General features: G+C 40.7%; 1 protein-coding gene across 11 annotated transcripts; it reads right to left on the reverse strand.

The window, feature by feature from the left end:
* Nucleotides 1-2,296: 2,296 nt before the first annotated feature.
* On the reverse strand, nucleotides 2,297-214,050 carry magi2a (membrane associated guanylate kinase, WW and PDZ domain containing 2a). Of its 11 annotated transcripts, none has more exons than XM_079653970.1 (24): nucleotides 213,564-214,050; nucleotides 148,594-148,710; nucleotides 72,224-72,343; nucleotides 67,280-67,495; nucleotides 64,494-64,704; nucleotides 61,446-61,525; nucleotides 44,113-44,170; nucleotides 42,664-42,785; nucleotides 41,181-41,483; nucleotides 40,149-40,331; nucleotides 34,987-35,661; nucleotides 26,406-26,437; nucleotides 23,036-23,237; nucleotides 19,726-19,767; nucleotides 19,518-19,633; nucleotides 19,058-19,250; nucleotides 16,443-16,682; nucleotides 15,810-15,995; nucleotides 14,612-14,828; nucleotides 13,680-13,905; nucleotides 12,673-12,825; nucleotides 9,306-9,444; nucleotides 8,913-9,001; nucleotides 5,673-5,878 (listed from the first exon to the last, which is right to left on the reverse strand). In XM_079653970.1, the coding sequence occupies exons 1-24, from the start codon at nucleotides 213,862-213,864 to the stop codon at nucleotides 5,822-5,824; spliced, it is 4,278 nt and encodes a 1,425-aa protein (XP_079510096.1). In that variant the 5' UTR covers nucleotides 213,865-214,050; the 3' UTR covers nucleotides 5,673-5,821. The 11 variants fall into 11 exon arrangements, 10 of the variants coding, with proteins under 10 accessions (XP_079510091.1, XP_079510088.1, XP_079510090.1 ...); XM_079653971.1 differs by having other exon boundaries at nucleotides 5,740-5,878; nucleotides 8,913-9,023; XR_013803216.1 differs by having other exon boundaries at nucleotides 5,840-5,878; nucleotides 8,913-9,050.
* Nucleotides 214,051-264,681: the final 50,631 nt, after the last annotated feature.

Here is a 264,681-nt window from a genome sequence, read left to right on the forward strand (position 1 = left end):
GTCTGTGCTGCGCCCAAATGAGTTGATTCTTTTTCCTGCTCTCAGAAAATCTGGTTAAATAACAGCATGGGAAAATACTTCTCCTGTTTTGTCAACATAGCCTCAGGTGAAGCAGTGCAAATGAGGTGAATGTGGAATCTACTTTTCTTTGCAGGCAAACAATGACTGTCTCACTTAAGAGGAAAGCATAAGGTTGCTGCCAGCTGAAAGTTAGGCAATGCGAGACCTATACTGAAGCCCCTGATCACAAGGGGTGCGGTTAACTTTTTCTTTTTAGTGCCAAACAGAGAAGTCTTCTTGAAGGATGAATCCATTGTCTCTGCAGTTATTCTACCGGCAATATGTTCTGTGTTGATGAAAAGCAATTCAGTGAAGGGGCACTAGATGTCGGATGAAGAGGTGAAGCAATCCATCAAATGCTGACAAGCAACTAATGTGATCCATGTCCGCTGTTAATAACATTAGTGTTTGATTATGTGTTCTGGAGACACATATAGGGCAGTGTGTGTGCTATAATGGACTGAGAGCCAGGCCATTGAACCATACGGGTTAACATTTGTGCATGTTAGATTAACATTTCAACTCTTAAAGGTGCTGTAACACCACGCTCATCATTTGATTACCTGAAAGTCAGGGAGGATGCTGTCATTGTATATGCCATTAAACGTATACTTTACTTGATTTGAACAATGAGTAAACAAGTAGAAGAAGGTTGTGTGCAGCTCCAGTGTCCTCAGTGTCTCTTCAGGAGGAGCACAACAGTGTTCAGGCTGTTCTGAGTTGTCTCTCTCAGATGCTGACATGACTTCAGTTCTGATTGATTCCCCCCACGGAGAACGCCAGAGGCTTCCAGCAGGCACCAGGCAGCCCTCCCCCCCCGGGCGGACCCCTGCAGGAGAGCTGCTTCTTCTGCTCATCCCGTGGTCCTCTCACCCTGTGCTTCTTTAGTCTGTTTGCTTTGATAAAGGAAAAGCAGTTTGATATAGTGTTCACAATAAGATATAAGGCAAAGCAGAAGCAGAGCCATACTTAGAATACTTCAAATCAAGTCTACGGTTTGCCTAAATGCAGAATCCTATTCATCATGACAGAAAATGCAATCTGAATTTCACGTTTTCAAATGTATTGCAACAGGATGTAGGCCTACGTGTGAAACCCTCAATATCAAATGCAGGAAGTGTCTTTCAATTTCCAGAAGCTGCAAAAGAGATTCAAGATCATATAAATGTCTTTCCGGTTTTTAAACTCACAACATCGCATTATAAAATACCTTCAACCCTAATAACAACTTTATGTAAGTTCAAGAATTATGAAACCAAACACCATGAAAACAAAAGACTGGTCTATACTGACCTCGAGTGGAGATACGGAGAATTGACCCAGAAAGCATGAAGCATTGGATTTTCTATTCAACCTGTATATGTTTGATAGTAATGCATCAGCAATAAAAATATTTTTACATATAAAACTTTTTTTTTCATTGAGCAAATCAAGTTATTAGGGCCAATTCCTAATAAAAGTATTATTCTCTGTTCTTCACTACTTGGCATATGATATGTCCCCATGTGGCCAAACAGTGGCACTACAATAAAAATACAAAACAACTAAGATTTTAAAAAGGACACTTCCGTATGTCAAATTTCTAAGAAGTAAATATAAATTTGATAAATGTTTTTAACAGATTATAATGAAGTTGTGAACTCATACAAGAAGCATCATAGTTTAATCAGAATACTGTAGTCTAATATTAAAATGGTAAAACATGTAGTCAGGAGAAATGCTTGTTCGCTTTGCTCTAAAGTCTTGAAATCGTTTACTATATTTAGTCTTTGGGCACATGGGAACATTAGTTCTATCTGTGCCCAAAGTTAACAAATATAGTATGATAAAAAAATGCACTCTTCATCCTTCTTGGTCGACCAGTTTTGGAAATGTCTTCAAATGTGTGCTCAGTTAAGGGCTTGCCTATGAGAACATTTCAAAATAAAATAAATATTTCATCAGAAATTGATTAATAAAGTTTTTGACAACAGGGCAAACTATATGCACTGAAAAAAGGCATGAGATATATTAAACCTTAAAGGGGCACTCCATCTATTTTAAACATGAGGCTCCTTAGTACGTCTCAGCCTGAGGAAACAACTCGTTCACAACTCCATTATAGTGTGGTGTATACTGGTTATAAGTATTAAACAGGGCAGGTGAAGAATATCAATGTTATCTTTAAGTGTACGCTTTAATAAAAAAACACCCATAATTAATCACACAGCAGCTCGTCCCAAATAACTCTTTCATGTTGTGTCAAGATTTTCCTTTATTTTGACAGCTTTTCAGAGTATCATACAGGTAAACAAGATTTTTGCAAAAGTTAATATATCCATAGTGTTGCATTTCATAAAAATAGTTGCTCCACTTACAGTCTTTGTGACCATCAATAGTACACGGAGTCATATTTATAGAGATATTTGTTCAGGGTCTATACACTGCTATAACACTACACAGTGATACCGAGCCGCGGAGTGTGGTGTGTTGTTTCCACACACACACACACACACACACTTTCACACTTCTGGATGTTTTTTTTGTTTGCTTTTGCTTTCCATAGCAAACTACTTACAATTTGGCTCAATGGAGACAGCTCAGATGTTCAAAGCAGTGAGTTGTGCAAAGGTTGAGCAAAAATATGCATTCTTTTTACATTTCAACTGAAAATAAAGAAGAAGTCTAGTCAAATGGTGCATAATGATTCAGTGTGGAGGCATATTTTAAATGTTAAAGTTAGTTTATGGCCTTTTTTTGTGTGATTTCGTCCTCTGCACAGCCTCTACATGTGACTGCAGGTCTGGGTCTGGCTGCTGATTTTCTCCTTATCTTTCTCCAAGCCTCTGTGAGAGATTGTGCTTTAAAGTCACTCGGCTTATTCTTTATGTAATTACGGATCACAATGGCAAACATAATGACTTGTCTCCGTTTGTTCTTTTATTCTTTAAACACTGTTTGCACTTCCTCCAGCACAGGGAGGAGAGCTCTGCTCTGGTATTATGACTGTGAGTGTTGGATAATTCACAGGAAATGCTTCCCTCGCTGTGGCTGATTTGTTGATCTCAAAATTGACAATTTGTGTAAAACCCCCTTCCCCTGAGCATAAAGTGTTCAATCACAGCTTAGCATCAAGCTTTGGATTTCTACAAAATGTGAAGCAATGAGCATGAGGCTGTAGTCTGAGCAATACTCAGCATTTCAAGAGTTATACATGTTTTTATTCTATTATTCTTTACCAACGTTAGCAGCTGTCCTGTCTTTCATTGGATTTGAGTATGTGATCACATATAGATCTTTTTATATCTTAAATACTAGCACTAATAGGCTCTACTCGGCAATAACTGACACAAATTATCCACAAATGATGTTCCCCTTGTGACATGAAGCATTATCCACTATTAGCTCAAGTATGAAGCTTTGAAGTCACGTTTAAGACCCCTTTTTGCAAGATTCTTGTTTTAAAATAAGTCAGCAGCAAGAGCCAGAGACAGTTTCCCACCAACTCATAGAGCCTCATATTAGCTTCAGAAGCTAGCTGCAGCTGATAATACAGGCAAGTAACAGTGTGTTGCGAGAAATGAGAAGTGGCTTTTCTTTACTTCGGTGCAAAATCATAGACCAAGTTTATTAAAACTGGGTAGAAAAACGTTGGTAATCGGCTACTGTTATTAAATATGTCGTGCCGGAATGGAACACTTGACAGGCATAGCAACAGGGGGACAGGGCTTAGCAAATTGTCAATTTTTAGGTAGTATAAAAATGTAAACATGGAAATAAGACCTTCAAATAAGTCCAGTTCTGGAGCAGGTGTGTGAGCTGAACATGTTTCTGATCTACAGGGAGCTTTGGCATGTAGATGTTCATTTGACACAGTGTAGAAAGAATCACCAAAAACTAATCTTAGTCATTCACTGAAAGTCGCTGCGACAGGTGCATCCTCTCATCCTTCGATCAGGAAACGATAGAAAGGCTTCATATTCAGAATGGAGCGCTCTCATTCACTCACAGATTGTTAGGTGAGCGAGCTTCAGACCACGTCAGATCTTAGTACTTTAGTTTGGTTTGGGTGCAAAGCCCTGCTCTGTACTGACGTTTGAACACACCGTCCAAAAAAAAATCAGTAATGAAAACTGTCCTGACGCAAAATGAAGTCAACAGTTCTGATTATGGACTTTGTTTTCATACATAAGCTTGTGAAATAAGTGATATATTTCACTATCACACTGGTATCTGAAAAAATACAGTTTATTATTCATATCTGTAGAGTTGGTGTTGTATAGCAGCCTGTTTTGAACCCTCTTAACTGGTTTGGAGTTTGACCTTTGACCTAAAAGCCACTCTGTCTCAGTCTAAGGCACTCTGCCCCTCGGTCGCTGTCCTGCGAGCTCCTTCCTCTCAGCGTCCGGCTGGACACCGCCGTCACGGATTGCTTTTTTCGTTTCGCACAGAAATGAGAAAAATGGATTGAGAAGACATCCCCACTGAACTCGGGATGATTCAAGCGCAAAGAAAACGGAGAACTGCAGCCGAGAGCCCGACCTGCATCACATCCGTCCATGTAGCGCCGTTTAGCTCGTGGTTTAGCGCGGGCTAGAATCCACTTCCATCCAGCTCAAATCACTTAAAGATGATCTTATTTACAAAATGATCCCACATATTCATTATAATATATCTTTGTCTATAATCTTGTGATAGATCCAGGCCCACACAGTCTCTCCTTTAAGGCAAAGTTCTGTCGATGAGTAGATCTCATCTCCGCTGTCACTCTTTGTTCCATTCGCTCTCGTCAAAAACAGGCAAACCTTCTCTGTAACATTCCATAAAACAGAATCCGTTTTGAAGATATATATATATATTTATAAAAAAATCCCATCACAGCCGACAGTTTCCTCCTGCCAGTTGTTTTTATTTGCATGTTCTTCTCAGGGAGATCTTTAAAGTTTGTGATTCTTCCCACATTCTACTTGCTCTTCCATATTATTATTTTTTATATAAAGTGGATGGTTTTCCAGTTCTTAAGGTGGTTGGTGTAAAATATTTCTCAAAATAATTTAGAGTACAATATCATAAATAAAACTCTAAAAACACGTGGTCCAGATCACCCTGCACCCCCCCGTGGTTTTGTCTCTGGAGATTGGGATGGAGTGGAGGGGGGCTGACGGGGGGCAGGAAGTGAGGAGGGGTCAGGTGGGTGTGTCCTGCGGGGGGCCGGGGGGTTACCTGCTCAGGGTGGAGGTGCCTGTGCGCAGCGTGCTGGGCAGCTTGTCTGAGCCAGGGATCTTCCAGGGCCCGGGGGAGACCGTGGCCTTCCTCCCCGCCGCGCTGCTGCTCTTTTGGGGCAGACTGGGCCGGCTCTCTCCCAGGCTCCTCTCAGACTCCCCCTGCTGCACCCCCCCGTAACGCTCCACATCCCCCCTGCTGGTCCCGTTAGTGTGTGGGAGCTGTGGAGACTCGGTGGACTCTCTCTGGAGGTTTCTCTCCTTGGATCTCCCTCTGGTGCTCCTGGAGGGTTTGGGCTCCCCGCTCCCCTCCCCCTCAGTAGTCTGCGGGACCCTGGGCCCCTTTTGGGTGGACCTGCCACCCTCCTTCTTGGCTCTGCTGCTCCCTCTCCTCCCCTGGCTGGTCAGATCCTGGTTTGGCAGCTCGGCCTTCTGGGGGCTCTTCGGTCGCTCCGTCTTGCCGACCGGGTCTCGCGGGACGTCCAGAGGCGACAGGTGAGCGGGGTCGGGGGCCAGATGAGATGAAGGCGATGGCATGGAGAGGCTGTCGATGGGAGGGGCTACTTCCGACAGGCTTGGGGAGGCTGAAGGGCGAGCATCCCATGGGGCGGCATTATCTGCGGGCAATAATGTGAAAATCACACACACACACTTCTGCTTTGAAGCTTGCATGCATGCCACTGCACAACCAAACAATACATCAAGAACAATCAGCACAGCAATCGCTTCTATTCTACAAGCTGGGAGTAAATATCAGAGCGGCACTACAACAGACTCCTGGACGTGTCACGGGGTCAGCACTACTTTTATCAATCTGCCTCCGCAGCTCTCTTTAGAGCCCAGGTCAATCTGAAACCTAGGCGGAAAATCGAAAACAGGTTTAATGAAATGGATGATGTGCCAAACAGGGTGGTGCTTTAGCGAGAATGGAACCCTCGGGGCCGAGTGTCTCTCTCTCTCTCTCTTAAGCCTGGAAAAGTGTGTATCCACAGCTGCAGTGAATCTGCAGATCACTCCTCCGCTACTCTCCACTCTCACGGACTGTTAGCTTCTGTTTCTGCTCCGATGGCTCTCGCTCCCTCGGCCATCAGTCACTTTCTGCGGGCCGGGCAGGGGGCAGAGCTCGCCTAGCTACAGCGACGCCACGAGACCCAATTATAAGCCCACTACCACGCAGCGTTGGAGCACATTACATCCAGGGGTGAGAGGGGGAGAGAGGGCCTGGGTATCCTTTATGTGTGTAGTTCCTGGTTCTTAGTTCATTTGCATTCTATTTGGCCATAACATTTGTTCGGTTTTCATTTAAAAGCCCTTTGTAACTGTTTGAGGTACTAAATATATACGTTGCTTAGTATTATTATTGAGGGCTGGTTCTAATTCTTATACCTATAGTTTGCTGCTGTTTCAAGGACGTTGATAAAGGACCCTGTGTATGTGTATGTGTGTGTGTGTGTGTGTTTTTGTGATGGATTCAGGCAGCTGTGATTATCACCTACTGTGTTAATGCTGGTGTTGAGCTCAGTATAAGCTGCAATACTGCTTCTGCTGAGTCACCGTAACAGAAAACAATATTTACAATTGTTTTGTATGGAAGGAGCATTAAAATGGTTCGGCCTGTTCTTATCAGAGATTTGACTTCCTAATAATGCAATAAGATATCATTTGGTTGCAGAGGAAAGAAGCTATTAAACTCAACGCATACATATCTTTATGAGTTAACTCTAAAGTTAAAAAGTTGTGATCATTTCACATCCAGCTGACCCAGAGCAGCATTAGCATTCATTTGCAGTCGCGCTTGTGTCCACCTGATGAATGTGAATCCAATATTTAGTGACTCCTGAGGGTATATCTGAAAGGTTGTTCTTTAGTTTGTTGTAGTGTCACTTTGATATAAATAGCACAAAGTACTAAGTGTTTTTTTTCAGAGCATTCTTAATTTTTCGACATTTGATGAATATGTGTCCCTGAGCTGCAGATCTAATGCTAGATAGAGGCACCACAACACACACAGACAGGCACACACTAAGTATCATGCACATGCACAAACCATATGTTTTTATGCCATCATCACACTTCTATTTTTGCAATCAGCTGTTCCTGAAAAAGAATCTGAAAATAACTTGCTCCCTTGAACATCGGTATGCTAATGTTTTAAATTGTCGGATTAATCAGCATAGACGATTTGCATAACCTTCCTGTGTGCAAATAAGGTGCCTGTAACCTACAAGTGATGAACATGGTGAATCAAGCCCACGCAGAACATGGTTAGAAATCTGCTTCTGCTCTAAGACAGCAGGGGAACAAACGATGTGCAATGATGGAGGACGGTGTCTGCTGGCTGACCACAGTTAGACTCCCTGTGTGCAGATCTCAGAGCAGTACAAGCACCTGAAGGCAAGTATTACAAAAGCTCTCCATACAGAGAGATGAAGTCCCTTGCTGGCAGAAAAAGGCCAACTCGGGGAAACACCATCACCCTCTGTTTCCTGTGTTTAAGGGCTGGGGGGTGACGACAAGGCCAAACGCTGATGAATGTGTCTCGCTGGGGGCTTAAGTGCCGCGGTGCTTCCTCTGAAACCTCTTTCTCTCTAGTGGGATTCTGCGTGAAAGTGAGTTTCGTCCACAGACGTGAGGGAAGCATTAGAGTTTTATTACCCGCAGTGTCACAAAAATAAATGTCCCCTCCCAGGCTGAGTTGCGCCGGAGTTCACTCGGTAAATAATCGGACAGTTTATGTGTATCTCCTTTCTGGCTGACTCAGGGCTTGTACTGCTATATTTTTGTGCCTTTATGTAGCTGATGATTTATCTTTCGGTCAGGAGGAGGGTTATGATCGAAAAATATTACAACCTCCTGCTGAGTGAAGCTTTTTGGGCAATTCTTCCTTAAAAAGGTACAGTTTAACCTAGAATCGGAAATCCATATTTTCACCCCTGAATCTCCCTACAGGGTCAATAAAGGTTTATCTTATCTTTCATTGACATTACCTTATCTTATGTTACCCTGTCTTACCTTATCTTGTCTTACCTTAACTTATCTTACCTTACCTTATCTTACCCTGTCTTGCCTTACCTTAACTGACCTAATCTTACATTACCTTACCTCATCTTAACTTACCTCATCTTAACTTATCTCTTCTTAACTTACCTCATCTTACCTTATCTTGTCTTACCTTAACTTATCTTACCTTATCTTGTCTTACCCTGCCTTACCTCATCTTAACTTATCTTGTCTTACCTTATCTTATATTTCCTTGTCTTACCATACCATATCTAATCTTAACTTAACTCATCTTAACTTACCTTGTCTTAACTTACCTTGTCTTACCTTAGCTTGTCTTACCTTAGCTTGTCTTGTCTTACCTTAGCTTGTCTTACTTTACCTCATCTCATCTTACCTATAGTGCTAATTATCAGTCTTTCTTAAGGTTAGTTGCCAAGTTTTTGTTAAATCAGCCTCAGTCTTTTTTAGCAGGAACTACTTTTTTTCCTGCCAACATACTGCTGTGCAAGTGAGCTTTTGAAATGGCACAATTATTATGAAAGTGCAGCGTGCATCTTCAACAGGTGGTTACAACAACACAACACACAAAAACCACAGCACAGAAAGCCAGGGTTACGTGAAGAGAAAAACATTCGTATGATCACAAACCGTGTCTTTAGAGTGGCCCATTAGGAAGAAATAGGGGGAGCCATGCGTGTCACTTTTCATGCACATGGAGAGACTGGAAGATACCATTCCTATAGAAGGGGAAGTAACAACCTAGACCAATCAATTAGTGATAGGTCACTGAAATGGACAGAAGATAAACTAGTGTTAGTCCAGATAGAAAAGACAGTTATTTGTTTACAGCATAGTGAACTGCAGACAGTACAGAGTCAATAAAGACAGAAGATTTCACATGATATTCAGTAGATGCATGCTGGAACAGTGTTATTCAGAGTTAAAGTGATATTAAGACAGTAATGAAAGTACAATCTATGAGTTAAAAGATAGGAAATAATGATCCTGCAGATAAAGAAAGGTTAAGGTGTAGATACTTACCATACTCTGGGACCTGCCCCGTGCCCCTCTTCAGGAGGAGGCGGACGCGCCGGCCCCCGGACTTGATCAGCTCGATGGCCCGGGCGTGGCTCATGTCCCGCGTGGTCTCTCCGTTGATCTCAATGATTTGGTCCCCAACCTGGATGGAGTATGAGACAGAGAGTCAAATAAGTTAATGTTAGACAGAAATGCAAGCTGACATGTTCGAAATACACATTTTCCTCGTCCAATGTTAAAATAAAAAACACTCCATATGGAAATATATGGTTTAGACGTTTTGTGCTGATACAAATAATCAAGAATTTATAGATCTCACCTTGCTTTACACAAAAACATATTCAGAGGATAAGCTCCATATTGCTTGAGAATATACTGTATGGAGGCGTTTTATTAGTAATTATTTAACAAATGGAACGACGTTCTGTTGCAGAGCTTGTAGAACTTTTCTCCCCAAATATTTGGTTTACTTCGCATCCAATGCAATTAATTGAATTCATTTTGGATTTGATTTCCTTTGATTAACACAGGAGGATATTTTGTATCGTGGTAATGGAGCGGTTTTATAGAATATCAATGGGAAAGTTGTTCTTGAAGGAGGAAAGTAGTCTTTAAGCAGCCAAAACGTTAGGAAACTTTGATTAGTCATTGATAAACACTGACTTCAGAGCAGTCGAGTACAGCGAGCGGTGGATCAGAGCTGAAGCTGCATCGTTAAAGCTCTGGGAGCACTCACTGTTAAGCATGGGGATAAACCAAATTGAAAGGGCGCTGCACCATTTCACATCGGGAACATAGTAAAGAGGAACATCAAAAAAAATCTTTGCAATTTTAAATCTGAATAAAGATATAGATATGAATCAAATGAACAGCATTTAAGAATCCTTACGAAATATACAATGTGGAAATAATTAAAAGAAAAACTAGTGGGACCAATCTCGTTAAATAAAGGTTTGAAATGAAATGAAGTTCCATAAACCAAGCAGATGAATAAGTGTATTTACATACGTGTCAACTGTGATGATCACACTGCATATTAAATCAAAGCTTATTTAATATTGAAGGATTGAAGGATCACTAAGGATCTATAATTCATTATTAGTTATTTAGCATTACCAGCCATGAACTGGTGTCAGTTATAAATAATTTTTAATGTGGAAATTGGATGGCATAATAGCTCTTTGAAACTTTTCGGGACACAGCGATGTATACCAATAACCTGCCCATTTACCGGAACAATTCTCTGTTTTTTGACCGAGTTGCGGGTCAAACATCACTTCCCCCCCCCCTCCTGCTTCACCACTCAGCCCTTCAACAGGCTCCGAGGTTTTGCTAATGGGGAGGCTTCAGGGGGAACAGGACAAAACACGGCGGCCAATTACGCTAACAAATGGAGAAGTCCTCCGGTAATGGCAGGGGTAATGAAAGTCAGGAGCGGACTGCAGTCGGGAAAGGGGGAGTCATTAGGTGTCATTACAGCGGCCTGAAGAGAGGGGGTAGGCAAGACACTTCCATCATTACTCCTCACCTCCTAACAGCGGCAGAGAGCGATCTCCATTTTCATCTTTAATAAAGAGGGAAGCTGAATGGACGCCACGTGAATGCTGATCACGGAGGAGGAAAATTAAGGAAGTGTTGAATCTACTTCGGCCCACGCACGATTTTCTTTCATTGAAGGTTTTAAGATTAGGGAGGTAATTAAATGTGCTGAATGATGTTTCATAATAACCAATCACTTCATACAATTCTCTTCAAAGCCTCTGCACTGCCACTTGAATTTGGAATGAACTAGTCAGAATTAGTCTCTGCTCCTTCCTGACTATCGTGGGTCAAAATGTGTTTTTTTCTCTTCTTAAAGTTGTGACAAAGTGCCTGTTGAGGAGGAATGGACTTGGATTAAAATCAAAATGTCAGAGACTGAAGAGTCACCATGCGAGTGAGCTTTCTGCACCTTCAAATGTGTCAAAGCACCTCTCAGGTCCGAAGGGACAGGCGTGTCAAATGCCCATCAACCATTTTCTCACATTCAAATGCAGATTGATTCCTCTCTGCATCCGGCGGTGTGGATCAAAGTTTCCTCTGCACCTTGTTCTCACACAGTGACGAGGTGATTTAGCATTACTCTCCTCTTTAAAAAGGAAAACTGTCCAGGCCTAAAAAGGTAAAAACTATAATAACAGATTAGAGTAAACACACATTTGTGCAGAAAGACTGTTTTTCTTCTTTCCAACTTACTTTATTTCCCACAGCAGTTTTGTGACCCAACCCCTACTATTTCAACTACGACCAGGTACAACAGTAAAATACTAATCGAATATAAATGCATCAGTATTACAAATCTAATACTAAAATATAACATGGATCCCAGTAACAGACCATTTTCTGTATTATAATACTTGAATTGGGGGGGGGGGGGGGGGAAGTGTGTGGGAGAGAAACTGTGGGATTTTAGCCTTTGCCGAACATGCACAAAGACCTATATAAAGACAATGCTGGGCCTCTTAAAGTCATGTAAATGGACAAACACTTCTTCCACCACTGATCAGACTTTCTAGCAGCTTGTATTCTGATTGTAGCTTAAGAGAGATTCCCTCCTCCACCTGCTTCTACTCCTTATGGACTTCATCGACTACACCACTGAGGAGTAGGGAAAGTAATATCTCCCCCGGGGCACTTTGCGCACATTATCCTTGGCAGGTTCATTATATATCAAGAATGTAAAGCAGACCAATGCTATCAGCAGCAGCCATAAAGATCAGAGGACATCCAACCGAGAGATAAAAAAGAGAAAGAACAAGATCAAGAAAGACGTGCGGGATGCAGGATTCATTCTGTATTTAAAAAAAGAAGAAAGCTAGGTAAGTTGCAATTTATGTTACTGGCAGCAGAGAACGTAGAGCAAGTAAGGTGGAGTTACACAGCAGTTTCAAGGGCTTTGTTTCAATTTACAAGTCTTTTTAAAATTGAAAATAAGTGTCTGCTCTCTCTGACTAAATAATAGAGAAGCAACAACTGTATAGCTCGAGGGAGAATTGTGATGCTATGCAAACAGCCAAGTCAGTTAGCCCAGTTAAATGCTTTATCTAACTTAATCTTTCAGAAAAGTATCTGATACTAAAAGCAAAGCAGATATGTGTTTTAGGCATTGGGAGGAGACCAACTTCTAAAAATAACTCATCAAAAAGGACGAACCATCTCAGAGTTATTTTGACAGATTCTTTCCTAATCGGCTCTGAAAAAGTTTCTGTTGCAGCTTTGATAACATCGGACAATTACAGTGAGCTTCCGCCGTGTAATCTGGGAAGATAGAAAAAGCAGCGTAACCTTTTAACAGTGGCTTTCTTAGAGGAAATGACATCATCAGACGTACCCTCATCCTCCCGTTCCGGATAGCCGGCCCGTCCTCTGCCAGCCGCAGGACGAACAGGTCCATCTTGTACTCCCGGCCTCCGCGGATGCTGAAACCGAAGCCTTTCACGCTTTTATCCAGCTCCACTGTGAAGAAGTCGAAGTCCTGCGCCAGCTGAGAGCAGCACAGATCAGATATGATTACAGTCCATGTTATCGCAGGAGAAAACGGGCCATTACAGCAGAAAAAGACTCACGACTCAGCAAAAACACTAAGTGAGTAGGAATGTAGCAAATGCAAGGTAAACAAAACAGAAACGTAGAATTGTTTCATACATACACACCTACCTTATTATATTTGGTATAAAAAGGTAAACAAGGGAGCTGCTAACATTTAAAACTGTTTATTGAAAGTACCCAGAAGTATGTCAGTACTTTGTTTACTCAGTTTCAGATACACAAACAACACCAAAGGGAAAATAAACACTAATGCTGCTGTGGCATTTGACATGCATATAGTTATGTAATCAAAGTTTTTATCCCTTATTTCCTGCTGCCTGGAAGAATTTGTCTTTTTTATGAACTACATTGAGGCGGACAGTTGTAGCTTTAAGTATAAATACATGAATACAATGTGTACAAAAACAGTGTTAAGCTATAAAGAGGTAACCAGAATTGGAGAAGTCTAAGGTAAATAAATAAGTAACAAGAGATAAAATGCAGAAATATAACAAATATGTTTGTGGTCATTTTAAACATTGTCATCACAGTTGTTCTAGCAGAGAGCAATTACATTTTCGTAAACTCTACAATACAACCAAAACAATGAGCTAAAAGACGCTGAAGCGCTCTGCACACATGAAGGGAATTGTAGAGCTGGGTGATCATTCTGTGGGTTTTCTACTAAAAGCAGCAAGCAGTTATTACATCCATTATGAATGTACACATATTCATGTATGCCCTCAAATAACTACTGTCTAATGTTTATAAGAGCCAGTATCAGTCTTCTGTGTTGGGAAACATCCTTACCTGAACTGGAGGCATCCGGTAGTCTGGCATGGCGAACGTCCGTGTGTCAGTAGCTAGTTGTCTGTAATCGAGCAGTGGAGGGTGTCTGTACTCCAGCGTGGGGGGCTGCCTGTAGTCTGCCACAGGGGGGTGCCGGTAATCCACCGGAGGTTGTCGGTAATCCGTGAACGGCGGCTGTCTGATGTCCGGTTTAACATCTTGCCTCGCCTTCACTTCGGACCTGTAACTAGCGAACCAATCAGAATGAAGGAAGAATCTCCAGCAGGATTCTTTATATTCATTTATATTCTGACTAACTAACTGGGTCACCATGTGCTGATAGAGATGGCTTGTTTTGGTTTGCACTGACAACCATCAAACAAGACTGGGACTTTTCTCATCACATCAAATTATAATAAAAAAACAAGTTCTCTCAGAGGCTGGTGAGTTCAAACATATTTAGGCACCGTGTAAAGAAGAGAGGAAATGCAATGACATTGTAGATTTTGAACCCCTTTAGCGCTTGGTAAAATATTCAACAGATTTCTATAAAGATGCTATTTAAGTAAATAATTTAGCGCTGCATAAGAGTTAAGTGATGTTATACAACAAAGTGAGGAGAAAGAGAGAGTGATGAAAAAAGAGAGGAGACGACGGAGTGAGTTAGGAAAAGTAGGAGAAACTATAACAACAAAAAAATGTTAAGAATGAAAGGTAGAGAGAATGAGGACATGTGATTCTCTCCTACCTGTATCCTCAGAGGAACAGTGTTTGCCCCAGAGACAGATACAGGGCTTGTCTACAAAAATGCTTCACTGCCTCAGAAAATTTAGACAGCTGTGAATTTGACACAGTAACACGGCGTGAGGATGAAACAGCTGTCATTAGAACTGTTTGCCGCCACCTAGAGAAGGACCTGTCTAGCTCTGTAATCCTCATCAACGCTGTCTAACCTGCTCTCGTGGGTGTAGGTCGGAGGTGGGGGGGCGGGCAGCTGGGTGACGGGGCTCTGGTGGGTCGCGGGGTTGGGCTGGCTGACAGGAGGGTTGGGGTCCGGGGCCGCGGCGTTGGGCTGCGAGGCGGCGGGGGCCGGCGGGGTCTTTGGGCTGTGCTGCACCGCCATGGGGCTCTGCTTCTCTGAGCTGGGGGCTGAAGGGGGGTTGCTGATCTCTGGGATTCAGAAAGAAGGAAGCATGGGAGACATGGGATGACACTTTGTAGGCTTTAAGATTGACATTCAATTTTATTTAGCTGACCATTTATACAAACTCAAAAAAGCAAGAATCCTGAAAGTACATTAGCTTAAAATTAGAAAACAATTGTGCTACTGTACTGGCAGGGGCTGCAGTCTGTATGAACCCCCAGCTGCTAAACCATTGGCAGCCCCTTTGCTCTGACAACTCTCCATTAAGGCATGTGTATCGGTCCTGAGTGTACTTTTGTGTATTTTCATGTGTGTGATGTAATGTAAATAACAAAAGAGTGAAAATTGAATTGCCCTTCAGGGAGTTTTACCTTTTCTAAGTGCTCCCTATTGAGTTTTAGAAACCTTATTATTAGATAAAATGTGGGTTTTCATTCTGCGACCGAAGAGGTGTGGACATTCAGCATATCAGGAGCTTGTTTTAGCATTTAGAAACCAGGATAGCAAACAGGCTTGTTTTTGTTGAGGAGAACATGTGTCCCACTTGCAGTGAGCAAGCATTTTGGGCAATACAGTTCTAGATAACGTCTTTGTTACACTTACACCCATGTATTAAGGACCGATCAACCATAATTATCAACAAATATATACAAATGTGTCCGTCTTTCAATGTATTCTGAAAAAGTAATTCATCCGTCTTAGTAAAAGTCACTATCGCTCTCTTTTGTGATTTTGCAGTAGCTATCTGTTGCACGGATATGAAAAGAACCTGAAATGGCGCACATTTAGTAAGAGACGGTAGGTCTGTTCAAGCCTTTGCATGCTCACATGTCGATTCAGTGAAGAGAACACCCTTCATGAAAGTGAAATTTAATGTTAAAAAAACCCCCCTCATATTACAGCTTTGATTTAAAGGAGCAAAAATCAATCCCTGTCATGAGTCATTGTCTAGCCAAAGCATTGCAGTTTTCAAAGTCCTCATCTATCACGTCCACGTGTCCTCTCACCTTCCTGCGGGATGATCCTCAGGCTGACGCTGAGGCCCGCGTCCTTGATCAGCTTAACGATGTCAGCGTGCGGCATGTTGACGATGGACTGGCTGTTCACCGCCAGGATCCTGTCTCCCACCTTCAGCTTCCCGCAGCGGTCGGCAGGGCTGCCCTCGATGATGCGGCCAATTTTATGAGGCACAGCTGTCGGAGGATTCAAACACAAACACGCTGCAGGTGAAGACGTGCTTGGCGGAAGATTGCAGGATTACGCCTGTCTGTGCTCACTCTCTGACTGACTGAATATGTTTCTGTCTCTATCATTTTGCTATTCACCCCAGGCTTACGTAAGGCATCCAGCTCTTTTTTTCTTTCCTTCATGTGTGTGGGCGATGCACTGATTCTCACAGCAGAGATGTGTGTGAGTGACGTACCGTGGGAAGGCATGTATAATTGAAGAGACAGAAAGAGAGGTGCTTCACTTTCAAACGAGTCATGACCTCTACACTATACTTGACTCATATTTCATATCCACCACATTCAGTTGACATGAAACGCGTCTGAGAACTTTGACACCAGGTTTAGCACGTAGGAGAGGATGAGCATCTACTTGACTCCAAGAAACACTCGTAGAACAATCAGGGGACTCACGGTTGGTGCTGGACACCTCGGGCCTGTTTAGCGAGCTGATGATGACGAAGCCGAAGCCTTCGCTCTCCTTTCGGTTGATAATGACGTCACTGGGTTGCGTGTTGGGGGTCGACGTCCTGTCTGAGGTGGCGTTGGGGGTCTGGTTGATGCTGTTGGCGTAGGTGAAGTCAGTGCTGCGTGGGGAGCTGTGCTGCGTGGAGACGGAGCCCGGGCTGCGGCCATTTTCTGGACAAGACTCACCTGCAGGGGGAGGGAGAGCGCTGAGTGGGTATAAACCTACACATAGAGTAGTGTTTATTGTCATAGGCCTTATCCAGGGGTCCCTGTGTTAGTGTTGTACTATATCTTGTTGAATGGAACATTTTGATTATTTATCTTTTAAATATCCAAATTCTACGGAAGCCCTGAGAGGCAAGTGAGAAGAAATAATATTGTGCTCTTTATTGTTTTCAGTGTGAACAGGATATCATTCTCTAAATGTTTTGTCATCTGTGAAACCAATTACAAGAAAGGTTAAACAACAACCAAATATATAGTTACAGGTTAATGTTAGACATCAAAATCCTACCCTAGTAAAAGTAAAGTAGCCTTATTAACAAAAGCTATTTAAAGTATAAAAAGTAAAAGTACTAGCTGGTACTAACAACTTTATATACAGTTAAATAGTTTGTCATACATAGGGGGCTTCTTCAAAGGGGACATATAATACATCAGAGAGACATTTAATGGAAAGGTCAGAAGAGAAATTATTATTATTATCATTCATTTTTGATAACTTCTCCTCTTGGGTCTTGAATAGTTGATTAAATGACACATCTGGTGTAATCTTTAACAATGTCATTTTATAAGATTGTCATTAGCAATTATGTTTTTCATTTCAAATCTTAAAATACAAAGTAAGTTGTCACTATAGCAGCATTTTAAAAGGATCAAATGCAGCCTGTCAATCACTAAACCTATAATTTAAGACCATTTTGGTTTCCTAACACTGTGCTGTGAAATTACCCCTGCAATAGAGAATGGCTTGGGTAAATATAAGGAGAATTCTGTATCTCTAAAAACATTTTTTCCCTCCTCCTCTTGTAAAATTAGACAAGCTGTTTCTCATCCTTGTGAAGAATCAAGAAGCAAAAACAAGACAGAAATACAAAACAGAAGAGCATAAAGCAACTGTCACAATGTGGTAAAACACATCATTAAAATGCAGCGGCGTGTCAATCCAGCCGCAGCGTCTCGCACCTGCAGCTTTTTTGTGTGTTTGCATCCTGACATACTGAGCGATCAAACCTGTTTTGGTGTTGTTCCGAAGAATCACAGAGGAGCAGTGCTGCGGCTTTCTGTAGCTACACCGTTAGGAATTCAGATTGTAACTTATGAAGTGAGAATTGTCCCTTTATAAAAAAAGGTATATACCCACATGTAGCACCTTCTTACACCAACACATTGTTACTTTTTAAGTGGAAAAATTGAAAAAGAGAATGAACTGTGGTAAAGTGGGGCACTACCCTTTGAGTCTGACACCTTGCAAATCGCTAGTGGGAGTCAGACAATTAGGATGAGAGTCAGGCTGTGAAAGAGGCCAGGACACCAAAAAGAAATTGACAGAAAGGGTGTAAAAAGAGTATGAAGAAGTAGATTGGTGAGAAGAGTGTGTGCGTGTGTGTGTGTGTGTGTGTGTGTGTGTGTGTGTGTGTGTGTGTGTGTGTGTGTGTGTGTGTGTGTGTGTGTGTGTGTGTGTGTGTGTGTGTGTGGGAAGGCAGTAATAATGAGAGCAGGGAGGCCGGAGTTCACAGGAGGAAGTGCCACCGCTCTCCAGGCTGAAATGCAAAGAGGCTTGAAGGAGGACCACTGAGCACAGGTGTGTAAGAGCAAGAGAGTGCTAATGTGTTTCTTGGAAAGGCTGCAGGGTAATTACTCAGAAAGATTAGTGCTTCACTTTTCTGACAGATTAAAGGCTGTTTCCTGAACTATGATAGGACAAGAATGGTGGCGGCGAGGAGAGCGAAGAGACACACAAAGCAATTCAAGGAAATGGAATAACTGACTTTGGTTGACAATAAGGAAAGTATTGAACACCACACATCTTATCCTTTAGGGGCATTAGCTCAGTATTTAAATATTTCAAAACTACTTTATGGTGTTTTATCAGTTGTAAGCTATAAATCACTTTTGGGTGTAACCTGAAAAATAAAAAAAATGGACAAAAGCAGCACACCTTCACATTTTAGAAGCTTGACCCAGTGAAGGCTTTTCACATTAAAATGTATGGGTACTGATGGTTTTGTATGTTTATATTCTACATTTCGTATTTCTTTTAAACTTTTTTAAATAAACATTTTCTCATTTATTTTATACCTGTCTTTTTGCTGTTAATGTTCTTTGTTAAGCACTCGGATTAGCCAAGGTTTCTACCACACTCACCTGTGAATTATATTGAATGTCTGTGTGTGGAAACAATGAAAACCAAACAATGTCTGGAGTTCAGCTTGAGAAGTTACCGACAGTCATCTATCACAATCATTGTTCAATATTTCTTAAATAAAATACAATGTCTAATTTGAAAGGAGAAACGGTTGCAATTTGATGAGTGAAAAGCAGCATTCCTGAGTGCTCACCTGCTGCCTGGCCCCTCCTCCTGATCACCAGATTCACCTGGCCGTTCCTCGCCGCCCCGTGCATCAAGTCAATGACGTATCTGTGCGGCTTCCCCACCACCGGGATCCCGTCCACAAACAGCAGCTCGTCTCCGGGCCGCAGGCGTCCATCTAAATCTGCTGGACTCTTCTCGATGATCGCCCCTATCAAGATCTGTTATTACATGTAGAGTGTTACAAACAGGAAGTGGACCACAAAAGAAAAGTCTGTGAATATCACATGCAGTGGGAGTTAAAGTGTGTTGTTATATTGATTTGTAAATTACATGATTTAAATGTGGTTTTGGTTACTTTAACAGACAGAAAAAGACACCAAGCACAGCCAGCACTCTCTCAGGGGTCAAAGGTCAGGGGTTAGGTGTGTGTGTGGTGGGTTAGAAAGGAGAAAATGACAGGGTTCCACGCCCATCGCCATACGAGCCTTCTCACACGCCTCCGGACTCACAGGCTGCCCCGCCTCGTCCCCTCCCAGGACCCTGAAACCAAAACCGGACTTCTGTCTGCGCAGGTGCACCTCCATGTCCTGGAACTCCACTCCTGAAGCATCACAGAGAATAAAGTCATGTTCATTAAAATAGTTTTCAGTGTATTGTTTTATAACAGTGTCCCTGCAGGGAGGAGGTTTTTACCTGAGGAGTCCACAGGGAAAATGGTCCTTGGTTGCCCAGGTTCTAGAAAAAAAAAGACGTGGGAAGAAAGCATAAACAAATGCACATTTAATGGACATACACTCACACCCACATTCACACGCATACAGCACACACACAGCACACACACAGCACACACACAGCACACACACAGCACACACACAATCCCCCATAATGGCGAGAATGAGGCAGAAACGCACTGCCTCAGCATTACTGTCACCACAGAATTTCAGCATCATCCATTAAAGTCAGGAAGTGCTTACAGCGTGTAATATACCCGTCCCTTATTTACAGTGCGAGGTGAGGTGCAAGCACTGATCTGCAATCATTGGCTTCACACAACACGATGATCTGCAAAGTAGCAAATTGAAACCCAACCGCAGACAAGTGGCGCTGAATGAAAAATTGATTCCAATTGTTACTGTTTTAATCACACTGAGCGCTCTGCTGGGACTCAGCGGGAGGAAAAAAAGATCATGAGAAGAGAAAGGAGGAATGACACAGCTGTTTCCACAGAAACCACATACTGTGCTTTTTAGAGAGATGGTGAAACAGGAGAACAATGAATATTTTAAACCATGCTTTTACTGTCAGAAATCCTGTCAACGGGATTTTCAGATTTCATTCACATCTCAAGATCCACTTCATGGCAGTTTTTAGCTTCCCATCATATCAAAAAAAATATATCAGCAGATAAGGTTTGCCTAATTGTTAAGAATTTGAATATTTTCTCTCCCTTTGTTTCTTTAGTCATTATTTTAGTTGCTGTTCTTTAATTTTGGCTTATACTTTTTCTTGTTCACTTACAATGTCATATGATGGAGGTCCAGAATAACTATATAAATACAAATAAATCCACCTTTCTGAATAACATCCAAGCCTAAATATATGGAAACATATGTTTTTAGAAAACCGCTCCATTTACCAGGTTTAATACCTTATATCGGCCTGTCTTGAAATCATGAGGGAACATTAAAAAGGCTGGTTTATCCTAACAGAAAACATGTCTAACCATGCAGATAGTTTGGCTCTGTCTCTAAAAAATATCACCCACAATATCCACATCCCTTCCAAAATCATTGACTCTGGATAATCAGATAACACTGGGAACAGTTATAGGGACTAAAGTAGTTCCTCTGAATAAATACCCCCAAAATATCAGCTCAACCACTGCAGGCAGGCAGAAATGAGTTTTTTTAGCTAAATGCTGACATTAATGAAAAGGAAATGAACCAACATGTGCTGTGAAGTTTGATCCCCTGTGGCTGTGAAGCTGCCAAAAAGGTCACACTCTGCTTCACCCTCACCAACATGAGGGGATACGGAGCATTCCTCAAACCGGTCTTTTACTATTCCCTGCTGAGCCTCATTAGAATCAACCCCTGACCTTTATTGAAAGGAAGACAAGAGTTACACTGAATCCAGGGCAGCAGAGGAGGGAGAGACGATGAGAGGTACAGAAAGACAGAGGTTTGATAAGGAGACTTTCTGACAGCCACGTCCTCTTGAATTAAACACCAGTCAGCTCTGTAGAAACTTTTACTATTCCATGTGAGCAATGGCCACCTCAGAAGAAAGACCTCCACGAAAGCTCCACTCACTTTTTCTGTGTAAATTAAACGTTATTCAAATTGAGAATTTCTACTATTACGTATGGTGAGTATTTAAAGGGGCCATATTATGCTCACTTTCAGGTTCATATTTGTGTTCTGTGCCTGTACTGTGACATGTCTCCATGCTTTAATGTTCAAAAAGCTCTTTATTTTTCTCATACACCTCATTTCGCCCTCTGTCTGAAACCAGAGCCTAGTCTGCTCTGATTGGTTAGCTGGCCAGCTCTGTTGTGATTGGTCAACCACCTAGAAGTGTCCCACCCCTTAGCCAATCACTTATAATGTGTTCGGAGTGCTAGCCAATAGGAGCGCTACTGTTACATAGTGATGTCACTATGTTCAGGAAGTAATAACAGGGTCCAATAGAGCGATTCCTCTGGAGGGAACTTTTGGATTTTAGCCTTAGCAAACCATTTACCATTATCCATTTATCCACTAAAACCTATATAACACACGGCAGGAAAGGAAACCCTCCCCCAAAAAGCACATTAGGGCCCCTTTAATAAGTATTTCCAGTATTTTTGACTACCTGAAGGCAGTGCAGTAACTACTAATTCAATAGTTTTTGGGCAACTTGTTTGGAGTTAATAAAATAAATTAAAACCTACCCTTTTGGCATTATCGTGAAAACACAAGTGTACTCATTTTATTTCAGCTTGACTACTTTTATGCAAAATAAATAAAATATGCGCCATGCAGGGAATATGGATGGCTGTATAGTCTCTAATGTTGGGAAATATAATCAAGATATTTATACAAACTAAATGAACTTGGACTCATGACCTCAACATCCTCACTACAGCCCTGCATAACAACATCAAAAAGGCACATTTAGTAGTTTTCCACTGCCAAAAGGTCCAACAGGGCATCAGAGTTTTTATGATGCAACCCGATGATCATAAAAAGAAGACATCACTTTTTCCACATTTGACAAGTCAGAGGATGGTAATACTGCTGGCCCCAAAGGATTTAGTCTTTAAAAGAAATCAGCTTCTGCACAGAGTGTTTGTTCATGAACACATCTTGTTTATCTTTGTTTACGCTGTAAACTGGCAGGGTTTCAATATCAGGATGTAAAGATCCTTCCAGTCGGTAAAAAGGCTGAGCTGATGGCAGCTTGTGTTGTGTACGCATTTTAACGGGACGAGATAAAAAGAGATAATAGGAATTAATAGCTGCAAAAGGCAATAGAGAAATACATCTTCAAAATGCTTGTAAAACTGAGGAATAAAATGAGCAACATATCTCTTAGTTTGATTAAAATACTTTATATACTTATTATAGTTTATTACAATCTGTTTATTTTTTATGCACGTATTTTCCTATTCCAGCAATGTTTTATCTAATGCACTATTTTATGTCTTTTCTTGTTTAGCATATCTTATGTTGCATGGTGAGTCAAAACTAAGCTGTAGTTATTGTGCATATGATATTTTATAATCCCTTTTTTGATGTGTAGCTTCCAAAGTGAACAACAAAAAGGAATCTGTAACTCAATGTGTGTGTGTGTGTGTGTGTGTGTGTGTGTGTGTGTGTGTGTGTGTGTGTGTGTGTGTGTGTGTGTGTGTGTGTGTGTGTTAGAGAAAATAGTGATGAATCGCCACTACTCCACCTTCCAATGAGTGCACCGTCAGTGTTTGTCACAATGCTACCCCGGCAGTATGGTCTCTGGTACTTACGCCTACTCTCATAGATTGCCCTGGACTTCTCATAAAGGTCAAAGGGGTCGGGTTTAGCCAGGGCCTCGGAGGCTGAGTCTGGTACCGAGGCCCTGTGAAGATGGTGTGTTGGGAAGGGGGCGTTGTGGGGGATAACTGGGGCTGACAGGCTGGTCTGAGCGGGGCTGCCCTGGCCCTGTATGGACTCCCACTGCTCCAGCACCTGCAAAGCACAGCGGCATGATGGGTAAATGTTTCACTACCAACTTCCCCCTTTGTAACACAAGGTTTTAGCTCGGTGACCTTGATTACAACACTAAAAACTTAGTTAGATTTATGACTTCATGAACGTTTGCTAATCCCTACTCTTAGCTACCATTGCTCCTCCTGTCAAACCTTCTCTTCTCACAAAGCCCACGAGCAGTTTAAGATGGTCGCCGATCTACTCAGAATTTGCGTTGTATTTCGATTTTTCGTATACAGAAGCAGGATCCTCACTTAAAGCTGTATGCCAACGCTAAATATAGCAAGATTGTTGAAAAATCAATTATCTAGTTTTCAGCAGATTTGTTTAAAAATGAATAGCCTTTGAAAAGGACTTTTAATATTCACCAGGCTTCATACAGTACATCATGGAATGCTAAATAATTGAGGCTAAATCTTGCAGGGGAAATATCACCATCCTCACCAGCGACACAGACGCAGCATTGCTCTTGTATACATCTAGTTAGCTCTAGTGTATATTGTTATTTATTTAAAATCTCATTTGAACATAATTATGGATTATTTGGATGCTCATTATAGAATATCATATTTGACATGCAACACAGTGCATTATAATAGATGTAGCACATTTCTTTCTGAGTGGAAAAGGGGATTTGTAAATGAGTAAATGGACGGCATTTACAGGGAGCACTGAGAGTTCGTAAGCTAATTACATGTCCTTCGCCTGTTGAAATGAATAACACCAAGTTAGCTAATCAAGTTAGCCAGGCATGCTAATGTTTATTTAACCTTTAAGCCAATAAACACATTGTTCAATTCAATTATTAGCTTTGTTTGTGCCTGGTTTTCAAACTGGTTTAAAAGAAAAAGGCAAACAACTTATTGTCCCATTATTGTTTTGGAAATGAAGAGAAAGCTTGACAGGCTGCATAGTTATGAACGCTAAGCTATGATTGGACGAACTAGACATTGGGGGGTGGGGTTTAGCAAACAGTCAATTCATGTTCAACAGGTGGTAAGTCAGAAAGTTAGTTAGGTTAGTTCTTGAAACAAGCAGCCTTTAAATCCCAGGGTATATGGAGGATGTGTGTATGGAGAGGAAAACATATATAATAAGGTGGAAAACAGATAAATATGACCTTCATTTGGTTGGGAATTAGAGGATGGCAGCATGATGTTCATATGATCCTACTGACCAGTTAATTGGCCTTTCTGTTTTATAAGGTGATAATAATTGTATTTTATATCCAATCGAAATTTGTTTAATCCAGAAACACATTGGTTAATATGCTGCCGAGTGTTTGAGGTGACACTGGCAGTTTTGACAACACCAGTCACTCAGTGTCAGTCTCGATGTGTCAGATAAGTCAGGCCGCTCGAGTCACAGCCTGACACAAAGCAGATATAGCCAAGATGTCAGAAAGTGTGAGAGACGGATCCGGAGGGAGCCACGGCCTTTTTGAAAGTGAGACGGCGAGACTGGCTGCATATTGCTCGCTTTGATATTGAGAATTATAGGGCTTCTGGTTCAAGATGTACCGAGAATAAATAGACGCTTCATAAAAGCTCCAGGATGGATTCAAAAGTGTTTCCTCTCTTTGTGGTTTCTTTGGAGTCTGCTATTAATGTGAAGCACGTCTGCACAGAGCAGGCTGCTGAGACGGGGGACCTTGTTAAGGCTGAGATTAGACTCCTGCATCTCTCTTTCTCCTTCTATACATGTCTTTTTGTTTGATTAAGACTGTTGAGGCAGGAACACTTTAGCTGTAATCTAGCTGGTCAGATCAATGGAGGACACTGCAGGCAGGTCTCCTTTATAACACAACATTATAGGATAGAGACACCTGCTCATGCTCCGACGCTAAGTGACTAGATTTGACTGACAAACTTGATAAGCTCATTTGCAAATAAAAACTCTGGGGAGCGGCAGGCGAAACTCAACTGTAGGTCGATATGACAATTAGGCGATTCCCTGTCTTCCCTTATTAGTCAAATTATTCCATATTTCATTCTCAGTGCTGCAGAAGTGTTCTTGTAACAAATGATACCCAATTAAACTGAGAGTGAACTCTGGTGTGCGTGGGGTAGAGCAGCGGGGGGAGAGGGGCCGGGCGGGGTGAGGCGGGGCAGCTAACAAATGAACACTGGGGGGGTGAAGAGAGACAGAGAGAGAGAGATGTGAACAGACAAGACGGAGAGAGAGGCTCTGCATGCCGTCTGCAACTTTGTGACTTTCAAAGCTTTTCCCCTCAGTGCCCAGAATTACAATTATTCTGAGGGAGACACAAAAATGATCAGGGAGCAGGAAGGGTGAGGAGAATGTTAGGTGCGTTGAAATGTACAGGATGAATGTTTAAGGTGTTGTAAGTTAAATGTGGAGTGGGGACAACATGAGCGCCGGGAGGACGTCCACACATGAAACGGATTACACACACAGCCGCACAGAGAGAAACAAAGAGAGATGGGTGCGTGTGCAGGCATTTGAGTGTGACAAACACACAGAGACAAAGGGAATCTGATCTAAGAGGATGTCAGTGGATAGAGTTTGTAGCGTGGCCACAGGGACAGCAGATGATACTCAAGTCGAGTATTTATGGTGGCAGCAGAAGAGGGCGGATGCAAGTTCGCAGAAAGGCAACATGAGGGTTTTTAGCTTGATATGACAAGAGGAAAACAATGGCAAGGTGATTGATAAACAGCCTTGGGGGGGGGGGGGGGGGGGAGTGTGGGCTACTATGAAAGTGCAAAAAGCTTTTGAAAAATGGTTATAAAAAGAGGATAAAAGAGGGATGAATGTATATGGGTCATGCCAAAGCAGTTAGAACAGAGGCTTAGCAGCACTTTAGCTGTAGCATTATTCAATTGCCCTCAGAGCTGGTGACCCTGATGGCACTGACTCGGGTTATAAATTAGCCTAAGACTCCCGGGATCAGGACATGTGATGTTATGAGGCGGACACTTGACCTTTTTTTTAATCCTGTGACGATAAAGAGGAATATTAAGGGCTAGCTATTGTAAGAGGCATGGACACATAGTGGATCATCAGTGGAGTTAGTACAGTCTTATTAGGGCATATGTTATGCATACTGCAGCCATTTGAAGTTAGAATTGTTTATTAATGATTAAGAAGCAGAGAGTCCGAGTTTTGGGGGCTGGTGGATGTTACCTGCTTGGGGGTCTTCCAGGGTGAATAGTGACCTGCAATGTTGAGAGAACAAAAAGGTGCTTTAGACTGAAAAAGATGGATGAATAGATCATGAGAAGCGTGGTTTGATTTGAGCAGCAAAAGCCGATTTCAGTTGGTTTATGGGGATTACAAGATGAATAAAAAAAACGTTATCAACATAATTACAGATAAACCAAAAGAAAATAAGAGTAGGATGAGGAAATGACTAAGAAAAGCACAATGGATTTAAACGGCGTAGAAGGATGAAGCAGAAGATAGCAAGTAGATATCTTTAAACTACCAACAGATTACGAAGTTAGAAAAATAACAATGTAGAAAAGACACGGTATGATCGTTTGAGATGTCATGTCATTGTTAAGATGATCGTGAATAACATGACAAACAGTGATCGACAGGTGGCATTGATGATATGAAGGAAAGACTTTAAAAGCAGCGATGATGTCATCTTTTCCGACAGGGGTAAGGATTATTTGGAATGAGTTATTTTGGGATTTATATTAAAGAGATGTTTTCTATTGGTAAAGAAGAAAATCACCATAGTGAATATCATGATATTAAAAGCGCATTAACAAATGTGTTGGCAACTAGGGGGAAGCAGCTCACAGTATTGATCCTTTAAGTCCACCCATTGCACTCCATATTGATGACGATGGACGGTTTACTAAATGTACAATTTGGCCCAAATGTTTGCTATGTCAGATTTTTTGTGTGTTATGCTAGTAACTTTGAATGTTTTCTTTTGACCCCAAAAAGGGCTGAATAATGAAGACAATTCAACCTGACCGTGAAATAACAACTTCCGGGTTCATCACGTTTTGCAATTGAGCGCAAACATACTTTTTCCTGATGATATTCAAAAAGAGAAATCTGTAAATCCCTTGAAACAAACTGACTCGCGTAACATCACTTGAGGAAGTAGTACCAAGAAAAACCTGTGAACAGACTTCGATTAAACAGGTTCATTTGAGCGTTTTCACTAAGTTTACTAATGAGAGCAGTAGGAAAACAAGGGGGAAAGGGTGTCATGTGATCCATTTGTTTTTGAAAATATCAGCATTTGTGGGTATACTTTATTGTCACTGCTTAAAAAGTGGGTTTTGAAAATGGAACCACTTTCACTTAAGAAGTTTCAGGTTGAATGTACCTCACAATAAAGTGGTTTCCGTTTGTCATAGAGTGCAGCAAGGTAAAGGCCACATACTCTCATTTTCCCATTCATCTCGCTTTGACCTTTAAAAACACATTTGTTGTTTACAACATTGTTCAAGCACAACACCCAGAAATCTAACTCGGTTGATGAAAGAAAACAATCAGTAGAAACAACAACAGCAGCAGCAGCTGACATTAGTACATGCACGCACAAACACAGATTAATGAAACGTATGCTGCAGCTGTTTTTATAGTCAAAGTCACAGGAGCATGTAAAACACGAGGCACACACTCCGTCTCCCTGAATCAATTTCACTTCTTCCTGTCTTTCAAGTGCTGCCACACTCTGGGAAGCGTACGCAAACAAACGGATCAAATTATGGGGTGAATGCTCCAAATATGCGTTCATGGTGTTGCTGTGGCGAGACTCCAATCACACAGTCAAAACATTTGTCTCACTGAGCCGCCGGGAGAATAGCAACAACATTAACAATAGCAACACAAAGACATTCAGCAATGTTTTTCAGCTTCTCAGTCAACAAAAAAGCCAAATAAGATTTCAATTCAAGAGGATTTTTGATTCAATGAAAGCCCTCCCAAGCAGGAAAAGAAGCAACAACAGAGCAGAGTGTGTGACAGCACCTAAGCCATGTGCACAGCCACATACAGAGAGGAGGAGCTCTACAGGCATCACTGAACGAGGTGATCCTCAGGGCAGAGCTGCTGTTGACTCAGGCGTGTCAGGCATTTACTTGGAAGAGGGTGGCAGAATGCCCTATGGGTAAAAGTTAGAAGTGTAAAGAGATTGAAGGAGAGACTAACTGTCGAATAGGCCTTTTTTTTGCTTCGGAAGATTCCCGAATGTAGTGAAATGACTTGGAAGTATTTAAGTTGCAGCCAGGATAAGAGCTGTTTGGATTCTCTAGGTGATAGGGAAGGAGCTTCAATGTTAAGAAAATACTGTCCCACAATTCCACGGGCCCAAACATTCAAAGTGATGCACCATTAGGCCATTCATAGAAAATACAGATCGAGACCAACAATGCTAATCATGAACGTTTCTGGTGCTTATTGAGAATGTTTCCTCTTATGCAGTAGGCTGTCTTACCAAAGTGCTTATACGTTTTGAACTTTTAAACAAGATGTTAAACCAAAATACGAACTTCGGACGTAACTGTTGAAAAGAGGATCAAATAAAGTCATCAAGTTTGACAGATTTGTGTGTTGTTATCTTGAGACAACCTATCAAGTAATGCATCGAGTGGACCTGATTTGTTGTGGCTATTCGACCACAGCCCGAGAGAAAGAGCGAGAGAGTGAAAGGAGCTGTCCGTGGTGCTGAAACTCTTCTATGAGTGTTATCCTTTTGTAAGACCAGGAGCGGTGAGTGTCTCGCTTATTCAAGCCCCCTAATAAGAAGAGACACGTCTCTAAGTTCATAAAGAATGTTTGTGTACGGTATCTTTGTTTCACCCCCCCCCACCTCAGCCCTTAGCAGGTTATAATGGCTGGGATTGGTTAAGGGCGTTCCCTGCTTTCAATTTCTACCCCTAACTCCAATTAAAGAGGTTTTTACTGGGCAATCTTTCCAGATAGCTTTTGTGCTCCGGTTGTGCCAAAGAATAAAACAGAATTGCATACACTCACAACCATTTGACACACATAAAGCTTAATTTGTTCACTGATTGAAAATCACAATCTCCTTCATTTCAATGGGAGGATAATACTAGCCCTTCAATTATTCAAATGAGCCAATGATAACACTAGAATCGATGGGACTGCGCATGAATCTTTTATCTCTATTTTATGAGGGAGGCTGGCAGCGTCAAATAACATCCATAGCAGAAAACCGATTCTATCCACTTTGATTCAAATGCCCGTTCCATGTTAGCCCAATGTGATCAGAAAACACATTGTCATTGTAGCTGTGTGCAAACCAAATGATTTAGCAAAGCACACGATTGAACACGCATGATAAAGCTCAAAATAGCACAATGGATTAGACCACGCTCAGGCAATCACCGGGTAGTCACTCTATGTCATTAAAACTCAAATAAGAGCGCTTGATTGGCTACTGCTCCCACACGCAGGGAGGAGACGCAGAAGTTGCTGCTTTGATTTTATTTTAATGGCAGCGAGGACAAACACAATTAGCTTTGTTTAACCCTTTCTGCTCTGATCTAATCTCCGCATGTCATCCATCATGCTCCAGGCTCCTTGGCTGTTTCCCTGGAGGCGACCGGACGGGTATCGATCCCTGACTGGCAGCTCCTCAGGTTTGCCGGGGGAAAGAGCTGTAAGTGTGAACATGGCCGACAGTCTGTGGTGCACTGGCAGGGAGCCAAAGTCATCACTCTCCTGCTATCTCCTCCCTTTCCATTCCTCTCTTCTTTGTTTCCAACTATTCTATCTTGCACGAACACTTCCGATGAATCACTGTCTCGTTACACAGCCATTCCCTGGGAGGCTGGAGGAGGCTCACTGAATCAAACCCTCCTTCTTCTTTTCTTCCTCTACAAAGCAGACCTTCACCTCAGGCCTGCACGCTCCGCAGAGCGACCTCTAGTCCTACACACGACCAATCTGAGGTGAAACCAGGCCGCTGATACATAAGGTGCATTCTACTCACCATGCTACTAGAAAGGGGAGTCTATGAAAGTGTGCAAAATGCAGCCTTGGGATGTATGTGATAAAGAGGTGTTCCTGGCTGGTGTGTAGGTGTGTGAATCAAACCATGTGGCTCTTGTGAGTGTGTAGGCAGGCGGCAGTGAGGGAGGATGTTGGCGCCAAGCTAAATGAACGAGTGAACAAGCACAAAGTCTCGGCTCAGCTAATTACAGCCCTGTGCCTCCGCTGGTGTGGCACAGCCCGTTAATGGTCTAGATAGCCACTAATGAGCCACTCAAATGTAAGGCATGGCTAAATATCATAACTATATTACAAATGTGGGGCTTTCAAGCTGGTGTGGTGAAATGACAGGATGGTTTGATCGTCAATGGCTCATTGTTTGGACGGTGCACTGGCCTTCAGCTTGACAGTCATGCCTCTCCTTGCATGGCGAGTTCTTTGCGATTCATGACACATGCCGGGGGGAAGACAGTTAAAAACGAAAAAAATTGTCCAGCGAAAAATATCCACATCTTTAGGATACCACAGCATAAAGGTCAGCGATATATTTTGTGGAATACACTTATTTGCCTTCTTCTCGAGGGTCTCGATTTGAGACAATCAATAGCATTCTTAGCTTAAGGGTGGAGGAGGGGGAAACAGTTAGCCAGGCTCTTCACAAAATAACTTCAAAAAACCAGGTTATTTCTTTCTGTCTTCTCTGGAAATATTATTGAGAAACTTTTAAGTGTTGTTTCTTCCCCAAAATCTTTTAAGCGAGAGAGCAGATCTCATGGTAGGATGGTGACAAAGACTTTAAAAGAAAGAGCAGCAAGCATACCACTTTTCTTCATGATTGTGATGATGATTATAACTGTCGCAGAGTGCTGCTGGTAATGATTTATTGATGCCTAAAAGCAACATGTAGTCTGCATTACTACAAAAACCTGCTGCAGCACTCTTCGGCTCTCTACTGTGTCCATGACAACATCAAAGTAAGCAAGCCAGCTCTCTCCGTTTTTAATTCACAATCTTTTTTTTCTTTCGTTTAAACATCACTTCTGAATCCATTTCCAAATGTCTCCCGTCCTTTTGTTGAGACCTGTAATTATGATGAAGCTCAATCTGAGAACCTTTTTCGCCTCCAACCCTTTGTGATCCCTGATGCTGGACATTTGGAGTGTATCGTCATAGCAACAGCTTCCAAAAAATAGCCATAACAGTATTGTTGGGTAGTGGGAGTAATGGCAGCGCTATTGCTGTCAAAACCTCCTTCACTCCTTGAGACCAGATGCAAACCGCCATTCAAAACAAAAACTCTGTCATGCAGCAATACGCACATTGGCACACTTTTAAACGTAGTCAGCGTTCAGCGCTCCTTCAATCCTACGCTTCAGATTGCGTTTTCAGTCAAAGTGATGAGAAATGCTCGCTCCCTGAACTCACAAGTCGGAGGAGACAGTGCCAAAGAAATGAGCGTAACAGTTGTTTGGATTTAAGTGGGTCGCCTCTTTCTGTGCTACACTGACCAATGAGCACAAGCACTTCAAAGCCAGCTCAATTAGCCTGTGTGGCCAGAATCCAGTGGTCTAAAGGAGCGGGCCAAATGGGGGTCTGTTAAGAGCGGCAACATCATTCCAGCAGCATGGTGAAGGTTTTATTACAATGGGTAATAGCTCGGCTAAACGCTCCAAGCTGCCCCTTTCTGAGGAAGTTGGGTGTGTAAAGAGAATGGGCTGCAACTCAAACCTCACAGTGGAGGCAGTGTGCACTCTAATGAGCTGTATTATGGGGCTGAAAAGGGTTGTTTATGTGGGCATAATGACCGCATGACAACTTCTCTGACCGTAGTGAAGGAAACAACTGCACCAAAATCCAAATCTCTACTGGAATAACTAGCAGTTATTCTAAACAATTATTCATTAGATTGTCTTGCAGATTAGGGGACTGTTGAGACTTTTCGGGTTTGAAAGTACACAATAATGACCAATGTGGCTGGACATTTATAGGGGAGTTATAGGGAGGGAATACTCAATTATAAGATTTGTTGTAAATGAATATCCTGTTAGTTGACAGTTATAACAATGAATGGTTTAACAACACTAAGACACAAGTAGGGGGTTGAAGTAACTACCTATTGTGGTACCATTATCTTCATGGGTCTGCAGCCTTTTTGCTTGTTGCTCCCTAAACCAAACATCTCTATAATAATCCAGTGAGGTTCAAGTGTAAATTGATTTTCCCTCCTCGATTAAACAACCCCCCAAAATATGTAGAAATCACACAACATCAACATTTCTCTGTTGAGGACCGGACTCAAGTTGGGAACCACTGCTCAAATCAAAACATACTGCATTAACATTTGACAGTGTGTGGGAAGGAGGGACAACTAAAGCGGTGAAAGTCTACAAAGTAACACCACAAGACCTTAACAGACAAAACAGCTCATTAGCTTGGTCACATCAAAACATATAGACACGTCTTTCTCCTCAGTCCCACTGTCCTTGTTATCTCCATCATGAAGGAAACAGTTAGCAGAGAGAAATGACAAAGCCTGTATAGCGACTGTTTTCCACCCAGGAGGAGCTGAAGTCTCTGATCTTAATGAGCTGAAAGTCTCACAGTGTTCATCTGGTTAAATACCCAAATACACCCACCCAGATGGCACGTTGTCTTAGATAGGATTAATCTTTTACACATGCTAGTCTCACAGTCATAGTCAGCCAGGGTGACACGGACGTTTTTTCCACCCCGAGCACCCACAGCTTGTCGAGTCACAGAAAATCAACAGAAACAGATGTGACACAGCACCGTGGCGTATTGCTACACATTGAAGCAAAGCTATACCCAGTTTTGGAAGAATGAGACGGAAAATAGCACGTAAATAGAGCTGCCACTTTCTCCTCGGGCCAACAGGTTGCTTTTTAGATGGGAGCGCTTGTTTCAACCTTCTAAAGCTTTCCAAAGCCCGGACAGATGGTGGGAGCGCTTCATCGCAGATGGGAGATGTAAGAGTGTGTTTGTGGGGAGTGTGTTGACAGATTGGGGATATTTAAGGTGGTGGCGCAAGACCTTTGACCCCTCCCATGTGTGTGCACTTTTATTTTTGCTGCTGCTTTTGATTAAATCACATAAATATGAATATCTTAAACTGCACTGTCACTTTTATGTTTCTATTTTATACCTGTTTTATATTCTAGCTTTTCCCTTGGCCATGTATTTAAATGTAATAAAATAATTGGATTGTTTTGGCATTATATTTTTCTGCATTTTAATGTTTTTTGGAAATCCCTTTGAATTTCCTTGTTGTTGAAATAGGCAATATAAATAAACTTGACTCGACTATATTTGGTTGACAACATTTTAGAGGCTTAAATATTTGTATTCATCTCCTTTTATTTTGGTAATGCAATGCTCTGATCAAGGAAAACGAATATTTCCTTGGTCAGTATCTCCTCCTCCTCGTATCTGTTGGCTCCTGGCTCACTGACAGAGACTTGAGCAGCCTAATAAAGAAAGAAATGGCAATACATCTATTCAGAGGCTGACCTTTGCGGGTGAGTCTCAGTGGTGTCTGTGGCACCAGGCAGTTGGCATTATGATTTCTGTGTGACATTAAAATACAGCAACCATGTCACAGAGACAGGTCCTATGTGCTTGGCAGATGAACTCCCCATTTAAAAAAAGAAGACAAGCTACGTTTCTAGACAGATGACACAACTTGTGTTCTGTTATTTGAGGCATGCAGAGGTTTAGCGTAGACAGGACAGTGAATTTTTCCTCTTTCCCTTTCAATGTCAAAGGCCCTGCCGTTAGAAGTAAACTGTCTGAAGAGTTTCAGCCTTTTCTGAGGAACACAGCCATCTCTACCCACTCGACACACACTTACAGAGCAGAACACAGTCTGCTACCTGTTGATTCTGCAAATCACCAGCCTGTGTGTGACTCAAAACGAAGAGCAGTGCATAATTATGATTGTCAGAAGGTAAGCCATTGTGAGAAATACAAGGTAGGAAGCACTTTAGAGCCATTTGCAGTCTACCAGCATATTGGTGAAACTGTCCTATTTCTGACAGGCTTTAATTCTGGGACCTTTATTTGTGGTTTACGAGAAAAAGGTATAATTGCCCATACATATGAAACTGGCGTGACAAATACATCCTCAAACTGTATGTGCAAAAAGCATGCAACGTCTATTTGTTTAGCACTCTGAGCTAGGGTTCATTGAGCAGAGTACAAAGTGAAGCGGAGGTCAACTGTTTTTCTCTGAGGGTAAAGAAAAGAAGAATAGAGAGGGCATTTGAGAGCAGCTGCACACCAGTCAGACGCTGTTGAGCACTGCAGGAATGCACAGTGTGTTTCTGCAGCCTTTGGTCGGGACCACACATACAGACGCTACAACAGTCAAAGATGACTTATGAGACAGGCAGACAGATAGGCAGCTAGAAAAGGCAACTATGGAGGAGATGCAGAGAGATTCAATGTACCTCATTCACCAATATCTTCCTAAATCTGGTTTTGAGAAAGGTCCCAAGAAAGGTGTATTTAAAAAGCAGAATGTTTCATACATGTTTTTCTCATAATGATGAATCCTTTGATCTGCAATAACACTTGATGTAAATATAAAACGTTGTGCAATATACTGTACTCTCATGCAATTCATGCTTAATTTTTTTCTTTAAATGTATTAACAATCTACAAACAGTAACAGCTACTACCTCTTAAAAAGTTATATATGTATAATTTGAGTTGGTGAATGAGGCCCAATCTTCCCAGCATCCCTTCCAGCAGCCATGGATCTTACCTGTTCCCCCTCTCTGAATCACCAGGATGGTCTCAGCTCCCACGGCACACTCCTTCAGCAGCTCCACCACCTGTGTGTGAACCAATCCCTGCACGTGTTGCTTGTTAATCTCCACAATCAGATCCCCCTCGCAGAGGCCCGGGCAGCCCTGAGGCTCCAGCACCTGTTTGACCCTCTGGCCCGTAGCGCTGTCCGCTATAGTGAAGCCAAAACCTTCCCCGCCCTTCACCATGGTCAGGGTCAGTAGTTCCCCCTGGGTCGCTCCTGACGACGCCATGGAGACGCTGTCGGGAGGTGTGGTCCCGGTGGTGGGAGGCAGCGAGCCGTCTAGGTGAGTGTCCCCCGGGTGAGGGGTGAGCAGCTGGGCGTTGACCTGGTCCTGGCCGGGGTCCGTGACAAAGCGGGCCGTACGGGACAGATAGTCCAGGTAGTTGTCGTAGCCCGTCCTGCCGTTCACCATGAGGGGCCGCTGCTCCATGATGCCCAGCGGGGAGATGATGGTGGTGGTGGTGTTGTTGGTGTTGCCGGCCTCCTCTGGGTCGTAGGGCAGAGGGTAGCCGCGACAGAGGACCAGTGTGACGCTTTGGCCAATCGGAACCGACTGGAAGAGTTTGACCACGTCGGCGTGGGTGGTGCCCAGGACGCACACATCATTGATGTAGACAATGACATCACCTGCAGATAAAAGGAATGACAGATAGGAACACAATGGTTAGGTGTATTGGCTGGAATTTGAATCACATATTTAAAAGAAGTAACATCACATCATCGGTTGGTGGAGTACCATTTCAAAGCGGTGAGTTTGGCATTTCGACCTTTAAATTCTTGTTTTTTCGGAGAAAGTAGTGCTATTTGTGGACAAGAGGGCGGAGCTGTTGTTTGGTGATCAGGCACGGGACACAACATTTTCTTGTGATAACTGAAACATGTTGATGAAATTGACATCAAATCAAATGCATATCACAGTTTGGAAGATGACATTTGAAAGTGAACTCAAATGCCAAATGAAGGAGACTGACAGTGAATGCAGAGATAAAAGTTAAAACTGTTGAGTTGAAGGATATTATAGAAAAGGGAGATATGATGATGTATAATATGCCTTATTCAAGAGCTATAGCTGTATGAATGAGAACAAATCCATGGCTGTTTCAAACGTTTTCAATTTGAATAGCAACTTAATCTGTAACAATGAATATGTATATGTTATGTATTTACATAGTCAACCAAAATAATTGTAACAAAATAGACCAAAAGGTGAAGTCAGGACCAAGCCAGCTGTACAGCACATCAGCACCATCTCTCTGATGTCCCTTACAGCTAAAAACAATTCTACAGAAAAACATAACCATAGATGTTTTGTTTCTTATCTGCCTCAAACAATAGTGCTGATGACAAGTGACTCAAATATTTGCCTTTTAAGGGGCCAAGTGCTTTTATTTGCTCGCTGCAATATACTGCATTGTAGATAAAACCAAGCTGACAATTAAACGCTCCCACACAAAAGCGCTCCACATCCAGGCTTATCTTTGTCTTAACCAGATTACTCAATATTTGGTTAAGTGCTCCGCTTTTTAAAACACTGGGCACGGCAAGGCACCATCCACTTTAAAGTTGGACAAACAGCATTACCAAAGTTGATTATGAAAACAATTATTTTATAATTGCAGATATAATTGTCATGCTCTTTAGAAAGAGGGCAGTGTGGATGTGTGAGTGTGTTGCAGGGAGAGAAAGAGGAAACACAAAGATGTGTTGTGATTACCAAGCTAAGCTTTAGTGATTGACCCTCACCTTGTTAACCTCACTCTCCATGCTGTCCAATTCTCTGAACGTGAGCAGGAGAATATAACAGCACTGACGGCTGAGTCAATGACACTATTTCTAAAACAACATGGCAATGCCTGTCCTGGATTGACTGCTGAAATGGAGCTGACCCCTCTGAGTGACAACAGGAAGTTGAGATATCTCTGAAATGTTCTCTCATTGTAAACAGACAAACGCTCACTGAGTTTGAACGCTGCGCCGGTATTGACGGAGCCGGCTCACACCTCGAAGCAACGTGACGTGAGGGACTTTTTAATTAATCTGGGTAAACACGGACGACATTTGCCTTGGGCACCAGTGTCACAATCAATAGTTGAGCACACTGGCAGAGAACAAATGATGCTGCTGTGACCTTAAAGCACCCTCTCTCTGCCCATAGATCTCATTATTTACGACCGGGGAGGAATACAGAGAGATATAAGGTGGTTGACATATCTTGTCAAAAACCACGCATGTGCAGACAATACTACAACAAAACATATTTTTCTAACCCTAGAAATACCTTGCCATGAATAGTTGTTTTACGTCATACATACATTACATCATAGTCATGGCATTGTGATCCCAGTGCTTTTTTATAGTAGCAAAAGCACTATGAGAACTACAAACCAGTTTTCTTTGTGGGCCCCTTTAAGATGGCCGACCGTGAGATAAAATAGAAGGGACTTCTCTCACACTCTATACACTTGTTGTCTCTTTGTTTTTGGAAAGTCCAAATAGACTTCTCCCTCCAAACTATGCCACAAATCCTTTTTGTTTCATCACCATGCATGTTGCTTCGGCATGTCAAATAAATCGAAAGCTTGACAGACATGCACTGTGGACTAAGTGTCACGCTATTTAGTGAGAAGCACTACACAGCCTTTTAGAAATGCCTGCACCCTGCTGAGACTCTGAACGTCTCGGTTAGCGCGGCCTCACCTCGGATAGACCTCTCGTTACGCCGACAGTCACTTGAACACACCATTAGCCGGAGATGAATCTGTCATAAGGAATATGCAAGGATGGGACAATGGGAGATGAATTATCAGCGTGGGCCTTGTTCCCAGAGAGTGGGGCATGTACGGTTAAGGACAGTGTGATTTAGAGTAGATGAGGAGGGTTTATAAATGATAGAGGGGCCTGTTTGGTGGCCATGAGTGTGTTTTAGTCTCAGGTTCGTATTTTGACATTTCTGTGCACTTATGAGAGGCTGTAATTGTGACTATATGTAATATTTAAGCTGAAGCTGAGGTAGGCTTTTTTTTTGCACCATTGTGCAAAAATGATATAGCTACCTTTCAGAATAATTGTAGTTGAAGTAGTCCGTGTGATAACTAAGCTTATGCACCTCCTCTGGGCTCTGGTCTTTCAGAAAGAGTGTCTTCCTATTGGCTGATAGCTTAGACACCAAACTGTGTTATATTAGAACAAAAAACAGTCTGATTTTAAGTTTTTTTATAATAGTCGACCTGGTAAAAATAAAGAATTTAGACCAACATGCCTCTCTCATTGTCGCATCTCACAGCTATCATCCTCCTTACGCGATACATAGTATGGATTTATAAAAGATGACAGCGATCAGTAAAAATGCCTCAGCGTGATATCTTTTGTAAATAGAACACTCACTGTATTTGCTTTATGCTCAGCGAAACTGCACTGCTGAATAAGTTATACAGCAGTTATACTCTCCAGTTTGAGACATACTTTACCAACAAACCCTCTCCGTTTTGTGTTTGCCTCTGGCCTCCAAACTAAGCCTCTCCACTTTAAGCTAACATAGATCCGTATTCCACAAAAACACTTCCATTGTGGACAAAAGATACGTTCTACAAAACCACAGAATATGTTGCCTGGACAAAACTGCACTGCATGTGGTCTAGCAGTCATACATCTGATATTATGAAACTTTTGCAATAAATAACTTGAACATGTTTCCCCTGCTTGTGTGGACACGTCGTGGAGACAGCCAGGAGGGGTCATGAGGAGAAAGCGGCACAATTACCCATCTGGAATTGAGACTTTCACACCTCCGCAGGCCTGGCTTTACGTCCGTGCGAGTTACTGTGATGGAGCTAGCTCTGTTACTGCAGAAGTAGGACACAAAATATGGGAAGGCAAAGAGTGGGGGGGGGGGAGTGGGGTGGGTGGTGGAGGCTGGAGGGTTAGATAGAGATGGAGAGGAGCTGAAGGGAGAATGGGAGAGGAACAGGGGGAATGGGTTGTGGAGGTTGTGAGAGGGATTTGATAGTTATTTCTGGGGAAAGAAAATGTAAAAAAAGAAAGGTGGTATTCGAAATGAAAGAGAGGAGGGGCTGCTAAATGAAGTTAGCATTGTCAGGACAAGCTTTATTAATCATCAGGGGAGCTACTTTTGGCTTTTGCTGCATCACTTTAATAAAAGAACGTTAACGAACCTGAAAGAAGTCACGATAACAATTTAGAATAAGTATTCCAAAGTGCTTTGGAGAAGATGACTTTCAGAGCCGGCTGTACAGAGCACACTCTCTGAGCAGCTTACTTTACATGTGACAAATGACCACTATGATCTCTGTATGTGTTGCAGTGTATATACATAGCGACATCACTGCATGCTGAGCGCTGACACTGCATTCCTATGACCTTTAGTACAGCGGGTCCATCCCAGAGTGTGTGTGTGTGCATGTACACTGCAGTTCCACCCCCATGTGGCCACAGCCAGAGACACGGTGCTCATAAAGTCCCTCTTATGATTAATGGAGGAACAAAACCCCACACACACACACACACACACACACACACACACACACACACACACACACACACACACACACACACACACACACACACACACACACACACACACACACACACACACACACACACACACACACACACACACACACACACACACACACACACACACACACACACACACACACACACACACACACACACACACACACACACACACACACACACACACACACACACACAGAAATGTCTTTGCACTTGTCGCCTTTTGAAGTTGAAGTGGAAGCGACATACATCCTCGTGTAAGCTGCATACTGTGTTCATATTAGGGCGAGTTTAATTTAAATGGACTATATAGGCTGAAGTACATAAAAAAAGGGAACGTGGGATTGTGTAGGGCGTAGAAATCTTAAAAATGTATGCAATTGTTTTGATTTATGCTGATAAATGCACCAAAAGCTTCTAAAAAAAGGGTCATATAAGTATTTTTCTGATATTTGAAGGGAATACATAAATTATTTTCTGGCCATTGACTGTGTGCTCTCATGTGTTTAGTGTTTTACGCTTTCAGGTATTTCAATAGAGTGGTTAGATAAAGGTAGTTGATAAAAACGCCCAAAGCTTACCTGTGACCATCTTCCCGTCAGCTGCGGCAGGGCCATCGGGGATCACGCTCTTCACCTGGAGGAATTCATCAGGCTCATCACCCCCGATGATAGTGAAGCCGAAGCCCATGTTGCTCTTTTGGAGTGCCGTGGACAAGAAACTGCCTTTCAGCTGAGTGGGGTCCCGCGTGAACAGCGGCTTCTCTATAAAGGACACATAAACAAACACATTAACAGTGTGACACTGTGAAGCCTTCACAGCAAAGGTTAAAGGGAACTTAAAGCTGGTGCAGGGCAGTGCTCACAGGGTGGGGGCATGGGTGAAGCTTATCCAGAAAGATATGGGTGTAGCCACAGGAAAACTGGCAGGGGATGATCCTAAATGCGAAACAGCGAACTTGGACAGAGGAGGGTCTTTGGAGCGGAAAGATGCGGGCTACAGTGCAAGGTTCAAACGCAGCATCCCTCCCAGGGCACCCACTAAACTTGTATCTGTTCCTCTCCTTCCATGCTGGGTTATGGTGGGCACAAAGGGGGGCAGAGAGCTTCAGTGATGCAGGTCTTCAGTCACATCCCAAAGAATACCAAGGGAATGGCAAAATTCGGCAAGTGACATGCTGTCAATCAGGGATTAGCTCCGAGAAAAGATGGCTGACAGGGTTAGGGAAGAACTGGGAGATTGGCGAGCAAGGGGAGAGCTGGGGGATTTCTGGAGGAGGGGGGCATCTTGTGTAGAAATGAGAGGATCTCAGCCAAAAAGCTTAGTCACACTTAACCAAGTCTCCCATTGTTGCACCTCAGAGGGAGACGTGGCTACTGTGCTAGTTTACTTCCCTTGTTTGCCGTCACTGGTGCAGACGCAGACTGAGTGATTACACTCTCTGCCTGCTTACGCCAGGCGATAAGACACGTCGTGGTTTACATTACTCATACAAATCCTTCAACTGCCTCAAGCGGGGAAAAAAGCTTGCTTGGGAGCTAGCATGCTTACAGTAACTAGCGCAAGCAGCCATGACAACGACAGTCAGTCTCCTTCTCTCTTGGCCTACTTACTGACAAATTGCCACAGGGAGTAGGGGCTACAGACAGGCTGCTCTAGCACAGTGCAGGCGGAGGCGTGAAGTGGCTGCCGCTGCGTCTGCTGGTTCTGGTGGTGGGGGCACGTATTCATCCGCCGAGTCAGGAAGCGGCGGAGCGGGGAGACGTCGGTGGAGGAGGACGTAGCATAAGCGGCGGCCCTGCGACCCAGCGTCGGCGAGTGCGAGAGGTCGCTGAGGCTGTGGCAGCGCTCGGGCAGCGGGCCCGCCTGAACTCGGGGGGGTCTAGGGAGGGTTGCACAGGGGCTGGCATCCTCCTCTGGCATCGATATTTAAAGGAAAAGGAGGAGGATGGAGGGGTTGGGAAAAGGAGGAGAGAGAGCCTCACTGAAAATGTACACAAAGTGTAACCACGGAGACAGGCTCTCTGAGTACTACGTTACTATGGAAACAAACCTCCACTTCACCAGTCCAGACAGTTTTTGTCTAGCAGTTCGTCGTACTACTGTCGGTGGAGTGAGCGCTGGAATCAGGTGGCAACAATTAAACAAAACGATGAATCACATTCCAACCCACACGTTCACTATTTATAAGACCCACAAGTATTATTAGCAGTTCCTCCAGAACACAGGGGACCTGTTTGACTGACGCTGAAGAGTGATCTGCTGTCAAACAACATAGAAGTATACCCGATTAACGAGCAACATGCAGGTGGGGGCTATATGATGAAATACAGTATATACTGTAGGCAACAAGTGTGCATCTATTTTCTTCCTGGACGAAGGCTATTCGGTAAACAAGGAAATTGTGTCCCATTTGTTTTCATATTGTGCATAATGATACTGAATAATATACAGTGCATGTTTTGTCTGAGATTTATGAATTATGTTTTAGATAGGAAGATCTTTATTTCCTTATTTGCATTATATGATTCTGTGGTGTATTGAAGGCAAATATTCACATGCATGACACAGTAACAAAAATGTCTTATAGAATTCACTGATACAAGTACAATTATTTGAGTGTTATTTTTAACACTGCTCTTGTGATATTAAAGACTTCCTATAAAACCGATGAATTAAAGAAGTTAGTGACATTGTTTGACTCAAATAAAAAATGAATTTAGTTTTCATTCTTTATTGGCCCATAGTCACTATAAGTTATACAAAAAACCTCACAGATTCAACCGATGAGTTGTACATTTATTTACAAATAAAAGGTTTATAAAACTGTAAAAATCACTATTTGTAACTTGATTCTTTGGAGGAGAACCTCTGAATATCTTCACTTACAGTATTATAACTGTTTTTTCAGTTTTAAATAAACCTGGTTATAATACAAGCTAATAATAGGATGTATTGGCCTGGACTACGACACTCTCCCTGTCAAAGATAACTGACTAAGCTAGAGCGCTTAGCTTTGTTGACATAGATCGATACTCTACAAACATACAGACAGATAATAAATATGAATATTGCCTTATAATGTGGTGGTCTTACCTCTGTAGATGGTGGGGAGGGGCAGTGAGGACAGACCCTGGCTTTGCATCTGCTGCTGCTGCTGAACTCTCCTTTTAGCCTCCAGGACGGGATTCTCAAACTGGGTCCTTCTATTTATATGGCTACGATGATAAAAAGAAAGAGGAGGAGATTTTAGATTTCACACTATCCTGCTGCACCCAAATAAGCCCCCCTATCTGCGAAGATCAAAACTAAAAATCCTGGCACAGCAGCAACTGTGATGATTAATTAAACGGCCGGTCCCCAGGTTATGTAACTGAGCCGCAGAGTGGCTTTGCTCAGTGAAATAAGAACAAACGATTGATCCTGGGCTTTCCTGCCCAAAGAATCAGCCAGAAGTATATGAAACAGTGACTGGTGAAAAGCTACACATGAAACAGTGATTTTCCTTTAACATCCCACATTGTTCTTAATTTAGTTTGTAAGGGGGACGATAGTCAACGGTGGCAAATACTGTCATTTTCCAGTGCAAAAATAATTAGTCATCATTGGATACTTCCCGTACTCCTTGAGGCTGCATTGACACACACACACACACACACACACACACACACACACACACACACACACACACACACACACACACACACACACACACACACACACACACACACACACACACACACACACACACACACACACACACACACACACACACACACACACACACACACACACACACACACACACACACACACACACACACACACACACACACACACACACACACACACACACACACACCTTATCTTTTAATGAACACCCCAGAATCACTGTGCTAATTACAAAAACAGCTTGACTATATTTGAACATACTTACATAATTTCAAGGTCTGGCAACTTCTTTCATGATATTTACATGAAGCCAAAGTGAGACAATGAGAAGTTTTCCAGGGGGAGAGTGCAGTATATGAGGCAGTGAGTAGACAAGGGTCTTTCCGGAGGTTTTTCTTAAGCAAAGTCGAGCCAAATGACTCCCCCTGACTGTCTAAAAATAGATCCCGGTCCCTACTCCGCCCGGGAGTAGAGAGCACCCAGCCAAAGAAATGACACCTCAGCACAGGGAGGGGACATGCATTTCAATAGAGAGGACTGCAGCAGTGAACACACACACAAGAATATGGATGAGCATACATACAGGATGTTTAAATAGAGACATTAATGGCTGCTCTTGAGCTAATCTACAGATATAGATGCAGTGCGTGTCTCAGACAGAAAGATAACACAGAATTATGGATAAGCACACGCGGACAGACAAACTTCGTCCTGCAAACAAACTGTGATCCGTCAGGAGGTAGACAGAGAGGGAGCGGCTGCTTCCTGGCTGCAGAGCCTGTCTGCTCCTAATAAATAGGATTAATACAGCACCACCGGGCAGCATTGAAAATCAAAAGCAAGCCATTACATATTAAAGATGTACACGACTTACTCCACATAGTAGCTGCCGTAAATGGGGTCATCGATTTTCTCCCAGCCGTACGGAAGCTCTGTAAAAAAAGAAAACGACAACATTAATGAAGGGCTTGTTTATGCAATGAACTTGCAACAGAATATTGATCTTGCATGAAAAACATCTTTGTGGCAGAATAAGTCTACAGCGTCAGTTTAATTACCAATAATTTGAAGGTGTGATAACATGCTAACTGGAGGGATTGCCTTTCTGTCAGAGCGGGCCGTATGATCAGGCTTGTGAGTATTCTGAAATCTTATCTTGTATAAAAATTGCATGGCGACAAGACAAGATATAAAAAAGTGTTTTCTCAGCATATTGATAGATCTTGTGGCTGAATTTACATCAGTAAAATATTTATGGTCTGCATCTCTACCATGCTGTAAATATTGTGTTTTGATGTGAGAAAGTTGCATAGATTAAGATCTTAAACTAGAGCAAGCACAAACACTAAGGGTACCAGATAGCAACTGGTACTCTTTTTTTATCAGTGTTTCACGGTTTGACACTGAATACTACAAGACCGTCCATTACTGACCAATGACAAACAGCACAAATGGCGTGGGAAACATTCGAAAAAGAACATGCACATTTTTTGCAACTACTATTTACCAAACAATAGCTAGCATGCTCATATTTGAGAATTGGCACTTAGCACAACGTTTAATTGAGGCTGTGGGGAATGGCATTCGTTTGAAGTATTTGGTCTTTATCCAGCACATTGAGCGACCTAAAATCTTGACCTCAAGGTGACACTAAATGAAAAGTCAAATGATCCCCAAAGTTTTTAAAATCTATCCTCAAGGGAGCTTGAACATCTGTTGTGAATATCACGGCAATCCATGCAATAGCTGTCGAGACATTTTACTCGCAAATGTCAACCTGTTGGTGGGACCAGAAGAAAAATCAGAGGATCACCAAATCCATTAAGATTCATGCTCTGGGAACCAAGAATGTCTGTAGGAAATATCATGGCAATCTGTTCAATGGTTGTGATATTTCAGTCTGGACCAATGGACCATTGTTTTCATCAATAGACTCAATCCACAAGCATGGGTAGAAAGTGCTAAGATGTAGCTTGAAGTTTGCCAAAAGTAACTTTACAAAAGCCCTGTATGACTGCAAAGGGGTAGATATACAGTGTGGCAAAAAAGTATTTAGTCAGCCACCAATTGTGCAAGTTCTCCCACTTAAAAAGATGAGAGAGATCTGTAATTTTCATCCTAGGTATACCTCAATTGTGAGAGACAAAATGAGAAAAAACAAATCCAGAAAATCACATTGTCTGATTTTTAAAGACTTTATTTGCAAATCATGGTGGAAAATAAGTATTTGGTCAATAATAAAAGTTCATCTCAATACTTTGTTATATACCCTTTGTTGGCAATGACAGAGGTCAAAGGTTTTCAGTAAGTCTTCACAAGGTTTTCACACACTGTTGCTGGTATTTTGGCCCATTCCTACATGCAGATCTCCTCTAGAGCAGTGATGTTTTGGGGCTGTCGCTGGGCAACACGGACTTTCAACTCCCTCCAAAGATTTTCTATGGGGTTGAGATCAGACTGGCTAGGCCACTCCAGGACCTTGAAATGCTTCTTACGAAGCCACTCCTTCGTTGCCCGGGTGGTGTGTTTGGGATCATTGTCATGCTGAAAGACCCAGCCACGTTTCATCTTCAATGCCCTTGCTGATGGAAGGAGGTTGTCACTCAAAATCTCACGATACATGGCCCCATTCATTCTTTCCTTTACACGGATCAGTCGTCCTGGTCCCTTTGCAGAAAAACAGCCCCAAAGCATGATGTTTCCACCCCCATGTTTCACAGTAGGTATGGTGTTCTTTGGATGCAACTCAGCATTCTTTCTCCTCCAAACACGTCTAGTTGAGTTTTTACCAAAAAAGTTCTATTTTGGTTTCATCTGACCATATGACATTCTCCCAATCCTCTTCTGGATCATCTAAATGCTCTCTAGCAAACTTCAGACGGGCCTGGACATGTACTGGCTTAAGCAGGGGGACACGTCTGGCACTGCAGGATTTGAGTCCCTGGCGGCGTAGTGTGTTACTGATGGTAGCCTTTGTTACTTCGGTCCCAGCTCTCTGCAGGTCATTGACTAGGTCCCCCCGTGTGGTTCTGGGATTTTTGCTCACCGTTCTTGTGATCATTTTGACCCCACGGGGTGAGATCTTGCGTGGAGCCCCAGATTGAGGGAGATTATCAGTGGTCTTGTATGTCTTCCATTTTCTAATAATTGCTCCCACAGTTGATTTCTTCAAGCACCAAGCTGCTTACCTATTGCAGATTCAGTCTTCCCAGCCTGGTGCAGGTCTACAATTTTGTTTCTGGTGTCCTTTGACAGCTCTTTGGTCTTGACCATAGTGGAGTTTGGAGTGTGACTGTTTGAGGTTGTGGACAGGTGTCTTTTATACTGATAACGAGTTCAAACAGGTGCCATTTATACAGTTAACAAGTGGAGGACAGAGGAGGCTCTTGAAGAAGAAGTTACAGGTCCGTGAGAGCCAGAAATCTTGTTTGTTTGTAGGTGACCAAATACTTATTTTACCGAGGAATTTACCAATTAATTCATTTAAAATCCTACAATGTGGTTTCCTGGATTCTTTCCCCCCATTCTGTCATTCTGTCTCTCATAGTTGAAGTGTACCAAGGATGAAAATGACAGGCCTCTCATCTTTTTAAGTGGGAGAACTTGCACAATTGGTGGCTGACTAAATACTTTTTTGCCCCACTGTATCTGCCCTCTCAGCCTCTTTTTATTTGTGGGCTGTACTGCAAGAACATGCTGCCTTTGTTTTCAATGATCAAAGCTCTTCCTCACACCTCCGACAGCTATCAGTCACACTGGACATGATTTGTAAAGTTTCTCTCTCCTCTATCCTTTGCCCATATATCACTGACAAATTGCAGCTCTTCACAACATGTCTGATAAGGAGTCTCCCTGTTTGCTTCCCAGGCTAAGAGCAATTAGCATTTAAAGCATATTCCCAAATGCACAAAGTGTTTTAGCATAATAGAATGATCATTCAAAACTAAGTTGGTTACATAGTGTGAGAAACCAAAGTAGTATCCAAGCTGAGTCTGGCACTGGAGCTTGGGGACACAGTGTGTTCCATTGCAGCTCGGCTTTAAAGTCATACCAACTTTGATTAGTGACAAAGTGAAGTTAATCAGGATGAGAACGAAGATAGGAGCCGGGAAAATGTGTCCAAATCAGAAAGGGAAGCAACCAGAGAGCGCTAAAGCTCCTTGAGGCTGGAGAAACACACACAGACAGGCATAAAAACATACAAAATAGTGTATGGTCATCGCAAACATCGATTACTACTGCTGGGCCTGGTTAACATACTCAAGGGATCGCTGTGCATCCATCACATGAAAAGCGGAAATATCAAAACAATGCTCGTGCACGTGCCATATGCTCTTCTGAACCCCTGCCCCTCAAAACAAATGATTAAACTTTCAGTAGGAATGGCTATTTTCTGCCAGCACACTCACGAAAATACATAACACACACATGGTTGAGAGTGATATAACAGAGTGGTGCTGCGAGCAGGTTGACAGCCCCTGGGAATACCTCCTGTGAACACTGCAACGTTCCTTAGCCCCATCTCCTCTCATTAAATATGAAAGAGAGTGTTTCATGTTCTCACCTTTACTGGGCAACACACACAAATGCACACACACGTTACTCACTCTCTATCCTTTTTGCATATGCACACACACACAGACACACACAAGTGCAGGAGATCAAAGGGCTGTCTGATTTTAGGAGTCTTCCTACGAAAAGCTTTTCCATTAAAATGTCCACATGTGGAGCTGCAGGAAGACAGAAGTGGCTCTACAGACCAAGCAGCACACAGACCTTTTCAGACATGAAACAAAAAAAATTAGAACACCAAAATGTCAATTATAAATGTTTAATGTATAATTGCATTGTTGCTTCCACCATCTTTAGTGATGTCACTGTGGTCCAGAATCTCAGCAATTAAAGGAAAGGTTCAACATTTGGGCAAATGGGGCATGAGAAGATTGGTACCCCAATGTCTGTTTGTTTTAGTATGGATTTGAACCCAGGAGGTGATTAGCTTAGCTTCGCTTAGTTTATCTTAGCGATGAGATTAGCCACTAAAACAGCTAGCCTGGCTCTCTTTTGAGTTACCGGTAGTTAGAATACATATAATATTCTTAAATATGGTGTTCATTTGTCAGGATAAGGGGTTATTTTATATCTATGGGAGAGCCCAGAAAGCAGGTTTATTTTGCTTCTTGTCTTTCTGTTAAGCTAAGCTAATCACACCATGCCTCAAGCTAAATACTTCTAATAAGAATATCTAACTTTTTATGTTAACGTGGCCACGGTAATTGTTTAAATTGACTATTAGGGGGTCATATTCATTTCTAAAACATAAAGTAACCCAATAAGAGTTCTTAAGGACTGAAGCAGTTAATTACAAACTATTATCTTGCTAGTTTTAGCATTAGCATTATTAGCAACATTGCTCACCTTGGATACTCAAGAGAAAGTAGCAGTAAAACCAATGAGTGTATTTACCTAAAAAAATAGGTGCATTTTGGTAGTTATGAATTCAACTTTTTATCCATGAGAGAATGAAAGTGCTACATGTTATTTCCAAAGCCAATAGCGCTTGCTTCAACAGATGTGTTATAAGCCTGCTCATGGACGCCTTGACTCTTTTCTACTGACACTGTTTTTCGATGTTTTACAATTTAAACAAATACAACATCCTGTAATTTCAACCTGCGGCTACTGTGGCCGATTTCCAGAAAAACACACACACACACACACACACACACACACACACACACACACACACACACACACACACACACACACACACACACACACACACACACACACACACACACACACACACACACACACACACACACACACACACACACACACACACACACACACACACACACACACACACACACACACACACACACACACACACACACACACACACACACACACACACACACACACACACACACACACACACACACACACACACACACACACACAGAGAGAGCAGTGTGCTAATAAATGCTGAACCTAGGTTGATCGTCTCTTTGCTTACTGTCTTTTCCTTTGGAGTGTGGCTCAATAACTCTCTGTCTGCAGCCTTCAATAGAAAGCTAACTTGGGACAAGGAGAGAGTCAGAGTGTGTGCCATATAAAGTCTGCACCGCTTATCACTGCTTCGAGCCCCGAAGCGAGTGGAAACATGTTTGCAATCTCTAGTCAAGCCACAACCTCCATCCTGCACTCACAGGTGGAGGGCCACTTACTGCCAGCAGGAGGCATCCTGGCATCTTCCCCACATTCACTCTCCCTCAGTGCCACTCGACAATAATACCTCCGTTTCAACTCATTCCCCCTATTTCTTCTCTGTTTCCATCTTATTCCTTCATCTCATCTCACATAACAAGCCTGTTTGAAGTTTCATGCTCAAAAGCGGGTGCATTTCTTATTCTGCTTTTTCTAATGTGGTCTGGGGAGCAGGTTGGATATCCACACAGCCCACAGACACTCAGGGATTTACATATGTCGGTTTCCTTTTTTCATTCGTTCTTTTCATCCATCTTTTGACTGAACTGAATGATTTTCAATGCTTCAAGCATTTTACCGGTGTAAAAAAAGGAAAGTCCTTTCTTGGTGAACACTGCATTGTGCTTGGCTTCATTCCTCATGTCACCTTTGCATGCAGCACACATTGCAACAGTGAGTTTACTCAGAAAACCTCCAGCCTGATGAATGGAAGTTTCTACTGGTCAACACGGGCACAAAATCCATGGGTGATGTTTAGGAACACTGATTTAAGAACAAACAATAGACAGCACACTGCATGGAAATAGTAGTATAGTATTAGACTTCTGAACACATAAATGGAGGTAGTATGCTGTTATAGTGAGCAGTGGTTTAGTCCCAATTAATCCTCAATTATACAAACCTCAAACTAATGTCTCTTAAAAGCAGCCACAGACAAAGAGCCGGACCAGCCGTAACAATTTTGACCTGACCACCAGAAATTAAACTCATTTAGAATTGTTTGCACCTCATTTCATGGTAATCCACCCAATAGAGAGATATTTAGTCTGGATCAAAGTGGTGGCAGACTGATATCATGCCCAAAAATATCTCAATGATTCTGATCAAGGTTCATATGCTGTACGGCTTATTCTCTTTCTCAAGGACAGCAAGACAAGGCCTGCATGTAACTTAATAATGCCATTTCATCTTCATTATTATCGTCACATTTGATCTTGTTAGTTTGGAGCTGTTATAGATAAAGTTAAGTAAGATAAAGCCAGCAGACCTAATAGGTGTACAGTAATAGGGTATTACATTTTGTGTTTCTGTAGCAGGGACACAACCTGCTGCCCGCCTGAACATTAATACTCTCAGACCACCTGTGAATTCAATTGCCACCATGTTCATAGTGATATATTGGGGTGTTTGGAGAAAAAATGAAGCCATTTATTTTTAGGATTATCCAGGGTTGCAGGTCCACCGTGAAAATTTGCACACAATGTACCAATGGAAACCCCAACTAGCCTTCTTATGGCTTTAACACCCTTACTGTATTTAGAGTACACACAACAAAGTGCTTGATGATCCTTATCAATATTACTTTGCTTTTAGGAAACATATACAGGGCTAAAAGGACAGTGTGTCTCAGACATATTATTTTCAGAGGATCTAGGTGCTGGTGAACATAACTGAATATTTCCTCGATCAATACAGGAACTTTTCTCCTGTTGGTTAGCCGTTATCTCCGTCGACTGTGTCACAATCAAAAGCACAATCAACAAAGTCGCTATGTGCTTTGTGGGAGGCTAACCGGTCCTGTCAGACGTAATATCTTCTGATCCTGGCTGAGCTTGTTGATTGGTAAACATGACTTGACCTGCAGCACGGGCGAAATCGCTTCTTTTGTTTTACTGGAGGGGGTCGGGTGAAGAATAAAAGGTATTTTAAAGGGACAGAGGCTAGACCAGGAGGGTACGATAACCCTGCATGAACACGAGCATGGTGAGGCGATACACATTCCTGCAGATTCACACTGTTGTACTGATCCACAGGTGGCGAAGATGTGCTAACAAACGCAGCAATAGACTTTAAGAATCAGTTGATTGACCTGATAGTCAATCAACCTGACTGATAAGTGATATTTAAAAGGAATTGCTCCTGTACAAGAGGCAGGTACTATAATGCATTATAGACTGTGCTACTAAAATATGTAATGGTTTTATGAGGAAGCAAATGCATTCAACATATCAAACCTCAACAATACATACGTTGAAACAAATTGGTTAAACTGAATGTAAACAGAAAGTTAATTTGTTTTCAAGGAAACTCTGAAACCACTTTTTAATCTCTCATATAAACAAATATATATCTGTTAAGTCAATATTTATCACCTAATATGATGACATGGCCAAATGATAAATGCCCATTTTCTCTATACAAGCGGCATCAATGTGTGGATCACAGGCGACCCCGAGTGAAACGTATTTTGGAGATTATAACTTTAAGGTCCATTTACACTACCATAGTGATCTTGCGGTTATTTGTGCCACTTAGATCTTGGTCATGATCTGCATTTAACTGTAGGATATTTTTTTGATTGATATCACACTATGAATGTATTCGGAGTTGTATCATCACAATGTTTTTAATACAAACTCAAAACAAAAAAATGATACCATGGAAGTACATCGACGGTAAATAAATACATGGTATTATTTTAGCTATTTGTATTTGTGCTGCGTCAGACAGTTTTATTACATGATGCTTGATGTAGTAGATGTGGGTTAAGCAGCAGTCACATTGCTGCTAAATTTCTCAGATTTTTCGATCTCCAAGCTTTAAATTATCGATAGATGTGTCTAGGATCTTAGATTGATGACCAAAGATTTCCTCACAATTAACCACTGTCAACTTTCACCTGAGATGGGACTGCTATTAATCTCACAGAGGCCATTACTTAAGAGTCAACAATCTACTCTACGACACAGACAGGGGCAGGCATACATTTTGGTTTGCCTTCACTAACTGTATGGAGGCTCAGTCACTGGTACATTTTTATATACAAAGCCATGTTAGGGAAACTTCCATCCTACATCTGCTCCCTGATCTCACGGCGAATTGTAAGTGGCTACTGCCTGAGATCGCATGCTGTGGTTTTATTGAATGAGCCAACTGCTACTGTCTTAGGGAAGATAGCATTTAAATGCGCAACTCCTCTGTCTTGGAACAGTCTGCAAAATAAATGGAAACTGAGCAATCTGGTGCCACTAAATGTTTTTAAAGCTTGGTTGGATGCTACACATTTGGATGCTGTTGGCACCTGTTCATGTGGTTAGTTATTGTAAATTGTAATCCCTGTAATGATGCTGTATGATGTCCTTTTTGTTGTTCTGTTGTTTTATGTTTCATGTGGAACTTACTTGAGCAGGTCTCCCTTGAAAAAGAGATCAATGATCTCAAGGGATTCACCTGGATAAATAAAGGTTTGAAATGAGTATATGCCAAACCTCACATATTTATCTATACGGCCTGTGCAATGAAGCTACTGCATATGCTCACTCATGCTCAGTATGTGGACATGTTTTTGGAATGACATAATCAACATGCTCAGGATATTGAGATATTCACATAGCTGAATATTTGTGAGGCTGGAGGAGGGGACAGATTTACACACTGACATATAAATATTCTCATAAGTGCATTTTGTTTTCCACTGGCAAAAAGGCTCTCAGTTTGTTGTTTAGAAAATGATTAAAAAAGCCAATAGATCTCCACTGTGACAAACAAAGTCAACAAATCAGTTATTTTTGTTACTTCCTGTTTTCCTATTGTGTTCTCTGCTGCATTTCAATAGCTACAGTTTTTCTTCTAACAGTTGTTTTCTTGCTAAAATGCACCTGCTCTCTGGAGAAATGCATGTCCTTACTTTAACTCCGCTGCACAGTCCCACTGGTCTCAGAGAGCAGACAATAGTTAAGCTGTAGAATAAAGACTGAATTCACAGGCTTGTAGCTTATCAGGACATTGCAGGGACAGAAGGGGACGTTCTGAACTGTGACCTGGCACTTATTCTCTGCTCCTCCTCTTCTTCTTTTTCCAAAGTTCTGCTTCTATTTGGCGAGCTCTATGTGACAAAAAAATTAAACGTACAGCTGCACACATACTTTCTCCTGTTCCACTTTCCATCTGAAATATTGCTCTACTAAACCCTGTCCCCGTCCCTGTGGGGCCACAAGTGGAGCACAGCGCATTTGGTGAGGTGTTAGAAATTAAGTAAAGTGGATTGTTTTTATAAAAGCTTCCTTCTGTTGGTTTTTAATAAAAAGTATTATTAAGATTGATTTTATTCAACTCATGTCTAACTCAATTAGCCTAAAAGGAATATAAATATGTGAAAATGATATACGAGTAAAATGTCCGACCAGTGGCGTAAAAAGCAATTACAAAATTCTGTTAGCTTTGAATTGCTTGATTTCAATTTGTCTTAAATACTGATGTGAATGCTAATTTGAGCATAATTAGGTTTTCAAAATGTTAAATTGCTTCAGATTAGGCAGATGGGGATGGAACAGAAGTAGGAAATGATGGATGAAATCTATTATCATACAGTTTATGCTACTTACGTAATTGTATCACAGTTTTAATGAATATTTATTAGTTCGTTAACAGAAAACTCCTTTTTGTAGTAATTTAGTTTGAACAACAATTAAATGTTTTTAGCAATGTTCAACTTTAGTATTTTCATTTACATTTCGAGTGTTCACAGTGTTGATTGGACACGTTTGAACACCTCCATGTGCTCTGGGAGTTTTCAATTACCTGCTTTTGATAAGAATTGGGAAACGTTTTCTGGAAATGTAAATTAGAAATGAAACAGCAGTTAGCACTGTGTGGTAATGAAACACTCCAGGATTGTAGTATTTGAAAGATGCTTAGATCATTATATAACTATATGATGTACAGTAGGGGCCACTTGGGATGCTTTAAGACACATTTTTCAAAATCATATGTAAATTAAACAACAAGGCTCAACAATTTCCCAAAACTGTTAATATCGCATTGGTCTGGGACTATTTACAGCTGCGGATTAATACATATTAGGTGCTCTAGTGCAGTGATTCCTAACCTGGGGGGCGCGCCCCCCTTGGGGGGGCCAAAGATTGCAGGGGGGGCCCAGGCCTCAGATGATTTGAGGCCAAATATCATTTAGACTTTTTTTTTTCTTTTTTACATATAATTGTAAGGCATAAAAACACAGAAATGTATAATTCTTTCTTTAATAGAAATGTTTCTTCTGCCCGTAAAGTGTCCAAACCGGGCTTTTCTGGATAAGCGTATTTTTTAAAACATAGTCATTGTCCATGCCGGTTTCAGTTGGATTATTTGTCACAGTTGCTCCGATCAGATCGGTCTCCTCCATTTTGTAGATTATTTACGACTTTTGAATCCACATAAACACATCGGCAAAATCCGGCTTACTTTGAGCATGTGTTTTAAACAGTTTAATCCCTTTGTGAATTGTTTCCACTTGCGCCGTCCTTTAATTTCTTCATACAGCGGGAATCCAAATGAATTAATCCTGAGTCCAATAACCATCAAAGTCACTCCAATAGTGCTCCTTAATTAGGCTTTCATCCTCCTTTAACAAAACACTTCACATTCATCCAGTTTGTGACAGTAGTTGTAGCATTTTTGAGACTTTTAAACTTTAATTACCGCTGTTGTGCCCCCCCCCCCACATACTAAAATGTCACCCGGTTCATTGGGGTAGTGTTTCAAACTTTTGCAGAACAATGGTTGTTGTTGGACAGACTAATAAGCTACAGGATTTTGGCTGTAAGTGAGACAAGGGTCTTGAGTTATTCTAAGCTATCTTTAGGGCTTGAAGGGAACTTCAGGGCGTTTTTAGGGGTTTAATCAATGCCAGGAGAGGGACTCTACAAAATACATTGCAGCAGATATACACATCGCACACTGACATGGAATTCAGCATTCACACGTCACACACACCTGTCACACACTCATTTGAATCCTCCTTCCAATCTTCTCCAAGCCTCAGGCATGCTCTGCTGGGGATGTTCTCAAAATATACCCATCAATCATGTTACAGACAGCTCCGCCCCCCCCCCCCCCCCCCCCCCCCCTGCAGGAGTCTCAAGGTGAAGGAGGGCGCTGCGTCTCCCCTCTGTAATCACTCACCTGTAGGACTGCACACACCGTGAAAAGTGTGGACTCACTATCAGTGTCCCCTGAAAAAGCGTCCTGCATCCCATAAAAATCACAACATCTATCTCCCACTGATCCGGCTGAAAGGACAAGTGAGTGAACAGAAGAGATGACGTTTCTCAGGATAGAGGAACTACTGCAACGTAGCTTCGACATGAACTCAAGGGATGGGATATCGGAGAGAACAAAAACACACACTATTGGAGCCATTAACAGCCATTTGATTTATGACTGAAATGTCTGACAGATATATTTGAGTTATAGCGTTGTTTATGAAATATTATTTTACAAACTGTTAAGATACTTATGTGATCTAGTATACTTGTGTTTTGATACATACACTATTTGTAAAATGAACAAAGACACTTGTGATTTTTTGAGTTGGATGTCGAAAGGCCTACAGTTTTACGACCACATTATTGGACACATAATTCCATAGTAAATCATGTCATGTGGCAAGTAATTAGCGCATTATTTTTGTCACCTTAATTTTGACGATTGCCTGATCACATTAGCAATATTTGGATTTTGGATATTTTAGTTTATTCTGGAAAGTCAACTCGAGTTTATTGTTAAATAAATCATAATTTCCAAGCTTAATTAAACAGTATTTCTGTGTGTGCTTTTTGATAATGTGTGGGACACCATCACCATGTGGCTTCAGAAGGTTTCAAACCCAGGATTAGCCACTTCACACACATACAGGACAGCTTCTTTAAACACAGACGTAAGAAAGAAAAATGAGTAAGACACAAGCCCCACCATATTCCCCCTGGAGAGAGCATGATGGTGTAATGTTAGTCGGTGAGAGACGAGAATAACCTTTTTCCCTGTGAAGCTCCTCACATAATCAAAATGTAATTACATGTCTGGTTTAGTGCTCTCTATTTTCACAGGAGCAGAGTCTGCTGGGAAACGGAAGAAAGAGAATGAATTGTAAAACAATTAAAATCCTTCAGCTTCATCAAAGTCACTATGTGTCTACGTTCATTCATATACTGTATACGGTGCTTTCTGGGAAGCACGCGCTGATGGAACATACTGAAATAGTGATGAAAAACACGGATATGGTTTTGTCAGTTTTATCAGGGGGATTCTCACTACCTGATATATGATATATACCTGAGGTGGAAACAGGCTGAAAAAGTAAAGACTACAGAGAGGAAACACTGGGCATGCTTGGTTTACTTTTTTTTTTTTATACCAGCCAACAAATATTTGGCAGGACAGAAAAAAAAAAATACTTGGGATATAAAAGCAAACAGTGAGGTTCTACAAAGAGCCTGATCTATTTTTATTCGTCTATTAGAACAAAAGGAGGAAGAGACAGGAGGAAAGGAGTGAGGGGGGGAGGAACATGGATACGGAAGAAAAGCGTGGAGGTGGGAGAGACGAAGGCAGAAATAGAGAGAGGAATATGGAGGTTATGTAACTACACGACGTCTGTGTCAAACCATCGCTCCTTTGAAGACGCAGGAATGAGCGTGCTGAGCCCAACTCGCATTTCTCTGCATATTTTGACACAATCTGGTTGTATGTGTTGCAACCCGCTTTCAACATGAGAGGGAACACGTTGTCTTTACCAGCAGCGAACACATTTAGTGAAGACCTGCATTTAAGGATAAGCTTTGAGGTTCATAACATGCTACCTTAAATCCACTGTATGTCATTATCAAGACATTCAAATATTGTTCCTTTCACTACAGTTATCAAGTGTTTAGCAGGTGAAGAAATAGTATGTGTCTTATATAAGATGCACAGGTATATATCAACATATAAGGTATTTGAATTGAACTCTATATCGACTAACACCGAGTTTTCACGAGAAAAATACTAAACTTATTACTCCTAATTTTCAGTGTTTTAATTACATTTTGTAAAAACAAATCAACAATAATTTTGACAATGAAGTACATTTGAAAGTCATTTGTTAGGAGAATTTGCCCCAACATTCAAGGTTTTTAGCCTTGTTCACCTAGAATGTTTGAAGCTTTCCTTTATTATGAGGGCTGTTGATTGGTACATGTCTGCCCTGGGGGATCAACATGAGCAGCTTTTCTATACATTTTTGGGAAAATCGAAAAAACTTTTGGTTGACCTCTAAACAAAAGTAGTTTAGAGAGAATGAAAAAGTACATGACCTGAATACTTCTTCCACATCTGGTCTTTACTGTGCACCTGTGTGCGTTCACCTCCATAATCAAAGTCCCATTTAATACTCTTGCTCTCCTCCTCTTCCTCCTCTGAGCCTGTTGTCCCGTCACAGCTCACAGATTCCACCCTGCAATCCTGTTAGCGCTTATCAGAGCATGGCGTGGGTCCAAGCAAGGACTCGCACGTCTACCTTTTCCACCAATCAATACCACATTTACAGAGGCAGCTTTTCTCGCACTAACTGAGCTCAGCACTCAGGGGTAGCTGCTGTACTGTGGAAGTTTGGAGGGAACAACACACCTCTCACATGGCTGCGCACACAACAACCTTTAAACTGGAAATACAATTTCAGTGCCGACAGTCAAGAAGGAGCTTAACACTGAGTTAATACAGAGAACAACACACTACAAGATAGGTATACTATACTCAGTCATCACTTCAAACCTCCAGAATGTATGGGAAAAGAAGACATCTTTCAAAACATAGTTAAAGGGTAACCAACCGAACCATTGTAAGAGTCATAATCATAGCAATGCTAAATATTTTTGTTTATTAAAAAAGGCATAACCAAAACAGAACAAATTGTTATTATTATCCTTCAACACCGCTCAATGATTTTATATTTAGACATCTACCCCATCTGACATAGATTGTGAAGAAAATGATCTAAATTATAAGCATCGATTGTCCCAGTGGCTTTGGTTTCCCAAAGTAACAAGCAATAGCAACTATTACATCTGATGACATAAAGGGAATATGTGTCCATTCACTGAAAGACCTGAAGACACAAAGCTCTACATTATTTTCAGCTGGGACTAAACGGATCAGTCGCCCAACCACATCAATAGCAGTCCTCACAAATACCAGCACGTCTCCTTTTGTGGAGTGTCTTTGGTGAATAAACAGGATTGGATGGGCTCGAGATAAAAGCAAAATGAAATTTCTAATAATTCCTCAAAGGAGTTTCTGTCTTTGTTTGTGTCATTTCAGCTTCGAGGTCTCTCCTTTTATGTCCAAAGATTGAGAGTAAACAGAGAGATTCAGCGAGTACACAGGAGGTACTTTAAATGAAATGCGAGATTGGGAAGGTAATTTGTTTGGAGGGATAAAACGGGCAATGTGTCAACAGGAAGCAGTTCTTGTGTTTAATGCCACCAAACGCAGTGCAAATGTTTCCAGAGCAGGCAGGTCCTATGTCTCCTTCACTCAGTTCCATCTCACTGCAGTCAAATAGTTTCTGAAAACACCTCCTAACATTTGAAGTATCCTCAATTCTGCTCCAGGTAGGAAACGTGTACAGGAATTCAAATTGGGATTCAGGTATTATCCACGCTGAGAGAGTAGATGGGCACAGCGGTGATTTGAGCTAAATACTAATGGCATAGTGCTAACAGGCTCACAATGCTAATGTGCTAAAGTTAGGAAGCTAGAGGACCATCATCACTATCTTAATTGGGCCAGTTAGCATGCCAACATTAGCTATTTAGCTCCAAAAACAAACTACAGCTTAGACTGACAGAAAAATCTTGGGAATTGGACAAATTCAAATGTGCAATAAATGTTGCAAAACAGATGCAAAGGTTTCAACAAGGTTATTACATTTATCTTGTTAAGAAAATGAATGTGTGTTCTGAACTACTCGGCAATTCATCCAAAAGCTAGCAAAACATTTGAGTCAAAAGCACACATGTCAAAATGGTGGCACTAACACAAAAATCATAGGATAACCAAAGTATTAATGCCTGCAAGAAATAAGGGAAAACCATCCAATAGTTGTTCATTTAACACAAACAACTATGTTCTGTTGTTGCACTAGCATTGGTAGAGGCATAATATTAATAATAGCTAACTTTGACACATCTTAAACACTGGCTAGCTTAAGAGCTTTGCTGATATTGCAGTCGGCAAGAAACTCAAATCACAGTTTGTCATCTCTAAAGTATGTAAATAAATGTCACACTGACTGGAGCATTACTCCTTCCTCTGTAACCAAAGGTAACTTTAGCTTTCTATTCTGAGGTGCCTTCAGTCTTAGATTTTCCACCAGCTAACATTGTGATGTAATCATGAAGTCAGCACCTAAAGGGTCTATTTTTAGATCCAAATCCGAATGTTGTTGTATTTTAATCAACAGAATGTGTATTTTTGCTTTAAAAGACATTATAGCAAAATATAGAAGCCATAATTCCACCATGTTTCTGTGTTTTATTGATGCTTCCAAGGCATTTGATAGACTGAATCATTTCAAATTATTTGACAAAATGTGCCAGAGAGGGATACCCAAGTACATAATAAGGATCTTAGCCTTTTGGTATGCACATCAGACTATGCAGGTGAAGTGGGGCAATACTATGTCTGAACATTTGTATGTTGGTAATGGGGTCAAGCAAGGTGGGATCTTATCTCATTTGTTGTTTAATCTGTACATTGATGATCTGTCTAGGAAACTGAACTTGTGTAAAACTGGCTGTGTCATCGGTGCTACTGTTGTCAACCACCTTATGTACACAGATGATTTAATCATCTTCTCCCCATGCAGTGCTGGCTTACAACAGCTTCTGAGGACTTGTTCCCAGTATGGCATTGATTTTAATATTAAGTATAACGCCAAGAAGAGTAGCATCATGATTGTGCGAAGTAAAGAGGATAAAAAGGCTGTATTTCCTCATTTTATTCTCAGTAGCAACATTGTCCTTGTGTGCAGTGAGATGAAGTACCTTGGTCATTATATTTCTGATGATCTCACAGATGACAAAGACATCCATAGACAACACTGCAAGCTGTATGCCCAGGCAAACATATGAATGCGGAAAGTGCTCTGTAGATGTCAAGGTATCACTTTTTAAAGCTTTCTGTACACGGCTCACCTGTGGAGTAACTACAAGGCTAGAAGCATCCAAAAACTAAAAGTTGCATACAATGATGCTTTACGTTTTAAGACAAACTTTGGGTATAGGAACTAAATCCAAATAAAAGGATTAATGATAATAAAAACAATGATTAGTTGCAGCCCTACTCACCAAACGGTCCTAACACAGCGGGCAGGTTAAAGCCAATCTGAAGAGTCATTGGAAAACACTCAGGAGTGCGGGAGTGTTCGTCTGTCCCTCTGTCTGGGTGCTAAATGTATTTTTAGAGAAACCCTATCCTTGTGGTTAAGCGTTTACCAGGAATATGCACACAAATACCCCCACCCTCCCGTAGAGAACATACACTGAAACACTCCCACGGACACACATTCATTTCTCATGTGTTATCGTTTCAAAATCAAGTCCTTCTACTCAGCTCCACTACCTCCCTGTCAATAACTCAGGCGATGAATCTCCTTTGGTCCACGTATAAATAAAAGACGAATGGGGAAGTGGGAAATGAGGGTGAGCGAGATAGATCACACACTCGTATATGCACTCTCGTTTATAAACCCGCTGCATTGACATTCATCCTTCTCCTTTTCTTTTTGGTGTGTGTCTCTCGTGTATGTGGGTGGGGAAAAGGACACTCCACATCATTCTCAGTGGAGAATAAAGAAGTCTTTGTAACTCCAGTCTCTCTGGACTTGGGCTTTAAACACATAAATCACGGGGCTTCCTTTCCCCGTCGACTGAAGTTCACACACATACACCAACACTGTCACCGTGTAGCTTTAAAAATAAAAATCCTGCGCCAGCAAATGCTCCTTCAATGAACTCTCTTGCATGGAATGATCTCACTAGGCATCTTGTCAAATCAACAGGCGAGGATTAAGTATTTAAAAATAAATGCTGTGAGGAAGTTGTGTAATTAAAATGTATGAACACGAGGAGCAAAGGAAATCACAAAGATGGGAAAAATGGAAGATAAAGACGCAGTACTCACCATCTTCTTTGCATTCCTCGGGCGGCTTTGCCTTCTTGGCTAGCCTCGGGTCCAGCCACGATGTTGTCTTGGTGTTGTGGCTGTGAAGAGACGAGAGAGAGAGAGAGAGAGAGAGTGAGAGGGAGTGTGATAGATGGCGAGAGAGAGGAGACTTGGCAGAAAAAGAGAAGGAGGTTGGTGGATTCTTAATTCGGCTGGAGAATCATTTCAGAGAGGAAAGATGAAACTGCCTTGTTCGCCTGCCTTTAAAGAAAAAGGTGACGGGAAGGACGAAAAAAGAGCTTTAGGTTAACAAAATGGCAATCGATACTTTTAATTTGCTTACTGTCTCTCATTAGCAGACACAGGGGGAAGGGAGGAGAAGAGACAGGAACAGATAGAGGTGTGACTGAGGGAGTAATGGAGGGGAACAGCTGTGGGCTTGGCAGATTCATCCAGAGCCCTGGGCAGAAAAGCTGGATCTAGATCAGATATGATGTGCCAGGGAAACTCTGCTCATCTCCAAAGGCCGTCTGAAGCTCTGGAGCCACAATGACCTCCATTCTTCATGACAGTAATGCAGGGGAGGTGTACACAAAATGCCTAGAGTAAAGGACTGAGGTGAGAAGATAAAAGGAAGGCATGGGGTAAAAAGGCCTCCTTGTTCTTTTCAAGACATTTCATTTGAACTTGTTACCCAAAGGAAATTGTGTTTGCAGTTCAAAAACACAGATCATGGGAGCCAAGACAGGAATAACTAGAGGCTATTTAGCGATAAGGATCACATTAGCCTTGTTGCCAAATTGGGCAAAGGGCGTAAAGTGTCTTCTTCCCCACTTCCTGGCGCAATTGCTCAGGCTTCCTCTTTTTTTAACCAATTATTTTTCTTTTGACCTCATCTACACAGCTGTTAAGCTTCCTAACTGTATCTTCATGGTTGATAATCAAAATTGCGAGGATAAAATTAAATGACTGCATAACTTATGTTTTTGGGCTGAATCAGGGGGACAAGCTGCTCTCACATATTATCACTTTATAAAGCTGTGAGGGTGTTTGCAAACCATTTTTAATATTCAGTAGATGAGCAACATTAGCATGTATTTAGAATCACGTTTCTATCCACCTGACACATTCTATTCAATATCTTAGCTCTGATTGGCTTTCCACCAACTCCTTAGGACATGTTTGGCTTCATACCGCTTACAATATATGTTCACATTTCTTTCTTTACCTCTTTCTGTCTGCTGTAGCTGGAACTGAGTTGAATTCTGAGGCCATAAATCCAAAACAATTGTGTGAAAAAGAGTGACAAGCTCCATAGAGCTGTAGGGTTGTTTGGTAAAGACACCTTTCAAATCACACATCTTCATGATTTATTGTGAGTTTATTTATGAGTATAAAGTAATAACAGAAAGATAAACAGCACTAAAATAATAAGCCACCAGCTGACAGACGGTCATTTTCATTTCTAAACATAGATAAAGTGGGACATTAAGGCCGACGCCAAAAACAAAGCCAGATAAAGTGAAGTTTAATGTTTGATAAAGTCTGTTTTGCCTTCTTTTGAATTAATTTCATTATTTTCCTTGCTTTTCATTCCTTTCTATTAGTATTTACGGTATAAATATCTAGTCCTTCTCTTTTTGAGTCCTTCCTATGACCTTCTTATTTTTATCTTAACTATTTTTAATCACTTTTTATTCCTTCCACCATCATATCCCTCTCTCTATTCCTCTCCTCAAGGGCTGCAGGTATAAACAAAGTGGTCTCATATTGAGGCCAACCAAAGGCAAGCATCCTCTTGGCAGCCGCTATCACTTTGGCACGCCATTACATACGCACAGACAAAAAAAACTTGAAGCTACAAAATTGGGTGGGCTAACTGCATTAGTTGTGTAATGTGCTTGATGTGTGTGGGAGCGTGAGGTTTGACTGTTTAGGGGAGGAGACAGATGGTGAGTTGTCTGCAATGCAGGGAATTAAAAGTCTGCCTCTGTAGCATGAAGACACGAAGAGGCAACATGTGCCTGGCGGGGAGAAAATCACGCCGTCTCATTTCTCAGTCTGGTGTTCCTGTGCGGCTTAGAGCAGTTTGCGATGCGTTCAAGTGTGCTGGGATTCAATCAATGCTACAGAGACATTAAGCCTGGAATGACCTATTGATGCATTAAAACATTTCCATAGCAGGTTCATTTCCTGTTATGGCTTCATTGGCTGATGCTTCACAAGAATCCACATCCATGAACACGCAATTCCTTCACAACTGCAAAAACACAACGCCATTATTGTTATGTAAGAAAGTGTCACCTCTACGGTCTAACTGCAGCTGCAAACAGTTAAGATAAAAAGATTCAGTTAAAGTGAATGCAACTTAAGAGCTTGTATATCTGTGTGGCAAGGTATTTTAAGGACATCTAAATCTCAGTAAACCCACCAGCATCAACTATCACCCCTGTGTGTTTTTGTACACAATGGAATATACAAAAGTACATTTTAATGTTATATAGCCCCAATATCTGGCCCATTTTTATTTTGTTCAGAAAACACAACCAAACCTTGTGATCTTAAAAAGGCTTGAACTTGACTCGTCGAGTTGTTTAAAAATGATAACATGGCTGTCTTGAATTACAAATGTTGTGTACAGCTCAAAATCTGCACAAATATTTGAGCCATTGTTGAGATATATATATATATCTATCAACAATGGCTCAAATGATAAGGGCCAATCAAACATAACTTATATAACCCTTAGTGTCATTGGATATAAAGTACAGTGCGAGAAGTAGAGTATATATTGGGTTAGATTAACCAGGCACTGCAAACGAATGCTAATGGGGCTGTTTGCAGGATGTAACAGGTACCCTTTGCTAACTAATCGCCATCTACCAAGATGATAATATGTGATTGTTGTGCTGCCTTTAGGTGGCTATAAAATCGATGAATATTGCTTTTAAAGTCGGGAAAGGTCAATCAAATCTCACTCTTCTTCAGTTGGTGTAAGACTAAAATATGTGCAGGTTTCCTCAGCGGACACTTAGTAGTCCTAGATCATGTCAGTGTGAAACTTACTCGATAAAGTAGACTTCTCCTTTCTCGGTGTATGCCATCTCCCAGTTGTCCGGCAGCAGCCCTAGCTCGTCGTTCTCCTCTGGTTTGAGGAGGGTTATTTTCGGGGACTGACCGTCGTCTTTGGGCTCCTCTGCTGGAGCCTCTGCTGGGACACTCTGTGGGGCGATGTCCCCCGAGGCTTCTGTACTCTTGTCCTCATGTTCACTCGACTCTGAGGTGACAAGAAAGCACGATGAGTCATGCAAGACATTATCGCTTGGGGAGGAGAGAAGGGGGGGGGGGAAGAGGAGATTGAAAGACAAGGGAGGTGAAGTGAAGACAAAAAGACGTAGGAGGGAAAAGATTGAGTCGGGTTGAGGGTGGAAAGAGGAAAAAAGGGAAACAATGATTAAAATAAGGTGAGGAGAAACTGTGACTCGGGGGAGTGAGGTGAAGGCTGGAGGGGGAATGATTGAGGTTAACAAGACAGAAAGTGGAATGAAGCAGAGGAGACAATAAAGATGGCTGCCAAAGTTTGGGTTGTGGCACAATGTGTTAGAGAGAGAGATATAGTGTTGATGAAAGAAAGAGAAATGAGTGTGGGCTTCCCAAAGGAGAGTGGAGAGGGGACGAGTGAGAGCAGGAGATTGAGAGATAATCTATGGGAGGGAAGGAGCGAGGGGGCTATCTGCTCAGATCACGGAGCCTGCTGGGCCCTATTGATTCAGCTCTCCTGGTCAGCATACACTCTGTCCATCTGCAGACAGAACTCCTTCTGAGCCCAGCACAGCGGCACACTTTCACACCCAGCATGGCTCGCTGCACAACCCAGAGCCCCGAGTCATCTGGCACATCAGCACTGTCGATAGCCATCAGCTAAACATGTTTCCTGCACTCTCTCTGAGCTGGAGAACGCTCAGAGGCCCTGGACACTGGGATTTCTCTAAAACATATTAATTGAGAGCGCTAAATGAGATCCTAAATTGAAGAATATGTAGTCCTAAATTAAGTTTAAACGTGAGCGCCAGGGCTTTGGACTTCCTGCCTGAAGAGGGCAAACACATCGTTTTCTTTGATATCCAGGCTTAATACTTTTCTGTTTGCTGCTGCCTTTTATAACAATTAAAATAATAATTCATCTTACACTGCAACTTGTTTCTTGTATTAAGCTTGTTTTAATAGTATTCTCTTGGCTTTTTAATAACTGTTGTCAAAATGTAAAATGTCTCTTATTGCTTTTATTGTTTTTTGAAAAGCACTTTCAATTGCTTGTCTTGTAATGGGCTATATAAATATACTTGCTTTGCTTTTGATCAAGTTTATCTTGTATTAAATAACCTATGGAAATGTGATTATTTGAATAGGCTTCATGTCATTTTTTAGGTTATAGTTTTCAATGAAAAAGTCATCTTAGACGTTTGCTTTTTTACCTCTTTGTTCATTGATATTGTAATTTTTCATTTGGAGTAAATCATGTTTTTAATGCATATTTCTTCTCTTATTTGATCATATAAAGCACTCCATAAACATCTGGATACTGTCTATAAAGTTGTTGTTCTTGTTCTTTAATATCAATCCAACCCTAGATTTTATGTGTTACATTTACTTTAACAGTATTTTCTAATATTTTGTTAGTTGTAAAATATATCTTTGTACTTCTTATTCTGTAAAACAATAACTAAAAATTGCTATTTTGATGCTCTGTTTTTAAGGTTAGCACTTTCTGAACATTTGGAAAAGTTGGGATATTTAATGATAAAGTTTCCTAAGTGGAATGATTGTATTGTAAAGGCTACAATAGGAAAGTCTACAGTAATATAAATGTCTGCATGCATGTTTATCTCTCACAAAAGAAGATTCCTACCTTGTTTGAGCTCCCTGCGATATGAAAACCAAAATCTCTTCCTCTAATAAACCTCCTTGTGATGGCAGCACGAACACTGTGCCGCCGCGCCGTGCTCTAAGGGACTCGCTGTCCTGAGGCTCAAACAGTCACAGGACCTAAGCATGCTTTTAGATTTGAAATCACGAAAATCTAACGCATAAAGCCTCTTTTATCACGGTCTATTCATGTGATCATAAGATGCATTCACATAGTTAGTGTGTGTAAGCGTTTTTCACCAGTGTGCATAAAAGGATGTTTATACAAACACTACAAAAGATAGATTAGGATGTTTTAGGGAGTCAGTGCATAATTTACCACGTTTTTTTTTATATTTGAACCAACATTTCTTATTTTTCCATTATTTATCCTCTTTTGTGTGCTATGTAAAATGTCACATTAACAGACATGATAACAATGGTTGGTGACAGCTGATTAACAAGCCAGAGAAAACACTTAATATTGAAGCTTAAAACAAGTCCTTGTTGATTTTGAAAGAGCCCGCAGGCTCCTGTTGAATAGGACAGCGATGTGTTTGAATGCCCTCTGGCTATCTGGACTGGATAATGATACGTAATGAATGATATCAAATGCTGCAAAGAGTCGGCACTAACGCTTTAATCAAGAGCTGAGCGGTCTGCAGAGGTAATCATAATCCACAGTTTACATACCACGCAGTTCAATTGCACATAAAGATATTTTTGTAGCCAATTAAAAGTGATAATCTGCCATGAAATCATTTTCTAGGAAAACTATGTAAAAAAGCAATCTGTTACTCTATCTGTTGCTAGGCGACCACTCTTGAGGCTCAGTTTGAAACAGGACGATGAGCTGCTGCAGATCGGGCTGATCTGGAGCGCGACCTTTAACCCTGGCTGTCAATGTGAGGCTGCTGGCGCCTGAGGAGGTCGTGTTCGGGGCTGACCTGGGGTGACAGCTACACCGTTGCCGTTGACGACGGGTCTCTCTTCCTCCTCTTCCTCGGGGGGCTCGATGCTGGCTTTCTCCATGTTGCTCACCGACTTGTTACGCTTCCTCTTGCCCTCGGAGGTGGGTCTGGCGCCCGGCAGCAGCTGGTCCGTTACATTTAGCAGCAGAGCGCTGGGCTCGGCCGGAGGCTTCGGGGTCCCGTAAAAGTTATCTGGAGCAGAGAGGGGGAGAGATGTGAGACTTTTAGCTTCATAAGATTAATGCTTATATCTTTTATTCAATTAACCATGAGAAACTAGCCAAACAGGGCCTTTGCCGTCATGGAAGGGCCTGCCTGAGGAGATCAGAGCTGCTCTTTAAAATCACTTTTTAAAACCCACTGTTTAGACTCGCTATAATGTGTTTTTATTTATATAAATAAAGTCACATAAAACTACCTTCTGTTTGTTTTAGTTGCTGGTGTTTAGTTCATTGCATTGTGTGTGGATTAAATATGTTCTGTTCCTATGTAAAAACACTTTGTTAAAAAAAGAAGAAGTTTGTTTTTATTATAATAATTATTATAATCTATTTATTGAATTGTATTATATTATTTTTATTAAGATTTTGATAGCTGCATGAGAAATGTCTGTCTGTTGGTGGGTTGGTTCATCACTTTAATACCAAAAATATAAAATGTTTCAACAACTATTTGATCGATTGCTGTGAAATTTGGTACATATATAAAAAATATAAATACATATAAAACTTACAAAAACTCACCTCTTCAATCTGGCTTTTAATGTGTGATTGTTTTTGTATTGCTTGATTTTAATTTGACTTTAACTATGTATATTTATTTGTTATTCTTTTCTTTTCACTATATCTTTAAAGCGTCTTTGAGCACCTGTAAAAGTGCAAACAAAATAAATCTATTATTATTATATATCTACAATATGTTATCTTAATTACTTGATCTGCTGATTTTTCCCGAGCACTACAATGTGGAGAGTTTTTGCTTTCAGTTCTTTCAGTATTCAATCTTTAACTATTACATCGAGTGCCAACAATTTGTGAAAGATACCAGGAAAACAATTAATGGTATACAACTTTGAATTAGTCCTAATGAGCAATGTTTGCATGCTTAAAGGTAAAACCTAATTGGTAAACCTGGTAAATATGACCTGCTAATGAAGAGCATGTTAGCATTGGCATTGTGGGCATGTTAGCACGCTAGCATTTCATTTTGAAATGTTTAGCTTTGAACCCATATGGATTGATTTGGCACCAATTTATAAGAGATGTTATCTCATAAACAACAGGTATAAACCCAACCCTATAAATGACCAAACCTTTCCCATACTGCAGCAGTATGACAGCAACAATGAAAACTTGAACAGGGACAAACTGTAAACAATCTTAGTATGGCCTCATAAAGCTGCTAGCATGACTGCAGACTCTTATCGTCTTGTTCCTTTCCTCTGGAGTGTTACAAGACAATATTTCAGGACAATACTAAAAGGGGAATGAGTACATACAAGGACATGGCATTAAAGATACATTGAAAGCACATAATGTAAATGCAAAGAGACCGAGAGGGAGTGAAGAGGGAGAGCGAAAGCACAGCGAAGAGGCTCGTAGATTTAATAACCTCAGGATGAGAGATGTGGGAACAGTACGTCAGAGAAGCTTTATGACACCAGCTACAGGGAGGATGACTGTCCTCTGTCCTTGATGTGAACACACAAGATGGGACTCAAGATCACATCATGTCTTACAATTTATAACTGGAATAAAACCAGCACAAAACAATGTGTGGTTTCGAACAAAGACTTCCTCGCCATGAACTGGTTCCACCCGTTTTCTTGGGGGGAATCCAAAAGCTGTTGCCAAGTTCTTCTCCTCTGCATATCAATCTCTTACCAGAACATGCATGGATTTCCCTGACGTCTGACTGAATAATCGCTTTGTTTCTGAGTTCCAGTCTCTGGTCAGAGCCAGCTAACCACCTCTGGGAAGTGTAGTTCTTCACTTGGCTCTGACTCAACAGCCCTATCCAATCGGCTATGTTTATTTCACATTTGACTATTTCTTTGCTTTGTCCCTCCAACAGCCTCCATCACTCCCTGTTTTAAACAACATCACTTTACTTCAATTGTCATTGTATAGATGGAAAATGCTGTCAGGTTACATGTTGATAATAGAGTAAGAGTAACTGTGAGCTTTTTATTTGGAAAGACATTCAAATGTTTAGCTTTTTAGATTTCTTTTTTTTTTGCTTTCAATGAGAACAAAAACAACTCTTTTCACATATTGTGTTGCGGTGGCGTGGACAATTCAGCAGCGGATGTTCCAAAACCGAAGCAAATTAAACAGATTGTATCTGGATGCGTGTAAAAAGGCACAATTTAGTTTTTTATTTAAGTAAGCACTTAAACAAACATATTCTAACTTATTAGCCATGTTTTTTTTCCCATTTTCCTTTCAGCTTAATCTACATAGTTTATAAATACAAAGAAAATATGAAAGAAGATTAGGAAAAAAAAGAAAAACGATAACAAATGACTACATTGATAAAGAGGGGGTTGGGAGAAAATGGTGTGTTCATTTGTGGTGATAAGGTACATATATCAGTCTCAGATAATTTATTATTTGTTCCATCCGATAGATTTCCTTTTTAAATTGGTCTATAGAAATTAAGAAAAAAAGTTGATATTTGCTCCTGTAACTTTAAGAATGCGTGCCAACATTTACCAAACACAGTGACATAAAGGCAAATGCTGTTGCCGCCAGGCCAGAATTTCTTTCTCTTTTTACATTCAGACAATTTGACATTTTGGAGGTTTTCACACAACAATACCAAGGTTCCTCGTGCTTAAGTGAGATGTCAAAGCCTAAGTTATCCCTTATTAGGTCTGCAGCATTTGCTATTAGATTAAAGTAGCCTCTCTTAAGATCTACTAAAATGTCCCTGGAAGAAATATAAGACATGAGAAGACAATGTGTGTACAAATTCCTGAAGATTATTCCAATGCACTCGGCTCAAGAATTAGAGACACATTCAATGTATTCAGACTGTTTGGGGGACAGGAGGAATAGGCAATGAGATTTAAAAAACACAAGCAGGTCTGTTTCTGTTTTTGATTTGCATCTGAGAATAAAAAAGAAGGACAAGTGGTCTATGTGTGAACTCAAATAACCTGCAGCATCCCAGAAACCTGGACTTTGAAGTTTCAGCATGTCTCATCTGACAGCCTCCCTGATTTCAGTCTAGACAGACATAGTCTCTATCTCAATTAACAAATCCCCAAAATGATTCTTGGAAAAGACATCAAAGAAATGCCTGATAACTATTCAAATCACAACTTCCAAAGAGCCAAGATCTTTTTTTATTTTTTATCGTTTTATTTTAGATCGTTTTTATATTTTTCAATAGAGAACGAAAATGGAAAGTGTTATCTTGAGCGTCTAGTGTTACAGAAAAGAAAATTAGTTCTATTATCTAGCATAAGGTCCATTGTTAGCGTATATAAATCACTTCCTTTAATAGCAAGGAGTTGAAATATTTGTGTCGGACAAACACCTGGAACAACGGCCCTTTAGACGAACCTGAAGCACCAACAAATTCAACTGAGGTGTACAATTTATAATTGATGTCAGTTTTCTATTTGAATATGACTGCATTTCTTTCCACTGAGTAACAGTGAGAAGTCAGGAGTGAAAAGTCTTTCTCAGGAAGTGAACCTGAGAGCTTCCTGTTCTTTGTAGCTTGTTATTCTCATCCCTTCTGAACTCCCTTCCAAAGCTAATTGACCTTTACATTATTAACAAAAATGTAAAGGCTCAATGATGGCCGAGTGACCTCAGAATAAACTCTCTGGAAGGCACCTACCATCGGGTAAAGGATCTAACAATGCGTCCGGCGGCCGACCGTTAAATTGGCCGTTACATTTTTTTAGACTGGAGGTGAGAGAGACGAAATGTAGCTGCTATGTGTTAATGGTGGTGGTCTCCTGAGAGTTGGAAGCAGCCAGGCAGACCAGGGGCTGCATAATTATTTTCTAGTTTAATTCCAAGCCTCGGGCCCGTTTGACCACAGGAGAGGGGAAAGATAGGGTCTGTTTGTTAGATTAGGCGACTGAAGAGCCACTGCAGCTCAGCCTCAAGGACTGAGTCAAGGGAGAGCCAATGAGAAGGTGCTGCGTGTGTGTGCGTGTGTGTGCGTGTGTGTGTGCGTGTGCGTGTGTGTGTGTGTGTGCGTGTGTGCACTGAAAAAACGGAAATGTTGACTTCTATTAAATGTATTATATCAACATATTTAAGTAGGTAAGTTGAAAGCAATAATATTACGATTCAACTTAATATTATTAGGTATGTGAAAATGTTGACATATTCCAAGTCAACTTTATTGTCAATCTGTCAGTTTGTGTGTACAGACAGAGAGATCAAAATACCGTTTCCCACCATCCCGAATACAATAACAAAGATATATAAAAACATGTATTCAAATATGTATACACAATCAACCGACACATTTATACATATGCACACATTAAGACATAAATAAAAGCAAAACAAACAATATATACAAAATAACAGTGACTTCAACAAATTATAATAATCAATTTAATTAAAGTCAACGTTTCAGTGTGTGATGGGAGTGTGTGCCGGCTTTTTTAAATTCAGAATTTAGAGAAGATTCCTGTCAGTTTCCAACATGAGTGATGACACTTCACAGAGCCACAAGATGGATAGATGGATGGAAGCACAATTGAGAGTGAGTGTTCAGTGTGTGGATGTGAAGTGATGAGCCCGCCTCAGCATTCATTCAAACAGCTGTCACTCAAAGTGAAAAAATATGCCCTGGGTGCCATACTGCTGAATACATTCCACCACAAAATGGGGAATAACTCAAAGAGCAATGGCCACAATCACAAGCGTGACTTGACTAAATCCTTACCTTCATATGTTCCGCTCTCTAGCAGGGCTCCGCTTTTCTCCAATTCCACAAACCGGTCAACAGTCACGAAATTATAATCCACCCCCGGGACCTCTCCTTCCTTGGGCTGCCTGGTTGTGCCTGCAGGAGATAAGGGAGAAGAGTTAGAGCCGCTGGAGCTTCGAAAGCCTCATCACTGCTGGAAGAGAGGAGACTTAAAGTAGTCATTGTCAAGTGTTTTAGAGAAGATCGGAACGTACCAGAGCTGAAACACGCTGACCCTGCCCCAGCATTATTCATTAAGTGCCCTCTCTATTCCTTTATTTCCATTTCTAGCACAGAGTGTGGGGGGTGGGGGGGGGCGGGGGGGAGGCAAGGTACCATCACAGGAGCTAAGTGATGCAATTTGGACACCAAGAGGAGAAATCAAGTCAATTTGCATGGCAGCAAGACAGGGAATCCCTGACAGGAGCGGCTGTTCTGCCAGCCACACAGGACTGAAGGAAATACTTTACCCTGTAAAAGCAGCATTTGAAATAACTCACTATCATCTCTCCTTCAGTCACTAAAACAATGCGTGTCAGAGTATTTATGAGGTGAAACTGAGGTACAAACGACTTCCTAAATACTTCCTCATCACCGTGTGCTAATTAGACTTGTTAAAAGTGATCCCGGCTGTGATAACAGGCAGGCACTCTACCCCCGAGGTGTGGAATGGGTTTTTCACATCTGAGCGAGGGTTGTTCACACTAAAAGAGGAGCCCGTAAAACGCACTTGTTAGACGCTCACTGCAGCATATAAAGTATCCATCTGTGTGTTTTAAAGTTAGCAGGGGAGCCACTGCGCCGCTGATCACCCCTGGTTGGTGGTGTGTAGTGATTTGACTTTAAATGGCTAAGTGAAAAGGCTCCTGCATCACTACATAAGGCTGGAACAAAGCCCGGACAGTGCAGTCATTGGGACAGGAAGAACAAGGAGTTACTTCCAAATGTTACGTACTAAATTAACTATCAAACTACCTTAAAGTACACAAAGAAAAGTCATCATAAAGTAGCTGTTCCTGAAACTAACCTTTGGTGCAAACAGGGTTTTATTAAAAGGTCAGGTATGCGGGAAAGTAACTAGCTTGTAAGACTTGTAGGAAGTGTTAGAAATGGTTTCAAATTGACACATTGTGGAGTGGAAAGGCAATTTCAGGTTGTTTGTTTCGTAAAGTTACAAAAGATTGTCAGAAAATAGCTACTGTCATTTTGAAGTATCTCGATAGTGGTTCTGAATCTGTACCACTTTTGACAAGTGCTCCTGAAGAGTTGTGCGTGACAATGTTAAGAGTGCACTGTGGTATTTTTTCAATGAACTACTTTAGACGGCAAAAATGTTCATGCACAACCTTCATAAAGAAGGATTTAGGAATCATTGTTCACTAGCTTTTGGTCACTGCTGTGCAAATCTTTGAACAATGCTGTCACAGCCACAACAATCCCAGCATCAACCAGCAGAAGAGGTTTGCCGTATTATACATTAAGGTGGAGTGATGTCTAGATAAAAACAATTGTCACTTCTGAGCTGAAGCAGCCTTTAAAAAGAAGAGGTCTCAATTTAAGAAATTGGGATGAATCCAAACAAGGTCATTAAGCTGCTTGCCAAGTCGTTCCAAAGTTGTCTTGGTAATATGCTGATAAATTGGTCGTTAAATCCAGAGAATAGAACAAAAAAATGCTTTTTAATTGGCTCATCAGTTATTAAATGCCACAGTTGAAGGATGGTTTATCTTTTCCATTTGTCTGAAAGTAGACTTTCTTTATCAAGCAATCAAGTTGTCCAACATGCCTTTCATTTGGAATCAAGCAGCACCCTGTATGCACTTATTTAAACCTCCAGGCCCAAAGTAACAGTTGACAACCTTCAGAGCTAAAACATCAAACTGGAACCTGCTGGCTGCGTAATTTGTAAGAGATTATAAAAGCACATGAGCAGCAGGGTGAAATGTGTAAAGTGTGTGTGTGTGTGTGTGTGTGTGTGTGTGTGTGTGTGTGTGTGGCACCTCCAGCGGAGAGTTTCTTGATTGTGTTTGTCTGCATGAGGGCATGTGTACCCGTCAGATTAGCCTCCCTCCCAGGCAGAGCTACACACACACACACACACACATTTCAAAGAGGACCTTTGATGTTGCAGAACTATATTTAGCAGCATCTTCTGCCGGGGACTTCTCTCGGGTGACAATTTCTAAAAGGAGGAAACCGCAATACCTCTCAATTTTTGGTCCTTTGTATATAGGTCATGATCCTGTAGTGCAATTCTGCGATTCTCAACCTCAGTAAAGTGCAGCAGTAATCATCTTGGATACTTTTAGGAAGGTGTATCATTATTTACAATGCCTTGATTACAGCAAATTGAGAATCTCATTAAGGATAAATACTGCATCCATCTTTTTGACAGCCTAAAGGAGTTAGCATTCTCCTCAGGTGTGCTTCTGGATTTGAGCCATTTCAGAGTGTGGGAAGCACTAAGCATAATAAGTTTTATAGCACAAGCACCTTCCCATCTTTCATTTCATTTCATCGTTCATTTGAAAAGGGGCAATGCACATTGATGAACACACAAACAAATAATGCTTCAAGTGTAAATATGCCGGATTTGAGCTTTGAGCTCATTTCTATCCGTAGTCCCTCACATACAACATTTAAGGACATGACATTTATATACATAGCAAAAGTAAAGTCCATGTAAACATTTATAAATAAAACATACTTTTAAAAGACTTAAAATGGTAAAAACTCAAGAAATTGTGTTTTTCCAGGATGGTACAGTGGTGGTATGAATATGGCTTTCTGTCAAACACCTTGATAGCTCTCTTTAGCTGTTCTATGGGTTTCAGGTTTGTGGCACAAGCAAACGACCAGTTTGTAAAACAGTATTCAATGTGGGATAGAATCATACAGTGGAGGTATGACTTTGCAGCATTGACAGTTAAGAAGGGTCTGATTTGTTTAATATTTTGCAAGTTGAATTTAATAGTATTGGATACTGTCTTAATATGTTTCTTAAAAGTCAAGTTCGATTCCAGTATGACTCCAAGATACTTGAACTGGGAGACTAGTTCTATTTCTGCTCCGTTTAAAAACACATTGGATCCTTCGATTTTGACTGGTCGTTTACTGAATCTGTCAGCTTCATGTTAGTTTGGAGACAGAGTGAGACAGAGAACTAAAGAAAAGAGAGAAAGATCAAAAGATCAAATAGATTTTATGTTTATGTTTATTAAGGATCCCCATTAGCTTTCGCTCTCGACAAAAGCTACTCTTCCTGGGGTCCTTAAAACAATACAACAATAATACAACAATAATACAGCAACATTTAGGACATAAGTCCTGACATCATTAACATCATTAAAAACATCATCAACAACATGCGATCAAATTCAATTAGGGTTCACAGCTCACAAAGGTACATGGTCATAAGTAGATGGCCCTTCAATCTCTTCTTGAAAGAGGCTCTGGACTCTATTTCCGCAATGAGTTCCATTCCTTTATATTTCTATAAGACACAGAAGACTTCAGGAGATTTGTCCTGGGTTTAGGTGCCAGTAGATGGCCTGATGCAGCTTGTCTGGTCTTATAGTCATGCTCGTCTCTTTTGTAAACTATTTGATCATAAAAATACAGTGGTTTTTTGCTAAATTGGACATTTAAAAAAAAAGTGATAACACGAGATTGCAGACGTTTCTTAACTGGAAGCCATGATAGGTTTCTATGCATAACTCCAATATGAGTGTGCTTCGAACAGTGGAGAGCTAGTCTGGCAGCCTTGTTTTGAGCTATTTGTAATTTCTGTAAATGTGTTTTTGCTGCTGATGACCATATGACCGGACAGTACTCAAGATGTGACAAAACCAGAGACTGAATGACTTGTTTTCAAGATTGAATCAGTATCAAGCTAGATTTACAATTTTGCGTGAGAAATATATGGTATGGCAATGAAGCCTATTCACGCTGGAAAAGTAACTACATTCAAGCTATGGTTGGTTCACAGTTGCAAGCTTGTTGTTTATCTTTTTCAGGGGGTAGTAAAGATGTCAGAAGATGATGGATAAATTAATACATTCTAGATGTGTCAAGACCATAGACTGGTCGAGACCCTAAATGATTTTTTCTCAACCCATTTCTGAAAACGATGCTCTTAATGTCATGAAAACATTCAGTTCCTTAGTGTAGTCCAGCTGTTACTGATGTCATTACAATAGTTTGTTTTTTAGTGAGCAAACCTTTCCATTGTCACTCTATATTATGTAGAACATAAAAGAATGCAAGACAGTACCTCTGGGGTGCACTGCAATACAAATTGTGACACAAATTGCTATCAACAGATGAAATCCGACGCTACAAATCAATTCCTACGCTAGAGGCATCTTCTGCCGTACACCATTAAACAGAAGTATAAATCTCCCTTTAAACCACAGACAACAAACAGATCACAACAATGAATAGTGAAGGAGTGGAAAACAGGTGATTTTTCCTTTGTTGCAACTCCGCAGGAAATATTCATGGTAACTATTTCTTGTTCTAGCCAAGACAGAAAAAGGCCAAGACAGAAAAAGGCCATGAAAAGACAGAAAGAGAGCAATTCAGCCATTCAGGTTGAGATAGTAAGAGTAAGAGGCAGAAACAGGGATGCATGAAGGGCGGCAGCACGTGTAATGGGTGAGAGAGCAGCTTAAGTTGTAGCGTGGGCTGACTCTCTCGTATCCTTTAGCCACCCTGTTGTTCTCCAGTACGTCCTCGAAGCCCGATTCAACTCCACAACCACAGGCTTAAGGTCCCACTCTCTTGTACGGCTGAGTACCATTACCCGGCCCCAAGGTCACAGCTAACACCTGTAGTGGTTTCATACCGGGAGTAGTGCTTCTACAGAATACATTAAAATTGCTCTAAGTTATCACTATGTTACTAAAACACACTGTACTTAATGCATGAACTCTATGCTCGGCTCCACATTTGCACATCAGGGTAAAAACCCAATAACCTGAACACAGTGTGAACCTGAGATAACTGTAGGCAATATGAAACAGGCTCAACAGGGACCCAGACAATCAGTGGACAGCAGAAACATTGGCCTCTATCTGAAACAAAGGATTGTATATCCAGAGAATATCCCGAGGCATCACAGTGAGAGATATGTATTCATGGCCAGTCAAAGGGTGTGTGGAAACCCTGAGGAAACGGTTATACCATGAGCATTTAAACTAATCATTGTTATACAGTTAGCAGCGTGTAAAGCAATCGAAACAAAAGAGAAAGTATATCAGAAGTGACACAAACCTTTGTCTCGAATGTATTGGTTGTACTGAATGGGAGCATATGTAGTGCAATGCCCTTTCACTAAATATAGATGGAGATAAAGAACCTAATCCATGACAAATAACCAGAGATATGATGGAGTCGCACTTTCGCAAGGATGAAAGGTAAGATAATTAGGAGAAAGACAGAATGTCAGGTCGTCCTGACTGAGGTTTGCTTACATGATATCTTATTTCAAAGCATGGAGCAGCTGAATGGGACCGAAATGGCCTGATTTGAAAACATCAATGCTACAAGAGACTATCTGGATTTCCTAGAAATGTTGATGGTAGTCTCGCTCTAGGAAGGGCATTGTCACTTCACAACTTTGGTTTAAAATGACTCAAAAGAGTCCTTGAACGCACCGCGGCCCCTCTTGCGGGGCTGTGAGCCTTCGCATTAACGCTGTGTTTCACATTAACAGTGAAATGCATTACTCTGAGCTACACCAGGTGTGTTTTCTGAAAACAACACGCCGGCTTATAGCGTCTCTGAACCAGCACAGTGCTTTGACAGCACTTTCTGCGGTTTATTCCACTCACGCACACGACCACCTGCTGCTTCCTTTACTGGAGTCACAGCGGGGCGGCGAGTGTGGGACAGTGTTCTCTCCTCTGAGGATGAGCAAGAAGCAGCATAGGCCAAGCTGCGACTTCTCCTCATCCACGTGACCGAGGAAATAGATCCAAAGAGCCCTCCCGTAGACACGGGGGCTCCCAGGAGATCATCAGGGTCTTTGTTTTGGAAAGTGCCATGCGGCGTGATCCCACTATGGCCAGGGACATCACACAGCCACACCGTGGACCAGGATACCAATTTGGCAGATGCTGCAGCCAAATAATCGCTCTGATTCGGTGAGGTGGGGGCATCTTGCGGAAGAGCAATCAGCGAGACGCCCAACACACCCGTGTTTATTTGCAGCCGCCCTGTCACGCGGCAGCGGTTCTCTGCCCAGCCTGCTGTCTGTGGGAGCAGATGGGCTGCCACGCCATGGTCACCACCAGGGGAAAGTCCAGGCGGACAGACCTGGACTTCCATGGACGTCGGACCGGAAGTACCGACAACGAGAAGTCCTTGTCATCCTCCTCCCTGGCAAACGGAGCCATTCGCCCCGCTGGAATGGCGAACGTGAATGGCACCGCCTCTGCCATATCCTGGTCCCCCAAACACTCGAAGCAGAGGTGGTGGGGATCGGCGCCCGCTATTAAGCCAGGGCACGAAGGACAGGCCCGGGTCTCTAGAAGTGGAGACTCCATGAAGGTATGATAACTTATTTCTTCTTCTTTCAAACGTTTTACGGTCCTCTGTCAGGTGTGGATGACAGTCAGGAGGCGTGGCCGCCTTATGTGCTGTGTGCCTGCCCGCGCATTCAGCTCGCCCTGATTGTCCGGCTATGTTTATACAAACTCAGTAGCCTCATCCCAATACCCCTCCTCGACTCCTCCTTTCCCTAAATCGCGTCCCTTCCTTGCATCTTAGCTCCGCCTCCGTAAGATGCGAGCGAGAGACACGAGGAGGTGACGCGAGGACAGAGGAGTCCTCAGGTATTAATTGGGATGTCCTCGTTCACTCAAACGTTACTCTTAAACGACGTCTGTTAATGATGACAGCTGTATCCCCTCTCATCGGGCTTAACTGAATAACCCTTTAGAATCGGCCCATTTGTTGTTAAATATTTATTTAAATGAATGAATCTTTCTCTTGTTAGTCAAGGAATTCAATGTATGATGGTTGGTCCTGCTTTTGTGTTCCGTTTTGGTGTAAAATGTAGCCTACGTTTAAATAAAAATATAATTATAGTAATGTGGAAGCCTTTTAGAAATGAATTGCACATAATAATTCCCACCGAGCCGTGAGCACTTTATGTGACGCTTTTCCACTCATCTTCCAGTTGTGGGTTTTCCTCTGTTGAAATTGACCAGCTGTGAAGGTGGGGGCGGGGCTTTTATACGCGAGTAGTGAAAACACTTTTGCGTAGTCTGCTCGCGTGTATCCTCCCTTTCGTCTCCTCCCGAACCCCTCCTCGACTCCTCCGTGTGCATTTCAGCTATTGGGACGTCCTTCAAAATGGCGTGTCTTGATCGATCTCCGGGTCAAGTCCCGGAGGAGGGGAAGAGAGGAGTCGAGGAGGGGTATTGGGATGAGGCTAGTGTGTAAACGCTCGCATATCATTGATGAGAGTAGTACCCATAGAGTTCAGTAGAGGGCGGAGCCTGTGTGAGATATAACAACCAGAGCATCAATATATTTTTAGTGTCATCGCTGTAGCTCTGGGTAGACATTAACGTCAAGCAGCTTGTTGGCATTGTTAAGTTAATGCCTTGCCTCTGGATAATAAAAATACACAGCAATTACAGGCCTTGTTAGCCCTTCAGTGCTTGTCTTTAAATCGGTTTATATATATATATATATATATATATATATATATATATATATATTATATATATATATATATATTATATATGTTGTACACGGCCTCATCTTCCACTTATAGTAAATTGGATAAAAGTGTCATCTAAATGAAATGAAATGTAAACTTCCAATGTTAATGTTTTCAAACTAAGAGGTGTTTGAGAATAGTTTTTGTGTCAGAACATAAATATGCCATAACAAAACAACAAAAAGGTACATTACCCAATAGTAGGCCATTTCATTATTGTCACATCCGTACCGACAGCGTTTAGAAATGAGAGGGTATTGAGTCTATTAGAGTTGGCGATGACAAATTACTTCAGAGACTGACTTATTGGTTTTTATAATTTGATGCTTTGGTGTATCGAGGTCTTAATGAGAAAATACATTTCAGACTATTTTGAAAACAGGCTTACTCTATTGTTATGATTAGAATAATTAATTTGACTATCACACAATTATTGTATAATATGCCTCCTAGCCACTAATTTTCTTTATAAGGGATAATGGCATTCCACTCAGGTTGCCTCCTCTTTCCAGCCAAGACCGGAGGAAGATCTATAGTCAGCTCCTTATGTCGATTTTTACTTTGATATGATCTAAATTAATGGACATTTTACTAAATCCTATGCTTGGTGCAAGTGTGCCTTAAGCAAGTCAAGAAGCTTGCCTTTCTCTATATCCGTTGTCTCTACATTCTACTCTGCAATTATGTCATCCAGCGATTCAGTTGCAGTCCTTTCCACACAATCTCAGTTGTGTCAAAGTAATGGTTCTCTAGCTTATCTGGTTGGATTTATGTTTGACTTTTAAGTACAAAAAACATAAATAGCCCCTAAAGCTTTTAACATCCTGTTGCCAAAAAACAATTCTTTGCTACTGACAAAGTGAAAATACTATAAAGTTCAGGTGCATTAGTCCTTTTTGTGGTTTGTGTGTAAAATGTCTTTAAAAGCATATATATTGCAACAAACGGCTTTTGGCAGTGTTCACCACCCCTTTTAATACTGTTATAAGAGCCCAGTGTTCTGGACAATTGCCAGCGGACGGATGTAAAAGGAAGGTCCTGCTCTTTTTATGTCCTAAACCCTCTGTTATGACGGGCCATGACTGTGTCAGCACAGCCCATTGTAACCACACTAATCTAGCCATTAGCCAATTAGGAAGTGACGGGCAGCTGTAATGCCATTGCATTAGAAGGATGGATTAGTTTCGGCCATTCAGCGCCTGCCTGCCGCCTGTGTGCAAAAGGACTGGTGGAGGACAGCGAACCACCACACCATCTAAAGCCGCTTTCACTGCACTTTGCCCAAAGACAGCAAGTGTGACCATGCAGTTATTCACAGTTTTCACCAATGAGTCTTAATCAACTGTGATCAGGCACGTGCAGGGGATTTTAGAGGAGCAGGGGCTCAAATTAATAAAAGAGCAAGCTGGCGATTTTTGTTACTTTTAAATACATATATGTCTGGGAAAGCTACTTTTGTGACAGCTTTAAGGGATATTAAAATGTATGTATTGTAAACAATCCCATGGGGTTGCTTCAAACACTGCTACAACATGACAGTTAATTAATGATACATGAAAACTCAATTCTTCTCACATGTTAACTAGCCGAATCCTTCACAAGACCTCTGACTGACACAAGATCAGTGATCTGACCAAGATGTACTTCCTCTCTTGCCTCCATATTTCTCTTACCGCATTAAGAAGATGCTTATATTGTACGACTAAGATACTTTGTGCCCAATAATTAGTTTAATATAATTCACACAAGGCACACAATTATAAAAAAAAACACATAAGCTTTGGAAAGGGTGTCATTGCAAAGGCTAATATTTTTGTTTTGTTTTATGTAAGATCATGTTATTGATTTGTTAAAAAAGAAAACTGAGAAAGGTAACTTCTCTAATAGGAGGGCAACAGGGCAGGTGCTCGAGCCCCTTTCGAGGTCCATCTGTGAATGTGCCTGACTGTAATTATATATCCTTATATAAAGTCTATTGAGCAGGGAGTGTAGAAGAGGGCTGCTGTTTTTACTGAGCTATAAGTGAAAGTTCATATCTATGTAGTTGTGTTTTTGTTTTGCTTCTTTGGGAAGGCTCAAAACCTCAATTTGAGTTCTTGACCAGAGATCAGTCAGTTTCTCGCTCCCACCCCACTAAATGAGTTTTCAGGTTCATTCAAGTTCAGAGAGAATGACTCTGTGCTGCTCCCCTGGTTATTGACATCCTGTAATGCGGGATAGATTGGTGAAACCCTGCCAGTGGACCACGCTCGCCCTGCATGTCCGCCAGCCGCCGCCGCCGCCCACCCCCTGAATTCCATGAATAGCTCTGCCCTCCAGGAGGTATGGGTGCACCGTCTGCAACACAGCCAGAGGTATTGATTACTCCATCCTCTCCCCAGGGACAGAACAGAGGTAGAGCTGAGTGGAGAGGGCTGACCGAGAGATAGTGAAGTAGTAAAAGTTGGAATAAATAGCTAGAACTTTTATAGAGGCCAGTATTTTTTATTCTTCTTAAAAAGTTAAAAGGTATTAATGTTCTGGCCAAAGGGATAAGAACACATTTTGCATACTACATATACATCAAGCATTGTAACGCAATCACTCCGGAAGCAGATATATCACCACGACATTCACAAAGTGCCCACTAAATAATGTATTTAAATGGTCATTAAAGAGACAAACTAGCCTAGACGTAAAGTGGAGAAACTGTAATATATCTTACATCTTTTCTAAGACTCAACAAATCAGTTTTATTTCCGTTTCCTCTGAGCAAATGATCCCTAGGGTTTTATGCACTGCAAAACATTGTGCATGATATTCCCTCTGCAACCGTTTCAGGTTGCTTTTTATCTCACAGTTTCCAAAGTTCACTGCCTGGCAAATTCTGCAATAATGCTTTTGTTCAAACAATATCTCCCGTTGAGCATTTTCCAATTAATAGTGCTCCATATCGGAAACAGCAATTCATCCTCTAATCCTCCTGTAAGCAAGGCACTCTTATATATAAATAATATATTACACAGTTGCATAGATCATCATAGTTGTTGAATTACAGGGACACTGTTACTGCTCATGTAAGAAGATCAAGAAGGGCGGCTTGAAATCTAATTTATTCAAACACATAAGCCAGAGCGTAAGCCTCAAATCCTACCAAACTACATCAAGTGAGGGAAGGAAGCATCTGATAATATAAAATACCCTGTCGAAATGTGATAAGACTTCCCTGTAAATTGGAAGTTAAATTATGTAAACACTTACAGATAATATGTTCAGCAGGTCTGACATTTCAACTCGGAGTTTAATAACTTATGAATAAGTAAAAGCAATTATTTCAGTCACTTTATAAGATAGAAATGATCATTTGTAGTCATGCAAGTTAACTTGATATAAAAAAGTATCTGATTACCTTCCACATAAATCACATGCAAATCCTATCATTTGCATCCACGTTAACTGGCATGCAGTCTCCTTTAATGTCTTTGTTAGCGGGTGGCTACATTTCTTAGCACATTAGCACCCCTGGCTGTTAATCAGTGGAGTGGCGAGAGAGCAGAAATGTGTCTCAAGGTGCTGCATGATTGTGCGGAATAGAAAATAAATGACGACACGCAAAAAAAACCTTCTAATTATTAAGCTTCAGTCATTTTCGCGGATAAATGTATGTAAAAAGCGACAAAAAACGAAAAGTCTTCGCTAGAAAAGCATGGTTTTAATCATTTATTCTCAATTAAGTTAGGGGGAGCAGAGAGAAACAAAAAAGGATGCAGATTGGAACTTTCTGGAGCCAAAACTATTAGTCAACTGACAGAAAAATTAATCAACATAAATAGATACATCATTGAATGTTGGTTGGCTTTTTGAAAATGGGCGTTTCTTACGTTTTTGAACAAAATAAACTGGTAATTGATTCATCTTAAAAATAAAGGCACATTGCATCAAAACCAAATATCTAGTTACGGTTGCGGGTATACTCCGGATACCAAAATATGCAGGCACAAAGGCAGAAGAATTTAAGATATCTTCCATATGCTCTCGTTAATGGCCATGAGATGACACTTTAATCTGAAACTGTTGATGCTGAGGGAATACTAAGTGCCAAGCTCAGTGCAAATGTTACTCTGAAGCAAGTCAAACACTTAAGAGAGTGATAAAGAATACCGAGTCCCTGATAGCGCCAGATTAGCACTATTGATTAAGTGCTGAATCAAACATATTTTGGGCAAAATGTTGCAGTGAATCCTAAAGTTGGCTATACTCAGTAAGCCTGACAGGCGTGAATGAATATACAGATGATGTAGTATGCAGCCAAGATATATTGACACAGAGTAAAAACAACCTACCCCTACACAGGGATGTCATCATGATATCTGTTATCATTGAGAAGTGAACCAGAGCTTCTCTATCCTCGCTTCTGTCTCTTTCTCTCTCGTGGGAAGATGTGAATGGCTCCTTTCATCGCATCTCAAGCTCTCTGTGTGTCTTTTTGCTCCTCCAGCATGACACTAAAAAAGATCGCCTTTGGTCCTGCTCCGCATCCCAACGTCCATGGGAATCAAAGTCCTCATATTTGCAAAGCAGGGAAAAGAATGTTGAAATAAAGAAAATTCAGAGCCGTGAAGGATGATCTTGACAGGCAGGCAGCAGCTGAATCGAGAGTTAACGCTGAACAACTTTAATCTATAGAGATCCCCTCGAAAATATAAGAGAAATCACAAGCAGAGTGTTTCATTTTCTCATAAGATACTCCAATTTCTCTCTGAATCCCAGGAGGATTGCAGCACGCACACACGAGCAGGTACAAAGACAGGAGGAGAAGAAGAGGGATGAGAAAGAGGAGGCAGAGATATAGAGAGATGAAGGGAAAGCTGATGTCATCTGTCTGGATATGTGGCCCTGAGGGTGTGTGTGCAGTGATCAGGGATGTGAACGTGTTGCTTTGTCAGCCTAATCCCCCCCCCCCCCCCCCCCAGCCAGGGCCACGCCGGTCACATTACCACCCAATGACACAATCTGTTTTTTGAGGATGGCTTTCATTCATTTGTAACGCCACATCACGCAGCCCCAGGCCTCAGAACAACAACTTAACGTGTGTCCCATCAACCTCCAATTGAACTCTGCTCTCCATCCAACACCACCCACCCTCGCAGTCCTCCATGTGCAACGTCCGGAGAGCCAATTTATGTGTTTCCAGGAACCTCTCTGGATCAAGCGAGGGATTTTGAACCCACATCCCGACGGGTCGGAGAGGCTGGAATAATCATCACATTCGGGCGGTGGTAATCACCTCATACTGAGACCTCTGGCTCTTTAATACCAGGAGCTAAGCTATCTCATACTGCCATCACCTCTGCCCCCGTCTGCTATTGGACCACAGCGGCTCTGAGTGTGTGTGTGTGTGTGTGTGTGTGTGTGTGTGTGTGTGTGTGTGTGTGTGTGTGTGTGTGTGTGTGTGTGTTAAATGTCTTTAAAAGCTCTTTGAAAGGCCTATCTCTACTTTTAGAGTGACAGAAGATCACTATTACAGGAATATGCCACCAATCACGCATTGTTAAATGTGTGTCAATTTCATCCGTTTGTGTGGCCATTTTTCATTGATGTAGCTAGCTTTATAGAAATATGATGTCATCTTTTTATTTCCTGCCTACTAATCTCTTAGAATTACATTTAGATCTATTCCAATCTCATTGCGGATGTGCACTGTGATTGATGCGATGTCCTGTAACATCTTTATGAATAGAAAAAACTATTTGAAATGTTTAGTCTATATGTATAAAGATTGTCCCAATGCAAATAGCAAATACAGGAACATGTTAGCATTCCAGAAAAATGTGTGCCTTTTAATTATACAAACAAATCAATAGATTTGCAAGAAAAAACAACAGAAAGACATTTGTGTTACCCTCATCGTTTGTCATATATCCATTTGTGATCAAAATCATGTACATTTGTAGTATCAGAACTTCCGCACCATTTAAATTATATAAGTATAAACCGTAAATGTGTTGTCTCAAGTTTGGGTCATAATGCTATATATACTGTACATAGTGTGTTTGAGCAAATCTGCAACAAGAAAAGTATGACCTAGCCAATTTACATTGCAACCATAACAAACATACAAGGAATAAATAAAATGCCCATATTTGACAATTATTTGGGCACATAAATCAAAGTAGGAGCAGTGAGAAGAGATAAAAAGCCTGTATTTGTTCGCCCTTGCGTGTTGCACCAAGCGTCCCCTGCATTGCAATTAAAGTCACAGTGAGGAGAACGACCTCAGCCGGTGACCTTCTTTCTAACCAGAGTGCTGTTTGTGTATATTGTGTTGATGCACTGTGACTTAAAAAACTCTAATGATTGCACTTGTGTTAAACTAATTATAAAACTCAAGTGGCTCTACGGTGAACAACGTTGACACCTGAGAGAACCAGCATTGATTTTGTTGTCAGCGCTGCACTCATGGTATCAGCGTTTTTTCATCTAAAATTCATTCCGAACTTGTCAGAAGTAATTTTTTTCGAAGTATCCAAGCTCAACCATGAATAATGAATTTTAGTTCTTTTTTATTTTTTTTTATAAATGGCTGCCTATTATTCATGAATTCTATTCCCGTTACTTGCTCAAGGCGATTGGAAAAAAAAGTTCCTGGAAGCTTGCACAGTAACGTGCTGCACTCGGAGTAAACAATTGTTTGTGGAAAATGCCTCCATAAATAATAATGAAGGTGGTGTTTGGATAGCCTCTGAATGTGGACTGAAGGTTGGAGAGGAGTGAGGTGGTACGTCAGGAGAGGAAAGAACTTCACTGTGTTTCCACAAGAATAACAATGTTTTCTTTGAATTAAATAAGTCAATCAGTTACGGAGTGGAGTCATTTCTCTTCAAACAAACACAGCTATTAATTTACCCAGCATGAAGAGCAGAGGGGGAAACATACATTTGATATAACTGACTGCAGTGCCACATCAAATGATAGAAAAGTAATTATCAGTGATGGATTTTAAATGACTCATACAAATCATTTACATTGGCGCCAAGGCCAAACAATTATCTATCTTGATATATCTGTCATTTCCTGTCGCTAATGTTTTAAACTCAACTGGTTTTTGCTCTCTCACACTATTGAAAGGGAAGGTTGGTTTTGTATTGGTCTTTTTGTGTAGTACATTTTTATTCTGTTGCAGCTTAAAGCAACAGTCCAATCTTTTGGGAATATATATTTTATATTTTGGGTCCAAAGTTAGATGATAAATGATAAAACTCAGTTAGCTAGCTCATTAATGAAGCTAGCTCTAAAGTGCATTAATCAACAAGCTATATTTCATCTTTTAAATCTGTACACATTCCTTTGGAAACATGCCACTGGCCGGATAATAAGTGGCACTTGAAAGCCAGTTAAACCACAAATCATCCTTTGTACACTTATTATGAGGATTAAACAAACACCATATGAGAAGTTAATAAGTTAGCTTTAGTGTTGACAATACTGTAAGTTCAAGCCATGCTAGCTGTTTTCCTCTGCTTTTAATCTTTATGCCAACAGGTGATAGGGATGGGAGAAATGTCCATATTGACACCTTGTCAGTATTCGCTCAAATAATGCTGCTCTTGGACAATGTAGCACTATATCAATAAAGATGAATTCAATTACCTTAAAGGACCAATACAGTTATATTGGAGCTTTCAATATAACTACGCTGTGAAATGAAAAGGTTATAAAAGCTAAATAAATGTAAGATAGTTTATATGAGATGAACATTAAATAACTATAATTTACGTATCTGTCTCTGTTGCCCATGCCTTACTTCTGTGATCGTAATATTATAATCATTTATGTAAATTATGGAGTATATAGACCAGGGGTGGGCAAACTTTTTGGCTCGGGGGCCACTGTGAGTTTTACATTTGACAGACAGTCCGGGCCAGTAGCAGATCGGTAAAAAAATATTTAGCTGTCCACTCCTCATTATACACTCGGCACTCAATGTTGACTTTTCTTTTCTTTGGTCGACTCATTGTTACAGATGAAGGTTCAAAGGTGAATTATTGCGTCATTGCGTCATCGTTTGCGTCATGACGTAACCGTTTACTTTTCTTATGACCCACACAGCGTTTTACGTCGCTGATTTTCTCCGCAACACTGCTCACAACAACATCAATAGAGGGCTGCGGCGGGTAGTTTTTAATTATACGAAGCCAGATTAAATTAAATAACTACTTCTGCAAACTTGTACCTTTCTCCAGAGTGCCGTGGTGCATTGTCTATTAATGTGGTTCAGCTGCATTACCGTACGCTGCAGTGCTGCTCGTCTACCGGAGTTTATTCTCCCGTTAACTCGCGGAAGCGGCCGCTGTAAAGTTGTCATTGTCTGACTGTCACAAGCAGCTGATAAATATCCCCCATCCCCATAAGTGAATGTGTTTTAGTCTGAAAGCTGTTTGGCATCACAGCGCTGTTATAAAAGTTTCTCTGACATTCTACAGGTGATGTTAGCATAGCAACCGAAGCTAATCAGACTATCTTGACTACTTGTTGCTATCATATTGTGGCATAAGCCGTTTTCTACACGCATATTTTACCGGCGTAGTTTTCGTTATGATTTTACTTGTGATGGCCACATGTAGCCCATGTATTGATTCCATCCGATAGTTGCAATAATACAAAACAACAGGAAAACGTCTGCCTCTTCACAATGGCCAATAACAGTGAACGGATGGTTATTAAAGTAAGGTAAAATAAACAATAAACTAATAAACTAGGCCTGGTTAGTGTTGCCTGACTTTATAGTGTTTTTATAAGTGTTTGGTCGCATTCTAGTCACTTTGCTCAGCGCTACTGATTGTTACAACTTGTATTCGCCGATCTTGCCAGGTTGCCGAGTGGGACCAGCTGAGAGACCAGACGCCAGCAAAGGTAAATGGTGTCTAGAGTGCGCCATCTAGTGGGATCAACTGAAATGCCGGGTATTGCAGGAAAAAGGCAAAATGAATGCGGTCTTTACTATAATTTGGACAATTTTGCCGTATATGGCCCGCGGGCCTTAGTTTGCCCATGCCTGATATAGACCCACATTGCACTACAACACATTGGTGTATAACTCTCTTTCCTAAAGTGTTTGTATATACATGTTAGTTATTGTTTGATGGCCAGAATCACAATTTTTTCTTTTTCAAACATGATTTTGATTGTTAACCAAATTTGGTACCATCCTTTCCCACCCTCTCTCTCTCTCACCCTCTTACTTTCCCTCTTTGATACAAGGATCCATTAATTCAGGATCCAATTACTTGGATCGCTCCGAGGCCCCTCCCCTATCCATCCGTCTCCGCTCTCCCGGCCAATGGACGCCTCTCTCGATGCCACAGATCAAATTCCGCCTCCACAAATAATCCCTCAACAGAATGCTGCTGCCAGCGCCGCACAAACTTTAATTGGATCCTTTTAATAGTGCTCACTATGGCCACTTTCAGCCATGTAATTAGGTTTCTCTTCCTATAGAGTTTAATGGTTGAAGGGTGGCTGAGTCGGGCAAGGGAGAGAGCGAGTGAGACACAGAGAAGAAGAGAGAGAGAGTGAGCGGGTAGAAAGGACCAGACTTTCAGTTTTACACCAGGCTTAATCCAATTTCACCCGCAGAGAAATCATCTCATGCCATATATATTTCTTCAATGGGGTTTTTATGAGCCGTCATAAAAACCATACACTAGTGTTGAATATACAGCCTCATTGATTGTTTGGCTGTGAGCGAAATGGCCCTTTTCTAGATTCCATTTTTGGCTTACACCTGTTTCAACTGGCTTCACTGCCTAATGCAAAGCTCCACATGGGGGGAAGAAACTCTGATTCCCACAGCGGAAACTCCCCGAACAGAGTGCAAATGGTGGGATTTCTGGAATGATTAATTTCCGCCACTTGTGAGGCGATTAGGGGGGAGTCAATCAAATGAATAATATATGTATAAAAACTATATCACAGTTCCAGGGATGAATGGATGAGGAGAGAACAGCAAGCAGCTTAATGACAATACATTTGAAGCGACACACCCCCGAGGGATGAAGAGAGGCTTGACAGAGAAGGGAGAAGGAGAAATTGTGAAATGGCCCTAAAGACGTACAGTTCATGGATGGGTCACTCACATTTCAAAGTGATAAAAAGCCCATCCTGTTATTCTAGGTGACAGTTCATACATCAGCAGCAAAAAAGTGAGTTTGTTTACACCAAAAAGTCGATACCAAATTGTGATCATCATGAAGACTGATCATCTTGCCCTTAAAAATGCCTGGTACTAAAACAACACACGGACAAATGCAATATAATTCATACAAGTTTCTGAATTGTATATGTTTAACAGCAAGATAAAACTACTGGCCTGAGTTAATGAAGCTTGGTGGCATTGTCCAAGGAAGAACCCATTATATTTTAGAGGACAGATACTATTGTATTCCAGGGTTCATACACTTTTTCACCAATGATTTTCAATGACTTTTCCATGACCTTTACCTAATTTTCCATGACCAAAAAAATTACTCTTTCTCAGCGGTACCACTGAAAATTGTTTATTTGAACATGGAACAGGAAAATAAGGTCTGCATATGAAACATGTTGTGCCTATCTAAAACAAATCAAATAGGCTTACTAGCTTCTACACGCTAAAGCAACTAAAATCTCTCACCAGCAAAATACCTCGACAGTTAAATGCCATTTTACGTTTCATTACGATACAGTATTTATTATCATTATTACTATGTTGGCGATTAGATCAAATATAAATTATATTTGATGCAACTTTAGTTACATTTCCATGACTTTTCCAAAACTTTGGGAAAAATATTGTTTTCCATAACTTTTCCAGGGCATGGAATTAGCATTTTGAATTTCCATCACTTTTCCAGGTTTTTAATGACCGTAAGAACCCTGGTATTCACATTATTAACATTGCGAGATAGGGTATGGTCCAGTGCCTTTTGAGTTTAGTATCTAAAAAAACTGGAAAATTATCTGAAGGCATCTTACCTAAATAATACGGAAATGTGCTGAAATGAAATGTCAGCCAAGTCATTTTTTAAGGTGAATGAGCACTTATGTGTTTGATAAAGTGCTATATTAAACAGGCAACATATTGTTAGCCCTCACACGACTAATTTTGCATTCAGACAACTGAATTTGACAGATCACGCAATCGGTAACGAGTCTCAACCATTGCAATGCTCTCCTCGTAAATGTGCATTCAGAATCAGAATCATTTGAGGTGAGAAATGAGCACTCACCAGATGGAGCGATCAGCACCGATTTTCAGAGTCATTTTGTCATTAGCAAAAAACATGCCAAATACCTCTAATTCCAGCTTCTCAGGTATGAATACGTACTGACAGATAATGAAATGATTTATTTAGAGGAAATCAAGTGAAAACAGCTGGCAGTGTGTAGCTCCTAACACAACATATCAGAAACCCTTCAAAAGCAGCAGTTGGCGAGTTTAACTGAAGGTAAGGCAGTCAGTGGGGTGACTCAAGCACATCATACGTGTCTCTCTGGGAGTTACACTGGAGAATCAATCACCTGTGTATTTCTGCTACATCAGGAAAGTCAAGTGGCATCTGTAAAAGAGAGGAAGCATGAAATGAGGAAGAACAGGTAAAAAGAAGAAAGGCAGCAAAGAAAAGGCTTTTTACACACTTTACGAAAAGCTTTAGAAGGTTACAATGAATGCTATAAAACATACGGCGGCATAAAATCAGAGGCACGACCATCTGGCTGCGGCTTAATTAAATACACTTAATCGCATTGGAGCATATGCAACACATTCGTATGCAGTGCAGCGGGGACGAAAAATAAAAAAATCTATTTTGATTAAGATAAAAGGACCATTTCTGAGTGGCGCAAAACATCATTACAGCCACATTGGTGGAGAGGTACGAAACAATGGCGCTCAAAGTGATTCATTCATCTCTCGTGTTATGTTAACCTTTCTCCGTCTCCCACCTGCTGGAAGCCTCACGCATTAATCTGCCTGCTTGTGTTAGCGCTAATGACGGCTGAATGAGAGCATGGGCTGCACACATGTTGACACCGTGAATCACACACTCCTCTGAATGGCAGATGAGTGGAATTAATAGACGTGCAGTTCACAAAGGTCCTGCTTATGATTGTGTGTGTGTGTGTGTGTGTGTGTGTGTGTGTGTGTGTGTGTGTGTGTGTGTGTGATAACAAGCGTAAAATGTGCTTCTATTAGTATTGCTGTCGGTGTATGTAGCAACGTATATGAGAAGGTTCTGAGTTGTACTAGAATATGATACAGTTTGTAATACTTTTTTGTAGTTTTGAGACATTTTAACACGTTTTTAAAGTGTCCCAGATTCACCTTTGGAGTGCGACTACAGACAAGCGTGGGAGAAGTACTCAATTGTTTTTATCCGAGCTAATATTCAATTGTTAAATACTCTGTTCGAAATGCTACTTAAAATTACATAGGTATTGGCATATGCACTTGGTTTCATTATACCACTGCTACAGGCACACACACACACCATTGATAACAGCAAGACTTTGGAGGAAAAATAATTCATTTTAATCCGGAATAGAGGTTTCTCAATACTCTAATTTCCCCTCCTCGACTCCTCGGTCCTCCGGTAGTGACCCGGAAATGGATTTCAGCGCGCCGTGTTGAAGGACATCTAATTTCTCTAAATGCACTTCGAGCATCGAGCATCGAGCATCGAGGAGGCTCTCTGGAGGAGCTCTAACCGAGGAGACACTGATGGGTCCTCCACGGCTCCTCCGCGGATGCATTTCCGGGAACGGTGGAGTCGTGACGCACGGCCGGACTTATCTCAGCCAATGACAGCTCTGCATGCATCCCCTGGATATTATTTTAGTAACTGCTTTCATTGCGACGCGATGTTTACAGTGACAACAGCTGTGAGGTCTGTGCAGAAAGCAGAGCAGTGTGTAAAATATATATCACTCAGTATAAGAGGTCTACATTACTCTCTGTATTTGTATGCTTTAGTTTAGTAGATATCTACAAACAAAGAGTCGATATTTTTCTAAGAGCATTTAGTGCTTCACATAATAAAATACACAACGGCTGTAGCCTGATTATGCTTTAGGAGCTTTAGGTGTGTGTGGTACAGTGTGTGTGTGTGGTACAGTGTGTATGTGTGTGTGTGGTACAGTGTGTAGGTGTGTGTGGTACAGTGTGTAGGTGTGTGTGGTACAGTGTGTATGTGGTACAGTGTGTAGGTGTGTGTGTTTTACAGTGCGTAGATGCGGCGGACAGACAGGTCTCAGTTGGTTTGGTGTCCTATGCTTACTTTTAATACTTGACTTGTAAATAAAGCTTTTGGCACGTAATTTCAATTCCCCATTTCAGTGACCAGAGGGGGGGGGGGGGGATATATCCAGTCTCTGATTGTGTTACGTTATTATGAGAGTGCTCTCATACTTCTTTGATTCTGAAATTGTTTATATTTATATAAATATATGTGCGCATCTGTAGCCTGTTATTGTCTCATTATACCGCACTGTGAATGAATTAAAAGTAAATATATAAGTCGTCATGAACACATCTGTCCATCAGGCTGTGCCTCCTGTCATCATTAATGGACGTCTCTTTAAAAATGACTGCTCAGATGAGAGGAGTTCTCATTTCTCTAACCGCCTGATGCTTCCCCTCCTCAGTCCTCGGCTCACATCTCCTGTTGGCGGCACTAAGTCTCGAGGATAGGAGTCGAGGATAGGAGTCGAGGAGGGGAAATTAGAGTATTGAGAAACCTCTAATGTATCTGCATGGAGCAACATTGACTGGCTACTAACCAGATTAACCTTGGAAGAACATTCAGGATAGCTAATGCTAACAATGGCATTTCTAATAAAGTGTTTAGGTATCAGAAAGTATTTCAGGTTTTGAATTATTTCAGGTTTGTCTTGATCGTAGTGCCTGCCTTTCTTAGTGTAGGCGGTGCGTTCCCATTATTCAGCAAATCAGCAATTAACAAATGATCCCAAATGATCATTTAATTACAGTGGAATTAGCCTTATCCGCAGCGTGTATGAAATGTATTAATGGTCCTAAATTACAGACTCTTGATCATCTTGAAGGGGAGGTTTGCTGGTGGATGAGCCAAATGGCTTCAGTGTGTGTGCTGCAATAAACAAAATATCTTATTGTCTCTTCTAAAGTTTTGTTACACTAATAATCTTTATTTAAAAGAAAAATCACGTGCGTTGAGCACTTCCTGTATTCATTACATTGATTCTCTGTGGGCAAATATGCGTGTATGAATAGTGCCTGTGTATAAATACTAGCACTGAGTGTGTGTGTGTGTGTGCCGACTGATAACCATGAAGCGTGCAGCTTACTGTCAACCCATCTGGTCTGCCCCTGCGTGGCGCTGATGGAAGCCCCTTATCACGGACCCTCAGAGCCCTACACCCCTCGTCTCAAACCGCCGGAAGAAAAGTGAGACCAAAATAAATAAAATATGCTGGAAAGGAATGAGAATACCCTACAAGAAACTGATATTTATTTCTCTGGAGATGTGGCATCCATTCTTGTTTGTTTATGAGTGCCTAGACCATAATGTCCTGGATGGGTGAAACTGAAAGGCTGTTACTCTTAAAAGAGGATGAAGGCAGGGTGGAGGGGCACAATAATCACTCTTGGTTTTTGATACAGAATGAAGTTATTACCAGCTGGTGATGGATGATTCTTGGAAGCCGAGGTCTATTAGGAAGTTGAAAAGGCAGAGAATAACAAGAAAGTTCTAATGAAAGTAGAGGAAATGGCTGAAGAACAACAGAAGAAGAAAAACAGTGATAAATGCCTGTTTTCTGAGTTGAGCACCATGGGAAATGTGCTTCTTGAGTCTCAAGAGACTAGACGACTCTTTTCAAAATCAAGATTTGATTTGAAGAATAAAGAGAAATTCAAAAATAAATATATAAATAACAACACAGATACATTTAAAGACCAAGATTACGAAGGAGAAAGATGCTTTTGGAAAATAGCCCTAAGTGCAGAGTCTAACAAAATAAAAAGAAGATCCAATACATGACAAAATGAGAAGATCAAAACCTTATACCACTCTTATGACTTTAGGCGTCACTTGAAGCTGCAGAAAGAAGGTAGTTAGCTGAGCTGAGTTTAGCAAACACTGGAAGCAGAGGGAAACACATAGCTTGACTTTATTGTCTGGAATACACAAAAAAGGTTATACTGTGTTTGCCGATAATTGCTTGCTATACTGTATTCTCTCCGTTTCAAGTCTTTATGGTTATTTTCAGCAAGAAAGAGGAAATTATTGGAAATGATCAGAGTATTATCATCAGCTAAGATACCAAATATCAATTGGTTCTAGCCTCTCAAGAGCAAATCAGTTTTGAGAGAATATGGTTGGGATTTGGATTGTTTGCTGACAATACAAGCTATTTCAAGACAATTCAATGGGAATTAGTTTGACATATTTTAGACTGTAAAAATGTATATAAAAAATAACACTTCTACCATATTTGATGAATGGAACTGTAGAGGAAATATAAACCAGGTGGACGGAACCTGACAGCACTTCATGATGGGTGGCTTTCTGTGTGAGTGACGAATGGGAATGGCCCTGAAAATGGATAGGTGGGAAAAGCTGAGCAGAGTTCCCTGGAGACCACGCAGACTGACAGGCTCATAGAAACTAGTTAAACTGAGAGGTTGGAGGTGAAGGTAGACAATAAGCCACAGTTGGATATAAGCCAAACCAATGCACACGTTAACTGTGAGATAATGCTGCTGAAGGCCGCTACGCGTTAGGAATATTGGCCACTGACTTGACAGGTATAGCTTCTTTAAAGACTTGAAGTGTTAGACCTGTTGGCTTTAAATGGGTGTTTGTAAGTATTAATCCTAATGTATTTAACCTTTTTTAATTGTCTTACTCTAAAGTCTAAACTGTGCTTCTTTGTCCTCCATTGTTTTACCTGTTTATTAAATATACACTACAGGACTGTCTCAGAAAATTAGAATATTGTGATAAAGTTCTTTATTTTCTGTAATGCAATTAAAAAAACAAAAATGTCATACATTCTGGATTCATTACAAATCAACTGAAATATTGCAAGCCTTTTATTATTTTAATATTGCTGATTATGGCATACAGCTTAAGAAAACTCAAATATCCTATCTCTAAATATTAGAATATCATGAAAAAGTATACTAGTAGGGTGTTCAACGAATCACTTGAATCGTCTAATTAACTCGAAACACCTGCAAGGGTTTCCTGAGCCTTGAAAAACACTCAGCTTGGTTCAGTAAACTAAATCACAAGTATGGGGAAGACTGCTGATCTGACTGCTGTCCAGAGGACCGTCATTGACACCCTCCATCAGGAGGGTAAGACACAAAAAGAAATTTCTCAAAGAGCAAGCTGTTCACAGAGTGCAGTTTCAAAGCACATCCACAAAAAGTCTGTTGGAAGGGGGAAATGTGGCAGGAAACGCTGCACAACCAAGAGAGATGACCGCAGCCTTAACAGCATTGTGAAGAAGAGTCGCTTCCAGAATTTGGGGGAGCTTCAAAGACAGTGGACTGAAGCTGGAGTCCAGGTATCAAAAGTCACTGTTCACAGACGTGTCCGGGAAATGGGCTACAATAGCCGTATTCCCATGGTCAAGCCACTTCTGAACTCAAGACAACGGAAGAGGCGTCTGACTTGGGCTAAGGAAAAGAAGCACTGGACAGTTGCACAGTGGTCCAAAGTCCTCTTTTCAGACGAAAGCAAGTTTTGTATTTCATTTGGAAGTCAAGGCGCCAGAGTCTGGAGAAAGGCTGGAGAGGAGCAAAATCCAAGTTGCTTGAAATCCAGTGTGAAGTTCCCACAGTCAGCGATGGTTTGGGGAGCCATGTCAGCTGCTGGTGTTGGTCCACTGTGTTTCATCAAGCCCAGAGTAAATGCAGCTGTGTACCAAGAGATTTTAGAGCACTACATGCTTCCGTCTGCTGAAAAGCTCTATGGAGATGAGGAATTCATTTTCCAGCATGATCTGGCACCTGCCCACAGTGCCAAAACCACCAGTAACTGGTGTACTGACCATGGCATTACTGTCCTCGATTGGCCTGCAAATTCCCCTGACCTGAACCCCATAGAGAATATGTGGGGTATTGTGAAGAAGAAGCTGAAAGACACCAGACCCAACAATGCTAATGAGCTAAAGGCCGCTATTGAAGCATCCTGGGCATCCATAACACCTCAGCAATGCCACAGGCTGATTGCCTCCATGCCACGCCGCATTGATGCAGTAATCCGTGCAAAAGGATTCCCAACCAAGTACTGAGTGCATTAATGGACATTTTCAAATGTTTGATTGTGTTTTGCTGTTATAAATCTTTTTTTTTACTTGGTCTGAGGAACTATTCTAATTTTTTGAGATAGGATTTTTGAGTTTTCTTAAGCTGTATGCCATAATCAGCAATATTAAAAGGCTTGCAATATTTCAGTTGATTTGTAATGAATCCAGAATGTATGACATTTTTGTTTTTTTAATTGCATTACAGAAAATAAAGAACTTTATCACAATATTCTAATTTTCTGAGACAGTCCTGTATATATCATATCCGAAATATATGATAGAACTTTCTTAGCCAACTCCATTCTAACTCATTATCACAAGTTTTGCTTTTCTTTTTGGAATGTACGGTCAATAGTGATCATTTACACAACATTTAATCTGATATTTGAGTCAAAAAAGGATGGATTATCCCAGAGTTAAATCAGGATGAAGCTTTGGAAACATTTCTACTTTGTTTTTATGGCACACAATAACAAAGGATGCTATACATGTGAATAAAACATCCATTATTAAATGAAAGTAGTGATCATTATGTGTTCTTGCCAAGGACATAGTATGGGACCATCCATGTGATTTCTGTGACAATTAGATGAATTATCCACTCTAACATAATTATTTTAGAAACTTGTCAAAGTTCCCCTGAGGATAACACCAGCTTAAAAAATGGCTTGAATCCCAAATGGTGTTGTATTCTATGAAAATTAATATAACTGACAGTTTTCTATTACTGAATACGTGTGATTTACACTGTAAAAAATGATACTATATCCAACAAAATATTGCACGCCTAATAAAAGGATTTGACGTAATAAAGCATGAATAGTCTGTGAACTCGAATATGCTTTAAAAACAAATGTTTAGCATGTTTTAAAGCGAGTACATGTTTGTTTTTTTCAAAATGGATGAACAAAATGCAAAACCAAAGAAAACGATGGGCTAAATAAACCAGAAGTAGGCAATAATATGAAGTCAAATGAATTAAAACATGTTAATGTGCTCAGGCTGAAAGAATCTTGTGCCCTTGATGTTCCTTAAATCTTGGCCTTGATGTTCTTTGCGTTTTTCCTCCCTGTGGCGTCTCCTAGTCTCTGCGCTGCACTGATCTCTCAGTCCAACAAAAGGCCAGATAACAGTGGAGACTAATTAGGGACACATTGTGGGATATACATGCAGATGAAAGAGAGGGGGGAAACAACTAAGAGCTGCAGAGAGGCTGGAGTGGGCATTTTATTTGATCCAATTTGAATACATTGTCCCAGTACCTGCCACAAGTGTACAGGGAATCTGGAACAGCTGCAAAATGTGCATTAGCAGAGCCAAGAGATATTAGGCACATTTAAGTGCAGCAGAGTCACACTCTTTCAGTAATGAGTCGTATGGATTACAAGGCAAAAGCTTAACTGCCAGTACTTAAACTTGATTCCTCATTTTACACTTCCACATGTCACACAGTACAGGGCTGCAGCCAGAGATTATTTCAGCCATTTAGTCTATGAAATGTCAGGAATCACAAGCATCATAACTCTCCAGACCCCAAGGTGACATCCGCTAATAGCTATTTTTGTCACACCTCTTAAATCTAACAGAAGTCTTGTCAACCCGCATTCCAAACAGTGTGTTCAGGGAGAATGAAATGAACTTGATCAAACACATCTCACTGGAGGAAAATAGGACAATTTTAAAGCAGGTAAATATGTAGATTAGGGCAGGCATGAAACGTCTAACAACATCAGAAGAACTAAATTAAGAGTATTCAATTGGCTTGTTTTTTGGGCGTCATAATATCTGATTTTCCACACAAAACATCAGTGCCAAAGTCATTCTGGAAAAACAATATGATGGTGATTACTACAGAACATTTGAAAAATAAATAAATGAAAAAGATAAGTCAAATTAATATAGGTTGAATTTGTTGGAAAAATGATAAAAATGCATTAATATCGTATTTGTATAATTAACACAGTAGCAATTTATGTTTTTTAAAAGTCATTTGTCAGAAGCAGTATATTCTGACACACTTTCGTCAGAGTAATCAATTGAATATGAAATAAAGCTAAACCATTTGTAATCTTATGAAATCCGATAATAACTAATCGCTATCACTTCTGGACAATTTAAAATATGTCAAATTAATCTTAATTGAGGTTTATTGGTGCCGAATAAATTGCACTCGGAAGACAAGTTGAGAATGGAAAGAAATGGGAATTATTTAAGAGCTGCCGGATCATTTACACTATATCATAATATGTTTATTATTAACACTATCAGTATTTTTGTCAATACCAGCAACAGCCTTATTAAGAGCCATCCATTTCTACTGATATTAAACTGCAAAGATATGTAAATCCTTTCATCTGAGAAGCTGAAACCAGACAATGATTGACACTTTATTTGATTATCGACATTGTTGTCGATTACTCTGAACAAATGGATTAATCAAGGTCTTTCCACAGCACTGGTATTGAGAGTGCATGTCATTACTGCAAGGTGAATTGCATTATGCTTATCCCAACAGGAACGCAATGCATATTTATGTCCCCCTCTCTCATTATTTGTCATTAATCTACATCAGGCTAAAGGCTTTGTAATAGACATTCTGTGTCAGGGGAGAGTGTTCTCACAAACACTGCCGAGGAGAGATAGAAGAACAACCTTGGAGAGAAAGAGGGGGGGAGGAGACATGGGGGGGAGGAAAACTGGTTTTTCATCATTTCCCCTACTTTGATCTCTTATTGAGCAGAAGATGTGTGTGAAAAAAGGAGGTAGGGGGCAAGTAAACAAAGCGTATAAAGAGAGTGAGACATATCTGTTCCAAACCCACTGCACGTCAATTTCATTAAAGTCTAATCCCTCCTGCAGCCGCTGTAAAGACCTCTTTCTCCGCCAGCATCCTCCACATGACAGGCCTGTTGGTGCTGCTGCACTACGCTGGTCTTTATTTGCACCGTACCGTACCGTGTGCTCCTGGGAGAGCACCCGTCACCACTTTTTTAACATGCTGTGTCAGTGTGCGCCTGCTCCTGCCATGATCATTTAGCGAGTGTTTGTGTGTGCATGTGTGAAAGCGTATGTGCGGAGCGAGTGTGTTCCTGTTTAAGCACGATACGAGTATTGCTTCTGACATGCCGCATGGCTTTATGAGCAAAGTTAAACAAGTCTTCATATCCATCTGCTGCTGCTGCTGCTGCTATCCAGCGTACCAGCAATTCTGTACAGAGGCTCCGGCAGAATATCTTGAAATGTGTATGTCTCTGTGTGTGTGCGTGTGCGTGTGCGTGTGCGTGTGCGTGTGCGTGTGCGTGTGTGTGTTAAAAAGCTTGTGAGGAAGAAACAACAGAATGCAGAGTATGCAATTGGGAACGTCTTGGCAGCTGTGAACAACAGTTGATACTTCAAAATGAAATTCTTCACATTTGGCAGCGCTGAGGAAGACAAACACAGTTCATCCTGCGCTGATGTGTGTGAGGAAACGACAGCAAACTATTTTGCAAGACCAACTCGAGCCCTGGGAAATTGTTGAGTATTTTTCAGCATTTTCTGAGATTGTACGGACTCAATAATGAATCATCCTATTTCATAGCAAAACTGAGACCACGGTCATGCGTTCATGCTACCATGCTGATGTTTTGCAGTTGGAATCTGAACCATGTTCTAGGTTTAATTAAGCACGTTAGCATGCTAACATTAGCCAAGTAACTAAGGCTGGCTATACGTTTGTTAGATTTGCAAGAACTTAGCCATAAATAAAAGTATTTGGTTTTTAATTCATTTGTGGAATATAATAACTATAAATGTCTCTTCAGGATGTTAAAACCACAGAAGTCCCAAAAATACCAAAAACGAAACCTCAGCATCCTGCCAACATATTGACACACAAGAAGGAACACATACATCTTTTACAGGATGTGTGGAGTAAAGAAGAAGAAGATGGAAAACGTTGTTCTTTCCTACAGCACCACCCCCCGTTGTGCTGCGTTGAATAAGAAATACAAAATGAAAGAGAAGGGTGAGCCTTCTGATTCACAAGGCCATTGTTCATTATCTGCTTCTCTTTGATCATTATCTGCTTTCAAAGAATACTAGGGAGATGAGAATCAAATGGCAAATTATGCAAAAAGGAGCCAAGACAGGAAGCAGAGAGCTTCACCTCCGAGAACACAGGGGGGGTCGAAATGGAGTGGACTGCAGCACCTTGGGGCAAATGACTGAGGTAGCTTTACCCGTTACTAAGGCGAGATACAAACAGGAGAGATACAAACAGGAGAGGTGCTTTGGTTATTTGTGATCTGTTACACTTTAAAAGTCTTATTGGGCCATCTTTGATGCGCCGGTGAGTAGGGCTGCTCAAGTAATCATATTTTAATGGCGATTACGATTATGGCTTACAACGATTACGAAAACAATGTAATCGAAATAAAACTATAATTTTTTAATTATTATTATTACTTTCTTTTTCTTTCTTTTTTTAATAAATACTTTTTTTTGTTTGGTTTTTCAGTTGAATTATACTTAAAGTTCAGGGTAATCAACTGTTAAAAAAATGTTTCTCCAATAAATTGATGTTTTCAAAGTCAATGAATAATCACATCTAATAATCGCAATTACAATTATTGACCCAGATAATTGAGATTATGATTTTTGCCATAATCGAGCAGCCCTACCGGCGAGTATAGCAATTATGGAGCACCAGACCCATTCAGCCAACATGGGTCAAACTATTAGGTAAAGGGGGGTGTTAAAAGAGAGAAATGAGCCCTGGAGGTAAATAGAGCCATATTAACCAATTAGCTTCTGTCGCTGGACTACAGGGAACAGTGACATGTGGGGCTATTATCTGTCTCTCAGTGGGGGAGTTTGACAGATGGATCACCATTATCTGTTATTTGGCTTCATTGGTCAGAGAGGGGTAATTTCACACTGTGACATAAACCCAACCAGACACAGGTGTAAATAAATAGATGTTATACCAACGGGGACACGCACTTAAACAGACACAGCAAAATATCTGTCATTATGTAGTACTTCCACACCAGTGACCTCAATGGTTCTGTTTTACTTCAGATCACTCACTGTCACAGTTGGGTTTGCTGTGGTTTTGTGCTAAGGCTGGGAAATATAAATCTATGTCTTAAAACGATTATTTGAGGCATTGCAAATGTCTACGAAATGAAAACTTTTGGTAATGTAATGTGTTTGAAATGTGATTTTCGTTTTGAGCTTGTATGAACACACAATTGTGGTTTAGAATGTTCAACTTTGAATTCACATCCATACATTTTCAGGAAGCTTTTCACCAAAATATCCCATAGTCTTCTCTAAACCAATGGCATTGTGTATATCTTTGGTTATGAATAACACAATGGTTGTAAATGAGGGCAAACATAGTGTCTGTCCATTTTCAAGAAATCTTGGTGGAAGGGCCGAGAATGGGCAAAGGAAGAACTCATTTAATTTTGGAGTGGCGGCTGTGGCGCAGTGGATAGTGCCTTGGTGTTCGGATCAGGGGAGCCCAGGTTCAGACCCCACTGCAGTCAGCATGTTGTTGTGTCCCTGGGCAAGACACTTCACCCCAAATTGATCCTGTGAGGATTGCCCACAGTATTGAGTATGTAAGTCGCTTTGTATAAACAACAAGTAACATGTAGTCTAATGTAATGAGTGGATTCAAATCAAAGTGTGAATACAAATATGTATTTACTTCTCCAAACTGTATTGTCAGAGGGCTGTGTTCTCCACATGCCCTTCATTATAATTATATATATCTTCTTCCAATTGGGAATGTACACAAAGACAACAGACAATGTAAAAGTCCTGTCATCATGTAGTTTCTATGTGTAATTCACTCCCTCCCCTCATGGCATCACATCACACCTGATCTGGATTACCTTTGAGTGTCAATGTTTGCATCAAGGTCAGAAATGATCAGCTTAAAGAAGGGCTGCATTGAAAGGATGTGATCAGACTTGATTCAAGAAGACAGTTAAGAAGGCATTCTTTGAAGCAGACAGTGTGTGTAATGTCATATCATGTATCCTATTTTCTGACAAAAACTTTGAAGATTTATTTCAGACTTGACTAAGTGCTGAGCCCTGACTACAGAGGTGATGTTTCTCCTGACTTGGACCTAGACAGACAAGTAGCTAAGTTATTATAACCCCCCTTTGAACACTGTAAATACTCTGCTATCTGGACTGCTGAGACTGAAGGGAGCGGAAGATTATGTCCTAGATTTCACTGAGCATGAATTATGCTGCGAGGACGACATCAACAAAACACAAACGCTGCTGAGCCCACTTTTACCCGGGCTGCCTTGAACACTCTTTCATTTTCCTTTGGTGTGAATGAGCTCGGGGGAAAGCTAATGAAAGCCTCAAAGCTTCCTTACATCATAAGCTCACCATTTTCCTCTGCGACTCTCAAAATGTGCAACCTGGATGCTTGAAAGCAGCAATCCCCACAGAAAGCAAGGATTTTGCCTGCTTACTACGAGGCTAGTGTACTTCGGTTATGGCGGTAAAACATCTCGAAACTCTGGGGACCGGTACTTCAGGGGATGCAAATGTAGACAGAGAAGTCCCTTTAACCATGCATGCACACACACACATTAAACAGCATCTCTCTGTCAACAAGCGAGCGGGTAAAGTAATAGACCATGAAGAGGAGAGAGCTGGAGAACAAGCGAGGCTTTGATGTGGAGTGACGGACAGCACCGAGGCGGGACTACACTGCATATTAGCATCGACTTCGAATAGACAGGAAAAGGAAAGAAAAACAGGAGGAAGGAACCGCAAGAATAAATATCTGGGAGGGAATTACGAAAGCAGGAACACTTGCATAGCAGATGAGAAACAACAGAGATAAGAGGATAACAGAGGAAGACATTGGTTGAAAGTATTTTTGCTTTTAACGGCAGAAAAAGATTCAGCAAGCAGTCGGGCGTTGAAGATTTCCAAATCCTAACATGGCAGGTGAGGGAAAACAAGTCAAAAGTGGAGCTGTAAACACCCAGAGATTGAGAGGGAAGAAGGGACAGACGTACTGACGAGAGTTCCTTAAGAGGACATGTTTTTGAAAGGTTGCTGAGAGACGATCAGCTTTAAATCATTCATGGAAGCAGTTGCAAACATAGCTCATAAGCCACGGCCTAAATACCGTCACATGCATATTGCATGGGTTACATGCATGCTTAAATGAAAAACTACACCATTTGCCAACTCAAAGTTCATGAGTCACCATAGGAAAACACACAGTCATATTGAATTAATGAGAGGGTCCAATGGAAGTGACAAAGCGGCGGGGGTAAAAGGGGTTTAGCGCTTCCTGCTGGGGCTTGTCGGCACAGAGCGGCCGAGAGCGCTGGATCCTCATCCGCTCTGACAGCCCTCGTAAAGAAGCCATTACACAAACATCTCCTATGGGGCTGACCACACAGCAAGAGCTGTAGATCAATCAGAGCCTCCCACAATGCCCTGCAGGAATCATGCCGAGGAGAAGACAGACACAGATACAGAGCATGAGAAACCCAAAGAAGGAAACATGTACAATTGAGTTTCAGTGGAAGAGGACTACACCACATGAAAGGAAGCCTAGAAGGATTTAAGCACAGTTTGCTTTCAAAGATAACAAGGTACTTATGATTCCTTCTTTTATTGACTTCTGACGAGAGCAGCTCCTGTTAAACCTGATGATTTATGTGTTATATAAAGAGAAACAAGATGATCAATTTATTTTACAGCTACAGGCTTATTTATTGGCAATTTCAGCTTCGCTCTTGTATTTAACATGTTTACACAGTATCTTATATAGGGCTGCAGCAAGAAATGTATTACATTTAGCATTTAGATGCTAATTGTGTTTTTATTTGCGCTCTAACGGGGGCTTTTAAAGTGAAACCGTGGGCCCTCTCAGTCTGTTCCCTTAAACAACCCCAATCTAGTTAAAATATCATATATATATTGCAACATTACAAATGTCATATTCATGGGTTTTTTAAAGTTTGGGGAGAATCATGTGGTAAGTTTTGGAACTACAGTTCCCATAATGCAGAGGAGGTAAACAATAAGTAAAGTGTTGGTATATACACAGTTAGTTAAATGGCCGTTTGACACAACTTCCGCCCCTTTTTTCTGGTCTGTATTTGCTAAGAGGTTGGCAGCATTAACGGTATGCCAAATTAGCAGTTCCTATTTGCCCTGTAGCAATGACAACAAACACAGAATTACTCTGAATGGAGAAAACCTCAAATATAATGATTCCCAGGTGAATTCAGGAGAGTGTTTTGTAACACTGAAGTTGAACATATAATTCATCATGTCTGCATGCTGAGATTTGACTAAAATAGTTGATATGTTAATTGTAGCATTGAGACACTGAGGGTAGGGAGTAGCTTGATTGCCTCCATGATCTGTGTATCTGCTGCTGCTGTGGGACAAGAGAGCAGGCTAGACAACATAGGATAACTTCCTGTTGTTTTTCCACATGTCCCTACACAACACTCAGTATCTTTGCCTCACTTCCCTCCCTCTGTGCCCCCCTGGCACATGTCACAGTTTGAATACCTCTGGGCTATAAAATGTCAGAACAACAGTGATCCCCTGCTCCCAGATGGGATGCCTTCACATTGTTTGTTTTATACAAACATCAGTCCCACCCTAAACATATTCAAATTCAAATTGTATTGAACACAGAAGATCAAAACCTTAGAGATGCTGTGTGGCAATTCCTGTTTGACTAAATCCTGTTAACATTAGTAATATTAACGAATGCTGTAACTTTAACAGACTGTGCTGCAGTTCCTGGCTGTTCAAACTATATCTGCTAAGTTCTCTAAATTGTAAAGAAAACTTACTGAGGAAAAAGATTCTAAACTGCAAAAAAATTTGTTAAACCCAGAGAGCTGTTGTCATGGTTACCTGCAGTTGAACTAACTTTTGAACTTTGGATCAAGTTTTATTCTACTTATAGGATACTTGCCAGCCGTATATAAATGGATATTTTCCACGGCTAACATTCAATTTACTTTGTCAAATATGCCTGAAAAGCGGCCATGGTTTGTACTGCCAAGATAATTCCCACTATGTCCATTTGGATGCTCTGCAGCTGTGTTTTTAAGACCTTAAAACACACATTTCCCAGTTAGACACAACATTTAACCTCACCTCTTAATATTTGAAATACAGCGGCTCACAGTAACTGGTAATCTTATTAACTCGTATATTTTGAGTTCTCAGCAGTAATCACAAACATACTGCCACACTATTACGTTTTGCTGCACAGGTCTTTCAAACAGAGTATTTGATTTAATTAGGTGAATTTGGCCGCCTGCTGCACCTGCATACAGAGCGTAATGATATATATTGAATTTACTAAACTTGTGACCTTCTGCTGCAGTGAACCAGATGGTGTGGAACATAGAGCCAAACAGATTAGTGCACCTGCTCGTGCCTCTCTTTCCACCAAAGAGAAGTTAAACACTAGAGGCTGCCTCCTTTTCAGTTAATATTTTTGTAGCCAGAAGTAAAACAAACTCGGAGATACCACAACAAATATTCAAATCTCCTGCTCAGCCTTTGCTTAAGTTACTGTGAGATTGATATTTTTTAAAAAGGCATCAAGCCAAAAATATTCAGCTTGAAATTAGAAATTGAAGCCAAAAGAACTTAATGACTATGAGGTACAAAGGGTCAAACGTGGAGTCAAAATTACCTTGGCAAGTAGAAAACATTGTAATGGTGTGATTGACTGACATCCTGCAACACTATCTACTGTACTATAGGTTTTTTATTTTAAGCTTTACAACCAGGGTAATGGATATAACCTGAGAGGGGAAAACAGGGAATGTGTTTAGTAGGATACTCTTATTCCCTTATGGGTGTTGATCATCCATTAGGTTGCAGCCCAAGCTCAATTTACAGTGAAAATCACAGGGGAGAGGCGGGCAGTTTCTACAATCAAGTTCTTGAGAAAAGCGAGGGGTGATAAGAGGGAGGATCAGAGGGTGAAAAAGCGAAAAATAACGATTTAATAAGCTCAAACCCCAGGCAAGAAAAAGGCAGCGTGCATCAGGGCAGCTTGTGAGAGTGCTGCACAGCTGGATAGAAGCCGACAGGTCTAAATGAATGTTAGCCTTGGCCCGGTCTCAGAGCTGAAGGTCTACATCTCATCACCTGAATAATTCACCTGCTGGGCCAATGATTCACCCGCCGGCCTCAGCGTGATACGACCCGACCCTGCCACTGCAACTCTCATCTCATCATCATCGGCAGGATCAGGTTAGTCGCTCGGGAAAAAAAAGAAAGATATACGACTTTTTGTTACAAAGCTCAAAAAGGATTTATATGCGTTGTTGTGAAGGGTAACACCCTAACAAACTACATTTGTATCCAGCATCAGGAAGTAGAAAACAATCCTTATCATCATGAAATTATATTTAGGGTCCTGAGACACACCCAACAATATTAGGTATGGTTAAAGAGCAACTTCCAGGTTAAAGACACCTGTAAATAAATGTGTAGGAAAATGATGAATACACTAGATTTTCAAAAAAATATACAGAAATATACACTAGTGACATCTGGCGTCGTCTTTGTAAGAAATGTTCACTTCCGCATAAAAAAGCCTCGGCACGTGACCTCCCGCGTGTGACGTAAGATGGGGGACACAAGGGGGAGAGCGGCCGGTGTAACGTATTAATAAACATGGATCCCAATACTAGTTTCGACACAGAAGACACAGAAGAAGTTGAACATGAATATTCGAATGCATATGACGGACCACAACCTTATAATTATGAGCCTGCTAGGCGTCCAAGAGACCAGGAGCAGCCAAGGATTAGAAGAAATAACGGCCATCGGAGAGAAATTGAGCTGTGGTGTGAGGAGAACCAGTGGAGAACAGAGCAGCTGTCTTGGTGAGTGACCGGCGTTAGCTACAGAATGTTAGCTAACGTCACATCACAACATTGTGAAGTTAGCCATCATATATCAGGCTATAACTAAAGTAGCATTGATAATATAGTAACGTTACTAGCAGGACTGTTGAAACTGATCCATAACAGAAACTAATGCGCAAGTATCAGCCGTATCTCGCGTTACCTAATGCAACTCCACACTACGGTGCTGTGTACCGGAGGAGAGACGCGAGATATGGCTGATACTTGACGATCTGGCGGAGAAAGGTTGTGGAGCCTCCGTTGATATGTCGTTGTAAATGGCTTGATGGAAAGCAGGTGTGTAGTCGGGGAGGGTGCACAGCTGATTGCAGCAGGTGAGTGGAGGTTGAGCCGGGAGCCAGGAGTGACAGCCACCACGCACACACAAACAACACAGACAGGGGAAAACAAACAAACACAAAGGAGACGGCTGGAGCAGTACAGCCACCACAGCGTTACCTAATGCAACTCCACACTACGTGTTACGGTGCCGTGTAGCGGAGGGGAGAGAGAGAGAGAGAGAGAGCAGCGAAGGGGGGAGAGAGAAGTAATACGGTTTCCTGATAAAGCTGTGGAGAGTATGTGCTGCAGGGAGGTGGATGCACAACGCACCCAGGAACGAACACTAGCTCCGGTCCTTTTTACTGTGGACTCGATGTCCTGACAGGCTGGTATTTGTACAACCTGCACAAACACAATACTGCACCATGATTGCAAATGGTGAAATACAATGTAAAAATACCAAAATACCAGCTCACTAAAACACAACCGCTCTACTCAACGCAACTACTAACTATACCCGCGGTCAGAGAGCGGAGATGTTTACCCTTCGTGATGTAATATGACGCGTTTGACGTATGACCTTAAAAAAAAGCCGTTTTTAAGAGCAGAGCTCAAAATTGCTCCTTTCCCTCTGAATTCCTGCCCTTATGTCTCGTAAAACATATCAAATCCTACATTCACTTTTTTTAATTGTAATTTTCAAGCAAGTTTAAGCATAAATGTCGGAAAAAAAACCCCCTGCAAAATGCTCTTTAATGGAGTTCCTTCCTGTCCAAGCAAAGACTGCATGATAAATATCACTATATGAATTGTGCCATTACTTATATGGCTGATGAGCTGGATGGTCGATGATAGTTTGCTCGAAGGGTTTAGGTCAATATTGAGCTTTTATTACATATCCAATATTAGCCTCCTCCAGGGCGATGCAGTGTTGTTCACCATAAAACTGATTCATAAAGACCTAAGAGAAAAAACCCAAATTCAATAATGAAGTGAATGTTTCTCATATAGGTTTGTTAAATGACTTAAAACAAATACTGATTCAAAGATTTAAATAGCTTTTTATCAAACTTTAAACCTTTTAATTACATGTTTCAGTCAATGGACTCTATGTCTCACTGTCTCCCTAACAGTTATTTAACTCCTTAAATAATAACAATAACCAAAACAAATAAACGTTGTCTTTGCTTCTTTAAAAAAGCAAGCTCTAATAACTTAAATTAAATGTTTCCATATTGGTTTTATCAATTATCATTGGCTCCCTTAGGGCTGAATGCAACTATGAATGCTTTGTCACCTTGACAAAATATTGAAACACCTTTTACTGAAATGCTGTGCAACACAAAACAACCTTGTACCAACAAAGAGATGACAACAGAAACCATTTCCTCTCAAGAAGGAAGGACATTCTTGAAGGCTTTCTGATTGTAAGGGTGTAAAACTGGAGAAACAATGATCCTTATTTTCAAATTCAGCTGCAGCCTGGGAAGAAAACTGGATGAATAGTGTATTCAAAGACAAACAAAACAACAAGGCCTGAAAGACAAAGTGTTTCTTCTGATGAAGTCTCTGTGGACTGTTTCCATCTCCATTAGCCCCTCACTTTCCTATCCTTCAAAATGGGATGAAAGCCAAAAGTGCTTGTTAAACTAATTTGAAAATTACTCTTCTGTAGACACTTTGTTTTCCGTGCGAAAACGTTAAAAGCTGCACGAGCGGAAGCAGTTAGCTCGCGGGTGCCAGTTCACTTGCTCCCAACAGTGTTGATCAAACACGCCGTGTTTTCATAACTGTCGTGTGACGGTCTGATGAACATGATTGCCATGTACATCATCAAGGCTTTAGATAAAGCTCGGAAATCTCTTCGCAAGGACAGACAAGCCCAAAGCACTTTTGATTAAAGGACAAGTTTGTATGAAAAAAAATCTGGACATGGCAGCAGTGCCCATATTTATCATGTTTATGTTCAAACAAACAGCAATGTGAGGTCTTTTGTGCCAAATTAATACAGAAGTATGGAACCCTTTTACATCATAGATTAACTAAATGTGTCCTGACTAACTTAAAGGGGACCTATTATGCAAAATCCATTTGTTCATGTCTTTTACATTACATTACATGTCACTTGTTAGACGCTTTTATCCAAAGCGACTAACATACTCAATACTGTGGGCAATCCCCACAGGAGCAATTTGTGGTGAAGTGTCTCAGGGACACAACGACATGCTGACTGCAGTGGGGTTTGAACCTGTGCTCCCCTGATCCCAACACCAATGCACTAATCCACTGTGCCACACACCTCCCACGTTATATCCATCAACATGTGTCCCCTCTGTGTAAAGAGAAAAGTTTCAGGAAAAAAGATTCTCTCTCTTTTTGTCCTGATCCATTTATATAAAAGTGTGTCTGAAATTGAGCTGATCAGATTTGGGCCAGTTTATGATGTCATAACGATTTTTTGGCTCGAGTAACCATTAGCCAATCACCAACCAAGGTAGCTCCCCGCCTCCACCTTATCACCTGAATCTCCTCCTAGAGCACCTTTGTGTTCTTTATAACCAAATATCTCTCAGAGGGGCGTGGGGGGGAGGGGCTCCTTATTTTCATCTAAAGTAACAGACAGAGAATCAGCACTTTTGAGACAGGGCTGAAACAGAGGGGATTATGGGATGCTGCAACGATCTGCTTGGTTTTTGGAGCCAAACACCTCAGAGACATGTTTTGTATATATCTGACACCTATTATATATTGATGTATAATAGGGGACCTTTAATTTGAATCAAAACTCAATTATCAGAAAGTTATGTCTCAGCAGAGGTGGAGTTGAAAAACTAGTGTTTGCCAGAACACTGGCAGCAGTGTACGTTTGTAAGAGGTGAAACAAGCAGGGTTTTACATTAGACTTGAAAGGAACCTAATTGCGTGCAGCAGAACAATACTCAGCGGGAACTGGCTCCAGAATACTGAGTGAGAAGCCAGAAACAGGTGAGTGCATTATTGGCACAGGTGTCAGGGTCACACAGTTGTTTTAAAACAGCACCTGCTAAAGTTGAGCAGACATCCATCCTGTCACTGGAGTATAAAACTAAACTAAAATGAATTAGTATAACTTTTCCTCTTGCTGCTTTATCATTTTGATGAGATCTGCTTCACGATGGGAATTAAATCAAGAGCCAGGCAGCACTTTTCCATTTGGCATTTATTCAAATCCAAATCTCTCCAAAAGTGTTCATAATGAAATAATGACAAGCAGGGAGTCGGATGGCTTAAAGTGAGAGAGTCATATCAAGTGACCGCATTCCCATTATTATTAAGTGTTGTTTTTAATCTATTATAATAATTATACATAATCATTTCTTTGATTAATTGACTAATCATTTAGGTATAACATTTTATGAAATTGTTAAAATGTTCTTTGTCAGCTACAGACAAACAGGATGTAAACACATTTCGATTGTGTATATATATACTGTATATATATATAAAAGCGATTCAATTCTCATATTTTAAGAGGTTACTTATCTCATAATGACTATAACTTTAGCTTTGCACTAGTTTAAGAAATGCAATGTGAGCTTTAGTTTAACAATGTAAGTCCTTCCATTGGCTGCTACCATTCCAAGGTTGCTTTAAGATAGACCAAATACATTGAGATCATAAAACATTGTTATTCTCTCTATACGTTTTTCTCATTGCCACATATCCTTGAGAAAGTTGACTTGGTCCCATTGTTCTGCCCTCACTGGCAAGGCAGAAAAGAGTGTGAGTCAGAGAGTAGTGGATTCAGTTGTCAGGAGACGTAACCGAGACCAATGCCAAGACCGCATTCAGCAGAGACAAGGCTCCACATGCATTTTTCACAGAAGCACAAACTACTTGACATTTGGATGGACCTTTCCTCCTCGCTGCTTATCCCCCCCCCCCCCCCCCCCCTGATGTGGGCAGGAAAGGAGAGAGCAAGGGAGCATGGAAGCACATCGGAGGATTGGAAGACTGTTGCAGGGCGAGGAGATTTGGTCCGGTGTAAATAATCCCATCGTAGTGTAGAAACAGGAAGTGGAGGTAGCTGCATCCTCTCTGTTCATCACCTCTTCTCATGAAAAGACTCATTTTAATCTCAGACGTCTGCAGCCCAAAACATGTGTTCTGGATCTTTTGATGCCTCTCTCTCTTTCATTCGCTCGGCCATCACTCAGAAATCTGACTGACTATCTCTAAATGGATTCGGATGGGGCTAGCAACCAGGTGTAATAACGTTCCTCCCCTCTTTTTCACGCTCATTCTGATTCCTCTATCTCGCAGACTTTCATCTCTTTCCCTATTTTCCTGTTTCCCCGTCTTTCTCCCCGCTGATGGAAATATTCAGATACTGGGTCACACAGTGCTTGTAAGAACTTCACAGACCTTTTCATCATAATAGATTTGCTCGGCAAAGCACTGATTCGAACAAAAATGGCTGCATTGCACCAAATGGGGGAAAACCTGCAGGTAAACACATGATCAGGGATTGTTGGATGCATTGTGGAGAGAGACCACACTGCAGAAGAACAGGGACACAGAAGCTGTAATGTTACCAATAAGATTTGGTACACACTTCTAACTCAACTATTAAGATCACCAATTATCTTGAAGTCTAAGATAATTGGGGATGTGTCTTGATGACCAATTTTCTGTTGTTATATTTATGCTAACTACTGTATATCAAAGCAGATTGCAGGGCCATGGACATGTCGAGGTCAACTTGAATCATGTTTCAAGTCTTAGAGATGCCAACTTTTGGTCAAGTCTCTCGTATACAGTTCTGCTGCTCATTGCCATTGAACAAGTGAATAGGAACCAGAAAAAAGCATAATGTGGGCAACAAGGGGGAGCCTAAGGTCATAAGAAAATTGAAGCATCAAGTACAAATCTGTTCTAGGAGTCAAATATGTCACATGTTTGTTGAATGTAATTCCCTATCTCTGTCTGATATACATTGTCCCACAAATTCAGGATATCAGGATAAATGACCATTAGCCCTCAGCTTTGTCTTTCCCCTTTATCTGGGCCACACACGTTTATAGAATGGGACGTCTAGACATCTTTTCACACTCCGTTCCTAGTTCCCTTGGCTGTCACATTACAAACTATGAGGTCCTCACAGTGCTACGTTTTTATTTAGCTCCTTATATCCCCATGTTATTGCAGATCCTTAACAGGCAAATAGGACACGGCCATGCACATTTAGGTTGCTCTAAAGGCAAATGGGACACATTAACTGTTGTTGTTTGGGGTGGAACAACTTGATGGTAAAGTTACTTCTGATTCTGTATTAGAGGCCAAGTTCAAGTTTGGTTGAAGAGGCAAGAGCTAATACAACTGAACATAAACCTTCAAGAATGAGCCCATAATTGTTGTTAAGCAACGCTAAGACTGCATACTTGATATTTTTGGCAGTTACCCTCTTTTTTTTCTTTTCTTCCTTCATCCACCTCCCACATGGACATCCGGCCCTTAACTTTCCCTTTCATGCCAGCTAACCTGCCTCCTCGCTCACTTCAAATAGCCGTCCTTGTTGTTTGTCCAGCTTCATTCAGCATGTCTTTTTTTTAGCTTGTTCTCCACTGATTTATATAAACACACATATAAAAACCTTGATGATGTTATCAGTCGACACAAGGACAACATGTTTGTTTGTAATCTGTTTGCATCCAATAGAACATGTTCATAAAGTGTACTGACTCATTAAGGAAGCTGTTAAATGTCACCAGTTTGAGTGTCATTTGGTGGTGGCTAGGTAGAATATGGTCTTTTTTTTTATCAGAGTTTTTCCACTAAAAGCATCGGTTTTATCTTGAAAACCTTGTAGGCCTTTGAACAAAAACAATGAACTGAAAGACACTGAATCGCTTCATAGAATTAGGAGAAATGCAGAGTTTAGGGATCACTTTCTACTCCTTGTGAATAACGCATAGCTTTTTGAACCATTATTAAAATATTATTAAAAATACAGAAAAAAGTGCAGCTCTAGCTCAATGTTTCATGATCATTTTGGATTCCAACAAGCTACTTTTTCGAGTCAAAAAGCCTCTGCAGCTGATGGAAATTCTCTCAGAATCATAATTTAGGCCATTGTTTGCCATAATCCCCTTCTGCAAAGAGGATAAAGATCGGTTCTGTCAGCTATTTAGCATTGCTGCAGAAATTACCATACTACTATGAGTCTTCTTTCTCATTTTCAGTCACTTTCCGAAATGTGTTAGTTTCCCATCAGTGACACTGTCAGCACCAGAACAAAGATAAAATGCGGTTTCATATTTGTGCATCAAACAAGCTGAGTGAGATATGGAAAATTATCAAATTAAATGTGCTCATTTCATTCTCACAGTTCAGAAGCAGCTGAAGAGGTGTCACCTCAATGCCCCCGTTTGTGGTGAATGTGTCATCTCCCCTCTTGATTCCTTTGGAGTGATACGACTGCACAATCTTTTGCTTGTTTTCTATTATTTCTCTTCCTCACTGACAGCTAGTTTGCATTGTGTAGCATCATCAGCTTCTCATGAATAGACAAGTATTGTTCGCGGGGAAATTTCCATGCCAAAATAAAAAGGGATTAATCAAAGAATGACACACAGAAACACAAAGAAAAAGGCACCAGTGTACATAAATAGACACACACACACACACGCTTGTTCAAACAAACAAACTGAACTTCATTACTTTGTCGGAGTGCAGTCGAAATGCTCCCATTCATCTCCAGGCAAAAGCCTATTGGCTCTGAGCCTCTGCAGGGAATCAAGACGTCCCTTAACACAGACGCTATTGGCTTACCCACAACAGCTGACCTTGAGGGAACCGACCTGGGCCTCAGACAAATGAGTCACTGCACTGTGTTTCTGTTGGGAGCTGCTATTAAATAGATCTGTTTACCAGGTGCTGAGGGATAGAAGCTGCAAATGTGTGTGTCTTTGCAGGACAGGAACACATGTTCACGCTGCACTTTGCTCAGAACAATCCCTGATGGCTGTCGAGCTCTTTTCATCTGAGTCTGACAGTGAAAGATGGGGAGGCCAGCAGAAAACAGACAGGAGGCAGATGAAGAGGGGAAAAAGGAGAGATTTCAAAGAAGTCCTACAACACATATCAGTATGGGGGTATTTATAGTCCCTCTCTGTCGCCCCTCCAACCTTGAGAGTCATTGAGCAAAGTCTGAATGCCTCTGAGCAGAATATCAAATGATTGGAGGAAACAAAACAATGGTGAAGCTCGCTCTTCCATCACCGTTATTACCTGCTCTACCATCGCACTGCTGCTGCTTTTCTCTCCTCGAGTGGCTCTCAGACACAAGACAGACATGAACCCAACTGCTACAAGGACTCTACTCCCAAAACCCCTTTGAGCAGCCTTTCACACACACAGAGAAACTGCACAGAATATGAGCTGAATGAATGTCTGAGGAAAATGTGAGATGCTTTTTATTTCTATTCAGATCAATAGAGGTTAGACCCTTTCATGGGATGGCTATTTCACCTATTTTCTGCAAATAAACATACTTCCAAAATAAAAATTAAAACAACTAGCTACTTTTAAACTTACCTAAAAATCACAATCTACAGCATAAATTACAACTACTGCAATTAGTGGAAGCCAAATGATATCCTAAACATCTAATACTTAATGTATGTATAGCATTGTAAATGTGCATACACAAAACATTTCAGATTTAGAAGTATTTACGTAGTCAATCATAAGTGGGGCGATGCTAACCCTATAAAGTAGTCTGAAATTGTTAGCACAACCATTGGTTATTTGAGGTATACTGTGTTGTTTTTGTTAAGTATAATTAATACTTGAATAAACTAAACCTTTTCCGATACATACATATTAATTTACTATTTTAATGCGCCACCTTGGATGTTTGAATCATATTTCGTAGATATATTATATCTTTACTCTCTCAAACTAAAAAGGGAATAAGCTAAGGAAAGCTAGTTGTGTTAGTTAGCTACTTCAGTCATTAACATTGTCAGTTATTGGTTAATATGAACTATTCTCTATAGGAAATTAGGTAAAATGGTGTTAAATAACAGATACATTAGCTGGGCTTATTTTAAATGAGAAAAAAGCAGATGGAATTGACTCCGGAAGTGCAAACACAAACAATATTTCTGTCGATGGTTGCATGTTTAGAGGAGAAGAATATGCTGTGATAAACTTTGTTTAGTATTTCAAATCCAGTGTTTTGTTTACCACACATAAGCCGTGGCTAATACAAAGTTTATTCAAGGTTTCCTTTTCTTACAAATATTGGAGTAGGCAGTGCGAGCAGCTTTGGATGTTGGTTGACAGACTGACTGTTGGCAGAGTCTCCGTGGCTTGGCAGGAGAACATGACACATATCACTGGTCTGTTTCAGGGTACGGTGCTCTCACTGGCACAAACATGCATTAGAAAAGAAGCTCAGGCTTGACCAACATGTCTGCAAAACCCACACAAACTCACAAAGACAGGTAACACACCGCTAGAGGTCTCTCAGTATGAGCGAGGCGTTGCACTGTGGAAAGCTCATTTCTTTCAAGCGCACCCCGGGGAGAGGGAGTGGATAGAGGAGAGGAGAGGACAGGGCGGCTCTCTGGAAGTGGAGCTCTCTGACAGAAGAATAAGGACAGCAAACGTGAGCGGATCCTCTAATGCCCTCCAGACCAACAATGCCTTTAAGGTTCTAACAACGCTGCAAGGTGCAGCAGAGTCAAACACCTCCAAGGGGTTCACTGAATATTTCCTGTTCAAAGTAGACATTTCCACCACAAAGGAAGTGTCTAGAGAAAGTGTTTCCTGTGTAGAATAATTTCCACTGAATGTGAATGTCAAAATAATAGGGATGTGGGACCTTTTTAAGGAAGCATGATATTCAACAATTTCATTTGGCAGATGATTTTATACAAAGCGACTTCATGACTGAGACATGCATACGAGAGCAATTCAGTGAAGTATTTTGCCCAAGGGCACTTCATCATATTGAAAGCAAGGTCTGGGAATGGAACCATTGACCCCTTTGATTGGTAGATGCCCATTTGGCAAAAAATAAAAATGGTTAGGTTCAGAGATAATCTAATTGATCTGGCAAAAAAAAAACTATTTTTGAACATAAACTTACATTCTGGATTACAATCATTGATACGGTTGAAAGGAAAGGAATCGATGCCTTCATGACCAGGCTTGACACGGCAATATTGAGCCAATAGTAATGTCAAACAAAGAGCTCTCTGTTTCCTCTGCATTGTATTACATAATGACAGCTGGCACTGTTATGCTATCTGTGCTACTGTGGGGTCATAGCCTGGATTTTAATTGGAGACTGAATTAAGGACCATTCCTTTCATAATGAGCTTCCCTTTGCAAGGGAAAGGAGGGATAGTGAATATTTTTTGAATGGAATAGGGGGGAATTTTACTTTCTGAATTATGGAGAATATAACGCATATGGAAGAGTTACGGCTCGGCTTTAGTCCTAGGGCATGATCACAGGTATGCTCCCCTAATAGAATGTCCATAAATCTCAGAATTGACCGTTATTCATACCCTGAAAACTGAGATGCTTTTTTTCTGTGTTCATTATAAGCTATTCAGGCAGGGAGTTGTAGAGAAACTTTTTTTTCTGTGAGCGGATGTGTTCTTTGATGTTACGAAGCAAAAGGCTGACGAGAGAGTGTTTGTTTAATGGAAATCCACAAGAAGAAGAAAAGAAGAGGACGCAATGCAAACAGAGGAAACATATGTTGGCATTAGGAAGACATCTGTCACTGCAATTGAGTCAGCTGTTAATTGATATGGTGCCCTATCACTATTAATTGTTTAAAAAGAACAATTCATAATATAAAATAATAACTTGATTAAAAAAGGTTCATACATCAATGTAGCCCACTTTTAATACAAGAGTCCTATTTAATTAGATGAATAACTATTGCTATAGGTTTCCCCTGCTTCAAGACCTTTTGCTAAGCTAAGCTAACCATCCATTAGCTTTACATTTTGTGATTCTGAAAAGTCTAAAAATAATAAGTGTGTGTCTGTGAGAGGAAGACACAGAGAGACAAATAATGACAGTGTGTGTGGGCTCATCAAAGAACAGCAGCGGGTTGAATCAACTCAAGGGAGCCATGGAGAGCAGCAGACATTCATTATTAGCTTCTCTGCTCGCGCACACACACATTTGCAAATATACCCAATATACACAATGTACGCAACGTATGCCCCTCCTGCCCATCATGTCGTCTTAGCAGAAATCCTCACGGACCCTACAGAGTCCTGTTCAGTCAGTCAGCAGTCTACATCACTATGGCAATTGCCTCAATTCATCCTCAGTGTGGGTAAGTGCATGAATACTGTGTGTAAATCATTAAAAGAAAGTAAAAGAATGATTGTCTTTGATTTGCATTCCTCTAAAAATATATATATATTGTGTTGGCTCTTGCTTACGACCAAATGGCCCATTTAGGTGTGTTTGGGTAATGTATTGCCCAAGTTATTTAAGATTTTTTTTTTTTTTTTTTTTTTTTAAATGGGTATTTTTTTAATTCTGGTGAAAAGAACGTCCTTGAAGATTCTGAAAACACCACCAGAACACCAATACGTGTCTTTATTAAAGGTTTTATTAAAGACATTAAAGCTTTGAGCTGTGATTCAATGTATAGTTGATGAGAAGTATTAACTTGGGCTATGATATTTCTAACTAAATGTAAATACAGAACACTGTCGGTATTAAAACAAGCTATTGATACTGTTGTTTCTGCAGAGAACAAATTGAGTGTGTATCCGTATGTACACTGTGTAGGGTCCTGTCTATTTAACAGTGCTGCTGCAGCTTTGATCCTGTGATCCCATTAAACAAACACAAGTAACAACAGCATCTCATTGACACCTAAGGGCTGGGTTATCTGTTTGTGTTAACAGCATCGATATGGATTGCAACTGTAATACATATTAATAATTCCAACATGCACTCCTCAGCAGTGAAAATGCCACTCGTTGTCCAATTAGTTTACTTAAAAACATTTATAAAGCGCTCTGAAAGGTTGCACGGAGCTTGATCTAAAAGCTCTCTGACAGAGAGCTTATTGAGGACGATTTCACGCTGAGCTCGGCTTTTATCAGACAGAACACAGAGAGGCGTGTGTAGGATGATACCTCATAACAGAGGTGTTGAGACATTACTCCGGTTGACTAAGGTAAATGTGTTGAACTGATAAGTGGGAAACAAGGTACATCAGAAAGTAAATGAATAAATATGGTATAACATTTCAAAGTACATTATAAGCCTTAAATGTGGATTGTTAGAGATTGGAAATTAATCATGATGACCAAGTTGAAGTAAGAATAAATCAAAAAGCAGCTCCTCCAAGTTGTCATATTTCAGCATAATGAGCCCTTATTTTCTGAAGATATATTTCCATACGTATGGCGGCAGGATCCTAATTTGGTTTTGAGTGCAGTGCTTCTGCCTTTTTGATTGTAGGGAACATGTTTATCTTAGAAACCTGAAACTCAGCGGAGAGGTGAGCAATTACTGTCTTCTGGGGAGACGTTACGTGACATTTAGATGGATTTTATATCTACTATTAGGACATCATGACTCATCTTTAACAGCAGAGAGAGGCGGTGGTGGTTTGGGGGTGGCCGTATGAAGGAACCTGAGCTGTGTGAGGGCTAAGGATCTGTTAGCTTGCTCTCCAGGACAGATTTGACTCTAAAGGTTACTTGACACATGATGGAAAGAAGTTGCACAAGTTGCTTCTCCACAACAAGCAGGTACAAGCTTAGTATCATTTTGGTTCACTGCAATGCCCATTTTTCCCTATAATTTAGATGTATCAAAACATCAAACAATTGTAAATAAATGAATGAGATAAAAGAAAACATGAAAACAGGTCACTCATTAAAAGCTAGACTGTAAGTATTTGAGTTGAGCACAATTTAGGATCTGAAAACCTTGACTTTATGACTTTTGATCCTTTGCAGTTGTGGCAAGATCTCTACGGGGACAAACAACCTAACTACTTCCAATCTATTTCCAATCAAAGTCGCCACAATAGCCCCATTTTACTAGCAAAGCTCAACCCTTTATCACTAAGCCTCACTTACTTTTGGTCAACAGTGTTCTGCAAAGCCTTTACTGTGTTTTTTTAGTCTTGTGCAGTTCTCAGATGTATCCGATCCTTGAAGCAAACAAGGCCATCTAAATTTTTCTTTAAAGATGTTTGGCATATTAGCACGACAACCATAAAATGCACTTTTTCTTGTAAGCTCCAGCTGACAAATAGACCTTGAAATGAATGTGATAATTTAATGCAAATGGTGCTTGACAAGAACATCATCTTTGATAAATAAGATTTTACCAACCTCGAAGAAGAGGTGGTTAAGTGATGCACTTTTTTTCATCGTTCAGTGTTGTAGAAGCGGAAGAAATCTTCTCGCATTGAAATGTGAACCTAGACTTAACCTTGGTGCTATACAGAAGGTGTTTGTTCCCCAGAACTCATTATAAGGTGTGTAATCGCCAAACCCAGCTTCTTGTCAAAAAGGTAGCTCTACAAGTGGAGAATGAAAATGAATGGAAGAATAAAAGAAGCCTTCTGTTAGTCCAAATTGAACATAATAGCGTTATACCATCTGTGCTCGGTGTAAATCACCCTTTTCCATTACGTGTCTAAATAACGTGACCGATGCCGCTGCTAAAGGTAGCCAAATAAAAAGTCTTGTTCCATCTGCGACTTTATCGATTGCTGGTCCTTGGGAAGACATTTGATTTCTGCGGCAGGTGGTCCGGATAGGTAATGTGCACTTTGATAATCGTTACGTAGATGCCGAATTACGGAGCAGGAATGAGTTTATGTCCTGAAAAACCTCTGCAGGACCGGTGCTGACATCACGTCTGTCTCCATGGCGATGAGGAGAGGAACGTAGGCTGCTGGTGTCTGGAAGCAGGCCGTGCGGGGGGAGGAAGAGAAATTGAGACGGGGAGAGACACACAGAGAAAGAGAGTGTCGGAAATCCTCTAGGAGAGGCGTGAAGGAACATAGTGTCAGGAAGCTACCCGCTCAGAATACTAATATCTGAGGACACACACACACACACACACACACACACACACACACACACACACACACACACACACACACACACACACACACACACACACACACACACACACACACACACACACACACACACACACACACACACACACACACACACACACACACACACACACACACACACACACACACACACACACACACACACACACACACACACACACACACACACACACACACACACACACACACACACACACACACACGCTACCGAGGTGTCTCTCTCAGTTTTGTCAACAGTCAGCCGGTAACAAGTGAAAAATAGCCTTTGAGCAGAAATGTCACAGGAGCCCCCGGTGACATTAAAGCCTATTGGACTAAAGCTTTAGACTGCTCCCTGCATTGAGAGGAGGGGGAGAGGGGGGGGGAGGGGGGGACAGACACACAGATGATAACCTCTTGACATATGTCTCTAAAGAGTATTTTAATTGCACACCTTGATATAAAGGTGATAAGGGAGGCTGTGTTTATTTAGTTTGAGCCTCAAAACTTTATTTTCAGATTCCTTTTTTCCCCTTCAGGCTTTAAACTAATCATGAACAACCTGAAAACAAGAGGCTACGTTCTTTGTTAGTGGAAGTAAGTAGACTATTAACAAGATCTTTGTAATATAAAACCTGTCTTATCTTTGCAGAAAAGTGCATTTAATTTTTAAGGGGTCTCTCCTTGAGACTCAAATCAAATTATTGAAAGTGACAGCAGAGCAGCCCTGGCTTGCAGAAATAACCTCCTGATGATGATGTGTTGGCTGTGAGAGAAGTTACAGCAGGGCTTAGGAAGTGCCCTCACATGGAAAACAAAGGCTGCTCTAAATCTGTTTTCAGAAGATAGACATCTTTCCTGTGAGTATCAGACGATCCGATCCGGAATTATCTTTCTATTTCCCTCAGAACCAGCGCACAATATTATTAACGTGGTACAACCTTTGCTCCAGCTGTGAACGTCAACATATATAAGCATAAAGTTGGACAAGTTGTTAAGTTTCTTTGCTCCAGTTATGATATACACAATATAGCTAAGCAAATAGCTAATACAAAGCCAATTCACATGATGTCTTTCTTGTAAAGGACACTCACAATTGTACACACAGAGTCGAAAGCCATCTCTACATGAATTACTACAGTCAGCCAGATGTGGAAACCAGAGAGACAATTACCGTTTTTAAATTCCTTTACAACCATAATTCATGTAATTTAATGTACTTCCAAAGTTCACTGATGACAGAAGATAAGATAGTCTGGCCACAGGCTTAGGTGATCTTTCCGGAGTGAACAGCGACTGTGATGCATATGTTTTTTATGTTTTAATAAAACTACCACTCTGCATTCGCAATGTATAGCCTATATCTAGTAGTTGTAGTAAGCCTATATCTAGTAGTTGTAGTAATGGTGTATAGCCTATATCTAGTAGTTGTAGTAATGGTGTATAGCCTATATCTAGTAGTTGTAGTAGTGGTGTATAGCCTATATCTAGTAGTTGTAGTAGTGGTGTATAGCCTATATCTAGTAGTTGTAGTAGTGGTGTATAGCCTATATCTAGTAGTTGTAGTAGTGGTGTATAGCCTATATCTAGTAGTTGTAGTAATGGTGTATAGCCTATATCTAGTAGTTGTAGTAATGGTGTATAGCCTATATCTAGTAGTTGTAGTAATGGTGTATAGCCTATATCTAGTAGTTGTAGTAGTGGTGTATAGCCTATATCTAGTAGTTGTAGTAATGGTGTATAGCCTATATCTAGTAGTTGTAGTAATGGTGTATAGCCTATATCTAGTAGTTGTAGTAATGGTGTATAGCCTATATCTAGTAGTTGTAGTAATGGTGTATAGCCTATATCTAGTAGTTGTAGTAGTGGTGTATAGCCTATATCTAGTAGTTGTAGTAATGGTGTAAAGCCTATATCTAGTAGTTGTAGTAAGGGTGTATAGACTATATCTAGTAGTTGTAGTAGTGGTGTATAGCCTATATCTAGTAGTTGTAGTAATGGTGTATAGCTTATATCTAGTAGTTGTAGTAATGGTGTAAAGCCTATATCTAGTAGTTGTAGTAATGGTGTATAGCCTATATCTAGTAGTTGTAGTAGTGGTGTATAGCCTATATCTAGTAGTTGTAGTAATGGTGTATAGCCTATATCTAGTAGTTGTAGTAATGGTGTAAAGCCTATATCTAGTAGTTGTAGTAATGGTGTATAGCCTATATCTAGTAGTTGTAGTAGTGGTGTATAGCCTATATCTAGTAGTTGTAGTAATGGTGTATAGCCTATATCTAGTAGTTGTAGTAATGGTGTATAGCCTATATCTAGTAGTTGTAGTAATGGTGTATAGCCTATATCTAGTAGTTGTAGTAGTGGTGTATAGCCTATATCTAGTAGTTGTAGTAATGGTGTATAGCCTACATCTAGTAGTTGTAGTAGTGGTGTATAGCCTATATCTAGTAGTTGCAGTAATGGTGTATAGCCTATATCTAGTAGTTGTAGTAATGGTGTATAGCCTATATCTAGTAGTTGTAGTAATGGTGTATAGCCTATATCTAGTAGTTGTAGTGGTGGTGTATAGCCTATATCTAGTAGTTGTAGTAATGGTGTATAGCCTATATCTAGTAGTTGTAGTAGTGGTGTATAGCCTATATCTAGTAGTTGTAGTAGTGGTGTATAGCATATATCTAGTAGTTGTAGTAAAGGTGTATAGCCTATATCTAGTAGTTGTAATAATGGTGTATAGCCTATATCTAGTAGTTGTAGTAATGGTGTATAGACTATATCTAGTAGTTGTAGTAATGGTGTATAGACTATATCTAGTAGTTGTAGTAGTGGTGTATAGCCTATATCTAGTAGTTGTAGTAATGGTGTATAGCCTATATCTAGTAGTTGTAGTAATGGTGTATAGCCTATATCTAGTAGTTGCAGTAATGGTGTATAGCCTATATCTAGTAGTTGCAGTAATGGTGTATAGCCTATATCTAGTAGTTGTAGTAATGGTGTATAGCCTATATCTAGTAGTTGTAGTAATGGTGTATAGCCTATATCTAGTAGTTGTAGTAGTGGTGTATAGCCTATATCTAGTAGTTGCAGTAATGGTGTATAGCCTATATCTAGTAGTTGTAGTAATGGTGTATAGCCTATATCTAGTAGTTGCAGTAATGGTGTATAGCCTATATCTAGTAGTTGCAGTAATGGTGTATAGCCTATATCTAGTAGTTGTAGTAATGGTGTATAGCCTATATCTAGTAGTTGTAGTAATGGTGTATAGCCTATATCTAGTAGTTGTAGTAGTGGTGTATAGCCTATATCTAGTAGTTGCAGTAATGGTGTATAGCCTATATCTAGTAGTTGTAGTAATGGTGTATAGCCTATATCTAGTAGTTGTAGTAATGGTGTATAGCCTATATCTAGTAGTTGTAGTAATGGTGTATAGCCTATATCTAGTAGTTGTAGTAGTGGTGTATAGCCTATATCTAGTAGTTGTAGTAATGGTGTATAGCCTATATCTAGTAGTTGTAGTAATGGTGTATAGCCTATATCTAGTAGGTGTAGTAATGGGAACATCTATATGTAATCACCCTGAGCAATCGGAAGGTAAAAAAGGAAAGGGGATGTCTCCCGCTTTTAGTTTTTCCCCACATAGGAAGTGAGTGAAGCTCTGCTGTGGACAAAAGAGCAGCCGGAGAGACAAGACTTCAACCAAGGCCATGCCCTACCTCACAATTGTAAAAACAAGTGAAAAATAATTCTGAAAAATAATTCATGAATCCACCCAAGTGATTCAAATCAGATCTCAAATGTAATGTATTCTTCCTTGGCCCATGCTATATCCTTTTACCAAGTGTCAAGAAAATGTGGCCCTTAGTTTTTTCTGCTGAGAGACCAAACCGAAAACCTCCTTGGCGGGGATAATTATTACATTTGTCAGGCACGTTTTGTGAGCAACTGTACGCTCCATTGGCCTTTTATTATTCTACATATCACTTTTGTTTTCTTCCTGGAATCCAAACTCTTCCCCCTCATTTGCAGTTGGATCAGGGTTTATTTAGTCTCAGAGTTGATGAGGGGTTTTGCAAAACGTAGGAATATGGCGTCAATGCTTCCCCTCGATATAGCCCAACAAGCCTTTTTTCTCTGCTTTGTAATCCACGTTGGGGTGTGTGTGTGTGTGTGTGTGTGTGTGTGTGTGTGTGTGTGTGTGTGTGTGTGTGTGTGTATGTGTATGTGTATGTGTATGTGTGTGTGTATGTGTGTGTGTGTGTGTGTGTGTTTGTGTGTGTTTGTGTGTGTGAGCTTCACACAGCATTTTTTATCTCCCAAGAAGATAAACACAGCAGCATTGAGGAAGGAAAACATCATAAAGGTAATGTTTCTGAGAATTACAGAGAGGTCATGAAAGGGTGTTGCAGGATTAAAGTCTTGGCTCTGGCAGGATACAGATATTTTGTCAGTCATCGCAGGCTGGATTTGGCTGTGGATCTTGGCAGCTGGTAAAAATAAGGATTTAATGACAGAGATTGGGCTGGCGAGATTAATGTCTGGACACTGGATTCGACCTGAAACTCTCCACACAAATGCTGTGACACATACGGGGACAAAAAAAAAGAAGGCCAACAAGTTTTGGCTTAGGTATCCAAAAGGAATCCTGTGAGATGTGATCTTCTTGTGTATTTCTCAACAGCATTGACCTATTTGTTTGGTTAAGTCACCGATCTAAATTGAGGCGTCGGTGAAAGAGACGGGGAGGAGAGAAGAGGAGGAGGCAGAATTATCAAAGCACTTTCTCGTTGGACTCACATCTTTCTGGGGGGAAAAGAGATAAGGGGGCGGAGAAGGAAGTAGACAAAGAGGAAGAAAGACAAAAGCGTAAAGGAACATAATTAGCTGAGAGGCAGATGAAGCGAAAGAGAACAGAAAACGCCGGCCTGCTTGGTGTCACGTATGTTTTGACTGCGGCACATTCCCCTTTCTTTTTCCTGTACTCGCTCTTCTTTCTTTTCTCCGAATATCAGCAGGTCTCTGAAGCACGGAGGCAGCATTATGCTTCCATTTCTCAAAGGGAGTGTTGTATTTGGTAAAATGGAAAATGTACCTGTTTACCGCACCAAACACTTTGGTCGGTTCATCAAAGTGCCCTCTGCATGCTGTCTTTCCTCTACTAGAAGCATGGAGGTATTGATTCTGCTGCTTTGTTAGCTTTTCCTTATAAAACAACACCTCCTTCACTGCACAGCTGTTGCACACCAGGCATAGTCTTTTATGTATGATTCTCATGTGGGGGTAGAAGACGAGTGTATGTTGTGAGTTTGTCTAGATAGTAAGCTTGTAAAAAATGTTCCCGGTAAGACCTTTTGTCCGTGCATCTTCCATCAGTGTTGTTCCCTTCCCAGGCACAATGCTCGTCCACCTAATCCAGTCCCAGCGCTCTAATTGGCTAACTGCAGCCATTTTCTGTGCTCCGGGGAGCATGGAGATTAGGCGGAGAGTGTGCTCCAAGCTGCCCGGCGCCTAAATGAGTCACGGTGTGGGTACAATGTCTCTCCGAGGGATAGATGGAGCACACCCACACGCAGAAAAATCAGACCAGAGAACCGGGCTCCAGACTGCAGTGCCAGAATGGACATATAACTGTAGACAGGTGTACATTTCTGATGTTTCTTTTGTCTGATGTCACACTCTGAAACTCTCCCATCAACATTAGCTTTTTCTGTGTGAGCAGCTGGGCTGGAGTAGCTCTGGCTCACCTGGGTGTACCTGACTCCTGCTGAGAGGCGCCCTGCCCTCATGTTGGCTTCAATATTGAATGTCGCCCGCGGCTAAACACCCTGTTCAGCGGTTCAAAATACTCAGGCATGCTTCTTCACACACCACTACCGTGATTTTCTGCTGAAGCCTCTCAATGGATTATTGAGACGTGCATTAAATCACGCACTTATGCTCCAAATTTAGTAGGAAGGAAAAAATATGCTTTAGCTTTAATTTGATAAATTAAAAGAGTCTTTCTTTCACAGCGTCAGTCTCCCAAAGCTCACATACATATGAAACTAGGAATAAGGATTTTATAAAGGGTAAAAAGTTCAAACTTAAATGTGTCAGACACAGTGTGGTCTGCAGAGGTCAAGTGTGGAATGAGATTGATCACACTATATTTTATGTTTGTCTTTAAAAAGCACTCAAAGCAACATTTGTTAAGCAAATATGTCAAAGATCGAGCTGAATGGCTGTTGACTTCTACACAAGCGTACTTTCCGTAAAATGCTTTTGTATTTACAATGACATTCCAATATAACATGTCAGTGTTTTTTATCACCCTATTTAAAACAAATGTTTAGACTGAAATAAATATCTTAGTAATATCTTACCATTAAGTAGTTAGGGTGAGAGAGGTTTAGATTCTAGGGTTTTTGGTTCGTGTGGGGTAAGTTTTTTGTGTAATGTTTCTGTATAATACATTATATATTAATGACATATTTAAATACATGTTTATTGTATATACCCCTGTTCTGTAGCTTCCTATAGCTTATTGGGGTGCCCCATTCCATTATGTCTTATGAATGTACTTGTATTTTAAAAAACGTATGAATAAACAATGGATGATGAAACGATGAAAATAGAACAATGTACTAGCAAACAATAAGTGATGCTCACACAGTGCATCATATACAGGGCTGACTGTAGAGAGCGTTTGCATGGGGCATCAATCTGTGCTGCAGGATCCGTTTTTAGAATTGAACAAAAATAGAATCAATACTTCCTTTACAACAATGCCAAGATTTAGAAGTGAAAAAGCTGCAGGGTTTGTTGCGAGTAGGAGACATTTTTTCAATAATAATGTATGTATTAGTAGAGGTATAAGCACCAACACTAAATACAGCCTTGGTCCATCTTAAATCGTTCATAAAATGCTCACAAATTTGGATTAAGTTCCCTTTTCATTGCCTTGTTTTGTCTCAAGCAGTGCAATCAGTTATGGATTAACGCTGGGCAGTAGACCAATTTTATTATACAGACATTGTGATGAGACAAGATACTGTCTTAGATTTGTATGTTTGTATGTTTTTCAAATACAGAAAACTTACAGAAAAGTAATGTTATTTTCTGAACCAACCAGACTGTTCTTGCTATTATATTATGTGTGTATTATATTATTCACCCACTTAGTTATAAGTGTATATCGACATTTATCTTAAAGTTAATTTAAGGATAAGGTTAGTTTATTTATCTAGCACATTTCATACACACAAAGGCAATTCAAAGTGCTTTACATAAACGTTAACAATAAAGAAATACAAACATGAAAAGAAGGCACCTCATAAAAGACATTGAAGTTAGTTAAAAAATAGTCACTTTAAATGCTGTTGATGCTGCCAAAGGTGCATGAGTTTAACGATAACATATTGTTAAATGACCTCTGGAAAGGCATTGGTAAATAAAAAGGTTGTTATCCTCAATTTAAAAGAACCAGGCATAAAAGCTTATTCTGCATATTTTGCTCTGACCCTTGAAACGATGAGAAAATAAATATATCATTGTGTACTAGATTTGTGTCAAAGCACAAGTAAAAATATCCTCTAATATTACACAATATTGCTTTTGAGGAATTTAGTCAGACAGAGATTTTCTGCATATCCCCAGTCCTACTCTGGATGTTGGTTGATAGACTGACTGTTGGCAGAGTCTCAGTGGCTTGACAGGAGAACATGTTGCATATCACTGGACTGTTTCAGGGTACGGTGCTCTCACTGGCACAAACATGCATTAGAAATTAAGCTCAGGCTTGACCAACATGTCTGCAAAACCCACACAAACTCACAGAGACAGGTAACACACCCATAGAGTGGAGAGCTGATTTCTCTCTAGCGGACCCCGGGGAGTTGATAGAGGAGAGGGACGCTCCCTGCTGTCCTTGTTTCTTTTGAGAACTCCACTTACGAACGTGAGCTGAGAATGTAATGCCCACCAGAGCTTAGACTACCTTTAGGGCTTCTGAAGTCAAGTAATGGCTGAGTGGGAAACAGCCAGAAGGCGCTTAATGATCATTTAAGCCTTCCTGTGCAAAGTACCACAACAAAGAGGCTTGAGTTTCTCTAAATGGTCTACTCTTAATAAGGAGAGCATGTATTGTTGAGCAGTTTGAGTGAATATGCTCCAATTTGAGAAGGGAAGGATCTATTTACATGTGTAAGTATCTACCAGGAGAGGTTGGAGCTATAATCCCATTAATCACCATAATTGGCTCATAATTGGCTCTCATCAAGTCCCTACAGATGCCATCACTCAAGCCTCAGTGTTATGCCAAGCATTTTAAACACAGGCTCACTGTCCCTGCAGACAGGATGCAGGTTTGGTCTATATCCTCACATCATGTACAGAAACAGGCAGTCTGTGTTCATCCAAACAATTCAGCAATATCCAGTAAACAGGTCCTAAGTAAATAACCTGCTGAGAGAAAAGCTCGCTCCAAACTCAACAAACAAACATCTGCCCACGGATCCAAAAAATAAGAGCAGGAAACACCGGCGCTGACAGAATTCAATCGCTTGCTTCTGTGTGTTTATGTGTGTGGATGCGTGAGCAGGTGGACCTATGTGAAAGAAGACTGTAATGAAAGCAGACATTAACACCTCAGCCCGGTGACACAATGTGTTGCCTTAAGGAATAGGACTTTCTGTTTAAGCACTAACACGACCTTGAGAGCAGCAGACATGTTGTTCACTTAACACCAGAGCTGGCTTTTATAGCAGTTAACTGCAACCAGTATCAAAGCAATCCTCACAACTTCATTATTTTTGAAATGTGTAAATAACTGGTTATGCAAATTCAACGTTTTAAATGAGATGTTAAGTCATATTTTGCGTTGAGGTAGAAGAAACGCTACAGTTAGTAAATTTCAGCATACAAGATGTAACAAAGATAAAATATGTATCTGACTTTGAATAATAGGTGTAGCAGTTTAGTTTTTGGAGTAATTTAGTATTTGAAAGTCATTTTCACCAAATCCTGGAGGTCGTCACTTAGGACTATTACATTCAAAAATATATTTGAGAGTAGATTCTGTCAGCCCTACAATTTAACGTGATAGGTGTAGCAGTTTAACATTTTAATATCTTGTTTTTTAAAATCTACTTGCTCCAAATACTGGCGGTCCTGATTTAAGTAGATTCAAAATATATACCCCACATGCTCCACTGACATCCAACCTCTAGTTACAGGTGGCCTGTGGAACTGCCAGTCAGCTCTTCCTAAAGCTGACTTCATTTCTGGCTACGCTTCTGCAGTGTCTGGATTTCCTTGATCTCACTGAGACCTGGATTAAACCATCCAACACATCCACCCCAGCAGCTCTCTCCACAGCATATTCCTACACCCATACACCCAGACCCACTGGCGGAGGAGGTGGCACTGGTCTCCTGCTCTCTCCCAAATGGAGCTTTTCCCTCTACCAACTACCAAACTTCTCTCCTTCCTCCTTTGAATTCCATGCCGTCACAGTAACCCATCCTATACAATTAACCATTGTTGTTCTCTACCGTCCGCCAGGCACCTTGGGGGACTTCTTGGAGGAATTCGATGATCTCCTCTCACACATCCCTGAAACTGGCCCACCCACTGTACTTCTCTGAGACTTCAACCTCCAGACAGAGAAGATATCTGAATTAATATTTATTTTAACTGCCTTTGCTTTCACACTGTCTCCATCCCCACCAACTCATAAAGCTGGTAATGTCCTTGATCTCATATTCTCAATGAACTGCTCTACTTCTAACCTCTCTGTAAACCCGCTCTACACCTCGGATCTCTTTTTCATATCATTCTCTCTACCCCTTTCCAAACATAACAAACTAATCTCTTCTAATTCTGCACCTGTCCGCCGTAACCTTCGTTCCCTCTCCCCCTCTACCTTTGCCTCATCAGTGCTCTCAGACCTCCATTCCTCTGACTCTTTCCAACTTCTGCCTCCTAACTCTCCTCTCGACTCTTTCATCCTCTCTGGACTCTCTCTGTCCTCTCATATCTCGGCAGCCTCGTCAGTCCCCTCCTGCTCCCTGGCTAAATGACGCACTGCGTGCTAATAGAACCATCCTTCGGGCAGCTGAGCGGAAACGTTGGAAATCCAAACACCATGACGACCTCCTAACCTATCAGTCCCTCCTCTCCTCTTTCTCTTCTTCTATATCTCAGGCAAAAAGCACTTTGTTTCAAGATAAGATCCATTCTTCCTATTCCAAACCCAAAAAACGATTCTCTTTTTTCTCCTTCCTCCTTGACCCCCCCAGAGGCCCTTCCCCCTCCTCCCTTCTGTCAAGCAACTTTGTTAACTACTTTGATAAAAAAGGTTGATGATATTCGCTCTTCTTTTTCCGACTCACCATTAGTCCCCACTGGGTCACCTGACCCACCGTTCACCCACACACTAACCTCCTTTTCCCCTCTCTCTCCAAGTGAGGTTCTTACCCTCATTACCTCTGCCCGTCCTACCACCTGTCCTCTGGACCCTATCCCCTCTAACCTCCTTCAGACTATCGCTCCTGATATTCTACAGTTTCTCACCCATTTCATCAACACTTCTCTAACTTCTGGTCACTTTCCAAACAGTCTCAAGGAGGCAAGAGTAAACCCTCTCCTAAAGAAACCCACTCTCAACCCGTCTGATGTTATAAACTACAGGCCTGTCCCTCTCCTCCCGTTCCTGTCTAAAACACTTGAACGCGCTGTCTTTAAACAACTCTCCTGTTATCTCCATCAGAACAACCTTCTGGATCCGCACCAGTCTGGTTTCAAGGCAGGCCACTCCACAGAAACTGCCCTCCTTGCTGTCTCTGAGGAACTGCACACTGCCAAAGCAGCCTCCCTCTCCTCTGTCATCATCCTTCTGGACCTGTCTGCTGCTTTCGACACGGTGAACCATCAGATCCTCCTTCGCACTCTCCAAGAACTTGGAGTTTCAGGCTCTGCACGTTCCCTCCTCACCTCCTACCTCAAAGACCGCTCCTACAGGGTAACTTGGAGAGGGTCAGAGTCCGACCCTTGTTAATTACCTACAGGGGTCCCTCAGGGCTCTGTTCTCGGTCCCCTCCTCTTCTCTCTGAACAAAAACTTGCTCGGATCTGTCATTAGCTCGCATGGTTTTTCATACCACTGCTACGCTGACGACACCCAATTTGGTATTTTCCACGTTCTGAAACCCAGGTCGTCGCACGCATCTCTGCTTGTCTAGCAGACATCTCTCAGTGGATGTCTGCTCACCACCTCAAGCTCAACCTTAACAAGACTGAACGGGATAAGATTGTCCCACTTTTGACCAAACAATCAACATCGGCCCCTCTGTTGTTTCACCGACTCAGACTACAAGGAATCTGGGTGTGCCCCTAGATAACAAACTGTCCTTCACTGCAAACATCGCTGTAGCAACCCGCTGCTCCAGATACACGCTTTACAACATCAGGAGGATACGTCCCCAGCTGACCCAGGAAGCGACGCAGGCTCTTGTCATCTCACGCCTAGACTACTGCAACTCCCTCCTGGCTGGTCTACCTGCATGTGCCATCCGACCTCTGCAGCTCATCCAGAATGCAGCGGCTCGTCTGGTCTTCAACCTTCCTACATTTTCCCACACCACGCCGCTCTTCCGCTCCCTTCACTGGCTTCCAGTAACTGCTAGAATCCACTTCAAGACACTGGTACTAGCGTACCATGCTGTGAATGGATCTGGCACTTCCTACATCCAGGACATGGTTAAACCATACACTCCAGCACGTGCACTCCGCCCTGCATTAGCCAAACGGCTCGATGCAACCGCACTGCTAGGGGGACCCAAGTTCCCATCAGCAAAAACACGTGGGTTTGCTATCCTGGCTCCAAAATGGTGGAATGAGCTCCCCATTGACATCAGGACAGCAGAAAGCTTACACATCTTCCGGCGCAGACTAAAAACTAATCTCTTTCGACTCCATTTCGAGCAATACAATTAATAACAAAGCACTTATATACCAACTAAGCAGTCATATACTAACTAAGCACTTATATACTAAGAAAGCACTTATATACTAACAAAGGACTGGCTTATCTAAAGCCAGTTGAGTAGCACTTAAAATGGTTTGGCTCTATGAAACCCAATGTATTATTTATATGATTCTGTTTTCTTCAAGTTTGTATCTTCTTGGTCGAATGCACTTATTGTAAGTCGCTTTGGATAAAAGTGTCAGCTAAATGCGATGTAATGTAATGTTTGAGTTTTCCTGCACATTTTATTAACGTTTTGGGTTGAAGTTGTATTAGTGCCATCTTTCAAACCACTTTTTGAAGACTTGTCTTGCTAAATTGAGAGTAGAATCAGTCTGCCCTACAGTGAAATAACTGTGAAATGGGTGAGTGTACGGTATGTTTGTCTGGGGAGGTGTGCTGCTCATGTCAAACAAAAGGAAACACGCACTTGCTCTTTGTTGATCGGAGAAATCTAACCTTGAGCAACCAGAGCATCTTCCTGTGCACTGGAGCACACTGAGCAACAACGCAAACAACAAGGAGGAGAGGAGAGAGGAGGAGGAGGAAGGGAGGGCGAGTCAAATAAACCGTAGTGCATTTCTTCATAAGTACAGTTATAGGTAGAGGTGGAACATTAAAAAGAGAGCATTTACTGTGGTAAAATAATGTGCATTAATCAAAACAATCCTAAAAACCACACTGCACTGTGTCGAGGAAGTGCTGGCAAATGCTCTGTGGAAATGGGTGATAAAATGAAAAATGTAACTACTGCCTGTTTTTCCTCTTAGTTTTGTACAGTGGGAAGATTCTGGGGCATAGCGGGATAACAGTAAAACCAAGCAGAGCGGGAAGATAAACAAAAACACAGAGATAATTACAAATACTATGCAAAGATGATCCTTCAGATCCCTCTGCACACTTGGTGTTCAGAATGAGAGGCCTGTGTATTATATTTGAAGTCAATAACAACATATTAGTGTGTTTGCACCTTGACTAAGCATTTGCCAATACACCTGCAAGTGCACCTGGGGAATATTATTATTATAGTCATAAACGGTAAGCCTATCAAAAACTAAAATGGAATGTTGAATTTATTAGTAAAGTAAAACGATATACATTTCTGACACCCTGAAGATTGTAAAGAGACACAAAGACTTCCAAATAACCTTGGATTCTACACCTCCCATAATGCAACTTGACAAAAGCCAAGAATACTCAGGTCATTTGAATCAGTTTCATCAGCTCCTCCAGAGTCACAAAAGACATTTTAGAACCGATCCGTACAAGGATGTTATCAATTTCCACCAGCATTATTGATTCCTCAGTTTTTGTATCATAGGTTAGTTCAATATCAAGCTTCAGCATGTTACCCTGAAGCGTTTTCAAGTGCAACTTTAATAGGACTTTATCCTGTCGGAGAGAAACCGTTTTTATTTGAATATACGATGAAACTGTAATCACGCTTGTGGGACAACTGCAACAAAAACAAATATTACCAAATAATTAAAAAAATAGAAACATCTGAAAAAAACAGATCGAAAATGTTAATTATCGGCATGCTTTTTTGTAGCCAAGGGTTGCAGTTCGAGCCCTACTATATTATATTGTTCACAGCCTGTTAGTCCTCAATAAAACATCCTGAAACTCTACATGTCAAAAGAGACCTGAGCTTCAACATCAAATCTGTTCATTCTTATTCCAACTCAGTGCGTAGCGTTGCCATTCTAGATAAGTGCATATACTTTCTGCCCCAATATCATTATCATTCAAATTGAATACTTGCAGTGTCAAGCTTAGTTACGCGGAATCGCAGCAAATAATGATACAGACAATCTGACATTATGATAGCTTTCCCTCATCTAGCAGGTCACAGTGTGCAGCCGACTCGGCACATTCAATTCCCCATCCCACTGATATGGCAAAGATGGAATATTTCATTAGGGGCTTGGATAAACAGAATCAGAGCTCTGATGTGTCTGTGTGAGCACGCTGCCTAAGCAGGCTAAGCACTTGTGTTGCTATTACCTAAAGCCTCGGAGAGCAACAGGGATGCAGATTGGATCTCTGATTGCAAAGACCTCCCAGACTAAATCATTGCTCCGGTATTACAGAGACATGATGCTGAAAATCAGCCCTGGCTGCAGGCCATTTTTACATTTTCGAGCAAAGTTCTTCGACAACCCTCTGGGCATCATGTGCGGTCAGCGCGGGTAAACTGAACTTACTGTTGGCTGCAATGTCCCAGCTTCCAGACCTAATGGAACAAAAACAGGGGAGCAGAACTTGGGGAAATCAGATATAAGAGAAAACGATCCAAAAGCGTACCCTCAAACAACTCAACCAAAAAATAAGCAGCGAATCTGCTTTTGCTTCTGCTCGGCTCCTCCCTTCCTCAGTCCCTTCCTTTGCTTTTCTTTAACATCCAAGAGGAGCCAATTACTCATTCAGCCCAAGTAATTAACATGAGAGATGGGGAAGCCTAATGCTGCTAAGACTAGGGAATTGTGACAGCGAAACTATCTCTAATGAGACAGACCCGAGGGATTCTCTCTTCTCGCTCTGGCCTTGCTGACTGTTTCTGCAAAGGATGCTGCTAATGGTTACAACGAAAACTGTGTCACTTTCAAACTTATCGTAAAACAAGGGGAGCAGGTGGGAGGCAGTTACAGAAGTAAGCAAGTTTGTGGAGGGAATTTCCTCGGGAGAGGATGATTACGAAGACACGTTTACAAATCCTGGTCACGCCTTGCACTTTCAGTCAAAAAACACATGCACGGACTAATGGGAAAGAAATATCATGCAAAGTGATAGTAGCACACATTTACAGAAACACCCTCTTTAAAACCCCAGGTGGTAGAAGAAAACATATATTTCAATTCTATTTTATTTTGAGGATATCATTTTTCACATTGCGCCTTTAGCCAATGATAATATAATATGTGTTGCAACCAAATTAATTTGCATCCAGGTCAGTCCCTGTCCAAGTAATCTTTGAGGTACAGATTTGTAAATAACTGAGAGACGTTTATTAAGTTATCCTTCCTTCAATCATGACCTTGATCGAGATGTTTACATGTCAGTTGCTGTAATCAGAGTACTGTCTCCCTCTGGTCATAATTATAAGATGTAACATTTGATTACAGTAGCACTGTTGTGGTGGCTGTGTGCCACTGCGGAGAGAGGGATTTGCTCAAGGGTTTGCCATAGAAACGCCCATTTGGCCAACAAGGCTCTGGCCATGAATATTAAGTATGTGGGTCTGCGTGTCCCCAAGCTGCTCTGTGGACCAAATCAAACGCATCTCTATGTCCTCAGTATACAGGCAGAGTCTGAATCATCACACAGGGAGGGAAGGAGGTTGACACGACACATCAAATGTCACACAAGATCATGTTTTACTCTTTCCATGAGCTGACTGAGTCCAAACTTATCTTTTCACTGACAGTTTGCCAAACAGTTTTATTTCAAAGCACTTGCCTATTCATAGCTTAGCTTCCATAACTAGCAAAGCAAGGCCTGTCAAGCTTCACATTTCTGGACATACTGAAGGGGTCGTGCATGCAGCTGTAAAAGAGTGAGAATCAGCATTTTAAGATAGTGAAGGGTGTTTATTTTCTCCTGTCCAAAACTAAAAGTATGAGGAATGGATAATACGGTGTGCTTTTCTGCTCTAAAATACAAACAACTGTGTAAGCTGAGCAGGAAAACATGTCAGAACAGTGTAATCTCGCATTATTTTGGTTATAATGCTATGACAAACTTGTTTTCTACATATAGCGGGACATGGCTGGATACTATGTTTTTGCCTGGAGATTTGGTCTGTGTCTAGCAAGTAGTCATTAAGTGCAAATGCAAGACCTTAAACAGAGCTGTTTTATAAGCATTAAAAAGACAACTACAGATGTAATTTTCAAACAATCAATGATGGCTTTATCAGCTGGCCACCAAGCTACAGTCTGTTAAAGTGCTCAATGACAGCTATTTGAGCTGGGTAGTATAGAAGCTACCTCTGTATTAAATCCTCAAGTTGCATATGAGTAATGCTGAAATGGAAAGCTTGACAGACATAGCAAAAGTTATAAAGAGGGACTGGGCTCTGATGGTAATTCTGAGTGACACCAACTTGCCACACCTCTAAGCAAGCAGACAAACAAAAGCATACACAGCATAGAGTTTTTCATCATTCATTGTATTACACACTTCCACGTTAAGGAAGTACAGTATAAGTGAGACTCCAGAGCCTCTGCATTTTATCTTTTTGGAGGCAAGGCCCCCTACACATTCAGTGAGTTTCTCAAATAATCGGTTACATTGCACCCAGACTTGAGAGCTGTTCATGATAAACGCCCTAAATTCTATCTCTGCTGTGTCTTTTGTGACGTTAAGGCGGAGTTAAAGTAATGGCAGAATGTTTCCAGTTTAATTTACCTCTCCAGAGATAAGGCCTGCACATTGTCAGTTTGGTGGTGAACTACAGTTTGTGCAGAGCACCTCTCCGTGCTGTCCCGCCAAATAGATACGGTACATTTAGAGGAAAGATAGCCCACTTTGGAAAACACGCTTTTAGCTTTAGTGTTGGTTCAGCACTGTAGAAACACTTAATGAAAAGGATGTCTATACATGCTGGTTCAATGAGCTTTTTCGACAGAGGGTGAGAAGGATGGCGGCAATAACTGCAGTCGCACCAAAGCAGAGAAAGGAAAGTTCAAGTGTCTCAGATTACGCACTGAAACTGCAGTTCCAAAGCACATTTGTTTTGATGACGTATTATAAATATGAGTTGATGGTATGAAATTGTGCAGCTAATGTGTGAGGATCAAGAGTGTTGAATTTTCACATTTAAAATGACAAAATAACACTTTTTCTGCTCAATATGTGATTTGTGAGGCATGCTGTCTACCAATAGACTATTTCCCAAATAATTGTACTGCATTTCTTCTTCATGGCGCACAGAGCTACAGCATTGTGTGAATAAGACGTACCTAGACTACTCCTTGTGGACACAATTAAGTGAGTTGAGGTCCGTATTTTACTCCTTTACCCACCAGTTTTGATTATGTTCAGTTTCAATTCAAAATAAGCTGTCGTTTTTTTCCCCATCTACCTTCTCTCAGAAGTATTCCTGGGAAATCTGTTGAGTTGTCACATGTCATGGGAGCAGGGAGGAGCAGTGGAACTAAGCTCCATTACCATCCTGCCGCAGAGACGTCAATGCCTTAGCTCTTGTTCAAAACGTTGAACAAGATACAGACTTAAGGATTTGGCAAATGAGGAACGTGTCTTCATGTGGGACCAGGTGCTTGTTAATAAAATAGTAAATACTTTCTTTTTCATTCCCCCAAAGACATTTTATTAAAGGCGATGCTGAATTGATTTTAAAATACATTTATTGGTTTTCCTCTAGAACCCTCAGGTCTTCTGGTACTGGCCTTTTAATCATACCGCGGGCCAAAGCAAAGACCCAGTGTGAGGCGTCTTTTTATTATTACAGCCCCACCACTGTGGAAAGCGTCCCAGAAGATCTGAGGGCGGCAGGCGGTGTTCCTACTTTTAGGAGCCAACTCAAGACCCACCTTTTGAATTTGGCTTTTAATGGAGTCGTATTTGTTGTTGTTGCATCGAATCCAGTGTTTATTAACTTGTATATGTATTACATGTGTTTTAATGCTACCTTTTGGTTATAAAAAGTGCCTTATAAATAAAGTTTGATTTAATTTAAAGCAGAATGCCCCAACGTTAATGTCAAAGTGAGGCGAACACCTGATGGATGTGTATGCACCATCAGTAGACTGAAAAGGGTAGAGGGCAGTCATGTTTTTTTTTTTTTGGGGGGGGGGGGCTGTCTTTTTCTGATGAAGACCAATTACAGAATACATTTCCCTCCTCTCCCAGGTCACGTCTGTGGGCTGCATCTGCCGACGAGCATTGAGTATCGTGTCACTCTCCCCACCCCGCACATCCACATCTGTGTCCCGCCCTGTCAGTCAACCCCCCCCCCACCCCCCTCACCCCCAGCCCACACACAGTAAGGGTGAGTGATGACAGACAGGATATTGCTCGTCAAAGTAGCACATTTCTGAAAAAAGTCAGAAACCAAATGGATTTTTGTTTAGGTAATCCTCCATAAGACCAGGGTCACGTTGAGGGTCGTACCTGGTGTCTGTGCTTCTACATTCTTCTGACCTGCAGCCATTTGCCGAAAGTAGAAGAAGAAGGGAGGAAAAAAGGAAGAAAAAGAAAGCGGGCAGAGTTTTAAGAGGAGTCGAGCCTTTGACGCAGGCGGGGAGTGGAAACAGTTGCCATGGAAACCCCATCCTGCCTCCAATGAGTCAATGTGAGGGGAGATAAAAGAGAGTAAATGGAGGGGTGAGAGAAAGTGAGCTAAGGACTAAAGGTATTTGTCTGATCTGCCTAACCTTTGTTAGAAGGAGGAGATTAATGAGTATACATGCAGCACAAACACCAGGGGCTCCTGTTTTTCATTCAACAATAAAAAAACAAAAAAACTACAAAGCAGTATTGCCTGTATTCACCTCTATCTTAAAAGCCTCAGTCATCTTCACACTGGGCCCCAGCTCAGAGCTCTGCGGTGAAGCCCCCCTTTGTCTGGGCTCCTCGCTGAGACTCGCACTTCTGGCATTTCTGGCGTTTATTAGGTTTCTCACCGAGATTCTAAATAATGAATGAGGAGCACTGGGGAGCTCTTAGTCCTTTTATTAACCTGATTATTACTTTCATCCATCACACATCAGGCTATTAAACAGAAGTGCAGACATGTGACAAACTGAGGATAGAGATGTGGGCCAGTCACAGGTACATGGCAGTTAACATATGCAGAATTTTGTTTTATATTTTGGCGAGCTCTAAATTGTTGATGGTGCACAGCTAAATTTAAAGCAAACATTCGGTCCACCTACGCTGTAAAATGTATTATGTCTTCGATTTACACACGGCATCTATTGCACGTCTGTCCGTCCTGGGAGAGGGATCCCTCCTCTCCCATTTTCTCCCTTAAAACTGTCGGGTTTTTTTCGGAATTTTTTCCTTGTACGATGTGAGGGTCTAAGGACAGAGGGTGTCGTTTTCTCATACTGATATTCTGCACAAACTGTGCTGTTATATTTGCTGTAAAGTTTCTTTACTGTAGGGTATTTGTATTATATGTACAGCACTTTGGCTCGACCAAAAATCGTTTAAAAATATGCTATATAAATAAAACTTGATTTGATTTGATTTAAATGATGAAAACGAGGTTGAAGAACGAAAAATTAATAATGAGAAGAGGAAGATAAAAGCAACAGGATAAAATGTGCGTGACAGACAGAGATTCATAATTCCTGGTAAGCAGCAAGACTCCAGGATAATCAAACCGGCGACTGTGGATAGACAGATGGACTTGCAGTCTCTCTCTGTCTCTCTCACATTAGTAAACACCATCAGTATTGAGCACAGTTGCCCTGCTCATTAACGAAAACTCAATGCCCCTGTGGGCATCAAACTCGCCATTAACTCACAGTTGCAACCACCACTTCCTGCTATTAGGACATATGCTGTTTGTGCATGCATGTAAAGGCCAAAGCACACAAACACATGCATACATGTAAAGACTTACAAGAATTCAACAAAGCACACTTCACAAGACAGATGTGGGAACATCCAATCACACCCACCATAAAGTTCAAGTCTCCATTAGCACATGTTAACTGGGATGTTCTGTTTGAGGCTATCAAATCTACTTTGTTCTGTCTTCAAGCTTTGATCATCACTGCCAGCTGTCCCAAAAGCATCATAGGAAGAGGTTAATGGTAGCCATTATGGTGGGGCGAAGAGGACAATCGTTTCTTACAGATACTTCCACTACCATGGTTCAAATTCACAGGAAGAAAAGTCAAGCTGATTTTTACTTTTACTGTCAGTTTGTTGGTCATTCCTATATCAGATGGTTAATATTTGAAAATAACTTAAAACAAATCTACAATTATAATATACTGTATAGACATTGTAAATAAAAGAAAAGGGCATGTAGTATTCATTACGCTTACCATATTCAATAGCATTAGCCATATTCATGGTTCGTGTCTGTAATAACTTGCCCTTTGTTGAATACCTAAATTGCAAACAAAATAGAAAAAGCAAGTGCAACACAAGAAAGCAGATAAGGTCACATCTTAGACATAGCTATAGTCAGTGTGCAATTACCTTGTCTTACTTTAGAGAAGTTTTTTTTTTTTAAAGTGGGAAGAGAAAAACTTGTAGAGCATCGTTACAACTTTATAACTACACTTGACCTCTTATAATTACTCACAGTCAAAACATTGTCTCTTTGCTAAGTGCTTCACAAGACCCAAAGTGCTAAAGGGAATATTATGAGAAATGAACATGCTTGTGAAGAATAAACAAACAATGTAAGAAGAGGAAGGCAATCAGTAAGAGTCATCCTGATGACCTTCAGATTTTGTATCTCATATTTATTTTCCTGCAACACAGGCACTGCGCTTATTCATATTTGATTCAATATTTTGGGGAAAACATGAAAGACACTTGTGTTTTTAATCTTTTAGTTGATGTGCCTAACCTTCAAGTTATTTACTCTTAAAGTCTAAGTTTGCACTAAATACATGCATACATAAGTGTAACCCTGTGTGTGTGTGTGTGTGTGTGTGTGTGTGTGTGTGTGTGTGTGTGTGTGTGTGTGTGTGTGTGTGTGTGTGTGTGTGTGTGTGTGTGTTGTTTGCTCATACAGATCTATATTATTTAATTGCTGTGTTTTCCAGTTCAATTTGAGCTAAATAATTCAGCTGTTCTCAGTCAGTGTAGCCCACTTAGGCGTCATGACTAGTCCACACACACTTCTTTCTCTCCGCTCTCTAACTCGCCCATCAAATCTATGTGGATTACCCGACGATAGGCCTGATTTCACATGAGCTCAGGTTATTAACGCTTTGACCTTGGACTTCAACCAGGCAATTTATCTAAGAGCTGGCACAGTCCTAGCTGCCCTGGATGACTCCGTCCGAGCAGCTCCATCGGTATGGGTGGAGGAGCAGTGTTTCCTCTATATACAAATAGTGGCGGCACAGCGCCGCTGCTGAAATATGAGCGCCGCTGCTAGGGGGCGCCAGCCAGGTACCCAAAAAAAAAAAAATAAGTGGTGAACCCTTTTTCATTTTTGATTGTTTGTTATGTGGATTTGTAGTATTTGTATTACTGGCATAGGCGAAACAGGTGGTCGCCTAGGGCGCCAGATCTGGGGGGCGCTGCGCTGGTAGCTCTGGGAGGGAAAAACATTTTTGACCGTTGGTGCTCATCCAAATGTTCGGTCTTGATGTAACAACATTCATAATTAAGTAAATGTAACACCCTTTTCACCCCGGTTACACGTTTAATTTGGCTTGTACGGTGGGCGCTGTAAGTGATGAAAGTGGGGGATGTTGGCTTATCAGGCGCCCGCAGCTCACAGCCAAAGTGGTTGCGTGGTAGCGAGAGAGCGAGCAAGGGAGAGGGCGCACCGGTACCGGCGCTGATGTTATTAGAATCTGGTGCTAGCTGCGCTAACGGATATAAGAAGTAGATGTTTCTACAACCAGGGTGGAGGAGAGCTCTCCTGTCAGACTGAGAGGCTCAGTGAGGTTAAGGACTCTCTTAGTATTTAGATAGTTAATTTTAGTCTAAGTTATCTCAGTGGGTCTCAAACGTTTTGACCACAAATTATGTAAACACATATTTCCAAGGCACTCCTTTATAATTATTAGGATAAATAAAAACAGGTTTGAAATCATTCCAATGTATACTATAGGACAGTAAACCAAAAATATCGTTTAAAGTTGGAGAGATACAAAAATGTGCATAAATAAATAAGTGTTAACTAGGTAAAATAAGATATGAATGAACAACAAAAATAAATAAGCTACATTTATTTGTTATTGGCTATGGTAGTTATTGGTTATGTTTACATACTTATTTGATTATTAAAATGTAAACCGATCTTTTTCATATGGGCGTTTTAGAGTTGTGCCCCCTAGATCAGGGGCCGTATTCACAAAGCATTTTATCTTACCGCTAGGAGTGCTCCTAACTCGCGCTAAAACATTTTACGTAGGAGTTTTTTCTTAAAAGTAATTCACAAAGCCGCTGAGACCTACTCATACTAAGGATAAATCACTAAGAGTGAACTAAGAACCCTCCTCAAACCTCAAAACCCACCTGTTCAGGCAAGCGTATGGCTGACCTGTGCTGCAAGCTGTATGTTTTTAGTAGTTATGTTTTTAAACTGTGTTTTGCTTTTAACTATGTTTGTAAAAATTGTTTTTAACCTTGTTGTACGGCGACCTTGAGTGCCTTGAAAGGCGCCTTATAAAATAAATGCATTATTATTATTATTATTATTATAATAAGAGTGACGCGCCGTTGCTATGGATTACGTTGATTCTCGTGCATGAGTTTAGAAGCGGTCAGTACGGTGATTGGTTGTTCAGAGCAGGCGGTCTCGGTGAAACTCATCCGCAACATCCCACAAACGAGCCACTAAATCACCGAAAAACAAGGAAATAGCCTAGGCTAGAAATGTATTCCTATCAAATAGTTATGGACAGTGCAGTTAGCAGAATAAACGCATGATGACAAGTTTGTGCAGACCACGATAATGACGTTGTATATGCACGTTAAAGAGAGAGAGCAAACAATACAAATACGTAAATTGCATTAAATCAAGGAGGCAATTAAAAGCACCCTGCAAACTATTATCCAATGAGCATATTTCCAGCACTTAAACACTTTCAATAACAGCCCATACCGCCGTTCAAGTCCCCCTATCATGATGAATGAAAACAAACTGCGTGTTGATGGAATGTACTTTCTTTCTATTGACGAACACGTCCTCATCTTTTGATGGCGCAATTATTTTTATGTGCGTCCCGTCAATAGCACCGACCACACCGGGCATACCTGCAATTGCCATGAAGTTGGCTTTGATCCTGTGTAGTTGTTGATTGTCCAAAGGAAACCGGATAAACTGTTGGATGATATGTGGTCTAGAGAGCGCGCTGATGGTTTGGTTTATGGCACGGCTGACTGATGGTTGCGATATTACTAAATCGTCGGCATTGCAAAGTTGCATTTTCCCTGTTGCTAAATATCGTAGTGTTGCCAAACATTTTATTTCCGGACTAATCGGGTTATTCCTGTTAGTCGGGGATGTTATTGCATCCCGCACTAATTCCACAACAATTTTGATACCCTCACGATTTAGCCTATATCTCTTGATCAATTCACAGTCTTCCATTGTCTCCAAAACATTTCGTCTCGCAGCCATTTTCAGATTCTTTGTGAATAGGTCTTACTGAGTTAGGAGTCCTCTCGAGAACTTTTAAGCTCTCCTAAACTTAGGTGCTACTTTTAGGCCTAAAATACTTTGTGAATTGCTCTTAGTGAATACAATTAGGAGTCCTAAATGTAAGACTGACACGCCCATTATGTTTAGGAGTTTCTCCTAAATTCGCCAGATAGGAGCTACTTTTAGCCCTAAGATCCTTTGTGAATACGGCCCCAGGTCTCTAGTAATTGTGTGCTCAAAGTGCACCAGATTGAAGCATTTTACATACCCCCGGACCCCCCTAAAGGATGTGACGTCCACCCCCCAATTCAAATATGTTCATACAATACTGAATACATTTGAAGCCATTTTTACGTATATTGCCTATGTCAATAAGTTTCTGCAGTGTATTTGTCTTTTGTAGAAATTTTTCATTTATTCTTTACACATAAGATATCGCCTAAAATCTCACCTAGGGCAGCAAATTGTCTAGAACCGGCCCTGGTACAGTACTAGGCCTCAAGAGCCTTTCTTGTGCTGACACATAGAAACAAATTGTCTGGGCGCACTTCGCACACACTAAAAGATTCCACGCGCTCCGCGCTCACATTATGCTGGGGCCACGTGCCTTAGCACCGCTGCTATGACTCCATCCTAGGGGAAACACTGAGGAGCTCTGCTACTGTCTGCCTGTCAGCCTCCATACCGCCATCAAATGTCTTTTCTTCACCACTCAAGGGTTATGTTTAAATTGCTGTGATGAATAAGTTTAGATCCATCACTTGTAGACCAATTATCTTTTCTTTCGTCCCTTAGTCTAACATATCATTGATCTCACCAGGCATCTCTCAGTTTGTTTGATGTTTTTCTCATACTTGGTGAAAAATGCACCTGCCTTAAAAGGTGTCCATTTGTGGCTCTTTTAAAGCAAAAGTCCTTTATAAACCTGGTATTCACTTGTGATCTACATCTGGATTCCTTATCTGGATAATGCTATCTGATGGGAGTGACCTTTGAATGTGTGGGTAGGTTTTCTTTTCCTTAGGAATATGATACTGCTGTACAGAATGACGTTACACGCTGAGATAGTATCACGATATGAGCCTGATTAACCTCAAATGTGGTCTGGCTGCAACAATGTCATTTTCACACAAAATCAAAGTTATATTAGTTTTCTTTACGCTGATGCTTGTATCCAACGTAACTTGAAATCTACCAATCAACCATGATAAGCTAAGAAAAATAAACTGAATGTAATCGACTTTTTTTAAACAAACCACACATTTTGTACACAAGGCTTCTGAAGAGTTGTGTTTGAACAATTTGAGATATTCAATTTAGTAAACTCTGACTTGATACTATCGTTCCTTTTTGGATCCATCGCCCTTTGGCAAGGGACTACAGTCAGACTTACTGTACTCTTTGATTTGACCAGGATATTCAGTTCTAATTCTCCTTTTCTAGGAATACCAAGCCAAAATAATTGTACCTAAACCAAAATCATATACTAAAGGTACAAGAATAAGTAAAGGTTGGGAAAATAAGAAGTCAAACAGCTCATAGAAGAGAAAATTGGACCATTTAAAAATGTGTATTCCAAACATTGATCCGTACATCAGTTCAAAAATAAAAAAGCCCAACTCAGTGATGACCAGGTCTCTTCCTGTCAGCAGGAACTGAGGCTCATTGTTTAAGCTTCATTAATGCATCAGTTAACCTCCCTGATGCTTTCTCCCTCTCTCTCTCTCTCTCTCTCTTTCTACAACAGTTTATCTGCAGTCCATTTACTTATATGGTTATCATTATGCCTCCTCCCCCTTTGCCCTCATTTACTTTTGTGTGTCTCCCCCTCTCTTTGTTCTCCCATTTGTTCTCCCCTTCACCTCTTTCTCTACCGACAATGCAACACCGGCAGCGCCTCTGTGAGTGGTAATCAGAGAAAATTACATTTCTGTTGCAAACAAATAGCCCTTCTTGTCCTGCTGTATTCTGCACAAAGATGGAGATGGAAAAGTGGCTCCGGTGAAATCTGTGTGCTCCTGGCCTTGAAGAATGCACCTCCATTAAGGATTCAGGGGAGAGTTAGCCAACAGACAGCTGGGCCTAATGGCAAGGCTAGGCTAATGCGGAGCTAACACACACTACACACAGATAAGAGCTTATACAGACCCCAACAGACACCCTTTAATATCGCAGCCTATTGACTGATGGCGATGAGCATATGTTCAGCAAACATGGCAAACAGCAATCAGGAGAGTATGGATTAAACATCAGTAAGTCTAAGCTCATATAAGCACTGGCAGCTTAATAAGATTGATAAAGACCACACACAAATACACACACAGAAGAACTAGATAGGAATTGAGCTTGAAATGCTTTACTGAACTAAAAAGCCCTCCAAATCTCGTCTTTGATTGTCTGCACAACACTCAGCCGCTCATCTGTGTGATGCAGTTAATGCGGCTAATTGTCGACAGAGGGCTGCCGTCAGCGCTTGATGTTAAAGAATCAAACTGCAGGAAAAGCTAAACCAACACTCCGGCTGCTAATTGATAACAGCCACAGACAGGTAGTTGGGAGCATTGGGACTGAAGACAATGGGAAGAAAGCATCTCATCTCACACACTTACACAACACATAATGCTCTTTTCTGAGTAGACTGATACGGGTTGATGAGAAGCAAGAAGCACGGTCGGCTTGACCTATTAGCGTTGCCCTATTGATCCAAAAGCCAGTTGCCCTCAAGTTTAGACTTATACATTCAAGGTTCAAGGCTTTTATTGGTCATACATGCATAGCTACAGTGTAGTTATGACGATAACAATCTTATATCACAGGCTCCTCCAACAGTGGAACACAATAAAACAGAAAAAAATAGTGCAAGTAAATAGTAAATACAAAAGAAAAAATGGTAAAAAAAAAGTGAAATAGTGCAAGTGATTGGAATGATATATTAGATAAATAATGTTTAATAACATAACTTAGCTGTTTCTTGTTTTCCCTGGAGCTCATTAAACCAGTTCTCCCTGGCCTCTTTTAGGCTCTGTGTCAATGCATTGTAGTAATTTCAGACAATTTGATTTTGACCGGTTTTCTTTGCCCTTCAAAACCAGCAATGTCCACTCAAGCCTTATCTTCATTGCATTGTGCTCGACTCAACACACTTTTGGGAGTTGGTCTTTTTTCCATTTTATTTTTCACTGCGGATAGTAACCCTTCATTGTCCTTCTTTCGTAAGCAACCATGGATCAAATCATGGAAACAAATCTGGGTTGGAGGAATATACAAAATTGTGGTTGCTATTGACGGTACTGAAGTGGTACCAAAAACGGTAGGTACTATCTACAACTTTTAATGGAAACCCAAAAAAGACTAAGTCAAGGTTAGTGAAGCCACTTGAAAACATGCAGTGGAAATATAGCCTTTTCTGGCACTTAATGAAGCATTGCTCATCAACTGATTGAGATTCCAATGTGGCAAGTCCAATGCAATGAAGTGAGTGAGTGGTCCTTGAGTCGTGGTTGTCAAGTGTGTGCAATGTCATGTATTAAGAATGTTAGCAAATATTTCACTGAAATAATAATGAAGCTAGATTTTGACACAGGGCCACTCTTTGGACAGGAGCCCGAAAGACGGCAAAAATAACAAAACGTGTTTCACTCAAGAAGGGGGGGAGGTAACTCACAGGGGACGGTGCGGAGGTAGAGGTTGTCCCGGATGATCTGCTGCAGCTCGTGGTCCACCGAGCCTTTCTGGAAGCGCAGGTTGAGGTAGTGGCGCAGGTCCTTGTCTATCACGCCCCCTGGAGGAATACAAGGAACAGGAATCAGTACTAGGAATCACACCTCCCCCCATCTTCAAATCAATCATTCTGACATGGAAGGCTATATTTTTCCTCCCGGTAAATGATCAGAAATGGGTTTGTGTTTTCGTTCGTTATCCAGAAATAAGTAGCTTGGAGTCGGTTTACTGTGCAATTTGTGAACTTCAACAAAGCAGCGGAAGCTGAAAACACTGCAGCGACAAATGACCCAGAAATCGCTGAGAAGCACAGCAAACAATTTGAATGTGCCAAATCCCCACAAACAAACACAGCCAGCACTAATGAATACACTCTGCCCTCTCTCATCCAGCATCTGTCAAGTGCAGCCACGGATTGGTGGAGGTGTTAATTGGAGCGCTGGCCAAACACGTGTGGAGAAATGTCTACATATAAATCAACCGCCGTCTCTCCTCCTCCCCCCCTCCCCTCCCCCCCCCCGAGGCAGTTTTTACTTCCATTTTCCTCTCTCTCACCTGAGTCTCTCCCTCCCTCCCCCTTTCATCTCTCTCTCTCCCAGTTCTTTGAATGGACTTTAAACCAGTAAATCTCGATGGCTCAGCAGGACAGAAGATAAAATAAATAAACGATGCAGCGACAGAGAAAATGAAAGTAGGAGAGATGCAAGGCAAGGGCAATTCTCATGAGGGGGTAGAAAGGGAGCGCAAGCTAAAACAGGCATCATCTCCAATCCCCCCCCCCACCAACAAATACTCCATCAGTCTACTCTGCCACACTCTCATAAAATGACATATCTAATGGACGAAGGAGGGGGATGGATGAGAGGAGGGGGGGGACTGACGTTACTTAAGGGATTCCTCACGGTGCCGCTCCAAACCTCTCGTCATGCTTACTCCTCTACGTACGAGTAAAGAAGCAGAGAGGCAGACGGAGTGGGCGCACAGGCTGGAAAGACGTTCCTCTAACCTTCAGCATCCTCTCCATAACAGCAACTTGGCACCGTGCCACATATAAATTAGCCCCCCCCCCCCTCTCCTCTTTCAGGAAGCAGTGGCTTCCAAGCATGATATGCAGGAAAGCATACATGTCTACAACACATGTGCAGAGACGCATCCGGACATTAACGCACGTTCAGTCGACTGCAAAAGACAAAAAGGTGGATGAATGATATAATGAGCGAATAATGAACAAATAACCTAGTTTGGAAGTTTTCGGTCATATTGGGGGGATTTATTATTTAGCACAATCTGGTTCTGTCGTTCTTTCTGGACACACACACACATATCCATCAGAGCTGAACTAATTCACGGCGCGCTGCATTATAATCATGCAAACCTGAATGAGAAACACCGGCTTCGTCTATGTCTCCTTCAAAAAGACGTTGAGTAGCACGACCAACCAATTTACATTTGCATGAGAAAAGAAGCCAAGCCAATGAATGTGCATACCACACACACACACACACACACACACACACACACACACACACACACACACACACACACACACACACACACACACACACACACACACACACACACACACACACACACACACACACACACACACACACACACACACACACACACACACACACACACACACACACACACACACACACACACACACACACACACACACACACACACACACACACACACACACACACACACACACACACACACACACACACACACACACACACACACACACACACACACACACACACACACACACACACAGACAGAAAGGCACCTCTTGTGCGGCCAGCGGTGGAGCAGCCAGTATAGACAGAGTCCTCTTTCCACAGGTTTTGTGATGCAAATAATGTCCGCTGGAGGAAATCTTGCGCTGGATCTTTCCCTTTAGAGTCCCCCTAGTACTGTCCTGTCCATCAGGTTCCCAACTCAAGCCACTGCCAGCCAGCCCCGGAAAACAAATCCCCTTCTCTCTGCACTCCACGGTGGAGAGATGGAAAAGGAGGGAGCAGAAGAATGACACCGAGGCAAAGAGAGAGCGTGTGTGAGAGAGAGCGGGAAAGAGGAGGGCAAGGGGAGAAGTGTGTGTCGCTGCGAGAGAGGGAGAGCGAGCGTTGAAGCTCTGGTGGTGGGGACCAATCTCACCCAGATCCCTTTTTTCCCTCTCGGATCCCTCCAGATTCTCAGGTCCTACGATGCCCCCCATCTGCAGCACGGGGCACTACATCTGCTTCATGTGACTCTCTGATTAAAATCCTTCCCCCGCCACATCACACGCCCCCCCCCCCCCCCCCCCCCCACCCCCATCGGCTTATAACATCCACATGGCCTGCGTCTGACCTTCCTCCACAGTCAACCACCACATGATGAAATTAAACATTCTCTTAGAGCCACAGTCATGTGTTAATTAACAGAATTCCTATTGTTTTTTCACTAAAGCGTTCATTTAGAAAGCGCTGGTTTCTGGAGACTCTTCCAGCTCATTTTGCTCATAAATTCAATTTATTTCCTTTTTCATATTCTCTGTCTCCTCTGTAATGACATTGCCTTGTTTTTTTATATGTATGGGCTTTTAAACACATTTGCAACCTCACAAACACAGTTTGCCTTTCAAAGGATAATACATCAAATAGAACCGAACAATGTCAGATTGTATGGGTGTTAAAGGGGAAAAAACTAAAAATATGTGCAGACTTCTGACATTCTTATATAAAATGTCTCAGCAGATGTATGTGTTTTGTCACAAGGACATCTAACAAGTAGGGCTGGTTTACATTATTACTTTAGGCTAAATGGAAGAAAAGAGGAAAACCTACATGTCAGTATTTTGTAAAGCCCAATTCAACATCGTCTCATTCCTATGCAGCTATTTACCAGGTCACAGACGCTAAAGACAAGCACATATTTGTCATTGTTGCTTGATTAGGTAATAGGTTTCTCGGAACAAATAATAGCCATCTCACACCATCAAAACTGTTAATGAATTTACTTTATATCAACAGTTTGTAACAAAAGGGACTAGATTGAATTTTGCTTAAAATAATATTATCAAGAAGACCATGAAATACCAAAAGTGTCATGCAATCTTCTGCTGTAAAAAAGGACCGGTACATATTAAACCTTTCCCAAACTGCCAGAGGGTTTTAACACAAAAGACACAAGACTTTCTTGCCTAATTGGCTGTGATTTTGAGAGCAAGTAAGGCTTCTTCATATGTTGGATTGAATTGCCATATTTGATGGACAAGCATCACCAGGATGTTTATCTTCTTCGTCCAAATTCTGTCCATCTTTCACTTCACTTCTGACACTTCACGTGTAATTTTAACTTTCTCAATTAATGTCATGAACCTGGATATTAAAGCAATGCTAGCGTCAAAGCTGTCTTTGTTTAGTTTTATGTCCTAAATCAAACAGATTAATTTAACTCCAACCCTCAGAAGAGCTTGGCTTTAATATGTCAGGAGCAGGCTCCTCCAACACACTGCAGCTCTCCCTCGATAACGCCTAATATCTTGCCATGTATCCAAAAATAGATTCTGTTTGTGTGTGTGCACATATATCAGTGCAAGAGAGTCCAATTCTAGCAGCGGCCCCACTGGTCTGGAGTCAGTGAAGTGTATGAGGGTGCAAGAGGTCATTCAAACAGATGTGATGCTCTCTATCTCTCTTTTTTTCTCTGGATGTTGTTCCTCATTAGCTCTTGCAGCTCAGACAGGGCATCTATCATGACTCCACTGATATGTGACACTGCCGACGGGGAAAGGTGAATGACAGAGGGAAAGGATGGAGGTAGGGGAGGAAGAGGCTCTTGATTGACAGAAGCTCAGGTAAAGCCCCTTGCAGGTGCTTGAGTCAATCAGCAGAACATGAAAACAATCCCAGAGGTATGAGAGGTTCATGCACTTATTTCCATAATGTGAAACGGCTCGTCCTTGCAGTGTAGGATTGGAGCCACACGCAGCCATGATAACTGTTTCCTAAACAGATGGGTGGATGAGGATCAGTCGTTATGTAGAAGAAGAGAATCCAACATCTAAGCTCAGCAGGTGTCATGTAGTTCCCCGGGGAGGTCGGCAGAGAGATAACAGTCTGTGGAGAGTGAGGAAAACAAGAGAGCAGCTGCTTCCTCCGGGGGATGGAGGTGCGGTGAGCCTCCTACTCTGGCACAAACTCTCGGAGAGAAGCTCCCCTGTGAGCGGAGATAGATGGAGCAGCTCTCAAACTAAAAACGATAGCAGTTCTTAACACACGGTGTACATGTCTCCTACTCATTTGCCTTCATCGATGAGTTATGTTTGAATGTGTGGTGCATTATGCATGCTCTGTTGACTTTTGCTTGCTACTTCCACTGCCACAAATACAAGTGAATTAACTGAAACTACAAAAGTGTTGTGATTTATACTCAGTTATTTTTCAAGCAAATTGTACTCTTACATTTCTGGTTTAAGCATTTGATGTTCCTGCTTAAGCAAAAACAAATCACTAAGTAGTTTTGTTTTGGAGTGTGAAAGAATGATGACAGTCAGAGTGAAATAGCTTACACAAGATTGAGAAATAGAAAAAATATGTTTTCCTTACCATACAATTCCATCTAGCTATTCATGCAGGTAAAGAAAGCTCAATAGTGGTGTATTTTAAAACTGACTGAAGTCCGAAAGTTCATTATCATGGACATAAGAATTACACAAAGATTTCAGCAGCATTGTGACAGTTAGGATTTTAAATGATCCTAAAGAGGACGGAAAACGTTCTATATTATCACGAGAATTCCAACATGGAGCGTGTGCCGGCAATAAGTGAGAGCGTGGGGCACCGTCATCAGAGCAAGGCAGGCGACATTTATCACAGTCTGCTCTGAGGGTAGCCGACGGGAAACACATATGTAGCATTACCACACGTGTGCATTGAAGTCGCAGGGAGCGCCAGCTAACAAATGTTGGGATAATCAGACTCATTATAAGATCAGGATGGGCTAAACACTGTGCCACCACACACAAACGCTCTGATGATTAGTCAGCAATACACACAGAAGTTGCAAACGCTGTGGTAAAAGTGCTGGAATCCATAAACAAAAACTGGTTTTCAGATGGGTTTACAGTTTTGTTTATGCGACAACAGCATGTATTAGCGCTTGACTTTTTCCATTCTTCTTGATCTATCAGTGACCATCAATCTAATATTAGCAAAGTTAAGAGAAAACTTGGATACATAGTGGCATCTTTAAGAGGTGCTTTAACTAGCAATTCCCATCGCAGGTCCCTTTTCTTTCAAGCTCACCTCTTTTGTACAGTAGGCATTCAAACTCAGCAAATTATATTTGTATTTTTCTCAAACTTAATGATATCAGTGAATATTGTATGTTTTCCGAAATAATGATGTGGCACCATGTTGTACTGAAACACTGATTAACACTGTTGTTGAAAGACAATACCATTGTTCTTGCCAATTTTAGCAACATACAGTAATTATAAATTACATATTTATTTTGCTGAAAGCCATCATGAATTCAGAACAGTCTAGGCTAGAGAGCACATCTTTTTTTGTTTATTTTGAAGCACTTGTTTAAAGAGGGAACACCCACATAAGCAAGATATTTAGGAATCAAACCCCATTCATTAGAATTTTGATTAAATGTATACATCTGTTAAGAAAATCCCTGGACTATAGCACCGGTTTCTTTGTGCCATGAAAAAAAGATTACTTCCCATTTAAGAAATTGCTAATTTTCTGAAACTACATGACAACAGCCTATAATACACACTATGCTCTCCAGGTCCCACAGGTGATTATGTAGTGAAGCTTCCTTCTGTTGTTTTTGCTGACCATCCCCTTTTCACCCATTGACATGTAAATGCACTCACCCCACCAGCTGCCTGAATGTGTGTTTCTGATGAACAGAATCTGTCTCTTGGTGGGGAGGCCTGCTCCATTTGAGCCTGGGAATGGGACACTTGGAGTGCTGCTGGAGCAGGAAATGGAATATGTCCTTCACATGCTGCCATGCTTTGCAGTAGCTAAGCAGTAGATTGATGGAAAACAGCATGACTACAGACGGTTACCTCACATCTCTGAACCTGCATTGCATTCAAAAACATATGGCTCCATTTATACCGATCAAAATGTGATTGGTGTCCAGATTCTGTTTGGAAATGGACCAATACAATCACACTGCATGGGGTTATAGGTATTAGCATTGAATCTGGTTTCCTGTACCCTAATCGGATGTTTTTTATACCCAAAAACTGTATGAAAAGGTGTATGCGTTGGTAAATTGGACTATAGGGGCACAGTCATCAAATGTAAGGACAATACATCTGTATTAGGCATTTTGCTGAAGAAAGGTAGGATCTTTTTTTTGTGTTGTGTCGAGTTTGATGTCTTGTTTGCCAATAAAAAGCGTTATAATGACATTGATATTGAACATGACCGAGATTTGTTTTCAACATCAATAGCAACATGGCTACCGTTAGCAACCCAGCTATTTTCTGAAGATAGAAACACACAGAATACAACAGAATTACCAACCCCAATCTGAGCGCTATGACAGAGAGTAATACAACCAGGACTATTCATACTAGGGAGATTTGGTAAACACACTGTGGCACGGGGTGTGGTTAGGGTGGCGGCTGCTGGAGTGATGGGAGTGGCTCGGCCGGAGACCAGGCAGCTGAGCAGAATCAGGTAATTAAGCTCTCAGTATAAATGTTGGTATCCTGGACTGCATTGTGGGAAGCAAAGCGGAGATTTCCAGGCATCTCAGGATTCAACAGTTGAGCAATGTTCAACTTTTGAAGCTGAGGTGAAAGCATCAGCCAATCAAATCCCCTTTATGCAAATCTAACAGTACAAGCGCTAGCCAATCAAACCGCGTGTAAGCTGAGAGTGACATACCGCAGTTCATTTTCTATATTCCTAACAAAATGGAGGAGAAATTAGTTATTGCGGTAGCAAATCACCCGGTTCTTTATGACCAGTCCCTATTTACTTACCGGGATACAAACCGGAGGAACCAGGCATGGAGGGAGGTGGCAGAGACAGTGGGTGAAACTGGTAGGTTTTCGCCTGTTTGGGGATTTTATATCCAGTTTACTTCGTTTTAACATTGCTGTTGCTTTGTATGTCGGGGGCGGGAGATTCATGTGATTGGTTGTTGGTCGCAAAAAATCCCCAAGCTTCAGATACGCCTACCTCCAAGATTTTTTTAACGCTGCTGTGTGGACGTATCGTTAGGAAGATTTTTATCACTACCCTCTTGGGCTTCTTAGCTTCCTCTGTACTGGGGCTCTTCAGCTGTGTAGCGTTGTCACCGTTAACATTACTCCTGTTGTGTATATGTATTGGGCTTTTATTGTAAAAGGTAGAATGGAACCCACTGGCAGGCTGAATTGCTTCATGAAGGCAGTGAAAGCTAGGCTTATAGGGAACCCAGTTTTAAAAAAGTGGTTTGATTATTCTTAAACCATTAAAATTGCACGACCAAAATAAACTTCATAATGATAAGCAAAAATGTTGTCTATTGCCAATTTGACTGAAGTTCCACAGTAGGAAAGACAGTGGAATAGACAAGTACATAAAAGCTCAATATGGATTTATGTGCTTAAGGGTGGAGGCCAGAAGAAAATCTCTACAGCATGGTATTTATCAATACATGCTGTTATTATGTGCTATATGTAAATGAGGAGCCCTACAGAAGCTGTATACTAATGTTTAATGATGTCATGACCTGTCATTGGCCCCAACAGCGGACATCAGGCTGTGTAAGTCAAACAGGTAACACCTTTCCTTGTCCTTGTACAAAACTATATTTAAAACGCCCAAAGCTCTGAGCGCTACCTTTGCCCAGTCAGAGCTAAATTTGGTCCCCGCTCTGGCGTGAGTGGCAGCTTTAGCTAAAAGCCACTGGCGGCCACTAAGTACATCAGCACTCTGTTGAGTCTCCAGGTATATCACCCTGGAGAGAGGCTTGTTTTACACCTTGAATAGAAGCCATGCTTGAAAACAAAGAGGTGAATTAAAGGTTGCAACTCTGAAACTCCTTCAGAACCATTTTCTCTTCCCAACTGTTGAAAGCTTTCTTAGAACAGAAAAACTGCTCTAAATAGCATTAACACATCAAATCTGTAAACACATGGGTCCTCGTGTGGTCTAAGAGAAAACCATATAACATTTTTGGAAAAAACGTCATTGTAAAAGATACTTTAAAAAAACACTTATACTGCACAGATGTTGGAAAAATGGCTCATCCGAATGTAACTAGAAAACCAGCCAAATACACCCCAACAATTGTTTTAAAATCACCCTAATCAGACAGTGAAGATAATAAAATGTGAGTGAAAAGCATAGGGCAATTAACACCTCTTTAGTTACAGTTAGACTTCTTTGGTGATTAGCTAATTCCCTATATTAAGTTTAGTGCCTCGCAGTTTGCCCCCATTCTAAACGATTGTTTCTATTCCTAGATCCACCATTTTCACTCGCATCACACCACCTACTCAGGCTTTTACACTAACTGCGCTACTTTTTACTGCTGAGCCAGCCAATAATCGCATCAAATAGATTTCGACTTCAAATCCAGTCACTGATTTAATACGATTGTGCGATGATAATCACCTAACTTGTCTCCTTGGTCTCCTCCTCTTTAATTCTAACTCCTATTCTCTTTCGTTTCAGGCTACCATTTTCTTTGTTTCTATATTTGTAAAAAGAAACATAATCCTCAAATGGGGTTATCTATTTTTTTCATTTGAAGTGTCAGCAATTTCAAGGAGCAACTCAAAGGGCTTTGTTTTCACACACACACAGAAGTGATGGGTTTACATTTGCAACAAAGATTGATCAAAGTCCTGCCATCACAAAAGTAGCCACTGCACATGCCTGGTAGCCACACAACGTCTACAATTCTCTATTATGTAAATCACATTATATTTAGCTGACACTTTTATCCAAAGGGACATGGAATAAGTCCAATAAACCATGAAGAACCAAACTCAGAACAGTAAGAAACCTGCCGGTACATTTTCTTCAAGTAAGCCAAACCATTGCACAGTACTTTGCAAAAAGATGCATCGCGTCCAGTTTGAACGCACAGCCAGGATAGAAAACGGGCAAGTTTTTGTTGAGGAGTCCGATTTGCAGCGAGAGAGAAGCCAACCGAACGGCTGATGCTGAGCAAAATATGTTACAATGAGCTAATATGTGGATGGGCGCCAAAGGAGAAGAGCAGAGGGTAGGATGCTGAAGAAGAGGGTGAACGATAAAGAGATTTCAAAAAGGCAGAAGCAGACTGCCATGGGTGAATCAAAAGCACGGAGACATTGCCAACAGAGCGAGCATGTTGAAGCTGCTCGCATATAACAGCTTTGAAGTCCAAAAGAGTGTGAAATAGCCTCACCTTGGTTCACTGGTGGGATGGAGCATCCACACTCAACATGCTAATGTGGCTCAGTCAGGGGGAACACTCTACCCCTTTAACATGTTTACCATCCGTCTCCTGCCATGTCGTGTCAAACTGACGCCTCAAAAAATGTCATTTCCTCTCAGCGCTGCCATGGCTTTAAAACACAAAGGAATCCATTCCCACTGAGAGACTTTTAGGCATATGAAGTGGACAGAGAGGTAAAAAGGCCAAATACACAAACCCAACAACGCGGTTGCCTTGACAGCAATATTACTTCTGTCACAGTAGAGACAGTGCCAAGAGACCCAGTGAAGCGAATCACACACACGATGATTCATTTCCATGAACTTTGTTGTTGGATATCTGGTATGTCTGTATCCTTAGACATCACACAGAGATCTCAAACGTTATACTTGAGTACAAGGTACTTTGCTATATTTATATGTCTAACTAACTCCTGACAGATGAAAGAAAAAATAGATCCCTGGAGCGTAGATAAGTGATGATTATGAGTGGAGAGAATAAAGCTGAGGGCCATAGTTATAAAATAGACAATGAGGAGATGAAGGTTTTTCCCCTTGCAAGAAAGGCGCGGAGCTGGAAAGGAAGGGACCAGCAAAGATCAATATGTGTTTCTTAATTGGGCTGTGTTCTTAAAAGGCCCAGTGTGCATCCAATAATCACTGACACCCCATGTCATTTAGCTCCACTGGGCCATGTGGAAATCCATAAATGAGAGGAGCGGAGTGAGGCTTTATACGATGCAAGAAAGATATTGAATTCTAATCTTTTGTGACCAATAGTGCATTTGAAATGTGAATTGCGCTAATGTTAAATCTATTAAAAAGTGTAAAGGCTCATTGGTGTACTTGGTAGTGAAACATATAGGTTGTGTCAAGAAATAATACAAACATGTCTACAAAGCATTAAGATTAGCTAGCTAGTCTTCCATGTTACTTTTTGCCCTTTCCAAATCACTTCAAGCGTTTACAACTTGTGAATATATCGTTAACAACTAAGTTTCTGATATAAAAAAGAAGACAAACAGGAAAGTGACATGAGACGTCAGAAAGGTAGGCTTCAGTTTTGCACGCCTCAACTTTTCCTATGCAATTAGGATTATTACAGAAATTGTAAGTATGTTAGAACTAGTGGAGAAATGATAATAGGGGAGATATCTTGCACATATTATCCCTCAACAAGTGACATGTTTAACCCTTGCAATAACTAAGCCAATGGGCGTGTTTATGGGGCAGTACATTTTCATCTCACTGAAGCTTGACCCCTAATGCCCAGAGTGTGATTGATGGCTGAGTTAGCACACAGTTGCAGGAAACCGGGGCTTATTTATATCAATGCATTGCTGTTTAATAGCCGAGCAATAATGGCCGCCACAGGGCTCACTCCTACGCGTCGTCACTGTTCCAGCACGGCTCCCATTACACCTTGCTGGGGCCAATTAAATTGAACTAACCCAATCAGAGCCCGGGAGCACTGCGGTCTGCTGAGCTCGGCAGAGCTGCTAATAGAAGCTGATGGAAGAAAGATTTAAAATGTTGCAGCTGAATCACACTTTGCATATCCCGTATTCCCCGCTTTGTTTATTTGCACTGGCAGAGATGAATTTGAGGATATGTCGTGCCGTAAGAGGCTCATGTAGCTTCCAGTGAGCAAACAGAGCCGCGGATGATATTCTATAATAATGTTTCTTAAGCAAATGTAATGGGGTAAAGTGGTGCACGTGCAGAGGGGGCTGTTGAATATTTCTTTTCAATTACTTTATAATGAACTGTGACAATGTGACGCTCAGAGGGGAAATGTGGATGAAATATTTGCTTGAATTATTATTTGTAGAGTAAACTTGGGGCCTGTAAAGGGATGCAGAGTTCTTCAGGTTTTACACACAAACGCATTTGCCAGAGCTGAATGAAATCCATCAAGTATTTCTCTCTTCAAACACACACTCAGGTTAAAAAGCTATACACACACATGTTAACATCTCAGAAATATGGAATACCAGCCCAGTGTCACCTACAGAGTTGCTTCAAATACTGCCTCCCCGTCACAACCTGCGCTGTCAGAATAGCCACCACACACAGCCAATCATGGGACACTTCAAAGGCCTTTTCGCCCAATTGCATTTGGCAGCCTGACTTCAGATCAGAGCTTACTGAGCTACTTGGTGGACTATTTCTGAGCTAACATTCCCCAGCAGAATGCCTTTTATGGATAAAGCAATACATGGCAAGAAAACAGGGATGCAGCAGAGAGTTCAGAGACAAACACACAAACATAGGCCGAACAAAGTGAAGCCTTTGGAAAAGCGGACTGTGAGAAGCAGACTAGAAGCTGCAGCGTAGATCATCTGAGGTATTTTAAACTCCAAGAGGAACGGTTGTCAGGTCAGATCTCCACAGGATTTCAACTTGATTCCTTCCAAAGCTCTCCACTGTTGTACAGGGACCGCTCTACAAGCAGTCAATTTGGTCTGCGGAGGAGGTTTTCGGAGGGAAATGTGTTCTGAAGCCTGAATGTGTACAGTGCATTATTAAGCACCCATAATCTGGGACATAGTCCTTAGTAAAAGGTCATCTGAAGATGCATCATGCAAATCAACTGCTTAACTTTGCATAGGAATGAAGCTATGTTCAATTTTAGTCTTCACTTGGCTGTGGACATACTCTGATAAAGTTTTAGATATGACAATAGATATTAATTAGTATTTATATGAATTGTCAAATGACAATGTGTAATGTGAAATGGGGTTCTATGTAGGGATGAATCCACAGAGAATTCTCACTTCACTCCTTAGCGGCTTTGAGCTCAGTTTTACTTCTTAAAAAGTTGCTACTTTGGTTCATTCTCACCTCCTTTAATTAAAAGTCTGAAAAATCCATCCAGCCTGGCAACAAACAGCAGACAAACAAAGTAAGCATCTACTTTGTGAATATAAAAAGGAGCTTTTGGCAGCAAAACAGACTTTAATTTCTACTTCTGGAACTACAAAACGGTTAATGACTATTGATTAAATGGTAATTTTTTAACAGATGCAGCTTTTCAACTTTAAAACAGACACAACTCTTACTGAAAACTAGAGAATGCAATTCCTGAAGAAATAGCTAGTGGGAATGCTTTATGATGAAAATCTGACGCTAAACTGCTATGTTGAAATGTAATGTGTAAGAAAAAAAGTGAATAATTTAGATTGAAATTATACATGAACACTGGGGGCTTGAATGTGTGATGAGAGAAGAAAAGAAAGTGAAAAGGCTTGGAATAGCAGCAGAATATTTGAACCGCAAACATCTGGACTAACTTGATGGCAAATGATCTGTCGCCATGGCAACGGCATTTGATGACAACCCATAATACGCTTAGATGCGTTGATGGCTGCATTGTTACCAAACCTGTGAAGTTGTGGGCTGTTTGGAGTATTGTCACTGAAGTTATGAGAAAACCGTGTTTCATGGCGAGCATTGTGTTGCCATGGCAACAGCATTTGAAGAAATCTCAAAACTGTCTCGAAGATGTCTTCACAGCTGGACTGTTAGCACACATGTGAAGTTTGAGCACTTTTTTAACATTTTCATAGGAGTTATAGCGACATCATGTTTTATGGCGAGGGATGCGTTTCCATGGAAACTGCATATGGTGAGATCTCAGATTTGGTGTAGAGCTGTTGAGGCATGGACCGGTGAAATACAAGTGAAGATTGGGGGACGATTGGACCATGTCCATTGGACTTATAGCGACATCATGTTTTATGGCGAGGGATGCGTTTCTATGGAAACGCCATATGGTGAGATCTCAGATTTGGTGTAGAGCTGTTGAGGCATGGACCGGTGATATACAAGTGAAGATTGTGGGACGATTGGACCGTGTCCATTGGACTTACAGCGACATCATGTTTCATGGCGAGTGGTCCGTTGCCATGGCCACGGCATTTGATGACACCCCATACTACGCTTAGATGCGTTGATGGCTGCATCTTTACCAAACCTGTGAAGTTCTAGGCTGTTTGGAGTATTTTCACTGAAGTTATGAGAAAACCGTGTTTCATGGTAAGCATTGTGTTGCCATGGCAACGTTATTTGAAGAAATCTCAAAACTGTCTCGTAGATGTCTTCACGGCTGGACTGTTAGCACACATTTTAAGGTTGAGCACTTTTTGAACATTTTCATACTGTAGGAGTTATAGCGACATCATGTTTTATGGCGAGGGATTCCATGGAAACGGCATATGATGAGATCTGAGATTTGGCGTAGAGCTATTGAGGCATGGACCGGTGATATACAAGTGAAGATTGGGGGACGATTGGACTTACAGCGACATCCTGTTTCTTGGCTAGTTGTCTGTCGCCATGGCAACGGCATTTGACGACACCCCATAATACGCTTAGATGCATTTATGGCTGCATCGTTACCAAACCTGTGAAGTTTTGGGCTGTTTGGAGTATTTTCACTGAAGTTATGAGAAAACCGTGTTTTATTACATTACTCTCTCTCTTCTCTTGATCGCCCTCTCTCTTCTGTCTCTCTTCTTTCCCTCTTCGGCATATGATGATGACACCTCATAATTGACGTAGAGCTGTTGAGGGCAGGACCATTAACCTTTATCTGAAGTCTGCTGCTCTGAGCATGTCAGTTGGAGTGATGACATCATCGTGTTCCATTGCACAGGTGTTTATAGTTGAGCTAACAAGGTGCCTAGACTTCAAAGGCTTCATTGTTCTGAATGAGAGATTAACCTCTTACATGTGAACGTTTTGTGGAAGAACGATAACAGACATCTGTGAAATTTCAAAACGTGAAGCATGTCAACGAAGTTGAGTATCTGAAGTCTAATTTTTGTGTACTTTCGGGTTAATAATGTGGCCTTTTTGGCATTTAACTAAAAGGTGTGCGGCTGCTGCTGTGAGGAAATATCTGCCTGAAATTACAATGGGCTTTAATGGAGACGTGTTGAACGTTTTTGTCACTTCATGCCCTCAAGAGGCACTTTGTTTAATTATTTTTGCTTAATTATTTGTCATTTTTCAAGCTACGAGATGTTTTCCTACGTTTATCATGAAAAATTATGTATCAAGAATGTAGGGTTTGGGAATTATGGCAGTTTAATAAAAAATATCAAGGCACATTTCAAGATTTCTTACCCTCTAGCTGTGACATCACGCACTCTAGTTAATGTTAAAATGTGAAGAAAAACTCTAAAACAAGGTCTGAACAATGTTTAATATCTCTAAAAGTAAGAATCAGATTTAAAAGTTGTTTTACACGAATAATGTCAGAAAGATATGTAACATTTTAAAGTTGAAATGAGGTTTTTGAGTGAAAGTATGAATGAACAGTTAGCAGTTGAAGTCGCAGGAAGATTTGTTGAAGTTGAAGAATTTCTCCATTGACTTCAATGGTTAAAAATGGGATGTATCTCTAGAATTATGAAAGTTATGAATGAGAAACGTAATAGTAATCGATTCCCGACCGAGTTGAACGTTTTGATGTTCGAACGGAGTTTCTGCGATGTTCAATGCGGGAGGAGAAGAGGGCCAAAATAAGTAGGCGGAATAATAATAATAAACTTTTCGTGCGTAGAAGAACAGTTATTTGGAATGCTGTTAACAGCATTCCCATTAAATGAAGTACGCTCAAACCAATTTGGACTTCTAATAGAGTTTAGTTTAGCCTATGAATTGTATGACTACCTATGAGACTGCAGTTTCTCCTTCGGACTCTGATCCGACTCAAACATTATTTCAATTTCCTGGATGTACCCATGTGAGCTAAGCTACTAAAGGCCTCTCTGCTCAACCACAGTGCAGCCGGTCAACCATCTCAAATTGTCCTGCGTCACCCTTCCCTGGAAACATCCAAATCCCAGGCTGCCCATGGCTGTCTGCACTGGATTCAAAGCCCTGGTGCTGGCACACATAAAAGGCTGCTGAAAAGGCTGCAGAACATTACTCAGAGCTAGCACCCAACTGTGCCCACAGTCCAATGTGTCCCTCACAGGCAGGAAATAATGTTTCTTCCAAAAAACAATAAAATCCCCTTAAGGCATTTCTAAGAGCTTCTTTCTTACGTGGTTATTATTGACCCAAGCAATGGACTTCAGCTCAGGTATATCAGTAAATCACTGTGGCCTCCCACCTGATTGTTATTTTCATTAATTTACCGATTTTTGTCAACTGCAATTCATAATTATTGTTACAAAAAGGAAAAAAAGTAACAAACAACAACCTTATTGGGAAATTACTTAATTTACAGATATGAGTACGATAAACTTTGAACACAAGCCTTGAATCTGTAAAAAGAACCGACCAGATCACGTTTATGGATTCATAAAAAGCTAAAAAAGTACACCGATTTGTCAGGCAAGCAAACAGCAGCCACTTTATCAGCTGAGGGGAAACTGTTACCTGTAAACCCTCAAAGAGAGCAGGAGTGATTTAAAGAAAATCAACATTTGAACAGGCCAGTGTTGCAGAGTCTATTCCCCCAATAATGACTGCAAAGCTTTTCATCGATTTCTCTGCGCGTGAGAAGAGGTCAATTACAAACTCAGCAGCGGTCAGCACTCGTGTGGAAGGAGCGATGAAAGGCTCAGCACCACTAAGTGTGGGTAAGTATAGGTAACTGAAATGCAAGAGAAGTTTCCATCCCATAAACTTGAGGAAATGTCAGCTCCACTGAAGGGTTGACAAAGGAAATTGACCTCAGTGTGAAGTGCTACAGCTGTTGAAAAGAGAAACCCGATTTTTTTCCCCCCACTGATCTATACTGCCCATCTTCTCTGTAGAGGTCCCTTAAGGGCTCCATTTTGTTCTTGAGTGAGAGTGCATTTTGGGGAAAACAGCACTCGACATAAAGGCTTTCATGACTTCAAGAGCGGAGGAGAAAGGCCCTCTCAGTTGGGCTGCTTTCAAAGCTTATCTTTGATTTTAGCCTCAGATGTTCTTCATGTTTTCACTCACATTTGATGCCATTTAAAGCTGTTGGTTTTCAAATTGGGATATGCTCACCAGCAGCAGAGGCATAATGAAGGCAGATTAAATGCCTTGGGAGTGCAGTGAAACACGGAGAAGATCAATTATATGCTACGCAGACAATGAATCATCTTAGACTGATAAAATGTCACCGATTCAAAAGAAATAAAAACCTAAATCTGAGGCTTGAAGCACTGTTAGGTAAAACGTTCCCAGCTGCTGATTATCAAATATTCAGTCCGTTGATTGACATGATGGTCACTGAATGAGCCATGTATCAACTCTTAACCTTTAACCTTTGCTGCAGTGAGCCGTTTAGTGGAGAAAGTGAATACTGCTGAATGCACATACTTTACAGAGATGCTGTATGCGAAACCAATGTGAGTTTGGAAAATTGCACAGTATTTTTCTATTTTAGTAGACCTCAACAATGGAATTATGATCAGTGGAAATGGCCATGACATGTGACCTTTAAAGCAGATACGCAAATTGTTTGACTTTCTTTCCAAAGCTTGGGCTTTATTTCTTCGAGCCATGCGATGTCGGAATAATCTAAAATAAACGTTGGCCTTGGTGGAGGTCCGTGTTCTCCGTGAAGTGCCATGCTAGTTGAATACGTGGCCTTTTTTTGATAGAGCGTCTCACTCTCCATGAATCTTAATCTCATACAAATAGAATTTTTTCTATTGATGTTATAAGAATGGTCTACTTTTGATGCAGGAGGCTTTGAAAGTACAACATCTTCTCAGGTATGTTGTAGATGTAAATTACTAAAGAAGACAATGAATAGCCATCAACGCTTTGACGATAATTATAAATAAGTTGTCCCCACTGTGGTCTCTTAGAACCAAATAACAGACTGATGAATATTTAAAATACTCGTTGGTACAGCACTCGTGTAGACAGATGTCAGCGGGAGCATGTTGTCCCCGGTACAAGTTTAGTTGTCCTGTTCTTTTCTGGGCACCACTAGGGGAAATTCCACCTGTCACGTCCCATCACTGTTGCATGCTGGTTCACGTAATCAGAGTAGCTGAAGGCTGCAGAGGACTCAAACGTTCAGACAGCTCCATCGACGGGTTTACCCACATCTCCCTCTGAACAGACAACTTTTTTCTCCTCCTTGTGCGGACTCGGGCCCGGACACAAATTCATGCAGTCTTGCGGAGACACCCAGCGCTGGCTGTGGCTGCAGTCGCCCCCGAGGCCCAATGTGAATACACAGCAAGACACGCGATTGAGTCTCCAGCTCCGAGACGTGCTCCACAGTTCATCAGCATCAATGTCAGACCCCACTGATATAGCTTCTAGTGTCTGGGCCACTGAGCTGCTGGGAAATGACCTACGACCTCTTTGAAATTAGGTCTCTTCTTCAGAATTGTTGCGTCAGGTTCGGTTACAAATGAAAGTAAGCTTAAGCTGCCAGATAGTAAATTGAGCCGCCTCATTGAGAACAAACACCTTCAGCTTTTTAATGTCCTCTTCCCTGAATCCTATTATACCTCAGGTTTTCATCCTCATCCCCCCTCCCCTCCCCCCCTCTCTGACATAACAAGTGTCTGAGAGCTCTGGAGAGGTTCATCAGCAAATAGCTCCCTAAAACCTAATCTCATTTATATGCAGATGAAATAAATATTGATGTGCTGCCACGCTCTCGACCTGTTTTGCCTAATTGATGCCAGCTATCTTGTTTCACTGATGCTCGGTATGTATATTGGCAGGAGGCTCGCTCCGTGATACGAATTGTCGCAGACACAACAAAGCCAGAGTTAAAGTGAGCAGACAGATAGACAGACAGAAAGACGGCACTGCACGGCGTCCTGAAACAAACAAAGGTACGCACGGATGAGAGAGAATGCCTGAGATGATTAATTGTTGGTGGGTGATTTGAGAATACAAATATTAACAGCTTTAGAATATCTCAGAGCACCGTCATTTTATAAGGTTGAAGCATATGCACAGATAAGAGCTTGCAATGCATTTAGGGATAACATTATTTTCATTCTACAGTATATGGGGATTCTGGTTAACAAATCATTTCCAAGAACTCTTACATACCTTTCAATAGTCTAAAATCACAAAGAAATATCAATTACAGTGATGTAATACAAGAAAGCAGAAAATCCTTAGCTGGAAACAGATAATGTTTTTTCATCTGCAATTTGTGTTTACTTATAATTAAATAGCCTGCAATTGAAAAAAGCACTTTTATGAATTCCCTTTCTGAATTATATTCAAACACAAATACTGATCCAAAACACTGGGAATATACACACTGGCCCAAGAACACTTAGGGGATCAAACCGCCAACTCTGCAATAGTTGTGTAAATGTTAGGTTAATTGTTAGCTACTTCGATCATCAGCTCTAGAACAGTTTCTATGTACAATAAGAGATCAATCTCTTACTGTTGCACATTCATAGTTTTTATGTTCCTGTTGCTCTACTGTTTTTTATTTTTACTGTACTTTTATTTTCCTAAATCAGGGCTACACTCTACATTCTACACTTTTAGAATGTATTAAAGGAATTGTTTATATTGTACATATTCTGAGGTGTTCTTATTTAGTTGGGTTAGGGTTAGGGTTTGACTATCAAACTAGATACTAAAGTCAGTTCTCTGGCATTCATTCTCAGTATGTAGCCTTTTGGTTTTACAAATAGTTGAACCTGTGCCAAGCCAAGCGAAAATGCAAGCTTGAAAAAAGCATTCCCGAAAGTGCAAGCATCTCTAATATATAAAATAATTGAACTGCTATGTATGGAGTCGCTAATCCTTACGGGCCGATGCGTAAGTCAAGTATCTTAATTGGAATCAATAAGGAAATAAACTTTATTATAAAGAATAAAATGAATTGTCTGATGAAATTTGGACATTCAGCTCCCGACCGTCGATCCAGCATTTATTCAGCTAATTATTTTAGCAGCAATGAGAGTTTGCAAAAGTTTCATAAAGGCAAATGAAGATTAACTTTCAGATTTGACATTATTTCTGAAGATAACTTTGATTGCCGTCTTCCTCAAATTGAGTTAAGCATCTAATTAGCCGATGGGCTGTGTGTGCCGTGCTTTAGAGAGGCTTGCTATCCGGCATGTGATCAAATCAGTACCGATCTGCAGGTGACGGTCATTAGCTGAAGTCCTGAAGGAGCGCTGTCAAGCACACATTAAGGTAATGTGATAATTACTTTGACTCTAGATGGCTGCGGTCTAAGTACAAAATGGAGTAAACACATTTTAAGTGTACGATAATACATAGGGAGGTCAAACCGTCTTGTTTCGACTCGTTTTAAGAGGTTTAACCAACACTCAAGTGACATAGAGACAAGCTAAAGAAAATCTGAGCAAAATAAGGAGACAGGGGGTTTCTGTTGTGTTGGGTTCAGTCCTTTGAGTTGTCGCATTATTGTTGCTTCAGTGCCACACACTCTGCTGCAGTACAAATCTTTTTCAGCAGGAGCAAAAACTGTCTCCTGACGTGTGAAAATGGTCAAAAGCTGCTTTTTGTGAAAGTCACAGGCATAATAAGCATGAGTTATGCAGGCTGAGCGCCATTCAGTTTTGATAGGCTGTAACCTTCCACAATGTTGTTTACCTCACAGCCGGCTCTGAATGAGACATGTGTGAAAATCCATCAGAAGGCTTTGTTCAAAATATAGAAAATCAATCATCAACAATTTAAACATCTAAATATTGTACAGGTATTCTGCAGACGTTTTTGTTAGGTATACAGTAGTACTTACATTCAGTTCTTCTCTCACCAAAATGCAAAATACACATTACCTTCCTCCATTTGAAGAAGCAATTTTGTAATATTCTAAAACCTACATTGTTCACATTATCAAGTCTACTTCTTTTTCTGTTGGCTATTTAAGTGGGAAAGTGTCAAAAGAAACCTGAATCAGTGTACCCAAGTGCTTCAGCCTTGTACACGTAGAGTCCACTAATCAGAACATGCTATACATATCTTGTATCTTGCTTGATGACTGTCTCTCTTTTAAACTTCATGTCAATAACCTGCTTAAAAAACTGAGGGTTAGGCTAGGTTTCTTTTTCAGGAATAAGTCCTGTTTCTCGCTTGAGGCCAGGAAAAGGCTAGTCACTGTGACCTTTTTACCTGTGCTGGACTATGGTGATCTGCTGTATATGAATGCACCTGCCAACTACCTAAGCAAACTAGATGCTGCGTATCATAGTGCTCTGAGATTTGTCACTAACTGTAAAGCACTTACTCATCACTGTACATTGTATACCAAGGCAGGTTTACCATCACTCACTGTACGGAGGCTCAGTCACTGGTACACTTTTATCTATAAAGCTATGTTGGGCAAACTCCCGTATTATATCTGTTCATTGATAAAGCAGAAAGTTGCAAGCAGCTATTGTCTGCGATCACAGGATATAGTCTTGTTAGATGTGCCAAGAGTAAGGACTGTCTTAGGTAAGACAGCTTTTATGTGCGCAGCTCCACTTGCTTGGAACAGTCTACAGGCAAAATTGAAATTGAGCATTTTTATTTCTTTGAATGTATTTAAGGCATGTCTAAATGAAATGCTTTCTGACACTCTGGGTATTTGTAAATGTTGAATATGTAAATATGATATCCTCTGTTGTTTGTATGTTGTTTTTATGTTTCATGTGGAACTAAATGATGCAGGTCTCCCTTGTAAATGAGATCGATGATCTCAAGGGACTAATCTGTCTAAATAAAGGTTTGAAATGAAATGAAATGAATACAGCAACAGTATTAGTCAAAAATGTGCTTCAACTAATTTATCCAATTAAAAAACGCAATCATTTGTAAAGGTTCAAGTTTCTCTATTGTGGAGATTTGCAGCCCTTGCTTGTGTTGAATTTTCTGAACATTGGCACCAGAGGGAGTTGACCTCTGACTAAACTATTGGATTGAACTTATTTGCAGTGTGGTAGGCACCAGAAGAATGGTAGAAATGTAAAATATGTTTCTGTTGCATCTTTTTAATTTATAGAATTGCCATGCTGAACTGACCAAATACCGTTTGGCATTTTTGCCCATAAAAAATGAACCCCATTGGCTCTTTAGGATTTGCATTTTTTTTCCCAGCATATTAAAAACCTGTACATTATTTTCATGACTGATGGATTTTTTTTATTTGAAGGTTGAAATACAAACGTTCATCTTTCCCTGCATATAATATGCATTTATTTGATTGATTCTAGCAAGTACTTTGTAAAGAACAATAGTGGTGTCCCACACGAGACAGCATTAAGTGAGGGACCCTTGAACCATATAAATAAAGTCTGGTCTGAAATGCTGATATCAGGGGACAATGCACATCTAGAGTAAAGTGTGCTGTTATGTTGAGAATCTAAAGTTGTCCGGTGCTGTGCTTCAGCAGTGAGCTGTGCAGAGGGAGCGCCTGCAGCCATAGTCCTATTTTCAGCTTCAGTGGGCAGAAGAGCGGAGAGCAGGCCTACTCAGGGCAGACAGGATCAACCCCTGCCCCGTTTAACCCTACACACTCCGCTTCACACACACATACGCGCACAAAGTGGCTCGTTCAAACCACTACTGCCCCGACACAAGGTGAAAGGCATTACGGTGATGGAGGAGGGAGGGTGGTAGAGGACATGCTGACAGGGAATATAGTGCTTCTGAAAGAGTGACGAAGTACATTCAAGAGCCAAAACACAAAATTGTTCCTTATTCTTTTGAAATACATTGATTATTTTTTAATTGCCTAATTTCATTCATCATTTAATGAATCATTAAAATGTGGTTGAATGAGATTTGAATATAGAATGTCTTTAAAATGCATCTAGTATTTATACTGCTTTGACTGTTAAGCCATATAAAGTGCATTGTCATCAGTGGAGTGCACATTGAGCAGCACCATTAACTGTTCGCCAGCACATTGAGTCTCAGGCAGTCTTACAAATGGGTATTTGGCTCATGATGGATTGTCAAGTGAAATGTCATCTCATTTCACCTCATTAGAAAGAACCGATCACATTACATTAGAGTCAATGCCATTGACACATGCTTGCATTAGCACCGTGGTGCGGACACAAGCCCCCCCCCCCCCCCAGGAGGCAGCAATGTAAACAACTGACACTAAAGGGAGGGGGTGGGGGGTGGGGTGGGTGTTGAGTATTGCTTGGTAATATATGAAAGAAAACAATATTTCATTTGCTGGAGTGCTTAGATTTAGACAAAATTCTGAAAAAGTTCATCAGATAAAACAGAAATATAACATAATATATATAAATGAATATTACAGTTACATGGAAGAAAAGCTAGAAAATGGAGCTGCATCTACTGCTCAGTGGGTTTAGCTAGCAGTGCGTTTAGCGAGCAGTGTTTTCAAGTAAGCTAACAGACCACACAGTCATCTTGATATGTGTACGGAAAATAAGACTACATTATTTAGATACGATTCAAATAAAAATAGTTGCTCTACCTATTTAAGGTGAAAGGTGCAACAATTGTTCTGGTTTACTCTTATTCATTTGTTAAAAGTTTTATATTTTTTATAAATTCCAACTGCAATTCTTTACTTATTCTTATTTTCGACTCATCTGATAACCTTTCAGTGCCTTATGTTGGTTTCCGTGCCCCAGAGTATTTCCGCTTTGCCTTCTTGTATCATGTCTACTGATACCAGTGTTGGGACTGTAACAAAGTAACGCGTTACTGTAACGCAACTACTTTTTGCGGTAACTAATAGCGTTACTAGTTACCTATTCCCATTAAGTAACGCCGTTATAGTTACTGTGATTTAAATGGGTGCGTTACATTATGTGATGGAACTGAACCGAATCTCCCTGCGGATGTCATTTACAGGCGAATACAGCGATGGAACATGGAACCATGGAAAAGTGATGATTGGTTAACGCGGGGTAACATTTCAGGGTAAGCCAATCAGAGACAGAGTTGGGACACACACACACACACACACACACACACACACACACACACACACACACACACACACACACACACACACACACACACACACACACACACACACACACACACACACACACACACACACACACACACACACACACACACACACACACACACACACACACACACACACACACACACACACACACACACACACACACACACACACACACACACACACACACACACACACAAACACACACACACACACACACACACACACACACACACACACACACACACACACACACACACTAGAGCAGCAGCGCATTTGCAACTTGGAAATATAACCACTATTTTCAATTTGTGGGGATAAGGGACGCAACAAATATTACGGTAAAATGTAAACTGTATGCAGGACAGAAAGCATTGACCACATCGAAAAACAGCAATGCCAATCTCCTGAAGCACCTAAGTAATGTACATGGGGCTATAAAACTAGTCGCCAAAGACCCCACCGTCTCAACCACCGGCAGTGAGCCAGATGGAGCAACACCATCTAAACAGCCAAAAAACGATTTTTTTAAATCGCCACATGTCACCCAGAGTCAACTAAACAGATTGATGGCCAGGTATGTTGTTGAGGACATGCTGCCCATTGCAACGGTCAAGTCTGTTGCATGCCTTCAGAGAACTAGTCAGCAAAAAACAACACAAAAACTTGTATTTTTATTGTTATTATTTTTAAAGTACTGTAAAGTAAAGTAACTTGTTACTAGTTACTGTTATAATCTAGTAACTAAGAAAGTAACTAGTTACTTTTTGAGAGCAGTAACTATAACTATTACTAGTTACTTTTTTAAAGTAACTTGCCCAACACTAACTGATACACACATACAACACTTTAAAAGTCAGTGTGAGCAGTGAGATTGACTTTGGTCTGTGCAGTGAGAAAGATTTAGTTTCCTTTTAGAACTGGGTTAGTGTGTAGCTTCAGAGCATTACACTGAGGGAAATGTCAGGATATTTCAAAGGCTTTGTGTAAAAGTAGGCATACATTTGAAATGTTCCCCTTCACTGCACATTTACGTTTTATGTGATTCTGCCTTTTTACCCAAACCCAATCATTCCAGCCTAATGTTTCACATTAAAGGAGTGTGTAATACTTTCTTCTGTAACACACTATTGATCCTGCACAGAACATTTGTCTTTTCTATTTTGCCTGCCTAGCTTCACAGCTCAAGTTAAAAAAAATAACTGCAGCCTAGAGTCTATATGTGGGCTTCAGTGTCGCTTTCAAGGACACATCAGCACGGTGCAGATGTTTACTGATTCTTTATGTTTAGCCTTCTCATTAAAACCACAGTAGAGTCACATAGTTGTTGTAAAACATCTACTTTCTTTGACATGGTTTGATTATGCCTGCCACCATCGTTTCCTTTTATAGTGACCAATCAGAGGTACACAAGTTGTTAGCACTCAAGATTAAACATTTATGTGAGGCTGAGAGTCTGTTAAAAGACCTCTGCCCCTCCTCCGCTCTCATTTGCACTCTGCCTCACATTTTACTTTCTTCCAGTTTTTAGGTGGATTCTATTTCTGCATGCAGGTGTGTGCTTGAGTGAAAGAAGGCTGTGTAAGCATGGGACAGAATGTATGTGTGTGTGATTGGGTTTTCAGGGTGTGTGTGTGTGTCTGTTCAAAGTCTACATCATGTCTCTGTGTCAGACGAGGGGGGGGCTACATCTGACTGTAGCTCGAGACTGCCATCTATGGGGACTAGCAAGCTCAGATGATGGAGATCCAGCAAGTAGATCAAACACATCACAGCAGCTGCAAGGTAGAGAGGCTTTTTGCTCCCATTTCTTGCTCATTTTTGAAAGTAAGAAAAGGGTGACTCGAGGCTAAAAGGCTAATGGAGTAAATAGTAGCTACAAAACCCAAAACAGTTCAAATAACCTCTGGAATTTGACTACTATGAAACATTTTTAAAGATGAAAGCTTCTCACCCATCAAAAAGATCAATAATGACAAGAAACCCTATATATACAAATGGCGGGTCAGAAAATTGCCCATATGTCTTTTTTCCAGAGTGAAGCTAATAATTCATGATCGTGTGAAAGAGTAATGAAACCCTCACCTCTGAGCTGGTATTCAGCCATTTTCAAGTATTTCAGACATAAAACATTCAACAGAGATCCTTTTCACAACTTTAAATAAACCTTGCACACAAAATGACTGGAAATACAAAACCACCGAAAAGCAAAAGGCCGTAAAGACCCTCATGATCGCCAATCAGATTCTATACAGAACGGTAAAAACAGATTTTTCACAAAGTCACCTTCAGTAGGGAGCTGTTAGGATGAACACAGAACGCTTGTTTTTACCTGAATCAGTGAGCAAGCAAATCATTACTGTGACTTAATTTTTGATGAGTAAATGTGTGCTAGCGTGTAGTGGAGATTGCCATTTTATTGACCTCCTGTTGTGTCCATTTCTCATTACTAGGGGATTACCTCTTGAGTTCTTTATAATAATAACAGCGCGGAAGACAGTAATCACAAACTGTTAAATGCAGCACGGGGAACAATGGTGCCAACGTAGCAATTTCCTTTAACTCGCACTGCAAAACAATTTGAATACACTACCTTGCCCTGGAAATAGGCAATGACAGCAAGATGGCATCACTCAAAAAGAGGCTGATGTGTCCATGCCTTGAGATAGAAGTTGAGGATAAATGTTGAAAAGGTTGAGTGCTGCTGTCCCCTCTCACAGGGAGGACTTCTACCTTTTATTAGAGAGCTATTCTTAGATATCCTCAATTATTCAGCAGCTCTCAAAGTCTTTATAAAGTAAAACACAGCGGACGTGATAATGCTCTTTTCTCCATCCCCGAAAATACTTTGATGTCTTTCTCATCCGAGGGATAAAAAAAGAAACACGTTCATACTGATGTGTGCGTGGAAGAAAATGAAATTATAATAGCGGAATAATCACTTCTGATAAAAATAAGACTCCATCTTCACTGGCCTCATTTCGAGTTGGCTTTATCGTCACTTTTTTACACTTACATGATGTGCTCAGGTACATTGGCAAGAGCTATACCCAGAAAAGGAAATAGAGCTAACTCCTTAATTGTAGCTCCAGGCAACATATCTCAGGTGTCCTTCTTTTCAAAGTCAATGGGCTGCATAGTAAATCCAATATAAAACCCTTGCACTTGAAAGCGACAGCAGGTTATTTAGCAGGCACTACATCTCTATCCTGCATCCCAGAAACAGTCTTCATTTCCTGTTGTGCTGTCGGCTTCAATTACCTGCAGCAAGTGTTCTCCATCGACATCTGTATCCTAATTGCTCACAAACAGTGGCTGTCCAGGCGCGCTTTCGGCGGCGACGGCGCAATTAGTTCACAAATGAGAGGCTTACATTTGTAGCCTCGCAACTCTGAGATTATTCATCTCCCGGAGGAAGCTACGAGACGCCGGCTCAGCACTCGCCTCGTCTACATGATGACCTCTGAAGCCTCCAAACACAGAGGAAATCATAAGGTCATGAACTTCAAACAGGCTTGTGTCATATTTTAAACATGGTGTCTATGTGTATACACAACTGAAAGATAAATATTCAGCTGCTAACACACAAAAAAACGCAATTTAAGGACTGCAGGCACCAAAAAAACGTAATTCTCACATGTGCGTAACGTTCATTGTTCTGGTTTTTACTAATGATTACAAAATAATACCATGGATTGTATTTTAAAATAGAGAAGACCCAGTGTTGCTTTACCAGAAGCAAGACTCCCCCCAACTTAACTCCACTGGCCAAATAATTGACAGTTTGAAGATCTCAAATCATCACAGAGCAACTGTCTCACAATTAAAAGACACACTGACCCTAGCGGAAAGAATCATTTTGCCTTCTCAATTCAAAGGAGGCGTGATAAATGCAACACCTTGCACACTTTTCGTGATGCGACTGTTGCATGAGCGCTCATGGGTTTGGAGATGTTCATACGATATGGTGTTTCATGTTTGCTTTGTTGCAGCAGCGTTAGTTATTTTAAGTCTGCTTCTCAGGTCAACTTCAGCAGCCAAACGCCTCCAGGCTTCCTCCTCCTCATACAGTCCTACTTTCTGAGCTCCCACTGCCCATAATCCCCCACCTGAGAGACGTCCAGCAGAGAGGATCCTCTCTGAAGATCTGGGAAGAGTTTTTGGCTGTGTTGTTAATCACTGCTAAGGTGGTAGACAGTGTGTTTATCCTTGATAAATTACACTTAACATTCCTTTTGACAGCGTTTCATATCCAGACCAAACTCAAGCACAAAGTGGGTTTCTTCTGTAGTGAACGTACACACACATTTTTCCTGCTGAAAACAATTCAGCTTCATTTCCACTAAAACCGATGCTGCAGCCAATCACAGCTCCCAGCTCTAAAAGCATTACATTCACCTGAGTATTGGGACACATTCATATGTCTGCCTCAGTCTTCAGAGCAGCAACTTTCCATATTCGCACAGTTTTCAATTTCTGCATAAGAAGGCATAATGACATCTATTTTTCATTTAGATTGCCGTTTGACAAAGAAGTCGGATGTTTGAGCATGAGAATAATGATGTGTTTGGATCAAGGAAGCCCTGCTGAATATAATAAAGCAGAGAAAAGGCTCAGGAATACTGAATGACATTGTGCACCTTCATTTTAAATGAATCATATATGTGTGTAACAGAGGGAAGTGAGACAGCCTTTTTGAAGTCTGGCTATCTTTCCTTTAATAATATACTGTCAAAACATAAGTGGCCTTGATCTTGCCATTTACTTTATCCAAATGAGAGTCATTTAAGGAGCTTGCACTTGGTGAAAACGGTCAAATCTGAAAGTGTCTGCAGCCTTTCACTGATCACTGTTTATATTCTCTTTAGGGCAGTTAAGGCTTTTATGGAGGAGTGTTCGAGAATGATGCCAGTGAACAGAAAACAAGACTAATCTGTTTTTGATCTTAATAACAAAGGTTTGGAAATTGGAAAAACTAAGTACAAAATGTGAAATATATTTTTTCATAGAACACACTTTATATTGCTTTTATTGTAATGCCTCATACTGATTGTGTTTTCGCCCAATGTTTTTCTTTACATTTTACCACCTATGATTTCCACAAGATTTTTTATATTATTGATCAGCGTTTTCTGGCAGGAGGAAAAAATGGTGAAAAAAAAAAAAGATACATACAGTGGGGCAAAAAAGTATTTAGTCAGCCACCAATTATGCAAGTTCTCTCACTTAAAAAGATGAGAGAGGCCTGTAATTTTCATCCTAGGTACACTTCAACTATGAGAGACAGAATGGGGGGAAAGAATCCAGGAAATCACATTTTAGGATTTTTGATGAATTAATTGGTAAATTCCTCAGTAAAATAAGTATTTGGTCACCTACAAATAAACAAGATTTCTGGCTCTCACAGACCTGTAACTTCTTCTTGAAGAGCCTCCTCTGTCCTCCACTTGTTAACTGTATTAATGGCACCTGTTTTAACCCATTATCAGTATAAAAGACACTTGTCCACAATCTGAAACAGTCATACTCCAAACTCCACTATGGCCAAGACCAAAGAGCTGTCAAAGGACACCAGAAACTAAATTGTAGACCTGCACCAGGCTGGGAAGACTGAATCTGCAATAGGTAATAGGGGTGTACCGATACACTAATCTCACGATACGATACGATACACGATATTGAGCTCACGATACGATATATATCACGATATTCAGCCAACGATACGATTCGATATAATTTGATACACTTACATCATTTTCTGAAAGATTTTAAAGGGACAGTGTGATTTTGGTGACATCTTGTGAGTGTTCCATTGACTTGGATTGAATTAATTCAACTGAAAACTGAAAGCATCAATTATACAATATATGGCTCTGACTAGACAGAGAGTCTACAGCTTGCAAATGCTGGACAAAATGACTCAAAAGATGTGGTGAGAAAATTTGTTTCATTTATTGAAACAGTGCCAACTGTAGCTTACAAGCCTTTGAAACGTAAGTACATAAAGTGCAGTATCACAATGGACAATTAATAGGTGCAGCAGGTGGCCTGTTCTGAACAGATTCTTTTACAGCATTTTTAGCTTAACACAGAATATGAGGTAGCCAATAATTCAAGTCACTAAGAACAACAGTTAATGTAAAATGTACCTGCCAATAATTCAAGTCCAAAGGAGTAACATTTAAGCCAAAAACACTAAACAGAAAGGCTCCTCTCTACATAACTGCATCTACATTGTCTTCAGATTTTTGTTCAGGAAATATAATCTGATCAACGTGGTCTGGGAGAAGTGCACTTCTCTGAGCAGTGACGATGGCCCATTCCCAAACCGCCCCCTACACCCTACCCCTCCGTTTGCGCGTAGACGCGGAGGGTCCGCCTACGAGTGTGGAGCGGTGTGGAGGGGGAGTGGGCTATCAAGCCCTCAAACAGCGAGTCTGCAGCGGTGCTGACTTGAGACCGGTCTCTACCTGACCGGAGTCGTGCTGTGTGTGTCCGCTGCTGTCAAGCTGTTAACAAGTAGTTCCAGCAAACATCCACTGATAAACTGCGATGTTAACAACCTCATGATAACCTCATATGTTTTAACTTAGGATCATACCTGTGTTTAGTCTAGAAAAAGGTAAATGTGTGCATTTTATTCTAAAGTTGTGTATATTTACAGACCGTTGCAAAAACTAAGAAGCTTATAAACATCAGGTTTAAAACTAAAAGAGCTTTGAAACACAATGAAATATGTTAGGAGTTTTATTTGAGTTATTAATTTAAACTTTTTGTCTAAGAGATGCTGATTTGAAACCGTTGTTACATACAGTTACGGCATTTCCTGTTTCTGCCGGAGAGAGGGGAGGCCATCCCAAAGCTTGCTGCTGTATTTACTCCCTCCATCTGATAGGAGGGAGCCTCGTTGAGCTGCGAGTGTGGCTACAGACGGAGTTCACTCCGTCGAGGGAGTGGTTTGGGATTGGGCCGATATTTCCGGCGGTAGAGAAGACCCTCTCCAGTGTGGTTAATGTTTGCCGCCATTCTCCTGAACCGCTTCGCACTCACTGCGAGAAGAAGACACCGGCGTCTGTGTATCTATAAATGCTCTACAGCGACACTAGCGGCTCGGCTGGCTGACGTAACCGCTCTTCATGCAAAGCGAACGGGGGGGAATGGGCAGCGAGCAGAGTGCCAGGCGGAACACGGGGGATTTGAATGGGAGTTAATGTATCGATACCCGCGGCTGAAATATCGATACTTTCTCGGGAAACAAAATATCGATATATAGGATTGATTAAATTGCACAGCCCTAATAGGTAAGCAGCTTGGTGTGAAGAAATCAACTGTGGGAGCAATTATTAGAAAATGGAAGACATACAAGACCACTGATAATCTCCCTCGATCTGGGGCTCCACGCAAGATCTCACCCCGTGGGGTCAAAATGATCACAAGAACGGTGAGCAAAAATCCCAGAACCACACGGGGGGACCTAGTGAATAACCTGCAGAGAGCTGGGACCGAAGTAACAAAGGCTACCATCAGTAACACCCTACGCCGCCAGGGACTCAAATCCTGCAGTGCCAGACGTGTCCCCCTGCTTAAGCCAGTACATGTCCAGGCCCGTCTGAAGTTTGCTAGAGAGCATTTAGATGATCCAGAAGAGGATTGAGAGAATGTCATATGGTCACATGAAACCAAAATATAACTTTTTTGGTAAAAACTCAACTAGACGTGTTCGGAGGAGAAAGAATGCTGAGTTGCATCCAAAGAACACCATACCTACTGTGAAACATGGGGGTGGAAACATCATGCTTTGGGGCTGTTTTTCTGCAAAGGGACCAGGACGACTGATCCGTGTAAAGGAAAGAATGAATGGGGCCATGTATCGTGAGATTTTGAGTGACAACCTCCTTCCATCAGCAAGGGCATTGAAGATGAAACGTGGCTGGGTCTTTCAGCATGACAATGATCCCAAACACACCGCCCGGACATCGAAGGAGTGGCTTCGTAAGGAGCATTTCAAGGTCCTGGAGTGGCCTAGCCAGTCTCCAGATCTCAACCCCATAGAAAATCTTTGGAGGGAGTTGAAAGTCCGTGTTGCCCAGCGACAGCCCCAAAACATCACTGCTCTAGAGGAGATCTGCATGGAGGAATGGGCCAAAATACCAGCAACAGTGTGTGAAAACCTTGTGAAGACTTACAGAAAACATTTGACCTCTGTCATTGCCAACAAAGGGTATATAACAAAGTATTGAGATGAACTTTTGTCATTAACCAAATACTTATTTTCCACCATAATTTGCAAATAAAGTCTTTTAAAATCTTAAAATAAAAAATGTGATTTTCTGGATTTTTCTTTTTCTCACTTTGTCTCTCATAATTGAGGTATACCTAGGATGAAAATTACAGGCCTCATCTTTTTAAGTGGGAGAACTTGCACAATTGGTGGCTGACTAAATACTTTTTTGCCCCACTGTATACTTGAATGATATTGGTCACAGCCTCCCAAATCAAAGTGTTTAGTCATCTGACGCCCCCACAGTAGGACGATATCCGAAACAATTACAAAAGTTATTCATCTATGACCATTTTCTGAACAGCCACCAATTTACTAAGGTTTAAGTTACATTAAGGCAACTGTTGCCACTAGCAATCCACAGTTGTTGACTGTAATTCCAGTCCGTTACAAGGCGTACAACATGTCCTACCACATATCCAAGCTGCTTGCAGAACAAAAGAGTTACAGTTTGTACAGTTTCTGTTAAACAAGAGCTCAAGTAAGTAAGTGATGTTTCAACACTAAGATAGTAACAACAAGAAGCACCCAGATGGAAAACCGTGTACCAGCAGGTCTTATTTAACTGTACACTGAATGCACGGCACATTATTGAACGGCAAAGTATTGTTAGAGAGAGAGTGGGCGTCCTGCCCTGTTTCTGCAGGGCTTTCAGAGAGAGATGAGCATCGCAGAGTGTCTGGCATGTTGACTGCACACAAACAAAATGTACAAACAAAAGCACAGCAAAATGCATCTGTTTACTATTCACTATCCCTTTCACACACTCTGAAACTACACACACACTTTCTTATTTACCAGCAGGACAGTTGTGGCCCTGTAGTCATTTCTGTGGCCGTTGATGCACAACCTAGCTTATTCATCAGGCAAGACTCCTTCTTTAGTTCCAGTAAAACAGACCGTTAAGGCTAAGAATGAAACCGAAAGAAAGATGAAAAGACGAGTGCAAATGTAGGAAGAACAGAAAACGTATGATAAAAGAAACAAATGTGTGCGAGAGGGAAAGTGTGTTGGCTACACGGAGAGCACCTGCAGGCTGAACCTGTTTCACTTACTCCAGCTGTGTTTCCATCTAACTGTCAAATACATTTGGGGCCAACTTCTGAAATGTCACAAAGAGGAGAAAATATGATTTACTCCCATGTCTAACGGAGAGTGAGTAAATGCTTTTCCTGTGCAGGCAAATTGCATTGCATAAGAAAAATGGAAGAAGTTGTGTGAGAATTGATTTGTATTGTAGAAGTTATTATGTTCTACTTTCTCAGGTAATGTGTACCACATTTCTTGCTGCCTGAAGATAAAAGGAAAGACAAATGCACATGATTAATGTTTCAGTAATAGCCAAATACCTATAAAAAAAACATATACTGTATTTGTATAATAGTTTTATTTTTGACCTTCTCTTACAACCCATTTTTTTATGTCCACACACACATACACCAAAGAAAATTCCTTGTATGTGTAAACTGGCAATAAACTTGATTCTGATATATGAGTTGTGCTCCTTTATTCCAAAACATATATTTCAGTTTCTATTAATCGGATCACTTTTATGTAAAAGAAAAGGGGGGATGTAAAAATAGATTTTTGCTTCAAAATGTACCATTTCCTCTCATTTTGTTGAATTTGAAACACAATATTTGTATGAGGCTCACACAGCTGCTGCTCACTGTATGGAAACACAGGAAGCAGAGATTGAAACAGAAATGGTATTATGGAGTCGCAGGCTGCGCTCCCTCTCAGGGATTACTTCCATCTAGTTTGTCTGTAATTAGATGACCAGCATTCGTCCTGCTGGGTGATTAATTGCTCGCAAAGATGATGAGACCATCACCCTCCCACTCTTCCTTCCATGTAGTAACCATGGCGATGAGGGTGATTTTGTTGACACGAAAACAAACACACACACTGGGGGTATGTTTCTGCTCAGGTGATTAAATGCTAATTTAGATACATTTAATCTGATTCGTGATAAAGATGTGATTGTTTTCTCAACAGTAAGTCATATTGATGAGTATAATTATTGTGCCCACGACATTTTTCGATCTTGACACACAGCAGAGTTTCCCCTACCATTGTCCCCCCTGAAATTCAAGATGCTTTTTTTATTTATATATATATATAGCACCAAATTGCAACTGAAGTAATCTATCTACGGTAACTTTTCACATTGAACATGTGCTCTTTTATTAAATAAACTAAACGCTTATGTTATTTATGTGCATGTTTCAGTGTCTGACTTGTTTATTTTCTGCAGATTTGACTCGGATAAAGACTGACTTCCAGTTTAAGTTGTGAGTTTAGTGTTTTTGACCCTAAGACACACTGACGCATTAATACATACTGTAACAATAATCCACAGCTCCTCTCTCTGCTCCAGAGGATTTAAAAAAAATACATACACCCCCACATACACAACCGCCCCCCCCCCCCAAAGCAGTAAGCCTAGGGGAAAGACTGTACAGTATATTGTATGGAAACTCAATTGAAAAGCATTATAGACAGATATAAAAACTACTAGAGTTGAATTATTCATAATTAATGGATTGAGGAAATGATTTGATATGGAATAAATCGGAAACAGTTATGCTGATAAATTACTTGTTCGAGGCATTTTAATAAAAAATGATGTACTGTTTCCAAAATCCACTGTCTCAAATGTTTTCTGATAAAACAAACTATTTGACCACACACTCCTTTTGGGCCTTGGACCATTTTGTAAAAGTACAAACCTACAGCTAATAGAGAAAATAGGGTATAGTATAAACTATTTTTCAATCACTCTAAGTAAGGAAATAAACAAAAAGATATTTTCCATTGAAAGAATCATTCAGTGCCCATCTTTGCTCTTAATTCAATGAATAATTGGCCTCTTGTTCTGATATAACCAATGATTTTGCAGCATGTATGCTAACCACTTTTGGAGCCATCAATGTTTTTCAGAACTGTCGCCTTCAGACAGTTTGCTGGATTTGAACCTTCAAACGTTTTTGGAGTCTAATTGGAAGTTCATCTCATCTTGTGATATGGCGAGAATTCAGCTGCTGTGCAAATGCCTTTACAGATGTTCAAACAGGAGAAATGTGTCGTTAAGTATCTTTCCCAAGGACACTTCCACATTGATTGCAGGGGTTGGGGAACAAAGTGATTGGTAGAGGTCCATTCACCCACTGAGTCACAGCCGCCCACACACCTCTTTACACACCTTACAACATGCACCTCCACATGCAATATCCCCAAAGTATTTGAGAGCCATTTGTGAACATTTAAGTCCTGTGTACTTTGACAAACCACTGCTAAAATCCTCTTGTTGTTTCCTGAACACAGTGCTGTAACAGTCCATTAGCAGCTATGCAAATTGTCATATCTGGAGTACATTGGCGTCCATCCTACACACATAAACACAGCGCAATAAACACACACACAAGTAGCAGCTATTTGAGTGGCATCTCATCCGAACTCTGCGAGGAACTACTTATGGAGTGGAGATGTGATGAGAGCCTCTATCTTTCTAACCCCCACAGCTCGAACAGATGATGTGATGATATATGTACAAACATGCTGACACACACGCCTGCAGATTATGGAAATGAACAGAGACGGCTGACCATGCTGTACGCAGAAGGCAGCGAGAGAGTGAGACATTATACATTTAGATTCAGATGCCCCGGGGGGGTCTCGAGGGAGCTGTTATGGTGAGAGCGCAGAGCAAATATTGAAGTGTTTGGTTAGCAACAAAACATTACTGCTGTAAGCACGGTTATTTAACGGATATGTGTGTGTGTGTTTGTTTGTTTGTGTATGTGTGTGTGGAGCAGCATGCACTACGCCAGATGATAGAGCTTTGGGGGGTATGCATGTCAAATGAATTCGGAGCAGTTTTGTGAAAGACATTTGAATACAGATTGTTTTCAAAGGCGGATATTTAAATGATTTCTCGTCTTCCATGCATGTTTTTCTATCCAACACAAAGAGCAGCAAACAGGATTTTTAAGAAAACACGTTTATTTTGGATTCCAATAGTGTAGCGTGTAGACTTAAAGAAGCGCAATATTGCAAATATCATTGGGATTCTGATTGGTTTCAAAAAAGACTTCTTCACAGCTGAAATAGGAAAAAAGGATCTCTTTTCATGAAGCAGGAGGTAATGCTTTCAAAGCAGATTGATGAATGTGTGAAAGGCTGACCGAATATTCACATCCAGCATGGGTATTGTTTGCAGAAAAGTAAAAGAGAATAAGTAATTGGCAAGAAGGAAGATCTCATTCTTACAGGAAGTGTTTGATATGTTATCCCTCAGGTGAATATTGGAGCTCTTTCACCTTGTAACAGGCAGAGACAAGCTGCTGTCCGCTAATGTCAAGAGGAGGTCAAGCTGAGGTCAAGGCTCCTTAAGTCTAGTGTGAGATGCCCCAGAGAGAAGAAGAAAGAGCCAGTGGGTGTGTGAGTCTGCATAATCTGTGAGGTTTATGAAAAAGAGTGAGTATGAGTCCGTTTCTTCAGCACTAGAAAAGGAAGTCTAAGGGAGTTAGAGTGATTTGCCATGCTATGACACCGGGCAGAAGCAGAAGAGTAATAGCAGCTTGTCTGGTCAGAAAACATGACGATATAAACTCCTGATTCTCCCAATAAAGAAAACACTCGTATCCTATGCACTGCAAATTCATATCTCAACCACGGCAATGCCGAAGATTTTGTCATGTGAGAACTATAACTAATAAATGCATCTAGAGGCTTGTTCATCACTGCTCTATGAAACATTGTGCTGACCTTTAAAAGAAGCCGTTATTTATTGTTGCCATTACCAACAAGGAACTAGATAAAAAGGGGACACTGACCGACATTGAAATATTTAGCTCTACGGCCGAAGAAATGAAGGTAAAAATGTAACTATTTCAGAAACGAGGATACAATTCTGTAACAATGTGTACTTCAAGGACAGCTTTGGGGAGTGTGACCTTCTTCCAACACAGCGACAAGTAGCCACAGCAAAGGTTAAAAATGCAGTATTCATGGGAAAAGATAACAGCCTGCAACCATTTGACATTCAGAAAACGTTATACTCTCTTTCTAAAAAAATGTCTACCTCCATTTTCACCTTGTTGAGAGCCACAGCTAGCCTTCCTCTCTGTGTTTCAGATGGAATTTGGAATGAACTACTTTCTCTAAATCAGATCTGCTGGGAACAGCACCTTGACTTGATTGAATCCAAACCTAAAAAATTCAGTTCCAAAAGTCCAGCAGCAAAAGTGCATGGCCATGCTCGCCAACTTCAGAGAGTGAAAGAGAACAAGAATTAAAAAGGCATTAGGCTCATGGACATTTGGACAAAGAAAAGTTGAAAACAGGACAATACAGCCATTCAGGCCGCTCTGTAGGACTGCACTTTAGCAAGGACTTTCACCATTTTAGTTTTTAACAACAGTTGGTTATTAGTAATGAATGCAAAGCACACATTGTACAGTCATTGCCACCCAAAAAGCTAACCTCTTTGTGGATTTAGGTCAAAATAGACCTGGCTCAGCCTTAATGATAACAAGTGGCTGCAGCAGAGAAGAGCATTTCATTCGCTAATTGTGGCCCTAAAGATATGCTCTATTTGCAAACCTGTCATAATAAGGTAATGAGGTAGGTAGAAAACCTGCAGAAACAGGCACAACTTATGGTCTTCCTAAACTGTAAGGTTTATATAAGGATAATAAAAGGTGTCTTTTTCTGAAAAAGACAGCAAGTCGTATCAATAAAATATTCTGAGCAATATGTTGAATTTATACAACTCTTTGCAGAATGCTTTGAATCTCAGCCAGAACAATCCTGCAGTAGAGCAGACAGCAGTGCTGTTTCCTCCTCTCCTTGGCAGTGAGATAATTACCTCTCCTCACAGAGCTGTCAGGTGAACAGCTACTGAGGGCGCTCCGCAATGAATCATCCTTTTATCGCTGAAGTTCCATTAAAACGCCCATTTTTAATTTTCGCTGTGTGACAATCCGTGAGATTTCTTTAATTTCCCAGGCTCAGCCGTCAGGTTTAAATGAGTCTCACAGGCGAAACTAGAAACCTGACAGGTACGCATTTGCCCAAATGAAACTCTGGTGACTGGTGTGGAAGCTGGCAGGAAACTCTAAAGAGAGGCAGTCTGAAACTTTGGAATGAAAAACTAACCGCTTCCTGGATTGTTCTGTCAGGAGAAAATTGGACTTGCCAAAGTTAAATCTAATATCTGTGTCAGTGTTTTGCCATCATTGGGTATAAAGCATTACACAGCTGTGTTGTGTACAGTCTAACTGACATCATTACGTGATTTCTAGGTAATGTCAAATTATTTGGAATTACATGGAAGTTTATTACAGGAACTAAACATCACTAAAAACCATATTGTTGTTCCACATTTTTAAGGTTTTATGTGCAAATAACCGCTCGGTAGAAACGACAAACGCCTATTAAAACAAACTTCACCCATTGTTAGGTTTATTCCTTTTGACAGGAACTTTCTCCTGTTGGGAGATTAAAATATCCAATACGAAGGGCATGACACTTTTTGTCACCGACTGATGTAATGAGCACAACATTTATGATAGTGATGGAAACCATATGCCAAGGCTACCTTATTCAATAAGGACAGCAGGTTTAATCATTTTCAACATAATAGTGATGACATTTTGTGGAGAAAAATAGCATTCTTCAAATATTTTCAGATATTCAGAAGATCCATTAGTGTACTTGAACTGTACTAGGAGCTCATGTAGTCTTTCGCAGCTGTATGCTGATATTAAGCTGAGAACTAAGCATGCTCTGAAGGGAAATTAGGAGTCTTTTTGCGTCCCCATGGCAGCACTATTCTGAATTCAGTGGAGGGCCTTCAAACTCTTACTCTGTAGGTATGTCTGCTTATTTACTAGCAGGCAGTGAGGCACAGTCTTTTGTCTCTATTCTCTCAAACTTGAATTGGGGAGAGCTGTGCCTGCTGCAAAGAGATTTTAATTGCTTTAAGCCAATAAGAAAATGGACAACAGGGAATGAATGGCTTATGTGCTGCTTTCCCGGGCAGAACAGCCAAACAAACGCTCCTGCTCACACAGATTTCCTCCAATCCCACAGCCGTCTCATTGTCTCTCTCCTGAGTGAGAGCGGGAGATAGGGAGGTCACCGCACAGAGAACCAGAAGGGAGATAAGGTCGCTCCCAAAACACACATTTCTCACCCTGAATGCAATCATGCTAAGAGAGTTTTGACAATACGAAAAAGAAAAAAATAAGATAATCGAAATAAATATGAAAGGCGATGAAAAAGGAGTGACAATAAACAAGGTGTTTTGTTGCTCACAGTGTCTGCCGGCTGCTGAGCATTTAATAATGAGTTTACAGCCTGTAGTTGTCTCTTGACGCACGTGTGATTAATCTGCCCATCTGGGGGGGGGGGGATCTTGAGACGGAATGGATCATTCCTGGGTCCCGGGGCATCCTGCCTCTTTGTTGCCCTGGTGAAGCCATCTGGGCCAGAGCAGAGCTAAATCAGTCAAAAAGAAGCCGTGAGCTGGAACCCATGTGGCCACCTGATAACCCATCAGTGTTGCATCAGAGTCACTTTGGTTACCATGCCAGCTAAATGCCAAACTATGTCTTCAAAACACCCTAAGAACACTATGCAGAGATTACTGTGGCACGTTGGGACTGAACGCATGGAACTGATAGCAGCGTTTTAAAGATAATAAGAAAGAAAAGATCAGTGTGGCTTAGGGCTGTACCCGAATATTTGACTATTCGTTTGTTGGCCAACTATTCGGGTTTTTTTCCCTAAATGTATGCTATCAATAAAGGCGAATTACCATATTCTTATACTATATTTATACTTTTGAATTGCACTGTTAAAATGCGGAAATATATACAATCTCAGCCTGTGCTGCTGACATCGCGTTCACTCAGTCACAAACGCAAATGGCACGCTTCACACACCTGAACACAAAATGCGGAAGACTTCAGCTGTGTGGGACCATTTTAAATTGGATGACGGTAAGAAGAAGGCAGTGTGCCAAATATGCGACAAGAAACAGGCCTACCACGGTGGCACAACAACTCTGAAAAGTCACCTGGATGCTGTAAGTAGTAGCCTAGCTTAGCTTAGCTGTTGTCAAGTTGCCATGATGAAGCTGCTTTATCCGCCGTTTAAACAGTAACGTTACACATGATAAAAACGTGCACTTACTTTGCTTGGAAAATAGTTGCAAGCAATCAACCGAATTGTTTTTTTATATTAGTTTTTCAATTTTACCTGAATAGTGAAAATAATAGGAGCAATGTGGGAACATCTGGGGCTAAGGCAATTATTGGCATACAGTTCGTTCATTTATTTTTCGTTCTTCATTCATTTAAATACTGTTTACTGTATCGGTAACAAGTATTACACTGTTAGGACTACTGTCACGGCTATGTTATTAAAAGTATTGTTGTTATAACAGAAATATGTGTTTTGTATCTTTGTTTGACTCTTCAGGTTGTAAAACGTTATAGACGGAATTTGGAACCAGATTTGGTTCCTGGGCGCTGCACTGCGGCTGGGTTAAATGCAGAGGACTCATTTAGTTTTAATGTTTGCGAGTACTGAGACAATAAATACATATAAATCGTAATAGTATGCTCTTTCTGCGCTTCTGCTTAACAGCGTGATGTCAGGTGTCTCGGATTCGGAGCGTGTTATGAAACCTTTTGGAAAAAATAAATGTTATTAAAAAAAAAAAACATCTCTCCGCACCAAATATTCGCTGCTGATTACTACAGAATATCCGGAGCCCGAAAAATGGTATTCGGGACAGCCCTAGTGTGGCTCCTAGGGCTGTCCCGAATAACATTTTTCGGAATCCGGACATTCGGTAGTAATCAGCAGCGAATATTCGAATATTCGGTGCGGAGAGATCTGTATTTCTTTTTTTTTTAAATATTTTTTCAAAAACATATATATTTTTTTTAAATATTTTTGGAAAAAAGGTTTCATAACACGTTCCGAATCCGAAACTCCTGACAACACGCTGTTAAGCAGAAGCGCAGAAAGAGCATACTATTACGATTTATATTTATTTATTGTCTCAGTACTCGTAACCTTTAAAGCTAAATGTGTCCTCTGTAGGGTAACTGTAGGGTCTGCTGTATTGTTGAGGATGTTGGTGGCTGTGATGCGTGGGGATGCACCTATGGACACAAGTTATTATTAGGCTGAGTTACTCAACTTTATGCCAATAATTGCCTTAGCCCACATTACTCCTATTATTTTCACTATTCGGATCAAATTAAAAAAATAATATAAAAAAACAATTCGGTTGCTTGCAACTATTTTCCAAGCAAAGTAAGTGCACGTTTTTATCATGTGTAACGTTACTGTTAAAACGGCAGATAAAGCAGCTTCATCATGGCAACTTGACAACAGCTAAGCTAAGCTAGGCTACTACTTACAGCATCCAGGTGACTTTTCAGAGTTGTTGTGCCACCGTGGTAGGCCAGTTTCTTATCGCATATTTGGCACATATTTTTCTTACCGTCGTCCAATTTAAAATGGTCCCACACAGCTGAAGTCTTCGGCATTTTGTGGGTGAAACGAGGTGACGCGAGGTGAAGCGTGCCGTTTGCGTTCGTGGCTGTGAGTGAACACGATGTCAGGAGCACAGGCTGAGATTGTATATGTTTCCGCATTTTGACGGTGCAATTCAAAAGTATAAATATAGCATAAGAATATGGCAATTCGCCTTTATTAATAGCATACATTCAGAAAAAAATATATATGTCTTTGAAAAAAAAAATTGGGGAAAAAAATAAAAAAAAATAATATCCGAATAATGAAATTGAAACCCGAATAGTTGGCCAACGAACGAATATTCGAATAGTCGAATATTCGGGTACAGGCCTAGTGGCTCCATATCTGATCAACTTTCTAAGTTCAGTATTGGCTGCTAAACTAAACATGGAAAATGGGGCAATCAACTCTAAAAACATTTTGCAGTGATACCTTCATAGATCCAGGCAGAATATGTTGTTACCCAAAGTGTAACACCATGGTACTACTTGGTAATTGAATCCAAATTACTTTCATTATCTTTGTATTCACTTTTGGTTGGCCAACCATACCTTCTTCTTTTCTTTTTTTATGTGACGACAACAATGCCTGGTTTCTTTCGTACACCACCAGAATGTTTGCCTTTATTACAAGCTCATTCCAGTTTGACACACATTTGATAACCTGATAGAAACTATAACTTTGAAGATGCCAACATTGTAGCCCACTCCTTAACTCTACTTGAAGCTTTAATTAGCCACTGCAAGCTTTTTTTTAATGATATTACAGCAAACAACTTCCCACTTACTAATTACAGCAGAATATGTAACAATGAGGTCAGCATTGAGACTTCCTATTTGTATCCGTATAGTCATGTCTGAACACCAAGGGAGCAACTTTCCTTTGAAAACGTCAGCCGTCTGGGTTAAGTTATTAATATCAAAGACATAACCGTTTAAAATAAAAACGGAGAAACTTTGATTCAATGTGCAATCTGTTATGCCTCATTAAAAATCACCAGTCTGTTTAAAAATGACTCATCAACTCCTGGCTCAGAGACCTGATTTAGAGATCCGTTGAGGGGTAACTTAAGCTAAAAAACTGAACCTATGACAACGGAATGAAAAGGAGGAGAAACAATTTGACTTTTTCAGAGAACATAGGTTCTTTTCAAAGATGCTACAGAGAAACTGTGGTTTAATCTGGAGATAACTGCGCTGCTGGCTGTGCTGCTGTCGTGTAAATTCTTCTCAGTGCTAGTCTTTGGAAAGAGAAGGGAAACAATATCCTGCCCGAGCGCTTTGAGCTAAAGCTTAGATGAGGTTGCACATCTGTCATGACTGCTCACTTTCCATTGTTTTTGCTACAGCTGCATTCTTTACATTCCAGTGGCTGTGTGACTCCCTTTGACTCCAAATAGGAGGGAGGAGGGGACAAGACACTCCTCAGGGTTGATTGTGTGAACTTGGTTTGTTTTGACCATGAGTCCGGAACCCAGACTCTGGCACATCTGGAACCGGATCTTTAGCCAATTAATAATATTCTAAGATCTTTTGTAGTGTGTTCAAGTTGTTGAGGGGCTGAGGTCGGGCTTTGTTTGATGAGTATTGCTGAGAGAAAAGTTGAACTAATGTTGACGTGCAAAGAAAAATGATACGAATAACCACAGCTATCAAAAAGCTGCGGTTAACAAAACATATAGCGGCTTTTTACCTTTCATCATCTTTGCCACACACACCTCACATAAGTAAACAGGTGATTATATTTACTGTGAGTGTTGCCCATATCCAACACTGAAATATAAACCATAACAAACCTTATAAAATGAACAGAATTCACCACTTGTTCAGATTCTTGGCTCCTACATCTCTACTTGCCATCTCCCAGAAATGCCAACAGCACTTCATAGTCTGTATTCAGTAAATGGTGTCAGCAGGTGACCTTAGTGTGAGCCCAGGAGCTGTAGGTAGCACTACATCAGTAAAACAGAGAGGACGCTGGGTAACAGCCTGACCAGTGACAGGCATCAGCTGGCTTACAACTGGTCACAGCATCGACTGGGATCGATCGGGTCAAAGTATTTGACCGGGAGTCACCGGAGACAGGGGAAGGTGTTCCACATGAAACCACCTTTTAACTCAGTCAGGGGTTATGATCTCCAACTCAACCACTTACATGTGACTTCATTATGTGTCAAGCTTGTTCTCTAGTCCAATGACATACAAGAACAGACTTTAAAGGAATGTAAGAGTGTTTTATACTAGCATCTTAGAAAATTTTCACCAATATACAAACCAGGCCATGACAATTATTATTATTTAAAATCGCAGCACGGCAACGCAAGATATTTGACAGTTACAACAAACAGCCAAACAAAAAGCTTGTCTCTATATTTTAAGCTCATACAAAGCACCAGGAGCTGTGGAGTTGGGCAGTCAACATCAGCTGGCTCTAAACAGTTTTGTTCTTGACTAAAGACTTTTATGTGAATAAAGTGGCCCGTTTCTCCGCCCTGTGGGTGAAGTGGTGGGAGGCTCAAAAAACTTACGAGACAACACTAAATTCTATACTTTCCTAACAGTGTTAGGACATGAATATCAGCTTGCCTTAGGCCAAGCTACTGTGATAATTTGCAGAAAAGCCACGGGGGAAACAGCTTTCTACAACAAGTAGAAATGCCTCCGGGCTGCACACTGGCTGCACTGGAATGTCTTGGACGGAGATGTTTAGGGAACTGTGTATATCTGTTTGACCTCATTAGTACCGCGGGCCAGAGCTGCAGACTGCATGTGCCAAGTCTGTACTCTCCCTGCTACTTAATACACATCACTGGAAGGAAGCTTGTTTGCTAGAATGAATTGAGAAGTAGGGGGGGATAGATAGAGAAAGAGTGTTTGTGTTTATTTGCACAAGGATTAACTTACACTGTTGGCATGTTGATAAGGGCGCCACAGTTGTAAGATGAGAGGATTTGGATGTTGGAGTAGGAGAATAAGGAAGTAAGTACCAAAAAGCACACACTCTACACACAGCATCTGGTTGTAAAAATGTAAGACTCACTGTTCACTCGCTCAGGCAAAGCATGTAGTGTGCAAATTATTTGGGGTTTTGAATTCCTTTATTTCCTAGAATACAAAATCCCTGAGGCGTGCTCAAATAATCTTCTGTGCACTTGCTGCTTGTGCGTGCAGACGTGCACACATGCAGTGAGTACGCCATATCCCCCCCTCACAGAGCAGTGTGTGACTGCAGAGGTTCACAGTGCCAAATCCACGACTGTAATCTGTGACGACAAGAGGCCAGGACTCGTATTCATCCTCCAGCGCTCATGGGAGGCGGTCAGTGGAGAGCGTTTAGAAATGTCTCAACGCCTTACTGTACAGACTGCTGTCGTGTGACCTAACAGAAGAGAGCACTTTCAGTGTGCGTGTCAGGTAAATGCAGGTAGGAGAAACTGAGAAGAGCAAATCTGTTCCGACGATTCAGAAGATGTTGAAGTTCATCTCATATGCATGGATCAGATGCAGCAGATTTACAGTCTATTCGCATTAAAAGGTGCTGTATTCGAAAGTGACACAGAGTAATTAAAGATGCCGACTCATCCGAGGCCAAACGTTAACGGTTGTAAAGGACCTGGAACCACATCAAAGGCCTTCGCTACAATATTGTGTCTAAGCTGAATAGGGAGTTGTGAAGTGATGCGGAGCTTCAGGCAACGGCAGCGGGGAATTATACTCAATTCAATCACCATCAGTTGGAGCTCAGCAAAACCTGACTGGATCTATTTAATACAGTAGCATTTCCATTCTCCTCTGGACACCCCAGCTGCAGGCTTAGGGCCACTTCACAGTAAACAAGCGTCCTATTTAACCCTGGGACCTAATTACATATTTGGCATTTTCTCAGAATTGCAGCCCTAGTGTTAAAAGCTACAGGCTACAAAATAATATAGAAAACCGTCAAAGGAAAACTGTATTGAGTTGCTTATAAATATATCAGAATTGGAAGATAGTCAGCATTTAAGGATTTGGATAATGTGTTATAAGCATGATTTGAGGATATACTGTGGGGCAAAAAAGTATTTAGTCAGCCACCAATTGTGCAAGTTCTCCCACTTAAAAAGATGAGGCCTGTAATTTTCATCCTAGGTACACCTCAACTATGAGACAGAATGGGGGGAAAGAATCCAGGAAACCACATTGTAGGATTTTTAATGAATGAATCGGTAAATTCCTCGGTAAAATAAGTATTTGGTCACCAACAAACAAACAAGATTTCTGGCTCTCACAGACCTGTAACTTCTTCTTTAAGAGCCTCCTCTGTCCTCCACTCGTTAACTGTATTAATGGCACCTGTTTGAACTCGTTATCAGTATAAAAGACACCTGTCCACAACCTCAAACAGTCACACTCCAAACTCCACTATGGCCAAGACCAAAGAGCTGTCAAAGGACACCAGAAACAACATTGTAGACCTGCACCAGGCTGGGAAGACTGAATCTGCAATAGGTAAGCAGCTTGGTGTGAAGAAATCAACTGTGGGAGAAATTATTAGAAAATGGAAGACATACAGGACCACTGATAATCTCCCTCGATCTGGGGCTCCACGCAAGATCTCACCCCGTGGGGTCAAAATGATCACAAGAACGGTGAGCAAAAATCCCAGAACCACACGGGGGGACCTAGTCAATGACCTGCAGAGAGCTGGGACCGAAGTAACAAAGGCTACCATCAGTAACACACTACGCCGCCAGGGACTCAAATCCTGCAGTGCCAGACGTGTCCCCCTGCTTAAGCCAGTACATGTCCAGGCCCGTCTGAAGTTTGCTAGAGAGCATTTAGATGATCCAGAAGAGGATTGGGAGAACGTCATATGGTCAGATGAAACCAAAATATAACTTTTTGGTAAAAACTCAACTAGACGTGTTTGGAGGAGAAAGAATGCTGAGTTGCATCCAAAGAACACCATACCTACTGTGAAACATGGGGGTGGAAACATCATGCTTTGGGACTGTTTTTCTGCAAAGGGACCAGGACGACTGATCCATTTAAAGGAAGAATGAATGGGGCCATGTATCGTGAGATTTTGAGTGACAACCTCCTTCCATCAGCAAGGGCATTGAAGATGAAACGTGGCTGGGTCTTTCAGCATGACAATGATCCCAAACACACCACCCGGACAACGAAGGAGTGGCCTCGTAAGAAGCATTTCAAGGTCCTGGAGTGGCCTAGCCAGTCTCCAGATCTCAACCCCATAGAAGATCTTCGGAGGGAGTTGAAAGTCCGTGTTGCCCAGTGACAGCCCCAAAACATCACTGCTCTAGAGAAGATCTGCATGGAGGAATGGGCCAAAATACCAGCAACAGTGTGTGAAAACATTGTGTAGACTTACAGAAAACGTTTGACCTCTGTCATTGCCAACAAAGGGTATATAACGAAGTATTGAGATGAACTTTTGTTATTGACCAAATACTTATTTACCACCATGATTTGCAAATAAATTCTTTAAAAATCAGACAATGTGATTTTCTGGATTTGTTTTTCATTTTGTCTCTCATAGTTGAGGTATACCTAGGATGAAAATTACAGGCCTCTCATCTTTTTAAGTGGGAGAACTTGCACAAATACTAAATACTTTTTTGCCCCACTGTACATTAATTATTTGCACAGAAGTCATGCAAGTGGAGCAGCTGGTACGATGTGAATCACAGTTAGTTGTCTCTCTATTCAGCACTTTCTACCCATCCCACAAGTACTTTGAACCCATCCTCTCTCGTGCAGAGGGGAAATCTCTTCTTTTATCCGCACTGCGATGGTGGCTTTAGTAGTATTTAGCCGAGAATCCTTCATGAGGCGGTAAAGCTGTGGTTGGCACCGCACAACCATTGGGGACCATCTCGTCGCCAAGGCTTTTCCTGTAGCATTCGTTCACAGATAAAGAAAAACACCATGCAACTCCTCTCTGCATGAGGTCTGTGTGTTGCAGGGGCCGCATGACGACACCCACAATGCCCACTGGTACAGGAAGAGAGGAGGGAAGAGGCGTGAGAGGAGGTAGGAAGGCAACAAGGGAGGGCAGATGTAGAAAAAGCAAGCAGAACGATAGAAAGGAAGCTTAGCAATGCAACGCTCATTTGCCACGCCTAATCAGAATAACAATAGGTGATTTCAAGTTAGAATAATAGAGAGCCATCACTCATCATAATGGTTGGAAGCATGGCCTTGCTGGGCTTACAGTCTGCCAAAGAAACCAGGCGAGAGTCATACAGTAGTCAGACTGTGGATAGGAGGTCCATTGGTCTGGTCCACTGGACTAAAGCCAGGCTAGTGGACACTTTAACAAGCTTAGAGAAGCCAGTGTTACCATGGAGTGGCATTACATTCCACCACAGCAGTCAGACTTCACTTTTTAAGAAGGCAAACAAAGTAAGGTGTGCGAGACAACACTGTTAAGAGACTAGAACCAGACTTGTATTTGACCCTGAAAGAGGCAAGCTAGCCATTACATTGTAATAAACAAAGAATGATTTATGTACTGCTGTATGCAGACAGAGTGTGATGTGCACTGCTGAGGTAGCGAAAAGAACACAGGCTGACCCGAGAGACACAACAATCAAAACAAAAAAGAGCTACGCTGAACAAAAAGCTCACTACATGAAAGGGATATCATGCTCAGTGTGTGAGCTATTGTCACCTCAGTGGTTAGTGCACAAAGTCATTATGAATATAAGAGTTAGGATTAATTCTCGACGAGCAACAGGAGAGTTGTAAACAGTGACCTTTCAATGGAGTTCCACTGAAAAAATAAAAGAGGCACAAACCCCATATTTATGCCCGAGGAGTAAGCCTCTTCTCAGAGAACAGAAGGAGGATGATTGCGCATTCAATTTTCTTTTCATTCTCGTCGTTTCATTAAAGTCTGTGTACCCCCACTGCCTTTTCACTGAAAGGCAATTATCAAAAGGGAGAGAAGAATGAGAAGAACAGGGCGAGGGAGTAAGAGAAAGGGATATTAACGAAGGCAGAAAGCAAACAGCGGTGCAGGAGTGAAGTTATGGTGAAACCGGGGCGTTTTTAGTTAGTTGTGGGAGGAAGGCTGGCCGTCCTGCTTCTTTAAGGATGTAGCGCTGGAGCAGGAGGGAGAGAGGCTAGGCGCTCCTTTGACCTTAGTCTAATTACTGCATACCTTGTGGTGAGTAACAGCAATTCTGTAGAGACTCAGGGAAGAGACGAGGACGCTGTGATGCCAGACGGCAGCCCGGTGCCTTTCGAAGCTCCCTGTGGTTCAAAAGCAGCACAGTATGGCTCTGCTGCCTGAGGGCAAGGAAAACTAGTGTGTGTGTTCTACATTTCCTCTCTTCATCACTGGCTGCAAATCTACTCTTCCCAGGCATAAAACGGAGAGATACCAGTTTCTACATTTCAATAGATTTCAGGCCTGAACGCAGGATTCGTTTTCCGTCAACAGTGGAGTTTAAGTTTTGGTTTCTTCTACCAAGACCAAGCGCAGAAAGTCTGACTCAACTGTACTTGGAGGATAGAGTAAGAGAGGGCATATTTTGGACAACCCATTTGTATTGGGCGTGAAGCTCCTGAAGCGTTACATCAATGTTTAAAGAAACCAAGCGCAGGGGAGAAAATAGCAGCCAAGGGCCATAGGTTATTCAAAACAGAGCATGGCTACAGCGAAGAGCCAACAGCCCGAAGATTCGTCAGCATTTTCTCCGGCATCAAAGGAGTCAGCGATCCAACACAAAACATTGATTTTATCGCCATATGTTCACTAATTTCATGCATAATTCACAAATGATTTCACATATGCCACTGTTAACGTATTAGCAGCAGCAGCCTACATTATATTATATTTAATGGCTTTTTATTAATTACGTTTAATGGTCTATAAATTGGGTCTATACAAATGTAATAAGTTGTAAATCACAATCCTCTAGTCTAAGTAGTTCTATTCAAATAACTTGTTTTGTCCAAGCTACAGTCTTTATAACAAAGCAAGGGGGAAGGATCATTTCCGAAGCTGAATCACAACAATTTGTTGAACTTCTGCATGACAAATGAGGTGATGGACCAATAAGTCCATTGTAGTTATTTTGTTATTCACATGGACCAAATCAAAGTTAGAGAAATCCAAACATCCACAGTTGCGCTTGAATGCAGCGTAATCTAAGAGGGTTGGTTGGTCCTTTTGGAAGTTGATAAAAGACACCGTGACACACCACACTGTACATTTATACCACAACATTAAGTCATGTAGAAACACTGAGGGGTGATGAAGTGATTTTGTTCCTATTGTAGTCTCGCTCATGGATGATGATTACAATGAAAGGTGAATCAGTGGCAATAGGTGTTATCCCCAGTTCTCCCTCAATTTCCTCCTTTTGTGTACTTGGGAAAATGGCACTGACTATTACCATGGCAATCACAGTACATTAATCCTTCACACTGTCATCCTTGACGCAACAGCGACCTTAAACACTTGTTGTAGTCGTAAATGTGTCATTTCAGTTGAGATTCGAACGTCAAGAGCGCATAGCAAATGGCTAAAGATTGAGATTTAGAATAAAGGCTGTGACAGTGTGACACATTCAAAGGATTAGTACTAGTCCAACTGCTTGCCAAAAAAGACGAGCTCACTGAGCCGAGTTTCAAGGCATTATAAGCAGTCTGTTTTCTAACTCAGGTAGATTTTTCACATACTTCAGGGAAACTCATGTGAAAACAGTCAAGCTAGATCACAACTCGATAACTAGCAGCAGAGTGTAAAATAGCGCATGGAAAATATCTAGCAGCTACAATTTTAATTAATTTGACAATATTAAAATTGTAATTTATAAGACAGTATTTTGGGTCATAGTTTATGGGCGATAAGAAATGATGTGGCTTTGATTAAAAGTCCTTCATTCATTTGAATTCAACAATCACTATTACTATCACACTTAACTAATGCAGAGTGCAATCAATCATCTCATAGTTTTGTTTTCTATACCATATGATTTCCCAATGTTGATATTCAGTTCCAGATCAAATCTAGAAATCATATGGAGAAGTAACATCTGTTGTGTTCTCTAAAAAGCGTAGTTTAGCTTCCTCGATTTATTTCTTTGAGAATCAGTCAGTTTGCAAATCCAGTGTTACACAAAACCATTGTGTTGCAACGATGACAGAGACAAGGCGACGTCAAAGTGACTACTTCATCTCACTTCAATGTTTTGCTTTGGAGGGAAAAACAATGGACTTTAAACATTATTTTTCATCACATAAAGCTATGTGTCGTCTGTAAAACCAATATGATTGTTATGACTGTAACCTGTGCCGTTTTAGAGGAAACTAAAGTCAGTGAAGTGAAATCATGTTGGTAAAGGAAGCCAAACTAAATGCCAAAAGATGTTTCCCTTCATTCGGTGGAGGAAGTTAGAGAACAGCAAACAGCACTGCTATGGTTGCTTTTCACATTATTGTGGTTTAAATTTGATTGACAGCCCTTCTCCTCTCACTGTCTGTGACCCCTCCTTCCTTCCTGTGCCTTCTCTGCATCTATTGAGCATCGGATGTGTGTCTCTCTCTGTCTCATGTCTTTCAGAAGGTCCCTTGCTCTCTGGCTGGCAATTAGGAAGGCATGAATAATGTCTGCGAGCGCAAGGACAGACAAGCCGAGCTGCGCAGTCAGTCTCTTCATCTCCCGGACCTATTTAAATGTGCCACTCTCAGCTCCCAGCGGAGAACGGGATGAATTGAGCGTGTGAATGGAAAGGAGGAAGACAGAGAAAAGAGGGGGGAGAAAAAGCAATAGTGAGAGACGGTGCTGCATATGTAAAAAGCTCCCAGGAGTGACGTGTGATCTGGATTTAAGCAGATGGAGATGACCTCGCTGCAGGCAAAACTAAAAAGGTGGAGGGCGGTTGCTAAAAATGAAGCTAAAGGCTAATAAAGGACTTGACAGGAATCCCCAAAAGTCAAAAGTATCCACAGATTAAAGTTGCCTCAAGGACATACGAGTTCTCAGTGTGTAGACTTGTGATGCATGGACTGTTTTAACAGAGACAGTGGTGGGTTTTATTGAATACACATGCTAATAATGTGTCTCATCGTTTCTTGGAGAATCTATACTTCCCGGCGGTAAATCAATGTCTTGTTTACAGTCTTATTGCAGAGTCTTTATTTTGTCACAAACTGCTGCCCTGTCACTTCTGGACCCAAATGCTTTCTTGTAACACTGCAGTCAGATCAATACATCAGGCTGAGAGTGTGTTTCGTGTTGTTTGGTTTCTGTGTGATGTATGTACTGTGTGCCTCCCACTGCTCATATATTGGCTATGGTTTTATTTATTTATTGTATGGCCGGTTAATAATGGAAAAATAGTTGCTTGCAGGATCTATTTCTTTGTGAAAAAAAGCGAGTTACTTACTTCCCAAACTCCCATCCTCATAATGTTGCCATGTAATAAGCCGAGACGCACAAAATAACCCCACACATGTTGTCTTTTTTTCTTTCTGTTTTTGTACATATTCAACAAAAGCCAAACAAGATGTCTTGGGCTATTTGTCCTCAAACCAAAAAAAAACAAATCAAACCATCACTGAGGCACCAGGTTGCGCAGGAAGAAGTCTATTATCTAGGCAAAAATTAGATATCCAGTTTATTAACCTAGGTTATAACCATCAAACATATAAAAGCATTTATATCAAATCAAGTTTTATTTATATAGCACATTTTTAAAAATATTTTTGGTCGAGCCAAAGTGCTGTACATACAGTAAAAATACTTTACAATAAGGACACTTTACAACAAATACAACAGCACAGTTTGTGCAGAATATCAGTATGAGAAAACGACACCCTCTGTCCTTAGACCCTCACATCGTACAAGGGGGGAAAAAAAAAAAGGGAAAAATATCCTCCCTTTTCCTGGTAAAATCACCCAAAAACCTTTCACCTGTCTGCCAATATATACTCAAGTCCATGTTGCCTGAAGCTGTCTTCAAAACAAAAGCATAAACAACTACTACAAGTAATTATTTACACAAAATCATTAGCAAAATTATTTTACAAAACTGCAATAAAATACAATTGTAACATATTACAGAATATAAAGCAATTAATACTTTAGCTCCATCAAAGTTAATACTGAGTCTTAAATGTCCTGGTAAGCTAGGCTAGCAGTTTCTACCTATTCCTAGTCTTTATGCTAAGCTAAACAGCCAAAGGTTACCATATTAAAAGACATTTTTTTTTTGGATGTACTTAAAATAAATGTCCATTATGGAAGGGCACAAAACCTGCTATATATATATATATTATAAAAAATACATTACATTTATTCAACACAAAAAACTGAAAGATACAGAAATACAATAATATTGCTTCTTTATTCTTAAAATATTGAGTATGCTGACGTTTTGCCAGCTTTGGTCTGATTTCGTAGCACTGAGTAAGCATTATATCGTGCATGTAGACATCACATATATTTTAGGCCTTTATGCAGATCTCTTATTTGCATAGAAATCAGATGGCAACATTAAAAAGTCAAGACGTTTCCACAAACTCACGTTTTTAATGTCCATGCTACTGTGATTCCATATTGTAAAAAAGTTAACAAATATTTTCTTTCCGTTTCCAGGGCAACGAAAGGAAGCATTGTGTTTTGTCAATCTATTGTCATTCATTATCAACCATTTGTAGAAGAGATTAGCCTCAACAACAACAAAAAAGTCCATCTTGGTCCAAACCTAATCCACAGAGAAACACAAACACACTGAGATGGACAAAAATCCAAATACTTCTAACACTCACACACACACACACACACACACTCATCCATGTCGATTAAGAAGACAAAGCTTTTTGATCCTCGTCAAGAGACGGGCAGAAGAGGACAGACCAACCACAGCAGCCCTCAGAAAAGCTTTAATCGCTCTGTATTGATTGTTCCCATTTTTGGTGAATCAGCAACAACTAGTGTGGGCTGAGGAGTTTTCTTAATATTCCTTCTCTCTGAGAGCAGGTCAGCCAATCTCACCCTCCCCAAAATATCCCATTTAGATCTCATTTATATTCCTACCAGTGGCAGGGGTGCAAGAACATTCATTTTTCCCAACGTGAAATCTGAAATCTTACAATATCTCCCTTCTTATCTAGGGGGGAGCGACTATGAGAATAGGCAATCAATATCTCTTTAGTGATTCATCATCACGGCTTCTCCACCCTGATGTTTACTCTGGCTTCATCATCTGCCTACAGGGTAGGAGGGCCTGCATTTATTCCTTTTTGTGACTTGGTTTAGATAAAAAACAAAAAAAGATATCCAAAAGGAGGCTGAAAACAAGACTGCTCTACTTGCAAGAAAAATAGTACTTGACTAGAGATGAAAACATTGATTTGTCGGGTCAAAAGAGTGTAATTGAGGCTTGACGTTTTGCAAGAAATGAGTGTTCCTGTAAGATAAATGACACATCCCTAGTGTAGCTCCGAGTAAAGCCGTTTACAAACTCCTAAATCAAGCTGTTACTGGCTTTGAAAAGCAGTCCTCACGATAACATGGTGCACTTAAGACAGTATAGCTCACACATGTTGTGTCTGTATGTATATGACTTGCTATAAAAGCAGCTGGCAGCTTCTTACTTCTCCCACAAGCAGCAGCAACATGAATGAAGCCCTGCACATTCCCTCAGACCTGAGCAGGTGCATGATTACAGACACAAGGGAGGATTGGGAACCGACACTAAAACAGATACTGCGTGTACACACTGTCTCTCACTCATGTATAATTCATTGTAATAAAAAGGTAAAAGGCTCTTTTCTATTCTCAGTCTTTTTATGTTCTGGACACCATTTATTTATAGGGCTTAGATAAAGGTGAAGTCATCAAATATGTATTATAACCCTTTCCACAGCATTGAAGGGAAAGCATTATTTTTCTAGATAACTTGATACACTCAGTTGATGCCAATGCAACGGACTATAACACAAGTGTAGTCTGACTTTTACTCGGACACATCAAACGTTTTTTTAATCAAATATACTACAAGTTATGGCAGTCTTTAATGGATTATTCTAACTAAATCCCCCGTGCCAGCCTTTCAATTTTATTTGTTTTAATTTGTATTATTAATAAGTATTTATTTAGTTATTTTTCTCTTTAAATTGTTTGTATCTAAAAATCTGCATTTTCATGTGCTTTGTTCTCCGTTTAGTATAATTGCAAATCAATAAAAAACATTGAAATAAGATAAAAAGTTTGCAGCTTTTTTATTATCAGTCCATGGAATACTTCCACTTGCCACAGCAGATGGTTGATGTTGACAAGGGCAGACAGTTATATATATATATATATATATGTGTGTGTGTGTCTGTGTGTGTGTCTGTGTCTGTGTCTGTGTCTGTGTCTGTGTCTGTGTCTGTGTGTGTGTGTGCGTGCGTGCGCATGTGTGTGCGTGTGCGTCCTTATCATTACCTGTCTCCAGAGGTGAGCCTGGCAGTCAGACAGTGTAACAGAAGCAACGACAACAGGATCCCTCCAACAAACCTCTGTCAAGCATGATAGGACAGCATGTGGTAAGTGCTGCCGAGGCCCAGGAGACATGCTGACACACTCGCTCACTCACAAACACACAGTCTCTTTATGAGCATGTTGGAGTCTGTTTGTGTATCACACTCTCTGTGTTACACTAGCTGGTGCAACTTAACACTCTCAATGGGAGCCTGACAACAAGACAGATGAATCTGACTGCACTGAGGATCATTAGCAGACTCCCACGCCACAGTGTGTGTGTCTGACTCAACACAACTTCTCTGGGATTGTCCCGTCCCATCTCTCAAACCCCCAACAGACCGGTGACCAGTCCAGACTCATCTTCAGTCACATCAGTCATCCCATTACCCGGCACACGCGCCATTGGCTTGATAGTATCATAACATACTGGTTTTCCCTTGAGCTGTGCCGGACAGACAGTTGTTCTAAGAGTTGTTTCTTTGTGGCATGGGTTTTTATGGTGAGTCTGCACAATCAATTTATCTGTGAACAAAAATGCTGACCTCATACTATCTGATGGCGGACAAAGGACTTTATGTTTCATATGTGGAGCTTCTGAAACTTCATTACACAAGGGCCGGGTTCATGTGAAGTAGTACCTGGTAAACTAAAGAAAAATAATTTCCAGCTGAAACAGGGCCACAGCAAAAAGGAATATCTCCTCTACAAAACATTACTGGCTTCACCTTATTTCCCAAAATCAAATGATGGTGTGAGTCACTGCACAGAAATCATTTGATGGTGTTGGATAAAAACAATCTGAGGGATATGAGCAAAATGGAGAGGTGGAATCACAGCTCCTTTATTAGATTTAGAAAGAGAAATGAAAGAAGATAGGTAGATTTAAAGATGAAGGCAAACACTTGAGGAGGGCAAGCCTTAGTTAAAATCTGTCTATATGTATCTGTAAGGGAGCTCTAATGAAAGGATGGGACATTTTAGAAGTTTTTTGCAAGCAGCTCATGAAAATGCATTTAAAGACACACATGCTATCTGATAGCAAGGATAAGCAGTGAAAATATTCTAAAATGACCAACTTTAAACACTTGAATTGACATTTTGGTTGCACCTTACCTCAGTACTTCTGTCTGTTTTTCTAAACTGGGGGCAATTTGGCCAGTAGGTAGGTAATATGCTGGCTATGAAGTACCTCAAACTACTCACTTAATTATCCAAACTATCCATTAAATCTTAATCTGGACCAACGAGGAGGACCGACAGACCAAGAGCCATCCTTAAAGCTCAAAACAACCTTTTAAAGCGACAAAGGTGCTGCCATTCTAGCTCCATGCACTCAGGCTGCAGTAATGACTTTCCCCAACAGCTCTAACGCTAAGTGTTTCCCCGGCGAGCGCACTGATTGCCTTTGGCTGACCTGGAACTGTCTGCCCTCACCTGTGCCCAACAGCTGTTAGTAGGCTCAACCATCATACAGTCCTAACTGGAGTTCAGCTACTGAGAGCTTCTCATTGGAGAGGCAGTGAAAGATGCAGTGACAGCCTCCATAGCTGGCTGCATTAATCCTCTACTGGCACTTAGAAATGAAGCTGAACTGGGCCATTTCAGTGTGTGTGAAAGAGAAGAGCGATAGAGAGAATGGAGAAGTGTATATGACATAAAGCTAATTATGCCTTGGGAGAAATATTTATGAATTAGAGAATCAGTGTTTACTCTTCAGGCAGATTATCCAAGGTTAGACTATGCAGAGAGAGAATGGATTTGCAACAATTGTAATACACTTACTTTCCACCATTTTGCAGGCAGCTGTGATGCAATTGACATTGTTCACATATTGCCCGCATGATTTGTGTGTACCTGGAGGATTCAAACACATCCACTAAGCAGCAGATAAGGGTTCAAACAGCCCTTCTTCTTGAGTTGCATATTTGTCAGGAACGAACATAATGGCAGCACGCAACAGGGTTACTATGGGGCAGGGTCTGCAATTTCTCAATTATGATAAAAAAAAAATCCAACAGTCCCATAATTGAGTTCAAATGGTATCTTGTAAACAGCTATAGGAGAGAATTATGACCCGAGGCCTGTACTACGAAGCTGGTTCAACCTAACCTGGATATGTTTGAGTAAGCCGGTTGGCCTAATCCAAAACATACGCGCTCTCACTAAACGGTACTACGACGCGGGTTAATCAAGTGGATCGCTCAAGCCAGCCGTGTCCTATCTAGTTATGTGCGCGTTCACATGAAAGGGGTGGTATTTGGAGCATTCGACCAATCACAAACATGGACTATAATATTAGACATATGAAGAAGTTAAACTTTAAACATCCATGACTTAAACACTTTCTCCAGGATAAAAGCCACACACCTGCAAGGTGAATACAGCTGGTAAAAGAAAAAGTGTTTGAATGCGTACATTAACAGGTTTATGATAACTGCCCCGTCTAAGACACGAGTGGATCTGACTTTAATGACATTTGTCTCGAGTGTTTCGTCAACTTAATGTGTAGCTTAAAATAATACTTCTGCATACAGTATGTGGCACTGTGAGTGTTGCACGGTCAGATACGGCTCAGCTGACTCAGATAAGGAGATATATGATACATTATGATGTGATATGCCGCGGACTGTACTTAATGTTACTCTGATCCGGTTACTTATGTTGTGGCAGATATTTAAGTAAGCTTTCTTAACGCTAATGTTATAATAGTCAGATTGCTCTGAAGATGGGAGGTGATATTCTATTAATGTTCACGTTCACACAGTCGGTGATCTTTGCCGGCCGTCTTTCCTGCAACGGCAGCTTTTCTGTATTTCCTTTCTCCTGTAATATGACTTGATCGCTTTAAACTCTGCACACTGAGCTCTGATTGGTCAGCAGGCAGTTCTTTCACTGAGTTGAGCTCTTAGCCTGCAACCTAACCTGGTCGGGACCCGCACAACATAAGTTACCATGGAGATCTAGCCTGCTAAAAAGAGAACCAGCTTCGTAGGACCGGAAACCCAGAGTTTTCCCTGAAGTCAGCCGGCCCAAGCGAAAATCCTGCTCCGTAGTATACCCCCAAAGTAAAGGTGTGTATGTTGAAGTACATGGGATTTATTGTTTTATTTGAGTGTGTTTTTATCATGCTATCGAGTTAGGTATCCACATTCTTTGAATTGCACTGGTATTCTTGTCTACTACTACATTTCTGGTCCTGTGACATCACTAGGGACCGCAACAATAGTAATAACATTACGATCGAGCCTGAAAAGGCAATGCTATGAACTATTGCAGCACACTAGGAATCCACAGATTTTACTTTTCTTTTACCCAACATTCCAACACATTAGTGTATCTACAATTACCAAATACCCAACTTTATCGCAACTGGATGAACAACAAGGTCAATAATGGCCCAAATTCATTGGATATACATATTTTAAGTATATAAAAAGGTGTATCAGTAAATTCTGACGTTGACCTTTTCTGGCATCAAATCTATAGGGGCGACTTTAGCCACAGACAGACCCCACCTTACATTCCCCCTAATGTCTAGCTATAATGACAATTCTTTGTGTCTCTGAGAATGTAATTGTGCCCCACGTTCCCTTATATAACCATCAGTGTTTTGTGCAGATCCTAATTACGTCCTGCAGGGCAGAGATGGCTGCTGGTGGCAATCTAATCTAATCCTCACCCCGGAGACTAATAAAGGACTTAATATTGTGTGTGTGTGCATGTGTGAGAGTGTAAAAGGGGCTAGAGCCCTAGGATTTCAGACGTCGTGAAAAGTTAGAGGAAAAGGATGTAGTAAGCGGTTAAATTCGTTAAAATGATTCATGATCACTATAACAGAAAGAAAGTGGATCATGAACTGGCTTTTTTTTTTAATTACAGACAAGATCGTAATGCGAGTTGGCAATTCAGGCAAGATATTCCAAGAGAAAGGGACGCAGCTTTTACATTTGGGACATTCATGAAGCAGCGGACCAATTCAGAAGAGAATAACTAGATGTATTATTCAAAAAGAGCACTAAAGGACATGCCAAGCAGCTATTCACTGAGAGCAAAGCCCTGATGAAAGAAAAGTGATTCAAATGTAAAAGAGTACTCTGCTATTATTATTGCTGGATAGTAATCATCCTTAAATAATATGTGTCTTTGGAAATGGGACAACTGTTTAACCACTACTGGATGATAAACATGTTCTGCTTAATCACAGATGCGCTCCACTAGCTCTAACAATAACCAGTATTTATTTAGATCTACGTGATTGGGCGAGTGTCTGGAAAACTAATTGGGAAAGCAACATTAAGCACAAGCACAGTAGAGACAAAGCTCCACTGAAAAAACTATTAGTTAAAGAAATGTTGTCAGTGTGCTGTGAGTAAACTCTTTCTGTAGCTCCTTTCTGTAGTTGCCTTAGTTTACTTGTAGTTACTTATTGTCTTTTAGAGGCTGTAGCAAGCTCAATGTTAAGTAAGAGTGAAGATACTTGATCAAGAACACTGAATGAAAAGCGATTCTATAGATGGAGTACACACAAGTCTCTCCTTTACAGACAGGCTTACTCAATTCAAAACCACACAGTTTCTTGCAAGTGTATAAATAAGAAGATAAATGAATACAAAGCTTAACCTGTTAAGCCCTGAGCCTCTTTTTCAGGTCTCAGGCTCGAAAATGACATGCCCAAAACAAATGACTATATCTTCACTTCTAAAAGGGGTAAATTAATAATCTTTTTTCTCAAAGCAATGATACACCTGTGAGTTGGATGAAGAAAAGTCAGAATTAATATAGTTTTTTTTTTTGTTTTAAAGTAACTTCAGATTGAACATAGTAAATGTAATTTATAGTTTCCGTCCAAAGAAAACCCAATACTTATAGTGAAAACCACCCTTGAATGATGGGATAGTAGACTGAAAGCTTTAGGAATCCAAACTATAACATCAAATAAGTACCCTGTATCAAGATTGATGCAAAACAAGTGAAATTTGACCTTTTTAGAGACAGGGATGCAAACACACGTATGGTGAAAAAAGAGAGAACAATATTACAATTATTATTAACTTTGTCTGTACAAAAGTAGCCTGTCCAGGAAATATGCCCAATCAACAAAAACTTCGAGCCGGCACGCAAGATGCTCCGCTTCTGAAACGCTCCTGAAATGCTTCTGAAACGCGCCCGGTAGGGTATGACGCCGGAGGAGGCCGGACCAAAACCGTGACGCGACGCAGATGGACCCGTTGGAATCGAGGGGTCAGTCTGTCAGGAGAGAGCTCTCTTCCACCTGGTCATAGAAAAAGCTCTTTATATTCGTTAGCATAGCTAGCTAACCAGATACTAATAACAACAGATCGCCACTGGGCTTACAACTAAAGACACAGCCAAGCAAAAACTGCGGCATGTGTACGGCTCCTTATGGGCACTGCAATATTTGAAGTGCTGGAGCGGCGATCCGGCGCTCTCCGACAACACTTCACCACGTGATGACACGTTACGCTCATGTTGTTTTCTTTTGCGGTCTAGATTTCTTAAAACATTTTTGAAGTGAAAAGTTGTCCGTCAGCCCGTGAGTCCGTTAATGTTATGATGGATTATCAGTAATCATTTCAAAGTGACAGAGACATTGGATTAACCTTCAGCAGCGTTTATATGTGTTTTAATGCCATTGAACACAACTTTTGATCAGAAAACAGATCGTTTTGTCAGAAGACGTATTTGCCGTTTTGGCCCCGTAAAGTGAAGTTGTGTGTTGTCTTTCCTGGCTTCGCTGCAGTGAGTTCTGGTCGCACAGTGATGATACTTATTATTATATTACTTATACCATTGGAATCTGTGGAATCTCAGCTTTCATATGATATCTAGTTTGTGCAGATTGCATGAAGTATACAATATTGCTACCGTGAACAGTAACGCATTAGTTACTTAAAAAAAGGGCTCCCATTAATGCCCTTATAGCCTTCATTTCAGTACTGTTATTGCATTGGAGAATAATACAATCTGTTGATCAAGAAATAGCAATAGAAATAGTAGAAATAGCCTGCATGTGTTCTACAACATACCGTGCAATGGCTTTATCAACTTTTCCCTGGCTAGCAGTCCCTCGGTTAAAATCCAGCCGCTGTTGCTTAGGTGGAGGTGGAGTGGCGTCGGATGAGTCTGGGTCTGTGGTCTTAGCTAGGCTACTAGCTTCGTCCCAGCATGTTATTTCTGCAGATGTTTCAACAGATTTGAATTGCTGTTTTGAGCAGTAGATAGGATCTTTGACCCGCCAAGACACAACTTACATTTAACTAAAACGTTCTTTTCTTTGTGCTCGACAAAAGTGAAATAGTGAGAATACCTCCAGGCGGAGAAACTCGACTTGAGCTCCACTGCCGCCATGATAGTCTTGTTAGTAAACAAAAAACACGCCCACAGCGCGTCTGCGCATGTGACACAGGAAGTATCCAAGTACATTTACTCAAGTACTGAAAAAATAACGGAGTAACGCACCATGTAGTAACGGTAACCGAGTTACTGAATTTAAAAAATAACACGTTAGAGTACTAGTTACTGCCAAAAATAACGGCGTTACAGTAACGCGTTACTTTGTAACACGTTAGTCCCAACACTGGTGCTAAGTGCGTTAGCACTCTTTCGCTTAGTGCTAATTCAGAGGCTTGGTGTTAGAGTTGTGTTTTGTTTAGGTAAAAATGGTTCGTATTGTCTGATAGCTGAGTTTATTCCCGTTAAGTGGATATGACACACTAATAGGTTGTTAAATGTTAAGCTGCGCTGAGACCAGCGTTTCAGCCAGGGGGCCGTCTTGCCGTCATTTGACGGCCTAATTCAGCTCGGGACGCCCTGAACGCGAGCCGAGGGCGTCCAAAAATATTAATAATTCGAAAGAAGATCGAGAGTTTTTATCGCTTGAAATGACGAAAAAGGAAAAAGGACAAGGACATCCCGATGTTGGAGGGGCAAAGGAGTCTGGTGGCATTATTTTCTGAGTATTGAAGATTGTTTCCCCGACATCGAAGGTGCCTGCTAGAGGACAACACGGAACATGCACGATTTGGAGCGGGGGGGGGACTGAGGCTCCGTGGTAAACTGTGGTAACATGAAGAGCCGTTTGGGAGTAAAAATTCAAAACAATCCCCCCCCATGGGGTTAACAGGTTAAGAGAGACAACAAGACTTGAATATGGATAACGCTTTTATCCCAAGCGACATACAATACAATCAACCATGAAGATACAAACACAGGAATCCTGCAGGTAGATTAGCTTTCAATAGGCCACATTTGTATTATTATTATTATTGGCCAAGGTGTAGTAAAAACAGCTGGCAGTTTTATGTGCTCCTACTGTACATCTACAGTATTTGCTATTTAACATTATAAAGCATTTGAAGCACTCTGTCGCTCTCTAGAGAGCATGCAGATCAATAAGATGTAATGTATTATTATTATTATTATTATTATAAGAGTAGGCTTTAAACAAATGTTTTTAATTGCTGGATAAAGCAGCAGGCAGACATGTGTACCATGTGTCAGGCCTTATATTAGTTATTGTGATGTACTGTGCTCTTTGTCTATCTCTCTCCACAAAAAGGAATGTACTGGAACAGTTTATAGGAGTTAATGTGCCTCTGCTTGGAAGTGAAAAAATATCTGTTATTGAACACTCTGCTGTGAGGACACGGCGAGGGTGTTTTTCCCCAGATAATATTTACTTGTGGGCATGTTTACAAATGTACATAATCCCATATAAAAACAACTTGACACCGTCAACTACCAAACACGAGCAGAGCAGCGGGAGAATATCAATCACTTCAGCAATCACTGGAGGATATAAATATTTCATGGAAAAAAGTAACACATTAGTTTGATATAGGCTTGGCTGCCTTTTGAATAAATCCCTAGTGTGACGCTCAACACACACCCACATCCGCACACATACAAACACACAGGCTAAGACTTTGATCCAAAGCCTATTACGGGGTTTTGCTGATTTTTTCACCCTAAAATGAGCCCACAGATCCTCCTCTCTGCTCACAATGCAAGATACCCAGTGTCATTAGCTGCATAAATCAAAAACACACGGCCAGACGAGTGTGACCGCGACATAAGACCTTCACAACTAGTGGACCACGTTGACAGGCTTTAGATCAGTGGTTCTCAACTGGTCAGGCCTCGGGACCCACTTTTTACTGGGTCAATACATCGAGACCCAACATTTTGAAGCACTCAAATCTATTAAACAAAAAAACGTGCTGTAATATATATGCTTTTCAGCATACAATATTAATAAAAGTGAAGTACAGTGCATATATCCCTTATATCCCTTCACAGAACTAAAGTATGCTTTTAAAAAAGGTTTAATGAGATGATGGAATCAAAGCTGAACTATATAAAAAAGCACACATGCTGAAAAGCCAACCCCAGCAGGGGGGTCTGGGTGGATTCTCCCCCAGGAGATTTTTAGAAATACTAACATAAACTATGCATTCTGGTACAGTACACTCTGAGAAGAAAATAAATACATCTATTACCACCCGACATATTAATAATATGTTATGCCATTGTTTGTTTTTCACTTTGTTCTGACATCTTGCGGCGAGAAGAGTAAAGAGGAGATAGTCTGTGTGACTTACTTTAAATTGTGGGTAAGGGTAGATAGCCCCCATTGTTCTCTGACCTGTCAATCATCAAACCGGGGGTCATATTTCATTATGTGTTCATTTTTAGCTGAGGTTGTACCCATGGATGTATAAAGAAGCGTTCTACCGCAAAGTTATTCTCCGTGGGGACTTCCGGCAACAATCTTGATTCTGATTGGCCAGAAGACTCGAAAAAACATCAGCAAAGATATTTTATTGAGAAGATGATCACGATGCGAGTTTTGAAAACCGTTTATGGTCTCCGGTACTTTCAGTGCAACGTAATAATTCTTCACTCACACATCCGCGACCCACTCGAAACGGGTCTGCGACCCACTCTTGGGTTGCGAGCCACAAGTTGAGAACCACTGCTTTAGATGGAGTTGGTGCATGTTAGGCCAATTTACATTTGAGTTCTGGCTGCTGCGTGTGTTGCAATTAAAAAATGTCTAAAACAATTATGGAGTGTGACAGGACAATCTTGTCTTCCTGTGCCGAAAGTAAAACCACAACACTCGCTTCAGAAATCTTCTGCAAAAGATGTGAAAGCTGCGGCATTCAATTTCTGTGACCTCATCACAAGGTATTCTTAAAATGTCATGACATCACTAAACTGTTGAAATAGGGACTTGGAAATTTGCTATACAATGTCCCTTCCAAATCCAATCGAGTCCACTTAATGTAGCACTAATTTGATAATAAATATTGTATACTTAATGTGTGCTTATCAAAAAAAGTATATGTGTGATAAAAAGTTGGAAATGTAGAAGAAGCATTTTTTTTCTTTTAACTTATTTTGATTGATAAACAGCCTCAGCCCAATGAAAATATTCAAAGTTTACTATCAAAGACGATCAGCAAATGCTCACATCGAAGATATTAGAGAATGATTTGCATGGTTGTTTTAAAAGATTACAGTATTGATTCATAACAACGTTTTTAAATACACACTGATCAGTTTGACTACTTGTTTTATATTTGTAAGGGATACTTTATATAGATTTTTGACATGTTTGCTTTTAATATTGTGATTCTTTAGTTTCAGAGGCTGATGAAGAGTAATCCAATATAGTGTAATCCAATATATAATCCATTGTTTATGCCATTGGTATTATACCTGGCTTCATGATATTCAGTAATCTTGACCTACGGTGGCTACATGACATTTAGAAATATTACAGTACAGCATCAATATGGTATTATAAATGTGTTGTTGTTGTTGTTGTTGTTATGTACAACATTAAACTACACTTTTGCACTTTAATTTAGTACAAAACGTGATTGTGTATTTTCTGACTGCCCTAAATGTAACACACCCCCTTACAAGCTATATTACACCACCCTGCAAACACAAACAAAACACGTCTAAAACACATTTTTACAACAACTAATATGAATAAAATGTGTACATAAGACTTGCAACAAAAATAAAACACTGCAAAAAGTTCATTTTCGCGACAATGTTTGCTAATAGCATCGAGAGGCTATCAGTTTCAGAAGACAAAAGCACTGCTGTCAAAACACCAAAGCGTGTCAAAAAGCTAACGGTTTCCAAAAATGTCCGAACAAGAAAACTACGAAATGCGGGAAAAGTTGTCGTGAGAGCTTGAAAACACTTACCTTGTTTGACACACTTGAGTCGGACGGGGTCTTTGCTGTGTTTGACCACAGCATGGACGTCCCTGGTGGTGAGTCCAGCCACCGGGGTATCATTGACTTCCAGGAGGAGTTCATCCGTCCACAGTTTGCCGCTGTGGCACACCGCTGTGCCCGGGAGAAGCTCGCCGATAACCGGGAACTGTCCATTCTCTGCGCCGCCCTTCAACTCCAGCCCCAGCTCCCCCTCCTCATTCCTGCAAAGGACACTCTCATGGACTTTGTTAGTCCAGTGGTTCTTCCTCTTCTTCAGGGTCTTGGACATGGCTCAAACAAGGGGAAATCACATGAGTGCGGTCGTGGAAGAAGTTTTTCCGTTCTTTGAAGTACCCCAGTGTCAGCGCCACACTGTAATGTGTCCAGTTTCAGCAGTAAACGCCACTTGTATCCATGTCAGCGCGCAGCAGCTGGATCATCAGTCTGCCTTTGCATTAACTGGGAGCTGCTCAACTTGTGATGCCTTCAAGCGATATCTCAAAGATCGGTATTGACAGGTTCGCTGTTCAAAAGCGACCTAGTTAAGGAGTAAAACAGAAATGAGGAGAATGAATACAATAGGCCTACATTGAGCTTAATTATTAATCTGACTGGTTAGTGAAAAAACCTGAAAGCCAATTAACAACTAACAATGGTTGAATAATTAATGTTTATGAATTGATCAAAAAATATATAATGGTAATTTAATTGACCTACACACTTTTTTGGCCCAATTATGTTAACAATTTATCTACACATTTGTGTTTTTTTTATGAAAATAACTTTGTTGAAAAACACACTAACTCAACTATATGTGAGGAATTACTTCTACAAGTTTGTTTTTGTAGTTCTACCTCTTTAAAGAGATTTATTTATTTAACAACCAGCACATCCTTACATTATCGTTACAACTTTCAATGCAACAAACCTCGTTACTTTTTAGAAATGAACTACTGTAACACAGAACAATCGTAAAGTGCCAAATGTTTTCAAAATTCATCAATCAATCAACTTCTAAACTTGTAGTCTACAAGTTTACGAGGGACACCTGAAGGCAGCATTCAGCTCCAACAAACCCAACTGACCCGGATGTGAAGGCTGCAGGAGGAGGAGAGAGGCAAGGCTTTTCCCAAATCCAGTTTTCCATGGAAAAAAGGAAAAGAGAGAGAAGCTGAGTAGCGGTATTTCCACTGGTATGGCAGCAGAGCAGAATACAAAGTTTTGACACCACAAATATGTCTCTTTGTTTGGCATTTTGCTAACAGTGACTTCATATGCTGCAGTTTATAAGCTTTAGAAAGTAAGATCAACTGACTCCACAAAAAAAAAAGCTTTTTTTCCAGCTACTTACTGAAAGTGGGATTATCAGTTACAGTCTATTTGTGTCTGATCAAGGGGCCTAAAAAGATAGTTTGTTAAACATATTTTCATTATATTTGTTAAGGTGAACTTGACAGAACACCCATTTTGTTGCACTAAGCGATTGTATTTTAAGAAACTCATCCAAGGGCATCAAATAATTCTCAGCATCTTCTCCATAATGATATTTATATTTCAGAAGCTTATACAGTTCTCTTTAGCAGCATTTGTTATTCACACACTCAGCTATAGCTTTAATAGTTTTGTAATTTGCGAGAAGAAATGGTTGGAAAAGGAAAAATCCCCCCCATCTCGAACTAGAGTGTATGACTGAGTATAATCCATCTTCAAACAAATGTATGTTCTGGGTATTTTCCATCACGGGTCTTTAAAAGCCTCTCCTTACATCTCTTCTTATTCAGTTACTGAGCTCGTATTTGGTAATGATAGTTTGCTGCTTTAATGCCATAATTGTATAGATATACGATAATAGCAGAGTTTTCTCTAGTGGCAAGTTAATCCTTTTTTAGATGAACAATCGTGTTTTTCTCATAACAAATGAAACATTCCTGTAATGACTAGGGTTAAGTGCACTTGTTTCCCACAAAAGGCATCATCATGTGTCATTGAGTCTGCTTTATTCAAAAGTGTTTTCTGGAAAATACCCAAACTAATGTAAAAACTGCAAAATACCTGCAGTGAAGTTAGTTTTAGGTTGGATTTTGGAGAGATATTCACTCACATCCAAACTCCATCTTTAATCCAAAGGGTTTCATGTGTTTCTTCAATACTTCAGTTATGCTAAACATTTTTTATTGATCATTTTAGTTTCAGAGTCATGTGACCCATTGACTCCAAATAAAGGCAGCATTATTGTTACTACACTGGACATTAAGACACATCTGTTTTTGCTGAATTGTATGGCATCTTCTATTTTATACAGATACTGTTATTGAAAAGTTTTGATTGCTGTTTTTGATTGCTGTCAATAACCACAATGTCATGTGACCCAGTGATTCAAAATCAATGTAGGACCAACTTTTTATTAGATTGAGGTCCACCTTCTAGATCAATCTCAATATCTTTATGAAAACATAGCAGTTATTTTTTTGTATTTTTTAGAGAGATTCATCATTTATCTGTATGCTAAATATGAAGCTGGACCCAGGCGGGAGTTAGCTTAGCATTACAAATGGAAACAACTAGAGTAAATAACCCAGACTTTAAAAACAACAATTAGTGGTGTACGCATTTAACCCTTTTTTGTGTTCCTTTGGACAGAAGTCCCAAATGTCATATTTTCTACAGTCGATCTAATATATAGCTAAATAAATTAATAATTCTCAAAAAGAGTACTTCTTTAAGTATATTCAATGCAAACAGTTTGAAATTAGCAATAAAATAACAAAGGATGCTCTAAGTGTGTCCACAATTTAAGCACATCAAAACAGAGGAAGAAAAAGCAGGTATCTAACAGACAGAGGCCGTTTCTCAATCTTGAGGATACTGGCTTCCAAGCCAATATTTCAAGGATGCTACGTCATCGAGTGCCGCCGAAGTACTGTTCCAATGTCCAGCATACTTGGAATTCCACCGAGGCTGCGTCCTTGGTTTGGGGGAAATTTCGAGGCATATGGGTAGACTTCGCGTCCTTAAAACCCCCACAATGCTTTGCGCACTAACCAGTTTCAAAAACCCTTGCGGAGAATGGCTGAACCGACGCAGCACACATTTAAATGTAAGTATGTAGTGGCGTAGAACATGTGTTGGTAAATATGTTACTTTGCTACATTTGTTATCACCAAAAAGGTGTTCCGTGAAAGTAAAGCAAGTTCATAATTAGATAGACATCGTGAGGTATTTATTTTCGGTACAGTTTATGTTGAAACCATTAGAGAGAGTGGCACACTTGTTAGCCTGTTCCATTCTTCTTCGTTTTCCGAAGCTGTGGCTTGGAAGCATACGTGCTTCGTTTCTGAAGGAAGTGACTTGGAAGTACGCGACTACCAAGCCAGCATCCTCGAGATTGAGAAACGACCAGAGCTTTAATTTGTCCTCCAAAATGTTTTGCTGCCCCTGAGTCGTGATGGCAATAAAGCCACAGACAATGAACTTCCTCCTCTTCTGGATTTGGAAACAGCCTCCGCATTCCAGAGGTGGGAGCACTGAGGATTTAGAGATTGAAAATTAAAAAAAGAGAAAGAAAGTGAAAGAGAAAGGGAGTATTTTATCAAGGGCAGGAATTCTGGAGGCAGTGTTTGAACAAGGATAGGAATGCTCTGCGCGTGGCAGAATAAGTGCTGGGAAGGAGAAGAGAACATCAACAGTGCGGGGAGTGAACTGGAAAAACAGAGTGGGATTAAACTGTGCGAGATATGCTGGGTGTGCAATGAGCGTGGGTTGATGAGAATGCCACTATGAAACATAATGTGTATGTTTAGAGATAAGCAATTCCTGTTCGTATAATTATTCCATGTGACACGCACACAGGGCAGCTTTTAATTCCTTTGTGCAGATTCACATTGCAGGAAATCAGTCCATCAGTCACATCTACACGGCCAGATGGGAGTTCATTGGCTCAGCCAGTGATGCTGCCCCTGGGATTGCTCCGCTGCTCTGCTACATGATGTAATGGTTATGACAGGCCTCATTGCAGGATAATTAAAGCTGGTCAGGAATAATGTGAAATTGCCCAATGATGGCTTCCGCTGCCAATGTAGGAGGAAGTTATTAACCACTTTGTTTGAGCGGACACTGCCCTTTCATCCAGCAGAGTCATTTTGGGGATTTGGCTGCTTGTTTTACAGACTCGATACGCTTGAATGATGGAGCAGAAGCTGCTCTTTTCAAGCCGTCAGTGTGGTCAATTTGTCTTTTTCAGTCATCTGACCTGTTTATGTGGCTGCCATCTGCTCGACCTTGCAGCATAGGAAAAAGTTCCCGTCCGTCACTCTGTATCTTCCTTGGCTTGACCCCCATGTAGAAGGAAAGGGTGCCGAGCAATGTGCAGCTGAATCTGGTATACTGCCAAAAGCATCTATGAATTTGCTGGAACTGGCAGAGCAAGGTAAAAGAACACTTCATTTTTGGCTGTTTTTCAAGGTTTGGTCGAGGCTCCAAAAATATCAAGGTGGATACATAAACTGAAACGTAACCATATGTTAACAGTCAATAGAACAAGACTGTAGAGGTTTTCAAAGAAGAAATATCCAATTAATCTGGCCTGATTCACTAGTACACTTGGTTGGCTCCGGTTATGACAGAAGATTTTGATGGCTATTGTTAGCTAACTTCAGCCATTTATAGTTAGATGTTGCTTTAGTTACATGACTAATTCATCATTATCTGACAATTATTACTTAAACAGGCTCCCTTTGAATCAAAAATGATAAAATATCTGTAAACAAGTCATGAAAACGGCTTGAGACGCATTGAACAGTAACAATTTAAAGTATAAACAGCAACCTTTATCACCACATTGTTGACATTGACTAAAACTAGGCTTAGCAGAAAAAGTCCCAGAGAATGGTTCAGTATGTAATATCTGTACAGTATGAAATTATGAACACCCAAACAGGATACTGGCACGCAAACGATGTCCTGGCTAATTGTAAGAGCATTGGTGACTCGTTTATGCTTTCAAAAGTTTTAGTTTGCAGTGTGAAGAGCCCTGCCTCTTTTTAAGTGCAAAGCCTCTGGGAGGTTTCAATAAGAGCTGTGGCCCTGCTGCTGGCTGTCCACTGATGAATTTGTCTGTATACACTAACACTCAGTAAATCAGAGAACCTCAGAGGGAAACTCTGGGCCTTGATTTGATTGCCCTTTGTGTAATTATAATGGTGTTTTGCTTTCAGTTCTGACCGCTGTTATGATTGTCTCTTCCTCGCTCTGCCGTCTGATTTTTTATTTATGTTGTTCGTACCGCCAATGATTTGGGCAGGAGGAGACTCGGTCTAGCACTCAGAAATATTTCACAAGTCTCTCCACCCACACTTATCATCCCGACTACAGCCTCCCTCCCTCCCTATCTGCACATACAGATAAGTACCTTTTCCCACGGTGAAGGCTTTTAACTGCCTCGAAGCCTGGAGAGAGTCCCACCGATCGCTCCAGCAAAACCCAACTCTGCTTCCCTCTCACTTGGGGAAAGTTATATCCTCACTATCAGCGTCCATCATCTGCCTCCACCGGTCCATCTTCACAGAGGTCCATCGTACATCAGAGGGGCGGCGATGACACTGTGGCCATGCAATCAACGGCGTGACAGCTTGATAGAGTTTCATGAGCCGCCTCTCATATCCCGTCACAAAGCATATCTGACAAACCAGCAGAGAGAATTCATCAAACTAGTAAGATAGTTTCCCGGGTCTGATAGAGATAACGTCTAATATTTCCACAAACAGAGTTGGTTAGCTCCAATGTGGTATATTTAGAAAAACAATAACAGCTTTATATGTCTGTGTGTTGTGTTTTGGGTTGGTTGATTGACAGGGGAATTATTTCAAGTTTGTGAGAAGATTGGAGTTTCTTAAAAAACTGAAATTGACTGTATATCAGTCTTAAAGGTTCAAGTTGTTTGAACTCAATGAAAAAATACACACATACAAATACTGTATTTCTGTGATGTGATGGCAATATACTGCATATACATGTCCTTTGTCTTTCTTGCAACTTAGATGATATCTGTAAATACATGTATCTATCAATGGAACAAATTCATTTTAGACCAAGGGTCCACCTTTACTGTATATCACATTATTATTATTTTATCCCACAGCAGAGTAATCCCATTTTTACGGTATAACACATGCAGCTGCTGGTTAGATTTACCGGAGCATTAGTCATTCTACTCGCTGGCTTATTCACTCCGAACATACATTTATTATGTGGGCACATTTATGCTGTCGGATATATAAATAGAATTATAAAACCTTGGCACACACAATGACATCCTCATGGCATTAATATAAGTGACTGTTACTCTGCTCTTTCTATCGGTTTTATATGTGAAGATAACAAATTCTAAGCTGCCGTCCTACCAGGATTAAAAATGGGTAAACGTAAAAAGTTCCATACATGTTTCCCATAGACAATGCTGACTCACAGTTGGAGCATTTCCACTAGCATAGAGGTATTTTTATCAGTACAAAATATTAACAACAATTAACAAAATATCTAGTTCTTTGAAAAAGAAAAACTTAAATTCCCATGTTAAAATCCGGCAAGAATCATCAAGCTCTTTTTTCTTACTTCTGCCAGGGAAGATCCAAAGCAATGACCAATCACAACAGAGTAAGCCTTGAGACAGGTGCTAAAAAGGAGCATTTTAGATGGAGGGCGAATATATTCAGACAAGACATTATGAGGAAAATAATGTGTTTTTTAAACTTTAAAGCATGTGAACATGTTCTAGTGCTGGTAACCCAAAATAAAACTATGATCATATATCACCTTTAACATACATTATACACTTCAATGTGGGCGCCATTTACGTAAGGTAGTCAGTGCCGTTCTTTAATCCACCTCAATAAAAAAAAAGCCCCGTGGTTTAGCACTTAAAATATCTTACTACCGCTGAGACGGAGGGGGCATCCAAAGTTCGAGCAGCGGGCTGAGGGTTAGGTTGTGCCTGCAGCGAGTGGCACCAATGACACGGGCCAGTAACTCTGTGAAGGCAAGAGGATTAAGAGAGGAAAGTTGATCTCAATGTTTGAAGAGGTTAGAGGAGTTTTCATTAGCCCTGAAATTAATATTCAGACTTCACTATAGGTTAGTGTCCCTCTACCCTCACTACTCCCTGTTTGTCCAGAGTGAAGAGGTTTGTGTTTAAAGACAGATCTCCTCGCCTGCAGCTAGCCGACTCCCTGAGCCTCTGCTGAATGATTGGGCGACCCTGGGTGAGCTTTTTCCCAGAGGCCTTTTGGTATTCTGTTCACAAAACCCTGTCTAAAGACTCTCATTGATCAGCCCGTCTTTAAGATCCTCTCCCCTCCTTCAGTGAGGAGTAACTGTTACATCACTGTCACTGGAAATGGATAAATGGTTATCTGATTTATGAGGGACTGGCTGGGTCACACTCACAATCTGTTCCTCATCTTACAAATGTTTCTCTTGATATACTGTGTTCTAAGTGTAGAGATGCAAACAAAAGATACTGGTAATGATTTGTGTTCCAAAGAAGGCTATGATTATTCAGATAAAGAGCTAGATCAAGGTGGTACATTTTTATCATGCAGTCTGTTTATGAAAAGAATGGACTAAACTCCAAACATCTATGATGATGAAGTGGTCGTTTTTCTAAGAAATATATGTCTTTCAAGACATAAGACACATATAGATGCTCAACTCCACCTCTGAGGACATCTCCAGAGATGCATGGTTGGCAGCAGCTTGGAAGCAGGAGTGGGAGTCAGCCGGGCCCTCCCGAATCCACCGTTACATCTGGGACCCAGGAGATGGCACCATTGGAGGAGACAACCTACCGCGCCGGCAGTGGACCACTCTGAACCGTCTACGAACTGGGGTCGGTCGCTTTAAAACATCGATGAAGACGTGAGGCTTGGCGGACAGTGCGGCATGCGAGTGCGGTGACCCTGAGCAGACCGCTGACCATATAATCACCATCTGCCCCTTATATAGACCACCCTCGGAAGCCAGCCTCTTCGACCTAGGACCAGAGATGCAGGCATGGCTACACGACACCGAGTTGGACCTCTAACGTTACACGAAAGAAGAAGAAGTCTTTCAAGAAAAGTTGTTGACCTTGCAAAAGTAAATATTGAGTCCCAAAGTCTGAAGGAAGACCACTTCACTAGATGAGCTCGAGGGTTCTAAACAGACCTTTAAATACAGTAGCACTTTCAGAAAAGGTTGTGCAAGGTCCAACTCCTGGAGCTTTCAAACAATTCTCACATCCTCAATCAGCATATGGAGTTTGCTCAGTTGAGTTATTTTCAGAAAAAGCAGTAAAGCTCTGAACTTATCTAGACATATCCCAGGGGAGATGTATGCGAGACTAGGACATTAAACCGAAGCCATTTTCTATTGAGCCTGGCACAAAACTTGAAGACAACAAACCTAACTGCAGGTGAAGAAGTGTCATAATGAAAACCGTTGTGTTGATAATAGTTGTGTTGGCAAATCATCAGAAAAATTGAAGAAACGGCGAGAGAGTTGGTTGTAAAAATCAACATGTGACTTTGGTGTATCCTGTGTCACGTCATGCCTCCTACATGCTTTCTCAAGGTGTCATCCATTTCCTAGACCAAACAGAGTATTTGCCCAAAAGTGAGAATGTTTCTGACAAACTTCTGACGTTGCTAAAAGAAAACTCAGAAACTCTAATAAAGGGGTGCCCACACTTTTTCAGCTTGGGAGCTACTTTTAAAATGACTAAATCACTAATTGCGCCGCATAAGCGCATAATAGTGCGCCGCATTTGCGCTTCAGATGAGGAGGTGAGGCTCCCTCAAAACTGCATGAACCCGTATGGCACAATACAACTCAGACTGGCTTACCTGTACGTCAATCAAGTGGCAAATGCCATAGTAAGGATGGATGATAGGCTAACTTTCTTTTTGTTTTCCTTTTTTTTTCAATGCCATGCGATCTACCCACACTACCTTTGCGATCGTCGATCAAATGTGGCTGAAAGTAGACCTTTTTGCTTCTGTGTTTAATGTTTAATAACACAAGAATTCAACTCAACTGTCGTAGCCTGCTTCAGGTCCTTAAAAACTCACCAAAGCTCAAAATAATACAAAGGAAACGACTGTTGGCACCTGCTATTCCGCTGATGTTTCAAACTATGATTTAGTTCAGGAAAAAACGACTGGACTTAATTCATGTATATTGACAATGTTCATCATTTATTTATTATTTTCAACATTCATAGTCAATTACCGAAAAAGACCATAAGATGTGGCTGAAAGCTTGAAATTGATGTTGCTGCAGTATTTTAACTCCCTTACAATGGCATTTTTTGTGTAATGATTTGCCAACACGAAATGCCAAACCACTAGGCATTGCTGTACTCAGATGAAGGTTATGTTCCGTACAAAAAAGAGAATTTCCACCTCAGATATCAACCATGGCCCTCACATCCACTTTCCACTAACTACCATGACCTAAAAAACTCCCAAATCATACCCTTCTCCACACCCGCCACATTTATAGAACGTCTTATTTCTATTCCTCACTCGGCTCCAATTCTACCTGAAGCCTTTTTGACAAGGTAGCACCTATCTCCCTGCACTCCACTGTACGCACCACCTGTGTCATGTCGCATCCCACATGTTAATTATTCACCCCCGATCTATCCGTTAACAGCAGCCTACACGGCAAGTTACTCACCCCCAGTCAATAAATATTCTCTTTGCCAAGATTAGACGATTTTGCATGACCTAGATATCAAATCAAGCTATTGTTCCAGCTCTGTCATGCTGCATTTTCTCTCAGAGTGAGGACAGGGAGAGAAGGTGAAGCAGATGGATGCTATAGGAATGCTTCGGTTCAACAGTGACCCCTGCTGTAGAGCGCACACTGCTTTCCCTTCCCTCAGGCCTAGGACTCTTTGAAACATGGGGTTGTGTGGAGTCTCAGTTGTTTCCTCTCCATGCTGGGAGACAAACTGCATCTTCACATTCAAGGGTTCATCACTGTATGGAGTCCACTGGAAGTACAAATACTGTAAAGGATAACAACAACATAAATCAATATTTGCTCCCAGTGTGTGCTGCAGGGCTGGAGAGTGGACGCTGGCAAGTTGGCCATGCAGTGTTTTACACACCTGCGTGCAATCATTCATTACAATAATTCAAACTATACACGTTTTTTTACTGTATTCTTTCTGCACAACAGCTACTTTGCACAATTGTAATAACACATTGTCAATATGTTTCTGTATATTTCTATACATTTATTTTGCCTAGTGAAAATGTATATTGTAGAGTATTCAGATGTATTCAGTATTGTCTTTATATTTAGATACTCTAGTGATATATGTTTTTTATATTGTAAATCTGTATATATTTGCTGTTAATGGTATTTTTATGATGTTAGTATATTTGAATATGTTTAACTCATGTATAATGCTTGACAACACTGCTGCTGTGCCAAAATAATTTCGTAATTTGGAATTAATAAAGTATCTATCTATCTATCTATCTATAATCTAATAATGTCCCCAATGTAATTTCAATGAGCTTGATGAAGCTTGTCAGTGTAATTAAAAGTCCTTGATCACTTTTGTTAACAGCTTTAATGGGCAGCAACACTTTTTGCTGAAATAAATGGATACGTCAAAAATATGCATGTCTATATTTAAACAACAGAATTCACTTAAACGAATCAGAAAAGTAGTTCTGATTTGAAATAAATGGGGGTCATCTCTAAGAACAGTAAAACGATATAATAACATCTGATCACAACTCAAGCAGTATATTCAAAGTAACATTCACCAAGGTGTATCGTCACTTCTTCACTAACACATGCCTTTTCTATAAAACATTACTATCTAACTCGACTGGAATTGCGCAGATGACTAGAGTGCCTGTAAATAAGTAAGAATGTTTTTGTGCAAGGGTTTAACATGGTATGGTTTTAGTCAAAATGCAGGGAAATCAAAAGCTAAGACTGGCTAAATGAGACTTGGATTATACTGCACACGTAGTCATTGATATTGATTTATCAAAATACATACATAGAAATAAACTCGTCGATTAAGTGAAAAGTATCTAACAGCCACTTATCAATCTTCCTCTGAACCAGCAGTGGGATTTAATAAGTATTTGAAATCCATTTTATTTGGATTACATGTGTATGGGCAACTGTGGCTGCGAGGGAGTGCGGTCGTCTTTCAACCAGAAGGTTGTGGGTTCGATCCCAGCTCGTGCAGCCAACATGTCGATGTATCCTTGGGCAAGATACTTAACCCTGAGTTGACTGATGGCATGGCCAACGGTGTGTGCATGTGTATGAATGTTAGTTCCTAGAGTAAGGTACACTGCTCTGTATGAATGGGTGTGAATGGGTGAATGTCATGTAGTAGGTAAAGTGCGTTGAGGGGTCGTAAAGACTGGATAAAGCGCTATATAAGTACAGTCCATATATATATTTATTTGAATTTTATATTCTATGATATAAATTGGAAACTTGTCAACCATCTTAAATTGATTGAGGTCCAAAGCAGCAACTCTGATTCGATAGATTTAATTACAAAAAAAATGACTTTGAAGTTTTTAATGCATAATTTAAATGCAATTAGAATACATCATCTCATAATTAAATGTTATACAATGAATACATGGATTGAATGCTTTAAATATAAAGAAAATTATCCTGCTCATCCGTGCATTACATGTCAGAGTGGTCACCTCCACAAATCTGCCAGGAATGCAGAGTACTCCAAATCCCGCCCTAATCCTCACCTTGACCATTTGTCTGAGTGGCAGGTGTAATCTTTGTTCAAGGTTGGTAGACTACTGCTTTTGGAAGATTGAGAGTGAGGGGGGGGGGGCAGTTATCCATGCCATGCCAGAGGGGCCAGTTACTCTGAAATGCTCAAGTCCGAGCAAATGCAGCTGCAACCTTGTCAGTGCTAGCAACCTGCTTTATGTTTCCCTGTAGAAGCAGAGCGAGAGTTATCCCTGGTTGTGCAGCAGCAGGCAAGATTTAGCGTTCCTCTTACCCTCGGCCCGAACCGTCAGTCACTCAGAGCGGAGCGGCTGCCTGGAGGCTGCCACAGGAAGTATACATCATCCACCTATCATGTCTCCCAACCACTATTACGGCATTTGAATCGGCTTGTCAGAGGAAAATATCCATGAAAGGCAATTAAAATAACTAAAAGATCCATCAAGCATAAACACAGGAGTTGACAAAATTACCATCTTGATGAATATTTATCACGAGGAATGGCTCGATCAAAGGGTTTCTAAAGCGCGGGGCAGACGCCTCATGTGAATTCAGGAAAGAAAAATCTTGGTGTTTTCTGAGTGATGAATTTGTTAAATGATAAGGATGTTGGTTTAAACAGACACTGGGGGCTTGTGGGTTGATATGTCTGCCGCTTGAGGGAGGGAGATTTGACTCCTGCAGGCTCCAATACATTTATGAATAAAGCCCTAAAGCTGAAGAAGATTTTCCTAAAGGCTATTTCAGAGAGATAAAACAGGGCAGAGAACTGTGTTCAAGGTCATGTGGATCAGTACCCAGAATTCCTCATAGCGAGATGATTAGAGAAGTATGAAATACACACATCTTAAGGAAAGATGCTATCAAGTAGAAACGGATCATTCGGTTTTGAGGCTTAATAAAAACTGAAGACTGAAGTCAAAATTCGCTAGTCGCTGTAATTAAACACTTAAGATTCATATTATGTTTTCCTCAACGTCTGCATGTGCTTATTACTTCTCTTGTGGACAGGAGCTTCTGACAGCTCATGAATATACTGTTTATCTAACTGAATTATCAGATGTCAAAATGATAAGCCTCTCTTAAACTCAGCCTGCCTCATTTACCTTCAAGAAGCAACTTTACAATAAGGGGCCAATACCTTTAGATTGGCTATTGGAATGACTGTTTTCACTGACTTTTTACAAACAAACCAACAAGAGAACGTAAAGTTATATAGAAGGACAGGTCATTTATCGAATGGACAGTTGTAGCTTTTCTGTATCATCAGGATCCACGTAGTGAAATCAAATTCAGTGACTGACAGAAATGTATGCAGCATTTGAATGTTTCTTATGTCTAATGTTTCTGGTCTTATTACTGTGGGACGTGTGCACCACACCCTTTGTTGATAGACTTAATGAATTGACAAAGTACACAGAGTGAGCTCCTGGGAACTTGCACTGAAGTGCATATGTCTTACCAAATGATTTGCCAAAATTGCATCAATGGGTTGTATTATAAATGTCCTAATACAAGCCAACTAGAAAATAATTTCCTAAAAACATTTCTTAATCACAAGATGGCAACCTGCTGCACAGTCAGTTTAAAAGTGGGCATACAGTAGACCCGCCTTTTCAAGCAGCCAGGTCCACACCAGGGTTTGATTGACGGCTCTTTTGAACCAAAGAGATTAGGTATGAAAGCACGCTACACTTAGATAGAAAATAAACATGACACTTAATTTCCTGATGGTTTACCTACACTTGTATAGCCTCTACACAAGAGTTTAAGAGTAATTATGGTAAATGACCTACCAAATCTGTGTTTCATTTTCGTTTAGAATAGTGGCTGTATTCGTCATGGTGTTAATCTCCCAAAGGCAAGAGGTCAGCCACTATACTGTATCCTCAGTTGCACTGTATGTCAAACAAATACAGTATGTTCAACTGGTAAAGTAAGGCGCACAGACAGGAAGTTGAGCGAGACAGATGTCAGACTTTAACAAAGTCCATTAAAATATCATCACATTTGCATATGACCCGGGACAGAAGGTTGTTGAAGCACACCGGATGATTTAAAAACATTTGATCAAATTAAACTTGTTTCATTCAAGGCTAAACTCAGCCATCAGCATTCAGACAGGATGAGTTATTGCCTCGTCTTGCCTGAGCCTTGCGTGTCAACCAAATAAAAATTCTGCACGTATTACGAGAGTAAACTTTTCATGCAAGGTAGGAAGGATGAAAAAAATGGTAGCAGTGGGAAATGGTTGGAGGCAAACAGTACAGAAGGTTTGGAGGACTCTCAGTGACACTTTGAGGCTCTGGAGGGAGGAAGATAGATGGTAGTAGGAATGAGCGCTAGGAATGAGATTAGTTAGCATTTTAGCTATCTGGGCTCCCTTGTCTTATAGTCAATCGTTTTTGGTTAGATGCTAGAAATAAGGTCTGTGGTGTTCTACGACATCAAATGTGTCAGTAAATATCCTACTAATAAATGTCTGGAACTTGTATGTATCTGTAATGACTAAACTTCCCATTAAGTTGCTTTGAGGTGAAATGACGCTCGTCACTGTCCATTCTGAAGTTGAGGTTACGTGACATTTATTAAAATGAAAAATAAAACATACCATTATTAAGGCCCGACTATACTGTCAACAGAAAATATCCAAATCCAGCTCTGCCTCTTTGTCTTCCACACCCCAGCATACAACAAGTGAACTAAGTACCATTATAAAACGGACAAGTCAAATCAAGCAATCTGATTGGTTCTTAGCCGTGATATACTGAGCGTATACCACGGGGAGAATTGTAAGTTACTTTTCACAACAAGTCAGTATCCCTCCGCGTCTGAGAAAAACAGTATACCATTGGGCTGAAAAGCAAATTGCCTGTTACAAGAACGCTGCGGAGAAGTAACGGGGCAGAAAGCCTCCTTTTTACGCAGCGGTCCAGACATAGACATCAAACGGCAAAACATATTCAGGGTGCAGTTCCTTTGGCATTAGGGCAGGGATATCTAGACACTTTCCAAGGTTTGACATAATGAATTGTGCTACTTTTAAATCAAGCAACGATGTTTTCAAATCTGTAATCAAAGAGGTCCGCATAAACACTATCGACCAATCAGATAGCTTGATTTGACTTGTCAGTTTTATAAATATATTTAAATGTCTTCCGTTACGAAAAAAACTTACAAAGCATAAGATGGAAACATTTAAGATTAACTTCGACCTCCGGGGCGGTATTACTATGGAGGAGTGGATTTAGCAGTACCTATCTCCAGAAAAAAAAAGCACCTAAACGACGGCATGCAGAGCTACGTGAAGAGCAGGTAGACCAACTGGAAAACTTGGAAAAGTACCACCGTTCAAAAGCTTTCTGATGCGGGTCTTGAAACAAAGCAGAGAAATTATGACCGTCAGTGGCCACAGGTGCGAAAGCTCTCTCCAGAGCTACTGGAAGCCCAATCTCGGGGACCGGAGAAAGTGGAGCAATATTCTCGCCACGCCAAGCAACAGCCTAGAACAACCTCAACCTATACAAGTCACCTCGTAAGCCATGCTACTGTACTGATGCTGGACAGTTTTTCAGTGGGTGCACAATAAACGGCAACACACATTAATGTAAATAAACAGCCAATTAATGGATCAACGCTCTCTGTCTAATATGTTCGCCAGCTGTTAGTGTTGTTGCATAGCAACCACGTCGCACTATGTTTTGTGCAGAAGGCAACGGAGGGACTATTTTATTTTGAACATCATTATTTACGAATAAAAACTATTTAAATTAGAGTGTGTATTTTTCTTTCATATTGCCACACTTGGTAACCGTTTTATAAAAGCAATAGCTCACGACAGGCCGTAGTATATGCTCATTATATCACAGCTAAGGGGCGTGGTTCGGCCCGACGCGAATTAAACCACAGCCAGGTGATAATTACCGAAAGTATACAAGAACAAATGTGTGCAGTGTAAACAATTATTGATACAAATAAAAACAACAAACAACGGTTAAACACGCATTTTGGCTCTTACAGGGTTTTTTAAATGACGGTTGCTAACAAATGATTTAGTGGGACAACTTAACATCATCACGATGAAGATGCCTTCAGTTGTTGACGCATGACATGCCATCAACATGTAGTTCCTTTATAGCCTAGCCATTTATGCTTCAATTATTAAAAGGGTGGTGTTAATATGTGGAGATTATCCTGCTGAACAAAATATATAAGTGACCTTTAATGTGTATTAGCAACAGATCTTATTTTCCACAATATTCCAAACTATAATGGAAAAAGCCCAAATGGAAAAATTGCTTTTGAAGAGGGAGCTCTTGCGATGCTGACTTCTGAGTCGATCTACAAAAACGCCATCACTGCACCGCTCTATAAAAGGTTCCTATAAGGATCCTAATTCTTTATTTTAGTGCCATCCCCCTCCTAAAATGGCCTCCTGTGCTGGATCCTCTCTTATCCAGACGAGCTGATATGTGAGTGAGCGAGAGAGCAGATAGCCTCCCGTGCTCTCCATCTGGCTACCCGACACACACTTTATGTTTACCAATGAGCTGCTGAGGAGATGGCGTCATTAAGGGTGACAGGTGAGGGTGATTGCGCACCGCAGGCCTGTCGGTTTGTGTCTCCTTTTCCAGTTTCACCTGCATGAATCGAGAGGAGGAGAATTGGGAAGGGACCAAGAAGTTCTCCTTTAAAGTCGTTACGAAAACTGACTGCTCCGGTAGTACCTGACTTGTCTTGTTAGTGAGCAGCTTTGGCACCAGTGGGATTATGCATTACATCTGAATGTGTAACTCCTGCTCCTACGCCTGGATCTACAGAGCATCAGAGGCATGGCTCTCATTTTAAACAGATGCCCTTATGCAAGTTGTTAAAGAAATGCAAGGATATTTATACACATCCCTGTGTACACTTTCTTTTCTTTTGGAGACAAATGAATCTCATTCAATGCTGTGTTATCACTATAACTACCACTGCCACTACAATACGAACAGCTGAATCCCTTATAAGGAAAAGTATTTTGTGGAAATCTGTGTATTCACTTTTCTGCCGATTTGGTCAGAACGTCGAAACCACTTATGTAATGTTAGACATGTATGCTGGTGTTAGGTTCGTTAAATCTAATTTTAGAAGTATCAAATAAGTGGCTTTGTGAGCAGAGAGGTAAAAATGATGTGATTTGCACGTTCAGTTTGGCTCTTTTTTCCACACAAGGACAGTTTAGCATTTGCTACAGTGTATTGATTGGGGGGGGGGGGCATTCTCAAAATAAAGGTTGAATAGTTCCTAGTGATTATTTTATAGTATATCGGCTTGTTATGCCCATATCTACTTGAGATATAGCAAATGTTTACTGTTTAAGCAAGACAAAGCTCAACTCTGCTTAATCTGATTATTGATTATTGGTTGGGCCTATCACCACGATTGACCTCTTCTTACATTTTATAATACTCATTCAATTTGATGTTAATAAAAAATAAATAGATTATCACTGCTATAATTGACTGCATAGACCTATGTCAAAAAGAGATTTTAAGGTTTAATTGGATTTTAGGTATACTTAAAAGAGTAAATATGTGTTCATTGTTAGAAACAATAGAGAAACATGAATGTGTTCATTCTGCATTCCGGCTTAGTTCACCTGAGCTGTCCCGACCAAACAGGCGGGGGCTCATATCCTTCCATTAGGCTTTGATCCAGCTCATGAGCAACCAGCCTGCCAGGAGCTCAGATATGACACCTCAGGGGGTCTTTGTGTCCTATCACATAGCGAGGTCCAACCATTTAGTGACATGCACACAGCTGAATTGTTTGGTGGAATAAAGGAAAGAATATGTGCTAAATGGCGGCAATCCAGTGAACAACGGTGGCTGTTATCAGAGCGACGCAAGGCACTGGAGGATGTTTACCTTTTTGACACAGATGTTGGGCTGCCTGCTACATCAACAGCCAATTTCAGAGGATAGGGCAAAATAGAAATTGAAATTCAGTTTATTGATCCAGTCTTTGTTTTGGTGAATATGTCAGACGCTTCCTTTCGCAGGTTGTTTCAGAGAGATATAACAATCACTTCTCTCTCCTCCTGCTATTTGCAGACAGTTCCTACAAAGAAATACCAATCATACAGCAGTCTCAGTTATGAGGGAAATATTTCCTCCTAATACCATGCAGACAGAAAGCTTTCTGCGCCGGCAGCGATTGTCCCTCAGAGCTTTGCTAATTCTGTCAGACGCCATACACTTGTGGAGACAACAAAATCCCCTCCACTCCCTTAGTGCCTCAAAAAGACACACAAATCTGACAGCCGAAAGGAAACTGACACCTGTCAGCATGGTAGGCAGCAATGTCAAACACTGACATGCACGCACACACACACACACACACACACACACACACACACACACACACACACACACACACACACACACACACACACACACACACACACACACACACACACACACACACACACACACACACACACACACACACTCAGTGCCCAGTGAGAGCCATGCATGACACCCAGAGCAGTGTATCCAATGCGATGAACACACTCCTTATCTCACCACTGTGCACCAGAGTCTGGTTGGATGTCGGCGCATCATATCACACAGAGCACTTCCCACTGAAGTCAGATGAGACTGGGCATAACAAGTGAGACTTAATTCACTTGAACAGTGACTTTGTAAAGCAACAGAAAATCGAAATAGAGGGAAAAAATTGTCTGAGACAAGAACAGCCGACAGCATTACTGTCACTTTACTGTCAGCTTTTACTTTATTTATTGCAGTGACTCTGAAAACAAATCTGAACACCTTTCAACTTTAAGGGCTAGTTCATTAGCGTGACACATTCATCATTAGACAACATATATGTCACATGAGTTGCGTACAAGGTAAATGCCTTCCAAATTATCATTGGTGTAGTATAGGACTCCCTGTGAAAGTCATAAAGAGTGATCTTAGTAGCTGGAAATGTTTGCAAGCATGAATTTCAATTTAACAAAATAACAAAAAAAGGGTATTATATTATAAGTGGGACTACAGAGTTAATTGTGCAGCTACACAGAGTACAGAAAAGTAATTTAGTAGAGGGTGTGTGTTCTCCCCCATGGCACTCATTGCAGGAAACAGATGAGAGGGATTTTGGATGGATTATGAGCATTAGCAGTACGCTACCCCCCATACCCCCTCCCTGGTGGGCCTTATTATTAGTTGGCTAAATGTATTATTATGAAAATATCTTAGTCATACTGTGTGCCGTGCGGGATTGCAAACGTTATTACATATCAGCTACAGATGGAGTGAAAACCCTCAGGGAGTTTTAAGTTAACGCATCACTTACTTGAAAACAGACTTACACATGTAAACATGTATGCTTGCACAAAAATGTCTTCTTATCATTTTGTCAATTAGGGAGTCAAATAAAAAGCTGTACTTCTATAATTCCATTGTGCATTCTATTTTGAAGTGACCTACTTGCAGAGAGAAAGCTGTCAGGAGATGGAAAAGGCACGCATGACATCTTGTGTGAAGATAGGAGATAGAATAGAAGAAGCTAGATCATATTTTTCCTTTCTCATCTGTCAGGGTGTATACAGTATATTGACTCATGTATATTCTCGGTGTGTATTTATACTTTGTTCCAGCTGCTCCTCACAATCTCTCACCATTTCTTGTTATCTTTCATTTGGTCCATCACGCTCCCCTTCTTTCCCCAGAGGGCGGACTCTAGCCACTAAAATCTGCTTTATTGATCTAATTTTTGTGAGTTGTGGTCCTGTCATTGACAGATGGAACTCTGGGAGATATTACAAAATAGAATACAACTCCTCTCCCCACAACTCAGACAGAGGATTGGTGGCTACAAGTTTGTTTGCCGGAGTTTAATTTGTATCAGCAGTGTCATTGCAGCAGAGCAGCATGTTGAACAAATATAATGAATAATTGAATTGGGTCTGAACAAACATAGCTCATGATTAAAAACAGACTGTGGCGACATTAAGATCTCGACAAACACAAATCAGTGGTAGAACTGCAGGACAGAGAGGAAATGGTTGGGGTCCAACAACCGTGCCCTGAGGGACGTCTCAGATTTTGAGATTTAAATTGGAACTAAAATGATATGAAAGAATCGTGACTGTAGGTAATAGAGCTGAATCGTTTGATGGGGCTGTTTCGGGACAGAATCAAGCTCTCTGTGGGGAATGGCTTTCCCTTTTACTTCAGGCTGTAGAGCAGGAATACCAATGAGAAATTCATAACTAGGAAGTGAGCCAAAACAAGCTTTCAAAGCCTCCTTTAGATGGGCTCTGATTTCCCAGCCTAGCACTGGAATAAGAAGCTGGAATTAAGTACTGAGGCTGAGAGAAATATTTCTATGCATTCTCCCTCTAAATGTAAGGGGTTAATGGGTATTTTAGGTTAGTATCAAAAAGATGATTATGATGCACTGTGAAGTCAAATTCTAATCTTAAAACGCTCTTTAGTTGTGTGACATTATTGCAAACAGGCATTATTACTGCTCAGAGTGAGACAGACTTGTATAGTCTTATGTGTTTTGAGCCTATACGAATAAACTGTTAAACAGTCAAATCCCAGCAAAACCTCTCTTTTTTATTATCAAAATCATAATGTCTTTATTTGCATGAATGTGATGCCGAAGTGCTAATTAAATAAAGCAACATTCTATATCAAGTATTTATTAAATTGCCCTCAGATGCCTGCATGAATTATAGTAATATTAATATCGCATTGACTATTTAACTCTGTTTTATGTTGACTTTATTCACCTTCCTGCTGCTGTAAATTTACTCAATAGAGCTCCAACTGTGTATAAACCCACTGCTGGAGACGCTCCCCAACAAATTCCCTTTTTACTATTTCTAAACATGGGCGTGAAATGTGTTGAAAATACATTATTGAACAACATTTTATTAGAAAAGCTGACTCATGCATTACTAGTTGATGGGCTTTAATGAGAAACATTTATGAATGGGCATATTTCAAGGTGTTTGGTCCAATACATTTCTTCTTCATTAGGTTTTTAATATACCTGATGGTTCATCACCTTTGCAACTAGAGATGCTCCGATCGCTAATTTTGGGGCCGATCACCGGAATCAGTATCGGCCGATACCGATCACCGATCCGATCGATTGGGCGGGGCCTATGGGGATCCTCCATTTAAAGTGGTGTTTAAAACGCAGTTAATGGGGCTCATTCACCGGCGCTTCGACAAACAACAACCAACATCATTATTACATTCAAATTAAGTACATTATTCAAGTTTACATTAACTTTGGATTATAACACGGGACCTATCAGCCAATAAGACTTTGCCCGGGGCTACAGACAAAACATCCGGGGCAGGCCGACGCACCTGCTCCTGACAGCATCGTCTTATGCAGCTTACTGATCAAGTAATGACTGAGTGACCCGACAGTGAAGAATAAATATATTTATAACTAGTTTAGCTTGTTCCAGAAGTAGATAAAATAGCTAAGTGTGTTAGTGTTTTGCTCCGATCCGTCACAGCGAGCGGAGCTGCAGGATTTCTGCTTCACACACGTTGCATAGCGCTATTTTATTGTCATTTTTGGACACCTTAAAATACTGCCAGACTGGTGAAGCCATTTTGTGGAGCTTGAGAAAAGTGTCATGTATTTTACGTCATGCATTCCTATTTGCAACCATTTTGACTTCTCACTGTAATTTGGATATTAATATATATATATATTTTTTAACTAACAAGATTTTCTTTGGATGATTCAGCTCTACTCAAAACAGATGTAGGCGCATTCTGAGTGCACACAAAATTAAAATGGTAAAAGGCTCTGACGAAATTCAGAAGTGAACTGTTTCCCTCCAGTCGGCAGCAAGGGTCATGACACCCGCTATATTAAATGTATCCCTGTCTGCAGGCTCAATTGTTTTCCCTTTTCTCCATGCACATTATTTGTCATGCCTGTCACTAAGGCCTGTTCTGAGAGTAGTGAAAGGCACTTAGCCGCTCTCTACTCAAGCATCAGGAACAAGGCGTTTCCAGACTAACAGCGTCCTGAGTGGGTGTCACTCTGGAGAGGCTCCGAAAGAAAACTGGCTGAGTGAGCAGCAATGTATTATCAAGGAAATGATGAAGGGCTTTGTTTGTCCTTTCACCTGCCTCTCACTTAAATGGAGCTTCATTTCCTCCTACGGTATTATTTGAACCGCTCCATCCTCCTTTCATGTCTCGCTTGACCCCTCCTGCACTTTCCATTTCCAGCCTCCTACGGTGCTTGTTTTAGGTCATCTCTTTACATACCCATTTTATATTCTTCTCTCCTTGTGGCTTTGTGCTTATCAGTGCGAGCAACAACAGATAAGACTCAAACAGCAGAAGCTATTCTTGGTTGGTTAAAGTGGTGAGACACCTGAGGACATTCCATAAGCTACTTTGCCTGAAATATTAAACAGTTTAACACTTTTTAGAGGTTTACAAAGGGTCAAATGTCAAGGTTACATCTGATGGACAACCATTTGCTATTTTTACCAACTTAATTTCCTTTAAGGAACGTTCCTTTATTCCCTGGTCTTAGCAATTACTCTGTTACGAAAACTATGTTATCATAAGATATAGGCCAAAAATATCAAAACATGCCAGAATAATGTTTTTAAAGAGTTTGCATTTTGGGAACTCTTCAAGTCAGGCTGGATGAGACTATCAATTCTACTCTAATATCTGTATGCTATTTAGCCCAGAGACGATGAATTCGCTGAGCATTAAACAATTATTAGGGCTAGAGGGAAACAGCTGCTAAAAGTTCAGCATTGCCGCAAAACAATGTGGACATACAGTATTTATGTATGCCTCAGTTAATCGATGCCAGCAAAAGTTCTGGAGAAACAAAATTCGGCACAAGAGTTGGAAATGCGCCGTAACAGAGCTTCAAAAGGCCAATCAGTGCACTGAACAGGTTTTGTCAGGAGACACCAAGTTCGCAGCCAGGCCACACATTGTCTGCCCGAACCAACCAGCTTCCTTTCAGGGTGCCAACACAACAAGGAACATCTTTCCATTCAACACTGAGTGCCATCCTGCTCTTGTCTAAAGCAGAGAGCTTTGGCAACAGGGCAGTGCATTCAAGATGAGTCATGAAATAATGTGAATTATATATGAATGAGTGCATAAAATCATGTCTGTGAGTCTGCGCGTGTTTGTTGCACTATAAGTACACTCACTGCTTCTTTTATCTACTCTTTTATCATGCTTTTCTCTTTCTCCCTTTTCATGCCTCTCACAGGGGTAAAAGAATTAAACAAGAAAGGAAAATACATCCAGCAACTTCTCAATCTTGCCAATTTACAAAGGTGGATTGGTCAGGCGGGTGATTCTTAAAAGGGCAGACGAGGTCTTATTTGTGAGAAACGGTGAGAGAGTGGCGTCAGTTCAGCTTTTCTCAAGCTTTTTTTTACAGAGGTAACACAAGGTGAATGTACAGACAAGGTGAAGTGGAGATGATATATAGCTAACTCAAAAGACCTGCAAACATTCACGTTGCCAGTCCTCTTTGTGTGTGTGTGTGTGTGTGTGTGTGTGTGTGTGTGTGTGTGTGTGTGTGTGTGTGTGTGTGTGTGTGTGTGTGTGTGTGTGTGTGTGTGTGTGTGTGTGTGTACCCCTGTGAAGCACAGAGGAGTAGTGAGGATGACAGATTCCTCTCCCCTTGGCTGTCAGCGCTACCTGTCTGTGTGGGCCGATAACACAGGAGCCTGCTAATTAATAACCAATTGATGTGTTTATCGTCAGGTGTGAGCATTCATAACAAATGGGGACACACACACACACACACACACACACACCTTTCAAAAGTCAGCTTTGTCCTGCAACACTGACCTTCCACTGAAATAAGAAAAGTTCCTGATGACACTGTTAATAATAAATACATTAGGTTACTTTCCCTTGTTTCCAATACATATTTCCTGATTCTTTTAACACTTTCTGATTAACACTTATTTTTCAAGTAAAACAATTGACCTCACCTATACACTGACCTCATATCTGGAGATTTTCTTTAGGCAATGAACCTTCACAGAGAAAATTCTCATTAGAATAAAAGAAGTTCTGTTCTCAAGGTTCTTTTGGGCCTTTTTCGAAATGTGACGGATGACAGTGTAAAAAATTGGGAAAAATTCCAGAGAGAGAAGAGGGAGGTAACACATGCCCATGTCTGGAATCAAACCAGAGACATTGCAGTAAGTATCATTTAACCTGTAGGTTTATAATGGCTTGTAAGGATCGATATATTTGTACTATAACAACAAAAGGACCCTAAATAATACAGTTGGTTGTGAGAGGTAATATGATTACTATTTTTTTTAAAGCAGGACAATCACAGGTGTTACAAATAACATTAACAATAGCTCTACACAATTAAGCTTTATGTGTGCAAATGTGCAAAATCCATTGTTTTGCCTGTTTGCTCACTGTCATGTTTCTTGGAACCATAATGTAAATAAGCCATCTACTAACCCTGCTATGAGTGTGCTACAGTCTATTGAGTTAAGAACAACTGAAAACCTCTTGTTCAGAAGCCAAAATAGTGACTACATTAAGTGTCATCTTAAATCCTGCACTTCCAAACATGCCATTTAAAGGAAAAGCTGCCATTAAGACATTTAAAACAAACGCAGTATGACACCCTATTGAATATAAGACACTAATGGTCGAAAGCCATAAGCTGATATGAGAATTAGGAGGAGAAGTTGTCATAAAAAAGTGACTTGGCAGTGTCTCAGACTGTGTCTCCATCTCTGCTTCCACATTATAATGTAAGTGACAAAGCCAGACCATTAGAGAGGGACTGGCAGCCTCTGTGGGCCGCTACATTACATTTAAACTTCCAACGGGTTGGGTTCTAAGGGAATGTGCCGATATGCTTTCAATATTCCAGCTACTCCCTGCAGCAGGGTTTCTTGGAATGATACACTAGTTACAATTTGAAACATCTCTAACATATACAGTCCTACAATCCTGAACTTTACCTATAGTGAAGAGATGAAACGTGGTTGAAATGGCTCCAACTGAAGCCCTCAACTACTGAATTCTTTATGAACTGGAGATATGACAACATCTTAGAAAGCTGAGTATAGTTTTTGGAGGAGATACAAACATTCACCTTCTTTAAATCTGTAGAGGGTAGCAATGTTTTGTGTGAATTCTTGGCAGAGTGGATTATTGTCTCAACCCCCTGAAGTGGGCTTCTAAATGCACCCTTTAAAGTTTCATGTCTTTTCAAGTTGAAGGACAGAGCTCCAAGTTTAGTTCAAATTGTAGTTTTTTTGTCATCATCATCAGTTTTTCTTTAATGGGTGTACTGTAAGGGAGAGTTATTGCCGTGGGCCAATCTCGTTTTCTACCGTCAGTGAGAGGGTCTGATTGGGTTCATACCTATTGCTCATCTCCTTGCTAAATCTGCATACTATTACACAAACAGCTGACTGCATTGACATGACTGCATTCACTCCTGTCTTCAGATGCTCCAAGCACAATCTTTTTCTTCTTCTTCCATTAACCTGAATATAACTAATTTGTCATGTTTTGGGTATTTTATTCCGTTTTTAGACTGATTGAGCATTGAGTATAGAAGAGAGGACATTCAAAACATGACTTATTCTGAAAAAGAGGGAACACTGATGAATTGAAAAAGATAATTCCTTATATTTACATTTTCCAGCGCTTTTTCTTTTTTCTTTTAGGGTGAAACAAGTCAATTGAATTTGTATTACATTACATGTTACTTGTTATTAGTGTCTAGTATTAGTATTAGTGTCAAAGCAGCAGTCATATTTAAGTTTGAGTTTATCTGGGTTACTTTCCAACATGCTATACTGGTTGATGTCATAGATTATTTTGATCAGAAATCTGCAGGTGAAATGTTGAAATGTTGTTTTGATTACATACATTATTCTTTTAGTATTGAGTGTTCAGGTTATATATTATTTTCCTTAACTTTTTGTACAAGACTGAATTTTCTTTCTGTAATCTCCTTGTGATGCATTAGAGAAAAAGTCGGAGATCACACACATGGTTTAAGCCGGCTATAGTGAGAGGATTATAAAGAACAAACAACACATCTGTACATGAAATGTTGCGTACATACTCAATTCAACTCACTGTATTATTTAAAGTGGACCTATTATACTATATTGGAAACATATATTGTAGGGCCATACAAAACATGTCTGTGAAGTTGTTTGTTCAAAATACCAAACAGATCACCCATTGTAGCAATGCCACATACTGCTCATACCCCTCTTTTGCAGCCCTGTTACAGAAACCCGGATTTTGGGTCCTTAGCTTAAAAAAAAAAAAAGGTGGCGGAGCTAATGCCTGATCAGAATTCTACCGGAGATAAAGTTAAATTCTGCTGTGATAAAACGCCATCCTGTTTAAACCACATCAAGGATTATTTCTGAAACAGTATGGAGCTCAAATACTTTTCTCTTGCGGGTTTGAGTTTTTATTTCCTGCTTTTTAAACACATGTCCTCTACAGTACAGGTTAGCTCTGAGTGTTAGCGAGGCTTGCCAAAGATGAGATTACGTCCAAAACACGTCAGGCATTGTTTCTGATAGCAACTCTCTGTGAGTCCGCCGCCGATTTGACTTCATATCGGCAGGAAATCTGTATCCGCTCGTTGTACCCCCGTTTTTAAGAGATTTGGGTACGGAGGAAAAGAGAAAGGGTTTTATTTTCTGAGGCTGCGTGAGTTCGTGAGTATAAAAGACATCCAAAAGTGTATTTTGCATGATAGGTCCCCCTTAAGTTCAAATGTAATGTTTGTAGGAAGTGCTGCAGTGTTGTGTTGATAAAAAGCAGTAGCAGTATGTACATGTATAATTTTGGCCAACATAAAAACTTTTTAAGATGACAATATGTCAGTGTTTCGTCCACAGCTTGTTCTGCTGACTCCAAGTGGCCAAACAAATGACTACTGCTTTAAATATATACCCAAAGTATTAAAAACACAAGGTAAACTACAGTTACAGTGGGGCAAAAAAGTATTTAGTCAGCCACCAATTGTGCAAGTTCTCCCACTTAAAAAGATGAGAGAGGCCTGTAATTTTCATCCTAGGTATACCTCAACTATGAGAGACAAAATGAGAAAAAGAAATCCAGAAAATCACATTGTCTGATTTTTAAAGAATTGATTTGCAAATTATAGTGGAAAATAAGTATTTGGTCACCTACAAATAAACAAGATTTCTGGCTCTCACAGACCTGTAACTTATTCTTTAAGAGCCTCCTCTGTCCTCCACTTGTTAACTGTATTAATGGCACCTGTTTGAACTCGTTATCAGTATAAAAGACACCTGTCCGCAACCTCAAACAGTCACACTCCAAATTCCACTATGACCAAGACCAAAGAGCTGCAAAGGACACCAGAAACAAAATTGTAGACCTGCACCAGGCTGGGAAGACTGAATCTGCAATAGGTAAGCAGCTTGGTGTGAAGAAATCAACTGTGGGAGCAATTATTAGAAAATGGAAGACATACAAGACCACTGATAATCTCCCTCGATCTGGGGCTCCACGCAAGATCTCACCCCGTGGGGTCAAAATGATCACAAGAACGGTGAGCAAAAATCCCAGAACCACACGGGGGGACCTAGTGAATAACCTGCAGAGAGCTGGGACCAAAGTAACAAAGGCTACCATCAGTAACACACTACGCCGCCAGGGACTCAAATCCTGCAGTGCCAGACGTGTCCCCCTGCTTAAGCCAGTACATGTCCAGGCCCGTCTGAAGTTTGCTTGAGAGCATTTGGATGATCCAGAAGAAGATTGGGAGAGTGTCATATGGTCAGATGAAATCAAAATATAACTTTTTGGTAAAAACTCAACTAGACGTGTTTGGAGGAGAAAGAATGCTGAGTTGCATCCAAAGAACACCATACCTACTGTGAAACATGGGGGTGGAAACATCATGCTTTGGGGCTGTTTTTATGCAAAGGGACCAGGACGACTGATCCGTGTAAAGGAAAGAATGAATGGGGCCATGTATCGTGAGATTTTGAGTGACAACCTCCTTCCATCAGCAAGGGCATTGAAGATGAAACGTGGCTGGGTCTTTCAGCATGACAATGATCCCAAACACACCGCCCGGGCAACGAAGGAGTGGCTTCGTAAGAAGCATTTCAAGGTCCTGGAGTGGCCTAGCCGGTCTCCAGATCTCAACCCCATAGAAAATCTTTGGAGGGAATTGAAAGTCCGTGTTGCCCAGCAACAGTCCCAAAACATCACTGCCCACAACAGTGTGTGAAAACCTTGTGAAGACTTACAGAAAACGTTTGACCTCTGTCATTGCCAACAAAGGGTATATAACAAAGTATTGAGATGAACTTTTGTTATTGACCAAATACTTGTTTTCCACCATAATTTGCAAATAAATTCTTAAAAAATCAGACCATGTGATTTTCTGGATTCTTTTTCTCCTTTTGTCTCTCATAGTTGAGGTATACCTAGGATGAAAATTACAGGTCCCTCTCATCTTTTTAAGTCGGAGAACTTTCACAATTGGTGGCTGACTAAATACTTTTTTGACCTACTGTATTGTGAAAATAATGACATTATGACAATAACAACTGCATCATGCCCATAATGCACTGTAGAGTGTGAGTGAATGTTACCATCTCAAACTATATTTAAACCCCTGCTACTTTTCTAGACACTGCTGACAGCTCATCTCAGTGAGTCATGACACTATAATCCACAAAGATTATTGAGAGGCATATCAGGAATAAGTATCAGAGCCACGACTCCAGCTGACTTCAGAGCAGTCTGGAAATATAGGTTGGAACAAATGATCCTCATCCCATGCCTGCAGGAAGGTAAAAGTTAGAAAAGTGGCTCTATGTTCATTTTCTCCCATCTTAAGACCTCATAGCCTCTACTTCTAAGAAACTCTTTGTCCCTCTAAAAAGACCCATCACTGAGCTTTATTGTTATCAGCCGTCAGTCATGTTCCTGGTGACTGCAGTTCACACTGAGCTCATTCTACACTGGGGTATTAAAGCAGTCTCTCTTTGATAGGAGGTGAGGAGAGAGGCATCAGGGGTTAGCCGAGGTATGATTCACTTGTAATATATACTAGTGTATAGTATAAGGAAATAAATATATGTGTACAGAGTAGACACATGCATCACTGATTGAAAAACTCTGCTCTACAGTGTTGCGGTGTATAGCCACAATGCTAGTTTATATTGTGTAAACCAGACACAACCATCAGGATATGATAGCAAGAGTGGATTATTTTAAAGAAAGCCACACAACCTCGACCAATAACACCATATGTAAACATCCAGCCATAAAAAATGTTATAAATGCAACCTAAAAAAATACTTAACGTTTGACCTTATGAGTTGGCTATCATCAGTTACTATTCTATTTCGTAAGCAAACTAGCGTTAATGTTTGCTGAAATAATTGTATCAAGCTTTAAATGTTAGCAAATGCATACGGTTAGTGATGTGCTGCTAAATGTTAGGTGAACTAACCAAATGTATATGAAAAGATTAAAGGTCCCATGTCATGGCCATTTCTGATCATATTTCCATTGTTGAGGTCTACTAGAATAGATTTAAATAGTGCAATTTTCCCAAATCACATTGGTTTTTCATACAGCATCTCTGTATAGTATGTGTATTCACCAGGTATTCACTCTCTGTCCTAAACGGCTTGTTGGAGCTCCTGCCCCCCCTCCCTGTGAGCCCAGTGTGCTCTGATTGGTCGGGACGTTGCGAGGCTCGTTGCTGCGAGGAGCGGACAGGTTTCCGGGTCGGCGATACAGCGAGACGGCACGAAACTCATCCTGAGCACACACTAATACTCACAGCCGAAGTAAAAACAATAAGTGTGGCTTGATATTGAGTAAGAAAAAGGTTTATAACGCTGTGAGAATGGGTCTGCGGAGAGCATTTCTCCGCGACCCCAACTCGTCTATTACCAGCGTTCAGGGAGCTCTATGCAAGTCAATGGGGACTCCCTGTTAGTTAGCCAAGGGATCCTGGTGTGTGAGGAGCTCCGCGGATTGGTCCATTTGGGCCAAACCTGTCATTTGTTGTTGATTTGGGTGTTCACACACGTCACAGAACCCAGGAAACAAACAATGGAAAATTAGAAATCTCCAACGAGGCGTTTTGGGGCAGTAGAGATAGGTCTTTTCATTAGAGTTTTACTTGCTACAGGGTGTACTTTGAGGGTTTGTGACTCTGCAGACCGTTTACATGCAGAAAAAGCTTCATAACACACAAGGGGACGGGTAATAACTGGAAAAACATGACATGGGACTAGGGCTGCTCAATTAATCACATTTTAATCGCAATTACGATTATGGCTTGCAACGATTATGAAAACAACGTAATCGAAATAAAACGATTATTTCTTTATTATTATTATTACTTTTTTTCCAAAAGAATGTATCGGTTTTTCAGTTAAATTATACTTAAAGTTCAGGGTAATCAACTGTTAAAAACATACTTTTCTCATTTTTTCTCTCCAATAAATTGTTGTTTTCAAAGTAAATGGATAATCGTTTTTAATCATCGTGATATCAATTATTGACCCAAATAATCGAGATTAGGATTTTTGCCATAATCGAGCAGCCCTACATGGGACCTTTAAGGTGTTATTGATGGTGTAATTGGTGGAGGTTGTGTGGCCTGGACATGATACAATGTATTAAATGAACGCTCAATAATTTAGGGTAGTCGAAATATCCTTATTCAATACCAATAGCAGTCTACAAATCCCGACAACCAATTTGATACCATGGTAAAAACTAAAACAATAATCAAATATACTCTATAATGCTTGTTTTTGTTACTGTTTGCATACTGTATTTGGTTAAGAAGCTAAACACATCCTAATTTGACACTTGGGCACTTCTCAAAGGTTACCAACCTAAGGAAGAGGATGACGATTCATCCCTAATCATTTTGTCTTGGGATTCAAACCGGCAACCACCCTGCTTACACAGGGCAATCCATATTACACCAGTTACGGCAGCTTATCGCAAATTCATTACAGCCAGAGGCGGATTATAAAATAAAGCACTGAACAACAACAAAGTGTGTGTTGAGTGCAAGGAGCAACGAACTGCTCTCACTGTGAAGTTGTGAGTTTGACACTGCAATGTGTGTGTGTTTGTAAGTGTGTGTGGCAGACTCTCCGATGACGAGGACGCGTGTTCTTGTCACGCTCTGCTGAAGCATGAAAAACACTGTCGACAAGCAGGCTGGCAGCCAAATCAAAACAGTGTTTGTTAGAGATTTTGAACCTCTTCTTCCCCGACATGTGACCTCTAAGGATTAGAGGAAACTCGGCAAAGGAAATCAATTGTATCTTGTATCTCTGTTAAGCTTTACGCTTATAATATAGATATGGCTTTAATCAATACCACAATATGAGGTTGTATCTTCCTGGTTGAATGTACTTACTGTAAGTCGCTTTGGATAAAAGCGTCAGCTAAATGAAATGTAACATGAATGGCTTTCGCTCTCCTTTGAAAACCTTTAGATATTTATCCTCCTGAACAACATAACTTTATTCCACTGATAGATTTATGTATGCATGTGTCCTATACCAAATGTAGATGGAGATGCTACGGAAGTAAAGTCCATTTTATTTATGTAGTGACAGAACACAACCTTTCCCTACAGCAGGTATAGACTTTCACTCTTTAATACTCATACTAGACCACATCACCAACCAAGAGGATGGCCATCAATCTGTTTTTTATTTTAATGTTTTAGGCTCAAAATGATATACAAAAACCTTAAAATGATTTATGTCCAAAGATCAATATGAGGAAGTTTGAGGTGACTGTGGTGTGATCCCTGATGCAGCAGAAACATATCTCTGGCAGCTGTAGGGAAGCAGCATGCTGCCATCTGCTGGTGGAGGTTGAGTGACAGAACTTGATATGCCTTTGTGATAGACACACAGTCAGAAATAATAAAAAGTATTCACATTCAGAAAATCATGTTCAAAGACATGTGGTTGTATAGCTTGAAGTTAAGAAGGGCTGCATGTGTCAATCCAATAATTTAAAGGGTAACTTGTTTTTTTTAATGTTTCCTGCTCTGTTTGTAATTGCACATTGTGACTGGTTGTCTGAAAAGAACCGTGGAAATGTGAAGGAAAGTTGGGTAGTGGAGTTATTTTAACAGATTTAAACAATGTCACTACAACCTGTTTTGCTGCCACTGTCTGCAGCGGTCTTTCTAAATACTGGACCAATTTCAAACATGTTGAAACCCTTGGTCAATAAGACCCCAAAACAAAGGGAAAAAAGGTGAAGCTTGAAATGTACAGAATTCACCCTTCAAACCAAATCCCCGGAGAACCTAATGCCATAAAGTCAACTTCTGCTGTGTCAACAAAGTTCACACACTCATGTTTCATTCTCACAGAGGGCCTGACGCTGCAGCTGAGTGACTGTGATATCGATCCAGAAGCTTCTCCACACCTCTGCCAGCGATTCATGCCTTAGTGAGTCTCTCCTATTGATCTCGCTCCTCTCACAGTGGTGATCGACCTATCATCCAGCTGATTGAAGATGGATTTCACAGACGCCATATCGCCACCGCAGGCCGTCTACAGCTTAATCCACTTCCCTAATTACTGGAGTGTGTCATAAAAATGGAATGTGCCATAATTTATGTCATATGTGGCCAGCGTACTGGAACAGCTAATAACACGGGCTATACACCAAAGCCTCACTCCACCACAATAACCAGCAGCCCCCCCTCCCCAGATATCGCCTGTGGTCAGCAGCCCCGTGATGCGACTTCCAATGAGTTTCTCTGTCTGACAAGAGCCAAGGACACTCAGAATGGGAGTAAGTTTGGATAGATATGCAGCGGCAGACTTGCACCTCTCTGTAGGCAAACAACAGGGTTTTGTTTCGAGGCACGATCGCATCAGCAGGGACGGAGGGGTGGAGTGAAACAAACACACCCGGTGCCACAAATCGATGTGTTGCGCTGCAGCTTATCGGATGTCAACACAGCGACACAGACAGGAAGATGAACAGCAGGAAGTCGGTGACAAACTCTATTTACACTTTCACTTATTCAATCAGTCGCCGCTTTCTCTCTCACATAAATCTATTTCCCTTCTCGCAGGAGGGAGACACATGCTGACATTAAAGCCTCGACATGGCATATGGATTTCTTATTACCGACTTACTTAGTTTTATGGGATAACTACTTTTCATCGCGTCACACTGCTCGGCTGGAGCAAAACTGCTTATTTTAGACACAGGGAATCCACCATTAAACTTTATCCAAAGCATCACTGAGGGGACTCTGGCAAACAGGAACTGAATAGTGGAACATCAAAAACAATGTTGTGTTTTAAGGGGGACATCTGTTCATTTTCTATGCCTCCCTTCCCTGGAATAACATTTAGAAAAAAACACAAGATTGGCAAGGGCCTGTTTTTCGCTGTGATGAAATGATGAAGCAGTGGGGGTGGGCTCGAGAACAAATAAACACACAGGCACGCATCCGCTGATGGATGCCAGCCACGGGTGTCCTTGGTTGGTTGATGTGCTGTTTCCACAGCAACACTGGGTCTTTATCGTCATCACACGGAGAGCAGGGTTATGCCAGTGCAGGATTTCTTTATTTAGCCATGAGCAGTTCACAACACATGATTAGCAAGACCGCCAGGAACTCTGTGATTGCTTGTGTTGTCACCGTCATGATAATAATACCTATTTATAAAAAAGACTTTGCTAAACTGAGTCAAAGTTGCTCTACACTCCAGAGGAATGAATGTGCCATGATGCAACACATGGAATAGATAACAGAAAGGTGACTAAAACATAGGTAAGAGTGTGTGTATTTGTTTCTATCATTGATGTCTTTGTTAACCCAAATTCATTTGTGATAAATAGTGAAATATTGGGAATAAACAACCTCTGATGTCACTTTATGGTGCCAAATGAAAAAAAGACTAAGTATGAAAGAGGCTGTACTAAAATGGCTAACAAGGCCAAAACACACACATGTACACAATATATTCTCATTAGAGTTGCACTGTGTATTGGTCATTAGCGTGGTAAAGAGAAATATGCAGATTTATTGTAAAATAATGACAGTTTGAGCAACAACTGTACCCCAGACAGATGTAGCCAGCTTCACAGATTTAGCAGGAAAGCTGCTGAGCATTTTTCGTTTTCCTTTCAGCCTCAGATTTGTATGCGGTGTTGGGTTGAGTCATACTAATTGAGAGTCCTCTTCCTCCTACATGAGACAAAGCGACACCACTGCAGGCTAATTAGCAGCTGGCAGAGCTTTTAGCGGCTTGTTTTCAATATTTTCTTTCTTCTTTTTAATGTTCTTCATGGAGGATGTTTGAGGGTCAATTTGTGCTCACGAAGACCTTTACTCAAGTACATTGAGAGAATGAAAAATGTTCTATAAATTACTTGGTTCCTCTTCAAATACTTTTTACAGCTTCAGCAGAATTTAGACATTTGACACTATTCTTTTTGTATTGGTCAGCTTATAATTTTGTTTTGTGTTGACCCTGCCTTTAGTATTATATTTAAGTGTATTTTCAGTTTGTAGAGATTAATTTTAAATCTTATCCAAATCCTTTTCTGCATATAAACATGTGCAAGTGAGTTTCTGCAGTCCAAGCATTACATGTATTCTTGACAATTAAAAAAATAATGAATGGATGGTGAAAATTAACAAAATTAGGAATTTCGACTTCATTATAGAATACATTTATGCTGTAGTTGTGTGAGAAAAGACCATATTTGCAATATATAAATACAGTTATTTACACTTAAATGTACACATTTCCAGTATTCCAACATTCATTCATGTTGAAAGAATGTATTTAAGACTAAATTGAAACACACACACTTTCATGGACACACAACCTCTATCCCACTGCTTCATCACAGATGAGATTATCAGTGAGTCAGTGGGGGCTGACTCATGCGGGGAAACATTTGGAGCTGTGTCAACATCAAGGTGTTCTTGTGACATCAGCTGCGTCCTCCGGCAACTGCAAATGTAGGAAGTGACAACATTCTAATCCAATAGCATTCAAAAGTCTCTGCCATATTGCCAGGGTTATCATATCACAGCTCAGGAAATTGGCACTAATTGGGAAGCACAGTGCGAGCTTATACTTTATTTCACTCAGATGCAGTGCTGCGGATATATCTCTAGAGGGAGCTAAGAGAATGGAGCTGATGTGCTGCACCAGGGAACTCCATGTCTGATATCAAAACTTTTCTGACATATCTGCATCACATTTGGGTAGAAGAACCACCAACACGATATTCTCTTTAGAGAAAACGTTCAGATATGTCCAATTTACTGAATCGTTTTTTGAGATGATGTCATATGTTTCTGATGTTGCATCACTTCTTGAATAGGGTTACAAAAGAGTCACTTTGTCAAAAAAAGTGTATATAATTTGGTATTGAAAAAAAGATAATTCAGACCAAAGGAAAGTGTATCGATTGGAAATAAATTCAATCCCCTACAAGGCTGGGACATTATTGACCTTTAACGAAGAGTAGACAAGCCAGAATTGAATGTAAACGACTAGTTAAATGGGATAATGTTGCAGTGCAGCAGCCTGATAATGTGCACAGCACATGAAGCCATTAAGTGGATGATGAATCCTCTGTGACACTGTTTACTGTTGACAGTCAGCTCCTCCTCCTCCTCCTCCTCCTCCCTATCTCCACGTTAGATCACAGACTGCTTCTGCTCAACCAACCTGACAGCAATTTCCGGATACAAAGATGAGGCGGGCCTTTGTGTGTGTTTGTGTGTCGCTGGGTATGTGGAGGTGCAGGTAAGCAATCACAGACTGATAAATAATTAAAGCTACTTTTCTGGCGTAAAACATGGGGGGACTGAAATGATTTTGAAAAGACAGAGACCGAGAGCGTCTGATAATTACGGCTCATATTGATTATGTGCTTTGCCTAAGAGAGATTTTTTCCCCTTTGTAATTAGGCATTGGATTCCACTGGAAGTGGCTCTAAATGACCATTTACAGGATTAAATATAGATGAGTGTTGGTCTAAACCCTGCAAAGCCCACACACCCTGGTCCATTAACAACTATAACTGTATAGAGTGGTACTGGGTTGATGCCTTTTTGTGGGCCATCCAGGAAGTTAGCTTGCTAGATCTCCCTCGATGAAACCATTGCATTTGAAAATTGCAGAATATACATTTTGCAGCAAACACATGTTAACTGGAGGTAAACAGCTAGCTAGTCTATTAACAAACTACATGATGGTCGCATTACTTCAGGTCACCAGCGCTAAGCATGAGGTGGATATGTTCAGCATGATGACGTTAAATTGTCTAATTTAGTCACTTATTAGCAGCTGACTTTGTTAGGACACATAGGAGCATCAGACGTTCACCAATGGTGTATTTACTGAGGTATTTTACATTGTATAACAAAACGTGAATCTCTTAAGCTTGTGTTAACCATTGATCTTACTTTAGGCATCTATCAAAAAACACAATCAAAAAACCATTGACTTTAAGAGAGGTGACCTGACAGTGCTAAAATGCTAACTCATTTCTGGGTTTGGGACTCATTCCTGCACGAATCAACTGATGCACACGACGCTGACAGCTGACAGCCGCTCCATGAGCATCCTTACAAGTACTATACATTACGAGTGCTTTATTTTTCTTCCACCTCAGAGCAGGAGGTGAGGGCAGATAATGTTCAGAGAAGACGCTCCCACACCTGATTGACATGCGCACAAAAAGTGTTTGTCTTAATTGCAAAAAGTAGGACAACACAATTATTTTGTGCCATGATGAATAAAAAGTGATTCATTCACAGTGAGAGCAGCAGAAGGTTGCTGCCCACTGACTGAGTAAGTGGGGGGGGGGGGGGTTCGACTCAGCAGACTTTAGACTCATAGTGCATCCACATCCCTGTTTCACCTAGTGTGGCTAAAAAACTAAAGTGTTTCTATAGATCTATTGATTCAATCATTGTCTTGAGTATGATGATATAATAAATGAAGTATTAAACTGCCACAAAAAGACTCCTCCCAGAGGATCCATACGAAACAAAGAAAACAACGGAAAGTGGGCTAAAGATAGGTGTGAATAAGATAAAAGCCAAAACATTATCGCTGTTGCATTGGCGTGCTCCTATTGGCTTTCCCCAGAGAATTCACTTAAGATCCTCAAGAGCCCCGTATAATGGAGGGTTTTCATCATCTGCTGATTAAGATTGTGTGATCAAATTAGTTTTGAGGAGATTATTTTGTCACTCAACAAAAATGAATGTCATGGTCTAAAGGAATGGACTTTTCCTATTCATTCATACTTATTTTATTCATGGGAACTCTCAAATTTGGCAGCACACCCTGTCATGAATGAGAGAAACGACTATTGCTATCAGCTGGTTCCGTCACCCAGAGACAGAGTGAATGTGACAGTTTGTCTAAAGCTCTCAAAACACAATGCCTCACCCTCAGCGTCAAATTAAAACTATAATCAAATTCACAACAGCATTATTTTTGGACGGATATTGGAATTTGTGTGGGGAAAGTTAATGCTGCAAACTATTGCTAACACTTAGGATAGTGTTGTGTAGAGTTTAAGTGGAAAAGCTCACAGGACTGGCACTGACCCTTTTCCAGCAGTGGGCAGGCAGGAATGTTAAGAGGGTGAAAATTCACAATTTAATCCCAAACATCCTCATCAAAGCCGGCTGCTCTCACTGGACCATTGTTCAGACTGGGAAGGAGGGAGAAAAAGGGGGGTGGGGGCTATGGGGCAGACCTACTTTGAAACTCAGCTGGACACGTAATAAGCAGACAGGATTTGTTTCAAATGAATACATAGGAAAGGACTAAATCCTTCATACAGAGGTATAGAGCAGCGTGCCCAACCTTCTTTTATCAGCCATAAAAGTTCAACTATATATCCTGATAATCAGACTAAACTGTCCTTTCCTTTTTATTCATGTCATTATTAAGCTTGATATTGAATCCATGTTAGCTATCTTGGGAGGGGTTGTTGTTTTGCCCTCATTACTATTGTTACTATGCGTTTCTAACGCATAACCAGGAATACACCTGGAATATTCGATTTGCCCATGTGGACAATGTTTGGGAACATGAACTCTCTCCTGTTGTGGAATGAACATAATATTACACTTGCTCTACATATGCTTTACAGAACGATGCCTAAACGTACAAATATATGAACTAGCTATATAATGCCAACAATTCTATGTTATTTTATATGAACAAATAAAAGCATTTTTGTTGGCTTGTCATATCGGCAAACATGTTCATTTTCGGGGCCAATATTGAAGGCTTTATCAGCGGAACTGAGGATGTGCCTTTATCATTGTGTCTCCCTGTATAACAACAACCTGATAAGATGTTTATAGATCGTCCATATCTGTTGTGGCTGTAATGGATTCTGTCTAAAATAGCAGACATCCCCATTCATAATCCTGCAATGCTCTGATTGATGTGACTGGTTTTGACACCACAGAGACAGCTGTCAATGAACCTATTTGAAATAGAATAAATGCAAAAAGTAAAGCTCTCTTACAAGGCTGAACAATAAAGAAAACGATGTACTTCTTTATCTTTTCAAAGGCAAACATTTGACAAAAGTTAGAGGGAAAAAAAAGTTTTTTTTCTTCTTACATTTATCATCTCCATACCCCTCAAATGTATCTTGTGATGCCCTAAAAAAAGCTCCTGACCTCCGGGCTGAGAGTCATTGGCATCGACGGCGAGATGCACACTCGCACATCAACTGACTACAGTACAGAAAGGAATGCTTTCAGAAAGACTCGCCCACCAAATTCAACACAGGCAGATCAGGATCAGAGAAACCAGGGATGATGCGGAACGAATTAAAGAGCTGGAGGGGAATTAAAACCAATCACATGGATACAGAGAAAGGAATGATTGAGGATGGACAAGAGGGAGAAAGTTATAAAAGTAATGGAGCGAAAAGAAGTCTCCGTACCAGCTGTGAGACATTTTTAGCCCACATTGCTTTCTGCTCCACCTATCACATTGATAAAGCCCTGAAATAACTTGTCTATTCAGGAGGGAAAGTTTCCTCTGGACAAATGTTCTGAAAAAGCCACTTTATAAAGATACACTGTTTTGTGCACGTTGTCACATCGGACAACTCGACACATCAGGAGCTATTTATAACAACGTCACCCGTCACTATGAAGGAATATCTCTCCGATTCTCCTCCTCTCTGGCCCCTTTCCTCCTCGCTCACTGTTGCCATGGAGTTCTGAATCAATGACATCACGGGTAAGAGTGTGTGTATGCTTACGTGTGTGTGTCTGTGGAGATGAAAGCTGGAATCTGCGCACTGAAATATCAGGTGACAGGCAGAAGCACAGACGGCAGTCATCTAGCTGGAGTGTGCACACACACACATCCTACACGTGACACACACACACCCTGAACGTGGCACACAGACATAAACACATCAAGCTCATACAGCCTTTTCACCTCGCCCACTCACCAACCCCCACACACACACACACACACACGCACACACACACACACACACACGCACACACACACGCACACACACACACACACACGCACACACACAACCAATCTGTCACATACACACACATGTGAATGAAAAAAAAGCTAATTGGGTGACAGATAATGACTGACTTTCAAAATGGCTGCTCTGTTATGTCATGAAATCACGGCCATACATAACACGAGTCTTAATTGTACACGCTGACAGAGCATGCATTATGTTGTTTTTATGTAAATGTATCCAGGTTATTTCCATGATGGAACAGGAACTTCCCAGATTTTTTTAATGGGTTTTAAAAGCTCAATGTATCTAAAGCGCAACAAATTGACATCTAATTTGATTCCAAAATAAACTGGAACGTGTGTTTTCTTTGATGCGGGAGGGTTTTGGCTGCACAACGAATTGCCCCTTGGTGATAAATAAGATACTTTTAATACTTGATGTAATATAGTAAAATATTGAATTTGAAATTGTAATACACTAGTCTTTTTAATCCCATTTGGTTTGTGACATATATTTGACGTTAAACAAACATTTAAGATATAAGGAAAATATTGTATGTCTCTATTTTTGATCAAATCTCTCAATGTCGATATTGTAGAGTTGAAAATGATGCTTTTACAAAAAATATTTTCAAATGTTTAATTGATCATCATAAATGATGTGGATTAAATAAATAAAACAGCTTAATGGAAATAATAGAACAGCTAAAAGACTCAATTTAGTGTAATTCAGCCTTTCAAACCAGGAAAAGACCATGCCTACAATAATGCAATATAACAAATGTTAGACAAAAGTAAGTCTCATATCACAAAACTGATCTAATATTAATAGACCTATTTAACCCAGTCTGCAGACACATGACTGTACTGAGAGATTCAGTGTGAAGACTGTGCAGACGGAAAGTGTTTCTAGTCTGGTGTTACAATGCGTCCTGTCCGACATGGCTGCTGATAAGACTGTCTTATCTCTGTTACCAATTGCTGCCCTCAAGGAAAGTTAGTGAGGGGAGAGCAGAGCAAACACAACGATGAAACAGCACTGAAGTGATGCCTCTATTGTTCCAACTCTTGACACCCTCCTCCTCGCACACACACTTCAAATATTCCCCACCCTCTGTTTTTGCTGAGAATCTTTCACAGTGTCACCCGGGTTGCTTTTACACTGTAAATCATGGCCGCCCCCCTTGTTTAAACTGTCTTCTTCTTCCTCTCATCTTTAAAGGTGCTATTAATACAACATATGGCCCCCCACCCATGTAAACACACTTCAACTCCTCCAGTTGGCAGCACACCTGTGAGCCTCCTCTAGCATCACACACACCCAGACTAACACTCATTTATCTCTTCAGACTCCTTTCACTTTTCTGTCAAGTTGTACTAGAAGCTAAAACCTGGGGAGGCCAGGGTTAACGCGGCTGCAGAGGAGTGTGTCAACATGCAAATCAGCATCTTTATGTGTGTGCAAACAACCCACACATGCAAAGTATTTGTGGTACCCAAATAGCAAAAAATGTGCCACTGAGAAGGGAATCCCTCAAGGCAAAGAGAAGCAAAACTGGATTTTCTTTCCCTTTCTAGAACAATGACTTCTGAAACTTTAATTGTAATTTAAAGTAGGCCGCTTCTGAGTGAAGGAATTACACATTTGTTCCTCTTAACAATAAAAGTTGGGTCAATAAGGAATAACAGGTTTTTTACTCATGTAAAAAATAAAGTGTACCTTGGGTTAGCCGTTAATGTTATAAAGACATGATGGCAACCATTTTCAACATAGGCCGTCAATAATGACTATATGAACTGTTAATTATACACATTTATTTATATTATGTTATTTATTTGTCTTTTTTGTTGCTGTTTTTCATGAGAAATGTTAACTGTGTTTGTTTATTATTTAGTGGGAATGCAACTAACTGTTCTTCTACGCACGAAAATTTTATTTTTATTTTGCCGCGCTTCTTCTCCCGCATTGAACATCGCAGAAACTCCGTTCAAACATCAAAACGTTCAGCTCGGTCGGGAATCGATGGCTATTACTTTTCTCATTCATAACTTTCATAATTCCAGAGATACATCCCATCATTCATCACATTTTTAACATTTGAACTTTAACATTGCGCAGCTCGTTAAGGCAGAGTGCGTGATGTCAGAGTTAGAGTGGAGGACAGTTTGAAATTTGCCTTCATATATTTTTTTAAAACTGCCATAATTCCCAAACCCTACATTCCTGAGACATAATTTTTCATGACAAACGTAGGAAAACATCCCGTAGCTTGAAAAATGACAAATAATTAAGCAAAAAATAATCTCTCCATTAAAGCCCATTGTAATTTCAGGCAGATGTTTCCTCACAGCAGCAAACGCACACCTTTAGTTAAACTGCCAAAAAGGCCACATTATTAACCCGAAAGTACACAAAAATAACACTTCAGATACTCAACTTCCTTGACATGCTTCATGTTTTGAAATTTCACAGATATCTGTTACGGTTCTTCCACAAAACGTTCACATGTAAGAGGTTTATCTCTCATCCAGAACAATGGAAACCTCTTTAATCTCTGGATGCCTTAGCTATATAAATTAGCTCAAATACAAACACCTGTGTAATGGAACACGATGATCTCATCACTCCAACTGACATGGTTCAAGGCTCTTTCTGCATGTCAGTCTTTATGCATGACGGTGTTTTTGAAAATGGATCCTGACCACTCACATTTGTACACTGTGAACAAATTATATTATTAAACAAATATATAACATAAATACAAAAAATAATCTAATTTAGTCTCTTTTATAGCGCTCTTCATCGGTAACTTTAGCATTTCTGAGTGTCCTTGAACGCATCAATATTAGCAGATGCGTCACACCAGGCCCGGGAGATTTATTCTGCTCTGACTACTGCTACTGTAGGTAAGTTCATGTATCCATAAACACCTGAAGTTTAAAGTGTCAAATGAACTCTTTTTAAAAGTATAACACACCGTTTGAGTTTGTTCATAGACTGTTTATTGGCGTGAGAACTGATATTAATTTACACATTAAAGGAAACAGCTTCTTAGCAGCGTATCCAGTCTTAACAGCTAGCAGCGTTGCGTTAGCCCATTAGCATTGCGCTAACGCTGCTAGGCTGCTAGCTAAGTTAATATCTCCCTAAACAGTTGAACTTTAAAGTGTCAAATTAACTCTTTTTCAAAGTATAACACACCGTTTGAGTTTGTTCATAGACTGTTTACTGGCGTGACAACTGATATTAATTTACACATTAAAGGAAACAGCTTCTTAGCAGCGTATCCATTCTTAGCCCGTTAGCATTGCGCTAACGGGCTAACAGCTAGCAGCGTTGCGTTAGCCCGTTGCGCTAACGGGTTAACGCTGCTAGGCTGCTAGCTAACTTAATCTCTCACTAAACAGTTGAACTTTAAAGTGTCAAATGAACAATAATTTATTTACAAAAATTACTTTATTTATGTTCACCTTTTCACTTTGTGGTTTTACAGAATATATTTGTTAGTAATTGATTCAAACAGTTTTATATAGTTTTTTTCATGTATTGTTTGACAGATTTTCACTCGTGTTTTTACTGAATATAATTTGTTAGTAATTGATTTGAAACGTTTTATATAGTTTTTTTCCCCCATGTTCTTGTTTTTGAAAATAAAATTTGCCAAATGTTACTATTTCACCAGTTATTTTTGCATTTTCAACTTTTCCTACGAATAACATTCTACATTCAAAGCCTTACATGTTTAACATTATTTATACATTTGGAGTTTCATGCTACTTTTTAACTTAATATTCATTCATATGGAAACCATTCAGTCATCCAAATATTCCTTATTATTCACTTTCTTCTTACACATTATATTTCAGCATAAAGCATTCCCACTAGCAATTTCTTCAGGAATTGCATTCTCTAGTTTTGAATGTGTTTGTACTATTAGCCTACTGTTGTCTTGTTCTGTACGGGGGTGTAAATGGACAACATGCACACTCCTGTATTTTGTCTTTGGCAGTGTTTGTATTACAAAGTTGCTATGTTGTTGAAGAAAAAGGAAAATAAAGTTTGAAAAAATAACAGAGTAGCACAGCAAGCTAAGAATACACAAACAGTAGGAATACCATACATCGGACCCGGCGCCACGAGGGGGCAAAAGGGGGCATTGCCCCCTCAGTTGTATTCTTTGCCCCCTCACCTTGAGCATCATTCATCCATCAAAAAGTACAATAAATGTCACAATTATTAAATAATAACTTTAAATAAGTATCTTCCCCAATACACGTTATTATGTTTAGATCAGATATGTGGGCAGGCAGTCAAGCAACGTGTAAAAAAGCCTCAACCCCAAGTGAGCTTGTAGTCTTAATTAATGTTAGCGTGTGTGCTTAGCTGTAAACACATTCAGATGGGTGACCAAAACGTCCCCGTTTTCCGAAGTCCCCGTTTTTGGTGGCCGGTACCCGGTTGAAATTCCCGAAAATGTTCCCGTTTTTGAATGTGCGTTACCAAACATAGAGCAAGGTGAAATAAAATGTTACATATCAGTAAAAACAGAGTAACAGTGCTGTGCCATTTGTAGCGTTAGCGTATTTCTTCTTCTTCCTCTTCCTCTTCTTCTTCTTCTACTTCTAATTCAATGTACCTGCCTGCGAGATATTGGACAAAAGAAACCCGGCTAGTAGTGTCAACTAAATCCGTAGTATTACAACAAATGTGGTAAACAAGGTAAATTACGAATTTATGTTCTCAATCGTCATGTGTGGGATTGAATATTAAATTAGTTTAGATGTATTGTCCCCAGAGGGACATTCATGTTCACAGCTCTGTGAAAACAATATGAAATCAACAAAAAATAAGACTATGGATCAGGTTTTTGCCAAAGTGAGCCCTTTTACAATAATAATAATAATAATAATAATATGTTATGTGTTATATAAACCGTATTGGTACAATGAGCGACATCTAGTGGTGGATTTTGGAACATTGATTTGATTTTTCTCATGGCAGTTAGACTAGAGACAAACCAGGGGACTATATTTGTATTTTTTTATCTGTGTCAGTCCATTTGGTGTAGTATTTTATCCAATATTACATTTGGTTTATATATTAGTCACTTTCTTATGAAATGCCAGGTTTTAGGCCTTGGTTTGAACATTCAATCCTGAAAATAATTGTTCTTTAATCCTGACATGACTAGAGTAGATAGTAAGTAAGTAAGTACATCTGTATAGGAAGACGAGTTAAGGGATAGAGGAGAAAAGGTTATGGTATAATTACAGAGCCTGTCGATTTATAAATTGAGGAAATCAATGTTAGTCTGTTAACCAAAGTGCAGCCATCTATCAATCAACTATCTACTATCTATTATTAAAGATCAGAGGAAAAGAACAGAACGAGAGAGGTAAATCCGGAATAAAAACAAAGAGATTGTAGAGCAGTGAGAAGGAAAAGGCTTTGTGTGTCAATTCATTAAATTGCCAGTATTTTTCGTTTTTGTGAAAAAAAGATCGCCCCCTCTGATCTTTTAACAGCCCCCTCAGTCATTTCATCCTGGAGCCGGGCCTGCCATATATGTATAAGTTAGCTAGCTTACCTGTGATGTTGACATTGAAAGATGTTCACGTTTTGAGTCTGCTCTGTACGGTGGCCGGCAGGTGCAAACGCTAAACAACGGCCGAAAACACACACATAAGCAGGAAACACCTGCAAATAATGAAATGAAAAACCAACAAACCCTGAAAACAAATACAACAGAAAAACGCTGCATTTACAGAAATTATGCAAGCTAAACCTACAACACACAAAGCCCGAAAACAAACGCAACAGAAAATCGCTGCAAATACAAAAACGATATGCAAAGTCAAAAGCACATTACAAAAAAAAAAAGACATTACAAAAAAAAAACATTCCGAAAGTGCTCCAGGCCTCTAGGGGGCGCTACGTGGAACAGATTGATGTATGACCAGACATAGAGAGAACGAACAAGAGTGATGAAAATCGGGAGGAAAGAAAGTTCATTTAAGTGGAGAAAGATATAAGAAGTAGGGATGCACCGAATATTCGGCCGCCGAAAATTATCGGCCGAAAATGGTTAAAAAGGCTCTTTCGGCCGAAAGGGTTTTAGCACCGAAAAAATATCACCGAATGTCAGAGAACAGGGTTACGTTGGTAAGCTAACGTGTTGTTGTGATGACGTAATCAAAACGCAGCGACAAGCACGGCGCGCGACCATGCTCGCGGCTGGCTCACAGCCAACATGTCTGCCGCTTGGAGATATTTAAAAATATCAGAGAAAGAGGCGCGGATTGCGATTTGTAAAACGTGTTCAGCTGACATTTCTCGAGGGGGTGTAACTGCAAAGACTTTCACCACTTCGGGATTACTCCACCACTTGAAATCAAAACACCCGGACAAATATGCGGAGTAAGATCAAATCACAAGCACTGACAGCGAGAGACTGTTCAGCGCTGCCTCTCATGTGCTTGATGAGAAGAGGAACAGACTTATGGCTGATAAAGCAGAGAAGCTACTGTTCATTAAAAAGAACCTCCCACTTTTCCTTAATAAGTAGACAAGGCTGGTTTATCATAAGCTTATCTATTTCTACATGTCTACTCTATACCCACTTTCCCTAACAATTTTCATTGTGAGTTATAATTCACCATCTCAGGTTATCATTAGGGGGAAATGACAGCAGCACAGTGTTCAATATATTCTACTTTCGTTATCTAAATGATACAATGTTGTTTACATTGCTCATGAGGACAGACCACCTTATTTGCAGATTCTTGAAATTGTAATTTAATTTGTAATTGATTGTGGATTTTGTATCCAGTTTTCACTTTATCTATCTTTATACAATGTGTACTACTTTGCTTATGAGGACAGACAGCCTTATTTACAGATTCTTGAAATTCAATTGTAATTTCATTTGTAAATAGTTACATTCATGTGGATTTATCCAGTTTGCACATTTGTATGCATGCACTTATAGGTGCATTTGTTGTTGTTGAAGCCTTGCTGTTACAGTCTTTATTTACACTATTTGGTTGTAGGCCTACTGGCCTAGATGTTTATGCCGTTTTAAAGCACCTTGGCTTTGTTCTGAATGCACTTTGTTGTAGTTATCCTACAGAGAAAAGAAAATGGACTTGACTTGGAATTAATGTACTGTATGCATTCAAAAGTGCTGAATAAATGTTTTATGGACCCATACTAGTGATTATTATTTAAGTTAAGTTTTGCCATAATCATGTCTTTTTCCATAATCAGGAAGCTGAACAACATTGGTAAAAAATGTATACATTATATATATTTCTATTAATCATTTTCGGCCTTTCGGCATTCGGTTTTCGGCCAACTGTTTCCTATTTTCGGTATCGGTTTCGGCCAAGAATTTCCCATTCGGTGCACCCCTAATAAGAAGGTAAGTTTTTTTTTTTTTTATACATAGAGCGTCATATTTATATAGCTAGCGTTAGCGTGCCTAACTACTACACCAGCTGAGGAGAGGAGAGCTTCACGTGAAGAGAAGATAAAGTGAGGGAAGTACATTGTTCAAAGAGATGACAAATCAAGTGCAGTCAAATAACCCGGGCCATAGTGAGTACCGCGGAAAAAGGACATTTGAATTCTTAGCAGTTTGTTTATATGTATGTATTTGTGTATAGATGTTGCAACTATACAGAGCTTTAGCAATTGCCTGTAACTATGGTAATGCTAATAAAGTTATTGAATTTAATTGAGAGAGAGAGTGACAAAATTTGAAGAGGGACAAAGTAATGACAGGATAGTAGTGTGCATTAGACATGCTCAAGAACAAATATAGAGAAGACATTCAAGGAGAGAGAGAGACAAAACACAGATTCAACGGTAAACATGATGTATCTTTCTATTTATTTAGCTAACCACTATTTAGACTGTGTGTTTTTGATTGACTTGATTAAATGGATTTACTACATCAATTTATGTGTTTTCAGGCTGCCATGTTTTGTCCTTTCTGTGGCCAATATCTGGGGACAGTTCAAGTGTTCTGTGGCTCCTGTGGCAAAAATGTACAGTTTTTGGCAGAAGTTGAACACAACAGTAAGTTCACTTTTTATATTGTATCTGTTTCAAATGCAAGAAATAAGGATTCAACACACTACTCTGTTTAGAATACTAATTTGCAGATGCATACACTAGTTACCAGCATGAAGGACACATTTTTTCATTGTCTGTTCATGTGAAATATGTAGAAGCCATCATTAAATTGTGGACCAATGCATTAAATACACAAAACAGCTTATATTATACATTCATAATTGTGTATTATTTTTCTCTTTATAGAGAAAATTATACATTTAGAATCAGATTATGAGACAGTGAGCCATGACATGATGTTTTATTCTTTTTCTCCTTGTGTTTTTTTTTTTTTTACAATCTGCATCTGACAGCCCCACAGAAGAGGACCTCATTCGGAAATACTTTCATGATGGCTTCAGCTACGATGACATTTTGGATTTTCTGGAAACTACCCACAATGTAAAAATGAGTCTGCGTACTTTAAAGAGTAAATTAAAAAGTCTTTCATTATCAAGGAAAAAAAACTACTCCCCTCTGGCTAATGTTCGTACTGCCATTCAAGAGGAGCTAAATGGACCTGGCCAGCATTACGGTTACCGCTCGATGTGTCAGACATTGCGGCAAAAGCACACAAAAAGGGATGAGATCATGAACTTTATGAGAGAGCTTGATCCCTCTGGAGTTCAACTTCGCAGTAATAGAAGATTTGTACGAAGAACATACAGCTCTGAAGGACCCAACCACATCTGGCATGTATCTGATGGTTATGATAAGCTAAAGCCCTATGGTTTGGCCATCAGCGGATGTATTGATGGCTACTCCAGAAAAGTATTGTGGTTGAAGTGTGGAGCAACAAACAATGACCCTGGGGTCATTGCTCAAAATTACATACGTTGTGTCACAGAGCATGGAGTCATACCTATGAGGCTGCGTACAGACTGTGGCACTGAAAACGGCACAATGGCAGCCATCCAGTGTGCTTTAAGATCAAGACACACTGACCATTTTGCTGGGGCTGCCACCAGTCACATGTATGGCTCTTCAACAGCAAATCAAAGAATTGAAAGCTGGTGGTCGTACTTCAGAAAACAGAGGTGTGGTGCTTCTTTCTTTTTTTTGTACATCCTTGACAGTGAACATAGTATATCATAAAAAGTAATGTAATTATATTTTCAGTGTATTAGTTCTGATCTCCTACTATAATTGTTTTACAACTAAACTGCACCACAGGCACAGCCAAAACATGGTATGCCTAGTGTGGTTGCTGATTTCCTTTTAATTTAATTGATCGGAATCATCAGTTAAAACACAGATTACCCCTTTATCTCTGTTCCTTAATACAGTTCTTATAAATATGACTATTTGATACCACAGGTTTACTGTTATTTGTTATATTTATTTTGAATTCCTTTACATGGAAATCATCAATGTATATAAAAAAAGCTCTCATTTGAATCTGTTTCTTCAGGTCTCAATTTTGGATGAATGACCTGAGAGAAAAACATCACTTCAGTGGCAGTCATGCGCACACATGCCTGCGGTTTGTCTTCATGGGTGTGCTACAGAGGGACCTTGACGAATGCAGGGAAAAGTGGAACACGCATATTATCAGACCTGTAAACCAGTCTCGTTGTCCATCCGGGAAACCAGATGTCATGTACAACCTGCCACACAGGTTTGTTTCTATCAATTAAACATATTTCTCAATTTTGTTCAGATTTATTTTTAGTAACTGCCTAAAATTCTAAGAAAAAATCAGTTGCCCCAAAATACATTTTTCACTATAAATTAAGATTGTGTCATAATCTGTTCACCTCAGTCAGTCAGTTATTACTCAAATAATATCTACTATTAAGTGACAGTAACTTTTTTAATTTTCAAAGAAGTTCAACAACAAAACAACATTTCAAGAACAATTTTGTACATGTGAATAATAAACTGTTGAACATATTGCACATCCAGGTACGGTGGAACTGACTGTGGGTTCCCAGTCCCACAAGACGACTTGGGCCAGTTTGTTCCGGACTCGACCAACAGTCTATGTGGAGACGACCACTTCCAGGAACGAGTGGTCTAATGCAACCCTTGACCTGGGAGTCTTGTGTTGCGAACTATATAACTATGAAGAACATGGTTAATTTGGAAATTGTAAGCCCAGCTTTCAATAAAGTCCAAAACCAGGCGAATTTTGGATTCCAAAGTCCATGTTCCTTTCAAACTGTTCGTAGGTGCTTGACATTGGTATTTCTATTGTGTTTGAGCAGGTTCTGCCGATTGGAAAGCGAGATGTCCGGTGAAAAAACAATTGGGGTCTCGGCTGCATTCCAGACGGTTGCAGGGTGTTTAATCCTGTTGAGAACATCAGGATGTCACTGAGGAGGAGTCCTGTTCGTTTTTCTGAGAAGAAAAAGTAGTATTACGTTTTTTTGTTTTTTTTAAATATCAAGATTGATAGAACTGCCATTAATAGCTAATTATTTTATGATGTGAACAATGTTGGAACTCAAATAAACCTTCTTTTTCAAGGAGATAGTCTCTCCAAAATCCCAGCACCCTGGTTTCCTCATGGCGTCTTGAGCTTCCTTTTTTGCTGCTGTGCTGAACCTCAAAGACTTCCTCCAATGTGGCAGAAGTCAGCTCTACCACACTTGAGCACATAAAAGCTCTGAAAACACTTCCATGCTGCTCCAAAGCATGAATCACATCCAAGGCTTCAAGTCCGTCTTTGAATCTAGGAAACATTAGACACAAAGACCCATCAATCTACTATCACCTATCGCCAGGTTAGTAACAATATCTGAAAAAAGTATTAGAACCAATTTTAGATCTACTTCATTTCTTAATGACCTCTGGGTTTTAAGGCCCAGATACACCGGCCAGTCACCTGAGAAGTCGCCGACGCCGACACCGACACCGACACCGACTGTTGCGTCGCCGGACTGACCTGCGTATTTGCCGGCTTCGCGCACTGGAACACACCGCAAATCCGAGCCGAGCACGTATGAACTGCGCATGCGTGAGTGGCAATAACTCTCCTTACCAGCAGGCGGCGGTAGTGTGTATTCATCATTCAAAAGAGGCAACAACCGGAACAACCGGAAGACAGAGAAGAAGAACAGACTCCGTGATATAAACAAACAACAAATAGCGTTTTTCTTTCCATTTTCACTCTCGTCCATTGAAAACATGAACAAACAGGAGCTCTATAAACCGATGAGGTGAAATAGCTGTCCGTGTGTGTTCCATCTTCCATTTGTTTACCTCGCTCACTTCCGTTAACGCTTCTCATGCACTGATTTGCTAGCGGAACAGCCAATCCGTGTTATCCCTTTGTCCGACTTCCGGTGGTGTTCCCGAGCAAGAAAAGGCGTCAGGTCGGCAGAAAAGACCCGACGGTGCGGCGCACACCACTCCGAATAGGGCGTGCCCACGCTCATGTTCGGCCCGACTCCCATTTACTGCCGATTTCGGGCCGGTGTATCTGGGCTTTTACATGCAGTAAAGTAAATCAATCAATAATCTTTACATATTTCTGTTTCATATTTTACTTTTTGACAAAGACCAATAACATATATAAAATAAAGTCAGAATAACTTCTGTGAAAGTAACTAAACTGATAATAAAATTATCTCCAAATGCAGGATTGTCCAGTGAATCGATAGATGCAACTCTACCCT

The sequence above is a fragment of the Notothenia rossii genome (genome assembly GCF_949606895.1).
Source record: "Notothenia rossii genome assembly, chromosome: 10".
Classification (NCBI taxonomy): domain Eukaryota; kingdom Metazoa; phylum Chordata; class Actinopteri; order Perciformes; family Nototheniidae; genus Notothenia; species Notothenia rossii.

Excerpts from the sequence above, each read along its gene's own strand:
- magi2a (XM_079653962.1), bottom strand. The coding sequence starts at position 213,864 with ATGTCCAAGACCCTGAAGAAGAGGAAGAACCACTGGACTAACAAAGTC. Across the intron at positions 16,683-19,057 it reads GAGGAGGGGCCAGGCAGCAG|GTGAGTCTTGTCCAGAAAAT; the intron begins GTGAGCACTCAG and ends CTCCCCCTGCAG. Across the intron at positions 12,826-13,679 it reads ACCGGATGCCTCCAGTTCAG|CTGGCGCAGGACTTCGACTT; the intron begins GTAAGGATGTTT and ends TGCTGCTCTCAG.